The sequence below is a fragment of the Musca domestica genome, unplaced genomic scaffold (assembly GCF_030504385.1).
Source record: "Musca domestica strain aabys unplaced genomic scaffold, Musca_domestica.polishedcontigs.V.1.1 36, whole genome shotgun sequence".
Taxonomy (NCBI): domain Eukaryota; kingdom Metazoa; phylum Arthropoda; class Insecta; order Diptera; family Muscidae; genus Musca; species Musca domestica.
The window spans coordinates 5,526,078-5,802,621 of record NW_026712318.1 but is presented as its reverse complement, the minus strand read 5'-3'; the positions used below and the strand labels follow the sequence as shown (position 1 = coordinate 5,802,621).

Here is a 276,544-nt window from a genome sequence, read left to right as displayed (position 1 = left end):
TAGCTAAAAACGCCAAAAACTCAATACTTAAGGAGTTATGGCCATTTTAAAATAAGCAATAATTCATGCCTAAAAAAGTGATCACAAATAATAGCTAAAAGCGCCGAGAACTCAATATTTAAGGAGTTATGGCCATTTTAAAATATGCAATAATTCATGCCTAAAAAAGTGATCACAAATGATAGCTAAAAACGCCGAAAACTCAATATTTAAGGAGTTATGGCCATTTTAAAATAAGCAATAACTCATACATAAAAAAGTGATCACAAATAATAGCTAAAAGCGCCGAAAACTCAATATTTAAGGAGTTATGGCCATTTTAAAATATGCAATAATTCATGCCTAAAAAAGTGATGACAAATAATAGCTAAAAACGCCGAAAACTCAATATTTAAGGAGTTATGGCCATTTTAAAATATGCAATAATTCATGCCTAAAAAAGTGATCACAAATAATAGCTAAAAACGCCGAAAACTCAATATTTAAGGAGTTATGGCCATTTTAAAATAAGCAATAATTCATACATAAAAAGTGATCACAAATAATAGCTAAAAACGCCAAAAACTCAATATTTAAGGAGTTATGGCCATTTTAAAATAAGCAATAATTCATGCCTAAAAAAGTGATCACAAATAATAGCTAAAAACGCCGAAAACTCAATATTTAAGGAGTTATGGCCATTTTAAAATATGCAATAATTCATGCCTAAAAAAGTGATCACAAATAATAGCTAAAAACGCCGAAAACTCAATATTTAAGGAGTTATGGCCATTTTAAAATAAGCAATAATTCATGCCTAAAAAAGTGATCACAAATGATAGCTAAAAACGCCGAAAACTCAATATTTAAGGAGATATGGCCATTTTAAAATATGCAATAATTCATGCCTAAAAAAGTGATCACAAATAATAGCTAAAAACGCCGAAAACTCAATATTTAAGGAGTTATGGCCATTTTAAAATATGCAATAATTCATGCCTAAAAAAGTGATCACAAATAATAGTTAAAAACGCCGAAAACTCAATATTTAAGGAGTTATGGCCATTTTAAAATATGCAATAATTCATTCCTAAAAAAGTGAACACAAATAATAGCTAAAAACGCCGAAAACTCAATATTTAAGGAGTTATGGCCATTTTAAAATATGCAATAATTCATGCCTAAAAAAGTGATCACAAATAATAGCTAAAAACGCCGAAAACTCAATATTTAAGGAGTTATGGCCATTTTAAAATATGCAATAATTCATGCCTAAAAAAGTGATCACAAATGATAGCTAAAAACGCCGAAAACTCAATATTTAAGGAGTTATGGCCATTTTAAAATAAGCAATAACTCATACATAAAAAAGTGATCACAAATAATAGCTAAAAACGCCGAAAACTCAATATTTAAGGAGTTATGGCCATTTTAAAATATGCAATAATTCATGCCTAAAAAAGTGACCACAAATAATAGCTAAAAACGCCGAAAACTCAATATTTAAGGAGTTATGGCCATTTTAAAATATGCAATAATTCATGCCTAAAAAAGTGATCACAAATAATAGCAAAAACGCCGAAAACTCAATATTTAAGGAGTTATGGCCATTTTAAAATATGCAATAATTCATGCCTAAAAAAGTGATCACAAATGATAGCAAAAACGCCGAAAACTCAATATTTAAGGAGTTATGGCCATTTTAATATAAGCAATAATTCATACATTAAAGCTGATCACAAATAATAGCTAAAAACGCCGAAAACTCAATATTTAAGGAGTTATGGCCATTTTAAAATATGCAATAATTCATGCCTAAAAAAGTGATCACAAATGATAGCTAAAAACGCCGAAAACTCAATATTTAAGGAGTTATGGCCATTTTAATATAAGCAATAATTCATGCCTAAAAAAGTGATCACAAATAATAGCAAAAACGCCGAAAACTCAATATTTAAGGAGTTATGGCCATTTTAAAATATGCAATAATTCATGCCTAAAAAAGTGATCACAAATGATAGCAAAAACGCCGAAAACTCAATATTTAAGGAGTTATGGCCATTTTAAAATATGCAATAATTCATGCCTAAAAAAGGGATCACAAATAATAGCTAAAAACGCCGAAAACCCAATATTTAAGGAGTTATGGCCATTTTAAAATAAGCAATAATTCATGCCTAAAAAAGTGATCACAAATAATAGTTAAAAACGCCGAAAACTCAATATTTAAGGAGTTATGGCCATTTTAAAATATGCAATAATTCATGCCTAAAAAAGTGATCACAAATAATAGCTAAAAACGCCGAAAACTCAATATTTAAGGAGTTATGGCCATTTTAAAATAAGCAATAATTCATACATAAAAAGTGATCGCAAATAATATTTTAGCAAATAATATTTTAGCTAAAAACGCCAAAAACTCAATATTTAAGGAGTTATGGCCATTTTAAAATATGCAATAATTCATGCCTAAAAAAGTGAACACAAATAATAGCTAAAAACGCCGAAAACTCAATATTTAAGGAGTTATGGCCATTTTAAAATATGCAATAATTCATGCCTAAAAAAGTGAACACAAATAATAGCTAAAAACGCCGAAAACTCAATATTTAAGGAGTTATGGCCATTTTAAAATATGCAATAATTCATGCCTAAAAAAGTGATCACAAATGATAGCTAAAAACGCCGAAAACTCAATATTTAAGGAGTTATGGCCATTTTAAAATATGCAATAATTCATGCCTAAAAAAGTGATCACAAATAATAGCTAAAAACGCCGAAAACTCAATATTTAAGGAGTTATGGCCATTTTAAAATATGCAATAATTCATGCCTAAAAAAGTGATCACAAATAATAGCTAAAAACGCCGAAAACTCAATATTTAAGGAGTTATGGCCATTTTAAAATAAGCAATAATTCATACATAAAAAGTGATCGCAAATAATATTTTAGCAAATAATATTTTAGCTAAAAACGCCAAAAACTCAATATTTAAGGAGTTATGGCCATTTTAAAATATGCAATAATTCATGCCTAAAAAAGTGAACACAAATAATAGCTAAAAACGCCGAAAACTCAATATTTAAGGAGTTATGGCCATTTTAAAATATGCAATAATTCATGCCTAAAAAAGTGATCACAAATAATAGCTAAAAACGCCGAAAACTCAATATTTAAGGAGTTATGGCCATTTTAAAATAAGCAATAATTCATACATAAAAAGTGATCACAAATAATAGTTAAAAACGCCGAAAACTCAATATTTAAGGAGTTATGGCCATTTTAAAATATGCAATAATTCATGCCTAAAAAAGTGATCGCAAATAATAGCTAAAACGCAGAAAACTCAATATTTAGGGAGTTATGGCCACTTTAAAATACGCAATAAATTATGCATAAAAAACTGATCCCAAATAATAGCTAAAAATGCCGAAAACTCAATATTTAAGGAGTTATGGCCATTTTAAAATATGCAATAATTCATGCTTAAAAAAGTGATCACAAATAATAGCTAAAAACGCCGAAAACTCAATATTTAAGGAGTTATGGCCATTTTAAAATATGCAATAGTTCATGCCTAAAAAGTGATCACAAATAATAGCTAAAAACGCCGAAAACTCAATATTTAAGGAGTTATGGCCATTTTAAAATAAGCACTAATTCATACATAAAAAGTGATCACAAATAATAGCTAAAAACGCCGAAAACTCAATATTTAAGGAGTTATGGCCATTTTAAAATATGCAATAATTCATGCCTAAAAAAGTGATCACAAATAGTAGCTAAAAACGCCGAAAACTCAATATTTAAGGAGTTATGGCCATTTTAAAATATGCAATAATTCATGCCTAAAAAAGTGATCACAAATAATAGGTAAAAACGCCGAAAACTCAACATTTAAGGAGTTATGGCCATTTTAAAATATGTAATAATTCATGCCTAAAAAAGTGATCACAAATAATAGGTAAAAACGCCGAAAACTCAATATTTAAGGAGTTATGGCCATTTTAAAATATGCAATAATTCATGCCTAAAAAAGTGAACACAAATAATAGCTAAAAACGCCGAAAACTCAATATTTAAGGAGTTATGGCCATTTTAAAATATGCAATAATTCATGCCTAAAAAAGTGAACACAAATAATAGCTAAAAACGCCGAAAACTCAATATTTAAGGAGTTATGGCCATTTTAAAATATGCAATAATTCATGCCTAAAAAAGTGATCACAAATAATAGCTAAAAACGCCGAAAACTCAATATTTAAGGAGTTATGGCCATTTTAAAATATGCAATAATTCATGCCTAAAAAAGTGAACACAAATAATAGCTAAAAACGCCGAAAACTCAATATTTAAGGAGTTATGGCCATTTTAAAATATGCAATAATTCATGCCTAAAAAAGTGAACACAAATAATAGCTAAAAACGCCGAAAACTCAATATTTAAGGAGTTATGGCCATTTTAAAATAAGCAAAAATTCATACATAAAAAGTGATCACAAATAATAGCTAAAAACGCCGAAAACTCAATATTTAAGGAGTTATGGCCATTTTAAAATATGCAATAATTCATGCCTAAAAAAGTGAACACAAATAATAGCTAAAAACGCCGAAAACTCAATATTTAAGGAGTTATGGCCATTTTAAAATATGCAATAATTCATGCCTAAAAAAGTGAACACAAATAATAGCTAAAAACGCCGAAAACTCAATATTTAAGGAGTTATGGCCATTTTAAAATAAGCAATAACTCATACATTAAAACTGATCACAAATAATAGCTAAAAACGCCGAAAACTCAATATTTAAGGAGTTATGGCCATTTTAAAATATGCAATAATTCATGCCTAAAAAAGTGAACACAAATAATAGCTAAAAACGCCGAAAACTCAATATTTAAGGAGTTATGGCCATTTTAAAATAAGCAATAATTCATGCCTAAAAAAGTGATCACAAATAATAGGTAAAAACGCCGAAAACTCAATATTTAAGGAGTTATGGCCATTTTAAAATATGCAATAATTCATGCCTAAAAATGATCACAAATAATAGCTAAAAACGCCGAAAACTCAATATTTAAGGAGTTATGGCCATTTTAAAATATGCAATAATTTATGCCTAAAAAAGTGATCACAAATAATAGCTAAAAACGCCGAAAACTCAATATTTAAGGAGTTATGGCCATTTTGAAATATGCAATAATTCATGCCTAAAAAAGTGATCACAAATAATAGCTAAACCGCAGAAAACTCAATATTTAGGGAGTTATGGCCACTTTAAAATATGCAATAAATTATGCATAAAAAACTGATCCCAAATAATAGCTAAAAAATGCCGAAAACTCAATATTTAAGGAGTTATGGCCATTTTAAAATATGCAATAATTCATGCTTAAAAAAGTGATCACAAATAATAGCTAAAAACGCCGAAAACTCAATATTTAAGGAGTTATGGCCATTTTAAAATATGCAATAGTTCATGCCTAAAAAGTGATTACAAATAATAGCTAAAAACGCCGAAAACTCAATATTTAAGGAGTTGTGGCCATTTTAAAATATGCTTAAAAAAGTGATCACAAATAATAGCTAAAAATGCCGAAAACTCAATATTTAAGGAGTTATGGCCATTTTAAAATAAGCAATAATTCATGCCTAAAAATGATCACAAATAATAGCTAAAAACGCCGAAAACTCAATATTTAAGGAGTTATGGCCATTTTGAAATATGCAATAATTCATGCCTAAAAAAGTGATCACAAATAATAGCTAAAACGCAGAAAACTCAATATTTAGGGAGTTATGGCCACTTTAAAATATGCAATAAATTATGCATAAAAAACTGATCCCAAATAATAGCTAAAAAATGCCGAAAACTCAATATTTAAGGAGTTATGGCCATTTTAAAATATGCAATAATTCATGCTTAAAAAAGTGATCACAAATAATAGCTAAAAACGCCGAAAACTCAATATTTAAGGAGTTATGGCCATTTTAAAATATGCAATAGTTCATGCCTAAAAAGTGATCACAAATAATAGCTAAAAACGCCGAAAACTCAATATTTAAGGAGTTATGGCCATTTTAAAATATGCTTAAAAAAGTGATCACAAATAATAGCTAAAACGCCGAAAACTCAATATTTAAGGAGTTATGGCCATTTTAAAATAAGCAATAATTCATACATAAAAAGTGATCACAAATAATAGCTAAAAACGCCAAAAACTCAATATTTAAGGAGTTATGACCATTTTAGAATATGCAATAACTCATGCCTAAAAAAGTGATCACAAATAATAGCTAAAAACGCCGAAAACTCAATATTTAAGAAACTATGGCCGTTCTTTTTATTAAATTTCTTGAGGATCGGGCCATAATTGCGACCTACAACGTGGTTACATATTAAATTGGACGAATACACATAGCTAGATGAACATAGGTCCATATACAGGGTGAGATGAAAAAACTGCAACCAACTTCAGAATACTGTCATTTCAAAGCCACTCGTCCGATAGCTGTTAAAATTATTCCAGCGACAACTCATTATATTGTTAGTAAGCGTACAAAAGCATTTTGGTGAGAATTTTCCAGAAAAAAGTTATACTTTATGGAAATCAAGCGTGATAGTGTGATTTCTTTCTAATTGACTGGAAAACCACAAATGGCTATCGTTAGAGCACTACAGCATTTCACTTTGAATAAATCGTTTGTGTTTCGTGTCCGACGTCAAGAAAGTGGACGGAAGAAAACAGCAACATCAGCTGACATGGTTCGAAATGTAAGGAAGCGACTCGATCAAAATCCGCAGTGGCCGAAAAATAGCTCGTGAGCAACATATCGCAATATTCCATTCGAAAAATATTGAAAAATGAGCTGGATGTAAAGTTCAAAAAGTTACACCGGAACAGAAAGAAAATAGACTCAAAAGAGCCAAATGTTGCTTCGCATGTCCGAAAGTGGTGAACTGCCGAATTTGGTTTTCTCCGATGAGAAAAAAATCGTTGTCCAGCAGTTTGTAAACATACAAAATTATCGTGTTTACTTGCCAAAGAGGTCTGCTGAAAATGCGCACCTTCAGTTGGCCACCAGAACACAAGCGCCAGCCATGGTGATGGTGTGGGCCGCCATTACAGCCGATTGTCGCTCTCCGCTCGTATTAATCGCCCATGGCATCAGAAAAAATGCCGAATATTATCGCGAAAAATTTTTGGAGGGTGGGCACGCAAACATTTTGGCCGCAGACCTTGGACAGTCCGGGAATGGGCCAAATGTGACGGTTTCATTAGCCGTTTGAAGGCCCTTATTCATGTCAAAGGTGACCAATTCGAACAAATCTAGACTTATTTTAAAATTTGATGGTATTTCCGCCATTTTTTGCTTTCATTCAATAAAATTAAAAAAAGATGTAAAAATTATGGCGTTTAACTTTGTTGCTGTTTTTTACTCACCCTGTATAACATCCTACGTGCAGGACCAATATTTCGAGGTTTTACATAATTTTTGATTGGACAAACGTATAACGCCCCAACACATAGTGTTGTAAGGTATAATAAATTCTAAATTGTTGAGCAGTAAATTACCTCCATAAGCCACTTTAGTCCAGAAAAGCGTAAACAGACCTATAAAACAAAAATATTTTTTTGTGTTATAATAATTCTTTTGACTAAAAATTCATACTCATACATATGTAGAATTCTAGCAACAAAATGGATGATTTTTTTTTTTTTTGAAATCACATACTTACAGGATAGTTGCAATATTTTCAATCCGAACTCCTTCATATTTGCCTGCGTGTGAAAATGTGACAACTGCCCAACTTACAACGAATTGTTATCGAATAAAATTATTTTGTAAACTTGTAATATGAATGCCTGCGATTACTTTTTACAACAACTACTAAATTATTCAAACAATTGACGCTAAATTCTATAATAGAAATTGAAAGTAGACCTTTTAAAATAATTAAAAAGGAATTGGCCACAATGTGAATGAGGTTGAGAAACTTTGCAATTTCAATTATAGCTCTTGTTCAGTGTTAAATTTCTATTTGCATTAGGCAGGTCAGTTTTCCATAAAGCAATACAATTAAAAGTGCCTGAAAAAAAAGTGGAGAGCCTTTAAAATACTGGGGGTGGGTACAATGACAACGACCGTTGAATCAGCTCTTCTGGAATATGATGTTAAAAAGTAGAACTTGAGTCGAATCTGGATAGTTGTGGTATTAAAAATTAATTCTCATATGATTTATCGCACTAACCTCGAAATTAATATTACTATCTAAAACAAGGTCTATCATAACAAATATGCCTGATGAGTCAACGGCGAAACGCTACGCATTGTGGTGAATGTGATTTATAGAGTCCCTTCACCATTTGGAACGAAATTGGCATTTCTCAAAAACAATAAAATCCGTTAAAAATTTTGTTAAAATCTTTAAAATACCGAATGTAGCTGTTATATTAGGGTCTATAGGCATAGGTAACTTTTGTCATAAGCCATTACAATATTCAAATGCGAAACTCAAACAAAAAAAAAAAAAAAAAAAAAAAATTGGTGAATAATTTAGCAATCATGAAAATACCGAATATAGGAAGGTAGCATGGAGGTTACAAAATGTGGACCTGCACAGACAATTTTCTGGCATAGGCTGTAGCATCCATTACGAACATCAAATACAAAATTTTAAATAATTCCGGTAAATAAAGTCGCTAAAATCATCAAAATACCGAATATCGGGAGGTACCGTTATATGGGGGCTATACGAAAAGTGGACCTGCACAGACAATTTTCTGTCTTGTGCTGTAGTATTCATTACGAACTTCAAATACCAAATTTGAAACAAATCCGGTGAATAAAGTCGCTAAATCATCAAGATACCGGACCTGCACAGACAATTTTCTGTCTTAGGCTGTAGTATCCATTACGAACTTCAAATACCAAATTTGAAACAATTCCGGTGAATAATGTCGCTAAAAGAATCAAAATACCGAATATTTTGCCTCCCACTACATGGAGGCTATACAAAGACGTGGACATACATGGCCCATTTTCAATACCAAAGGTCCTGCAGGCATAGTACACATTTGAGAAAATTTTTATCAACTAACTTCATTTCGTTCGTAAGCTAGAGTGATTTCCACAAACGGATAGTACCAAAGAGACAGGCATACTCTGAAGAAGAATATACTTTTCGGGATCTAAAAGGGTTATTTCGAAAAGTTACAAACACAAGCACAAACTTAATATAGGGTAAAAAAACCAGTAAAGAAAGTCCTAAAGTCGGGCGGGGCCGATTTTATGATACCCTACACCACTTTGCTAATTTAGTTGAGCTCCACTTAATAATTAAAAGATTTTATGGGAGAATTCAATCATACACGCTATGATTATAATTATAATTTAAAATTCAAAGGACTAAATATGCCAAAGCATTTGTATCTTTCAAATTCCGACTTGTATTGCCCATTTGGTGCAAAATTAATTTGAAATCAGATAAAGATATATATGGGAACTATATCCAAATCTGAACCGATCTCGATAAAATTTGGCAAAGATATTTCTGAGCTGTAATTGATATATTTCCCTGAATATCGTTGTTACGGAGTGCATATTACGGCTGTAGGTAACAAATACAACAAATCGGGTGAACAATATATATGGGAGCTATAGCTATATCTGAACCGATCTTCACCAAATTTGGCATACTACCTTCTAGACTAAATTCGGTCGTATGTGCCAAATTCCATCCCATTTGGGCAAATATTAGACGTTTGGTGCACAATAAAAGGTAAATCGGACGAAGTTATATATGGGAGCTATATCCAAATCTGAACCGATCTCGATAAAATTTAGCAAAGGTATTTCTGAGCTGCATTTGATATATTTCCCCAAATATTGTTGTTACAGAGTGCATATTACGGCTGCGGAGGACAAACATAACAAATCGGATGAACAATATATATGGGAGCTATAGCTATATCCGAACCGATTTCGATCAAATTTGGCATACTTATTTTCAGGCCTAATTTGGTTGGGAATTTATACGTTAAATTCACACTAATATGAATAGAAGAATTATTGTTTTCCTCCCAAAGATTTGTTATATCATTAATTTTACAATTTTCATTCATGTTTTCAACTTTTTGTGTAAATGTTGACATTTTGGACATATTTTAGTATTTTTCTATTTTCAAATTCTGCTGGAGAGACACTTGTTAAACTTTTTTTCTGCCGACATAAACATTTTGAAAATATTGCATCTTTTGTTTCCAGTTTTCTGTGGAAATTTCAACTCGTGGACAAAATGCGCACCTCGGATGAGAGAGAAAACAAAATGTACTTTCGTTTGAATGTACATACGCCATTCAACATTGTAGTTTTCATTCATAATTTTCAGTCTTCCCAAAAAATTTTAAAATTTCATTAAATTTTCCTATTTTTAATTTTTAAATGTCATAATTTATTTTTTCGATAAATGCTCTCATTTGTTAGGGATGGGACATATTTTTTCGTTGATTTGATTTGAACAACGTACAAATATGAGTGTTCGCTCAGGAAATTTTGTGTGAAGAATTAGATAGTTTTTTCATAGTTAAGGGCCAAACAACGAATAGAGAGCGAATCAAGTGCAGTGGAAACGCCACATTACCATGTATTTGCTGGAAATGCATGCAATTGCTATTGCGTCGCCATCTATATATAAGATAACAATAAGTTTTCCCCACAGTAAGAAGCAGAGTTCTCAACCAATGGCGAATTTATTAGGTAAATGAATCAGTATTGTCATTGGATTAATAGGCCACAACAGTACTATGCGAAGTTATGGTTTGATTTATTGAGACATTTCTCAAAAACATTTCTATATTTTAAGATTTATATTTAACAAGTAAAAAAAGCTGGCCGAACTTTTAATACCCTCCACTATTTGAAACGAATTTGACAATTTTCAATAATGAAAAAAAAAAAAAATATATATATATATAAATATATACATATATATATATAGGGTCTATAAGACGACATGGACCTGCATAGCCAACTTTTGTGCATATATATATATATATATATATATATATATATATATATATATATATATATATATATATATATAGGGTCTATAAGACGACATGGACCTGCATAGCCAACTTTTGTCATAAGCTATTACAATATTCAAATGCGAAACTTATATGGTGGCTATACAAGAACATGGACCTAAACGGACAATTTTCTGTCATAGGCTCTAGCATCCATTATAAACTTCAAATACCAAATTTGAGACATTCCCGGATATTAATGTCGCTTAAATCACCAAAATTCCGAAAATAGGGAGGTACCATTATATATGGGCTATACCAAAACGTGGACCTGCATGGCCCATTTTCAATAGCAATAGTACTGCAGACATAATATACAATTGAAAAAAGTTTTATCAATCTACTTCATTTCGTTCGGAAGCTTGAGCCCGATTGCCCTCAAATTTCACACATCCCAATTTTTTTATCAATCCAAGGTCTGGTGTTAAGATGGAATATATCGGTCCGCTCCTTCTGGTACCTCCCCCACAAAAGGTCGAAATTTTCAAAAAATATTCTTTGCACAGAAAGAAAACCGATAATCCGATTTGGCTAAAAATTTGCAAATCCTTATATTTGCGTCAGTGCGAAAATAGACAATATCGGTACACTCCATTAAATATCTCCCCCACAAGGGGTTAAAATTGTGAATGCTTACAACTCTTATGAAATGTGATGTTAGAGTCCGATTGTCGTCAAATTTCAGACATCCTAATATTTTCATAAACCCAAGATCTGTTGTTAAGATGGAATATATCGATCCACTCCTTCTGGTACCTCTCCCCACAAAAGTTCGAAATTTTTAATATCCATTGAGCGCACAAAACGCGAAATTAACATCCGATTCCATTCCAGACTTGACACATCTGAATATTTTTATCAACACAGGATCTGTAATGGAGGTCGACCATTCCTTCTGATACCTCCCCTACAAAGGGTCAAAGTTTTGAATAGCCAAAACTTTTATAAAATCCGAAATAAGCATCAGCATCACACATCCCATTATATATACTAATACAAGATCTATTGTGAAGATGGGATATATCGGTCCACTCATTCTTGTACCTACACCACAAAAGCTCAATATTTTGAATATACACGAAGCTCGTAAAAAGCGAAATTTACATGCTTCATCCAAAACTGAGATGAATATGGAAATTTTGATTTCGCATAAAATTGAATATAAATGTTCGATTTTATGGTAATTTTGCCCATACCAACACCACATAGTGGTAAGGGTATTATGTCTTTGTGCATTTGTTTGTAACATGGAGAAGGAATCGAGATAGACCCATAGTTATTTTTGAGGATCTCCATAGAATCACTTTCTGAGTTGATTTATGCATATCAGTCAGTCTGTCCGTCCGTCCGTCTGTCCATGTATTCTTGTGAACAAAATGCAGGTTGCATTTATTATCCGATTAAGATGAAATTTTGCACACATCATTTGCTTGGCCCAAGGACGAACCCTATTAAAATTGGAGATAATCGGATCAGATTTAGATATAGCTTCCATATATATCTTCGTCCGATTTGCCTTTTATTGTGCACCAAACGTGTAATATCAGTCCAAACATTATGGAATTTTGCACATACAACCAAATTAGGCCTGAAAATAAGTATGCCAAATTTGATCGAAATCGGTTCAGATATAGCTACAGCTCGCACATATATTGTTCATCCGATTTGTTATTTTTGTCCTCCGCAGCCGTAATATGCACTCTGTAACAACAATATTTGAGGAAATATTAAATACACCTCAGAAATACCTTTTGCTAAATTTTATCGAGATCGGTTCAGATTTGGATATAGCTCCCATATATAACTTAGTCCGATTTACTTTTTATTGTGCACTAAATGTCTAATATTTTCCCAAATGATATGGAATTTAGCACATACGACCGAATTGAGTCTAGAAGGTAGTATGCCAAATTTGGTGAAGATCGGTTCAGATATAGCTATAGCTCCCATATATGCTGTTCATCCGATTTGTCATATTTGTTATCCACAGCCGTAATATGCATTCCATAACAACGATATTCAGGGAAATATATCAAATACTGTTCAGAAATATCTTTGCCAAATTTTATCGGGATTGGTTCAGTTTTTGATATAGCTCTCATATATATCTTTATCTGATTTTAAATTAATTTTGCACCAAATGGACAATACAAGTCCGAATTTAAAAGGCACAAATGCTTCGGCATATTTCGTCCTTTGAACTTTAAATTATAATTATAATTATAATCATAGAATGTATGATTGAATTCTTCTATAAAAACTTTAAAAACTTGATCAGCTGTCCGTCCGTCTGTTGTAATCACGCTACAGTCTAAACGAATTAAGATAGGAAGCTAACAATTTGCACAGTCTCTCCTTTGTCTGCAGGCAGGTCAAGTTCGAAGATGGGCTATATCGATCTACGATATCGTATAGCCCCCATATAATGGTACCCCACGTTATTCGGTATTTTGATAATTTTAGCCACATTTTCTAATGGAATGGTCTGAAAATCCACACAAGGAGATCCCTGTGAGTACTTTATCCCTTGAAAGAGAATTATCTATATAGGTCCATGATATCGTATATACCCCATATAACGGTACCCTCCGTTATTCGTTATTTTGATGATTTCAGCCAAATTTTTCAAAGTTCTCTATATAGGTTAACGATATCGTATATCCCCCATATAACGGTACCCCCGATATTCGGGATTTTGATGATTTTAGCCACATTTCCCAATGGAATTATCTGAAAATCCACACAAGGAGTTCCTTGTGAGTACTTTACCTCCAGATATAGATTTGTCTATATAGGTCCACAATATCGTATATCCCCCATATATCGATATTAGGTATTTGAAAGATTTTAACAGAAATTTCAATGGATTTTATTTTTTTGAAAATTTTCTAATTCGTTCCAAATGGTGGAGCGTATTCAAAGTTCGGCCAGGCCGAACTTACTGCTTTTTTCCTTGTTTTTTTTTTACCCTCCACCATAACTTCGTCATTCTTTTGTAAATCCTCGAAATACTCATGTCAGACCCAACAAAGTATATATGTTATTGATCAGCGTAAAATTCTAAGTCGATTTAACCATGTCCGTCTGTCTGTCCGTCTATCTGTCCGTCTGTCGGTCCGTCTGTCTGTCCGTCTGTCTGTCCGTCTCTCTGTTGTAATCAATCTTGCGAACGAATTGAGATAGAAGGCTAAAATTTTCATATAGCCCCCATATAGCGGTATCTTCCGATATTCGGTATTTTTATGATTTTAGCGACATTATTCACCAGAATTGTTTCAAATTACGTATTTAGAGTTCGTAATGGGAACTACAGTCTGTGACAGCAAATTGTCTTTGCAGGTCCAGGTCTTCGTATATGCCCTATATATCAGTATCTCCCTATATTCGGTATTTTGACGAGTTTAGGTACAATAACCACCGAAATTGTTTGAGATATCGTATTTGACTTTCATAATGGATGCTATAGCCTGTGACAGAAAATTATCTATGCTAGTCCAGGTCTTCGCACAGCTCCGATATAACGGTACCTCCCTATTTTGATGATTTTAGCTACATTATTCACCATTTTATTTCGAATTTGAATATGGTAATGGCTTATGACAAACAATGCCTATGTAGGTCCTCGTCATCAGGACCCCAATATAACGGCTATATACGGTATTTTTAAAATGTTAACATAATATTTTAAGGATTTTATTTTTTGAAAATTTTTAAATTCCTTCCAAATGGTGGAACTGCTTTTCAACTTGTTCAAAATTATATCCTTGACAACATCTCAATGTAGAAATCTATATTCAAAATTTGGTACATACGCAAATTAGAAATGGGAACTTTTTTTCTATGCAGCCGATTTTTCTATGCAGCCAATTTCAATATTATTTCCCATTTTGTGAAATCGAAACCAATTTAGGGTCTCAAGTACAATATTATACTGTCCTCCCTGCTGGGTGTACATCTAGGTCACATTACCAGTTCAAATTACCATTTGATCAAATAAACTTCCATTGCCTTTGTTCGAATCTTGAAAAGCTATTGTTCATATTGAAGAGAAATTTTTTGTGCGCATTACATCTGCTTGTTTTACGTAATAGCGATTTTCTAAAATTCCTATAAATGTTTCCGTTTGTGAAACACAGCCTTAGTTCTACATCCTCGGCCGTCTAAAAATCAACTAATAATTTAATCGATCTTTTGAATAAAAATGCTGTCTTCAAAGTTTTTTGCTATCATGGCCATGGTGATCTCCATGATCTTGTTTAGTGCACCAGCAGCTGAGGGAACCTTCCTGGTATTGGCCTGTTTACTAAGATCGCCATTGTGTCCTTTCCGTACTACGACAACTACAACAACCACAACTGAAAAGAAGACATAATTTTGAAAATTATAATTTTGCAAACATTTTATTTGAGAAATAAATAACAATGTTTTAAATCGGCAAACATTCTTCATATTAAATTTCAATAAGTAAAAAAACAGTAAGTTCGGCCGGGCCGAACTTTGAATACCCCCCACCATTTGCAACGAATTAGAAAATTCTCAAAAAAAAAAAAAAATAAAATAAAATCCATTGAAAATTCTGTTAAAATCTTTCAAATACCTAATATCGGCAGGTGCAGATATGTGGGGGCGATATATGATATTGTGGACCTATATAGACAAATCTATGTCTGGGGTAAAGTACTCACAAGGATTTTCAGATAATTCCATTGGGAAATATGGCTAAAATCATCAAAATACCGAATATCGGGGGTACCGTTATATGGGGGATATACGATATTGTGGACCTATATAGACAAATATCTTTCAGGGATTAAAGTGCTTAAAAAGAATTCCTTGTGTGGATTTGCAGACAATACCATTGGAAAATAAAGCTAAAGTCATCAAAATACCGAATATCGGGAGGTACAGTTATATGGAGCTATACAATATCGTTAAACTATATAGAGAAATCTATGTCAGGGGTTAAAGTGCTCACAAAGAAGCCCTTGTGTGGAATGGACAAATTCCATGGAAAAATGTGACTGAAATCATAAAAATGCCGAATATCGGAGGGTACCGTTATATGGGGTATATACGATATCGTCGACCTATATACACAATTCTCTTTCAGGTTGTGAAATATTCATAAGGAACTCCTTGTATGGATTTTCAGGCAATTCCGTTGAAAAATGTGGTTAAAATCATCAAAATACCGAATAACGGGTGGTACCGTTATATGGGGGCTATACGATATCGTGGACCGATATAGCCCATCTTCGAACCTGAGCTGCCTGCAAACAAAAGAGAGATCTGTGCAAAACTTTAGCTTCCTATCTTAATTCGTTTAGACTGTAGCGTGATTACAACAGACGGACCGACGGACGGACAGGGCTAAATCGTCTTAGAATTTCACGCTGATCAAGGATATGTATACTTTGTTGGGTCTAAAATTATTATTTCGATGAGTTACAAACGGAATGAAGAACTTAATATACCCTCCATACTATGTATGGTGGAGGGTATAAAAATCGGTGAATAATGTAGCAAAAATCATCAAAATACCGAATATCGGGAGGCATCGTTATATGGGGGTTATACGAAGACGTGGGCCTCCACAGATAATTTTCTGTTTTAGGCTATGATATCCATTACGAACTTCAAATACCAAACTTGAAACAATTCCGGTGAAGAAAGTCGCTAAAAGCATCAAAATACCGAATATCGGGATCAAAATACCAAATATGGAGACTATACGATGACGTGGACCTGCACAATGGCCACCAAAATCTCCGGATACCAATCCTTTGGGCTATTGTGTCTGGAGTATTTTGGAAAGCAAGGTCGGAACTAAAAAAAATACCAAAGTGTCGATCGGGAATGGGCCGAAATACCAGGGAGAAACATTCGGGCAGCGTGTGACGGTTTATAGGCAATAATTCAATGTGACTAAATGTGTGTGTGAAAAAAATAAAATCCGTTAAAAATTCTATTAAAATCTTAAAAAAAACCGAATGTAGCCGTATATTAGGGTCTAGCAGACCTTATGACCCTGTATGGAAAATAGAAGACCTCAAGTTTCAATTTGGAAACAATTTGCCTAAAATCAGATTTCAAATTTTTAGTTATTTCCATTTAGTTAATGAAAAGTTTATTTAAATTCTCCTCAAATGTTTCTGCATTAAATTTTAAAATCACATATTTGTCTGGAAGATCAATGGCACTATTGTGACCATACATTAGGATAACGCATCGTCCATTTGTTACCAATTTTCGATCATGTAAATAAGTTAGACCACAGAGAAATCCCTCTGTGACAAATTTACGATAACAATCCGAGTGTTTCTGATAAAGATATATAACATTATGATACATGGATATATAATCAGCCGTAGATTTGGTGGCGGATAAAAAATATATTGGAGTTATTGGTCGAAAATGGGATAATTTAATTGCCATGTCTGGTAATATGGAACATAAAAGTATGGCAGCAGCATTACATTCCAGAGAAGCTGCGATACAGGACCGGGCAATAGTATCACAGCCACTTTGAGATTCATCACAATAGAAAGGGGAAGAGGACCAAAGCGATGGAAACATGTGATTGAAGATAGATCGTTGCAGTAGATGAAATTGAAAGGAGTCGTAGCTACCATGGTCGGATTTAATAAAATATTTATCGGGATAATAGAAAACCTCTGGCCAATTGCATGGATCCACAAAGAGCTGGCGCCCAACGAAGGGCGTGCAATCCATTATTATGGCTTTCTTTTGTCTATAGACACTTTTCAAAAAATTTGAAGCTGTCCGACTTAAATTTAAAATCTCAGGATTTGTGGTAGTGATTTCCTTCGCCTTTCCTTTATATCCTTCTTGGAAGCCTTCAGAAGCGATTTTAAATTCTATTAAAAAAACATCATATCCCTTGACGATCCACTCGAAATTGGTATTTTCTTTCTCCTGCATTTCATTTAATACCACACGACAGCCAAGTTGCATATTTTGACAATTTAGGAGACCCAACACCTCCTGCAACTCCTTCAGATACAATTCAGTACCGGCTATGTACGAAATCAATACTCCAATGCCCATCTCCCGGGCAAATGTAATATCCTCAATTTCCTCTACGGAAACTCTGGAACGATTACATCGTCCCGGGAAACGTACCGCAGATTTTGAACGCAAAACACCGCATTCCATTACCTCACAATTTAGATCTTCGCCAACAATTGAAATGATTCGTACCTGAAGTGAGGGGCCAATTAAAATATAATTTCCCAATTGGCATTCATCGACAAGAAACCGGCCATTTACATAGATTTTCCTACGACATCCCTTTGTGGAATATTGACGATTTGTGGTTAATGTCAGTGTTTCTCCTTTTTCCATTTCATAAACAGCAGTTGGATCATCAAAATAACCAGTGTACTGACAACGTGGACTTAATATGGCAAACAAGCTGACATTCACCGGATAACCATATTCCTGAGATATTTTCAATTCACAATTTCTTAAATTGAAAACACATCTCTGTTTATCCACTTCCGTTCCCACAAACAAGTCCATAAAGAAACATCGCATCCCCGCACGTAAATAATCCTCCAAAGTCTTAGGATCCGAATTATAGCCACTAAGTTCAATGCATTGCTTGTTGCCATTTAAATAGATTTTTTCTTCTTTATTCAAAATTTCATAACCAGCGAAATAACCCAACCAGGAATCTTCAGATAATTGCGAACACTTAACTGTTTCCAGAATTTCGAAATCTTCTTCCTCAGCTTCACTTTCTTCGAAGACATCACTGTCGTCAAGCTGTTCCGAGTCGGCAACATTTTGAGTTGGAAATTCTTTTTTGGTTTTATTTTGTGGAAACTTATCATCTTCAAGCCGTCCGAATTTGCTCAATACCACCTTCTGCTGCAATTGTGTTAGGGTTTTGTGGGCATGCCTTAATTTCCGTAGACCTAAACGATTTAATTTTTGGGCCATTTGACGGCTTATCTCTGCCAAGGACGTTATTTGACTTTCCATTTATATTTTTCTTTTAAAAAAATGTTTCAAATTTTAAATAATATTGGCTCTGTCTGGGTATTTATACCTACAACACTATGTGTTGAGGGTATTATAAGTTTGATTGGGACAAAAATTATGTAACACCTCGAAATATTGGTTTTCCACATAGGAAAGTATATATGGATCTTTCTATCTCGCCGTGATGAGTCGGTCTATCCCTCCGTTCGTCCGTCTGTTAATTTGTAGCCACTCCGAAGGTCGCAATTATGGGCCGACATTCACGAAATTTAGGAGGTGGGGCTAGGGCCAGAATGGAAGCGTATTGCTTTTGGAGATGATCGCATAATAGTTAGGGGTTGAAATGGACCAAAAACTAAAAATTGTTCTTGCTCTACAGGTCGCAATTATAGACCAATCGACGCGGAAGTTAGCATGGGACAAAAGCTTAGGGCTGTTCATAAGCCTGCCAATTTGGATGGCCATCGGGTAATATTTAGTGGGTGAAATAGACCATAACATTTGTGTTAAATAAAAGTCAAATTTTCCATTAAAAATAAAAAAAAAAATTTGAATCGCGACGAAATCACAAATAGCCGAATAGGTCAATTCTGACCATTACATAGATGCCGGTAGTAAATATATCGGATATATATAGCGGAATATATACAATGTATATATACAAAGGAAGGTTATGTTAGCTGGGATGCGTATATCTTAAGAATTGCTGGACCGATTTCGACAAATTTTGTCAATTCAGAATGCCCTCTTGGCATAAAAGTATATAAGAAGAATTCTAGCATTTTGAAAGACCATTGGATTATATTTAGCTGTAAAATGGACCACAACAACTAACAGCACGACGGAGTGCATAAATATTGACCAAATGTCCCTGGTCAAAATGCTAAGGGTAATATCTAGGCAGTGCTCCATGACATAATTTCAAAAGCGAAATCTTCCAAAAGGGATTTGGACATAGGGGGGGCTTCTAACATATTGTTGTGTTGTAGGGTATCACATGGTCGGCCCCGCACGACTATGGTCCTTGCTCACTTGTTTTCTAGTAATATTTACTGAGTAAGGTCATTCGGTTATTTTTACTCCCAGACGGAACGGACAAAGCTAAACCTAGAATTTTGAACGAGGGTTCGTCTTGGTGCCTAGGCGTCGGTACGTACTAAAATAGTACGAAAAGTACCTTAATGTGCAAAAAAAAATTATTTGATGGAGTTTAGGATAGGTGTACCAATGGATTTTTGAAAATTTGAACGTTAACGTTACGAAAAGTTATAAAATTGTACTAAACTTCTAAAATGGTATAATTTAGTAAATTGATAAAGCCAAAAAATTTGAAATTTGGTATGATAAGCAAGGTTGGGCGGTAAGTTTGATATATGAAGGTGGGTTTTAAAATATGTACTATGTATGGGAACTGTACTAAATGGTTATAAATTTGGAACAGTTTGGTTTGAGGTGCACGGATGAAGCTGGAATTTTGAATGTTTTTATTGGGCTACCTGTGATAAAAAGGTGATTTCAGAAATGTATATCATAAGTACACGAAAAGTACTAAATAGTACTATATTATGTACAATTTGGTACTTGGTAAAAAGGTAGTGCTGGCAATCTGATATTTGGTGTTGGGATCTCTCTTCATGTCTAGCCTGGACTTGTTGGGAAATTGGTTTTTGGAATTGTAAATTTGTACTGCAATTGTACAAAAAGTACTGAATGGCACTTTATTAAATATTGAGTGAAGGGATAGAGATAAAATTCTGAAATTTTATATTTAGATTACTGATGGTATCTGTTTTTGAGATTTAGCGGTGGTTTCGGAAATATGTACTATAGTTATACGAAAAATACTAAATAGTACCAAATTTGGTATTTGGTCTCTATTGTTGTTGAGGTCTCTATTGGTATCTGGGATTGAGATGTGGGTGTAAAATTTTGGAAAAATACTAAATAGTACCAAATTTGAAATTGGGTAAAGGAATAGATTTAAATTCTGAAATTTGATATAGATGTCACTGTTGTTGTCTACGGCTAAGATATGGAAGTGGTTTTGGATATGTGTACAATAATTATACAAATAGTACTGAGTGGTACTATGTTTAGTATTGAGTGAAGGGATAGAGACAAATTTCTGAAATTTATATTACTGATGGTATCTGTGTTTGAGATTTGGTATTGGTTTGGAAATGTGTACTATAATTGTACTAAAAGTACTCAATAGTACCAAATTTAGTATTGGGTGAAGGGATAGGGCTGGAATCCATAAATTTGCTTTAAATATCATTGTTGGTGTCTACGGTTATAATATTGAGGTGGTCTTGTAAATGCTTCCTATAATTGTACGAAAAGTACTAAGTAGTACTAAATTTAGTATTTTTTGAAGGAAAAGAGCTGAAATCCTAAAATTTTATATAAATATTTTTTTTTTGTGTCTGTGGTTATGTTATAAAGATTTTTTTTAATTTGTACTATAATTGTGGGAAAAGGACTAATTAGAAAGAAGATTGGTATTGGGTGAAGGAATATAGCTGAAATCCTGAAATTGGATATGGAAGTCACTGTTGGTGTCTGTGGTTAAGGCATGGTGGTGGTTTTGGAAGTGTGTGTTATAATTGTACGAAAAGTACTAAATAGAACTACATTCGGTATTGAGTGAAGGAATAGAACTAAAATCCTCAAATTTGGTATAGATGTCACTTTTTGTATCGGCAATTAAGATATAGGGGTGGTTTTGGAAGTGTGTACAATAATTGTACAAAAGGTATTGAATGGTACTATATTTGATACACGGTGAAGGCACGGGGCTGGAATTTCAAATCTTATATTGAGGTGTCTCTTGGTGTCTGTGGTTGAGATATGGAGGTGGGTTTGGAACAGAGTACTATAATTGTATGAAAAGTACTAAATGATACCATATATGTTAATGGGTTAGGGTATAGGGCTGGAATCCTCAAATCTGATATTGAAGTCTCTGTTGGTATCAGTGGTCGAAAGTTTTAGGAGGGTTTGGAAATATGTACTATTACTGTACCAAAAGTACAAAATGATAATACATTTGTTATTGGGTGAGGGAATAGTGTTGAAATCCTGAAATTTGTGGAAGTGACGAAGTATCGGTCACTTGCTTGTTTAACCATAAGTGAGGTTCGTGGTTAAATGGGAATAGAGTGAGTTGAACTGTATTATCAGAGCACATATTTTGATAAAAATAAAAGAATGCAATTCGAAAACTTGGACCTGTGTCCCGCTAGAGAGGGCAATGCCTATTGCGAACTTTGGAATAATTCTGTTGAAAAAATATGTCTAAAATCGAGAAAGGGCCGAAGATAGATAATTTTCTATCAGAAAAGTTAAGGGGCAAACACATAGAAAGCTTGAAGTCATGGCTAGGCATATTAATGCCAAATTATAATGGAAAACGACGGCAGAATTTTAGTGCGGCTCTTTAATCCCTTTATGAATACTCATAAAATATGCCTAGCCATGTCTTCAAGCTTTTTATGTACTTGCACCTTTAGTACCTATTGTGAACTTTAAATTACGAATTTCAAATAATTTTGTTGTAGAAGGTCGCTAATATCATCCAAATACCGAATATGGGAAGGCACCGTTTTATTGGGTTATACGAAGACGTGGACTTGCATATGCATTGGAGGTGGTACACATTACGAACTTCAAATACCAAATTTGAAAAAAGTGGATGAAAAGTGTGACACAAATCATCGAAAAGTTGGAGGTACAGTTATACGGGATCTACACCCGAACTTTGAGATCTATACCAATTTATAGAAAATTCAGTTAAAAATTGTGACTAAAACACCAAAACCACCTTAAATTTGTCGTTACAGTTATATGGGAGCCCATACCAAAACATGAACATTTTCAATGCCAAAAATTCTGCAGATCCGAAAAACATTTGAGTGAAATTTTGTCCATCCTGCCAAAGTTAAAATGTTCAACCTACGTCTATGTATGAAACGTTCCGGAAAAGCATTAAAAGCATGTTCTTTATATGATATCAAAAAAAAAAAAAAAAAAATGCAAACAAAGTAGGTTCTGGAACACCTGGCCATAAACCAATTAGATGTCAGATGGGACTACTGGCCGAACTTATTTTTATTCATTTATTTATTTATTATTATTTATTTATTTATTTATTTTTTTTGGGTAAGATTTATTGAATTTCGTCTATTTAATTTTTGGGGCTAATGAATCGACGCAGACGCAACCATTTCGGTAAGAACTCTAAGAATCGAAGAATTTTAAAAATCATTTAGAACTGAAAATTTTAACATTTATTTATTTAAAAAAATATTTTTTTTAGACGATTACGTCCTAATTAATATCCCAAGGAATCCCGTTATGAATAATTCCGAAACAATCATTAAAAAGTCCTTTTTGGACTTTATGTGGCCAAGAATTCTGGAAGAAAATGTTTGTGAAATTAACAGGGAAAATAAAACCAAATTTTTCATTCCCGAAGTGAAATTTGATAATCTCTGGGCTCACAGTTTGCTGGCAGCGAAATGTTATGGAGAATATCGAAAACCTTTGGAATTAGACGCTCGCAACGAGCAAGCAACTGGAGAAAATCAAAATGAATTGGAATTGGAACAGATGCCCTATCGTACACCAGTTCCGACAATAATGCCATTAGACCAGCAATTGGCAAACATTGAACGGGATAGGGAAATACGAAAACAATTAGCATATGATTTTGTTAATCGCACTGTTCCCTGGTATATACAACGTTCTGGTCCTAAGGCGAATTTCCAAATATCGAATGAAATGAAATCGAAATTTTCAAATCTTTTTGAATTTGAGATTTTAGAAAATATTCAAAATTTCCAATGCCAATTGATGATTATCGATGTGGCAATAGATTTTGGTCTTCGCGAAGTGGGACGTTGTCTGAAATTCTTGCCATACGTCAAAGTTATAGCAGTTGTTCGCAATGCAGACCTATGTCGTCAGTTGGTGAATTATAATTGTGGAATTGCGGTCACCAGGATGGAAGACAATTTGGAGAATTCCTGGCATGATGAATTAAATCGTTCTCTCAACATGGGCATCCAATTTGCTAAGGATAATCATCTGTTCGAAAATATGGCAAAGCCTTTTGTGTTTGTATTTGCAAATAATCGTAATTTTTGTGCGTGTGATAAATTTAAAGTGTTGAGAGAATTTTAAGTGTTTTTAAAAATAAATATGAGATTGATTTAAAACTGAGAGGAAATATGAAGAACTCTGGAGTTTCATGAAAATCGAATCAAAATACCGAATATCGGGAGGTACTGTTATATGGGGGCTATGCTAAGGCGTGGACCTGCACAGACAATTTTCTGACTTAAACTGTAGTATCCATTTCGAAATTCAAATACCAAATTTGATACAATTGCGATTAATAATGTTGCTAAAATCGTCAAAATACCGAATATGTGAAGGAACCGTTATATGGGGGCTGTACCAAAATTCACTGGAGATTTTTTTTCGACAGGAAAAATTTCATTGGTTATCATTTTTCGAGTTAAGAGTTTGTAAAGGGTACTTCTTCCTTTGATAGGAAATCGCCTATACAGGGTGAGATGAAAAAACTGCAACCAGACTACTGTAATTTCTAAGCCAGTGACAGCTCATTATATTGTTTACAAACGGACAAAAGCATTTTTGTGAGAATTTTCCAGAAGAACAAGTTATTCGTGATGGAATTAAAGCGTGATAGTGTGATATCTTTAAATTTGGCTGGAAAACCACAAGTGGCTATCGTTAGAGCACTCCAACATTTAAATTTGAATAAATCGCTTGTGTCTCGTACCATCGCTCGTTGCCGTGATACTGGTAGCGTAGCCTGATGTCTAGGAAGTGGACGGAATAAAACAGCAAGATCAGCAGAAATGGTTCGAAAAATAAAGAAGTAAAGACTTGATCGAAACCCGAAAAATGGCTCGTGAGCTGAACATATCCCAATATTCTATTCGGCAAACATTGAAAAATGAGCTCGGGGTAAAGCCATTGAAATTGAAAAAAGTGCAAGAACTTACACCGCAGCAGAAAGAAAATAGACTCAAAAGAGCTAATGAGTTGCTTAGCTTGGACGAAAGTGGTGAACTGTCGAATTTGGTTTTCTCCAATGAGAAAACATTCGTTGTTTAGCAGTTTACAAACAAAACAAAACAAAACAAAATTATCGTGTTTACTTTCCAAAGAGGTCAGCTGAAACGTGAACCTACATGGTCCATTTTCTGTCTCATGCTGTAGTATCTATTACGAACTTCAAATACCAAATTTGAAACAATTCTGGTAAATAATGTCGCTAATATCATCAAAATACCGAATATCTGGAGGTACCGTTATATGGGGGCTATAGGAAGAAGTGGACCTACATGGCCCATTTTCATTACCAAAAGTCCTGCAGACTTAGTACACATTTGAATAAATTTTTATCAACTTACTTCATTGCGTTCGGAAGCTAGAGTGATTTCCACAGACGGATAGACGGACTGGCGGGCTGACATTACTAAATCGACATAGACTTTCCAAAATCTAAAATGTATATTTCGAGGTGTTACGAAAGGAATGACAAACTGAACATAACCTCGATATTATGGTGTATGATATAAAATTACCAAAGTGATGGTTTCATTTGTCGTTTGAAGGCCATAATTCGTGCCAAAGGGGAGTAATGCGAACAAATCTAAACTTATTCTAAAATTTGATGCTATTTCCGACATTTTTTGCTTTCATTCAATGAAATTAAAAAAAATTTAAAAATTATGGCGTTTGACTTTGTTGCAGTTTTTTATCTCAACCTGTATAAGTACACGTCTTCATATATAGCTCCCACATAACTGTACCTTCAAATATTCGGTATTTTGACGATTTTAGTCATACTTTTCACAAGAATTATTTCAAAATAAAAATTTGAAGTTCTAACACCTCACCCACAAAGGGTCACAATTTCTGTCATAACTGGCGAAACAAGTCTGCGTTTCTTTGCAACGTTGCTATATCTAAACATATGTCTCGTAACTAGAAACCTGAGATGAATAAGGAATTTATCATTTCGCATAAAATTGGCTATAAATATTTGATTTTCTTGTAATTTTGCCCATCCCAATACTTTTATCTATATTAGATGAAGTATGAAAATGGCATACTTCGGTCTACTGTATATTTTATACCTCACGCATATTTCAACATTTTCTAAAAATTATCACATATTTCATGAAAAGTGAAGGAAGTAGTCTATATAGTCCAAACCGGCACGTCACAATATGTATATCATATTTATTTAGGTCCCATATGAAATGGACAGTACTAAACTATTCCTTCGGAATCTACTCCATAGAGGGTCAATTGTTTGATGAATCAGAACAGAAGTCGGCATAGCTTGGCAAAACCAACGCACAGTGGTCGAGGTCGTATGGGAACAGCGCCCAAAAATACTTTCAGTGCAGATATCAATATGAATCTTTGGTTATGGTACCTTGATGGGATAACTATAAAAAATGTGACAAAATGGATATGGTCGATGCATGTTTTGGCATGGTCCCCTTACAACATACCTCCCGAATAAGGGTTATTTGTCCAATTCTTGTCACATTTCTGCACCAGATTGAAATGTTATTTGACATTTTACATTCTAAGGAGTTAAAAAATAATCTAAGTGAAAATTATTTGGAAGGCTTCAGGTAGAGTCCCCCTTTAAAGATGCCTCCAAAAATAGAAGCATTTTTTTATACAAATCAAATCCAAATTTGATTATTTTTTGTAAAAAAAAAAAATTAAATTATAACAATTTAATGTAAATTTGTTTGTCTTAAGGTCCTATTGAAATTGGAGATAATCGGTAAAAATTTAGGAAAAGCTCCCATATATATTCATCCAATTTGCCTTATATTGTGCACCAAGCTTGTAATATCAGCCCAAATGATGATTTAATTCTCACAAATTCCCCATTAAAAGCTTTATTTGTTAGTGACGCTCTACTAAATATGCAAAGGTGTAGGGTATCAGAAGTCGGCCCCGTCCGACTTTAAGACTTTCTTTACTGGTTATTGTTTGGTAACGTTCGCTGTCCCGTTATAAAAGGGTCAGAGCTCAGAAGAAGACGGTTAATTAGATCAGCGTTTGTTGAAACACGAACATTTTTTCGGGCATGATTTAGTCAAAACTTGGAAGATAGTCCCATGGATATATGGTTGTTAACTCTTTAGCAGTTTCCAGTGCAAAGGCCTTAAATTTTTCGACATTAATATTATACCCAGAAGACAATGCTTGCCACATTATTGAACACCCCTTAATTACATCCTTATCAATCCCAAGAAACAACAAGTTAAAAAGCAGTAAGTTCGGCCGGGCCGAACTTTTAATACCCTCCACCATTTACAACGAATTTGGAAATTTTCAAAAAAATAAAATCCTTAAAAAATTCTGTTAAAATTTTAAAAATACCGAATATAGCCGTTATCTTGGGGTCTATACGACGTGGACATACATATGCATTGTTTGTCATAAGCCATTACCATATTCAAATTCGCAACTGGACCCGCACCGACAATTTTCTGTCACAGACTGTAGTTCCCATAACAAACTTCAAATATCAAATTTTAAACAATTCCGGTTAATAATGTCGCTAAAATCATCAAAATACCGAACATAGCGAGGTGCCGTTATATGGGGGCTATACGAAGACGTGGACCTGCACAGACAATTTTCAGTCTTAGGGTGTAGAATCCATTTGGAACTTAAAATACCAAATTTGAAACAATTCCAGTGAATAATGTCGCTAAAATCATCAAAATACCGAATATCGGGAGGTACCGTTATATGGGGGCTATACGAAGACATAGACTTGCACAGACAATTTTCTATCTTAGGGTGTAGTATCCATTTGGAACTTCAAATACCAAATTTGAAACAATTCCGGTGAATAACGTCGCTAAAATCATCAAAATACCGAATATAGGGAGGTACCGTTATATTGGGGCTATACGAAGACGTGGACCTGCAAAGACAATTTTCTGTCTTAGGGTGTAGTATCCATTTGGAACTTCAAATACCTGATTTGAATCAATTCCCGTGAATAATGTCGCTAAAATCATCAAAATACCGAATATCGGGAGGTACCGTTATATGGGGGCTATACGAAGACATAGACTTGCACAGATAATTTTCTATCTTAGGGTGTAGTATCCATTTGGAACTTAAAATACCAAATTTGAAACAATTCCGGTGAATAACGTCGCTAAAATCATCAAAATACCGAAAATCCGGAGGTACCGTTATATGGGAGCTATATGAAAACGTGGACCTACATGGCCCATTTACGAACTTAACCTGCCTACTGGAAAAATAAACATGTGTGCAAAATTTAGCCATCTATCTCAATTTATTCGAAAGATAGCGTGATTACAACAGACAGACAGACGGACAGACAGACAGACAGACGGACAGACAGACAGACAGACGGACATCGCTAAATCGACTTAGAATTTTACGCTGATCAAGAATATATATACTTTGTTGGGTCTGACATGAGTATTTCGAGGAGTTACAAACAGAATGACAAATTTAATATACCCTCCATAGTATGGTGGAGGGTATAAAAACATATTCTATGTCACTAGCACTATAGAACTGACAAATTTGCAGCGAAGTCACTTCAGTATATTGGGCATATCTTACACATCTGACAAATTCTGAAAGTTAAATTAGCACTTTTAGAATCTTTGGACTATTACTAATGTCGTGATTCAGGGGGGAAAACAATTAAAACTTTAACTGAAATCCAATTTTATTTTCAAAATTAATCTTAAAGGCAACTCAGAACACTCACATCTTCTATGTTATACACATATACTAAACACATAAATTACTACACTAAAAAAAGTCAAGTTTTCAATAATAATGCCAAGATTTGTCATTTTAATATGTATTTGATTTTGTAATACAGTTCTATTTTTACTCCACTTTTTCTCTGATCCCACTACATTTTCTCTTTTTTGATGCTATTTTTGAAGTGCGCCTTTAGAAAGAAGCCAAGATTATTATGTTGTCTAAAAAGCTTAACCCCTTAAGAGTTCATTTGTACACATTTGACAATAAATATCTGATTTTCATTTTTTGAATTTTGGCCAATGGCGACCACTGTGCAACGGCTACTTTTTAACATGTTTTTCATTTTTCGAGGAGTACTTTTTACTTATTTTATTTTATTTTTTATTTCAACACTTCATTTTATAATAATTTTAATTATTTCACACTTTTTTGTATTTAAATGCTTTTGTCATTCAATTATCTGGTGCCACAGTGGTTGTAGTAAAAGGACACAATGCTGATCGCACCAAACATGCCAGCAATATGATAGTACTCTCTGCCATGGGGACAGCTACAAGGATTGCCAAAACAAGTACAATCAACAAACTGAAAATATGCGATGATATCATCTTCCTCTTGGCCTGATCTCTTGCTAATATCGAATGCTTGCGTTGGTGGGGAAACACCTACTGATATCTTGCCACATTGATCAGCAACTATTTATATGTGGTTGGATGCCACAAATCAACAGAGAGAGACCTTTGTTGAAACAAGTGTTGGCTATGGGTTGCCCACATACATGTATATATACATAGATAATGTTGTTCTGTGCCACAATTAAGATATTCAAAGTTTTTTTTTTTTAATTAATTATGAGGCATCTTAAAAATATAAAAAAAAACATAATATTTAAACAACAGACGCAAACATGATGTTCAACATATATATTAAAATAGAAAATGCATTAAAATGCTCCGAAGCCAATTGGATCAAGGTAATATTGAGTCAGTATCTCCGAACATTGGTGAAGAAAATTGAATTTTATTTAAATTCATATAAAATATCAGTTAAAGAGCAGACCGACTGAGACTCAAGGTCCAGGCGGTAGTTCTGAAGCTACAATCTTGAAATTTTGCACGATGGCTTGGTTTTTGGAAATCCATACTAAAAGGGTACGAAAAGGGCTAAAATGTACTAAAAACAAGTATTGAGAGATGTAATCCCTCAGAAAATTTATACCCTCCACCATTCTATGGAGGATAAATTAACTCTGTCATTCCGTTTGTAACTCCTCGAAATACTCATGTCAGACCCCACAAAGTATATATATTCTTGATCAGTATAAATTTCTATGTCGATTTAGCTATGTCTGCCCGTCTGTTCGTCTATCCTTCTGTCCGTCTGAGGAAATCACTACAGCTTCCGAACGAAATGAAGTAGGTTGATAAAATTTTACTCAAATGTGTATTATGTCTGCAGGGCTATTGATATTGAAAATAGGCTATGTGGATCCACGTCTTCATACAGCCACCATATAACGGTACCTCCCGATATGCGCTAATTTGATGATTTTAGCGACACTATTTACCGGAATTGTTTCAAATTTGGTATTAGAAGTTCGTAATAGATACTACTAGTATAAGAAAGAAAAGGGGGCATGTAGGTCTTCATGTAGCCCCCATATAACGGTGCCCCTCGATATTCGGTATTTTAATGATTTTTCCGACATTATTTACCGGAACTATTTCAAATTTAGCATTTGAAGTTCGTAATGGATGCTACAGACTAAGACAGAATATTGTCGGTGCAGATCCACGTCTTCGTGTAGACCCCATATAACGGTACCTCTCGATATTGGCTATTTTGATGATTTAAGAGACATTATTGCCCGGAACTACTTCAAATTCAATCAACAAACTGAAAGTATGCGATGATATCATCTTAGAGACATCTAAGACAGAAAATTGTCGGTGCAGAGCCACGTCTTCGTGTAGACCCCATACAACGGTACCTCTCGATATTGGGTATTTTGATGATTTTAGAGACATTATTTTCCAGAACTATTTCAAATGTGGCATTTGAAGTTCGTAATGAATACTACTGCCTATGACAGAAAATTGTTTGTGCAGGTCCACATCTTCGTATAGCCCCAATACAACCCCCGATATTCGGTATTTTGATGATTTCAGCTACATTCTTCACCGATTTTTTTTTTTGTTAAGTTTCGCATTTGAAGATTGTATTAGCTTATGACAAATGGTACCTATGCAGGTCCATGTCGTCGTATTGACCCTAATTTAACAGCTACATTCGTTATTTCTAAGATTTTAATAGGATTTTCAACGGATTTTTTTTGAGAATTTGCCAAATTCGTTCCAAATGGTGGACGGTATTCAAAGTTCGGGCCGGCCGAACTTACAGCTTTTTTACTTATTTTTATTTAAATGCACTTTAACTAGATGAACCCGGTACGCTTCGCTACCTTTTTTAAAACCTACACATATTGGTAAGGGTATTATGTTTTTGTGAATTTGTTTGTAACAGGGAGAAGGAAGCGGGATAGGTCCATAGTTACTTCTGTAGATATTCATAGAAGCACTTTCTGAGTCGATTTATGCATGTCAGTCCGTCCGTCCGTGTATTCATGTGAACAAAATGCAGGACGCATTTATTGTCCGATTGAGATGAAATTTTACAAACAATATTTGTTTGGCTTAAGGACGAACACACTATTTAGATATAGCTCCCATATATGTTCAACCGATTTCGGGTTACTTGTGCACCAAATTGCCAATATAAGTACAAATAACTTGAATTTTGGTACATCCGACCAAATTCAGTGTAGAAGCAAGTACATCAAATTTGGTGAAAATCCGTTCATAAATAGCTATAGCTCTCATATATATGTTTCATTCGATTTGGTTTTTAGGTCCCTCATATTTGGATCACGAGGGGATACCTAACCTAATTCAGACTGCTATCAATTCTAAGCCACTCGTCTGACAGCTGTTAAAATTATTCCAGTGATAGCTTATTACATTGTTTACAAGTGTACAAAATCATTTCGGTGAGAATTTTCCAGAAAAAAAATTATTCGTGATGGAATTCAAGCATGATAGTGTGATTTCTTTATATTTGGCTGGGAACCACAAGTGGATATAGCCTAAAGAAGCATTTAAATGTGAATAAATCTTTTGTGTCTCGTACCATCGCTCGTTACCGTGATACTGGTAACGTAGCCCGACGTAAAGGAAGTAGACGGAAGAAAACAGCAACATCAGCAGAAATGGTTCGAAAAGTCCTCCATCGAAACCCGCATCGCAGTGGCCGAAAAATGGCTCGTAAGCTGAACATATGGCAATATTCCATTCGGCAAATATTGAAAAATGTGCTAGGGGTAAAGCCATTGAAATACCAAACAGTGCCAGAACTTACACCGCAACAGAAAGAAAATAGACTCAAAAGAGGTACAAAGTTTCTTCGCTTTGCCGAAAATGGTGAACTGCCGAATTTGGTTTTCTCCGATGAGAAAACATTCGTTGTCCAGCTGTTTGTAAATAAACAAAATGATCGTGTTTACTTGCCAAAGAGATCATCTGAAAATATGCGCCTACGGTTGGCCACCAGAACTCAAGCGCCGGCCAGGGTGATAGTGTGGGCCGCCATAACAGCGGATGTCGCTCTCCGCTCGTATTAATCGACCGTGGCATCAGAACAAATGACGAATATTGTCGCGAAATAAATTTAGGGGGTGTATTAAAGCCTTAGACACGCAAACATTTTGTCAGCAGACCTCGGACATTTCAACATGAATGGTTACAAAATAAGGTTCCTCACTTCATTTCCAGCGCACTATGACCAATAAAATCTCCGGATACCGATCCGTTGGACTATTGTGTCTGGAGTATTTTGGAAAGCAAGGTTGGCACTAAAAAATACCAAAGTGTGGATCTCCTCAAGCAAGTGCTTCGCCGGGAATGGACCAAAATAGCGCAGAGCAACATTCGGACAGTGTGTGACGGTTTCATTGTTATTCTAAAATTTGGTGCTATTTCCGACATTTTTTGCTTTCATTCAATAAAATTCAAACAAAAAAAAAAAAAAAAAACCAGTTAAGAAAACCAGACAAAGACATAATACCCTGACCACCTTATGGTGTAGGGTATAAAAATGTAAATAGTATGTCGTTTGGTTTTGTTGCAGATTGTTTGTCTCACCCTGTATATATTTAAATGTGGATTTTTATACCCTCCACCATAGTATGGAGGGTATATTAAGTTTGTTATTCCGTTTTTAATATCTCGAAATATTCGTTTCAGACCCCACAAAGTATATATTTTCTCGATCAATATAAAATTCTATGTCGATTTAGCGATGTCCGTTCGTCTGTCAGTCTATCCGTCGATCCGTCTGTGGAAATCACTCTAGCTACCGAACGAAATGAAGTAGATTGATGAAATTTTACTAAATTATATATTTTGTCTGCAGGACTTTTTGTATTGGGCCATGTAGGTCCACATTTTGGTATAGCCTCCATATAACGGTACCTCCCAATATTCAGTATTCAGATGATTTTAGCGACATTATTCACCGAAATTGTTTCAAATTTGGTATTTGAAGTTCGTAATGGATACTGAAGCCTAAGACAGAAAACTGTCTCTTCAGATCCACATTTTGGTATAGGCCTTAAGAGTACATTTCTATATTCGGTATTTTGACGATTTTTGGTACAATATTCACCGAAATTGTTTCAAATTTCGTATTTGAATATTGTAATGGCTTATGGCAAAAGCTGCCAATATAACGGCTATATTCGGCTTTATTTTTAAGATTTTAACAGAATTTTTAACGGATTTTATTCTTTTGACTTACTTACTGAGTCGATTTATGCATTTCCGTCCGTCCGTCTGTCCATGTATTTTTGTAAACAAAGTACAGGTCGCATTTATTGCCCGATCCAGATGAAATTTTGCACAAATCATTTGTTTGTCCCAAGGACGAACCCTATTGAAATTGGAGATAATCGGTCAAAATTTAGATATAGCTCCCATATATATCTTCGTCCGATTTGCCTTTTATTGTGCATCAAACGTGTAGTATCAGTGCGAATAGTATGTAATCTTGCAAATACAATCAAATTAGGCCTGAAAATAAGTATGCCAAATTCGATCGAAATCGGTTCAGATATAGCTATAGCACCCATATATACTGTTCATCCGATTTGTTATTTTTATCCTCCGCAGCCGTAATATGCACTCTGTAACAACAATATTTGGGGAAATATAGCAAATACAGCTCACTAATACATTTGCTAAATTTTATTGAGATCGGTTCAGATTCGGATATAACTCCCATATATAACTTCGTCCGATTTACATTTTATTGTGCACCAAACGTCTAATATTTATCTAAATGGGATGGAATTTGGCACTTACGACCGAATTGAGTCTAGAAGCTGGTATGTCAAATTTGGTGAAGATCGGTTCAGATATAGCTGTAGCTCCCATATACACTGTTCATCCGATTTGTCATATTTGTTATCCACAGCCGTAATATGCACTCCGTAACAACAATATTTGGGGAAATATAGCAAATACAGCTCAGAAATATCTTTGCCAAATTTTATCGAGATCGGTTCAGATTTGGATATAGTTCCCATATATATCTTTATCTGATTTCAAATTAATTTTGCACCAAATGGGTAATACAAGTCCGAATTGAAAAGATACAAATGCTTCGGCATATTTAGTCTTTTGAACTTTAAATTATAATTATAATCACAGCGTGTATGATTGAATTCTCCCATAAAAACTTTTAATTTTTATGCGCAACTCTACTAAATTAGCAAAGTGGTGTAGGGTATCATAAAGTCGGCCCCGCCCGACTTTAGGACTTTTTTTGTCGAAAAATGAAAGATGGTCCAAGACATATCCAAAGAGAAAACTATTGAAATTTAACATTCGACAAACACAACTTTTCGATATGAGATGGGGACTCAAAACAGATACACCAAAACCTCCAAAAACTTTGAAAATCTTGATTGTTTCTAAACACACCTCTTAGATTTTCCATATTGAACAAAAATTGAACACATTGTTGCTGCTCTATTTGTATTTATTTGCCATGATTACTTTTACAAAAAATCCACACTGCACTTTATTCTGCAGCATCACCTGCATCGGCAGCTGGAGCTGTCGTTGTTGTGGTAGTGGTAGTACGGAATGGACACAATGGCGATCGCAGTAGGCAAGCCAACACCAAGAAGGTACCTTCAGCTGCTGGGGCACTGAAGAGGATCATGGAGACCACGATCATCATCAACACGAATAATTTTGATGATAGCATTTTTTCCTTTTTCCTTGATAGGTATTAAAAAAATTGAAATGGCTGAATTGATAGCTTTAAGAGTTAGCTGTCTACTGGATATGTTCATTCCCAGAAACAGAATATATAGGGAATTTTGCTGGATAAAAACAAATACCCTTTCCATTTATGTAACAAAATATTTTTTTTTTTTTTTTTGATATAGAAAACAGATATTTTCCGAGATAAACAAGGAAATTATTTTCTATTGTTCTAATTAAACAATTTCAACAGACAACAAAAGAAATTATTTTCTCGTTCATTCGTTGTAGAAAAAATGCAATATTTGCAGTTTGCATCACGAGTAGTAGCGTTTGGACGTAACGTAATTCCGTATTTAACTTTAATTGTTTTCTTCTTTATTTTTCGTTTTTTTTCTCTGTTATCCAACTTGGAATGAATTTTTATTGAAAGATATTCTCGCCTCATTGGCGATGGAGAATGATTAAGTTGACAAGTTAGAAAGTAAGACTTGGCTTGTCAATAGATGTATACACTTAGCACCTAACTATTAAATTTTTAAGGAGGTTTTACGAGGATTGGATTGATATATTAGGTCTTTGCAATCGATCTATAAACTATTGAGAAGATTCTTCATTATACGGTGTGAAATTGTTCGAATCTACGATTTTTAACTATATTCTAACATCACAACATGATAGAAGACCAAAAAAGAGAAGACACAATCCCATGAAATTTTCCTATTATCGTCCCTCAATATTTGGAAAACACTTTGGTCTATAGATTAGAAACCGCTAAAACTGCGAACACATGATGGAATATATGAACTTTATTAGAGTGAATCTAAGGTCAGTTTTAAATACGTACAACATTGGTACCTGCAATTTGAATATGTAGTTTGAAAATATTAGCTCATTTCAATTTGTTGCTGTACCCTACAACACCATTTGTTGGGGGGTATTATAAGTTAGATTGGGCCAAAAAAATGTTTCCGAGAGAGGAAACTATGTATGGATCTTCCTTTCTCGCCGAGCTGAGTCGATCTAGCTATGTATGTCCGTCTATTCATGTTAATTTGTAATCACTCTACAGGTCGCAATTGTGGCCCGATCCTCAGGAAACTGAAAATGAAGGTGGGATTAGAGTCATAATAGAACTCTATTGCTTTAGAAGATGATCGCTCAAAATTTAGGGGTTGAAAGGGACCAAAAGAAAAGAAAATTTCCTGATAATATGCCACAATTATTAACCAATCGACGGGGAAATTTGCATGGAGTTAGAGTTCAAGGCTGGGCAGAAGCTAACCAATTTGAATGGTAATCGGACATTATTTAGAGGGTAATAAAACCATAATTTTATGTCAAAAAATACAAAAATTTCCACTAAACCCGGATAAATCACAAGTACATTCAAAGGTCACTTCTGACCATTACAGTGATGCTCGACACGGAATTTTGCATGAGAAGAGAGTTAAGGACAGGGAAGAATTCCAGCATTTTGGATGACCATTGGACTATATTTAACTGTAAAATGGACCACAACAACTAACAGTACGACGGAGTGCGTAAATATTGCGCAAATGTCCCTTGTCAAGATGCTAAGGGTAATATCGGCGCAGTGATCCGTGACATAATTGCAAAAACGAAATCTTCCAAAATGGATATGGACATAAAGGGGCTTCTAAAATATTGTAGTATAGTAGGGTATCGCATGGTCGGCCCTCACGACTATATCCTTTGCTTACTTGTCTTAACATTAATTTACTTAAAATAAACTCGTAATTCCGCATGTGAAGTAGTGGGCATTTACTAGCAATTTTAATATATTTACTATGGAATAACTTTTTAAACCCTCCACCGTAGTATGGAGGAGTTTGTCATTCCGTTTGTAACACCTCAAAATATACATTTTAGACCCCACAAATTAAAAATTCTACATCGACTTAGCAATGCCCGTCTGTCTGTGGAAATCACTCTAGCTTCCGAACGAAATGAAGTAAGTTGATAAAAATTTACTCAAATGTTTATTATGCCTATAGGACTGTTGGTATTGAAAATGTGCCATGTAGGTCCACGTCTTCCTATAGCCCCCATATAACGGTACCGCCCGATATGCGGTATTTTGATGATTTTAGCGACATTATTAACCGGAATTGTTTCAAAATTGATATTTGAAGTTCGTAATAGATACTTCAGCCTATGCCAGAAAATTGTCTGCGCAGGTCCACGTCTTCGTATAGCCCCCATATAACGATACCTCCCGATATTCGGTATTTTAATGATTTTAGCGACATTATTTACTGGAACTATTTCAAATTTGGTATTTGAGGTTCGTAGTACAGCCTATGACAGAAAATTGTCTGTGCAGGTCCACGTCTTCGTTAGCCCTTATATAACGGTATCCCCTGATTTAAGCGACATTATTTACCGGAACTATTTCAAATTTGGTATTTGAGGTTCGTAGTACAGCCTATGACAGAAAATTGTCTGTGCAGGTCCACGTCTTCGTATAGCACCCATATAACGGTACACCCGATATTCGGTATATTGGTGGTTTTAGCGACATTATTTACCGGAATTGTTTCAAATTTGGTATTTGAAGTTCGTAATGGATACTACAGCCTTTGACAGAAAATTGTCGGTGCAGGTCCAAGTCTTCGTATAGGCCCTATATATCAGTACCTATTTATATTCGGTATTATGACAATTTTAGGTACAATACTCACCGAAATTGTTTGAGATGTCGTATTTGAAGTTCGTAATGGAAGCTACAGGTCTTCCTATAGCTCCAATATAACGATACCTCCCTATATACGGTGTTTTAATGATTTAAGCTACATCATTCACCGTTTATTTCAAGTTTCGAATTCAAATATGGTAATGGCTTATGACAAACAAAGCCTGTATAGGTCCACGTCGTATAGACCCTAATATGCGGCTACATTCGGTATTTTTAAGATTTTAACAGAATTTTTAACGGATTTTATTATTTTGAAAATCGCCAAATTTGTACCAAATGGTGGAGGGTATTCAAAGTTCGGCCCGGAGAACATACTGCTTTTTAACTTGTTTAGCTTTAAGTCATACCAAACGCTGCAGCTTCCAGCATTTGCTTAACTTATTCCCCTACAAGAATGTATTTAAAGGTTTCCTTTGATAAGCGAAACCCTTTGCATATCCAACAGCCAAGAAATTTGATCCAACGTCGATGGAAATAAAACAATTGTTTTCGATGTGTTTTCCTCTTAACTGTTTTGCGGTTATCGATATTTCCTCAGCAAATATTCGTAATGAAAAACTTTCTCCTGCCAAAAATATGTGATGAGCCATTAAAAGCGCAAAAACTTACAAAAGAAACAGACATTCCTTTTTTTGTTCCATCAACGGCATTCGATGCGAATTGTTATTTAATATGTTGTGGGCATGTGTGTGTATGTGTGAGTGTGTCTAATTACACAGACTAATAAACAAAACTGTTACATTGTCTGTAATAGATTTTCTATAGATTACGAAAGTTTTTCTTGTTGTTTTTGTTGTTGGAGGGAAATCCGAACTTTTGTTTTATTAAATTTGAACATTTAATAGGGCCTCCTCGGCGGCTTAATGGAAAATGTTAGTTGATATATTGAGAGATTTTCTACGGTTTATGTTTAGATAAATAAAGAAGTTGTTGTTGTTGTTGTTAGTGTGCAATAAAAGGCCAAACAATTTGTTGTTACAGCATATTATCTTAATAGCTAGCAGATCCTGTGTTGTGTGTAGAAATATTGGAATTAGATTAGATTATAGATAGAATCAGATGCTTATTTCGCATTCTATGAGAGATGAAATTATTCAACATTTCGACCCGTTGTAGGGAAGGTACCAGAAGAAGTGAACCGATATATCCCATCTTCACACAATATATTTTGTTAATAAAAATATTGGGATGTGTGAAATTTGAAGAGAATCGGGTACTTATTTCGCATTTTCTGAGAGATACAATTTTTCAAAATTTTGTTCTGTTGTGGGGGAGTACAAGAAGGAGTGGTCTGACATATACAGGGCGAGATAAAAAAATGCAACCAAGTCAAACGCCATAATTTTTACATTTTTTTAATTTTAATTGAATGAAAGCAAAAAAATGTCGGAAATGGCATCAAATTTTAGAATAAGTTTAGATTTGCTCGAATTGGTCACCTTTGGCACGAATTATAGCCTTCAAACGGCCAATAAAACCGTCGCACGCCGCCCGAATGTGGTTTTGCGATATTTTGGCCCACTCCCGACGAAGCGCTTGCTTGAGGTGATCGACACATTGGTATTTTTTAGTGCCAACCTTGCTTTCCAAAATACTCCAGACACGATAGTCTAACGGATTTGTTCATGGAGATGTTGGTGGCCATTGTGCGCTAGAAATGAAGTGAGGAACCCCATTTTATAACCAATCTTGGGTGGCGCGTGCTGAGTGCGATGATGCTGAGTCCTGTCAGAATGTCCAAGGTCTGCGGCCATCACTATGGCCGGCACTTGGGTTCTGGTGGCCAACCGAAGGTGCACATTTTCAGCTGACCTCTTTGCCAGGTAAACACGTTAATTTTGTTTGTTTACAAACTGCTGGACAACGAATGTTTCCTCATCGGAGAAAACCAAATTCGGCAGTTTACCACTTTCGGCCAAGCGAAGCAACTCTTTAGCGCTTTTGAGTCTATTTTCTTTCTGTTGCGGTGTAAGTTCTTGCACTTTTTGGAATTTCAATGGCCGACCTCTTTTTTCAATATTTGCCGAATGTAATATTGCGATATGTTCAGCTCACGAGCCATTTCGATCGATCAAGTCACTTCTTTACTTTTCGAACCATTTCTGCAGATATTCGGATAATCGGATAATTTTATCACATTTTATAGAACTTATAATTATTCAAAATTTTGACCCTTTGGTACCAGAAGGATTAGGCGAATGTATCCCATCTCCATACTTGATCTGGTGTGGGTGGTAAATATTAGGATGTGCCACTTTCGAAAAAGTTTGGATTTTTTTTTTTTTTGAAAATTGCAATTTTTGTGTTGGAGGAACCAGAAGAAGTGGACTTATATTGCCCATCTCGAAACTCGATTTAAGTTTGACAATAATATTACGATGTACTAAGTTTTGACCAAATCAGTTACTCCCTTCGAGAGTTATAGTGCACATTATCCAGCCAGATCGACTCTAAAATGATTTGGTCCTAAGAGACCTAGGGTCTAGGTCTTATCAAATCAATGACTAAGTGAAATGTATGAGTATAAGACAAGTAAAAAAGCAGTAAGTTCGACCGGGCCGAACTTTGAATACCCTCCACCATTTGGAACGAATTAGAAAATTTTCAAAAAAAAAAATAAAATCCAATAAAAATTCTTTAAAAATCTTTAAAATATCTAATATAGGAAGGTACCGATATATGGGGGGATATACGATACTGTGGACCTATAAAGACAAAACTATGTCTGCGTGTAAAGTACTCTCTGCCGAGGTATAAAGTACCCACAAGGAACTCCTTGTGTGGATTTTCAGACAATTCCGTTGAAAAATGTGGGTAAAATCATCAAAATACCGAATAACGGGGGGTACCGTTACATGGGGGCTATACGATATCGTGGACCTATATGGACAATTCTCTGCCGAGGTATAAAGTACCCACAAGGAATATTTTCAGACAATTCCGTTGAAAAATGTGGGTAAAATCATCAAAATACCGAATATCGGGGGGTACCGTTACATGGGGGCTATACTATATCATGGACCTATATGGACAATTCTCTGCCGAGGTATAAAGTACCCACAAGGAACTCCTTGTGGGGATTTTAAGACAATTCCGTTCAAAAATGTGGGTAAAATCAGCAAAATACCGAATATCGGGGGTTACCGTTATATGGGGGCTATACGATATTGTGGACCTATATGGACAATTCTCTGCCGAGGTATTAAGTACCCACAACGAACTCCTTGTGTAGATTTTCAGACAATTCCGTTGAAAAATGTGGGTAAAATCATCAAAATACCGAATATCGGGGGGTACCGTTACATGGGGGCTATACGATATCGTGGACCTATATGGACAATTCTCTGCCGAGGTATAAAGTACTCACAAGGAACTCCTTGTGGGGATTTTCAGACAATTCCGTTCAAAAATGTGGGTAAAATCAGCAAAATACCGAATATCGGGGGGTATACGATATCGTGGACCTATATAGACAATTCTCTGCCGAGGTATAAAGTACCCACAAGGAACTCCTTGTGTAGATTTTCAGACAATTCCGTTGAAACATGTGGGTAAAATCATCAAAATACCGAATATCGGGGGGTACCGTTACAAGGGGGCTATACGATATCGTAGACCTATGTGGACAATTCTCTGCCGAGGTATTAAGTACCCACAAGGAACTCCTTGTGTGGATTTTCAGACAAGTCCATTGAAAAATGTGGGTAAAATCATCAAAATACCGAATATCGGGGGGTACCGTCATATGGGGGCTATACGATATTGTGGACCTATATAGATAATTCTCTGCCGAGGTATAAAGTACCCACAAGGAACACCTTGTGTGGATTTTCAGACGATTCCGTTCAAAAATGTGGGTAAAATCATCAAAATACCGAATATCGGGGGGTACCGTTACATGGGGGCTATACGATATCGTGGACCGATATAGCCCATCTTCGAACTTGACCTGCCTGCAGACAAAAGAGAGAGAAGAGAGCAAAATTTTAGCTTCCTATCTTAATTCGTTTAGACTGTAGCGTGATTACAACAGACGGACAGACGGACGGACATGGCTAAGTGGTCTTAGAATTTTACGCTGATCAAAAATATATATACTTTGTTGGGTCTAAAATGATTATTTCGATGAGTTACAAACGGAATGACGTACTTAATATACCCTCCATACCTTTTTTGGTGGAGGGTATAAAAAAGGGCATTACGAGATTGTAGACGAGAGGTTGACGATTTGTGCATGTCTGTACTCTGCTCTAAATATGTAATATCATTCCCAAAAGAAATTTCCACCCCAACCCCCCATTTTGCTGCATAGTAACATCTGTCTCTACTCCTTTTCTTCCAATTTCCACACATGCTGTGAAAAATTTTAAACAAAGAATACCCTATGCATCAGTAAAACCATCATTTTTGTTAACCCTGATGCGTCAATATTGAAATGACGTCAATAAGTGCACAATATTGACACAATTGTATATGTGAAATAGTATTTCATTGGCAAATAATATTAGATAAAGTTGAGTTAAAATATACATTTATTATGATATTGACCTGATGATGATGATAATTCTGTGAATAATGAAGTCTGTTCGTCCAATCTCTAACTAAACTAAATTTGCCACAATATATAGAAATCGGTTCTGATTTGAATATAGCTGCCATATATATTCTCGGCCGATTTCATACATATGATGTACCAAAAAAAGACATGTATGTCCGATTCCAAAAAAAAAAAAAAAAAAAATGGTATAAATGACAGGATTTTATACGAAAAGAAATTTTCCAAAGTTTATTAAAGTCGGTTCAGATTTGAATATAGCTCCCATAAATATTTTAATCATAGGCTGTAGTACCCATAACGAACTTCAAATACCAAATTTGAAACAATTCCGGTGAATAATGTCGCTAAAATTGTCAAAATACCGGATATCGGGAGGTTCTGTTATGTGGGGGCTATACAAAGACGTGGACAAGCACATTTTCCGTTTTAAGATGTAGTACCCATTAGAATCTTCCAGTACGAAATTTGAAACGATTCCTGCTGAAATCATCAAAACACCGAATATCGGGAGGTACTGTTATATGGGTGCTATGGGAAGACTTGGACTTGTATGTAGTACCATTTAGGATCTTCCAGTACGAAATTTGAAGCGATTCCGGAGAATAATGTTGCTGAAATCATCAAAATACCGAATATCGTGAGGTATCGTTATATGGCGACTTTACGAGGATTTGCACCTGCATACAAAAATTTTTGTAATAGGCTGTACGAACTTCAAATACGAAATTTGAAATAATTCTGGTAAACAGTGTCGCCAAAATCATGAAAATACCGAACATCGGGAAGCACCGTTATATGGGGGCTATACGAAAACGTGGAACGACATGGCCCATTTACGAACTTAACCTGCCTACTGGTAAACTATGAATATATGCAAAATTTAAGCCCTCTATCTCAATTCATTCGAAAGATAGCGTGATTACAACAGACAGACAGATGGACAGACAGACAGACATAGCTGCATCATTTTAGAATTTTTCGCTGATCCAGAATATATACTTTGTAGGGTCTATTATGAATACTTCGAGGAGTTACAAACGGAATGACAAAGTTAATATACCCTCCATAGAATGGTGGAGGGTATAAAAGCAGTAAGGAAAAGTCAAAAGTGGGGCGTAGCCAACTATATGATACCCTACACCACTACAGCTCCCGTAACAAAAGAATTTATTTCAAGTAGATCCTACCACTGCTTTAGAGCAGTTACAGTTTGGTTTCCGATAGATTATACCGCAGAGCAACATTCAGGCAGCCTGTGACCGTTTCATTGGCCGTTTGAAGGCCATAATTCGTGCCAAAGGTCAGCAATTCGTACAAATCTAAACTTATTCTAAAACTTAATGTTATTTCCGACATTATTTGCTTTCATTCAATAATATTTCAAAAACCAGCAAAGAAAGTCTTATAGTCAGGTGGGGCCGACTTTATGATACCCTACACCACTTTGCTAATTTAGTAGAGCTCCGCATAACAATTAAAAGTTCATACACGCTATGATTATAATTTAAAGTTCAAAGGACTGAATATGCCGAAGCATTTGTATCTTTAAAATTCGGACTTGTATTACCCATTTGGTGCACAATGAACTTGAAATCGGTTAGAGATACATATGGGAGCTATATCCAAATCGGAACCGATCTCGATAAAATTTGTCAAAGATATTTCTGAGCTGTATTTGATACATTTCCCTGAAAATCGTCGTTACGAAGTGCATATTACAGTTGTGGGTAACAAATATAACAAATCGGATGAATAATATATATGGAAGCTATAGCTATATCTGAACCGATCTTCACCAAATTTGGCATACTAGTTTCTAGACTCAATTCGGTCGTAAGTGCCAAATTCTATCCCATTTGGATATTAGACGTTTGGTGCACAATAAAAGGTAAATCGGACGAAGTTATATATGGGAGCTATATCCAAATCTGAACCGATCTCGATAAAATTTAGCAAATGTATTTCTGAGCTGTATTTGATATATATTGTTTTTACAGAGTGCATATTGCGTCTGATGAGGACAAAAATAATAAATCGGATGAACAATATATATGGGAGCTATAGTTATATCTGAACCGATTTCGATCAAATTTGGCATACTTATTTTCAGGCCTAATCTGGTTGTATGTGCAAAATTCCATTCGGCCTGATATTACACGTTTGCTGCACAATAAAGGGCAAATGGGACGTAGATATATATGGGAGCTATATCTAAATTTTGACCGATTATCTCCAATTTCAATAGGGTTCGTCCTTGGGCCAAACAAATGATTTGTGCAAAATTTAATCTGGATAATACAATGGAAAGACGGACGGACGGGCATGCATAAATCGACTCAGAATGTGATTCTATGCAGACCATCAAAAGGAACTGTGGGTCTATCTCGTTTCCTTTTGCCTGTTACAAACAAATGCACAAAGACATAATACCCTGTCCACCTTGTGGTGTAGGGTATAAAAAGTATAAAATATGGCGGTTGTCTTTTTTGCAGTTTTTTTTGTCTCACCCTGTATATAGCAAGTAGCCGCAACTGTGCAATCAAACGTCCGCTACTTAAGAGTCGTTATATTTACACCAAAAAATTCCAATTTTGAAGTTTACCGAGGAGGATATGTTTTAAAATCATGTCCACCCTAGCCACCAAGAGCGACCTCAATATCAAATTTCAAAATTTCAGATCTATGACTTTACCCAAACAAAATGTGGTAGCATTTAGTACCCATATCCACAATAAGACACCAACTATCTTCATATATCTAACGTACTTCCAACCTGGATTCTCATACCAAGTTTTTCTGGTACTAAAGTTATTAGCTCTATTCTTTCACCTAATTCAATGTGGTACCATTTCGGAAGTTTAGTACCATTTTTGCAGTTAATCAGTTTAAAGTTGGAATTTCCAAAAACTCCTTGTTATATCTATTCTGTCAGTGACTCTCCTTCCAAAGTTTTCAATTTTAGTTCATTTTGTTTGTCCACTATAAAGTATTGAATTTGTAGTACTATTCGTAATTTTTTGGTACGCTCAAAAAAAAAATATATATATAAATAAATAAATAAAAATAAACAAACCACACTGTTCCAAAATAAATAAATAAAAATTAAAACAAGTAAGCAAAGATGTTCGAAGTCCCCTTATGCCCAAATTCATTTTAGATGTTTTCGTTTTTTAAATAATGTCAAAAATAATGCCTCTATCCTTAACTCTTTTCTGATGCGAAATTCCGTGTCGATTAGTTTTCAATTGTGGTCTATAGAGCGACTACAAAACTAGAAAAATTTTAAATTTTTAGTCAATTTGAACCCTTTAATGTACATCTTAAGAACAATGGGCTTTAATTCTGACCCTAACCCTACGCCCATGCAAAATTCCATGAGGATCGAACGATAATTGCGATATGCATATAATACCCTCAAAACTTAGTGTTGGGGGGGGGGGGGGGTGTAAAAATTTAGAAAATTTAGAATTCAAAATTGTAAGTCAAATATAAAAAATCGCATGCGATAAAAAATATGACAAAATTTTAAAAAAATTCGACTAAAGATATTCACTTTTTATACCCTACACCACATAGTGGTAAGGGTATTATGTCTTTGTGCATTTGTTTGTAACATGGAGAAGGAAACGAGATAGACCCATAGTTACTTTTGAGAACCTTCATAGAATCACTTTCTGAGTCGATTTATGCATTTCAGTCCGTCTGTCCGTCCGTCCGTCTGTCCATGTATTCTTGTGAACAAAATGCAGGTCGCATTTATTATCCGATTGAGATGAAATTTCCCAAACAATATTTTTTTGGCCCAAGGACGAACCCTATTGAATTTGGTGAGAATCGGATCAAATTTAGATATAGCTCCCATATATATCTTCATCCGATTTCGGGTTAAATGTGCACCAAATGTCCACTATCAGTCCAAATTACCTGAATTTTGGCACACCCAACCGAGTTCGGCCTAGAAGCAAGTATATCAAATTTGGAGTAAATCGGTTCAGATATAGCTATAGCTCCCATATATATCTTTCATCCGATTTGGTGTTTAAGCCTCTCACATTCGTAATATGCACTCCACAAGAATGATATTTGGTACCAGATATAAGATGCAGCCCAGAAATAGATGTTTGTAATTTTATCGAAATTGGTTCAGATTTGGATATAGCTCCCATATATATCATCATCCGATTTCGGGTTAATTGTGCACCAAATGGCCGATATAAGTCCAAATGGACTGAATTTTAGTACATCGCACCAAATTCAGCCTAGAAGCAAGTATATCAAATTTAGTGAAAATCGGTTCAGATATAAATATAGCAACCATATATATGTTTCATCCGATTTAGAATTTTAGTCCCATACATTCGTAATATTCACTCCACAACCGTGATATTTGGTACCAGGTATTAGATGGAGCACAGGAATAGCTGTTTTAAATTTTATCGAAATCGGTTCAGATTTGGATATAGCTCTCATATATATCTTCATCCGATTTCGGGTTAAATGTGCACAAAATGGTCAATATCAGCCCAAATCACCAGTCTAGAAGAAGAAGAAGAATACGTAAAATTTGGAGAAACCCGGTTCAGAGATAGCTATAGTTCGTAAAATGCACGATAGAATTAGATAGATTTTGATTTTGTACCAAATATCTCATAGAGCTCTGAAATGCCCTGTATAAACCTTTTTACGAGAGCTCTACTAAATATGCATAGTGGTGTAGGGTATCATATAGTCGGCCCCGCCCGACTTTTGAGCTTTCCTTACTGGTTTATCGGTATATTTTTCGGCGATTTTCATAGATTTCATCGTTTTATGGCAAGAGACCATTCCGAATTGAAGGGAATTGTGAAAATCGGCCCAGCAGTCCTTAATTTATAAGCAGAATAAATAAAATCAATTCTTTTACATATATATATTGCACCTATTTTGCTATATATACAATGTCTTGGCTATTAATATCTCTCTAATGATCAGAAATGATCTTTCAATGTATTCGTGATTTGGCTGGGATTGGAAATATTCAAGGTTTAGAGGACATTTTGCTATTTTCTTACATAAAAGTTAGGATCAAATTGGTAGGTTTATGCCCACTCCTAAACTCTAAATCCATAATTGTGGCCTATAGAGCAACTGCAAAATCAGGAATCTTTTCTGTTTTTGGTCCATATCAACCCCTAAATATCATCTCCAAAAACAATAGGGCTCTATTCTGACTTTAACCCCACCCACATTTTCAATTTCATGTGGATCGGTTAACAATTGCGACCTGTAGCTTGATTACAAATTAACATGGACAGACGGACGGACGGACATACATAGCTAGATTTATGCCAGTAATTTTGTGTAAAAAAATCCAAATTGTAATAATTGCACTCCATTGTGTGGAACACAGTATTAATTTAGAGCTTATTGACATACGCATACATATACACGGATTTATTGTACTATAAATGCACATTGCTTTTTTTGCCCTGCGAACTATTGCTTGGAGTTAAATAAGCGAATAATAACATTTCGAAGAAGGACTTTAAAAAACACACCGTTTAATTTGTTTCACAGCGTACTTCGGATGCAGACATTATTCCCCAGTTATTTTTATTCTTTTTCACCCAACATCGAATAAAAGAGAGATGATGGAAATCTATTCAATGTTTCAATGATGTTTTTCGACATTTTTCCTAACAAAATTTCCCGCATTCATTCGCTGCATTTTAATGTTCGCACAATTATTCAAATTATTTATTTTTCTTTTTTCGATTTTTTTGCTGGCATTTGTTATTTTATGAAAATTAAGTAAAACGTTTTTATTTCGCATGAAAATTAAGTGAAACACTTTGCGACTGGGGATGACGGCTGTAGTTACAACAGCGGACACAATGTAATTGTGGTGGTCATTAGGTTTGGGTGGCATACACACACACACACATGTTTGGATGTTGGTTTGAAATTTTTAGCATTTCAAACTATGGACATGAAAACGCACATCGACACGCATTAACCATAACTTTAAACGCATCACTGATTTATGAATGAATGAATATAATATTAGCACAAACAATAGAGGGAGAATATGAAATAATTTAAATTGTGTATTTTAATAATAATATATATAAAATTGCAGAATATATTATAATTTTAAGGCGGTTTTAAAGGATATAAATTTATCAATGGTCTATTGAAGTGATTTTTTTATTCGAACCCAATTAAAAATCGTAAAAATAGATATAAACAAGTACACAAAGGCTATGGTCGTGCGGGGCCGACCATTTGATACCCCACAACCCCCTTATGTCCAAATCCATGTTGTAAGATTTCGTTTTTGATTGGATGTTATAGAGCCCTACCCTTAGCTTTTTGACCAGGGACATTTCCAGAATATTTACGCACTCCGTCGGTTTGGTAGGTATTCAAAACAATTTCACATGAAAGTTGTGGGCCATTTTACAGCTAAATATAATCCAATGGTCATTCAAAATGCTAGACTTCTTCCCTGTACCTAACTCTCTTCTCATGGAATACTCCGAGTCCATTGGTTCTTAATTGTGCCCTGTAATTTTTTGATCCATCTGAACATAGGCTTAGGCTTTAATTGTGCCTTAACCCTAACTCCATTCAAAATTTCGTGAGCATTGCAAGATAATTGCGACCTGTACATAACACCCTCAACACATAGTGTTGCAGGGTGTAGAAAAACTTTAGAAAATGTACAATTATGAAGTAAAAAGCTGTAAATTCGGCCGGGCCGAACTTTGAATTCCCTCCACCATTTCGAACGAATTTGGCAATTTTCAAAACAATAAAATCCGTTAAAAACTCTGTTCAAATCTTAAAAATACCGAATGTAGCTGTTATTCTAGGGTCTATACGATGATGTGGATCTGCATAGGTAATTTTTGTCATAATATCCCACAATATTCAAATGCGAAACTTAAAACCAATAAAGAAAATCCTAAAGTCGGGCGGGGCCGACTTTATGATACCCTACACCACTTTGCTAATTTAGTACAGCTCCGCATAACAATTAACAGATTTTATGGGAGAATTTAATCATACACGCTATGATTATAATTATAATTTAAAGTTCAAAGGACTAAATATGCCGAAGCATTTGTATCTTTTAAATTCGGACTTGTATTGCCTATTTGGTGCAAAATTAATTTGAAATCAGATAAAGATATATGTGGGAGCTATATCCAAATCTGAACCGATCTCGATAAAATTTGGCAAAAATATTTCTGACCTGTATTCGATATATTTCCCTGAATATCGTTGTTACGGAGTGCATATTACGGCTGTGGGTAACAAATATGACAAATCGGATGAACAGTATATATGGGAGCTATAGCTATATCTGAACCGATTTTCACCAAATTTGGCATACTAGCTTCTACACTCAATTCGACCAAATTCCATCCCATTTGGACAAATATTAGACGTTTGCTGCACAATAAAAGCTTAATCGGACGAAGTTATATATGGGAGCTATATCCAAATCTGAACCGATCTTGATAAAATTTAGCAAAGATATTTCTGAGCTCTATTTCATATATTTCCCTGAATATCTTTGTTACAGAGTGCATATTACGGGTGCGGAGAACAAAAATAACAAATCGGATGAACAATATATATGGGAGCTATAGCTGTATCTAAACCGATTTCGATCAAATTTGGCACACTTATTTTCAGACCTAGTTCGGTAGTATGTGCAAAATTCCATACTATTCGAGTTGATATTACACGTTTGGTGCACAACAAAAGGCAAATCGGACGAAGATATGTATGGGAGCTATATCTAAATTTTTACCGATTATCTCCAATTTCAATAGGGTTCGTCCTTGGGCCAAACAAATGTTGTTTGAAAATTTCATCTCAATCGGATAATAAATGCAACCTGCATTTTGTTCACAAGAATACATGGACAGACGGACGGACGGACGGACAGACGGACAGACGGACTAACATGCATAAATCAACTCAGAAAGTGATTCTATGGAGATCCAAAAAGGTAACTATGAGACCCATATCTCGCTTCCTTCTCCATGTTACAAACAAATGCACAAAGACATAATACCCTTACCACTATGTGGTGTAGAATATAAAAAATCGGTGAATAATGTAGCTAAAATCATCAAAATACCGAATATCGGAAGGTACCGTTATATGGGGGCTATACAAAGACGTGGACCTGCACAGAAAATTTTCTGCCATAGGCTGTAGTATCTATTACGAACTTCAAATACCAAAATTTTGAATAGTTCCGGTAAATAATGTCGGCTAAATCACCAAAATACCGAAAATAGGGAGGTACCATTATATGGGGCTATACGCAGACGTGGACCTGCACGGACAATTTTCTGTTATAGACATAATACCCATTACGAAAATCAAATAGTTGAAACAATTCCGGTAAATAGTGTCGCTTAAATCAACAAAGTATTGAATATCGGGGGTACTGGTATATGGGGGCTGTACGAAGGCGTTGACCTACATGACCCATTTACAAACTTTACCTGCCTACTGGAAAAATAAACATATGTGCAAAACTGTAGCCTTCTATCTCAATTAATGCGAAAGATAGCGTGATTACAACAGACGGATAGACAGACAGACGGACATCGCTAAATTGACTTAAAATTTTACGCTGATCAAGAATATATATACTTTTTTGGGCCTGACATGAGTATTTCGAGGAGTTACAAACGGAATGACAAAGTTAATATACCCTCCATAGTATAGTGGAGGGTATAAAAATATTAATCCACAAAGTAGCTCGAACCGACGCAACTTGAAATTGCAACGACGCAAATTGCATTTTCTGGTTTTTGAAAGGCGACGCAACTCGAAACTACGTAAATCGGGACGAAGCAAGTCGGGGCTCTCCTCCATACTATGGTGGAGGGTATAAATTTTTATTTTTTTTAGGTCAAAATTTTTATCATGACATTATTCACCGGAATTGTTTCAAATTTGGTATTTGAAGTTCTTAACGGATACTACAGCCCATGTATGAAAATTGTATTTGCAGGTCCCCGTCTTCATGTAGCCCCCATATGACGATACCTCCCGATATTCGGTTCATTGATGATTTTATCTATATTATTCCCCGATTTTTTAAGTTTCGCATTTGAATATTGTAACGGCTTATGACAAAAGTTACCTATGCAGGTCCATGTCGTAATGTAACAAATACATTCGGTATTTTAAAGATTTTAACAGAATTTTTAACGGATTTTATTGTTTTTCAAATTCGTTCCAAATGATGAAGGGTATTGAAAGTTCGGACAGCTTTTTTACTTGTTAATATTCATGAAGCTCATAAAACGCGAATTTAACATCCGACTCCATTCAGACTTGATGCATATCAGTATTTCCATCATCAAAGATCTGTCATAAAGATGGTAGAGGTCGGACCATTTTTTTGGTACTCCCCCCACAAAGGGTCACAGTTTTGAAAAACCAAAACGGTTATAAAATCCGACATAAGCATCATATTTCACACATCCCATTATTTCTACTAACACAATATCTGCTTCGAAGATAGGATTTTTCGCTCCACTCCTTCTGCTACCTGCCCCCACAAAGGGTCAACATTTTAAATATCCATGAAGTTTATAAAACATGAAATTGACATCGGATTCCATTCAGACTTGGCACATCTCACTACTTCCATCAACATAAGGTGTGTTATAAAGATGGTAGAGTTCAGACCGGAATTCATCAGGTATAAAAACGTTTTTTTCGCATCCGAAGTAGCCGTTAAATGCTGGTTAGCCATATAGTCGTTCCACAGTGCGAAAAAGATTTTTCAATTTTACCATTTTCTATGTCAATATTTTCATCGACCAAACTGTATCGAAAACTGTTGCAAAATGTTCTTATCAAACCGCATATTGTGAAAATTGCCTGATATATTATCGTCCTTATGATGTTGGCTGAATAATGCCGATATCTACACACACACCCACACATCCTTCTGTGTAACCACCAAAAAACCCCATAGTATAACGATCAATAACAGCAAGGACTGTTTGTTGCCACAAGTGCAAGTATTTTGTAAAGATTCATGATTGGCAATGTTGTGGTTATGGAGTAACAAAACACATACATACACACACAAAGTTACATGGCATCTGCACAACATGGAACGACAACATCACCCCTTTTGTGAACGGGTTATATAAATACTTTTGTTTTTGATGTGAACCCCAACCATGGAGGTTTTCTTGTGACATTTGAGCTGATTCCTTCCTCTGGTATCCGTTTCGTTTTGTTTGTACATTGCTGGAGCAAATACCAAATGTCGCTCCATTTTCCATGGAGTGTTCTCAATCGGAGGCAAGGTGTGATAATTTTGGAAGCATTTTTTTGGTGTCTCTTCAAATTTGGCTCATTGCCTTTAATGGATTTTGTGATAAAACCACCTAACTCTGCTAACCATGGGTGTATATGTATTTGTATGTATGTGTGTGGTTTTATCTGTTTTATTTTATTTGAGCAAAAATTTTAGTTGTTGCCCAATAAAATTTCAATCCGATTTTATATTTACATACGCAACTAAAAATTTGGGGCTAAATAAGCCAATGGTAATGTAAGAAAACCCCCTTCGGCACTAAAAGTTAGTCAAGTATACAAATTTCTTTCGTTCGGAGACTGATAATGAAACTTGGTTTAAAATATTTCTTCCTTCCAAATCAGCAAAAAAGTCGGAAATAGCATCAAATTGTAGAATAACTTTAGATTTGTTCGAATTGGTTACCTTTGGCACGAATTATGGCCTTCAAACGGCCAATGGAACCGCAACACGCTGCCCGAATATTGCTCTGCGGTATTTTGCCCTTTCCCGGCGAATCATTTGCTTGAGGTGATCGACACTTTGGTATTTTTTAGTGCCAACATTGCTTTCCAAAATACTCCAGACCATATAGTCCAACGGATTGGTATCCGGAGATTTTGGTGGCCATTATGCTTTGGAAATGAAGCGCGGAACCTCATTTTGTAACCATTCTTGGGTGGCGCGTGCTGAGTGCGATTGTGCTGAGCCCTGTTGGAATGCCCAAGGTCTGCGGTCAAAATGTGCCGAAGGCTTTAATACACCATTCAGAATATTTTCGCGAGAATATTCGGCATTTATTCTGAAGCCACGATCGATTAATACGAGCTGAGAGCAACCATTGGCTGTTATGGCGCCAACAACATAATCCTGGCCGCCGCTTGAGTTCTGGTGGCAAACCGAAGGTGCACATTTTCAGTTGATCACCTTTCAAGTAAACACGATCATTTTGTTGCTTTAAAAGCTGCTGGACAACGAATGCTTTCTCATCGGAGAAAACCAAATTCGGCAGTTCACAACTTTCGGCCAAGCGAAGCAACTCTTTAGCTCTTTTGAGTCTATTTTCTTTCTGTTGTGGTGTAGGTTCTTGCACTTTTTGGAATTTCAATTAGCCCGAGCTCATTTTTCAATATTTGCCGAATGGAATATTGCCATATTTTCAGCTCACAAGCCATTTTTCGGGCACTGCGACGCGGGTTTCGATCAAGTCGCTTCTTTACTTTTCGAACCATTTCTGCTGATGTTGCTTTTTTCTTCCGTCCACATACTTGACGTCGCGCTACACTACCAGTATCACGGAAACGAGCGATTGTACGAGACACAAAATATTTACTCACATTTAAATGCTGGAGTGCTCTAACGATAGCCACTTGTGGTTTTCCAGTCAAATATTAAGAATTCACACTATCACGCTTGAATTGCATCACAAATAACTTTATTTCTGGAAATTCTCACCAAAATGCTTTTGTACGCTATGTTTGTAAACAATATAATGAGATGTCATGGAATAATTTTAACAGCTGTTGGACGAGTGGCTTAGAAATGACAGCAGCCTGAAGTTGGTTGCAGTTTTCTGATCTCATTCTGTATATGGGGGCTATAGCTATATCTTAACCGATTTCTATTAATTTTTTTGTACTTGCTTCAAGATTAAATTCGGTCGGATGTGCCAAAACTCAGGTCATTTGGATTGATATTGGCCATTTGATGCACAATTAACCCGAAATCGGTTGTAGATGTATATGGAAGCTATATCTAAATTTGAACCGATTCTAACCAATCTCCATAGGGTTCATTCTTGCGCCAAACAAATATTGATTGGAAAATTTAATCTTAATCGGAAATTAAATGCGACCTGCATTTTGTTCACTGACATGCATAAATCGACGAACTGACATGCATAAATCGACTCAGAACGTGATTCTATGAAGATCCTCAAAATTATGTATGGGTCTATCTCGCTTCCTTCTCCATGTTACAAACAAATGCACAAACCACTATGTGGTGTAGATACCCTACGACTACCGATGTACAATACATGTGATTAAAATTGTTATCGACCCACTTCTTTGTGTACGGAAGCTGTATTCGGCAAACGAATCTATAATTGTTGGTCGTTATAACACTGGCAACGTAAGCATGTAGGTTGTTTAATATCCATCAGGGCACTGAAGCTCTTGCTTCCAGTTTTTTATACCCTCCACCATAGGATGGAGGGTATATTAAGTTTGACATTCCGTTTCTAACACCTCAAAATATACATTTTAGAACCCACAAAGTATATATATTCCTGATCAGCATAAAATTATATGTCGATTTAGCGATGTCCCTCCGTCTGTGGAAATCTCACTAGCTTCCTAACGAATTGAAGTAAATTGATAAAATTTTACTCAAAAGTATATTATGTCCGCAGGACTTTTGGTATTGAAAATGGGCCATGTAGGTACACGTTATGGTATAGCCCCCATATAACGGTACTTCCCTATTTTGATGTAGCTATGATTGTAGCTACATTATTCACCAATTTCTTTATTTTTTTAAGTTTCGCATTTGAATATTGTAATGGCCTATGACAAAAGTTACCTATGCAGGTCCATGACGTCGTATAGACCCTAATGTAACAGCTGCATTCGGTATTTTTAAGATGTTAACAGAATTTTGTAACGGATTTTATTGTTTTTGAGAATTGCCAAATTCGTTAAAAATGGTGGAGGGTATTCAAAGTTCGACCCGGCCGAACTTACAGCTTTTGTCACCGAAAAGTTCTGGTACTATGTAGTATTTTTTTTTATAACGAATCTCCAAAAATACCATAATTATATATGTTTTGTCTCAATAGCGATCAATATGTGAAATTTCCAAGCTGTAGACGTGTAGAATTGGAGCCCAATACCCCTTTTTAATTACCTTTCGGTACCGTTAAGTACTACTATCAAAAAAAAAAAAAAAAAAACCAAAATAGAAGTAAGCAAAGGGTATAGACGTGCGGGGCCGACCATGTGATACCCTACAACACTACAATATGTTCGAAGTCCCCTTCTATCCAAATCCATTTTGGAAGATTTTGTTTTTGAAATAATGTCAAAGAGCCCCGCCCAGAGGTTACCCTTAGTTTTTTTGACCCGGAGAATTTGGCCAATATTTACGCACTCCGTAGTCTTGTTAAATATTCAAAACAATTTCACAAAGTTGTGGTATATTTTACAGCTAAATATAATCCAATGGTCATCCAAAATGCTAAACTTCTTCCCTGTCCTTAACTCTCTTCTGATGCGAAATTCCGTGTCGATTAGTTTTCAATTGTGGCCTATAGAGTGACTACAAAATTAGAAAAAAATAATTTGTTTAGTCTATTTGCACCTCTAAATGCACATCTTAAGAACAATAGGATTTAATTCTGACCCCAACCCTACCCCTATGCAAAATTTCGTGTAGATCGGACGATAATTGCGATATGCATAATACCCTCAAATGGGTGTAAAAATTTAGAAAATTTACAATTCAAAATTGTAAGTCAAATTGAAAAAATCGCATGCGATAAAATATATGACAAAAATTCGACTAAAGATATTCAATTTTTTATTGGTATATTTTTCCGCGATTTTCTTAGATCGTTTTCTGGCAAGAGACCATTCCGAATTGATGGGAATTGTGAAAATCGGCCCAGCAGTTCTTAATTTATAAGCAGAATAAAGAAAATCAATTCTTTTACATATATATTGTACCTATTTTGCTATATATCCGATGTCTTGGCTATTAACATTACTCTAACGATCAGAAGAGATCTTTTAATGTATTTGTGATTTGGCTGGGATTGGACATGTTCGCGGTTTAGTGGATATTTTCCTATTTTCTTACATAAAAGTTAGGCTCTACTTTACCCGCTAATTATTGTTCGATGGGCGCCCAAATTGGGAGGTTTCTGCCCACTCCTAAACTCTAACTCCATGTAAATTTTCGCGTCGATTGGTTCATAATTTGGCCTAAAGAGCAACTGCAAAATCAGGAATTTTTTCTGTTTTTGGTTCATTTCAACCCCTAAGTATCGTGCTATCATCTCCAAAAACAATAGGGTTCTAGTCTGACCATTTTCCTCCATTTTCAATTTAGTGAGGATCGGTTCATAATTGCGACCTGTAGCTTGATTACAAATTAACATGGACAGACGGGCATACATAGCTAGATCGACTCATCTCGGCGAGATAGGAAGATCCATTCCATTCCATTCCTATGTGGGAAACCAATATTTTGAGGTGTTACATAATTTTTGGCCCAATCAAACCTATAAATCCCCCAACACATAGTGTTGTATGGTTTAAAAAGGACATATCATTCAGCAACAGCTACCTGCAGCAGATATCAAGATTCTAGACCTTTCCATTTCTAATGTTTCAATTTCTACACTTTGTACCACATTTAAAACATTTAGTTCCTTTCGTACACTATGAATTCCAAATGCACTTTCGTTGTGTAAATCGAGGTCTTTTCCTGCACAATATTTAGTACAATTTGGTGCTTTTCTTGCAATGCAAGCTTCGTGTATTTGCCCAATACAAAGGGTATGATAATTGGTACCTTCTAGAACTTTTCGTACTCTTCTAGTACGAATTTCCAATAACCCACAATTGACTCTCATCTAAAATCTCAAGATTCTAACTTTATCCATTGTGTTCCTCAATTAACGTTTTATGTTCAGCAGAAGTGTTAAAGTATTTAACGAGGCTAAAATCTCTTCCATATTTACCTTCTTTAAGACTACTATGGAAATTTAACTAATAACCCATAACCCAACTACAATCGCATATTTCTTCAGGCTATCCAATGATATATGATCTACTTGTCTGCCTTGGGTTTTAGGAATTGCTTGCTCGAAAATGCACCATTACCATCATCCGACATAGTCTTTTATGCATAAATAAAAGACTATAATTGTATATTTTTTCATTTCATAAGCAAATCATAACTTTGTTGCAAATGAACAATCCATCTTCAACCGCAGTTTCAGCCATTTCACCCGCTGATGTAGGAGAGGGCATCTAATGGGGTGTATGTGTGTGTTTTCATGATAAACCATTCCACGCTCATCTACAAGTAGTAATAAGAGAATATGTCGTCGGAGCCGTTTGGCAAAAAATGAAATGTTCTTTGGCTTTTATTCCGCGAATATTTTACACTTTAACAGCATACATTTGGGCGCAATAGAAAATGAGCTTGGCATACCAGGAGAACTCTGGACGGGCGTATGCAGTTTTAATGGGAATTTTGTACATAAGGCCTTTATTTGAATAGTTAAGAGATTTTTCACACTTATGTTGGACTGCAAATGAAAAAAAAAACTATCTGGTTGTTTTGAGTGAGATGTGCTGGAACTGAGGTTTGGACCAAATCGCCAATGTATCTCAAAATAAGATTCTGTGAATTAAAACATATACCTAAGTTTAATAGTCACTATTAAAAGGCCCTTTTAAGTCCTGTTATTTTTGGTGGAATGCCTTTAGTACTCTTATAAAAAGTATGCACTCACATTCACGCTCTTATAGCCAGCTACTCACATGGAGGAGTGCTCATAGACACGTTATGCTTGTTAGCACTTTGGCTTGCCATTAAAAGGACTGCAAACATAGCTGCGTTTAGCACAGTGGTGACGAAATTTATTAGATTTTATATTTGAATACCACCTAATTTTTTGATTCGAACACACTTCGCGAATAAAATATATTGGATCCTAAAATTTAATGGAAATAACAAAAATATTTGAAATAAATAGCTGAACAGAGAATCAACGACCAGACCAAACGACCGAAGCTAGAATCTTGAATTTTTGCACGATTGTCAGTCTTGGAGCGTAGGCGTGTGATAAGGCTGTTGTTTCGGAAATTCGTACCAAAAGCGTACGAAAAATACTAAAATTTATTAAAAAATGAATACTTTCTATTGGACAATTCGGAATGGAAGTCACTTATTATTTACCTCCACCATTTGGGACGAATTAGGAAATTTTCAAAAAAAATGAAATCCATTAAGAATTCAGTTAAAATCTTAAAAATACCGAATATAGGAAGGTGTCGATATATGAGGGATATACTATATTGTGGACCTATATAGATAATTCTCTTCCAGGGGGTAAAGTACTCACAAAGAACTCCCTGTGTGGATTTTCAGACAATTCCATTAAAAATTGTGGTTAAAATCATAAAAAGATCGAATATGGACCTTCCGATGTGGGATACACGATATTGTGGACCTATATAGATAATTCTATTTCAGGGGGTAAAGTACTCTCAAAGAACTCCTTTTATAGAATTTCAGACAATTCCATTGCGAAATGTGGCTTAAATCGTCCAAATACCGAATGTCGGTGTGTATCGTTATATGGGGGCTATACGATATCGTGGACCTATATAGAAAATTATTTTGATTTGTTCGAATTGTTCAACTTTGGCACGAATTATGGCCTTCAAACGGCCAATGAAACCGTCACACGCTGCCAGAATGTTGCTCTGCGGTATTTTGGCCCATTTCCGGCGAAGCACTTGCTTAAGGTTATCGACACTTTGGTATTTTTTAGTGCCAACCTTGCTTTCCAAAATACTCCAGACACAATAGTGCGACGGATTGGTATCCGGAGATTTTGGGGGCCATTGTGCTCTGGAAATGAAGCGAGGAACCTCATTTTGTAACCATTCATGGGTGGCGCGTGCTGAGTGCGATAGTGCTGAGTCCTGTTGGAATGTCCAAGGTCTGCGGCCACAATGTTTACGTGTCCAAGGCTTTAATACACCCTCCAGAATATTTTCGCGATAATATTCGGCATTTATTCTGATGCCACGATCGATTAATACGAGCGGTGAGCAGCCATCGGCTGCTATGGCGGCCCACACCATCATCATGGCCGGCGCTTGAGTTCTGGTGGCCAAACGATGGTGCACATTTTCAGCTGACCTCTTTGGTAAGTAAACACGATAATTTTGTATGTTTACAAACTGCTGGACAACGAATGTTTTCTCATCGGAGAAACACAAATTCGTCAGTTCACCACTTTCGGCCAAGCGAAGCAACTCTTTAGCTCTTTTGAGTCTATTTTCTTTCTGTTGCGGTATAAGTTATTGCACTTTTTGGCATTTCAATGGCTTTGGCCCGAGGTCGTTTTTCAATGGAATATTGCGATATGTTCAGCTCACGAACCATTTTTCGGCCTCTGCGACGCGGGCTTCCATCAAGTCGCTTCTTTACTTTTCGAACCATTTCTACTGATGTTGCTGCTTTCTTAATTCCACTTCCTTTTCGTCGGGCTACGCTACCAGTATCACGGTAACGATGGAGCGATGGTACGAGACACAAAAGATATATTTACAGTTAAATGCTGAAGTGCTCTAACGATAGCCACTTGTGGTTTTCCAGCCAGATATAAAGAAATCACACTATCACGCTTGAATTTCATCAAAAATAACTTTTTTCTGGAAAATTCTCACCAAAACGCAAAAAGGCAATTTGGTATGCGAATCAAGGTTGGAAAGTTAGTTTAAAATATGAAAATGATTTCGGAAATCTTTATTATAATTGTACGATAAGTATTAAGTGGTACTAATTGTATTATTGGGTGAAGAAATGGGGGTGGAATCTTCAAATTTGATATTGATGTCTCAGTTGGTATCTGGAATTGTGATATGGTTGTGGTTTTGGAAATGTATCTGTGGTTAAGATATGGAGGTAGTTTTAGAAATGTGTACTATTATTGTTCAAAAATACTACGTTAGTACCACTTATTAGGTATTGGGTGAAGGAATAGAGCTAGAGTCCCGATATTCGATAGGGAAAGGGATAAAATTCTAAAATTTGATATTTAGATTGCCGATTGTATCTATGTTTTAATTATTTGTACGAAAAGTACTAAATGGTAGTAAATTTGATATGGGGTGAAGGAAAAAGGCTGAAATATTCAAAGATGGTATTGATGTCTCTGTTGGTATCTGGAATATGTATTATAATTGTTCGAAAAGTTCTAAGTTTTACAAAATTGGATATTAGGTAAAGGGATAGAGAGATGGAATCCGGAAATGTGATATTGAGGTCTATGTTGGTATCAGGGATTGAGATAGGGGGGTGATTTTAGAAATGTCACTGCTAGGTCAGTTGTGGAAATTGACAATATCAGCCCACTCGACCCCCATAAAGGGTCAAAATTTGTAATAATTATAACTCTTATAATTTGGGAAATAGAAGCACGATGGTCCTCAAATTTCACACATCCTAATATTTTTATCAATAAAAGATCTGGTGTGAAAATGGAATATATTTGTCAGTTTTTTCTGCTACCTCCCCAAAGACGAGTCAAAATTTTGAATAACCATGAAGGTCAAGCTCGGCACATTTCAATATTTCTAACAACACAAGTTCGGTTGTGAAGATGGTAACTAAATTTGGATGGTGTCAAAATTTGGAATAATTATGCTTCACATAGAATTCGAAATAAGCATCCGATACCCATCAAATTTCCCATATCTCAATATCTTTAGTTACACAAGATCCGGTGTGAAGATTGGATATATGGGCTCACTCCTTGTGGTACCTCCCCCACAACGGGTCAACTTTTTGAACAACCAAACATCATCGAAATGCGAAATAAATATCAAATTCTCTTCAAACTTCACACATCTCGATATTTTAACTCACGCACGATCTGGTGTGGGGATGGTTGATATCAGCGAACACCTTCTGGTAACTACCCCACAAAAGGGAGACAATTTTGAATATTTTTCTAACTTGGTTTAGGTAAATATTTATCTGATGTGATTATGGAATTTATTGGCTAACTCCTTCGGGGAAATGTGGCCGCAATTTTTATATAAGACTTAGATGTGATACGAATGGACAATATTGGCGTAGTCCTTCAAAGCCTCTTCCTTGGAGGGTCATCAGTTGACTGACTGACTGACTGAGATATACAACTGTCGGCAATATCGATTACTACTTTTTAACTTGTGTTTTTATATCCTCCACCATAGTATGGAGGGTATATTAAGTTTGTCATTCCGTTTGTAACACTTCGAAATATACATTTTAGATCCCACAAAGTATATATATTCTTGATCATCATAAAATTCTATGCCGATTTAGCAATGTCCGTCCGTCTATCCGTCTGTGGAAATCACTCCAGCTTCCGAACTAAATGAAGTAGGTTGATAAAATTTTACTCAAATATGAACTATGTCTGCAGGACTATTGGTATTGAAAATGGACCATGTAGGTTTACGTCTCCGTATAGCCCCCATATAACGGTACCACCCGATATGAGGTATTTTGATGATTTTAGCGACATTATTTACCGGAATTATCTAATGTTTGGTATTTGAAGTTCGTAATGGATACTACATCCTAAGACAGAAAATGAGCCATGTAGGTCCACGTCTTCGTATAGCCCCCATATAACGGTACCCCCCGATATTCGGTATTTTGATGATTTTTGCGACATTATTAACCGCAACTATTTTAAATTTGGTATTTGAAGTTCGTAATGGACGCTACAGCCTACGACATAAAAATGTCTGTGCAGGTCCACGTCTTCGTATAGCCCCCATATAACGGTACCCCCCGATATTCGGTATTTTGATGATTTAAGCGACTTTATTTACCGGAACTATTTCAAATTTGGTATTTGAAATTCGTAATGGACGCTACAGCCTATGACATAAAATTGTCTGTGCAGGTCGACGTCTTTGTATAGCCCCCACATAACGTTACCCCCCGATATTCGGTATTTTGATGATTTTAGCGTCATTATTCACCGGAATTGTTTCAAATTACGTATTTAGAGTTCGTAATGGGAACTACCGTCTGTGACAAATAATTGTCTTTGCAGGTTCAGGTCTTCGTATAGGCCCCATATATCAGTACCTCCCCATATTCTGTATTTTGACGATTTTAGCTACAATACCCACCGAAATTGTTTGAAATGTCGTAATTGAAGTTCGTAATGGATGCTACAGCCAGTCACAGAAAATTGTCTATGCTGGCCCAGGTACTTCCGATTTTTTTTTTAAATTTTAACAGAATGTTTTTGAAGATTTTATTTTTTGGAAATTTCCAAATTCGTTACAAATGGTGGAGGGTATTCAAATTTCGACCCGGCCGAACTTACTGTTTTTTAACTTGTTAATTTTAATTCACACTCTGCAGCCATAGGGCTAAGAATTCCGAGAAAAAGTCACATAATATATCCTTGATTAGATACGACGACAAATATATCCATTTCTGGTAAATCGCTTTTCAGGTGTGAAACCACGGAAGAATTCCAGATATAAGTCCTGCACAATTTCAGTTTATCATTCAATTTACTTAAGTATATCTACCACGCAAACAACAAATGAATCATTCTACGAATATATGTATTTTCAAAATTCCATAATTAACCACAGTAAATTGACCAAAAACGATTTTGATTGTGAAACAAAATATTTGGCAATGGGGAAGGATGTGAAGTCTCCCTCTTCAACTCCTTCTCTTCTCTTGTCTGTACGTACTTTCTTTAGTAGTTTTAGTGTCTTCCTAAAACTTTAAATTTAACGTTTTTATTACAAGCAACAATATTTCCGTTTGATATGGAGAATGAATTAAAACAGAAGCCCCCCAAAAACGAAATATTTCCAAAACACAAAAAAAAAAAAAAAAAAAAAAAAACGGATAGCAAAAGACTATTTTAGAAAAAAAAAGGAAAACAAAAATGAATCTAAAAATATTTTTCCATGGCAAAAAATAACGTTTAATAGACACAAAATTAAACTCATACAGTTGTCTGTCTGTCTAACAAACTGACTGTCTGCCTGTCTATCTGATTGTCTACATTCATACACATATCTTTCCATGTTGCGTTTGTTTCTCTATTCATCTATTCACGGTCGTCCTACTTGACTACACGCCATGGAGTGCAAGTGCATTTTTCAGCCGTTGCAAGATAACAAAAAAAAAAAAAAAAAAACAACAACAACAATGCATTGAACAACCTTTTCAAAATATATTCAACATACATACCATACATATATGTTGCAACCTGAACATATATGCACAATGCACCTACATATCTACCTATATAGACCATGTACATTGCTACAATATTGGCCTAATAACGATAGAAAAATAAACAGGGGAATTATTAAAACGGGGCGGTATTTTGTTGAAACGAAGGTAGATAGTTGCTATTGCTAGCTGCGGAAAAGCAAAGCACAGTGACTCACAATTTAGAAAACATTATCTTAAAATTGGTAGGAGGTATGTGTGTCCGTAAATATATTACGTATTTGGGAGCACCGCCAAAAAAAAAAACCAAAAAAAAAAAAAAAAATTGGAATGCCCAGGACTCTTATATACTTATATTTAAAAGGTTCTACAAATCCACTGTCCAAAAAAATATTTTTTATACCCTCCATATTTTTTATAACTCCTCGAAATACTCATATGAGACCCAAAAAAGTATATATATTCTTAATAATATTCAGCATAAAATTCTAAGTCGAATTAGGGAAGTCCGTCTGTTTGTCTGTCTGTCCGTCCGTCTGTTGTAATCACGCTATCTTTCGAACGAATTGAGATAAAAGGCTAAAATTTTGCACACATCTTTATTTTGCCAGTAGACAGGTCAAGTTCGTAAATGGTTCATGTAGGTCCACGTTTTCATATAGCCCCCATATAACGGAACCTCCCGATATTCGGTATTTTGATGATTTTAGCGACATTATTCACCGGAATTGTTTCAAATTTGGTATTCGAAGTTCGAAATGGATACTACAGCCTAGGACAGAATATTGACTGTACAGGTCCACGTCTTCATATAGCCCCCATATAACGGTACCTCCCTATATTCGGTATTTTGATGATTTTAGCGACATTATTTACCGCAGTAGTTCCCAATTACGTATTTAGAGTTCGTAATGGGAACTATAGTCTGAGACACAAAAAATTTTGTGCAGGTCCAGGTTTTCGTATTGGCTACATATATAAGTACCTCCCAATATTCGGTATTTTGACGATTTTCGGTACAATACTCACCGAAATTGTTTGAGATGTCGTATTTGAAGTTCGTTATGGATGCTACAGCCTGTAACAGAAATTTGTCTATGTAGGTCCAGGTCTTCGTATAGCTCCGATATAACGGTACCTCATATATACGGTGTTTTGAAGATGCTACATTATACCCGTTTATAATATGGTAATGGTTATAAAAAATAATTCCTATGTTGGTCCACTTCGTCGAGACCCCAATATAACGGCTATATTCGGTATTTTTAAGATTTTAACAGAATTTTTAAAGGATTTTATTTTTTGAAAATTTCCAAATTAGTTCCAAATGGTGGAGGTTATTCAAAGTTCGGCCCGGCCAAACTTACTGCTTTTTAACTTGTTTTTCTATAACTAAAGGAATAATCTTGTAGATTATGAAATCAGAGCCAAAAATTGAAGATACATGAATTGAAGTTTTGAAAGTTTACATCGCAAAGTAACCTAAAAGGGGAGGGATCAAGTTCTCACCTTTATTTTTGTTTTTTTGAAATTTTCGGAATAAGATTTCCTTGGAATCCGTGCATTTTTGATATTTAGTGTCCAGGTCGATACAATATGAAGATTATTTAGGTTCAACCCCAAATGGATTTTAAGTTCGCGGTCCAAACTTTTTTTGGGCCCATCTACAGGGTGAGATAAAAATCTGCAACAAAGTCAAACGCCATAATTTTTCCTTTTTTTAAATTTCATTGAATGAACGTCACACGCTGCCCGAATGTTGCTCTGTGGTATTTTGGCCTATTCCCGGCAAAGCGCTTGCTTGAGGTGATCGACACTTTGGTATTTTTTAGTGCCAACCTTGCTTTCCAAAATACTCCGGACACAATAGTCCAACGGATTGGTATCCGGAGATTTTGGTGGCCATTGTGCGCTGGAACCTCATTTTGTAACCATTCTTGGGTGGCGAGTACTTAGTGCGATGGTGTTGAGTCCTCTTGGAATGTCCAAGGTCTGGGGCCAAAATGTTTGCGTGCCCAAGGCTTTAATACACCCTCCGGAATATTACCGCGATAATAATCGGCATTTATTCTGATGCCACAGTCGATTAATACGAGCTTAGAGCGACCATCGGCTGTTATGGCGGTCCGTACCATCATCATGGCCGGTGCTTGAGTTCTGGTGGCCAACCGAAGATGCACAGTTTCAGCTAACGTCTTGGGCAATGAAACAAGATCTAACCAAAATGCTTTTGTACGCTTGTAAACAATATAATGAGCTGTCACTGGAATAATTTTAACAGCTTTCGGACGAGTGGCTTAGAAATGACAGCAGTCTGAATTTGGCTTCAGTTTTTTCATATCACCCTGTATATCTATACTAATAAAAGAGAAAATTAATTGACTGGCTGACTTAATGTTTCATCAACGCCCAGACGACACTGTTGAAGGTAGAATCTTGAAATTATGGGTGAGCGTTACTCTAGGATCGAAAGGGTCAGACAAGGCTGGGTTTTTGGAAATTCGTATTATTACTATACCAAAAGTATTTAAAGGTACTAAATACAGGGTGAAATGAAAAAACTGCCATCAAATTCAGACTGCTGTGCTGTCCAAGCCACTTGTCCGACAGCTGTTAAAATTATTCCAGTGACAGCTCATTATATTGTTTACAAGCGCACAAAAGTATTTTGATGAGAATTTTCCAGAAAAAAAAGTTAGTGATGGAATTCAAGCGTGATAGTGTGATTTCTTTTTATTTGCCTGGAAAACCACAAGTGGCTATCGTTAGAGCACTCCAGCATTTAAATGTGAATATATCTTTTGTGTCTCGTACCATCGCTCGTTGATGGTATTTCCGACATTTTTTGCTTTCATTTAATAAAATTTAAAAAAAAAATTGTACAAATTGTGTCGTTTGATTTTGTTGCAGTTTTTTATCTGTACCCTGTATATGTATGGATTTTTTGGGGGGATTAAAATATATTTCCCTTAAAAATTTTAAGCCCGGGTGATAGATAATTTCCCCCGTCTCACAGAACAGCCAAACATAGGTTTCCTCCGAAAAAAAAAAAAAAAAACAAAACAAAAACTATCCAACCTCGATATACATATGTTGATGTGTAACTATGTATGTTTATGAGTATTACCCTTAACAGCCAATTTATATTTAGTGTTATAAAACTATTTCCACAATTCTCCCACTCGAGACATACACTCGTACCTACATACATGCCTGCATACATACCTTCCTTCGGCAAGAAACCCTTTCCGTTCTGACAAACAAAATTCCAGACAATTTTATTACTTTAAACATTTTTCAACATTTGCATTTAAATCACCAAAATGTCACCCTGAATTACAAAACTCCACGGAAGGAACAGAAAGGCAACAACGACAACAACATTAGGGGTCGGTCGGTGGTAATGCATAATGGTTTGCTCGCTGGCTGGCTGGCTGGCTGGCTGGCTTGCCAACCCAACATAGCCTACCTAGACAATAGGCCTAAATGCATTTAGTTGTATTTGATTCAAAAAAATTCAGTCCAGAGACAGCGGCTGACTTGCAATGCATAACTATTAGGAACCGCCAAACAGCCAAAAAAATACACAAAGAAATTGCTTCATTTTTCCCATCAAGATATCGTGGCTGTTCCGTATGTTTCTTCTCCAACTTGGCTTTTTTGTGCCTGCTTTTCCTTCTGTCGTTTTGAGCAAAAGTAGACGAAAATGTTGATGACGTTAGTTAGTTGGAGGTAGAACAGCCAAAAAATAAAGGGAGAAACGAATCAACTTTTGCAAAATGTTGTAAATTTTGACATAACAGTTTGTCTGTTCGCGAAACAAGCGTCTCTGCCGCGCGCCCCCTGAAATTCCTCGTTGAGTTGTCTGATATTTAGTATGTCCGCCTTCCTGTTTGTATGTATGTATCTATGTCTGTCTACATGGGTTGCGACATTTCCAAAGGATACGTGAAAAATTCGCAACGTATTGTTTGTTTATTTGAAATCACCCTCCCCCACTTCGCCATATCAGCACTGCCTGTCCTGGTTGCCTGCGTTTATTCATTCATTCATTGAATAACAAGAGTCATCATCATATCCATATCCAGCAAACAACCAAGGTCCTGTGAATTTGCGAACATATAACGACATATTCTTATATTTGGCTATTTTCGTTGCAACTGATTTGCATTACCTGGCTAAAATTTGAGGGCAACATTGATCTTTAGTCACTGAAATTGAATGATTTTCTTTTTAAAACTGATACAGAAATTTGTTACCGGTGTTCTGACACACATATGTATCATCAGTAATGGATCATTATACCCTACAACACTATGTGTTGGGGGTATTATAAGTTTGATTGGGCAAACAATTATGTAACACCTCGAAATATTGGTTTCCCACATAGGAAAGTATATATCCGAGCTGAGTTGATCTAGCTATGTATGTCCGTCCGTCCGTCTATCCATGTTAATTTGTAATCACTCTACAGGTAGTCACAAAATTTAGAATGGAGGTCGGGCTAGAGCCAGAATAGAACCCTATTTCTTTTGGAGATGATCGCATAATATTTAGGGGTTGAAATGGACCAAAAACTGAAAAATTTCCTGATTTTGCAGTTGCTCTACAGGACGCAATTATGGAACACTCGAAGCAGAAGTTAGCGTGGGGCTAGAGCTTCAGGCTGCGCAGAAGCCTTCGAATTTTGGTGGTCATATTTAGTGGGTGAAATAGACCATAACATTTCTGTTAAATAAACCGCAAATTTTCCATTAAACCGCGAATATTTTTAATTCCGGCGAAATCACAAATAGACGAACAGGTCAATCCTGACCGTTACGTAGATGCCGATGGTAAATATATCAGATATATATAGCGATATATATACAATACGTATATACAAAGGAAGGGGATGTTAGCTAGAACGCTTATATCTCAAGAATGGATAGACCGATTTTGACAAATTTTGTCAATTCAGAATTCCCTATTGGCGTAAGAGAATAAAATCTAAAAAAAAAAAATTGCATAAAAATTTGCCAATAATGGTGTTATTATAGATTTTGTAATAGTTTGTGACATTTTTTTTATTTTTTCATATATTTTATCGCATGCGATTTTTTTAATTTGACTTATAATATGAAGGTATACATTTTGTAATATTTTTTCACTTTACAACACGGGTTTTGGTTATTATATACAGTCTGCAATTATCGTCCGATCCTCACGAATATTTTTACATGGGTAGGGTTAGGCTCAGAAGGGCTAGGCCTGTTATTTTCAAAGATGCCTGCAATATGTTTAGTGGTTAAAATGGACCAAAAACAGAAAAAAAATTCCTGATCACACAATTGAAGCCAATCGACACACCTGAGAAGAGAGTTATGGACAGGGAATAATTTTAGCATTTTGGTTGACCATTGGATTACATTTGGATTAAAAATGGACCACAACAACTAACAACACGACGGAGTGTGTAAATATTGGGCGAATGTCTCTGTTCAAAATGCTGAGGGTAATATCTGGGCAGTGTTCCGTCACGAAATATTCCAAAATGGATTTGGACATAAGGGGGCTTCTAACATTGTAGTGTTGTAGGGTATCACATGGTCGGCTCCGCACGACTATAGCCTTTGCTTACTGGTTAATGCATGCCTACCGTTTTTGGGGGAACATAGCACAATGATGGGACCATCATAACACAAAATGTTAACTTTGGAAAGAACTGGGGAAAAATATGGCATTTTACGAGGGTTACATTAATTAAAATTGACAGCCCTTTTTTGGAGAGGCAAGAAGAAGGAAACGATTGACACATCACATTTTTATGCGAGATATTCTACTGACAGAAGTTTTTGGATATTTGAAATAACTGCAATCAAGTTCAGACAGCTGTCATTTCTAAGCCACTCGTCCGACAGCTGTTAAAATAATATCAGTGCCAGCTCATTATATTGTTTACAAGCGTACAAAAGGAATTTGGTGAGATCGTGTTTACTTGCCCAAGAGGTCAGCTGAAAATGTGCACCTTCGGTTTGCCACCAGAACTCAAGGAGATTGTGTAGGGCGCCATAACAGCCGATAGTCGCTCGTATTAATGGACCGTGGCATCAGAATAAATGCCGAATATTATGGGGAAAATATTCTGGATGGTGTATTAAAGCCTTGGCCACGCAAACATTTTGGCTGCAGACCTTGGACATTCCAACAGAACTCAGCACCTTCGCACTCAGTACGCGCCACCCAAGAATGGTTAGAAAATGAGGTTTTTCGCTTCATTTCCAGCGCACAATGGCCACCAAAATTTACGGATACCAATTCCTTGGGCTATTATGTCTGGAGTATTTTTTAAAGCAAGGTTGCCACTAAAAAATACCAAAGTGTCGATCACTTCAATGGGTCAAAATCGCCGGGAATGGGTCAAAATACCGCTGAGCAACATTCGAGCAGCGAGTGACGGTTTCATTGGTCGTTTGAGGGCCATAATTCGTGCCAAAGGTGACCAATTCGAACAAATCTAAGCTTATTCTAAAATGTGATGCTATTTAGGACATTTTTTGCTTTCATTCAATAAAATTCAGAAAAAAAATTAAAAATTATGGCGTTAGACTTTGTTGCAGTTTTTTATCTCACCCTGTAAAATTCCAAAACCACCTCCCCATAAATATACCGAATGTAGCTGTTACATTTGGTTCTATACGACGACATGGACCTGCATAGGCAATTTTGTCAAATACCATTATAATATTCAAAGGCGAAACTTAAAAAAAATCGGTGGATAATGTAGCTAAAATCATCAAAAAAACCGAATATCGGGAGGTACCCTTATAGGGGGGCTATACGAAAACGTGGAGCTGCACAGACAATTTTCTGTGTTAGGATGTATACTATCCATTACGAACTTCAAATACCAAATTTAAAACAATTCCGGTAAATAATATCGCTAAAATCATCAAAAAACCGAATATCTGGAGGTACCGTTATATGGGGGCTATACGAATACGTGGAGCTGCACAGATAATTTTCTGTCATAGGCTGTAGTATCCATTACGAATATCAAATACCAAATTTGAAAGAATTCCGATGAATAATGTCGCTACAATCAACAAAGTACCGAATATCGGGTGGTACCGTTATATGGGGTCTATATGAAGACGTGGACCTGCACAAACAAATTTCTGTTTTAGGCTGTAGTATCCATTTTGAAGTTTAAATATCAAATTTGAAACAATTCCGATGAATATTGTCGCTAAAATCATCAAAATACATAATATCGAGAGGAGGGGGCTATACCAAAACCTGGGGCTATACCAATAAATGGCCCATTTTCAATACCAAAAGTCCCGCATACATAATATATATATTTGAGTAAAATATTATCAATCTTCTTCAATTCGTTCGGAAGCTAGAGTGATTTTCGCAGACGTGCAGACGGACAGATGGATAGACGGACGGACGTCGATAAATCAAGATAGAATTTTATGCTGATCAAAAAAAAAAAAAAAAAAAAAAAAATACATATATTTTGTGGCATCTAGAATTTATATTTCGAGGTGTTACAAACGGAATGACAAACTTGATATACCCTCCATACTATGGTGGAGGGTCCGTGGGCCCTAAAATAACAGCTATATTCGGTATTTTTAAAATTTAAACTGAATTTTTAACGGATTTCAAAGCGTTCTTGTCAGTAATATTGTTGAAGACACGATATACCTAAAATACATAAATTCCAAAGAATATTAAGTTAAAAGTGCAAAAAATGGGCGAAACCTTTCCTTCGAATTTTGGTGGCGGGTCTCTTGTCATTTTGGAAAAATTGAATGCAGGAGGCTACAATTCTCATTACTTTAAGCCCATTGGTAGCGCATAGTGCATCTAGTTGTGAATACAGGCAGTGTTGAGATTTACACATTTGCTCACCCAATTTGTATTGGATCTTACAAGTTCCTATCTATTAGTCCATCATTCTAGTATAACTGTTCAAATGCGTAATAAGAAATATTATCAACCTTTCTGTAATATTTTACCCTGTCTTTAATTCCATCAACTTTAACTTCCTCATTCCTCTGTTTTACGGCTTTTGCCATTAAAATTGTTAACTATGCAACAGCAACAAAAACAGACACAAATGCGAATGTGTCTGGAACAAACAATATGCGTCAACATTTCAAAATTATGTAATCGAAATCCAAAAACATAGACCAGGCAAATACGCCGCACAAAAAACAAACCAAAAAAAAAGCAAAAAAATAATCAAAATGAAATGAAAATAGAAACATTCAAAGACAGGCCGTCAGGCAGACAGCTGCAACGGAGAATATTCAAAGTCAAGACCGTTGTGAATGAAGTTTCGTCTGTCTGTCTGGCAATGGAAATATGGCCTTCATTTGTGTGGCATAACTGTTGTATGTTTTGCATTTCGCCTCTCCATACCTTGGGCGGCAGGGCGGGTGCGTGCTCGCTTATATATGTAAGTGTCTGTCGTATATTGCATATCCGTTTTTAGTGGGGAAATGCATGGATACATTTTTATGCAAAAGTGTGTAAAAACTATACAAATAGTCATATTTTAAAATGGGACATTAAAATTGTGATATGTCCTTCATGTGGTTGCATGCGTGTGTGTGTATGTGTGTCTTGTTGCAATACACTTAACGATAATGTTAACGATACAACTTTCTAGTTTTTTTTTTCGTCCACTTTTTTAAGATACTAATAAGCGTGTGTACATGGCTATCAACAACTTTTTTGTTTTGTGCCATTGAAATCAAAAAGTAAATAATGAAGACGGGTGGAAATAGAAATAACATTTCTGTTGCAAAATAAAACCAAATCGAAAGGTTTTTTTCTCTACAGTTGCAGGAGCAAACTGCAGGAGAGAAATGCTATTCTTTTCATAATTTGTGCAATAAATGCAAAATTTTTCCATCCGACAAATGCATGACAATTTCGCCATTGTACTGCAAGAAAGTCTCAGAATTGTTACAATGGGAATAGAAGTTAAGCCCAATTTCTATACCCTCCACCTTGGAAATGAGGGTATATTAACTTTGTTATTACGTTCGAAACATCCCTAAATATTCGTCGTAGACCCCATAATGTATATATATTCATAATCAGGATAAAATTCTAAGTCGATTTAACGAAGTCCGTCTGTCTGTCTATAGAAATCAAGATACAGCCCACATTATTTGACGTAGAGTGTCAAAATTTACCAGAACAATTTGTATTGTGTCTAGTATGGTTGGTATTGAAAATGAGATATATTGGTCCACGTTTTCGCATAGCCCCCATATAACGGTACCTCCCGATTTTTGGTATTTTCATGATTTTTGCCTAATTTTTTCAAGGATTTGTATGAAAATTGGTATTTGTAGGTCATAATGGGTCCTAATTCGTGTGGCAAAATATTTTATCTTTGGGTCCACTTTGGTATAGCCCCCATATAACGGTACCTCCCGATTTTTGGTATTTTGATGATTTTTGCCACATTTTTCCAAGGATTTGTCTAAAAATTGGCATTTGTAGATCATATTGTGTCCCAGTTCGTGTGGCAAAATATTTTATCTCTGGGTCCACTTTGGTATAGCCCCCATATAACGGTACCTCCCGATTTTTGGTATTTTGATGATTTTTGCCACATTTTTCCAAGGATTTGTCTAAAAATTGGTATTTGTTTGTCATAAAAGGTTCTAGATCCGGTGGCGAAGCATTGCATGCATAGGTCCACGATTTGGTATAGCCCCCATATTATGGTACCTCGAGATATTCGGTATTTTGATGATTTTTGCTACATTTCTTCGCGAATTTATCTAAAAATTGGTATTTGTGTGTCCTAATGGGTTCTAGCTCAGTTGCCGAAGCGTTGTATGTATAGGTTCACGACATGCATAAATCGACTCAGAATGTGATTCTAGATCATTGGATCATTAAAAGGAAGTATGGATCTATCTAGCTTCCATCTCTATGTTACATAATATACCTGACCACAGTGTAGTGTAGGGTATAAAAACCAACAGTGGCCTAAATATCAAGATTTCGGAATTTCAGCTATTTCCTTCACCCAATACCAAATTTTGTAATATATAATACACAATCTACGTCCCTGCATCCAAGACACCAACAGTGATTTAATCTTAATACCATTTAGTACTTTTCGAACAAATATAGTACACATTTGCAAAACCGCCACCAGATCCCGACACCATATACCAACAAGGACCTCAATATAACATTTCGGGATTAAAACTCTATCGATTCACTTAACGACATTAGTACCAATTAGTACTTTTCGAACAATTATAGTACACATTTCCAAAACACCTCCATATCTCAATTCCAGATGCCAACAGAGACTCAATTTTAAATTTAATGATTCACTACCCCTTCATCCAATACCAAATTTATTAAGATTTGGTACTTTTCGAACTTTATATTATAGCACACATTTCCGAAATCACCTCCATATGTCCAGACTACACATGAACAGGGACCCTTATACTAAATTTCAGATTTCAAGCATAAATTGTAGTATATTTTAGTATCTTTAGAATTTCCCAAAAAAACTCTTTGGAACATCCACCATACATGTTCCAAATTTAAGAGTTCTAGCCCTACTGGTTCGTCAAATACTAAGGATACCATATTTAATACCTTTTTTCTACCGTTCTAGTACGTGTTTCCTAATACCCAGCCTTATCTGACAACTTCGGACCAAGAGTGACCTTAATCAAAAATGCTAAGATTCTAGTTTCAGCCGTTTCGTCTGGGCGTTGCTGAACCATTAAGTCATTCTGCCAATCTGTCGATAGATGATCGATATATTCGATTTTTACACTCGTTCTAACTTAGGCCAACATCGACCTCATACAATACGAGAGTTATGTTAATTATACCCTATAACACTATGTGTTGGGGGTATTATAAGTTTGATTGGGCCAGAATTTATGTAACACCTCGAAATATTGGTTTCCCATATAGGAAAGTATATATGGATCTTCCTAGCTCACCGAGCTGAGTCGATCTAGCTATGTATGTCCGTTCGTCCGTCTGTCCATGTTAATTTGTAATCACTCTACAGGTCGCAATTATGGTCCGATCTTCACGAAATTTAAAATGAAGGTGGGGTTTGAATCAGAATAGAAGCCTATTTCTTTTGGAGATGAGCGCCAAATGTTTAGGGGTTGAAATGGACCAAATACTGAAAAAATGTCGATTTTGCAGTAGCTATACAGGTCGCAATTATAGACCAATCGATCAATCGGAATTTCGTATGTAGCTAGAGTTTAGGACGGAGAAGAAGCCCACCAATTAGGGTGGTCATCGGATGATATTTAGCGGGTAAAATATACCATATCTTTTGTGTTGAAAAAATTCAACATTTTCATTAAACCGCGAATAATTTTAATCCCGGCGAAATCACGAAGCCATGACAAGGTTACTTTTGATCTTTACATTGATGTTAACATCCAACAAATCGGATATATAGCAAAATATGTGCGATATATATGTCTATCAAAGAAGATATGCTTGAAAGATCTCTTATATGTCGAAAACGGCTGAACTGATTTCGACAGTTCTCATTAATTCAGAATGGCCTCTTGGCAGGAAAGAAAAAACGTCTAAAAAAATCGCATAAAAATATCTCTCTAATGATGAAAATATTGACTTTGTAACATTTTCTCACATTTTTTCAATTTTGGCATATTTTTGGCATATTTTCATTTTGAATTAAACATTTGGTAATATTTCTACAGCTAACAAAACTAAGTAGATAGGATATCAGGATATCATATACAGATCGCATTTATGGCCCGATCCTTACGAAATTTTTCATGGGGATAAGATGAGGGTCAGAATAGAAGCCTACTCTTTTTGGAGATGATCGCAATATATTTAGGGGTTGAAATGGACCGAAAAACTGCAAAATTGAGACGCACTTCTGACTATTTCGTTAACGCTGATTTCGTTGAAGAATATAGTCAAATGTCTGTATCTCATATAGATGCGTTTCAGTCAAAAACCAATAATAAATGTTAATCTTTTGCCACTTCTGAGAGATTATAGGTCTTTGGGAAATATTGGTTCCAGATCTAGGAAGACCATTAACGTGCAACATCCACCAATAAATTGGAAATGAGCAAATTAGTTTAAGTTGCTATTATTCGAAAATTAGAGAACGAAACCTGATGGTTTTCTTTTATAATTTGTCACAATATCTTGTGGAATTCTTTCGAGTATCTCGCCTATATAAACAGTATCGTTTATTATAGTGTTGTAGGGTATTCAACGGTCGGCCCCGCTCGACTGTAGCCTTTGCTTACTTGTTTTATTTTTAACTTTCGTGAAGGAGGTATAAAATGGAGTACCCCGATATTGCCTATAGATCTAAGTTTGGAAAAAATATTACAATCAAATCGGAAACCTCTTTTTTAGAGTTGTCAGATGAACAGACAGACGGCCAGAACGACATGGCTAGCTCGGCTCCAAATATCCTGAAACTTATTTTGTCCAAAAATAACTGGATTCTGGACCTCTTTTATTTCGATGAGGCATGGCATGACATGTCGGACTCGTTCGTTCGAAAGGGATTAGACCGATGACCTAAAATTGAAAAATATGTCCGAATGAATCTTTTTTTGTTTTGCTAAAAATCCAGAATGCCTATACGGATATGACATGTCTTTGAAACGTAAAAATACCGATTATTGGAAATGACATGCACTTTTATTCTTGTTAGATATTTATTAATGTTAGAAAATTTGTTAATGTTTGAAAATTTGAAAGAGGAAATAAGAGCATATTTTTGTTAGAGCCTTTTTTAAATCCTTAACCACATAAAGGTACTTTGGCAAGTTTGCATAAAAATTTAAAATTCACGTAGGAACTTTTTAAATATCTACTAAGTTCGGCCGGATCGAACTTTTAATTCCCTCCACCATTTAGAAAGAAATTGAAAATTTTAAATTTGAAATCCATTGGAAAATAGGGCCTAAATGCAAACCATTATATGGGGACTTGCAGACGGAATCTTTTTGTTATGGGCTGTAGTACCCATTACGAACTTTAAACACAAAATTTGAAATACTGTAGCTAAAATCATCAAAATACCGAATATTAGGAGGTACCGTTGTATGGGGCTATACGAAGATGCGGACCTACATACGCAATTTTTTGTCATAGGCTGGAGTACCCATTACGAACTTTAAATACGAAATTTGAAAAGATTCCGGTACAAAATATACCTAAAATCTTTAAAATACCGAATATCGGGAGGTACCGTTATATAGGAGCTATATGAAAACATGGTCCATTTACGAACTTAACCTGCAAAATACACATGTGTGCAACATTTTTGTGCTACAAACATTATAGTGCGTGCAGACAAACGGACGTCGCAAAATTGACTTAGAATTACCCTGATGAAAAATATATATACTTTGTTGGGTCTGACATGAGTAGTTTGGTAGGGGGTATAAAAATTGAGGTCTACAAATGTAGACCCCAATCAAAAAAAAAAAAAAAAATATTTCGCAATACTTAACAAGTAAAAAAGCAGTAAGTTCGGCCGGGCCGAACTTTGAATACCCTCCACCATTTGGAACGAATTAGAAAATTTTCAAAAAAATAAATCCAATAAAAATTCTTTTAAAATCTTTAAAATATCTATTATAGGAAGGTGCCGATATATGGAGCAGGCTTGGGCATATTGCACTAAATTTATAGTGCACTAAGAATTAAATAATTAGTGGCAGTGCAATTTTTAATTCCACTACCACTAAAGGGTTAGTGGTAGTGAAAAATAAATTGCACTACCACTAATCCTTTAGTGATATTTAAAAAAAAAAATTGCACTACCACTAAATTTTAGTGGTATATACGATGGGGATATACGATATCGTGGACCTATATAGACAATTCTTTTTGTGGAGGTAAAATGCCCACAAGGGACTCCTTTTGTGGAATTTCAGACAATTCCATTGAAAAATGTGGCAAAAATCATCAAAATATCGAATACCGTGGGGGTACCGTTATATGGGGGCTATACGATATTGTGAACCTATAAAGATAATTCTCTGCCGAGGTATAAAGTACCCACAAGGAACTCCTTGTGTGGATTTTCAGACAATTCCGTTGAAAAATGTGGGTAAAATCATCAAAATACCGAATATCGGGGGGTACCGTTATATGGGGGCTATACGATATTGTGAATCTATAAAGATAATTCCCTGCCGAGGTATAAAGTACCCACAAGGAACTCCTTATGTGGATTTTCAGACAATTCCGTTGAAAAATGTGGCTAACATCATCAAAATACCGAATATCGGGGGTACCGTTATATGGAGGCTATACGATATCGTGGACCGATATAGCCCATCTTCGAACTTGACCTGCCTACAGACAAAAGAGAGATCTGTGCAAAGTTTTAGCTTCCTATCTTAATTCGTTTAGACTGTAGCGTGATTACAACAGACGGACATACGGACGGACGGACAGACGGACGGACAGGGCTAAATCGTCTTAGAATTTTACGCTGATCAAGAATATATATACTTTGTTGGGTCTAAAATGATTATTTCGATGAGTTACAAACGGAATGACGAACTTAATATATCCTCCATACTTTTTTGGTGGAGGGTATAAAAATATCTGTAACGCGGTACCGTTATGTGGGGCTATAACAAAACTCGAACTGATATATTCCATTTTCAATCAATCATGAGCCAAATTTGAGTCATTTGGTCGATCCCTTCAAAAATCAGGAATAATTACCACAAACGAGCATGTCTAAATCGTTATAGAATTTTACGCTCCATACCCTCCATACCTTCTACTGTCGAAAGTATACATAGTGGCACTAATGCAACATATGACCAAAACTTATTTTTCAATCATGATCGATCATCAGACAATGCGGATGCTTCTTTTAAATAACTGGAAATTAAATTCTCCCATGAAATAATAAAGCATCTCACATTTTACTGCTGCCGTATTTTCACATGTATCTCAGTGTTACTGTTGTCAAAAGAAATCGAAATAAAAACGACAGCATTAATGTAATGCCGTATAAGTGTTGGTTTAATATCTTTTTGAAGTCCATCACGTGCCTATCTCCCACACTCAGTAAAGCTGGCTTTACCAGCGACAATCACCGCAAATGTTGTGTGCCACCACGGAATGTGTGTCTGGTAGATTCCACCACTGCCCTCTCCCCAAAAAATTAATGGTGTAGGTCTAGGTCCTCGGTGTGGAAGTTTAATTGTTGTAAACACGATATGTTTTTTTTTTCTTTATACCAAGAGAAAGTTGTTGTTCGCTTGCAACATGCTGCAGGAGAGATCCACAGACATGTGTTGTGTTTGAGGTACTTGTTTGTATAAGAGAAATGTTGGATTATTTGTTTCCCCACCACATTGGGAGGGGTCCTGTTCATGTATGTGTTGTGCTTTGCAGAAATAAAATGTTGAATGAAAAATGTTTCGTTGTTTTGCATTCCTGCTGAACGCATTAGTTTTATGCACATATTTATGTATACCTATGGACAGCAACTGCTTTATCTCAGTAGGATAAGGTTTAATCGGGGGAATTCGTTAATATTTAGGCACTCTAGGTCACACTAACGATCAAAGGTGCAGTTTTGAAACTAGCATACTTGAGACACAGCGAAATTTAACACCCACTTTTTAGTAACCGAAAATGCGCTTTAATGTAATTAATATGACTTTTTTACTCCCCAGTGTGTAGTCCTTCCACAAGTGCTGCTTAAAATCTAACGACCTTCCCATCATTTCATAACTGAGGTATATTTAAGAGTTCGAACCACAAGAAAATTTTGCAACCGATATCACTCGTTTTGTTTACAAATTTCTGGATATAATCCAAAGATTTATGAAAAATTTCGAAGCACTATCTCAAACCTTGCGAAATACAGGATGAGTTAAAAAAAATGCAACGAAGTCAAAGGCCATAATTTTTACATTTTTTGTTAAAATTTATTGAATGAAAGCAAAAAATATCGGAAATAGCATTAAATTTTAGAATAAATTTAGATTTGTTCGAATTGTTCACCTTTGACTCGAATTATAGCCTTCAAACGCCAATGAAACCGTCACACACTGCCGGAATGTTGCTCTGCGGTATTTTTTGGCCCATTCCCGGCGAAGCGCTTGCTTGAGGTGATCGACACTTTGGTATTTTTTAGTGCCTACCTTGCTTTCCAAAATACTCCAGACACAATAGTCCAACGGATCCGGAGATTTTGGTGGCCATTGAGCGCTGGAAATGAAGCGAGGAACCTATTTTTGTAACCATTCTTGGGTGGCGCGTGCTGAGTGCGATGGTACTGAGTCCTGTTGGAATGTCCAAAGTCTGCGGCCAAAATGTTTGCGTGCCCAAGGCCTTAATACACCCTGCAGAATATTTTCGCGATAATATTCGTCATTTATTCTAATGCCACGGTAATAAACTTGAAGACAATCTGACTCTTAAATCACATTTTATAGAAGTTATAATCATTAATAATTTTGACCCTTTGTGGGGGAGGTACTTGATGAAGGAAACCGATATTGTCCATTTTCGCACCTGAGCTATTACTGAAGCAAATATTAGAATTTACAAAGTTGAAGCAAAATCGGACTATCCTCTATCATTGTGTGCAGTGAAATATTCATTTTTGTGTTGAAGATGTTGACATTTTGTGGGGGAGGTACCACAAAGATTGGACTGATATTGTCCATCTCCAAACTCGATCTAAATTTGACTACAATATTACGATGTACCTAGTTTGGACCAAATCAGAGACTACCTTCGAGAGTTATCGTGCGGACCAGCGAGCCAGAAAGACAGACAGACGGACGGGCATCCCTAGATCGACTCCAAATGTCATGGAACGGAGTTGGTCTAAAGAGGCGTAGGTTCTCCACACCTTCTGGTACCTCCCCACTAGTGGTCAACAATTTCACAGAAAATAATTTACCGTATACAGCAAACAGGCATTATTGAATTTTGTGCAAACATTGCAAATCCCAATATTTTACTTAGTCCTAGGTCAGGTATGAAAGTGGGAAATATCGGTCCACTCCATCATATACCTCCCTCACAAAAGGTTAGCATTTTGAATGATTATAACTCTCATAAAATTCGAAATAAGCAACGTATTCTCTTCACACATCCTAATATTTCTACCAACACGAGATCATGTGTGGATATCGAGTATATCCGACAGCTCCTTCCGGTTCCTACCCCCCACAACGGGTCAAAACTTTCAATAACAATGAAGCTCATAAAACGCGAAGTGAACATTCGATCACTTTCAAACTCGGCACAGCACAATATTTCTACTAACACAGGACTTGATATGAAGATGGAATATGTTGGACCACTCCCTCTGGTACCTAACTCTCAACGGGTCAAAATTATGAATTATTTCATAAAATGCGAAATAAGCATTCTTTTCTCTTTAGGTTCGACAAATCTCAACAGTTTTATTTCCACAAGATCGGGTGTTGGTTCCAGGTTTTCTCGTGGTTCCAGGTTTTCTCGTGCCTGCCATTTAAGGGTCAACATTTTGAATAACCACAACGCAAATAAAATACGACATAAGCTTCTTATACCCTTACAATTTCACACATCGCGAAATTTTTATTAATACAAGATCTGGCATAAAGATAATAAACATTGGCCCACCCCTTCTGGTACCTCTTCCACAAAGGTTCACAATTTAAAATACTTACTTACAGCTGGTGGCAAACCAACTGATATTTATACTCTACACCACAAGGTGGTCAGGATATTATGTCTTTGTGCATTTGTTTGTAACAGGCAAAAGGAAACGAGATAGACCCATAGTTCCCTTTGATGATCTGCATAGAATCACTTTCTGAGTTGATTTATGAATATCAGTCCGTCTGTCCACGTATTCTTGTGAAAAAATGCAGGTCGCATTTACTAGCAGATTGAGATGAAATTTTGCACAAGCCATTTGTTTGGCCCAAGGACGAACCCTATTGAACTTGGAGATAATCGGTTAAAATTTAGATATAGCTCCCATATATATCTTCGTCCGATTTGCTTTTTATTGTGCACCAAACGTCTAACATGAGCCCAAATAGTATGGAATTTTACACATACAACTAAATTTGGCCTGAAAATAAGTATGCCAAATTTGATCGAAATCGGTTCAGATATAGCTATAGCTCCCATATATATTGTTCATCCGATTTCTTATTTTTGTCCTCCGCAGCTGTAATATGCACTCTGCAACAACAATATTTGGGGAAATATATCAAATACAGCTCAGAAATACCTTTGCTAAATTTTATCGAAATCGGTTCAGTTTTGGATATAGTTCCCATATATAACTTCAGCCAATTTACCTTTTATTGTGCACCAAACGACTAATACTTGCCCAAATGGGATTTGGCGCATACGACAGAATTGAGTCTAGAAGCTAGTATGCCTAATTTGGTGAAGATTGGCTCATATATATTGTTCATCCGATTTGTTATTTTTGTCCTCCGCAGCCGTAATATGCACTCTGCAACACCAATATTTGGGGAAATATATAAAATACAGCTCACAAATGTCTTTGCCAAATTTTATCGAGATCGGTTCAGATTTGGATATAGCTCCCAAATGGGCAATACAAGTCCGAATTTAAAAGATACAAATACTTCGGCATATTTAGTCCTGTGAACTTTAAATTATAATTATAATCATCGCGTGTATGATTGAATTCTCCCATAAAAAACTTTTAATTGCTATGCGCAGCTCTACTAAATTAGCAAAGTGGTGTAGAGTATCATAAAATCGGCCACGCCCGACTTTAGAATTTCTTTTCTGGTTTTCTAAATTGTTTTTGGTTCAATGGATACATAAATAAGCAGAATTTTCGATTCTGGAGTGAAGACCAGCCAGAAGCATTGCAAAAGCTAAGCCAATTCGTTCAGAAAAAATCACAGTTTGGTGCGGTTTATGGGATGGTGGAATTATTGGACTGTACGTCATCAAAAATGTTGAGAATCGTAACGTAACTGTGAATCCTAACACACCTAACATTTGTTGTGGACTTGGACTCCCATTCGAAACGACTGATGGTGCCAAGGCATCCACAAATATAGCAGTCAGGCCACAATTGCTTCGTCGCGACCAAACTAATCTTTTGGGCAAACCGAAACTTTTATCTGCAATTGGGTTAATTTGGCCCTGATGATTTCAGCAATAATATTCATCCGAATCGATTTAAATTTCGTACTGGAAGATCCTAATAGTACTACAACCTATTGCAAAAAAATTCATATGCAGGTCCACGTCTTCGTATAACACCCATATAACGGTACCCCCGATAGTCTGAATTTTGACGATTTCAGCAACATTATTCAACGAAATCGTTTCAAATTTCGTATTAAAAAATCTTAATGCTTACTACAACTTATGGCAAAAAATTTCGTATGTAGGTCCACGACTTCGTATAGCCCCCAATATGACGGTACCTCCCAATACTCCGTATTTTCATGATTTATGCAACTTTATTCACACTTAATTGTGACAAATTTCGCATTTGAAATTCGTAATGGGCACTACAGCCTATGACCAAAAATTTCGTATGCAGGTCCACGTCTTCGCATAGTCCCCATATAAAGGTTTTAAGTTTTTTTCCTTCCAAATGGTGGAGGGTATTATAAGATCGACACGGCCGAACTTAGCTGCTTTTTACTTGTTCTTGATTGGGACCGCTCTTAACTCGTTCATGAGCCAGAAATGTTATGATGACATGATGCACCATCCCTGTTAGGGGCAACCTCGACTGAGCCGATTTATCATGACCCGCTAATTAATTAATCTAAGGTAAATTGTGTCGCTCTATGTTCGACTCGTCGTTTCGATTTGGCGATAAAAAAATATATAGATATGGGAGTTTTCGGTAGATTTTTACAAAACTTACATTTTCAATATAGATTCAAATTTGGCCTCCTTAAACGTTACCATATCGGAATAATTTTTAATAAAAAATACATTTTTTTCGACGCCACTTAACCCATGTTAACGCATATTAAAAGGGGCGTGCCTAACATAGATTGAAATCTATTTATGATTTCCAGGAAATACGCTGTAAACTGATATCCTTAGTTGCATTAATAACCTGTTCCCTATGCTTGGCCATATGTTGTTGCCTCAAAACTTTTCTTTGAGAGCCACAACATCAATTTCCCCTTAAACAATATTTTGCAGTCATACAACTCTCAGTCTACACGCAACAAGTTCAGAGGACATTTTCAGTTGGTGCAACACGTTTGAATTCACCATCAGACATATGAGTCCTGCTGACAGAGAACATTTAATAGCCAACCTTCAACACTGACAAATAAACCAGTCATTGGCTTATATCCACCCACAAATTGATGCACTAAAAATCCTTTTGATATGTTTTGTTGTTTTTTTTTCTTTTTTGTTTCGTTTCGTTTCGTTTGAGGCGCAAATAAAGCGTTCCACATGTAACATACACAGACACACGCAAACAATTATATATTTATTGTCAAAGTGGGTAAATGGGTTTGTTGCATGGGTTGCAATAACTGCCAGTTTCTGGCCACGAGAAGAAAGGAGGATGTGTGGGTGATAGACGAGCATCTATCTGATGCTGCCCAGTGCCCGAATTAAGGTGATGATGAGATTGCGTTTGTTGTGTATTGAGAGGAACTGTTCCACGCCAGAGTCCTTGTTGCAGTGCGTAGTGAGGTAAGATCCATATATAGCGAGGAGTTTGCCTTCAATTGTAAAATAATTGGAGAAAACTTTTAAATTTTCTTGTAAAAATTATTTTAATTTAAATCCAGCTTTTCTTATTTTTTTTTAGAAATACAAACATTTTTGTAAAATAGGTTTAATATTCGGTTTTCATCGTGTTCGTGTTCGTGATTTTGTCACCGTAAATGCATAACGTAAACAAAATAGACATTTTGCCGACAGTTCGTGAACCAAATGTTGTCTTATGCTACTGCTACTGCCCCCACTATACTTACTGTTAGCCTAATGCCGAACTGTTAGTGTTGGGAAGGTTTGACATGTTGCACAGGGTTGCCAATGACCACTATATTTATTTCATCAAATTTTTTATGTCGGCCAATGTTGGTAGGAGTGCGTTAAGGCTGGGTTTTCGGAAATTCGAATTAAAAAAACTGCAACAAAGTCAAAAGTCAAAATTTCTGCACTTTTTTTAAATTTTATTGAATAAAAGCAAAAAATCTCGGGAATAGCATCAAATTTTAGAAAAAGTTTAGATTTGTTCGAATTGGTCACCTTTGGCACGAATTATGGCCTTCAAACGGCCAATAAAACCGTCACACCCTGCCCAAATGTTGCTCTGCGGTATTTTGACCCATTCCCGGCGAAGCGCTTGCTTGGGATGATCGACACTTTGGTATTTTTTAGTGCCAACCTTGCTTTTTAAAATACTCCAGACACTATAGTCCAACGGCTTGGTATCCGGAGATTTTGATGGCCATTTTGCGCTGGGAATGAAGCGAGGAACCTCATTTTGTAACCATGCTTGGGTGCCACGTACTGAGTGCGATGGTGCTGAGTCCTGCTGGAATGTCCAAGGTCTGACGCCAAAATGTTGCGTTCCCAAGGCTTTAATACACCCTCCGGAATATTTTCGCGATAATATTCGGCATTTATTCTAATGCCACGGTCGATTAATACGAGCGGAGAGCGACCATCGGCGGTTAAAGCCATCACCATGGCCGGCGCTTGAGTTCTGATAGCCAACCAAAGGTGCACATTTTCATTCATTTCGTTTTCAATATTTTCTCATTGGAGAAAACCAAATTCGGTAGTACACCACTTTCGGCCCAGCAACTCTTTAGTTCTTTTGAGTCGATTTTCTTTTTGTTGCGGTGTAAGTTTTCGGACTTTTTGGAATTTCAATGGCTTTACCCTGAGCTCATTTTTTACAGCCTGTTCCACGATGTCGAAAGAACACGTTCGCACAACTTTTACACGACAAACAGCTGATTTCCGTTCCACTAAAATCCATCAGAACGAAAATTTGCACGAAAATCAAAGCGAACGAAAACGTAAGCGTTTCAGTGTAATTTTGCGTTCCACTATCTTTTTTCTTTCGTACGCATGCGAACACAAATGTCAAAATCAGTCACTTGTGTGTTTGCTGTCGAATGATAAAAATTAAGGAAAATTGTTTTAACATAAACATTCCTTGATTGAAAATGGAAAGAAAAATGTAAGTAAAAATAATAAATGCAATTTAATCTGTGAACAACAAATATACATTTTTTTATTTTCTCAATTCCAGCACGAAAAAACTACACAGCTGCGGGCAATAGTTGAGTATATGGGGGAGAATCCTAAGTTCGGCAGAGGAGTGCCAATTTTTGGAAGCAGCAGGCAATCCCATGAAGACCACTGGAAGACACAAACCTAGAAAAAATCATTTTTTTATTATTTCAAAAATGTAAAAATACAATCATACTTACTGGTTGTTAGGTACTTCAAATAAATTCGAAGCATCTCTTAAATGCCTCCGTGGCACAATTTGAACCTCCTCCTCATCATCCATAAAAAATAGGGCTACAGAAATATACATTTTTTTCTTTTTTAAGAACACAAATAATCTGAACACAATCACTAGAAATTTTATTTTGTTTGTTTATTTACAATTTGTTTGTTTACAACTGAACTGTCAGTTGAGACAGAGCCACTGCTGCTTTTTCGCGTTTAAATTAGACATTTGGCGCTTTTTTTGCCTTATTTCGCGATTAATTTTGCCAAAAAATATTTTGCAACACTGAATCACGTAAGGCTATGCGAAAGAAAGAACGAAAGTTAGTGGAACGCATTCTTATGCGAAAGTGAGTGAGTAGCCTTCGTTCGCACAAATTTTCTTTCGAGATCGTGGAACAGGCTGTTAATATTTGCCGAATGGAATATTGCGATATGTTCAGCTCACGAGCCATTTTTCGGCCACTTCGACGCGGTTTTCGATCATGTCGTTTCTTTACTTTTCGAACCATTTCTACTGATGTTGTTTTTTTCTTCCGTCCACTTCCTTGACGTCGGGCTACGTTACCACTATCACGGTAACGAGCGATGGTACGAAGCACAAAAGGTCTATTCACATTTAAATGCTGGAGTGCTCTAACGATAGCCAAATATAAAGAAATCGCACTATCGCGCTTGAATTCCATCACGAATAACTTTTTTTCTGGAAAATTCTTACCAAAGTCCTTTTGTACGCTTGTAAACAATATAATGAGCTGTCACTGGAATAATTTTAACAGCTGTCGGACGAGTGGCTTAGAAACGACAGCAGTCTGAAGTTGGTTGCAGTTCTTTCATCTCACCCTGTAATTATTTTTCTCAATTAGATATCTAATGTGAATATGGAATTTATCATCCAACTCCTACTGTTACCTCCCCAAAGGATGGAATAAATGTTCGATATAAGTGTTCTTATAAAATTGGAAATAAATGTTTTATATACTTTGAATTTTGAACATATTTGTATCAGTATTAGATGAAGTCAACTATATCTGGTATCTCACGCACATATCAACATTTCCCAAAAATTATCACATATCTCATAAAAGGTGTAGAAAATTGACAATATTGGTCCATACCCTCGGGAAGCAAGGCAAGTAAAAACGAACATTGGGGAAAGGTATATATACCTGTCGGCAAAACCGACTAATACTTTTTAATTTTTTTTTATTTTTTCTTCGTCTGTCGAAGCTGAGTCTTTATTTCACAACCGCTTGGTATTGTTGTTGGACACTCACCCTTTTTCTCTCTGTCTCTCCCTCTCTCTGTCAAAGTCATTCATTTTGGAAGTATATTTTTTAAGAACAGCCCATTATTTTCAAACTACCTCTTATACAGTTCCCACATTTTTTGTTGGGTAAAAAAGTTTCACTAAATTAACTTGGCAACCCTACAGTTGAGGTATCTCTTTTTATGCTCTCTACGAACGGTGTTGGCGTTGTCTGTCGTTTCATGTTGTATCTGTTATTTGTTTGATTGTATAGGTGTTTGATACGTTATGTTTCGTCGTCATCGTCGTCGTTGTCGTCTCGATTCCACATTTGTTCGTTAGTCAGTTCGGGACATTTTGTCCTGAAGTAAATATGTTGGCTGGCTGGCAGGCTGGCGCTCGCTACCGTTGTCGCTGTCGTTGGCATTGCATTTGTGGGTCCGTTGGTGTTGCTACCAACACCAGCTAACTGTAAAAAGCTGTAGCAGACAAAATATCCTTAATCATCAAATGTTTTCAGTTGATAGTAACATATCGACTGGAGTGGTTGTGTCCTCTAATCCGGCACTTGTCTCCTTTGGTCTGCGAGACTGTAGAGGCAGTGGCAGTCAATCAGCCATTCAGTCAATGACTGGAATTGATTAAAGTGTTGAAAATCATAAACCAAATATTAGAAATATGGACATTAGAAATTAAATGGATATTTACACTACAGCGGAATCCTTCTCTAAAGAAGAGAGCGTGCGAGTGTATGTGTGCTGATAAAAAATAAGAATGGACTGTGCAATAATTGTTGTATCATTTTTGCTATCAGTGAATCGATTGGAAATGTGTTTGTGAAGACATTGTGGCCAACACCATCGTGGGTTCGCGTCTCGACCCGACCCAAGTTCCCCCTGTGTTGTGCGGTCAATGTGGGCCATGTTATTTTGTTTTCCCAACTTCTGTGCAGGCAGCAATAACAACAGCTGCCACAAACAAATATGTGTTGTTGGAAAAAAAATCCGAAACGAACCGAAACTTTGAAGAAAAGTAATACGAATCCCCTCCCACCATAAAGGATAAAACGGAGAAGAAGAAGAAGAAAATAAAGGAAGAAAAAACAAAAAAACCGTTATCAAGTGTTTAGTTTCTCATGTGTTACTTTGTGCAGTTTTTAAGTGTGTTGTAGTTACCAACAAGACCCGTTAGTCGGTGCTCAAAATACATTACCGAGGATTTTGTTTGTGGCTTCGTCGACATCCACATTGTCTTGTGTGCCATCAACCCACCCACCCATTATCCACCCGCCACCGTCGCAGCCGTCTTCGACGCAATAGCCAAATGGAAAATCAATATTTTCAATATTATGCGGCAGGCAGGCAGGCTGGTAGTCAGACAGGCAGAAAACATTTGATTGGCAGCAATTGGTGGTACTACAGGCTTGTTTTACAAACAAGTGCAATTTACTTAAATTACTGCATGCATTCTTAAGTGGCTGCGGCAGTAGTGCGGTTGGGGGGTCACTGGTGGGTGAAGCGTTAGACTGCGCTCATACGCAACGCATTACTCTATGACAATCCTGTGAGAACTAATACTCCATTGCATTGCTGGTAAGTTGTAATTTAACAAAAAAAAAAAAAAATAGAATAATAACTCAGCCAATAGAATATTTAATTAAATAAGACCTATTAAAAAACGGGATTTATTCAATTTATTTGAGGTTTTCAAGGGATCAGGAATATTGGAAAAGAAGGACATGCATATTTAAAGGAAAGTAGGCATTATTTCTTGACATAATTGTACATATGACACCGTTCCATCCCTAAGTCCATTATTTTGCAATACGGCGGATCTGACACTTTTATAAAATGGAGCTGATCGAGCCATATATACACAGTAATGTTTTCATAAAACACGCATGCTTTTTACATCATGGAATGTGCCAAAGAAAATATCTAGTTTGAATTGTATTGGGATTATTCAAAATAGCGGAGTTGGAACCTATCAGTCGATCTTAAATATAGATGTATACTCACAGGCCATGCCTGTTAATTCAAACATATTTTGACTTGCTTTTTATATCGTACACCACAATGTGGTCAGAGTATTATGTCTTTGTGCATTTGTTTGTAACAGACAAAAGGAAACGAGATAGACCCATAGTTCCTTTTGATGATCTGCATAGAATCACATTCTGAGTCGATTTATGCATGCCCGTCCGTCCGTCCGTCCGTCTGTCCATGTATTTTTGTAAACAAAATACAGTTCGCATTTATTGCCCTATCCAGATGAAATTTTGCACAAATCATTTGTTTGGCCCAAGGACGAACCCTATTGAACAACAATATTTAGGGGAATATATCAAATGCAGCTCAGAAATACCTTTGCCAAATTTTATCGAGATCGGTTCAGATTTGGATATAGCACCCATATTAAACTGCGTCCGATTTACCTTTTATTGTGCACCAAACGTGTAATATTTGTCCACTTACGGCACTTACGACCTAATTGAGTCTGGAAGCTAGTATTTCAAATTTGGTGAAGATCGGTTCAGATATAGCTATAGCTCCCATATATACTGTTCATCCGATTTGTTATATTTGTTACCCACAGCCGTAATATGCACTCCGTAACAACGAAATCCAGGGAAATATATCAAATACAGCTCAGAAATATCTTTGCCAAATTTTATCGAGATCGGTTCAGTTTTAGATATAGCTCCCATATATATTTTTATCTGATTTCAAATTTGGGATCAAATGGGCAATACAAGTCCGAATTTAAAAGATACAAATGCTTCGGGATATGAATGAAAGCCAAAAAATGTCGGAAATAGTATCAAATTTTATAATATGTTTAGATTTGTTCGAATTGGTCACCTTTGGCACGTATTATGGCCTTCACGGCTACGGCCAATGAAACTGTCACACGCTAATGTTGCTCTGCGGTTTTTTGGCCTATTCACGGCGAAGCGCTTCTGAATGTGATCGACACACAGAATATTTTCGTGATAATATTTGGCATTTATTCTGTCGATTAATACGAGCGGAGAGCGACCATGTCCGGCGCTTGAGTTCTGGTGGCCAACCGAAGGTGCACATTTTCAGCTGACCTCTTTGGCAAGTAAACATGGTCATTTTGTTGTTGTTGTTTACAAACTGCTGGACAACGAATGTTTTCTTTCGGTGAAAACCAAATTGGGCAGTTAACCACTTTCGGCCAAGCGAAACAACTCTTTAACTCTTTCGGGTCTAATTTCTTTCTGTTGCGGTGTAAGTTCTTGTACTTTTTGGAATTTCAATGGCTTTACCCCGATTTCATTTTTTAATATTTGCGAGTGGAATATTACGATATGTTCGGCATTTTTCGGCCACTGCGACGAGGGTTCCGATCAAGTCGCTTCTTTACTTTTCGAACCATTTCTGCTAATGTTGCTGTTTTCTTCCGTCCACTTCCCTGACGTTGGGCTACGCTATCAGTATCAGGGTAACGAGCTATGGTACGAGACACAAAAGATTTATTCACATTTAAATACTGGAGTGCTCTAACGATAGCCAATTGTGGTTTTCCAGCCAAATATAAAGAAATCAGACTACCCCGCTTGAATTCCATCACGAATAACTTTTTTTCTGGAAAATTCTCACCAAAATGCTTTTGTACGCTTGTAAACAATATATTGAGCTGTCACTAGAATAATTTTAACAGCTGTCGGACAAGTGGCTTAGTAATGACAGCAGTCTGAAATTGGTTCCAGTTTTTTCATCTCACCCTAAGTACAATTTCCAAGAACTACCTTGGTATTCCAATAATACACACCGCCAGTAAGGTGAATTTCAAAATTTACATCGAGCCTATTCCTCAATCTTGATTCCCATTCCAAATTTCAAGTTTCTAACCGTTCACATGATACGAAATGGTTCCAAATGTAGTACATTTTAGTGCTTCTCGTACACTCAGGATGTAAATTACCAAACACCTTTGGTACATCCATCATACACTCCATCAGTGACCATCATTCCTCATTCAAAAGTTCTAGCTCAGATGGTTCGAATATAGAGGGTATCATATTTAGTACATTTTATTACTTTTCGCAGATGTGGCATCCTTGGACCGTACCAATTCCAGACAACAATTGGAAGGTATTTAAAGACAGTATGTCATATCTTGTGGCGAATATACAGATTATATAAAATCGGAGATGTTGCCTGAAAATATTTTACCAAATTTGATCGAAATCGGTTCAAGAGATTAGCGAATCTAACCGACTACCGGCAATTTCAGTAGAGTGTGCTTTTAACCGAAACAAATTGACTGTGATGAATTTGATGTCAGTTGGACAATAATCTGTAAGATGGTTACAAAAATTGATGACTCAGAATGTGATTCTGCGCAGATGTCCAAAATGAACTACAGATCTATCTCGTTTCCTTTTGCATATAATTAACAAACACACAACAAGTAAAAATCTGTAGTTCGGCCGAGCCAAACTTTGTATACCTTCCACCATTTGGTACAAATTTGGCAATTTTCCAAAAAATAAAATAAAATCCATTAAAAATTCTGTTAAAATCTTAAAAATACCGAAAGCAGCCGTATATTATGGTCTATACGACGACGTGGACCTGCATAGGAAACTTTTGTCATAAGCTATTGCAATATTCAAATGCGAAACTTGAAGTATATCTGGCTATAATGTAGCTAAAATCATCAAAATACCGAATATAGGGAGGTAACATGTGGTTTTTAAAACGTGGACCTGCACAGACAATTTTCTGGCATAGGCTGTAGTATCCATTACGAACTTCAAATACAAAATTTGAAAAAATTCCCGTGAATAATGTGCTAAATCATCAAAATACCCAATATCGGGGACTACCGCGGGGAATACCGCTATATGGGGACTATACGAAGACGTGGACCTGCACAGACAATTTTCTGTCAGAGGCTGCAGTATTTATTACGAACTTCAAATGCGAAATTTGTAACATTTCCGGTAAATAATGTCGCTAAAATCATCAAATTACCGAATATCGAAGGGGTACCGTTATATGGGAGTCATACGAAGAGGTGGACCTGCACAAACAATTATCTGCCATAGGCTGTAGTATCCATTACGAACTTCAAAAGCGAAATTTGTAACATTTTCGGTTAAAAATGTCGCTAAAATCATCAAAACACCTAATATCGGGTGGTACCGTTATATGGGGGCTATACGAAGACGTGGACCTGCACAGACAATTTTCTGTCTTAGACGTGGACGTGGACCTGTATGGCCCATTTTCAATACCAACAGTCCTACAGACATAATACACATTTTAGTACATTTTTATCAACTTTCTTCATTTCGTTCGGAAGCTACAGTGATTTCTACATACGGAAAGACGGACGTACATTGCTAAATCGACATAGAATTTTATGCTGATCACGAATATATATATATACATTCTGGAGTCTAAAATGTCCATTTCGGGGTGTTACAAACGGAATGACAAACTTAATATACCCTCCATACTATGGTGCAGGGTATAAAAACGCCATACCCTATACCATAGTGTGCCGGAGGGTATCAAAATATCTCAAACCTGACAATTTCGCATTTTGATGTTTTTCTTTTGTTCTCTCTTCCACTCACAAAAACAAAATTATAAAAAGAAATTTACCACCCCCTACCCGCCACAAATATCAAAACATTTCAATTGCGATTGATATTTCAGCCTTTCACTTGCAATCGTTTATCGCTAATGAGTAGGTGTTAACATTTGATTTTAATTAAATATGTCATGTCATGTGTCCGTATCACTGACCAAATGGGAGTCATCAATAATAATTGTAATACAAGAAGTTCCGTCTTACCTTTCAGTGTGCCGGAGCCCCCGCAGGCAAAACACAGTTTCATTGAAATGCCACATTTATCAAAGAGGAAAAACTACAACAGAAATGAAATGAATAATTATATTGAAAAAAAGGGAGAAAAAAAAGCCAAAAGAATAAGTGAGGCAAATCATGCCACCTGAAGGTGGGAGAGGGAGAGATGGGCAGCAAGTAAAGGAGTGAAAATCCCCGAAGGAGAAAAAGTTATCAACTTAATAAGTGGCATGATTTGTGATTGTATTGTAACCTTTAATTTAGTTACAAATTATTTTGTTGTTTTTTTCGCTAATTCATTTATTTCCTTGTATTCCCTTTTTCGTTTCACATTCGTTCGCATTGTCGCTCGTTGGGAGAGTGAGTGTGTGTGTGTGTGTTCGTGACGTCCTTCTCTTGTTCAGACATTGGAATAATTAAAAAGTATCCGACACACGTTGAGGTGTTGTCGTTTGAGGGGCTATAGCAGAACGTTTTGTTTTGCATGAATGAATCAATGTGTGTGTGTGAGTAAGAGAGTAGGTTTTAGTGTGGTACATGTGTACGTGTGTGTGTGTGTGTATCTGACTTCTGAAGTAAAAACTTTTATAATTTGAAAAATACACACCACAGCTCCATCATCGTTTAGTTATACAAAACTTGCAAAGCCAATAATTTGTAAATGAACACCTTTGCAACAAATGAATTTAAGTTATTCATGCACTTCGGAGTGTGTGTGTATTTGTCGGGAACGCACAGTATTTGGATTGCGATAAATTGGTTCGAGATGAGATATAAGGGAATTTTTTAAAATATATTTTATAAATATTTTACTATTGCAGAAAAAAGCAAAGATTTTACCCTTACGATTTATTTTTTATACCCTACAACACTATATGTTGGCATACTGCAAGTTTGGTTGAGCCAAAAATTATGTAAAACCTCGAAATATTGGCCACCCACATGGGAACCTATATATGGATCTTCCTATCTCGCCGTCGGTCTAGCTATGTATGTCCGTCCGTCCGTCCTTCCATGTGAATTAGTAATCCTGCTACGGGTCTTAATTATGTTCCGATCCTCACGAAATTGAAAATGGAGGTGGTTTGTTTTTGGAGATGATCGTAAAATATTAAGGGTTTGAAATGGACAAAAAATCTAATCCTCACGAAATTTTAAATGTTAAAGTTAAAGGCAGGAAGGAAAGTTAAGCATTTTGGATGGCCATCGGATTATATTTATTTGTAAAATGGACCACAACTTTCGTGTGAATTATTTTTGAATACCTATCAACACCACGAGGGGCGTAAATATGAGACAAATGCCCCGGTCGAAACATCTGTGAAAGCCTATGTGTATGACATTATTTCAAAAACGAAATCTTCCAAAATAAATTTGGACATAAGGGGCCTTCCAACATATTGTAGTATTGTAGGGTATAACATGGTCGGCCCCTCACGGCTATAGCCTTTGCTTACTTGTTACACCGTCCACCATAGTATGGAGGGTATATTAAGTTTGTCATTCCGTTTGCAACACATCGAAATACACATTTTAGACCCCACAAAGTATATATATATTCTTGATCAGCATAAAATTCTATGTCGATTTAGCGATGACCGTCCGTCTGTCCGTCTGTGGAAATCACTCTAGCTTCCGAATGAACTGAAGTAGATTGATAAACTTTTACTCACATGTATATTATGTCTCCAGGACTTTTGGTTTTGAAAATGGGTCATGTAGGTGCACGTTTTCGTATAGCCCCCATATAACGGTACCTCCCGATATTTGGTATTTTGATGATTTTAGAGACATTATTTAACGGAATTGTTTCAAATTTGGTATTTGAAATTCGTAATAGATACTACAGCCTAAGACAGAAAATGTGCCATGTATGTCCACGTCCTCGTATAGCCCCCATATAACGGTACCCCTCGATATTCGGTATTTTGATGATTTTAGCAACATTATTTACCGGAAATTTTGTATTTGAAGTTCATAATGGATACTACAGGCTATGCCAGAAAATTGTCTGTGCAGGTCCATGTCTTCGTATAGCCCCCATATAACTGGACCTCCCGATATTCGGTATTTTTATGATTTTAGCGAGACTATTCACCAGAATTGTTTCAAATTTGGTATTTGAAGTTCGTAATGGATACTACAGCCTAAGACGGAAAATTGTCTGTGCAGGTCCAGGTCTTCGTATAGCCCCCATATACCGGTGCCTCCCGATATGCGATATTTTGATGATTTTAGCTACGTAATTCACCGATTTTTTTTAAGTTTTGCATTTGAATATTGTAATGGCTTATGACAAAATTTACATATGCAGGCCCATGGCGTCGTATAGACCATAATATAACAGCTACATTCGGTATTTTTAAGATTTAAACAGATTTTTTTCGGATTTTATTGTTTTTGAGAATTGCCAAATTCGTTCCAAATGGTGGAGGGTATTCAAAGTTCGGCCCGACCAGACTTACAACGTGTTTACTTGTTTCTTTTTTTTTAATTTGAATTAGAACACCAAAGAGGTACCGATGTAGGAACAGTATTGCATATTTCTTGAAAGAAGAATTTTAAAACCAAAAAAAAAAAAAAAAATACCAATAAAAAGCTAGAATCTTGAGATTTTGGGTGAGGGTCACTTTCGGTTCGAGGTATCAGATAAGGCTGGGTTTTTGGAAATTCGTACTAGAACGGTACGAAAAGTATTAAAAGGTAGTATATGTGGTACCCTTTGTATTTGAGGAAGCAGTAGATGGACTGATAAAGTATACGATGGATGTACCAAACGGTTTTTGGGAAATCGCACTATAAGTATACGAAATGTACTCAAATGTACTACATTTAGTACCATTTCGTATCAAGTGAACCGTTATAGCTAAAAATTTGGAATGGGAAGTAAGGTTGAGGGGAAGGGTACTATATATGGTTCACTGTGAATTTGGCGGATCTAATGGAGCTGGAATCCTGAAAGTTGAGTGTATTACTGCCGGAGTGTAGGATGTTTTCGAAATTTGTACTTATGTGTACTTATAGTATTAAATTTGGTTCAATTTAAATTTTGGAAGATCAGGTGGCTTGGAATCTTAGAATATGGAAATAAGATTTATATAGGATTTTATGATAATATGGATCGTTACGGAAATTTGTACTTATGTGTACCAAATGGTACTAAATTTGGTAGCATATGGATTTGGAGGAACGGATGGAGGTAGAATTCTGAAATTTGACATTAATATTATTGGCGGAGTGTAGCATTGGGATATGAAGATATTGTTCGCAATTTGTACTTATGTGCACGAAAAGTTGTAAAGGGATCTAAATTTGGTACAATTTCAAATTAGGTGACCCGATTGCTGAAATTTGGAAATAAGATCACTATTGCATTGTATAATTGGGTTATGTAGAAAGGTTCGGAAATTTTGTACTTTTGTGTAATAATTGGTACTAAATTTGGCACAACATGGATTTGCGAGAACAAATAGAGATGGTATCCTGACATTTGAGAAGAAGATTCCTATAGGAGATTACTGTCGGAGGGTGAACCTATGGAGTTGGAATACTGAAATTTGGAAAAAAGATTACTATTACATTTTAGGATTGGGGTTTGGAGGAAGAAATTCGTACTTCTGTGTATTACATGGTACTAAACTTGGTACAATTTATCTTTGAGATAGCCGATAGGGGTAGATTTCTGAAATTTTGAATTGGGATTACGGTTGAAGTGTAGGATTGGTGTAAGTTTTGGAAATTTGTATTTATGTGTACTAAATTGTACTACATTTCGTACAATTTGGATTTGGGCAGGAATGGAATGATGTAGATTGTTATGAAAATTTGGACTAATGCGTACTAAATGAAATAAAATTTGGATTTGGGTGAACCAATGAAGCTGGTGTCCTGAAATTTGGAAAAAATATTAAAATCGGAGTGTAGAGTGTGATATGGAGGTAGTTTTGGAAATGTGCAATTATATGTGCTAAAATGTACGAAATTGGGTAAATATGTATCTGGGGGAACCGATATGGATGAATTCCTTAAATTTTAAATTTGGCATTATTGTGGGAGTGTAGGATTGAGGTATGTAGGAAGTTTTGGAAATTCGTACTTATGTGCACCAACTGATACTAAATTTGGTAAAATTCAGATTTGGGCGAACTGATAGGGATGGAATCCTGAAATTGGGAAATCAGATTTCTATTGGATTGTGTGATGTAGATTGTTACGTAAATAAATTTGTACTTATGTGCACTAAATGGTACTAATTTGATATAATTAAGATTTGGGTGGACCTGATATTCCGAAATACGATTTTTTCGGATAGTATGATGCAGGCTGTTAATGGAATTTGTACTTGAAGTGAACCGATTGAGCTGGAGTTCTGAAATATGGTATGCGAGTTCTTGACGAAATGCAGAATAGATGTACCAAAGGGTTTTTAGAAATTCAAGCTTTAAGGTTACGAAAGGTTCTAAAATGGTAATAAACATCTAAAATGGTACGACTTGCTATTCCGTTTGTAGAGTTAAATCTAAAAATTTGGTTTAAGAATCAAATTTGGATAGTATGTTTGTTTGGTGGTTTTGGAAACGTGTACTAAGTGTGCGAACTGTACTAAAGGGTGCTGAATTTGGAACAGTTTGGTTAAGGGTGAATGGATGCGCTGGAATTTTAAAATTTTTATTGAGGTCCCTGTTGGGGGAGGGTTTGTGATTTCTAGTTTTGGTAGGTTTCCAAAAGAAGTTTGGAAATGTGTACTACAAGTGCACGAAAAGTACTAAATTGTACTATATTTCGTACAATTTGGTATTTGGTGAAGAAATAATACTTGAAAACTGAAATTTGGTATTAGGGTAGGTGTTCATGTATAGCCTGGATATATAGTGATGGTTTCGAGAATGTGTACTATAATTGTACGAAAAGTACTAAGCGGAACTAAATTGGGTATTGGTTGAAAGGATAAGGCTTTAATCCTCTAATTTGATATTGAAGTCTCTGTCTGTATCTGAAATTGAGATATAGAGGTGGTTTTGGAAATGTGTACCATTATTGTACGAAAAGTCCTAAATAGTACTAAATTGGGTTTTAGGTGAAGGGATAGAGCAGAAATCCTGAAATTTGATACAGTTTTCACTGTTGCTATCTATGGTTAAGATATGGTGGTGGTTTTGGAAATTATAATTGTTCGAAAAGTACTAAATTGTACTAAAATTGGTAACTGGAATCCTCAAATCTGATATTAAGGTTTCTGTTAGTATATGGAATTAATATATGGAGGTAGTTTAATATTGAGGTCCCTGTTAGTATCTGCAATTTAAGGTGGTGTTGGAAATGTGTAACATATTTGTACGAAAAGTACTTAACGGTACTAAATTGGGTGTTGGGTGAAAGAATAGGGCTGGAATCCTTAAATTCGATATTGAGGTCTATGTTGGTATGTAGAATTGAGATATGGAAGTGGTTTTGGAAATGTGAACTATAATTGTACTTAAAGTACTAAATAGTACTGATTTCGAATTACTGTTGGTGTCTAGGTTAGAGTGATATAGATTTTTTTTATATGCGTTCTAAGTGACACTAAATTTGGTACATTCTCGTTAAGAATTTGAAGGTTAGCACTTCTGTATTATTCTTTCCGAAAATGGATAAAACCTGAATAATTCATAAAACCTTGAAGGTCTGCAAATTTAGTACGATATATGAAGTTCTGATTAAAAATTTTTGTCAAACTGTTGGAACAAATCTGAAATTTTAAGATGGATTTTTCGTCGGCGAAGTTTCGGGCACTTGCTGGTCTCATATAATAACTTTCAAGGCAACCAATGATTTCTAAAATATATATTTTTTCCTCAGGAGGTATATAACATGCTCCATATTTAAGATGGAATTAACATTGCCAAAAAAATTTGTCTTCCAAACACTGTTACTTGCAAAGTATCATTTTTTCATCAGAACGTCTCCCATCATCACTATAAAGCAATGGTAATGTATGGCGTGGAAAAATTCATTTCTGGCCAGCAGTGCACAATCGTACACACACACACATACCTACTAATACAATTCCTTTTTCCAGTCCATGAAAACCTTTAGTAAAAGACCATATACCTCAACACGTAGCTCTGAAAAACAAAATGTAGTAATTATTCTTACATTTTTACCTGGGTAATGTTGGCCATGAAACTGTCCTGTCCCTCTTTCTCTCTATTAGGAAAGGTATATCAGCCAGGCTTAGTGTAGGTTGGTTGTATCCTTATTTTTCGGTCTGTTCATTCTCTGCACAATGTTTCAGAAAGTCATTTGCCATAGCTGAAAGTAGACGCATAACATGTGTCTGGTATACCAGGAGCTAGGTGCAAAAGTCCAAGTGTTATAAAAAGTGTAGAAGTGTAGAAGCACGCAGAGTGAAATGATGATACATAGCTTCGAATGGAACATGAACCATGTGGCATGGGAGGATTGGGTTAGTTAGGCTAAAAAGTATTGTTAGCAAAAAGTAAGGTATCAACCTTGATAACACTGTGCGACAAAATTATATATTTAATCACAGGAAAATCCAGCATGTTATGAAAGTATAGCTAAAAAAGACACGTTGCACTTTAAATCGCTAATTAACCAAAATGGAGGGGTCAAGGTCTCCCACTTATTTCGAAATTTTCGGATTTAGACTCCTCGGAATCCTTACATTATAGGTATATAAAGTCCTTAGCAATATTGCAGCTATTAATAAAAAGATTATTTTGGTGGGCATTTCTAACCTCAAGTCAGTTATCGAAGGAATCTTTTTGGTACTTGCTTCTAGATTTAACTCGGTCGGACGTGCCAAAATTCAGGTCTTTTGGAAAGATATTGGTCATTTGGTGCGTAATTAACCCGAAATCGGTTGAAGATGATGAGCTATATCTAAATAGAAATTGATTCTCACCAATTTCAATATGGTTCGTCCTTGGGCCAAACAAATATTGTTTGGATAATTTCATTTCGATCGGATAATAAATTGCGACCTGCATTTTGTTCACAAAAACATATGGACAGACGGACGGACTGACATGTTTAAAATAACTCAGAAAGTGATTCTATGAAGATCCTCAAAAGTAACTATAGGTCTATCTCGCTTCCTCCTCAATATTACAAACAAATGAACAAAGACACTATGTGGTGTAGGGTATTAAAATGGATTGTAGGAAACTCGAAAATGGGTTTGACAGTACTCGTTTTTAGATCAAAACCCCAAAGGAGTTTCAGGTTCTTAGGCTAACCTTTATTAAGGCCTTAATACGGTTTTGACTACATAGGGAACCATTATAATTTGAGATATATTTCGCAACATTTAGGATAGAGATTTGAAATTTGTCAGAGATCTTTGGATTGGATCTCCAGAATTATTGGTTAAGAAAATGGGTCAAATCGGTCAACCTTTTTGTATAAGCCCCTTGTAAAGTTTAGTCCGAGTTCAAGTATTTTTTAAGGTTTTGGCCATGTTTTTCATTTGATTTCACCAATTTTTGCAATTTTGAGTTCTTATAATGTGAAAACGCTATTTTCAAAAAAAAAAAAAAAATGTATTAATTGAAAAAATATATTAAGATACACCCTGATTTTAATTATTGTGAGGATCTTGGCCATATTTTGCACAAAATTAAATTTACACCTCTAATGTCTTCTAGGACCTATTTTATGATAAATAAATTTATAGGGAGTGTTTAACCATATCGTGAAAAATGACCCAGAATAGCTTGACGGCTAAAAATTTCCACCAAAGTTATACTTGAACTTTTATCTGCAATAATCTAATGCCGAAGTTTTTGATGGTCCTTGAAAAAAAAAGGATCCATGGCTAATGCCTTGAAAAAAATGTCTTGCAAATCCACGATTATGGATCTGAGAGTCCTTGAAAAAATATTCCTCGAAAATCCATGATTATGGCCCTGACCATTCTTAAAAAAATATTCTTTAGAAATCCAAAATTATGGCTTTGAAATGAAAATACTTTTTAAGAATCCATGATTATGACTCTAATTGTTCTTGAAAAACTTTTCCTTAGAAATTCACGAGTATGGACCGATAGTCCTTGAAAAAATATTCCTTAGAAATTCACGAGTATTCTCTAGCAATCCATGATTATGGCTCTGATAGTCCTTAAAAGTATTCTTATGGCCCTTGGAAAAATATAGTCTTTAAAAATCAATGATTATGGCCCTGATAAACCTTGGAAATTTTTTTTTTAGAAATTTGCTGTTGTCTTCAAAAAAATCCTTAAAAAATATTTTTTAAAAATTAATGAGTATGGCGCAGATAGTCCTTAAAATCTCTTATTATGGCTTTTATAGTCAAAAAAAAAAAAAAAAATATTCTGTAGAAATCGACGATTATGGCTCTGAGAGCCTATTAAAAAATATTTCTTAAAATCCACGATTAAGAATCTGAGAGTCCTTGAAAAATATTCTTTAAAAATCCATGATTATGACCCTGATAGTCCGTTGAAAAATATTCTTTAGAAATCCATGATTATGACCATGATAGTCCGTTGAAAAATATTCTTTAGAAATCCACGCCTGCAATAGTCCTTGAAAATATATTCTTTAAAAATCCACGAATATGGCTCTTATAGTTCTTGAACAAATATTCTTAAAAAATCCAGGATTATTGCTTTGATAGTCCTTGAAAAAATACTCTTTAAGAATCCATGATAACGCCTCTTATAGTCCTTGAAAAATATTTTTTAGAAATTCACTGTTATCGTCATAATAGTCCTTCAAAATATATTCTATAAAAATCCACGATTATGGTTAAGGTAGTCCTCTAAAATATTCCTTAAAAATCTATTATTATTGTTTTGATAGTTGAAAAAAAAGTATTCGGTTGAAATTCATGATTTTGGCTCTGAGACTCCTTGAAAAAATATTCCTCAGAAATGCATGATTATGGCTCTGAAGTCCTTAAAAAAATATTCCTCAAATATCCATGAATATGGCTCTTGAAAAAATATTCCTCAGAAATCTACTATTATAGCTTTGATAGTCCCTGATAAAATAATCTTGAAAAATCCACGATTATGGCTCGGAGAGTCCTCGAAAAAATATTCTTTAAAAATTCATGATTATGGCCCTTCAGAAAATATTCTTTAGAAATCCACGATTATGACCAAGATAGTCCTTAAAAATACTCTTTAAAAATATTTTTTAAAAATCAATGATTACGGCCCTGATAGTCCTTGGAAAAATATTATTTAGAAATTAGCTGTTATCGTCATAATAGTCCTTGGAAAAATATTATTTAGAAATTAGCTGTTATCGTCATAATAGTCCTTAAAAACATTCTTTAATAATCCACGATTATGGCTCAGATAGTCTTTAAAAAATATTCCTTAAAAATTTATTATTATGGCTTTGATAGACCAAGAAAAAATATTCTGTAGAAATCCATGATTATGGCTCTGTAGTCTATGAAAAAATATTTCTTAAAATCCACGATTGTGTCCTGATTGTCCTTTAAAAAATATTCTTTAGAAATCCACGATTATGGCTCTGATAGTCCTTGGAAAAATATTCTTTAACGATTTTGGCTGCAATAGTCCTTGAAAAAAAATTCTTTAAAAATCTGTAATAGTCATTAAAAAAATAGTCCTTAAAAATCTGTTATTATGGCTTTGATAGTGCATGAAAATATATGCCTAAAAAATTCACGATTATAATACTAATGGTCCTTGGAAAAATAATTTTAAAAATCCACGATTTTGGCTCAGATAGTTTTTGAAGAAATATTTTAAAAAATTGCCCTCAAAAAAGTATTTTTTAAAAATTATATAAATAAATTTAGCTGTCCTTAAAAAATTATTCTTTAAAAATGCATGATTATGGTCCTGATAGTCCTAGAATAATAGCCTTTAAAAATCCGAGGATAATGATTGTAATAATCCTTCAAAAATATTCTTTGCAGATCCATGACTCTGGAGTAGTCCTAGAAAAGTATACTCTGAGCGCAGTCCATGAACAAATGAAATGAAAAAATATTCCCAAGGGATGTATGATTATAGCTCTGATAGACCTCGAAGTTATTCCTGTATCGCATACATTTAAGTCTGAGATAATATCTGAATAAAAATTCCTATTATATTCAAAAATTAAGTTCAATTTCAAAATAAATTCTCATTCCAGTAAATGGACTTTTCTGTAGCAATCAGTCGAATTGTAAAGACTGACCTTTTCTCCATAATGCAAATGTGGAATGCATGGATGCCTGATTTAGGCTCCATGTGATACACGTTCTATGGAACGGTGAATTGAAATATGTATGTAATAGTATGTATGTATGTGATTTCAATGGCTAACGTGAAGGATAGGAATACACTTTTGCATTCCTGCTACCACCTACGAATACACACACATACATATGCAGGTACTTTATAACCTGTGCAATGTGATTTATGTTTCACCTCGCCGTGGATGGTAGCATTTTAACATACACATTCACACACGAAAGACATTCAAATGTCTAAAGCACACAAATTTTGTAGTTCCAAGTATTCCAGCTATGTGACACTACCTCCACCTTGCAATGATGACAATTTCACATTTAACACACAATGCGCCTTAAGTTTGACGCTGATTGCTGTGAATACTCTCGTAAATGAAATGAATATAAAGAAATTTAGTTGCAACTTTAAAATGTATTTTAGGTTCAATGTTGAAATGTGAAAGGTATTTTCAACTGGATTCCGCAACATAATTCATAAAAAATATCAAACTAAGTTTTCCCAAATTTGTACAGCTGAACCAAGGACTTCATCTAACTACAAAATATTTTACCCCCTTTGCTGGATTGTAAGAGTTTGACAGTTAAGGTCCCTTTTTCAAATAGGTTTTAAGCAAACAACCATAAGAAAACTGAAAACCAAATTAACTAATTGCGGTCAATACAGGGTGAGGTAAAAACCATTGCAACAAAGTCTAAAGCCATAATTTTTACTTTTTTTTAAAATTTTATTGAATGAAAGCAAGAATGTCGGAAATGGCATAAAATTTTGGAATATGTTTAGATTTGTTCGAATTGGTCACCTTTGGCACGAATTATGGCCTTCAAACAGCCAATGCAACCATCACACGCTGCCCGAATTTTGCTCTGCGGTATTTGAGCCCATTCCCGGCGAAGCGCTTGCTTAAGGTGATCGACACTTTGGTATTTTTTAGCGCTTACCTTGCTTTCTAAAATACTCTAGTTGGCATGTCCAAGGTCTGCGGCCAAAATATTTGCGTGGCCAAGGCTTTAAAACACCCTCCTGAATATTTTTGCGATAATATTCGGCATTTATTCTAATGCCACGGTCGATTATTACGAGCGGAGAGCGACCATCGGCTGTTATGGCGGCCCATATCATCACCATGGCTGACGCTTGAGTTCTGGTGGCCAACCGAAGGTGCACATTTTCAGCTGACCTCTTTGGCAAGTAAACACGATCATTTTGTTCGTTTACAAAATGCTGGACAACGAATGATTTCTCATCGAAGACGGAAAAAACCAACTTCGGCAGATCACCACTTTCGGCCAAGCGAAGCAACTCTTTATTTCTTTTAAGTCTATTTTCTTTCTGTTGTGGTGTAAGTTCTTGAACTGTTTGGAATTTCAATGGCTTTACCCCGAGCTCATTTTTCAATATTTGCCGAATGGAATATTGCGATATGTTCAGCTCACGAGCCGTTTTTTTGGCCACTGCGAGGCGGCTTTCGATCATGTCACTTCTTTACTTTTCGAACCATTCCTGCTGATGTTACTGTTTTTTCCCGTCCACTTTCTTGACATTGGGCTACGCTACGACGTACGATCAGATTGGGCCTGAAAATAAACATGCCAAATTTGATCGAAATCGGCTCAGATATAGCTATAGCTCCCATATATATTGTTCATCCGATTTGTTATTTTTGTCCACCGCCGCCGTAATATGCACTCTGCAACAACAATATTTGGGGAAATATATCAAATGCAGCTCAGAAATACATTTGCTAAATTTTATCGAGATCGGTTCAGATTTGGATATAGCTCCCATATAAAACTTCGACCGATTTACGTTTCATTGTGCACCAAAGTCTAATATTTGTCCAAATGGGATGGAATTTGGCACTTACGACCGAATTGAGTGTAGAAGGTAGTATGCCAAATTTGGTGAAGATTTTTATCGAGATCGGTTCAGATTTATTTATATATCTTTAACTGATTTCAAATTAATTTTGCACCAAATGGGCAATACAAGTCCGAATTTAAAAGATACAAATGCTTCGGCATATTTAGTATTTTGAACTTTAAATTATAATTATAATCATTGCGTGTACGATTGAATTCTCCCATAAAAACTTTTAATTGTTATGTGGTGCTCTACTAAATTAGCCCCGCCCGATTTTAAGACTTTCTTTACTGGTTTTTTACTTGTTTTATTGTAGATGGTCTCATTACTGTATCATTGACTGTTTTTTTTTGTTATTTTCGAACATTTTATTTGGTGTCCATTCCACTATTTTTACATGTTTCAGAGATACGTATATGTTGCAAAAAACTCCTCCAAAATGGCTATATTGACATCACCATACATGTACATTGATATGTATGCTTCCCTAAATGTATGTATGTATGAGAAATATATTCCTCTACACTCATGTGTATTTTGAACATCTCTAACACAATGAATTTGCAATTGCTCTCCTTGTCCTCTCTATTCATTCCATAAAACCCAACGACAATCTAAAGTACTTTCATTATCATGAACTATTTGGTTATTAGAGAGTGAGTGAAGGAGGGAGAGTTTGAGAGAGACCGCTAGAAAGAGGGAGTTATGCAAATATAGTTTTTTCTCATCTTTTTCTCACGTCTATCTGTCTACAGCCACCACCATGACTTTTATGTCGAATCATTGTGTGAACATTAATTACCGTGGAAAGCTTAATTTAATTTGCATTTTTTCGTTTGATGTCATTGCCTTTCCTTGCCACTTCGTATGACTCACACCATCTTTCCAGCACCCACATTCCACAAAGGCAGAGATATGATGATGATGATGTTTTCTGGCTCTTCAGCTACTTTTATTCATAATTTTATCAACGATTTTTATATCGCAACTATTTTTTGAAAAGTGGTCGATGGTTCTGGTGTTGATGTTGGCTTTTGTTATGATATGTAAATTATGAAGTTGCTATTTTTTGGAGTGTGTGTGTAAATGTTTTAACTGAAAACTAAACTAAAATTCCAAAAACAAATGAAATTCTCTGCTATAACACGTTGATATGTAGTCTGGCGATGAGCCTCACCATCTGTGGCATCTGTGAGTTTTAGACAAAACTTTGCAATATTTTTCCACAGCAATTAGCCAGAAACTATACCAGATGGCTGGTTAGCACACCGTTTACGCATGCAAATTTTTCTCTGCAGCATAACGATGAGTGAAAAACTGTGAGGCAAAATTAAAAACTGCAGATGGTGGTAGTCGTTTAGGCAATGGTACATGCGATATTATTAGTATTAAGTGAGCCAAGCATTATTAAATGTACCGAGGTGAGGTGAGGTATGTTGATTTTAAGTTGATGGCTTGTCCATATGCATAGATGTATTTTCAAATAGAAATTGTTGTTTTGTGAATAAACTGTATACGTTTTACACATTTAAAAGATCGGATAGATGATTAAAACCTACATCGTATTCCAAAAAAATAAAAATCTGGTAATATGATTTGTTAGAACTTACGATTTTAAAAAATTGAGTAGATAACCCATTGTCTGATAGGATTAGGGAAATTCTAAGTTTTTCCATTTGGCATTTTTCTCTTTTTAAGATTTGGATATTTTTAATGGTTTCCGGTAATTTATTTCAGATTTTTTATCAAAATCTGCTTAAACAAACGATATATCTACGTAGAAATGTTTAATTTTTTATGGGAGAATTCCATCATACACGCTATGATTAAAATTATAATTTAAAATTCAAAGGGCTAAATATGCCGAAGCATTTGTATCTTTTAAATTCCGACTTGTATTGCCCATTTGGTGCAAAATTAATTTGAAATTAGATAAAGATATATATGGGAGCTATATCCAAATCTGAACCGATCTCGATAAAATTTGGCAAAGATATTTCTGAGCTGTATTTGATATATGTCTCTGAATATCGTTGTTACGGAGGGCATATTACGGCTGTGGGTAACAAATATGACAAATCGGATGAACTGTATATATGGGAGCTATAGCTACATCTGTACCGATCTTCACCAAATTTGGCATACTACCTTCTAGGCTAAATTCGTTCGTATGTGCCAAATTCCATCCCATTAGGCTTTTGGTGCACAATAAAAGGTAAATCGGACGAAGTTATATATGGGAGCTATATCCAAATCTGAACTGATCTCGATAAAATTTAGCAAAGGTATTTCTGAGCTGTATTCGATATATTTCCCAAATTTTGTTGTTACAGAGTGCATATTACGGCTGCGGAGGATAAAAATAACAAATAGGATGAACAATATATATGGGAGCTATAGCTATATCTGAACCGATTTCGATCAAATTTGACATACTTATTTTCAGGCCTAATTTGGCAAATCGGACGAAGATATATATGGGAGCTATATCTAAATTTTTATCGATTATCTCCAATTTCAATAGGGTTCGTCCTTGGACCAAACAAATGTTGTTTGGAAAATTTAATCTCAATCGGATAATAAATGCGACCTGCATTTTGTTCACAAGAATACATGGACAGACGGAAGGACGGACGGACAAACGGACTGACATGCATAAATCATCTCAGAAAGTGATTCTATGGAGATCCTCAAAAGTAACTATGGGTCTATCTCGCTTCCTTCTCCATGTTACAAACAAATGCACAAAGACATAATACCCTGACAAACTTGTGGTGTAGGGTATAAAAGCAGTAGATTATGAAAGTGGAGCTAAACAAGTAAGGAAAAGTCAAAAGTCGGCGGGCCGACTATATGATACCTTACACCACTATGAATACTTAGTAGAGCTCCGTAAGAATTTATTTGAAGTAGATCATACCACCTACCTACACTTAGCTTTAGAGCAGTTATAGTTTGGTTTCAGAGGGAACTAGTATATGCGAGGCATATCCAATTCTGAATCGATTTTTACTACAGTTGACGGAATAGAGTGCATGATATAATTTCGAGAAGGATTAATAAAAAAATATATGCATATCAGAGCCGAGTTCCACAAAATTAAAATGCACGTCCCGAAATTCACTCCATTTTGGGCTGTTATTAGTCATTATTTGCACAATAAACCTGAAATCGGATTAAGGATATTTGGGAGCTATATCCAAGTCTTGATCCGATCTTGATAAAATTTGCGAAACGTATTTCCGAGCTCTATAAGATATCTCGTACCAAATATCACTGTTGTCGAATGCATTTTACGAATTTGAGGGACTTAAAAACCAAATCAGATGAAATATATACAGAGTGAAATAAAAAAATGCAACAAAGTCAAACGCCATAATTTTTTTTATTTATTTTTTTTTTTTTGATTTTATGAAAGCAAAAATATCGGAAATAGCCTAAAATTTAAGAGTAAGTCTAGATTTGTTCGAATTGATCACTTTTGACACGAATTATGGCCTTTAAACGGCCAAAGAAACCGTCGAATGTTGTTCTGCGGTATTTTGGCCCATTCCCGGCGAAGTGCTTGCTTGAGGTGATCGACACTTTGGTATTTTTTTGTGCCAACCTTGCTTTCCAAAATACTACAGACACAATAGTTCAACGGATTTGTTCATGGAGATATTGGTGGCCATTGTGCGCTGGAAATGAAGCGAGGAAGATCATTTTGTAACCATTCTTGGGAGGAGCGAGCTGAGTGCGATGGGGCTGAATCCTGTTGGAATGACCAAGGTCTGCGGATAAAATGTTTGCGTGCCCAAGGTTTTAATACACCCTCCAGAATATTTTCGCGATAATATACGACATTTATGCTGATGCCACGATCGATTAATACGAGCGGAGAGCGACCATCGGCTGTTATGGTGGCCTACACTATCACCATGGCCGGCGCTTGATTCTGGTGGCCAACCGAAGGTGCACATTTTCAGCTGGCCTCTTTGGCAAGTAATTATGATAATTTTGTTTGTTTACAAACTGCTGGATAACGAATGTTTCCTCATTGGAGACGGTGAAAACCAAATTCCATTTCTTTCATTTGCGGTGTAAGTTCTTGCACTTTTTGGAATTTCAATGGCTTTACTCCGAGCTCATTTTTCAATATTTATCGAATGGAATATTGCGATATGTTCAGCTCACGGACCATTTCTCGGCCACTGCGACGTGGGTTTTGCAGTTTTTATCTCAGCCTGTATATGGGAGCTAAATTCGATCAGATGTTCTAAAATTCAGGTCATTTGGATTGATATTGGCTATTTGGTGCACAATTAACTCGAAATCGGTTGAAGATATATATGGGAGCTATATCCAAATCTGAACCTATCTTGATAAAATTTGGCAAAGGTATTTCTGGGCTATATCTGATATCTGCTACTTAATATCATTCTTGTGGAGTGCATTTTGATGTACAAATTTGATGTATCGGCTTCCAGACTGAATTCGGTTGATTGTGCCAAAATCCAGCTCATTTGGACTTATATTGGACATTTGGTGCACTATTAAGTAGAAATCGTATACCTTAATGCTTATCATTTTATTAAGGAACAAGTAAAAACGCAGCTAAGTTATGTCAGACCGAACTTTTAATACCCTCCACCATTTTGAAGGATCTTAAAAAATTCCCAAAAAATTCCGTCGAGAAATACGGCGAGAAATATGACGGTTATACGAAGTCGTGGTTCTGCATAAGTAATTTTTTGTCATCGGCTATAGCACCTATTACGAGCTTCAAATGTGAAATTTAAAACAATTCCGATAAAAAATGTTGCTAAAATCAACAAAATACCGAATATCGAGGTGCACCGTTATATGAGGGCTGTACGAAGACGTGTACTTACATACGCAATATTTCGTCATAGGCTGTAGTACCCATTACGAGCTTCAAATGAAAATTTTGAAACAATTCCGGTAAGAAATGTCATTGAAATCATCAAATTACCGAATTTTGGGGCTACCGTTGTATGAGGGCTTTACGATATAGCTAACCTATACATTCTATTCTCTTCCAGGGGATTAGGTGCTCAGAAGGAACTCCTTTTGTGGATTTTCTTACAATCCCATTGAAAACTTTGGCTTCAGTCATCAAAATACCGAATATCGGTGTGTAACGTTATATGGGGGCTACACGATATAACTGACCTCTACATACAATTCTCTTCCATAGGGTAAAGTACTCAGAAGAAAATTTTTGTGTGGATTTTCAGACAACTCCATTGAAAAATGTAGCTTAAGTCATCAAAATACCGAATATCGGGAGGTACCATTATAAAGTACTCAGGAGGAACTTCTCTGTGAATTTTCAGACAATTTCATTAAAAGATTTGGCTACAATCATCAAAATAACGAATATCGGGGGCACCCTTATATGGGGGCTATATGATATCGTGGACCGATATATCCCACCTTAGAACTTGACCTGCAGACAAATTCATTTTGACTGCAACGTGATTACAACAGAGGAAAGACGGACGGACGGACGAATAGACACGGCTAAATTGTCTTAGGATCTGATGCTGATCTAGAATATATACAGGGTCACCCATATTAGACGGACCCATGACTCTTTGGGCCCATTCCAATCGACGAGGCCTGACCGCGGCCAACATTCTTTGCGTCAATTGAATTTTGTACGGGAACAAATGCAAATCAATGCGAATAATCCGTTGTAAAGTGGACCGAGTCATGCCCAACTGCTGAGAACGGTGTTTTTGGGATGTTCTTGGGGACCTCTCAACACTGGCTAGTACGACAGCGATATTCTCGGCCGATCGCCTTGGTCGACTTTTATATGGCCTCTTCGGATTAGAAAGAGCCTTACCAGTCGAAAATTTTTCGTATAAACGCTTAATGGTGTTCTTAGAAGGCGCTTGGACTGACGCTTCTAACGCGGTATGTCATTAAGCGATGTGACATCTCTGTCAAAAGTTATGGCGTTGCCAGATGGGTCCGTCAAATATGGACAACCCTGTATTCTTTGTTAGGTCTAAAATTAGTATTTCGATGAGTTACAAACGAAAAGGCGAACTTAATATACCCTATGTATGGTGAAGGATATAAAAAATACTGGTGAAGGATATAAAAAATACTGCCCTAGGAGTTCAAAGAATATTGAAATTTTTTGCTGCAACTTTTCACTCTTCTTCCCGAATGCGTATGAAACTTCCCATTAAGAATTTAATTTATACATATATTTTCTTCTTCGCACCGACCTTCAGAAATAATTTTTTCCTCCTATCAGCACACGGACAGTGAAGGTAACCAGATGTTATTAGATTTTTAAACAACAATTCTTGATGGCATTTGCTATCATCGATGGTCGTGGCTGTTTGTATCTGTGTGTGTGTGTGAACTTTAAGTAATTCCTTACTTGGGTCTTCCTCGATCTGGTGCAGCAGCGCCCAATCATCGTCATTATTATTTTTGTTATGCTTATCCACATCGTTATTAGCGCTCGTTGCCAGAACTACCAGCTACCAACTCACCAACAATACCAATTTAACCGACGTCTTGTTTCTATCAACTTCAACATTTCGCTTGCAACAATTTTGGGTTCTGTCTTGCAGCCGCCGCCTCCATCGCCTCCGACGCTGCAACCCAACCACATTGGTTTCATATTATTCATGTTGATTTAACAGTTTCGTCCTTGTTTTCAATGCTGCTGCTGTTGCCACGGCTGCCATTTCCAATGACCCGTGGGGTGGCATGTTCGTTCCTGCATCTGCCTTTCAATGGCATAATCAAATTGACTACAAAGCAGCTACAACGTGGCAACACGTACAAGTCCTTGCTGGGTGTTTGCAACCGCAGCATTGTATGTACAGCGGGTTCGTGAAGTGTGTCTTCAGTAAGTAGCACTTCAAGAATGCTCAGGCCATACTTTACGTTTACACTCGGCTATCAGTTTGTCTCAAGGATGTGGCAAAAGAACATAACTGACAGGGAAGAACAAGAACAAATCAACTTTGGTCTTGTTTTTCATCCCGCTTTTGTGTGTTGTTGTCGTTTTTTTTTCATTTGGCAGAATTTTCTTTTAAAAATGAAAACAAAAAAAAAAAAAACAGTAAGGAAAGCTCAAAAGTCGGGCGGGGCCGACTATATGATACCCTACACCACTTTGCATATTTAGTAGAGCTCTCGTAAAAAGGTTTATGCAGGGCATTTCAGAGCTCTATGAGATATTTGGTACAAAATCAAAATCTATCTAATTCTATCGTGCATTTTACGAACTATAGCTATCTCTGAACCGGGTTTCTCCAAATTTTACGTATTAGCTTCTAGACTGGTGATTTGGGCTGATATTGACCATTTAGTGCACATTTAACCCGAAATCGGATGAAGATATATATGAGAGCTATATCCAAATCTGAACCGATTTCGATAAAATATAAAACAGCTATTTCTGGGCTGTATCTTATATCTGGTACCAAATATCATTCTTGTGGAGTGCATATTACGAATGTGAGAGGCTTAAACACCAAATCGGATGAAAGATATATATGGGAGCTATAGCTATATCTGAACCGATTTTCTCCAAATTTGATATACTTGCTTCTAGGCCGAACTCGGTTGTGTGTGCCAAAATTCAGGTAATTTGGACTGATAGTGGACATTTGGTGCACATTTAACCCGAAATCGGATGAATATATATATGGGAGCTATAGCTGTTTCTGAACCGATTTTCTCCAAATTTGTTGTATTTGCTTTAAGGCTAATCTCGGTCACATGTGCCAAAATTCGGGCCATTTGGGCTGATATTGGCCATTTGGTGGTCAATTAACCCGAAATCGGATGAAGATATATATGGGAGCTATATCCAAATCTGAACCGATTTCGATAAAATTTAAAACAGCTATTTCTGTGCTCCATCTAATACCTGGTACCAAATATCACGGTTGTGGAATGCATAGTAGGAATGTGAGGGACTTCAAGATCAAATCGGATGAAAGATATATATGGGAGCTATAGCTATATCTGAACCGATTTTCTCCAAATTTGATATACTTGCTTCTAGGCCGAACTCGGTTGGGTGTGCCAAAATTCAGGTAATTTGGACTGATAGTGGATATTTGGTGCACATTTAACCCGAAATCGGATGAAGATATATATGGGAGCTATATCTAAATTTGATCCGATTCTCACCAATTTCAATAGGGTTCGTCCTTGGGCCAAAAAAATATTGTTTGGAAAATTTCATCTCAATCGGATAATACATGCGACCTGCATTTTGTTCACAAGAATACATGGACAGACGGACGGACGGACAGACGGACTGACATGCATAAATCGACTCAGAAAGTGATTCTATGAAGGTTCTCAAAAGTAACAATGAGTCTATCTCGTTTCCTTCTCCATGTTACAAACAAATGCACAAAGACATAATACCCTTACCACTATGTGGTGTAGGGTATAAAAACAGAAATGAATTAACTTTGTGCGATAACAACAAGGCCATTGATGTTGGGTCCGAAATTATAAAGAACTGTCTGAAGGTTCTGCAGTAATGGTTGGAGAAGTCAAATCAAACGTGATAAAATGTTACTTTATTAGAAAATATGTATACAAGACTGTTGTTTTGGGAAAATTTCTTCGACGATGAGAATGGGTATGCAGGTGTAAATTTTTGCAAAGCCAATTGAAAATATGGACAGCATTGAGAAGTTACCTCAAATGAGGTTGTGTGTTGCAACATACGGGAAAACTGAAAATCGAGGATACTTGGCATCAGTTATCGAGATCAGTGTGTTCTCGATTATGGAAATACATTATCGATAAAGGTTTAATGTCTAGTAATTTGGTCTCAGTAACCAATAGAATTCAATTCTATTCAAGGCATTAGTGAGTGAACTATTTTTGCATCTATGAGTTTTCCAAGGATTCTAAAAAAAAATTCCATGAAGCCTTTAAAGCTTCTTTGAGCTATTATATATCTTCCATATTAAACTGACAGCAAAACGAGGATTATACGGTCAAAAATCGTACCCCTCAAGCTAGTCACCAAAGACCCATTTTTGGTCCGATTTTTCAAAATATGGTTTAAAACCGCGTTTAAATATGCCAAAATATTCTACAATTTTTTCATACAATTCCACTAAAGACTCCAGAAGTAATCAAAAGTCTAAGTCTTACCCAACGTCAGGAATTCAAATATATTAAAAAACATGTAAGCAAAGGCTATAGTCGTGCGGGGCCGACCATGTGATACCCTACAACACTACAATATGTGAGAAGCCCTCTTATGTCCAAATCAATTTTGGAAGATTTCGTTTTTGAAATTATGTCACGGAGCACTGCCCAGATATTGCCCTTAGCATTTTGACCAGGGACATTTTCCCGATATTTATGCGCTCAGTCGTGCTGTTAGTTTTTGTGGCTCATTTTACGGCTAAATATAATCCAATGGCCATCCAAAATGCTAGAATTCTTCACAGTGCTTAACTATCTTCTCAGGCGTGTCGATTGGCTTCAATCGTGTGATCAGGATTTTTTTCTGTTTTTGGTCCATTTCAACCCCTTAATATATTGCGGACTTCTTTGAAAACAGTAGGACTAGCCCTTCTGTGCCTAACCCTACCCTTTTTCGTGAGGATCGGACGATAAAAGCAGAATGTAAATAATAACCCCAACCTGTGTTGTTAGGTGAAAAAATATTACAAAATATACATTTCAATACTAAGTCAAATTGAAAAAATCGCATGCGATAAAATAAATGAAAAAATAACAAAATGTCACAAAATACTACAAAATACTACAAAATCTATATTAACATCATTATTAGCATATTTTTATGCGATTTTTTTTAGATTTTATACTTTTATGCCGAAAGGGCATTCTAAATTTACAAAATTTGTCAAAATCGCTCCAGCCATTCTAGAGATATAAGCATTCTAGCTAACATCCCCTTTCTTTGTATATATACATTGTATATATTTCGCTATATATATCCGATATTTTTAGTATCGGCATCTACGTAACGGTCAGAATTGACCTGTTCGTCTATTTGTGATTTCGCCGGCATTAAAAACATTCGAGGTTTAATGGAAAATTTGACTTTTATTTATCACAAATGCTATGGCCTATTTCAACCACTTAATGTTACCCGATGACCATCAAAATTGGAAGGCTTCTGCCCAGCCCAAAGCTTTAGCCCCATGCTAACTTACGATTGGCCTATAATTGTGACCTGTAGAGCAACTGCAAAATCAGGAAATATTTCAGTTTTTGGTCTATTTCAACCCCTAAATATTATGCGATCATCTCCAAAAGAAATGGGGTTCTATTCTGACATTAACCCCACCTACATTTTAAATGTCATGAAGATCGGAGCATAATTGCGACCTGTAGAGTGATTACAAATTAACATGGACAGACGGACGGACATACATAGCTAGATCGACTCAGCTGGGGGATATAGGAAGATCCATATATACTTTCCTATGTGGGAAATCAATATTTCGTGGAGTTACATAATTTTTGGCCCAATCAAACTTATAATACCCCCAACACAAAGTGTTGTAGGGTATAAAAATTTAGTGTTGAAACCGTAATTTTTATGAATTTTTAGGTAAATTCTCCTGCAAAGCATCGTTTTAGAACCAGTAAGGTAAGGTCAAAAGCCGGGCGGTCCGATTAGTTTCACCAAACGATGAACAATAATCGAGAAATAGGATGTTGATATTAATATGGAAGCCATATCCAAATCTAAACCGATCTCTATAAAATTATCACTAAGTTCAATAGGGTTCGTCCTTGGGCCAAACAAATGATTTATTGAAAATTTCAACTCAATCAGACAATAAATACGAAATGCATTTTGTTCACAAAAATAGATAGACAGACGGAAGGACATACAAAACTCGACTCAGACTGTAATTCTAGGGCAAACATCAGAAGTAACTGCGGACAATGAAAATACAAGCTATTTTGCAGCGAGTTCGGAAAAAGTGTTAAATTTGTCTGCTATAATTAAAAGCAAGTAAAAAAGCATTTAATTTCGGCCGGGACGAACTTTTAATACCCTCCACCATTTGAAAGGAACTTAAAAGATTTAAAAAACAAAAACGAAAACTACCATTTAAATGAAAGCAGTTATATAGGGGGATATGCGAAGACGTGGACCTGCATAAAAAGCTTATGGGGATTTTTCATCTCACGCTGTATGGCTGGCTGGTACGCACCATAACTTTTGAAGGTAGTATCCTATTTGATCCAATCTTTGAACGATATCATATTATTGTCAAACTTAAATCGGAGATGGGCACTCCTTTTGGTATCATCCCACAAAACTTCAAAAATTTCGCAGAAAAAAATTTACTGTAGAGAACAAGAAAGGACCATCCAATTTCGTGCATACTTTGCAAATTCCAATATATTTGCCAGTGCTATTTGAAGTGCGAAAATTGACAATATCGGCCCACTCGATCATGTACCTCCCCCACAAAGTGTCAAAATGTTGAATAATTATAACTCTTATGAAGTGCGAAATAAGCATACAATTCTCTTCCCAACATTTTTTTTTTAATAACAAAACATGTTTTAATTACAAAAGGCCTGGTGTGTATATGAGATGTCCTTCAGGTACCTTCCACACAAAGAGTCAATATTTTGAATAGACGTTAAACTCATAAAACGCAATATGACTATCAAATTATTTTCAAACCTAGCACATCTCAATGTTTCAACACAACAACACAAGCTCTGGCGTAAAAGACGGAATATATCGGACCGCTACTTCTGGTAGCTCACCCACAAAGTTTCATCATTTTGGGTACTTATAACTCTTTTACTAAACTCGAGATCTCATTTTGAAATAATTCAAGTGTCATAAAATTAAAAAAAAAATCGTTTTCAATGTTTCTTCAAACTCCCAAGAATGCAATAATTTCATCGATATTAGTTCCAGTGTGAATACGGAATTCATCGGCCCGTTCCTTCCCCACAAAGTGTAAAAATAATAATATTTCCATAAGCAACATATGTAATGTAAATATGGAAATTGTCGGTCCACCATTTCGTGTACCTTTCCAACAAAATATAAGAAAACTTGATTTCCAATTAATTCCACAAAAGTCGAAATAAAAATACATACAACTATCTTAAATGATGGAAAGGAAGTGTCGATATAGTCCAAACCAAACGAAATGGAAACTATTAGCCCACTCCTTCGGTACCATCTCATTAAAGTGGCAACATTTTGAATAGTCAAGACAAAATATATTTTATTATCAGACACAAGCTAAGGGTATATTTCTGTCGCCACATCCGACTGATACTTTTTTAAACATTTCATTGGTTAATTCTATTATTTTTATTTCATATCCCACAGTTTTTATTTCATATCCCATAGTTGGTGCCCATTAATACTTCATAGTTTAGCAATGCTACAAATTTCTGCCACTGTGCAGCAAAAATTACATACCTTCGCGTTAACTGACTTCATTGTGTTTTTGAGGTTTTCCAAAGTGAAAATTATTCGGTATGCAGGTGTCTGTCGCAGCGGGATTTTTTTTTTTCAAAAGTTTTCCCTGAACCCATCAGCGGTGGCGGATTTTCCTCTCTCCATTGTGTACTTGTGAAAGTTGAGGTGGTAATTACTTTGTTATTCCAAGTGTGACTGAGAACTGTTCGAGAGTGTTGAGGTGTTAAGTTTTGTGTAAATTTTATTTAAACTTTATGCTCGAATGAGGAGAAAATTTACAAGGTTGAAAATTTGGTTATTTGTCCTACAAACTAAAAGTTTTTGGAGGATTTTAAATGTCAAATAATTTTGATTAGAATCGATTATGTGATAAACGCCACATTTAGGTAATATTTGTTTCCTTAGTTATGAAAGTATAACAAAGAATTACAAAGAGGGACAATTTCGGTCAGTCTCCAGATGTATGGCCAAAAGTTTCTTGTCCTGGAAAAAAATGTGAGACACTGAAAATATGAATATCGTTACTACGGAGTCCATACTACAGCTATGCTGGGCATATTCAACAAATCGGATGAACAATATATATGGGAGCTATAGCTATATCAAATTCCATTCCATTTGGGCTAATATTACACGTTTGGTGCACAATAAAAGGCAAATCGGACGAAAATATATATATGAGAGCTATATCCAAATATTAACCGATTTCGATAAAATTTAGCAAGGGTATTTCTGTGTTATATTTTATATATTCCCCAAAATATTGTTGTTACAGAGTGCATATTACGATTGCGGAGGATAAAAATAACAAATCGGATGAACAATATATATGGGAGCTATATCTATATCTGAACCGATTTCGATCAAATTTGGCATACTTATTTCCAGGCCTAATTTTGTTGTATGTGCAAAATTCCATGCTATTCGGGCTGATATTAGAAGTTTGGTACACAATATACGGCAAATTGAACGAAAATATATATGGGAGGTATATATATTTTGACCGATTATCTCCAATTTCAATAGGGTTCGACCTTGGGTCAAACAAATTATTTGTGCAAAATGTCATCTGAATCGGGCAATGCATGCGACCTGTACTTTGTTTACAAAAATACATGGACAGACGGACGGACAGACGGACATGCACAAATCGACTCAGAATGTGATTCTATGCAGATCATCAAAAGGAACTATGGGTCTATCTCGTTTCCTTTTGCCTGTTACAAAGAAATGCACAATGACATAGTACCCTGACCACCCTGTGATGTAGGGCATACACATTCTGGTTTCTCTTTACTACTCTCTCTCTCTCTCTCTCTCTCTCTCTCTTTATTATTTAAGTGAAGCGTTAGCAATAGATTCTGTGAGAAAAAAGTATTTTTATACCCTCCACATTGGAAAGGAGGGTGTATCAACTTCACATCCCCAAATATTCGTCTTAGACCCCATAAAGTATATACAGGGTGAGAGAAAAAAAAACTGCAACAAAGCAAAACGCCATAAAAAACAAAAAAAAAATCGAAAATTGCATCAAATCTTAGAATAAGTTTAGATTTATTCGAATTGGTCACCTTTGGCACGAATTATGGCCTTCAAACGGCCAATGAAACCGTCACACGCTGCCCGAATGTTGCACTGCGGTATTTTGGCCCATTCTCGGCGAAGTGCTTGCTTGAGCTGATCGATACTTTGGTATTTTTTAGTGCCAACCTGGCTTTCCAAAATACTCCAGACACAATAGTCCAACGGATTGGTACCCGGAGATTTTGGCGGCCAAAATTTCATCGGATTGGAATCTGGAGATTTTGGTGGCCAATAGTTCATCGGATTGGAATCCGGTGATTTTGGTGGCCATTGTGCGCTGGAAATCAAGCGAGGAACCTCTTTTTGTAACCATTCTTGGGTGGCGTGTGCTGAGTCCTGTTGGAAAGTCCTAGGTTTGAGGCCAAGATTTTTAGGCCCCCAAGGCTTTAATACACCCTCCAGAATAATTTCGCGATAATATTCGGCATTTATTCTGATGCCACGGTCGATTAATACGAGCGGAGAGCGACCATCGGTTGTTATGGCGGTCCACACCATCACCATGGCCGGCGCTTGAGTTCTGGTGGCCAAGCGAAGGAGCACATTTTCTGCTCACCTCTTTGGCAAGTAAACAGGATCATTTTGTTTGTTTACAAACTGCTGGACAACGAATGTTTTCTCATCGGAGACGGAGAAAACCAAATTCGGCAGTTCACCATTTTCGTCCAAGCGAAGCAACTTATTAGCTCTCTTGAGTCTATTTTCTTTCTGTCGCGGTGTAAATTCTTGCACTTTTTGGAATTTCAATGGCTTTACCCCGAGCTCATTTTTCAATATTTGCCGAATGGAATATTGTGATATGTTCAGCTCACGAGCTATTTTTCGGCCACTGGGTTTCGATCAAGTCGCTTCTTTACTTTTCGAAACATTTCTGCTGATGTTGAGGTTTTCTTTCGTCCACTTCCTTGACGTCGGGCTACGCTACCAGTAACACGTTAACGAGCGATGGTACGAGACGAGACAAAAGATTTATTCACATTTAAATGCTGGAGTGCTCGAACTTGTGGTTTTCTAGCCAATGATAAAGAAATCACACTATCACACTTGAATTCCACCACGAATAATTTTTTTTTCTGGAAAATTCTCACCAAAATATTTTTGTACGCTTTTAAACAATATAATGAGCTGTCACTGAATGATATATATCCGATATAATTACTATCGGAATCTACATTACGGTCAGAATTGACCTGATCGCGGTTTAATAGAAAATTTGACTATCATATTTCACCCACTAAATATTACCCGATGACCATCAAAATTGGAAGACTTCTGCCCAACCCTAAGCTCCAGCGTCATGCTAACTTCCGTGTCGATTAGTCTATAATTGCGACCTGTAGAGCAACTGCAAATTCAGCAAATTTTTTAGTTTTTGGTCAATTTTAACCCCTAAATACTATGCGATCATCTCCAGAAACAATAGGGTTCTATTCTGACCCTAGCCCCACTCCATTCTAAATTTCGTGAAGATCGGGCCATAATTGCGACCTGTAGAGTGATTACAAATTAACATGAACAGACAGACGGACATAGGATAGGAAGATCCATATATACTTTCCTATGTGGAAAATAAATATTTCGAGGTGTTGCATAATTAATTTTTGGCCCAATCAAACTTATAATATCCCCAACACATAGTGTTGTAGGGTATAAATATAAAATATTTTCCTGCAGATAATTCTTAATTCCCTAGCATATTTTCAACATCCGAAGTCAAAAAGCATTGGCATCCATGCATCATTACATTTCATTTTAAAAAAAAATCACATCAACTACAACAAAGTATTCAAATATGTATGAACTTTGTTGGAATTTGAAAATTAAGTTTTTAAAATAATTGTTATTTTGTTTTTCAAAACCAATCATCCGAATTGATTTATTTAGAAATGTATCTATTAACACACACATCTATATGAACTTGTGCATTTTTGGAAATATTATTTCTACCCCCCGTCCATTCAAGTAATAATATTTATGTGCACTTAAACGAACAACAGTCATTTGAATATCGGACTGAACATTATATTGGCATTAAAATGTAAATAAATCACGTTACGGCTCTAAAAATGTGTGATAATTTTGAATAACAAAAATTTGCGTTCTAACGAGTCAATTAGGGATAAATAAATACTAGTGAACATACTATCAATATATTTGTGTTGGCATGTGTACATTTTGTAAACTACGTGTATAAAATGAATGCATTAAATTTACATAAATATTATTGGAAATATGCGAGAACTGCTATTTCAATTTGAATATTGTTATTTTAAACCATGTAAAAACAAAGGCAAATTTGGCTGGGCTGGATGTTTGTATCCACCACCATTTGAAAACTTGATTTATCGGCTGTACTCAAAATTCCCAAAATGCAGGAGTTCCGTAATGTGGGGGGCTATACCTACAGGGTGAGATAAAAGAACTGCAACAAAGTCAAATACCATAATTTTCTCTTTTTTTAATTTTATTGAATGAATTTTGTTGTTGCAAAATGGTCAGGCTTTATTCCTTTCTTGTTGTTTTTATAAAAACAATGTTTGTTTATTAGTGGAAAATGATGCTAATGTTTACCAGGGGGTAAGGCAGGGAATACCTAGCTTTCGGAAAGCAAAAAATGTCGGAAATAGCATTAAAGTTTAGAATAAGTTTAGATTTGTTCGAACTGGTCACCTTTGGCACTAATTATGGCCTTCAAACGACCAATGAAACCATATCCAATCATATGCTGCCCGAATGCTGCTCTCCGGTATTTTGGTCCATTCCCGGCGAAGCGTTTGCTTGAGGTGATCGACACTTTGGTTGTTTCTTAGTGGCAGCCTTGCTTTCCAAAATACTCCATACACAATAGTCTAAAGGATTGGTGTCCGGAGATTTTGGTGGCCATTGTGCGCTGGAAATGAAGCGAGGAAACTCATTTTGTAACCATTCTTGGGTGGCGAGTGCTGAGTGCGATGGTGCTGAGTCCGGTTGGAATATCCAAGGTCTGCGGCCAAAATATTTATGTTCCCAAGGCTTTAACAAACCCCCAGAATATTTTCCCGATAATATTCGGCATTTATTCTAATGCCACGGTCGATGAATACGAGCGGAGAGCGACTACCGCTGTTATGGCAGCCCACACCATCACCATGGCTAGCGCTTGAGTTCTGGTAGCCAACCAAAGGTCCCCATTATCATCTAACCTCTTTGGCATGTAAACACGATCATTTTGCTTGTTTACAAACTGCTGGACAACGAATGTTTTCTCATCGGAGAAAATCAAATTCGACAGTTCACCACTTTCGGCTAAGCAAAGCAACTCTTTAGCTCTTCTGAGTCTATTTTCTTTCTGTTGCGGTGTAAGTTCTTGCACTTTTTGATATTTCAATGGCTTTATCCCGAGCTCATTTTTCAATATTTGCCGAATGGAATATTGCGATGCGGTCAGCTCATGAGCCATTTTTCGGCTACTGCGACGCATGTTCCGATCAAGTCGCTTCTTCACCATTTCTGCTGATGTTGCTGTTTTCTTACGTCCACTTCCTTGACGTCGGGCTACGCATCGCACGGTAACGAGCGATAGTACGAGACAAAAAAAAAATATTCATATCTAAATGCTGGAGTGCTCTAACAATGGCCACTTGTGGTTTTTCAGCCAATTATAAAGAAATCACACTATCACGCTTGAATTCCACCACGAATAACTTTTTTTTTCTGGAAAATTATAACCGAAATGGTTTTGTACGCTTGTAAACAATATAATGAGCTATCACTGGAATAATTTTAACAGCAGTCGGACAAGGGGCTTGGAAATGACAACAGTCTGAATTTGGTGGCAGTTTCTTAATCTAACCCTTTATATTCTTGATTAGCATGAAATTCTATATCGATTTAGCGATGTCCGCCCGTCTATCCGTCTGGCCGTCTGTGGAAATCACTCTAGCTTCCGCACGAAATTAAGTATGTTGATAAAATTTTGCACAATTGTATATTATGTCTGCCGGACTTTTGGTATTGAAAATGGGCCATGTAGGTCCACGTGTTTGGTGTAGCCCCCATATAAAGGTAGTACATTGATTGATATTCGGTACATTGATGATTTTAGCGACATTATTAACTGGAATTGTTTCAAATTTGGTAGTTGAAATTCGTAATGGATATTGCAGCCTATGACAGAAACTTGTCTGTGCAGGTCCACGTTTTGGTATAGCCCCCATATAAAGGTAGTTCCCGATATTCGGTACATTGATGATTTTTGTGACATTATTCACCGGAATTGTTTCACATTTGGTGTTTGAAGCTCGTAATGGATACTACAGCTTATGACAAAAAAATTCTCTGTGAAGGTCCACGCCTTCCTATATACCTTATATAACGGTACCTCCCGATATTAGGTATTTAGATGATTTTACCGGCATTAATCAACGGAATTGTTTTCAGATTGTTAATTGAAGTTCGTAAAGGGTATTACTGGCTTAGAAAGAAAATTGTCTTTGCAGGTCAACGTTTTGGTATAGCTCCCATGGTACCTCCCTATATTCGGTATTTTAATGATTTTAACCACATTATTCACCGATTTTTTTTCAAGTTTTGCATTTGAATAATTCAATGGCTCATGACAAAAGTTGCCTATACAGGTCCACGTCGTCGTTAGACCCTAACATAACGGCTACATTCGGTATTTTTATGATTTCAAAAGAATTTTTAACGGATTTTATTTTTTTGAAAATTACAAAATTTGTTTCAAAGTTCGGCCCGGCCGAACTAACATCTCTTTTACTTGGTGGTATTGAAAATGGGTAGGTACACTTTTTCGGTATAGGCCCTATATAACTGTACCAACAGATTAAAGGTGTTATGGGGGTCCATATATGTTCAAGTATTTCGAATTCGTAGTTTAGAAGAGCAACAGGTTTTTGCGAGTTCCTTCCAAATGGTGGAACTTAGCTTTCTATAACAATAGAACTTAGATTTCTATGACCTTTTGTAGAAACGTGGATGAAATCAGATACTCCCTTCCAAAGTTAGCTGTAGGTAAATACCTAAGGGTCCATTTATATTTCCATTTTCCATTCCATTCATTTACTGTCTAACTTTTTGTGATGGACTCGTGGTATAATTATGTATGTGTATTAATATGCCACCGATGGACTATTGATGGACACTAGAAATACCCATACGCTTGTTCGAATACGAATATTCCGAAATTGGTTTGGATGTGTTGACATTCTGATCCAATGCTACCATCTAGTACATTTAATGTAAAACTCCAAATCTCACCCTCAAAGCTTTCGGAGGCGCAATTCTAGACTCCTCTAAAACTGTACAGTTCGCGTAATTTTTGCATAGCTTTTAATAACATTAACACCCCGATACGAAATGAGATGAAATTCTAACAATGCAATGCAATGACATTGCAAGCCGACTGGTCCTGGCAGGAGGCTATCATTTGGTGTGTAACATTGTGCACTTGGCAATTAAATGATATTAAAGTCATGTTTATGGTTCCCTTTTGGGCGTGAGTGTGAATATGTGTGTGTGTGTGCGTGTTTGTGTGTCATAGGCAGGATTATTATTTTAACAGTTGTGATGCAGATAATTGCATTTTGGCTGAAAATTTACTGCTAGAACAAGTTCATTAAATGGGGATTTGTTGGCGTGAGCGTGCGCGAGCGAGTGTGTTTATTGCCAAAATGGTTACTGGCTGATGTACGCACACATACACATGCACACATTTTTGCGCGTATGTGTGACCTCTGAAAATTCATTTTGGCCATTCGAGTGAATACAACCAGCCACATAGATTGCCATTAATAAAGTCGGAGGCCATTTTTAACTCAGTATCTATGACACTTTAAAACACTCCCAGCGATTTTTTTCAGAACATTTTTAATGTAAACCTAATTAATTTAATTTAAATATCCATTTGTTGCTAAAATCTCTTTAAGTCAATAAATTAAGCATGGATAAAAATTAAATGATCCAGAACAATAATAGGATTGAGAGTATTTGCATATTCGTTGGAGATAGGATAAAATAGAAATTTAATGGAGATTGGAAGAACTTAATTCATAGTTAAGACTGTCAGAGCCATAGGAGGAGATTTTTAAAGAAAAATTCTTCTAGGACTATCAGAACCATAGGCATGGATTTTTGAAGAATATTTCTTCTAGGTCCACCAGAGCCATAAACGTGGATTTTGATGTATATTTTTGTAAGGACTATTAGAGTTATAAGCGTGGATTTTAAAGTTCTTTTTTCATTTTTTTATTCTAAAGATTTTTAAAGAAGATGTTTAAAAGAATCTTCAGTCCCATAATGGTGGAAGAAAATATTTTAAAGGACCTTCAGACCTATAAGCGTGGAATTTTCAAGAAAATGTTTAAAAGGAATTTCAGACACATCATCGTAGATTTTTTTAAAGAAAATGATTAAAAGGACCTTCAGACACATAAGTGTCGATTTTTTGAAAAAAAAAATGATTAAAAAGACCTGCAGACATAACAACGCGGATTTTTTTAAAGAAAATGTTTAAAGAGACCTTCAGACCTGTAAGCGTGTATTTTTTTTTTTGAAAGAAAATGTTTATATATACGTGGATTTTTAAAGAAAATATTTCCAAGGACCTTCCGACCCATAAACGTGGATTTTTAAAGAAAATATTTCCAAGGACCTTCCGACCCATAAACGTGGATTTTTAAAGAAAATATTTCCAAGGATCTTCCGACCCATAAACCGGGATTTTTAAAGAAAATATTTCCAAGGGCCTTCCCACCCATAAACGTGGATTTTTAAAGAAAATATTTCCAAGGGCCTTCCGACCCATAAACGTGGATTTTTAAAGAAAATATTTCCAAGGTCCTTCCGACCCATAAACGTGGATTTTTAAAGAAAATATTTCCAAAGACCTTCCGACCCATAAACGTAGATTTATAAAGAAAATATTTCCAAGGACCTTCCGACCCATAAACGTGGATTTTTAAAGAAAATATTTCCAAGGACCTTCCGACCCATAAGCATGGATTTTTAAGAATATTTTTTCAGAGACTGCCAGGATATTTTTCATGGACTTTCAGATCCATAAGCATGGATTTTTACGAATATTTTTTCAGAGACTGCCAGGATATTTTTCATGGACTTTCAGATCCATAAGCATGGATTTTTGAGAATATTTTTTCAGAGACTATGACATAAGGATATTTTTCAAGGACTATCAGACACGCGTGGATTTTTAAAGAGCATTTTGTGAAGAACCTTCAGAGCCATAAACGTGGGTAATTAAAGAAAATATTTTCAATAAGCATGGATTTTTAAGAATATTATTTCAGATACTGTCAGGATATTTGTTAAGGACTTTCAGACTCATAAGAGTGGATTTTTAAAGAAATTTTTTTAGGTACTGTCAGGATATTTTTCAAAAACTTTCAGACCCATAAGCATGGATTTTTGACAATATTTTTTCAGAGACTATCAGGGTATTTTTCAAGGACTTTCTGACCCATAAGCGTGGATTTTTAAAGACTATCAGAGTATTTTTTTAAGGACATTCAGAGCCATAAATGTGGATTTTAAGAGAAAATTTCTTAAGATTATCAGGATATTGTTTCAAGAACTCTCAGCGTAAATTATTAAAGAATATTTTTTGTAAAGACTATCAGGATATTTTTCAAGGACATTCAGACCCAAAAGCGTGGATTTTTAAAGAATATTTTTATCAAACTCTATTAGGATATTATTCAAGGAATTTTAAAGCAAAAAGCGTGGATTTTTAAAGAATATTTTTATCAAACTCTATTAGGATATTATTCAAGGAATTTTAAAGCAAAAAGCGTGGATTTTTAAAGAATATTTTTTCCGAGTCCATTAGGATATTTTTCAAGGACTTTCAGAGCCAAAAGCGTGGATTTTCAAAGAATATTTTTTCAGAGACTATTAGGATATTTTTTCAAGGACTTGCAGAGCCATAAGCATGGATGTTTAAAGAAAATTTCTTCAGAGACTACCAGGACTTTCAAAGCGTGGATTTTTAAATAATATTTTTTCAGAGTTTATTTGTATATTTTTCAAGCACTTTCAGATCCAAAGCGTGGATATTCAAAGAATATTTTTTCAGAGTTTATTTGTATATTTTTCAAGCACTTTCAGATCCAAAGCGTGGATATTCAAAGAATATTTTTTCAGACCCAAAAGTGTGGATTTTCAAAGAATATTTTTCAGACTCAAAAGCGTGGATTTTCAAAGAATATTTTTTCAGACCCAAAAGTGTGGATTTTCAAAGAATATTTTTTTTCAGACCCAATAGCGTGGATTTTCAAAGAATATTTTTTCAGACCCAAAAGTGTGGATTTTCAAAGAATATTTTTTCAGACTCAAAAGCGTGGATATTCAAAAAATATTTTTTCAGACTCAAAAGCGTGGATTTTCAAAAAATATTTTTTCAGACCCAAAGAATATTTCAAAACTAGTATCTGTGATTTTGAAGAAATTTTTGAAGGACTATTTGAGTTTTGATCGTAGATTTCAAAAATGGATTTTCAGGGACTCTCCTAGCTTTAGTGTGGGGTTTTCTTGAAGTCTATTGGAGGTTGAAATGTTTTCTGCTCATTTCAGTAGTTCTCCAATTTTTTATTTTACCTCCGATAATTCTGGATATAACTTCATTTGATTCTGTTTTCTACACCAGAATTGTAGCGAAGAAAAATTTTCACACATGACTTTGTATATCTCCGAATCATTAGAAGACATGTGAAACTCCTGATGACGTTCTTTATATTGAGAATGATGGCAGCGAATGGCATATACAACTTCATTCCGCATTTCATTTCATTATCAAGATTCATTAGCGTGATTGATTGTGTTTTAGTCCTGTATCTACAACGATTGATGAATCACGTTGTCTACCCAATAATTAATGAAATATTTCTTTACTATCTCCTTTTTTACTTGTAGTTTCCCTCATTCATTAGGAGATACAGATATACAACTGGCAATCAACTGTATCATAAACAAGCCCCCTAAGATGAAAATATTTCCTAGAGTAAAAGCTTTGATTTACGATTTTTTTTCTTCTGCTTTTTGGATTATTTTACTTGATCTCGCAATTTATATCATGTTCATAATTCACAACATTATTTAAGGGTGTTCTATATGTATTTATTTCGAAGTTTTCATTTATATGTGCCAACACACATACCTACATGGATGTGTGGTGGCATTTCCATCAGTCTCTCTCATTCACATCCGACACGACATATCTTTTTTTGAATGGGTGTCAGCAATGAGCGAGAGTGTTTGTATTTTTCTTAAATTAAAGCTTGTGCTTGAGCTTGATAAATTGCCTTGTCACGAAATTTTGTAATCGGTTTATTCATATATATTTGAGTGTATGTGTGTGTGTAATGTATATGCATTTGCCATGTATGTATATATATATGGGGGGGGGGGGTTGTATACATGCATGTACATAAGTTAGAGATTGAATAACAAACACTTAAGTAAACATTTCCATCGATTTTATTCATTCACTTCACTCACCCACTTCACAGCATTCACACATACATGCACATACATGGTACTTCGTTTTCTTCTTCTATTAACCAATGCCCACACATACACGTGTACCCACTTCCCACAGAGAGAAAGAGACACACACACAAACAAAAGCCATAATAAATTACTTGACATGTGTGGGAGTTGCTGATGTTTTGAGTTCCATGGTTACGGGGAAGATGACGGCCAAAATTTATTTGTAGCAAATATTTGCAGCGTCTGTTTAAGGTCTTCCTGTCACTGGGATAATGGGTGTTGACATCTATGTCAGCCCCACCCACTGTAATTACGACTAATAATGTTTAGTTAGGAAAGAATTTAAAACAAAATTCGGTTGAGGGTTTTTTTCTAGCTAAGCCGTATTGATGACAAATAGGCAAGAAACAAATATTGTCCTTTTTTACTTTGAAAAGGTTTTTGGCAGGAGTTGTGCATTTAAACGATTTGTTATACCCTTCGTCAAAAGATGTGAAGTTAAATCTCTAAGTATTTGTTGGATACATCAGAAATCTTGGTCGTATGATGTCTATGTATTGGTCCTTTCATTAACATTAAGTTAGTGTCCACATTACTTGTTTCGGATTTTTTTCGATATCATAAAGGAAAATCGGTTATCGATTCAGTTCTGGAACAGGGCAATTGTCATAAGCAGAGCTTTAAATGTTGTCAAATGTTTGTATCATATCTCGATGGATTGACATTGAAAATGGACAGCCAGGGTAAGGTATGACTTTATTATAACATAACCTTCTGATTTCGATTTTTTTGCTTTTCAGCACACAATATCCAGCACACTCGGTCTCTCATTTCTCATTTCTTAAGGAAAATATTATATGCTCAGTATAATGGAATATTTGGCAGGGAGTGCTTATTATCTATGACAAAGTGAATCGCCAACATAAAGCCAAATTGGTTGGAAATATAACTGAATCCTTAATTTAAATCGTTGAAGGCATTTTGACATTTTTATACCCTCCACCATACTATGGAGGGTATATTAACTTTTTCATTCCGTTTGTAACTCCTCGAAATACTCATGTCAGACCCAACAAAGTATATATATTCTTGATCAGCGTAAAATTCTAAGTTGATTTAGCCATGTCCGTCTGTCTGTTTGTTTGTCCGTTTGTCTGTTGTAATCACGCTATCTTTCGAACAAATTGAGATATAAGCCTAAAATTTTGCACACCTGTTTATTTTTCCAGTAGGCAGGTTAAGTTCGGAAATGGGTCATGTAGGTCCACGTTTTCGTATAGCCCCCATATAACGGTACCTCCCGATATTCGGTATTTTGATGATTTTAGCGACATTATTCACCGGAATCGTTTCAAATTTGGTATTTGAGATTCGTAATGGATACTACAGCCTATGACAGAAAATTGTCTATGCAGGGCCAGGTCTTCGTATAGGCCCCATATACCAGTACCTCTCTATATTCGGTATTTTGACGAGTTTAGGTACAATACCCACCGAAATTGTTTGAGACGAGTATTTCAAGTTCGTAATGGATGCTACAGCCTGTGACAGAAAATTGTCTATGCTGGTCCAGGTCTTCACACAGCTCCGACATAACGGTACCTCACTGTATACGATATATTGATGATTTTAGCTACGTAATTGACCGCTTATTTCAAGTTTCGAATTTGAATATGGTAATGGCTTATGACAAACAATGCCTATGTAGGTCCACGTCGTATAGACACCAATATAAAGGCTATATTCGGTATTTTTAAAAATTTTTAAGGATTTTATTTTTTGAAAAATTCCAAATTCGTTCCAAATGGTGGAGGGTATTCAAAGTTCGGCCCAGCCGAAATTACTGCTTTTTAACTTGTTATATCTTATTATGTAGAACCTATTTCAATGTCTCCATATGTAAACCCCGGAAACCAGTGACCTCAATACCAGATTTTCAACTCTATCCCTTCACCTATAAGTAACAATTTAACAATTTAGTAACAATATCAAAAAAAAAAAAAAAACAATGAAGAAAAGTCAGAAGTCGGTCAAAATATGATACCCTACACCACTATGCATATTTAGTGGTAGAGCTCCCGTAATTAAAGAATTTATTTTAAGTAGATCATACCACCTATCAGCATTTGGCTTTATAGCAGTTATAGTTTGGTTTCGGAGGGAACTAATATATAGGAGGCATACCCAATTCTGAATCGATTTTCACTAAATTTAACGGTGACATTTTAATCTTTGATACCATCTATATCTGAACCGATTTTCTGCAAATTTGATGTACTTGTTTCTAGACAAAATTCGGTTGGATATGCCAAAATTTAGGTTATTTAGATTGATATTGGCTATTTGGTGCACAATTAACCCGAAATCGGTTGAAGATATATATGGGAGCTATATTCAAATCTAAACCGATCTTGACAAAATTTGATACACTTATTTCAGAGCTTTATCTGATATCTGGTACCAAAGATCATTGTTGTGGAATGCATATTACGCGTGTTCGGACTTTAAACCCCAAATCGGATAAAACAAAAATTCAGGTTATTTGTACTGATATTGGCCATTTGGTAAAAATATATATGGGAGCTATAACCAAATCTAAGCCAATCTTCATAAAACCCAAATCGGATGAAACATATGTATGGGAGCTATAGATATATTTGAACGGATTTTCACCAAATTATATGTATTTCCTTCTATGCTGAATTTCGTCGGAAGTGCCAACTTTGGACTGATATTGACCAATAAGTGCACAATTAACCCGAAATCGGTTGAAGATATGTATCTAAATTTGAACCGATTCTAACCAATTTCGATAGGGTTCGTCCTTGGGCCAAATATATATTGTTTGTAAAATTTCATCAAATTGAATAAAAATGCGACCTGCATTGTGTTCACAAGAATGGACGGACGGACGGACGGACTGACATGCATAAATCGACTCAGAAAGTGATTCAATGAAGATCGTGAAAAATATTTCATTATTTATCTCGCTTCCTTCTCCATAATACAAACAAATTCACAAAGACATAATAACCTTACCACTTTGGTGTAGGGTATAAAAATTTTAATATTTTATTGGCGCCCAAGCATTGTTAATATTGTTTGGGATATTGGGAGAAAAGTGATTTTGGACATAAACAATACAAATAGTACAAAATAGTACTCAATTTGGAACCATTGGTATTGCGAGCATGAATGGAGCATGAAATTTTTTTGAGGTAATTGTTGGTATTTGGTTGGATTATAGAGATAGCCTTTGAGATTCGCTTTATAAATCTTCGAAAAGAAAAGTATATGAAGGTAAGTTTTCTTTACCCCTCTTTTTTTATACCCTCCACCATAGTATGGAGGGTATATTAAGTTTGTCTTTCTGTGTGTAACATATCGAAATATACATTTTAGACCCCACAAAGTATATACTCTTGATCAGCATAAAATTCTATGTCGATTTATCAATGTCCGTCCGTCTGTCCGTCTATCGGTCTGTGGAAATCACTCTAGCTTCCGAAAGAAATAAAGTAGGTTGATAACATTTTACTCAGATATGTATTATGTCTGCGGAACTTTTGGTATCGAAAATGGGCCACGTGGACCTACGTCTTCGTATAGCCACCATATAACGGTACCTCCCGATATTCGGTATTTTGATGATTTTAGCTACATTTTTACCGGAATTGTCTTAAAATTAATATTTAAAGTTCGTAATTGATACTACGGGTTAAGACAGAAAATGGTTCATGTAGGTTCACGTCTTCGTATAGCCCCCATATAACGGTACCTCACGATATTCGGCATTTTGATGATTTTAGCTACATTTTTTTACCGGAATTGTTTCAAATTTGGCATTTGAAGTTCGCAATAGATACTACAGCATAAGACAGAAAATGGGCCATGTAGGTTCATGTCTTCGTATAGCCTCCATATAACGGAACCCCCGATATTCGGTATTTTGATGATTTTAGCGACATTATTTACCGGAATTATTTCAAATTTTGTTCGTAATGGATACTACAGCCTATGACAGAAAATTGTCTGTGCAGGACCACGTTCTATAATCCCCATGGTACCTCCCTATATTCGGTATTCTGATGATTTTAGCCACATTATAAACAGATTTTCTATGAAGTTTCGCATTTGAATATTGTAATAGCTTGTGACAAAAATTGCCTATCCAGGTTCACGTCGTGGTATAGACCCTAATATACGGCTACATTCGGTATTTTTAAGATTTTAACAGAATATTTTTTTTTTTTTGAAAATTGTAAAATTTGTACCAAATGGTGGAAGGAATTCAAAGTTCGGCCCGGCCGAACTTATAGCTTGTTTACTTGTTTTTATATATAGTTGCGACCACAGTGTAATGTAAGGTTGCTGGTTATGAATCCCTAACTTTTTTTTGCAGAAAATTTCAGTTTGCCGATTAGAGAGGAGGATTAATTGCAGAGCTCTCTCTTTAAATTTACCTCTCTAACAAAGAAATTGACAATTTGGGCAATTATAATTGACTAGTATAAATCCGGTCATACTTGATGTTAATTGATTCAATGCCAGACTAATTTTTGTACACGAATGTCAGACAATTTTCTCAGAGAGTGCAATTACATACATACATATACATTTGTTATTAATAGTTAACGCTTAATTTTAATCAACATTTATTTTCGTACAATTGTTAATATCACTATTCCTTCTTTTTTTCTGGATGCTAACAAAGACTCTCTGTTTTCTTATCATTACAGCGTTAGCCGTATGTGGCCATTATCAGCATCATTATACCATATGTGGGTATGGGTGAGTGTTTCCAAACCCTACCCCCCAGACCAAATCAACCGCTCACGATTATCCTTCTGGGGAAAAGCAATGCAGTGATGAAACTTGTCATTAATCATTCTCAGAGTTTTCCTTGTTTGTTTGGCGTCCTTCAATGAAGAATGTTGTTTGTGTGTGTGTGTCGGTGAGGAAAAATAAAAAAAAAATCAGCCTTTGTTGGCTGGCTATCTCTCTGTTCCCGGTAAGTGAGCAAATTTGCATTTTATTTGTCATTTTGTTTGTTTGTTCCTTTTCGTTTTCCATAGAAATTGGGAAAATTTGTCATCATTCACATAAATTGGAATTTATTATGGAAGTCAAGTTTTTTTTTCTTTTTTTGCTTTTCATGTCTAGTTTAGGCTGATGGTTATTTTCAAATTGTAACCATTAATATTCTGAAGGGGACCCTCATCAAAAGGTCTCTATGTATGTAAAACAAATAAAGACGTTTTCAAACGAATATGTTATTGTGTGTGGGCGTCATTTACTTGGTATATCTTAAATATTTTCAATATCTGATAAAGATTTAAGGAATCGGAAAACACAGGTTTTTAACTTGTAACTATTGAAATAAATCGTAACAAAAATTGAACAAATAATGTGAATGCAATCGTAATCTGAAGTTTTGATATTTTGTTAATGTTTTTATTTACTTAAATTAAATTATTCATAACAAAAAATTATTATAGGAAAAAATCAGTAAAGCAAAAAATCAGACCTCCAAAAAACACGCTCGAATTTGTACAAAGAATAAAACTCAGTTGAATTCAATCGAGTGCGCTCTTGGGATCAAAGAAAAAAATGAGCAAACTAAATTTTTTGATGATGAGAGAATGCAAAATTGATTTAAAATCGAGCAGATTCTGCTCTTGTCTAGCACTCTTTTAGTTTTTGTCATACCGTTGTTGTATTTCTATGTATGTGTATTTTTCTGTACACGAGCGATTTTGTTCCCACTCTAATTTTTCAAACAGAAGTGACTTGGGAGTGATCCCCCTAAACAACAAAAGGGTATAGATTGGACTCCGTAAAAACCATAAACAGCATAATAGCTCCGTTGGCGAAACTTCTATGTATAGGTCCACGTTTTGTATAGCCCCATATATCAGTACCTCCGGATATTCGTTATTTTGAAGAATGTTGCTACATTTCTATTTGTGGCTCATAGTGGGTTCTAATGTTTCCTTTACCCAAAGGTAGAGGGTATTAAAAGTTTGGCCTGGCCGAATTCATTTTTATACCCTCCACCAAAAAGGTATGGAGGGTATATTAAGTTCGTCATTCCGTTTGTAACTCATCGAAATAACCACTTTAGACCCAACAAAGTATATATATTCTTGATCAGCGTAAAATTCTAAGACGATTTAGCCCTGTCCGTCCGTCTGTCCGTCTGTTGTAATCACGCTACAGTCTAAACGAATTAAGATAGGAAGCTAAAATTTTGCACATATCTCTCTTTTGTCTGTATGCAGGTCAAGTTCGAAGATGGGCTATATCGGTCCACGATATCGTATAGCCCCCATATAACGGTACCCCCCAATATTCGGTATTTTGATGATTTTACCCACATTTTTCAACGGACTTGTCTGAAAATCCACACAAGGAGTTCCTTGTGGGTACTTTATACCTCGGCAGAGAATTATCTATATAGGTCCACAATATCGTATAGCCCCCATGTAACGGTACCCCCGATATTCGGTATTTTGATGATTTTAGCCACATTTTTCAATGGAATTGTCTGAAATTCCACAAAAGGAGTCCCTTGTGGGTATTTTACCTCCTCAAAAAGAATTGTCTATATAGGTCCACGATATCGTATATCCCCTATATAACTGTAACCCTCGATATTCGGTATTTTGATGATGTTAGCCACGCTTTTCAATGGAATTGTCTTGAAATCAACACAAGTAGTTCCTTGTGAGTACTTCACCCCCTGAGAGAGAATTGTCTTTACAGGTTCACGATGTCGTATATCCCCCATATAACGGTACATCCCGATATTCGGTATTTTATGATTTGACCCACATTTTTCATCGGATTTGTCTGAAAATCCACACATGGAGTTCCTTGTGGGTACTTTATACCTCGGCAGAGAATTATCGATATAGATCCACAATATCGTATAGCTCCCCTATAACGGTACCCCGCGATATTCGGTATTTTGATGATTTTACCCACATTTTTCAACGGAATTGTCTGAAAATCCACACAAGGAGTTCCTTGTGAGTACTTTACACGCAGACATAGATTTGTCCTTATAGGTCCACAATATCGTATATCCCCCCATATATCGGCACCTTCCTATATTAGATATTTTAAAGATTTTAAAATAATTTTTATTGGATTTTATTTTTTGTTTTAATTTTCTAATTCGTTCCAAATGGTGGAGGGTATTCAAAGTTCGGCCCGGCCGAACTTACTGCTTTTTTACTTGTTTTATCTTTTTATCTCCACTTTCATAATTCCTGCAATTTTCGAATTTTGTCGCTGGTGCGTATGATTTATTTTATGTTAGCATTTGCATAAAGTATACGCCACCGTTTACTTGGTTGAAGTCGATTTAGTCGTGTTGGTCAAGTTTTGTTTCGAAGAGGTAACTAAATTGACCAAAAACTGAAAAATTTCCTGATTTTGCAGTTGCTATACAGGTCGCAATTATTGACCAATCAATGCGGAAGTTGGTCAGGGGTCTTCCAATACCCGATTTAGTGGATATTTAGTAGGTGAAATATACCAAAATATTTGTGTTAAATTAAAGTCAAATTTTCCATTCAATATTTTTGATCCCAGCGAAATCACAAATAGACGAGAAGGTCATTTCTGACCGTTACGTTAGCATTTTGGATGACCATTGGATTATATTTATCTGTAAAATGAACCACAACAACTAATAGCACAACGGAGTGCCTAAATATTGGGCAAATGTCCCTGGTCAAAAAGCTAAGGGCAATATCCATCGTCCTTCTATTCGTTCGTCGGTCTGTCTCGCTGGTGCGCACGATAACTCTCGAAGGTAGTATCCGATTTGGTCGAAATTTGGTACTTCATAATATTTTTGTCAAACTTAGATCGAGTTCTAAGATGGGCAATGTCGGTCCCCTCCTTCTGGTACCTCCCTCACAAAATCCTATAAAATGAGACGTAAGAGTCCCATCAGACATCCAATTTTTTATTAACACAAGGTCTGGTGTGAGGATGGAATATATCGGTCCACTCCTTCTGGTACATCCCCTACAAAGTGTCAAGATTTTGAATATCCATGAGGCTCATAAAACGCGAAATTAATCTGCCCCACATAGGGTTAAAGATTTAAAAAATAAACGCTGAAAGACAGCGAAATAAACATCTAATTTTCTTTAAATTTCACACACACAAACCTTTTTGCTAACACATGATCTGTTGTGGAGATGATATATGTCTGCAAACCGCTTCTAGTACCTCACCCACAAAGGGTTACAATTTTCAATACTTTTATCTGCCATAACTTGCGAAACCAGTCAGCGATTTTTTACAACTTGCTATATCTAAATATTTCTCTCAACCAGAGACCTGAGATGGAATGGAATGGAATTTATGATTTCGCATAAAATTGGATCTAAATGGTCGATTTTCCATATGTAGGCAGTGTAATTTCTATGAAAAATACATTCGAAATTTATATTGCGGGCAGAACATTTTTTCTTACATTTTTTCTGCTAATTGTGCACGTTGTAGAACGGATTAATTTCGAGACGTAACCTTAAGACAAATATCAGGAGATATTTAACCCACTATCATGATTTCAATATACCGACGGAAGGACGGGCATGGTTTATTCGACAAGACTCCTTTCCGCATCGGAGTGCGGAAATTGTCCATCATTGAATGTTTCTTCTCAAATGGCATTTCCAGTTACTCACTACAAATTATTTCTTGAACTCATTTCTTCTCCTATACCCTCTCACACGCTGCAATATTAAATCCAATAAATTCCTTAGCTTTCAAAGAGAAGAAGAAAATATTGTTGCGTTATGCCATCAACACATACACACATCTCCACACAAATTCATCTACCCACACTGTCATCATATTCATATGCATATTTGTCTAGTATTTTTTTGTTCGTCACACACTCATGGACAAACTTACACTCGTAGGTACATCCATTATGCCAACACATTGCCACGGATAACCCCGTCACTTTGTTTGCATGTCAGGATCACTGAAACTGAAGTGAAGAAGAACACTTTAATTTATGAGAATCCCCATAATTCCATAAGCATAATTAGTTTTCAAACCATAAAAAAACTGAAACCTACAACAACTGAGTGGCAGACTGGTTGGCTAGTTGGGTGGCTGGCTGACTGCCTGTCTGCCTGACTGACTGAATAACAGATTGGTTTGGTTGGTGGTGGTGGTGGCTTTGGCGAGCATTTGCTGAATAGTAAAAATATTGCCTTCGTTACTGCAGATGTTGGTTATGATGATGGTCTTGGCATTGCAGATCCTTGAAAGTCAAACCAGGCAAACACACACATACATACACGTACCCGCACACTCACTCAGAACAAATCAAACTGACAGAGATAATAAAAACATGATATGTAAATGCGAAGGATTTATTAGATGGATGTTATCATCACACACCAAAACAAACATCTCTTCACGCATCAGTGTTGGGAACCAAAATTAGATTTCAATTTGGAGAAGAACACCAAAAAAAAAAAAAAAAACGCACACACTTCAAAAACCCTATTTTATTAAAATTCCTCTGTTTGATCCTATGTGAATAGAATGTGATATATGGACCACAACAAAAAAAATATCATGGCAACCGTTCTATTTGATCATATTTAAGATATGCTAGGGTTTGTGCTAGTATTAAAAAAGTTCCAAATGCAGAACTATTTGAAATACCACGAGTCGGATGCAAGTAAATATATAGGTACAACTGATATTATAATTGCATCCACTAAATTATGAATTCAAAGTTTTAATTGTAGTATCTGCAAAAAAGTGTAAATGTATGCAGGAAGACCTTCCAACGCCAAGGTTGTCACATCAAAATTATCATCGTCTGAATATTTAAATTAGAAAGAGTAAAATTAGGTACAATTTTTTAGTTATTTTAAGATTTAATTAAAAAATTTTTCTGAGACGTTATCATAGTAAGTCAAAATATTGTTACAAATTATTTGCTATAAAATCATACTATAGGCCTCAGAATTAGTCAAAACTCCTAATCTTGCCTTTAAAAAATATACAAAACGCATTGCCCTGCACCAAAAGGGTGGGCCGATATCTACAGGGTTGCCCAAATTCGACGGACCCATCTGGCAACGCCATAACTTTTACCAGAGATGTCACATCGCTTAATGACATACCGCGTTTGAAGCGTCAGTCCAAGCAGATTTTTACCATGAACCAATACACGCCACGCGAGCGCTCTGAAGTCAATTGTGAAAACTCAACGTGCTATTAAAACATTCAAAAATGTGAGAAGTGCGCCTTCTATGAACACCATTAAGCGTTTATACGAAAAATTTTCGACTGGTAAGGCTCTTTCTAATCCGAAGAGGCCATATAAAAGTCGACCAAGGCGATCGGCCGAGAATATCGCTGCCGTACGAGCCAGTGTTGAGAGGTCCCCAAGAACATCCCAAAAACGTCGTTCTCAGCAGTTGGGCATGGCTCGGTCCACTTTACAATGGATTATTCGCATTGATTTGCATTTGTTCCCGTACAAAATTCAATTGACGCAAAGAATGTTGCCTGCTGACAAGCCTCGTCGATTGGAATGGGCCCAAAGAGTCATCGAAATGGCCGAAAAAAAACATGGGTCCGTCGAATATGGGCAACCCTGTATTACCAGATCCCCAGAGCAGCAGCCGAAACTCCTGCGGATCAGCAGCCGAAGCTCCTGCGGAACAGCGCGCCGAAAGTCCTGCAGAACAGCGAGCCGAAGCTCCTACGGAACAGCGAGCCGAAACTCCTGTGGAACAGCTGAACGAAGTTCCTGCGGAACATCCTTCCGAAAATCCTGCGGAACAGCGAGTCGAAGCTCCTGCAGAACAACAAGCCGAAGCCCCTGTGTGAATGAATTAACGGCCACTCAACTTAATGAGAGGAAAAAGTATTCCCGGCTAACGCTTTTGTTATTCGAATTACGGCAGATGATTTATAAAACCACTAGATACCCTTAGCAAGCCTCCCTTATCGCACCTCAAACTGAACACTATATGTGACCGGCTCTCCCAAGACATTGCGAATTTTTAGCCTTTTGCTGTGAACGGCATACCACTGAAATCTAATTTGTTCACTACGCGCCCAGCGAATGCTGTGGTTGTTGGTTGGTGCTGTTGTCGCTGGGCTGCTGTTAGCGTAGCACTTCTTGTATTCTTGCATTGGTCATTGTTGTTGCTATAATAGGTGCGGTTGTTTGTTCGTACTAATGTACGTGAAGAAATCATCACGATACAAATTTTGGTTTCGGAAAGAGCAAGCATTCCCCATCAGTTCCCTTGGCTTTTATACCCTCCATCATAGTATGGAGGGTATATTAAGTTTGCCATTCCGTTTGTAACACCTTGAAATATACATTTTAGACTCCACAAAGTATATATATTCTTGATCAGCATAAAATTCTATGTCGATTTATCAATATCCCAACCTCTGAGCGTCTAACCCTCTGTGTGTAGGTCCACGTTTTCGTATAGCCCCCATATAACGGTTACTCCCGATATGCGGTATTTTGATGATTTTAGCGACATTATTTACCGGAACTATTTCAAATTTAGTATTTGAAGTTCGTAATTGATACTACAATCTAGGACAGAAAATGAGCCATATAGGTCCACGTCTTCGCATAGCCCCCATATAACGGTACCTCCCGATATTCGGTATTTTGATGATTTTAGCGACATTATTTACCGGAATTATTTCAATTTTGTATTTAAAGTTCATAATGGATACTACAGCCTATGACAGAAAATTGGCTTTGGAGGTCCACGTTTTATAACCCCCATGGTTCCTCCCCCTATTCGGTATTTTGATGATTTTAGCTAAATTATAAACAGATTTTTTTTCAAGTTTCGCATTTGAATATTGTAATAGCGTGTGAGAAAAGTTGCCTATGTAGGTGAACGTCGTCGTATAGATGATAATATTTTATTTTTTTGAAAACTGTTAAATTTGTACCAAATGGTGGAGGGTATTCAAGGTTCGGCCCGGCCGAACATATAGCTTTTTTACTTGTTTTTCTCTAGATTTATTCTCCACAGGAGTTATTTAAAAACAACTCCTTTGACAAAGACGTCTTTAATCCAAGTGACGAGATGGAAAGCTCAATAGATGAGGAACCAAAGAATTAAATTTAACTAAAATTCTTTTGGCATTGCTTACAAATCTCTCAAGCGCATTTATAAACTTTTTGATCTGGGTACGAGCAAAAATATTCCTATTATTCTTTCCGAAAAACGAGAAAAATTTAATAATATAAACCTTGAAAATCGGACAATTTAATACGATGTAAGAGTTGCTGATCAAAAATGTATATCAAACTGAACAAATTGTGTATCGTGAGTACTGAATAGATTTGTTCGAATTGGTCACCTTTGGCACGAATTATGGCCTTCAAACGGCCAATGTAACCGTCACACGCTGCTCGAATGTTGATCTGCGCTTGCTTGAGGTGATCGACACTTTGGTATTTTTTAGTGCCAACCTTGCTTTCCACAATACTCCAGACACAGTAGTCCAACGGATTGGTATCCGGAGATTTTGGTGGCTATTCGCCTAGCGATTTGCTTTGACGTAATTCAATCACATATCCTACAATTAAATAAACATTCAATTCCTTAAAATATAATAATCATCGAAGTTTGTAAACTTTGGCGACCTTTTGAAGTGAAATACAAATACGAGTATGTGTGTAATAATTCTGCAGTGGTCGGAAGAATGCTACTGTCAAGAAAATATAAAGTAACCCCTAACTTGGGAAACAACAATGAAAACAATATTAGATATCAACAAAATGACAGGACAATGGAACTGTTTTGTTACGAAGAATAAAAAACAAAACAAAAGACAAGAAAAAGAATCAAACAGCGTTAACAAATACGGGTGTAACGGAAAATAAAAGAGACCCGTGTCCATGTTGGCGGTCTTCGCAAACTAAATGCCATTTAAAGCCATTCATTCATCCACCTACAATTTCCACTTTCTTCACCTCACCATCATTCAAACATACATTCTTCGTACATGTATTTATGGACGTGTGTATGTGTGTGTATTTATCGATTCGTCACACAGTATCTGGCTGGTCACCACGACGCCAAAATACTTCCTTCTATTAGATATGAATGGAAAAGTTTTTGTCTTCGTTTCCCAAGAACTTCTTATTTCTTTGGACACTTGTAAGAAAGCTTTTCTTTTTTTGTAGTTTTTTTCGGTAAGCAGCATCTACTACTGGAGGACAAAAACTTTACCAAACTTTGCAAATTGTTACAATTTTTTGTTTAACTTTGCTCACAAAATGTACAATCATTTTCACAGAAAAGAACAGCAATGCTGAGAAGACGAAGAAGATTTCGGAAAGATTTTTTTCATAGTGCGGTAGAAAATAAGATCGAATACAAAGAAGCGAAGAAATCTTGAAATATATGTCAATTGTGAATGGGGAATGATATACCGAATGATTTTATACTACACCAGCAAATGATGGTTATTTCGTCAATGAAAAGTCCATCGGAAATTTTTAGGTTTTTTCCAAATCTTCTTGTTAGGCTTTTTAGTAATCGAAATGTCCAAAAACAGTTCAGCCTTAGAAACCAACTTCAACTCTATCCCAAAAGTTAATATACCCCCCATATAGATAGAGGATATACAAACACTTCCATAGGCCCACATTTTGTGGTCCATAACTGTAGCGTCCGATATTACGTTTCGTTTTTTTTTTACATTTCAGGACATTTTTTGAACGATTTTTTTACAATTTAGCATTCTGAGTTCTGCATACAGCCTTTTAGTGAAAAATGCTCAATTAAAAACACACATCCAAAATTTTCTGTCCAAAACTAATTCAACGTCTCCATATGTAAGCATTTCAGCTGTATCCCTTCACCCAATACCAAATTTCGTTACATTAAGTACGCATATCAAAAAAAAAAAAAAATCTATAGCACTCCATTCTAGACACCAACAGTATCCAAAATTTTCGTACAATTGTAGTACACATTTACATAAACCCCCGCCAGATACCACCAATACCAAATTTGAGGATTCTAGCCCTATTCTTACGCCCAATACCAAATTTAGTACCATTTAGTACTTTTCGTATAATTTTAGTACTTATTTGCAATATCTTATTTACAATCCTTGACACCAACAGCTAATGCAATATAAAATTTCACGGCTTCCCTTCAATAAATACCAAATTTGGTACCATTCAGTACTTTTTATACCCTACACCACAAGGTAGACAGGGTATTATATCTTTGTGCATTTGTTTGTACCAGGCAAAAGGAAACGAGATAGACCCATAGTTCCTTTTGATGATCTGCATAGAATCACATTCTGAGTCGATTTATGCAAGCCCGTCCGTCCGTCTGTCCATGTATTTTTATAAACAAAGTACAGTACGCATTTATTGCCCTATCCAGATGAAATTTTGCACAAATCATTTGATGATCGATGATGATCGGCCAAAATTTAGATATAGCTCCCATATATATCTTGGTCCGATTTGCTTTTATTGTTCACCAAACGTGTAATATCAGTCCGAATAGTGTGGAATTTTGCACGTACGATCATATATATATATATATATATATATATATATATATATATATATATATATATATATATATATATATATATATATATATATATATATATATATATATATATATATATCAAATGGGCAATCTGTGTTAAATTATGATCACTCTGCAGGTGGCACATATTATCCGATCCTTAGAATAAAAGCCTATGATTTTTGGATTGATCTCCAAAATAGGGAATGAAATGGACACAAAACTGATTTTTTCCCTGACTATGTATTCGCTCTACAGGTCCCAATTATAGACAAATCTACGCGGAATTTCGCACAGGGTTACATGGTGGTGAACTCGGATAAAATTGGCATGGTAAAAAATAAAACCGAAATTTCTGCTCAATCGCAATTTCTTAACACTTAACACCACTTTCCGATGAATTCACATGTAAACGGCCTTTCTGCTCTTTATATTGACGTCAGATATCGGATATATAGCAAAAGTAGCAAATGCCCCTCACTTCTACAACAGTAGTTCTACATATCTCAATTCCAGATGCCAGCAGAGGAGATCTCAATATCAAATTCCGGGATTCCAGCTCTATACCTTCATCCAATACCAAATTTAGTAATTTTTAAATCACTTCGAGAGTAATTAAACTCCTCGCAAGATATTCTATGTACATTTACTCTTACCTTGCAAAAATATTTAATGTTGATCCATTTTTTGATCTAGTCATTAATATAATGAAATCTCCTGATTTTCTAACAAAATCAGCTGTAATTTTAAATTTCAGGTTCTACGTGTGTAGTTTAACTTCTCTAAGAAAAACTATTCCACATTTTAAGGATTCTGAGTATAGCTGATTTTTCCACAAACCATATCTTCACGTGGTGGAAGGTATGAATATTAGTGCCCAACTTTTAGTCTGTTCCAGAACTGCAACTTTTTCTACGATAACAAATTTTCGCTTTATGATATCGAAAAATGTTGCAAAACTAGTGAATTCTTGCACGTTCTGGAACAGAGCATTTGTTTTATTTTTTTTTTTTTCGAGTCATTTTGTGAAATTGTTTTCAAATTATTTTGGAAGTTATATTCAAAAATTGTCAGAATGACAATACTTTTCTGAATTCAAAAATAAAATAAAAATATATTTAAATTAATTGTATCCGAAAAAACTTTTTGGAGAACAATTTTGAACCCAATCTAAAAACTATAGAAAATCGCTTATTCCACATCATATTGTTGTGTGGACAACACCAATTTGAAACTTTGAATCGTACGCTGATCTGAGATGACCCTGATTCCAAATTTCATAATGTATGTAAAATCTTAAATATAATTCAAAAGGATATTTCGATGAAGACATTATTGAAGAAGCACGAATTTAATGGTTGTATTAGCAAAAAAGGTAAATAGCCTCTTATCCCACCCAGGAGTGTATCTCTACTGAAAATTGTAAATATAATTTCAACACAATTCAAGCATTGCATAAATAATCACAGTCTAATTCTTTTAGACTTTTAAATCTGCAAACATTTTAAATGAGGTTTGAGGAGTCCGTCCGTCCGTCCGTCCGTCCGTGTGTCTGTTTGTCTGTTTTGTGCTCACGATATCTCTCGAAGGGATTATCCAATTTCGTTTAAACACAGTACGCCGTTATATTATTGTCAAACATAGATCGTATGCGGAGATGGGCAATATCGATCCACTCCTTCTGGTACCTCCCGTACAAAGGGCCAACATTTTGAATTAATCATCTCATATATCTCAATATTTCTAACAACCCTGAGTCTGATATGAAGATGGGATAGATCGGACCAGTTCTTCTGGTACCTCCCCCACAATGGGTCAAAATTTTGAATAAAAAATTTTTCATTCTTCTCGATTCTTTTCAAACTTGGCACATCGCAATATTTTTACCAACACAATATCTATTGTGTACATGGGATTTATTGACCCACTCCTTCCGATACCTCCGCTACAAAGGGGTACACATATATACTTCATTATGTTCGAAGCGGGTAAGCGATTTTCTTCAAACTTCGTGTACTCAATATCTCTATCATTGATCCAATGAAATATGGGATGTGTCGGTCCATTCTTTCTGGTTTAACCCCCCGCAAAAGCTCATGATACTGGCTGACGGTATACATCTGACGGAAAAACCGACGGATACTTTATGAATTGTTTAATCATTTTCCGACAATGAGTCTCGAAGTCACAACCTTGGGTTTTGCTGTCGCACGCTCAACGTCTATGCCGATGTTACTTTTTATACCCTACACCATAGTATGGACGGTATATTAAGTTTGTCATTCCGTTTGTAACACATCGAAATATAAATTTTAGACCCCACAAAATATATATATTTTTGATCAGTATAAAATTTTATGTCGATTTAGCGATGTCCATCCGTCTATCCGTCTGTGGAAACCACTCTAGCTTCCGAATAAAATGAAGTTAGTTGATAAAAATTTACTCAAATGTGTATTATGTCTGCAGGACTTTTGGTATTGAAAATGGGCCATGTAGGTTCACATCTTCGAATAACCCCCATATAACGGTACATCCCGATATGCAGTATTTTGATGATTTTAGCGACATTATTCACCGGAATTGTTTCAAATTTGGTATTTGAAGTTCGCAATAGGTACCACAGCCTAAGACAGGGCCTTGTATGTCCACGTCTTCGTATAGCCCCCATATAACTGTACCCCCCGATTTTCGGTATTTTGATGATTTTAGCGTCATTATTCTCCGGAATTATTTCAAATTACGTATTTAGAGCTCATAATGGGATCTACAGTCTGTGACAGAAAATTGTCTATGCTGGTTCAGGTCTTCGCACAGCTCCGATATAACGCTACCTCCCTATATATGATAATTTGATTTATTATTGTAGCTACATTATTCACCGTTTATTTTAAGTTTCCAATTTGAATATGGTAATGACTTATGACAAACAACGCCCATGTGGGTCCACGTCGTATAGACACCAATATAACGGCTATATTCGGTATTTTTAAAATTTTAACAAAATTTTTTAAGGATTTAATTTCCAAATTCGTTCCAAATGATGGAGGGTATTCAAAGTTCGACCCGGCCAAAATTACTACTTTTTAACTTGTTTCTTTTTAAATTTTATTGAATGAAAGCAAAAAATGTCGGAAATAGCATCAAATTTAAAAATAATATTAAATTTATTCGAAATGGTCACCTTTGGCACGAATTAGGGTCTTTGAACAGCCAATGAAGCCGTCACACGCTGCCCGAATGTTGCTCTGCGGTATTTTGGCCATTTGGCCTGGCGAAGCGCTTACTTCAGGCGATCGATGCTTTGGTATTTTTTAGTGCCAACCTTGCTTTCCAAAATACTCCAGATACAGTAGTCCAACGAATTGGTATCCGGAGATTTTGGTGGCCATTGTACGCAGGAAATGAAGCGAGGAACTCCATGGTGCTGAGTCCTGTTGGAATGTCCAAGGTCTGCGTCCAAAATATTTGGCGAATGGAATATTGCGATATGTCCAGCTCACGAGCCATTTTTCGGCAATTGCGACACGGGTTTCGATCAAGTCGCTTATTTACTTTTCGAACCATTTCTGCTGATATTGCTGTTTACTTTCCTCCATTTCCTTAAAGTCGGGCTATGCTACCAGTATCATGTAATCGGTAACAAGCGATGGTGCGAGACACAAAAGACTTATTCACATTTAAATGCTGAAGTGCTCTAACGATAGCCCCTTATGGTTTTCCAGCCAAATATAAAGAAATCACACTATCACGCTTGAATTCCATTACGAATAACTTTTTTCCTGGAAAATGTTTGTTGTAAGAGTTTTGAGTGATTTCATAATGTTCCTAACCGATCTAATCTGTAAGACTATTTTTGGTGATGTATAACCATTCCGTTCGAATTTCAGTTTTTTTATTTTCATATTTTACATTTTCAACGAAATTTTCTGCAATTTAGCATTCAGAGTTGGATACCGTTTCTTAGTGGAAAATGTTCAATATAAGAAATTTTAGCTTATCCCTCCGGAAATAGTACCGCATGATTTTAATCATTTTGAACATTGACAACAATAACCATTATTTTATATCTGGAGTTCTCAACGGGTATGACAGAAAAATTCGGTATAGGCTCATATAACAGTATCTTCCGGTTTAGATATTTTGTACATTTTACCTCAAATATGGCATTTGGTGTTACTCCATATGATAATTTGTTGTTGTTGGTGGAGAGTGGACAAATTTCGAATCTGATGAGCTAAAGCTTTTTCTCACTTGCTACCTCTTGTTCCCAAACATTTTCATATTAAATTCTCATAAAACATTAAAAATAAGTTAATTCTCTTACATTTCACACTATTTAACTTGAATAAAATTTAAAACTAAAGTTTTTTTTTCCGTAGAATGACACTCTCAGATATACATGTAAACTAAACTTTACCAATTGTTTGCACTGTCATTTCCTTATCTCGAACGGGCGAGTCGTTGTTCGAGTCGAATACGAGAGTACCAAAAGTTAATTTAGTTGGCAATTTATGATGGCACTGCTAATTTATGGCTATGACTTGCATAATGAAGCAAAACGCCCAACCGAAAATGTGAATAGGTGGTGGTGATGCTGCTGCTGCTGGTGTCTGTAGGTAGGTGCTGGAGTATGGTCGTAAATGTTATCACACAATTTTTGAGCATTTTCTTTGTATAGGTGTTGGCCACCACATTACAGCTATTTTTACGGCATGTAATTGCATTCGAAGCAACAAGGTGGAGGTTGAGTGGAGGATTGTTTTTTTTTTTTTTTTTGTAATTAAAATAGAGTGGAATGAATAATATTTAGCATGGGGAGTAAATTGGTCAATGTTGTACATAATTGCTCCTAAAAACAAGTTAAAAAGCAGTAAGCTCGACCGGGCCCAACTTTGAATACCCTCCACCATTTGGAACGAATTAGGAAAAAAATCTTTAAAAAATTCTGTTTAAATTTTAAAAATTCCGAATATAGCCGTTATATTGGTGTCTATACGACGTGGACCTACATGGGCATTGTTTGTAATAAGTCATTACCATATTCAAATTCGAAACACGAAATAAACGGTGAATAATGTAGCTAAAACCATGAAAATATCGTGTATAGGGAGGTAGCGTTATATCGGAGCTGTGCGAAGACCTGAACCAGCATAGACAATTTTCTGCCATAGGCTTTAGCATCCATGACGAACTTCAAATACGCGTCTCAAACAATTTCGGTGGGTATTGTACCTAAACTCGTCAAAATACCGAATATAGGGAGGTACTGGTATGTGGGGCCTATACGAAGACCTGGACCTGCATAGACAATTTTCTGTCACAGACTGTAGTTCCCATACATGGCCCATTTACGAACATAACTTGCCTACTAGAAAAATAAAGATGTGTGCAAAATTTTAGCCTTCTATCTTAATTCGTTACAACAGACAGACAGACGGACATGGCCAAATCTACTTAGAATTTTATGCTGATAAGGAATATATATATATAGTGGGGTCTGACATGAGTATTTCGAGGAGTAACAAAGGGAATGACGAAGTTAATATACCCTCCATAGTATGGTGGAGGGTATAATAGCAATAATACTAGAAAGCAGTAGAGAATAATAATTGGGGTGTATTTCTCAAAAACATATTTCCTTCTTATTATACCCTCAGCCATACTGATACAGAGAGGATATATCATTTGATACGGCCTCATCGAAAGAAAAAAATCGGTCATAGGTCTCTTTGGACCAAATCCGTGCGCTGGTGCGCACGATATCTCTCGAAGGGAGTATCTGATTTGGTCGTAATATTTTTGTCAAACTTAGATCGAGTTTGGAGATGGACAATATCGGTCCACTCCTTCTGGTAATTCCCCACAAGAGGTCAAAATTTTTAAACAAAATATTTTCTGCAGAGAAAGACAAACGATAATCCGATTTTGCTCCAACTTTGCAAATCCTAATATTTGCATCAGTACTAGTTTAGGTGCGAAAATGGACAATATCGGTCCACTCCATCAAGTACCTACCCCACAAAGGGTCAACATTTTGAATAATTACAACTTTTATAAAATGTGATGCAATAGTCCGATTGTCTTCAAATTTCACAAATCCCAATATTTTTATAAGCCCATGATCTGGTATTAAGATGGAATATATCGGTCCACTCCTTCTGGTACCTCCCCACAAAAGGTCGACATTTTCAAAAAAATTATTTTCTGCGCAGAAAGAGAAACGATAATCCGATTTTGCTCCAACTTTGCAAATCCTAATATTTGCGTCAATGGACAATGTCGGCCCACACCATCAATTACCCTCCCCCCAACAAGGGGTCAACATTTTGAATAATTGCAACTCTTATAATATGTGATGTAAGAATCCGATTGTCTTAAAATTTCACAAATCCCAATATTTTTATACATCCAAGATCTGATGTTAAGATGTACTATCCATCCATTTATTTACTGTTCACTACTTCTGGTACATCCCCCAAAAAAAGGGTGAAATTTTGAATATCCATTGAGCTCATTAAACGCGAAATTAATATCCGATTCCATTTAGACTTGGCGCATCTGAATATTTCAATCAACACAGGATCTGTTATAAAAACGGCAGAGATCGGACAATTTCTTCTGGTACCTTTCCCACAAAGGGTCAAAGTTTTGAATAACCAAAGCGTTTATAAAATCCAAAATAAGCTTCAGATTCTCTTTATATTGCAGACATCCCATTATGAGAAGATGGGATACATCGGTCCACTCCTTTTAGTACCTCCCCCACAAAGGCTCAAAATTTTAAATATCCTTGAAGCGAAATTAACATCCGATTCCATTTAGACTTGGCATCTGAATAATTCTATCAACACAGGATCTGTTATAAAAACAGAAGAGATCGGACAATTCCTTTTGGTACCTCCCCCACAAAGGGTCAAAGTTTTGAATAACCAAAACGAGTATAAAATCTGAAATATTCACCAGGTTCTCTTTATATTTCACCCATCCCATCATTTCTACTAAGAAGAAGATGGGATATATCGATCAACTCACCTCCCCCAAAAAGGCTCAAAATTTTGAATATTCATAAAACGCTAAACTAACATTCAATTCCGTTCCCGACTTTGTAAATTTCAATATTTTCATCAACACAAGATCTGTTATAAAGATGGTAGAGATCGGACCATTTCTTTTGCTACCAGCCCCACATAGGGTTCAAGATTTTGAAGAAAAGAACACTCAAAGAAAGCGAAATAATCATCCAACTTTCCCCAAATTTTACACATACAAACATTTTTGCCAATACAAGATCTGCTGTGAAGATGATATATATCTGAGAACCCCTTTTGGTACCTCAAACACGATATAAAGATACCGCCGCTTAATGTACACATATTTATCCTTCAAATTTGTATTCAAAAATTTCAAATCCAGAGATTAAAAATTATATTTCAACAAGAGCTACTAAGTTGTCTCTTTATCCTCTGCTCTAAGAAAACAAATATAGAAACTATAAATACCAATACAAATATACGAATGTTGGTATATCCACACATACCTATACATACATATATTTCAAATAAACGTTTTAAACATAGACGAGTATGTGTGTCGGTAATCGTTTGCATTGTCTACCGTCAATAACCGAACAATTGCTGTGTCAATAACAAACTGCTGTGGCAATTAACGAACGGAATGCCATGGCAGCAATTAAAATTAATTAATGTCAAGTGATGCTACAGTGATTGAAATTAATTATATATAGCAACTATTAGATGTTTGCTTTGTTACTGTATTATGTGTTATTCCCACCCCAAGCCATGAGGTAGAAATGATTCACAAGAACAACGTTTTTGAATTGGGAACTATAAGATGCTATTAATAGATAATAGAAATCTTTGGTATTTAAAACAAAAAAAGAATTTTGGTGGAAATTAGAGAACTTTTCTCTGATTTTAATGCATGTAAACAATATTGCTCTGTTCCAGAACTGCTAGAATGAAAAGTGGATTTTTCCTTTTTGATATAAAAAAAAAAAACATAAAAAAGATGTAAGTTCGGCCGGGCCGAACTTTGAATAACCTCCACTAAATGGAACGAATTTGGCAATTTTCAAAAAAAAATTAAATTCGTTAAAAATTCAGTAAAAATCTTTGCCGTCATATTAGAGTCTAAACGACGACGTGGACCTACATAGGCAAATTTTGTCATAAGCCATTACAATATTCAAACGAAACTTGAAAAAAATTCGGTAAATAATCAATTCTACTAATACTACTACTATTATATGGGGGCTTTATCAAAATGTGGACCTGCACAGACAATTTTCCATCTTAGGCTGTAGTATCTATTACGAATTCCTGTCATAAGCTGTAGTATCCATTACGAACTCCAAAAACCAAATTTGAAACAATTCCGGTGAATGATGTCGATAAAATCATCAAAATACCGAACATCGGGAGGTACCCTTATATGGGGGTTATACGAAGACGTTGACCTGCAAAGACAATTTTCTGTCTTAGGCTGTAATGTCTATTGTGAATTCCAAATTTTAAACAATTCCTCTGACTAATTTCGTTACAATCATCAAAATACCGAATATCCGGAGGTACCATTATATGGGCGCTATACGAAGACGTGGACCTGCACAGGAATTTTCCTGTCATAGGCTGTAGTATCCATTACGAACTCCAAAAACCAAATTTGAAACAATTCCGGTGAATATTGTCGCTAAAATCATCAAAATACCGAATATCGGGAGGTACCGTTATATGGGGGTTATACCAAAACGTGGACCTACATGACCCATTTTCAATATCAAAAGTTCTGAAGACATAATATACATTTAAGTAACATTTTATCAACATACCTCAATTTGTTCGGAAGCTAGAGTGATTTCCACAGATGGACAGTCGGACGGACAACGCACAATCGACATAGAATTTTATGCTGATCAAGAATAAATATACTTTGTGGGTCTAAAATGTATATTTCAAAGTGTTACAAACGGAATGACAAACTTAATATACCCTCCATACTATGGTGGAGTATATAAAATTAAAATTATGGCGTTTGACTTTATTGCATTTTTTTTATCTCACCCTATATGTTTTATCCGATTTGGAGAAATAAGTTTCTGAAATTTTGTCAAAATCGGTTCAGATTTGGATATAGCTTCCATACCAGATATAATAAATAGCCCAGAAATGCCTCTGTCAAATTTTATCGATATCGGATCAAATTTGGACATAGCTTCCACATATATATTTATCCGATATCAGATTTATTGTGACCTAATGTCTAATATCAGCTCAAATGAACTGAATCTTGGCACATCCGACTTAATTCTTCCTAGAAACAAGTACTTCAAATTTGGTGAATATCGGTTAAGATATAGCTATAGCTCCCATATATATGTTTCTTCCGATTTGGTGTTTAAGTCCCTCACATGCGTATTATAGATTGGACAACAAGGACATTTGATACCGAACATCAGATGCAGCTCGAAAATACCTCGATATCGATTCAGATTTTATATACCTTCGATATACATCATTATCCGATTTTACGGTTGTTCTCCACCATATTTGTAATATCAGCCAAAATTGGATAGATTTTTTCATATTTAACCGAATTTTTCCATTTGGTGAAACTAGGTCCGGTATATCTAGATATATTCCAAAAAATATTTTTTTATAAAATTCTTATCGAAGTCATATCATGCAGTATACAGCAATGTTATATTGGACTAGAAGTGCAAAAGCCTCCGCCGATAAAATCTTGCCCTCAAAACATCGTTATTATATCCATCCGCCCAGAACTGACGGCATACTTTCCAATTCTCTATTGAAAACCGATCTCTTCAATGATTGAATTTCAAATCATTTCTAAGAAACTAATTTTAATCGGCATCTCTCATGATATCATTGAAATTTGTGGAGAACGAGATAATTATTTCATGAATAACAAATCGAAATGACTTTTCCACTAAAAATATCAGATGTATTGGTAAAGAAATTCGGACAACAACAGACAGATACAGTAAAATCTTTCACTTACTATTATTTTGGATATGAAAACATTCCAAATAAATATTGCAGGGTGAGATGAAAAAACTGCAACCAATTTCAGACTGCTGTCATTTCTAAGCCAATCGTCCTACAGGGGTTAAAATTATTCCAGTGACAGCTCATTATATTGTTTACAAGCGTCGTACAAAAGCATTTTGGTGAGAATTTTAACCAAAAACGTTATTCGTGATGGAATTCAAGCGGGATAGTGTAATTTCTTTATATTTGGCTGGAAAACCACAAATGGCTATCATTAGAACACTCCAGCATTTGAATGTCAATATGTCTTTTGTGTCTCGTACCATCGCTCGTTACTGTGATACTGGTAGCCTAGCCCGACGTCAAGGAAGTGGACGAAAGAAAACAGCAACATCAGCAGAAATGGTTCGAAAAGTGAAGAAGCGACTTGGTCGAAACCCGCGTCGTGGTTTTTCCCTCGTATTAATCGTGCGCGGCATCAGAAAAAATGCCGAATATTATCGCGAAAATATTCTGGAGGGTGTATTAAAGCCTTGGGCACGCAAACATTTTGGCCGCAAACCTTGGACATTCCAACAGGACTCAGCACCCTCGCACTCAGCACGCGCCACACAAGAATGGTTACAACATTAGGCTCCCCGCTCCATTTCCAGCGCACAATGGTCACCAAAATCTCCGGTACCAATCCGTTGGATTAGTGAAGTTTGGCACTAAAAAATATCAAAGTGTCGATCACCTTAAGCAAGCGCTTCGCCGGTAATGGGTCAAAATACCGCAGAGCAACATTCGGACAGCGTGTGACGGTTTCATTGGCCCTTTGAAGGCCATAATTCGTGCCAAAGGTGACCAATTCGAACAAATATAAACGTATTCTAAAATTTGATGCTATTTCCGACATTTTGTGCTTCCATTCAATAAAATTTAAAAAAAATAAGAATTATGGCGTTTGACTTTGTTGCAGTTTTTATACCCTCAGCCATATGGCTACAGAGGGTATACCCATCATTTGATAGGGTCAAAACGTGCCTAGTCGAAATAACGGTTTTAGACCCTAGGTCTCTTTGGTCTCATTAAAAATCCGTTTCAGGACATTTGGAGTCGATCTAGCGATGCCCGTCCGTCCGTCAGTCTATCTGGTTGTTTGGTGCGCACGATAACTCTCGAAGGGAGTATCCGAACTTGGTATATCATAATATTTTTGTCAAACTTAGATCGAGTTCAAGGTGGGCAATATCGGTCCACTCCTTCTGGTACCTCCCCCACAAAAGTCGAAATGTTCAAGAAATTTTTTTTTGCACACAAAGAGAAACAATAATCCAACTTTCCAAATTTTTATTTATGTGTCAGTGCTTGGTCTGGTGTGAAAATGTACAATATCGGTCCACTCCTTCTGGTACCTCCACCACAAAGGGTCAAAAATTTAAATAATTACAACTCTTATACAATGTGATGTAAGAGCCCGATTGTCTTCAAATTTCAAACATCCCAATATTTATACTAATCCAAGTTCTGGTATTAGTGTGGAATATGTCGGTCCAATCCTTCTGGTACCTCCACCACAAATATTCGAAATTTTCAAAAAAAAATATTTTTTTTTTGCACAGAAAAAGAAGCGATAATCCGATTTTGCTCCAACTTTGCAAATCCTAATATTTGCGTCAATGCTAGGTCTGGTGCGAAATTAGGCAATATCGGTCCACTCCTTCTGGTACCTCCCCCACAAAGGGTGAACATTTTGAATATCCATGAAGCAACGCAAAATTTACATCCGATTCCATTCTAGACTTGGTACAAGTCAATATTTCTATCAACACAAGATATGTTATAAAGATGGTAGAGATCGGAAAATATCTTTTGCTACCTGCTCCACATAAGGTTCAAGATTTTGAAAAACAAAACGCCCAAAGAAAGCGAAATAGGCATCCATTTTTCTTTAAATTTCACACACACAGACATTTTTGCTTACACAAGATCTGTTGTGAAGATGCTATATATCTGAAAACCCCTTCTGATACCTCACCCACAAAGGGACACGATTTTCAATACTTTTATCTGTCATAAATTGCGAAACAACTCAGCGATTCTTTACAACCTGCTATATCTAAATATATATCTCGCAACCTGAATCCTGAGATGAATATGGATTTTATGATTTCCCATAAATTGGATATAAATGTTCGATGTTCTTGCATATTTATAATGATATTTATATCATATTTATTTTGGTCCGATATGAAATGAACAATATTGACCAATTCTTTCAAACCCCACTCCATAGAGAGTAAAGAGTTTGAAAATTCATAACAGAAGTCAAAATATTTTTAAATAATCGAACATTGGCTGAGGATATACATCTGTCGGCAAAACCGACATATACTTTTTTACTTGTCATCTGACTATATATTATAATATTGACTATTCTTTGCATAATAAATATATTAATTCAACAAAAACAAGTATTTATCGAATCTGAAACTATTTTCAAATAACAAAACTCTTTCAAAATATTTATTAAATACACAGAGATTTTCCAGTCAAATTACATTGTTGAATTGTGTGTGACTTCACTGTAGTAAACTTAACAAATTCAAATACAGAAATAGAAACTCAATTTCGAACGAAGGATTAGCTTTTGTCTGTATGTGTGCTTGTTGGCCTAATGAAGCGCTGCAAGGTGTCCAGATTATATTACCCAAATCACCCGAATAAATTTGAATAAATTTAACTTTAACTCAAAAGAAATGTAAAATCGAGACACACTGTGTGAGGATTTGTGCGCCATACTGTGTTGGACACATACACACGCACATATGCATGTAGACGTGTGCTTTGAGGAGGCATGCATTAGAAAAAAATACATACAACCATTGATATTCGATTGAGCGCAACACGGAGTTATTGGGGAAATTGGTTTTTCGAAAATCGACAACAACCACAACTTCTAAATAACAACTAAGGCAACTTCACGGCATCAAAAGAAGTAGAAAATTGGCAAAATTAAATAGATAAAATTCAACAAAGAAATTTGTTTGCCGATGCGGATATTTGATTTCACAACCCTCGATTTTGGGAAATGGACGCGCACACGCTGTGCCATGGTTGGTAATTATTGCTATGAACATTACTTTGTAATGAGGAAATTGCATTATTTACCTGTACATTTTTAAGGTTAATCAATATATTCCATATTCACATCAGATCTCTGATCGAGAAAACATGAGAAATATAAAAATTAAAAATTTGTGGAGGAGGAACGCGAAGAATTGGGCCCATTTCTATCAGATCGTGTCTTGGTAGAAATATTGAGATGTGTGAAATTTGCTGAGAATTTGAAGAATTAATCGGATTCTAATTTCACATTTTATGAGCGTTTCGGTTATTCCAAAAGTTAACCTTTTGTGGTGAAGTTACAAGAAGGAGATGGGACCGATATATCCCATCTTCAAATAAGCTTATTCCGAAATTTTTAATATATTATGGTAAAATTTTGTGTAAAATATTTGTTCTTTTGGCAAGTTCCGTCATAAAATTAGGATAATTTTGTATATTTATGTACCCTCCACCTTAGTATGGAGGGTATATTAAGTTTGACATTTCGTTTGCTACACCTCGAACTATACATTTTAGACCCCACAGAGTATATACATATATTCTTGATCAGCATAAAATTTTATGTCGATTTGGCAATGTCCGTCCATCTGTCCGTCTGTGGAAATTACTCTAGCTTCCGAACGAAATAAAGTAAGTTGATAAAAATTTACTCAAATGTGTATTATGTCTGCAGGACTTTTGGTATTGAACATGGGCCATTTAGGTCCACGTCTTCGTATAGCCCCCATAGCGATACCTCCCGATATTCGGTATTTAAATGAATTTATCGACATTATTTACCGGAATTATTTCAAAATTGGTATTTAACGTTCGTAGTGGATTCTACAAGCTATGACAGAAAATTGGCTCTGCGGTACCTCCCGGTATTCGGTATTTTGATGATTTTAGCGACATTATTTACCGGAACTATTTCAAATTCGGTATTTGAAGTTCGTAATAGATACTACAGCATAAGACAGAAGATGGGCCATGTAGGTCCACGTCTTCGTATAGCCCCCATATAACGTTACCTCCCGATATTCGATATGTTGATGATTTTAGCGACATTATTTACCGGAATTGTTTCAAATTTCGCATTTGAAGTTCATAATGGATAATACAACCTGTGACAGAAAATTGTCTCTGCAGGTCAACGTCTTCGTATAGCCCCATATAACTGTACCCCCGATATTTGGTATTTTGATGATTTTAGCGACACTTTTTACCGGAATAGTTTCAAATTTTGTATTTGAAGTTCATAATGAATACTACAGCCTATGCCAGAAAACTGTCTGTGCAGGTCCCCGTCTTATATCCCCCATTGTACCTCCCTATATTCGGTATTTTGATATTTTTAGCTACATTATATACATTATAAACGGATTTTTTTTTCAAGTTTCGCATTTGAATATTGTAAAAGCAGTTGACAAAATTTTCCTATGCAGGTCCACGTCGTCGAATAGACCCTAATATACGGCTACATTCAGTATTTTAAGATTTTAACTGAATTTTTAACGGATTTTATTTTATTTTTTTTAAATTCGTACCAAATGGTGGAGGGTATTCAAAGTTCAGCCTGGCCGAACTTACAGCTTTTTTACTTGTTTTCCATTCGTTTGTAACTTATAGTGAAATATTTTTGTCTTTGATGTCATCCTTCTAAAATGATGGTTTGTGGGAGATTTCTGCATAAACTCACATAGAGTCTGGTTTGAACCCCAAAATTTGTTATACCCTACAACACTATGTGTTGGGGGTATTATAAGTTTGATTGGGCCAGAATTTATGTAACACCTCGAAATATTGGTTTCCCATATAGGAAAGTATATATGGATCTTCCTAGCTCGCCGAGCTGAGTCGATCTAGCTATGTATGTCCGTCCGTCCGTCTGTCCGTCTGTCCGTCTGTCCATGTTAATTTGTAATCACTCTACAGGTCGCAATTATGGCCCGATCTTCACGAAATTTAGAATGTAGGTGGGGTTAAGGTCAGAATAGAACCCTATTTCTTTTGGAGATGATCGCCAAATGTTTAGGGGTTGAAATGGACCAAATACTGAAAAAATGTCGGATTTTGCAGTAGCTATACAGGTCGCAATTATAGACCAATCGACGCGGAATTTCGCATGTAGCTAGAGTTTAGGGCGGGGAAGAAGCCTACCAATTTGGGTGGTCATCGGATAATATTTAGAGGGTAAAATAGACCATATCTTTTGTGTTAAAAAAATTCAAAATTTTTCATTAAACCGCGAATATTTTAAATCCCGGCGAAATCACAAAGCCATGACAAGGTTACTTCTGATCTTTACATTGATGTTAACATCCATCAAATCGGATATATAGCAAAATATGTGCGATATATATGCCTATCAAAGAAGATATGCTTGAAAGATCTCTTATATGTCGAGAACGGCTGAACTGATTTCAACAGTTCTCATTAATTCAAAATGGCCTATTGGCCGGAAAGAAAAAACGTCTAAAAAAATCGCATAAAAATAGCTCTCTAAAGATGAAAATATTGATTTTGTAATATTTTCTCATATTTTTTCAATTTTGTCATATTTTTGGCATATTTTCATTTTGAATTAAACATTTGGTAATATTTCTACAGCTAACAAAACTAAGTAGTTAGGATATCAGGATATCATATATAGATCGCATTTATGGCCCGATCCTTATGAAATTTTGCATGGGGATAAGATGAGGGTCAGAATAGAAGCCTACTCTTTTTGGAGATAATCGCCATATATTTAGGGGTTGAAATGAACAAAAAAAAACTGCAAAATTGTCAGCAAGTCGTAATTATCGCCCGATCCTCACGCGCATTGGAATGGAGGTTACCGGACATTGCAAAAGCCAAATGGTTTGCCAACTTTTGTAGACAAAATACGAAAATGTCCATTCCAGTGACTTTTTGGAGAATTCACAAATACAGGAAAGACGCACTTCTGACTATTTCGTTAACGCTGACTTCGATGAAGAATATAGTCAAATGTCTGTATCTCATATAGATGCGTTTCAGTCAAAAACCAATAATAAATGTTAATCTTTTGCCACTTCTGAGAGATTATAGGTCTTTGGGAAATATTGGTAGATCTAGGAAGACCATTTAAGTGCAACATCTACCAATAAATTGGAAATGAACAAATTAGTTTAAGTTGATATTATTCGAAAATTAGAGAATGAAACCTGATGGTTTTCTTTTATTATTTGTCACCATATCTTGTGGAATTCTTTCGAGTATCTCGTCTATATAAACTGTATCATTTATTATAGTGTTGTAGGGTATTCAACGGTCGGCCCCGCTCGACTGTAGCCTTTGCTTACTTGTTTTACTTGTTTTTTTAATAATTATGAATTCCTAACGTTTACGTGAAAATTGGACTTTTGTAGAATTTTATGACAAATAATTTTGTAGAGCAATTCGAAATGTTATTATACTGGTAAAGGGAGTTTTTAACCATATTTTGTTGACTCACTTGAGGATTACAAATTTTTACCAAAATGATCTACGTGGTTTACCTACAATAATGCCGAACGTACTACATACTAGAGTTGTGTCAATCTAGTTCATAGTTCAGTACATCAGTTCCTAAGCGTATGAGTAATTTAATTTTATCTCACTTAATTTATATAACTCATACGCAGAGTTTTCATACAAATGACCAGAGTCCATGAAACAAGATAAGGAATTAGTCCGTTCAATCGAACTAAATGGATTCCGAGGAATCTTAATCTAAAAATCCCAAAAAAATACCGAAGGGAAGAAAACTTGCCACTTTTTTGGATACTTTGCGATGCAAATATTCAAAACGCCAATACACGTGCCTCTATTTTTAGCTCTACTTTTATAATTTTAAATTATTGAAAAAAAAAAATAATTTTTTCGCTCTGTGTTATTCAAACCCGAAGTTTTGTTCACTACTAATGTTATACATCTAACGACAAAAACGCAATTATTACTTCCAACCAACTAATTTCATAGAAATCCCAACTTCCATGCAACAGGTCTTAATTACAAAATTTCACAGTTTTCCTACGTATTTAATAAAATTATCCATTTTGCTAATCACAACAAATCATGATTGACTCTTCTGATTATGTTCATCCCTCAATTTCTTAAAATTTAAAATGAATTTGTATACCGACCCTGTCTATTTGGAATATTCAAATTAACTTTGAAATTCCCTTTAAAATTGGCCATAATTGAATTTCAATATTCTTTTCATTTTTCCACCTTTTAAGCGTTAAATTCGAATAACAAATCAAATTTTCTGGACAATTTACTTCTGTTCGGTAGAAATGATTTCATATAAATGCATATTATTTGTTTACAAATATTTGTGTGAGTGCGAGTGTGTTTGTGTGTGTGTGTGTGTAAACAAATGCCAGTGTTTTTCTTCTCCAGAATCTAATCAAAATATTTATTCTTAAAACCGCACACACAACCAACACCACCAGCCTGCAGTCATCATCTGTCGTCTGGGCGATGATGGAAACCACAACAAATTTAATTTGAATTTTATGCAAATTTTATGTTTATATTTAAAATATTTCAAATCCATATTTTATAGAATAATTTATATTCGTAAAATTTCACAAAATCCAAGAAGAAAACAAAAAAAAAAAACATTGGATAAGACATGCAACAAATCCCCCTTAAGCTTGCTAGACGTACACACACACTCACTCACACAAATTAAGATCCGTCTTGAAAAGATAAGAAGATTTAATGTCGAAAAGAAGCGTAGAAGGAAATGAAATTGGCCATGACTAGGTTAAGTTGAGAAAAGTCATATTTTCTGTTGTCACACAACCGCTACTACCTGTTGTATCACAAATTGAACAATGTCCCTCCTGGGCGTTTCAAGGTTTCAAAAAAAAAAATGTATATCTACATTTTGTTGCTTCCCATTCATTGTCTCCTTCGGTATTGCAAGGTATAAAAACAATCCAAATAAGTCTAAGGACGACAACTCGTCTTGCCGCATCAGATATGCAAATACCTTGGAAAACGAAGATGAGGGAGTGGTTGCATTGAAAGCAAATTTGATTTGAATTTTAAATAGCTTTAAGCTTAAATTGACAAACAAGTAAACAAATGAATTTAATATTTTTTTGTTTTAATACCGAATTTAAATTGCATTATAAAACAAAATTATTGGAACTTGTTTAACATATATTATATTTATCCTTATATATAATAGAGAACGACCCCGAGACGAACATGGTCTATAGGAATTCCAATCACTGTGAGAACAAAGAGTTTTATGTGAGAATAAAAGAATTTAAGTTGTAAGAGACCTAGGATTTAAATCCGAGATCTAAGGCCTCTTTGACGGAAATTACTTTTAGGACTTTTTAAGTCGAACTAGTCAGGCCAGTCTATCCCTTCGACTGGTGTGTACTATAACCCTCAAATTATGTCCAAACTTACTGCAACCAATATCATTATAAAACTTAGACCGAGTATGGAAATGGGCAAAGATGGGTCCAGTCCTTCTTGTACCTTCCCAATAATCACGTGACAGCTCTCGCAAAACATGAATAAGTGTCGGATTTTCTTCAAACTTTCTACATACTAATATGTTTGCCTATGTTAGAGCAAGTGAAACTCCAATATATCCAACCTTTCTGGAACCTTCCACGAGAAAGTAAAAAAAGTTGCAAACAAATAAACATAGAAACAGATAAAACCAATAAAGACAGTCTTAAAGTCGGATGGAGTCGACTTGATGATACCCTACACCACTTTGCTAATTTAGTAGAGCTCCGCACAACAATTAAAAGTTTTTATGGGAGAATTCAATCATACACGCTATGATTATAATTTAAAGTTCAAAGGACTTAATATGCCGAAGCATTTGTAACTTTTAAATTCGGACTTGAATTGCCCATTTGGTGCACAATTAATTTGAAATCGGATAAAGATATATATGGGAGCTATATCCAAATCTGAACCGATCTCGATAAAATTTGGCAAAGATATTTCTGAGCCGTATTTCATATATTTCCCTGAATATCGTTGTTACGGAGTGCATATTACGGCTGTGGGTAACAAATACAACAAATCGGATAACCAATATATATGGGAGCTATAGCTATATCTGAACCGATTTTCACCAAATTTGACATACTAGCTTCTAGACTCAATTCGGCCGTAAGTGCCAAATTCCATCCCATTTAGACAAATATTAGACGTTTGGTTCACAATCAAAGGTATCGATATCGATAAAATTTAGCAAATATATTTCAGAGCTGCATTTGAACAATATATATGGGAGCTATAGCTATATCTGAACCGATTTCGATCAAATTTGGCATACTTATTTTCAGGCCTAAATATGTGCAAAATTTCATACTATTCGGTGTACAATAAAAGGCAAATCGGACGAAGATATATATGGGAGGTAAATCTAAACTTTTACCGATTATGTCCAATTTCAATAGGGTTCGTCCTTGGGCCAAACAAATGATTTGTGCAAAATTTCATCTGTGTCGGGCAATAAATGCGACCTGCATTTTGTTTACAAAAATAAATGGACAGACAGATGGACGGACGGACATACATAAATCGACTCAAAATGTGATTCTATGCTGATCACCAAAAGGAACTATGGGTCTAAGTCGTTTCCTTCTCCATGTTACAAACAAATGCACAAAGACATAATACGCTTACCACTATGTGGTGTAGGGTATAAAAACTAATAGTCTCGTCCGACCCGAACTTTTAGCACCCTTCATCATTTGGAATACGTTGGAAATCCCACTATAATTCGGAATATCAGGGTTTACAATTAGATGGGTTCAAACGAGATCGTCAATTACAGTCATTTATCTGCCAGAGAAGGTGGGGCCTATTACGAACTCTAAATTCCGAAATTGAAATAATTGTAGTCAACAGTATGGCTAAAATCGCCAAAATACTTACGTTCAGTTATATGGGGGATATACGAAGATGTGGACTTGTATAGTAAATTTCCTGTCATAGAAAGTAGTATCCATTACAAACTCCAAACAAAAAATCTGAAATAATTCCGGGGAAAAGTGTGACACAAATCATCAAAATACCGAATATCTGGAGGGACGGTTATATCGGAAGTATATCAAAACTTGCATGTATATACATAGTTTTACCTACATGCTGGACGTTACCTACATGCTGCGAACACAGTCTACAAATTTACAGCAAATTCGGGTTAAAATTGTGACTAAAGCAGTCGTAAAACCTTAAATCTGGCGGTACAGTTATATGGGTCTTATATCACAACTTGGACTTACCTGCAATACCAAAATTCTTGAAGACATAAAAATACATCTGGGTAAAATTTGATCAACGTACTTCATTTCGTTCAGAAGCTCGAGAGATTTCCACAGATTGACAAACAGAGCGAAGGTCATCGTTAAATCGACACAAAAATGTATGCCGAACAAGAATTTATATTGTGGGCTCCAAAATGTATATTTCGAGGGTTTAAAAACGGAATAACAAACTTAAAATACCCTTCATACTGTGGTGTAGGGTATAAATTCAATATGAAGTGAAGAAAATTACCGATGTAATTCAAGCTTGGCACACCAAATGGATAATATTGATTCACTCAATCCAGTAACTTCCCCACAAATATCACAATTTTAAAGTTTTGATTGATTCTCATTTTTTAACTGGGGAAGTAACTTATAATATTCCTTCTCGTAGAACTCGTTATTTCGAACCTTTAAATTTATCTCTCGCAAGAACTAATTTCGCAATCAGTAACCCATTGAGATCCTTATGTGTAATTTACAATAGTCTATGTAATAGTATTTGTTTAAGTAATTCGTTGAACGCTATTAAAAAATCTATTCTCCATATGTGATTGTTTATGTTCACTTACCTATTTTTTAATTTAAAAAGCTCATTTTTGCGGCACCAGATCTACATCTCCCTTTGCGGAACCAGTAGACCCAGCCTTTGAGCACTACCTGCCAGAATCTTTAAGTTCATTTTAACGGCACCTAGTCTACAATCCCCTTTGCGGAAACAATAGACACCAGCCTTTGAACAGTAGTATTTGTTTAACATATTATTTTCACTGTTATTTGTTTATATTTGTTATAATTGTTATAAGTGTTGCTCTAATTCCTTTCTCAGTAATGTATTTTTACCTATTTCTTTGCCGGCTGATGTACTAGACTGTAGCTGGCACCACTAACTCTCAACTAACCCACCATTCCCGGTCTTTGGTGTGTACGCGCTCCCTACGTATGGGGAGGTCGCCCCCGCGGTCGGTAGGGGTGGGAGTGAGAGGCGTGGGAACGAACGAAAACAAAACAAAATCAGTATAAGATTTTCTTCAATTTTTATACCGTGCAACACTATGTGTTGAAGATATAGAGGTTACAATTATCGTCCGATCCTCACGAAAATTTTCACAAGGGAAGGGTTAGGCTTAGAAGGGCTAGGCCTATTGTTTTCAAATATGTCCGCAATATGTATAGGAATTGAAAAAGGACAACTAAAAATGAATCCAAAACCAATGGACACGAAATCTCGCATGAAATTAGAGTTTAGAACAGCGGGTTGAATGGACCACTACTTTTGTGTGAAAACGTACCGACATTACGTACAGGTGATATGCGTGATACACAAAAGCAAACTTTTGGTTTTTTATGCTGATTTCGTTGACGAATATAACCAAATATCGTAGACAAGCAACTGTAAGTCTAGAGTCTAAATTTTGAGATACAGAGGGTCCTCTTGCTTTTGGAGATGATCGCAAAATATTTAGGTGTTCAAATGAACCAAAAACAGAAAAAAAATTCCTGATCACACAGTTGAAACCAATCGACACGCCTGAGAAGAATGTTAAGGACAGGAAAGAAGTTTAGTTTAGTGATAAGTACATCTGCCCGTAGAGCACCTCAACTATTAAAGTACAGTTAAATTAATTAGAATTTAGTCTAGGATTTTCAAAAATATCAGCTGGCTTGGTATTATGTTAGTTTCTTACTTACCAAAAAGTGGGCATACATGGAATATTATTTGAGAGGACTTCACTGAGAAGACCTCAGAAACTGAAATGTCAAGCTACAGTTGATTTAAATTAAAGTTGTGACAGAAATACCAAAATCGGTCAGAATATGATGCATACACTTAAACGTGGACAGAAGTAAACCATTTTTAACACCAAACATTATAAGAGATTAGAAAGAGCTGTGTAGTGATTTCAACAGAAGGGCATACGGATGAACGGACGGACATGTCCAAGTCGACATTCCAATACGGACCCTTCCGAATTCGGGCGGAGTCAAATATATTATATCCTACGCATATTGCAGAGCTATACGTTAAAAATACACTATTATAATCTGTTTAAAGTAAGTCATATCAACTATAATTGGTTTTAGACCCAAAATATCTTTGGACGAAATATCTTTCAGGACATTTGGAGTGGATCTGAGGGTGTCCTTCATCCATTACGAACTTCAAATACGAAATTTGAAACAACTCGGGTGAATAGTGTCTATAATCATTAGAATAATAACAATGTTAATAAAATCAGGAGTTATCGTTATATGGTGGTTATACGAAGGCATTGACCTGCTTACCTAATTTTTTCAATACAAACATTAAATACGAAATTTGAAACAATTCCAGTATATAATGTCTCTAATACCATAAAAATACCGAATTTTTGCAAAGCACTGTTATATATGGGGCTATACGAAGGCGTGGACCTGCATAAGTAATGCTTTGTTCTGGGTTATAGTAGTATTAAGGTCTTCCAATACAAAATTTCGCTAAATTCGTCGCTAAGATCATTAAATTACCGAATATTTACAGGTAAAGTTATATGGACGCTATACGAAAACCTGGACCTGCATTAGTAATTTTTTTGTCACAAGTTGAAGTACCCATTAAGATCTGATAGGATATGCATGCTACATACAAATTGACAACATAATTAAAATAGGGGTGAAATATGTGTGTTTGAAACCATGGTGCATCGTGGAGGATGGGTTTAAAAAATTCATGGTATAGTAACCTAGAAACCAGAGAATCCAAACCGATTCCCATTTTCTCCAATTCGGCGAGCATTAATACATTTTTCAAGAACACTATTAGAATTACAATCCCCATTTTAATTACAGTTATATCATCTTCATAATTCCGTTTGCTTCACTTAGCCATCACCCAATATTTGCATCAATTTAATATACCAAAGTTAATTCATAAATCCTATTTAGAGGTTATTCACAGGTACAGTAGCACCATTACAATTGTTCCCCCGACACTCGTTACTCTCGTCGAAATGATGAAACTAAATAAACAAAACACGAAATAAAAAAAAAGCATAAACTGGAATCTCCTTCAATGCCATTATAAATTCATCGGATGTATTAATGGGTACGTTGTTGCTTTATTCCCTGGCCTTCCATAACAAGTGGCTTGACGACACGTAAATCAAATGCTATTCTTGCCTAGAGGCCACAAGCTTTTCCATTCGTTATTTTTGGCTTTTTGGGAAAAGACCTTCATATCTTTATTCAAGAAATTTTTATTACCTGCGTAAATATTGAAATTTGCATAATTATATTCAGTCTTATTACCAGCCGAACAACAATATTTTTTTTGTGAATTATGTATGTCGTTCTGTGGGTATGTGTGTTTGAGTGAGTGTCCTGTCACGCAAGGAATTCCTCCGGGTATGGGAATAAATTGGATTTTGTCTATTAAATTGGATTTATTATAATACTCTTATGTTTGCAAATTTAATGATCGGTAAGCCAAATTGATTTATTCAAATATGTTTTCCGATCGATTGTATGTTTTTTATTTCTCCCTCTCTCTCGGTTATTCCTTTTTGTCATAACACCCTACAATGTATATACAGGTGAACACGTATCGATATAGGTTTAATATATTATCATAACGATTTTTTTCTCCATTCGATAGATACCCTGTTGCATGATACATAGTCACTTTTGAAAAACATTTCATATTTCAATGTTAATTTATGGAGTATAGAGTTTGCATGGAGTACAGCTTAGGAAAATCATCATTTTTGTTAAGACATGAGTGAGACTTGATTGAAGGACAATGGTTGGCTGGGTTTGGGACATTTTCAATAAGCACAAAGGTAATAAAGTTATAAAGCAAAATATATTAGGCATCTCTGGCCAAAATTTGTAACAGAGAATTACTTCAGCTCAGCGATATAACCAGAAATTCATTTCAGAAAAAAATAAAGCCAAACTTTCAATACCCTCAAAATTTTGAAAAAACTTCCGGAAACTACCACTTAAATAAAAACTGTTATATGGAGACTATACGAAGACGTGGGCCCGCATACGAAATTTTTTGTCATAGGCTGTAGTACCCATTACGAACTTTAAATACGAAATTTCTTACAATTCCGGTGAATAGTGTCGCACAAATCCTAAAAATACCAAATATTTGGAGTACCGTCATATGGAGGCTATACGAAGACGTGGACCTGCACACAAAATAACACTGTTTGTCATAGGCTGTAGCACCCACTACGTACTTCTGCTACGAAATTTGAAATAATTCCGGTGAATAGTGTTACTAAAATCATGACAGTACCAAATATCGGGAGGTACCGTTATATAGGGGCTATACGAAGACGTGGACTTGTATACGAAAATTTTTTTCAATAGGTTGTAGTAACCATTAAGATCTCCCAATGCGAAATTTGAAATGATTCCGGTGAATAATTTTGTTGAAATCATCAAAATACCGAATATCTGGAGCTACCGTCTTATGGGGGCTATACGAAAATGTGATCCTGCATACAAAAATGTTTATCATAGGCTGTAGACCCCTTTATATTGATATCTTCTGATAGGAAATTTGAAATAAGTACGTAAATAAAGTCGCTGAAATCATGAAAATACCGAATATCGTGAGTAGTACCTCCCGATAGGAGCTATACGAAGACGTGGACCTGCAAACGAAATTTTTTTCCATAGGTTGTAGTAACCATTAAGATCTTCCAATACGAAATTTGAAACAATTCCGGTGAATAATTTTGCTGAAATCATCAAAATACCGAAGATAGGGAGCTACCGTTATATGAGGGCTATACGAAAACGTGGACCGACATGGCCCATTTACGAACTTAACCTGCCTACTGGTAAACTATACATGTATGTAAAATTTTAGCCTTCTATCTCAATTCGTTCGAAAATAGCACGATTTCAACAGACAGACGGACAGACAGATGGACATCGCTAGATCGTCTTAAAATTTTACCCTGATCCAAAATATATATACTTTGTAGGGTCTATCATTAATATTTCGAGGAGTTACAAACGGAATAACAACGTTAATATACCCTCCATAGATTGGTGGATGGTATAAAATCGCTGACATTTGTTCTAGGAAAAGATGTCCTTCAATCGAAAGTAGTGAAATAACTGACTGACCGAAGGACTGATTGAGAATCAACGCCCAAACGAAACGGCGGAAGTTAGAATATTGAAATTTTACACTTGGGTCAGTTTTGGTGGGGGCGGGTTTCAGAAAAATCATATTGAAAGGGTGAGAAAAGTACAAAAATATACTAAACATTTAATGCTTATACAGACGGAATGAGCTAGAATTCTGAAATTTGATTTGATTAGATGTGGATATGAAGGTGGTTCTAGAAATTTGTTCTGAGTGTGCGAACTGTACTAAATGGTACTAAATTTGGAACTGTTTAGTTTAGGTTGAACGGATGAAGCTGGAATTTTGATATTTTGTACTGGAGTACTTAAAGGTGGTAGGCTTGTGATAAATAAGTGTTTTTTTTGGAAAAGTGTGATACAAGTACATGAAAAGTACTAAAAAAAATACCATTTTTGGTACAATTAGGTCATGGGTGAACCAATAGTGCTTCAAATCTTAAATTTGGTATTAAGTTCGCTGTTCATGTGTAGCCTGGGCACATGAAGGTATTTGCAAAAATGTGTACTATATTTGTACGGAAAGTACTAAGTGGAATGGAATGGAACTAAAATTCTGAAATTCAATACAAATGTCACTATTGGTATCTGGAATTGAGACATGGAGGTAATTGTGGAAATGTGTACTATAATTGAACGAAAAGTATAAAATGATACTAAATTTGGAAATCCTGAAGTTTGATATGGATGTCACTGTCTGTGATTGAAAGAAGGAGCTGATTTTGAATATGCGTACTATAATTGGACTAAATTTTACTAAATTTGGCAATGGGGGGGAAATTACAAAGCTAAACTTGTGAAATTTGATATTGAGGTCTCTGGATTTGAGATATTGAGGTAGTTGTGCAAACTTCTACTATAATTGTGCGAAAAGTACTAAATGGTACTAAATTTCATATTGGATGATGAGATTGAGAAAAAAACTCTGAAATTTGTTATTTGTGGAGGTATTTTTTAGAAACGTGTCCCATAAAGAGATAGGATTAGAATCCTCAAATTTGCTATTGTGATCCTTGTTGGTATCTTTGATTGAGATGTGAAGATGGTTTTGGAAATGTATACTAAAATTGTACGAAGAGTACTAAAAGGTACTAAATTTGGTATTGGGTGAAAGGATAGATTTTAAATTCTGAAATTTGATATTGTGATCAATGTTGATGTCTGTGGTTAAGATATGGAGTTGGTTTTGGATATGTATATTATAATCATCCGAAAAGTACTAAATAGTACTAAATGCGGTATAGAGTGAAGGGATAGAGCTGGAACTCCGAAATTTGATATTGAGGTCCCTGTTGTCATCTGGAAAGGATTAAGCTGATATCCTGAAATTTGTCATTGAGGTCTCTGTTGGTATTTGGAATTAGGATACGACGTTTGTTTTGCAAATGTGAACTAATGCAATGAAAATGAGAACTGTTTGTATGTGGAATTGAAATATTGGGTAAAGGAATATAGCTAAAATCCTGAAATATGACGTAGATGTCACTTTTTGTGTTTCTGGTTAAGATATGGTGGTGGTTGTGGAAATGTTTACCATTATTGATCGAAAATTATTAAGTGGTACTAAATCTGAAATGGAATCCCGAAATTTAAGGTGGAGGCCTCTGTTAGCATTTGGAATTGAGATATGGAGGTGGATTTGGAAATGCATCCTATACAGGATGAGATGCAAAAACTGCAACCAACTTCAGGCTGCTGTCATTTCTAAGCCACTCGTCCGACAGCTGTTAAAATTATTCCAGTGACAGCTCATTATATTGTTTACAAGCGTACAAAAGCATTTGAGGTGAGAATTTTACAGAAAAAAAGTTAGTTCTGATGGAATTCAAGCGTGATAGTGTGATTTCTTTACATTTGGCTGGAAAACCGCAAAGTGGCTCTCGTTAGAGCACTGCAACATTTAAATGTGAACAAATCTTTTGTGTCTCGTACCATCGCTCGTTGCCGTAATACTGGTAGCGTAGCCCGACGTCAAGGAATTGGACAGGAGACGGAAGAAAAAAGCAACATCAGCAGAAATGGTTCGAAAAGTTAAGAAGCGACTTGATCGAAACCCTCGTCGCAGTGACCGAAAAATGGCTCGTGAGCTGAACATATCGCAATATTCCATTCGGCAAATATTGAAAAAAAGCCATTGAAATTCCAAAAAGATCAAGAACTTAAACCGCAACAGAAAGACAACAGAAAATAGACTCAAAGGAGCTAAAGAGTTACTTCGCTTGGCCGAAAGTGGTGAACTGCCGAATTTGGTTTTCTTCGTCTCCGATGAAAAAACATTCCTTGTCCAGCAATTTGTAAACAAACTAAATGATCGTGTTTACTTGCCAAAGAGGTCAGCTGAAAATATGCACCTTCGGTTGGCCACCAGAACGCAAGTGCCGGCCATGGTGATGGTGTGGGCCACCACTCCGCTCGTATTAATCGACCGTGGCATCAGTATAAATGCCGAATATTATCGCAAAAATATTCTGGAGGGTGATTAAACATTTTCTCAGCAGACGTTGGACATTCCAACAAGACTCAGCACCATCGCACTCAGACGTGCCTCCCAAGAATGGTTACAAAGTGAGGTTCCTCGCTTTATTTCCAGCGCACAATGGTCAACAAAATCTCCGGATACCAATCCGCTAGACTTTTGTGTCTGGAATATTTTGGAAAGTAAGTTTGGCACTAAAAAATACCAAAGTGTCGATCACCTCAAGCAAGCGCTTCGGTGGGAATGGGCCGAAATACCTCAGAGCAACATTCGGGCAGCGTGTGAGGGTTTCATCGGCCGTTTGAAGGCCATAATTCGTACCAAAGGTGACCAATTCGAACAAATCTAAACTTATTCTAAAATTTCCGATGCTATTTCCGACATTTTTGCTTCCATTCAATAAAATTAAAAAAAATGTAAAAATTATGGCGTTTGACTTTGTTGCAGCTTTTTTTATCTCACCCTATATTTTTTCTAAAACACGTGCCTGTAAATTCTAAGTCCGACCAACATTACACCCTATTATTTTTAAATCTTCTACATACATTAACGTTAATTCTACTTAGAAAAATTTGTGTATATTTAATCAATCAATAAGTTTGTTTGTTCCTCTCTTACATTTAATATTTAATTATTCTTTCGAAAAAATACAAAGGCAACAAAAATAAAACAACAGCATCAAAAACAAAAGTTAAACATATTTCGGAAAGTGATGTGCTAATAACATCAAAGGTTATTTACACATCATACTATCCAATAAACGTTGACACTGACTGTAATTCTGACAAGGTTGTTGGATGGAAGGTAGCACTGGCAACATGCGTACCACACGTACCGGACGAAAGGCACAGCACTCGGAAAGCATCTGTAATTAGTTTAGAAAGAACTTTTAATTTTCTTAAGAACTATTTTTGGATGGAGAAAACAAAAAAAGCGGGCAAAGAAGAAAAAAAGTCGTGTTGTTTTTCTCTCGCCCTCCCCTAACTTTTTTCTGTTCTATTTTTCTTCCATTACCTAGACTGTGCATCTTTTACTCGTTGACTTGCAAAAAAGCAAAGAAAGAATACAGAACAGGAGTTCAGTTCACATTGTTGTCTAAGTTCATGTTTGTTTGTTCAAAAACTTCCTCTAGAGCAAGCCAAGAGCAAAGCAAACAGCCAGGCAGACAGACAGACTACCACCACCATCAGCCGCCGACAAGGCAACCACTTTGTTGCCAGAGTTTGAGTTGGATGTTAGTTGTTGCAGGTCCAAATTCAAACTAATGGAGCAGCCACTTGCAACCGCCGCCCACCTCCCCCTTCCTTTGCCAAATAGAGCAGAACTAACCAAGTTTAGTAGCAGTAGAGGTGGCGCCAGTGAATGGCGGCAGTAACGAGTGGCAATAGTAAAGCTCATTTATGGTAAATGTAATTTAATGGAGACGATTTTTCTTTTACTTTCGCAAATGACTTTCAAGTTGCAAGGAGGCGGCGGACTGCTGCGACACCTAACACAGGCCTTCTGCTTATTTTTCCCATATCTACGCTATCATATCTGACAAAGGTGCACAGGTGTATGTGAGAGTGTGTGTGTTTCTAGTTTAGATAGATGCAATGACGGCATAAAACGCAACGGTGTCATCTTCAACATATCGTTGGGTCCAAGAGGCACTTTCATAATATTGTTTGACATTAACAGTGGTTCTGAAGGGCAGTCTATGGGTGGTCAAAGGAAATTCTGAAGTTGTTATACTTACAGATCCATGTTGTTGATGTGTGTGAAGGGCTTGAACAACTCTCACTTCGAAACCGTGCCAAAGTATGTAAAGTGTTTAAGTATAAGTTATAAGGTTGCGAGCGGACAGCAAAAGCAGCGGACAAACAAAGATGAAGAAGGGTGGAATATAATATTTTTGCCAAATGATAACACCTTCCACACTCATAACAAGTCCTAATGATATATACCCTCTGTAGCCATATGGCTGAGGGTATCAAAAACCTATTCGAATCCGCATTAAGAACATCTTTAGACAGCCCATTAGATTTTCCTATTAGATTTTCGGCCGACCTCCTTTTCGTCCTCTCCCACACCGGGTCCATATTTAAATACTTGTAACTCTCAGAAAATGGGAATGGATTCTCCGATTTGTTTAAACTTAGGCCCCGTCTGTCCATCCGTCTGCCTGTATGGCTGGTACGAACGATAACTCTGAAAGGAAGTATCGAATTTGGTCCAAACTTGATATATCGTAATATTATTATTAAACCTAAATCGAGTTCGGAAATGGGCAATTTCGTTCCACTGCTTCTGACCCCACAAAGGGCCGAAATGTTCTAAGAAAATATTTTACAGCACAGAAAGAGAACCGATAATCCAACATTGCAAATTCTAATATTTGCGCCAGTGCTACGTCAGGTGCGAAAATATCGGTCCACTACCCCACAAAGGGTCAAAATTTTGAATATTTACAACTTTAATAAAACGTGATTGTCCGATTGTCTTCAAATTTCACACATCCCAATATTTTTTATCAATCCAAGGTCTGGTGTTAAGATAGAATGTATCGGTCAACTCCTTCTGGTACCTCCCCCACAAAAGGTCAAAATTTTGAAGCAAAAAAATATATTTTCTGCACAGAGAGAGAATCGATAATCCAATTTTGCTCCAACTTTGCAAATCCTAATATCTGCATCAGCTCTAGGTCAGGTGCGAAAATGGACAATATTGGTCCACTCATCAAGTGATGTAAGAGTCCGATGGCCTTCAAATTACACACAACAGAATGTTTATTATTAACCCAAGGTGTGGTATGAAGATTCACTCCTTCTGGTACCTCCCACACAAAGGGTCAAAATTTCGAATATCCATGAAGCTCCTAAAACGCGAAGTTAACATCCGATTCCATTCAGACTTGGCCCTGCTCAATATTTCTATGAAAATAAAATCTGTTATAAAGATGGTAGATATCGGACCATTTCTTCTGGTAGCTCCCCCACAAAGGGTCAACATTTTGAATAACCAAAACGATCATAAAATCCGAAATATACATCCGGTTCTCTTCAAATTTCACACGTGCCATTATTTCTGCTGTAAATATGGGATTTATATGTCCATCCCATCTGGTACCTCTCACACAAAGAGTCAAAATTTTGAATATCCATGAAGCTCCCAAAACGAGAAATTAACATCCGATTCCATTCAAACTTGGCAATGATCAATATTTCTATGAACAAAAGATCTGTTATAAAGACGGTCATAAAATCCGAAATATGCATCCGGTTATCTTCAAATTTCACATATGCTATTATTTTTACTAACATAAGATCTGATGTGAATATGTGAATATTTCGAAAGAACGCGAAATTAACATCCGATTCCATTATGACTTGGCACAGCTCAATATTTCTTTGAACTCAAGATCTGTTATAAAGATGGTAGAGATTGGACCATTTCTTCTGGTGCCTTCCCCACAAAGGGTCAATATTTTGAATAACCAAAACGAACATAAAATCCGATGTCCGAAAAGTGTTTGTGCAGGTTCACGTCTTCGTGTAGTCCCATATAACGGGATCCTCCCGATATTCCATATTTTATTGATTTTAGCGACATAATTTAAATTTGGAATTGTCGGAATTGTCTCAAATTTGGTATTCGAAGTTCGTAATGAATACTACAGCCTATGACAGAAAATTAGCTGTATAGGTCCATGTTTTGGCATAGCCCCAAACAATAGTACCTCCCTATATTCGATGTTTTGATGATTTTGTTGATGCAGGTCCACGTGGTCTTATAGACGCTAATGCATTCGGTGTTTTTATGATTTTAACAGAATTTTTAAGGAATTTTTTATTTATATTTTTTTTTTTTTAAAAATTGCTAACTTCGTTCTTAAAGTTGTTTATATCAACATTTTGGGTTTCAAAGTTAAAGATTTTTGTCGGTAGCAAAAAAATTATTTAGATAATCTCACTACTGGTTCGGATTTAGTAATTTTTGTCATCGGCAGTAGTACCCATTATGAATTTTTGATACGAAATTTAAAAAAATTCCTGTGAACAATTTCCCTAATATCATCGAGACTTCAGCCCCCTCTACGAACTGCAAATACGAAGTTTGAAACAATTCCGTTGAATAATACCGCTAAAATCATTAAAATACCGAATTTAGGGAGGTTCAGTTATATGGGGGCTATACCAAAACGTGGACATATATAACTCATTTTCAATACCAAAAGTTCTGCAGACCAAACACACATCTGAGTAAAATGTTGTTAGCCTACTTCTATTGGTTTGGAAGCTAGATTAATTTCCACAGGCGAACAGACGGGTGGTGGAAATAGAATTTTATGCTCACCAAAAATATATATATATATACTTTTCAGGGTCTAAAATGTATATTTCTAGGTGTTACAAATGGAATGTCAAACTTAATATACCCTCTATACTATGATGGAGGGTAAAAAAATGTGTCATGTCGTTCTACTTTTTGCTAAAGTCTATTCATAAACCCCGTTTTTAAATTTCATATTTTTTATATTTCAGTTTTTTTTTTTGTCACCTTATAATTTAGAAACATTAACAGTAAAAAATTATTTATAGAGGTCCACATTTTGCGGTCTCCCATATATAAGGAGGCATTCTATAATAATTTTCTTCCTTATTTTTTCAGAAAACTGTTCGCGTCTTGAAATCTACAACGACTTCCAACACCACTGTGCCATAATATCTACAATCCCATTGCTCTTGTCCCACCACCATTAATATCCAATTCTTATCGCAATCTATCTCCTCATGGAGATACGGCTAAGAAGCATCTTCCTGATGATACTGATGCTGTGGAAAATGAATTTTGTTGAACACAGAGGTGAGTTTAAAGTTTGTCTAGCTTAGTTTACAAAAGTGACTTTTAATGGCTTTGGATAAAGTGGCTCCGTATTTGTTTTTTTTTTTTTTTTTTTTGCTCGGCAATAGAAAAATAAAACTCCATGCACTTCGGTGGCAGCGGTGGAGGTTGTGGCGACTGAACAGAGGTGGGCCAACTATTGCAACAAGACGACAACGAGGAATAATAATTCTCAAATGTTGTAACTCTTGCGTAAGTGAAGCAATGAAGTTTGCTCGGCCATAAAGTGTTGGGCACGCCATCCCCTACCACTACCCCTTTCCGAAGGTATCTACATGCACTTAGATAGATGGATAGTAACAGGGTTCGCCGTTGCAAGTTGTTGAAAAGTGTTTAACTTCTAAGTGATTTAACTCTCCGTTAAGATGGCGCTTTATGCCACTAAGTTGTCGACGACATAACTTTGAGGAGAGGATGCACACACACACGCACCCACGCACAGCAGAGGAAGTCACTTTGGAATTATTTAAAAGAATAACAAAAAAAAAAACTATTAATTAACATAATGAACAAACAATTCAGAATAATAATGAAAAGTAAGAAAACAAAGGAAGCTAAAGAGGAAATAAATTAGTTATGTACTAAGTTTTCGGGCATACCTTTAGGACGGAGCATTGCAGCATCGATAAGGATCAGGGAATTAACTGTGTAACAAAAAAAGAAATTTGTCGAAAAATTTGACTTTTAATAAATACGTTTTAAACATTATCCACTGTGGATTGAGGACCGCGCGTGGTTTACATTTTATTCTACAAATTTGGCAAGACAACATGTTCATAAAATGCTAAGTTTAGAAGAACACCTTTATTTACAAAGTCTTTAGAAAAAGACGCATTTTCTACATAACAACAACAAATTTGTAAAATGCCTTTTTTCGATATTTTACAAATTTGTTGATGTTATGGGGAAAATGCTTTTTATACCCTACACCACAAGGTGGTTAGGGTATTATGTCTTTGTGCATTTGTTTGTAACAGGCAGAAGGAAACGAGATAGACCCATAGTTCCTTTTGATGATCTGCATAGAATCACATTCTAAGTCGATTAATGCATGTCCGTCCGTCCGTCCGTCCGTCCGTCCGTCCGTCCGTCTGTCCATGTATTTTTGTAAACAAAGTACAGGTCGCATTTATTGCCCGATCCAGATGAAATTTTGCAAAGATCTTTTGTTTGGCCCAAGGACGAACCCTATTAAAATTGGGGATAATCGGTAAAAATTTAGATATAGCTCCCATATATATCTTCGTCCGATTTGCCTTTTATTGTGCACCAAACGTGTAATATCAGCCCGAATTGTATGGAATTTTGCATATACACCCAAATTAGGCCTGAAAATATGTGTGCCAAATTTGATCGAAATCGGTTCAGATATAGCTATAGCTCCCATATATATTTTTCATCCGATTTGTTATTTTTGTCCACCGCCGCCGTAATATATGCACTCTGTAACAACAATATTTGGGGAAATATATCAAATGCAGCTCAGAAATACCTTTGCTAAATTTTATCGAGATCGGTTCAGATTTGGATATAGTTCCCATATATAACTTCGTCCGATTTACCTTTTATTGTGCACCAAACGTCTAATATTTGTCCAAATGGGATGGAATTTGGCACTTACGACCGAATTGAGTCCAGAAGTTAGTATGTCAAATTTGGTGAAGATCGGTTTAGATATAGCTATAGCTTCCATATATATTATTCATCCGATTTGTTATATTTGTTACCCACAACCGTAATATGCCCTCCATAACAACGATATTCAGGGAAATATATCAAATACAGCTCAGAAATATCTTTACCAAATTTTATCGAGATCGGTTCAGATTTGGATATAGCTCCCATATATATCTTTATCCGATTTCCAATTAATTGTGCACCAAATGGGCAATACAATTCCGAATATAAAAGATACAAATGCTTCGGCATATTTAGTCCTTTGAACTTTTAATTATAATTATAATCATAGCGTGTATGATTGAATTCTCCCATAAAAACTTTTAATTGTTATGTGGAGCTCTACTTAATTAGCAAAGTGGTGTTGGGTATCATAAAGTCGGCCCCGCCCGACTTGAAGACTTTCCTTACTGGTTTTCTAATGACTTTGTAATAAAGGCGTTCTTTGTAAATAAAGGCGGTCCCAACTTTAAATAACATAATCGAATTTTCTTTGGATTCTGAGCCAGACGCCACCCAGTATCTCAATTTCACAGACCTCTTGGAATTTTACACACAGCTTGACTTTCCACCAAAGTCGGTTAGTAAATTCTTGAAGGGTTAACATTGTTCAAAAATGTTTTTTTAACAAGTGTTTTTTTTTTACTACATTGTTCAAAAATGTTTTTTTTTAACAAGTTTTTTTTTCTACCACCAATGTTAATGTAGCTTTACAAATGTGGGAGATAGGACAACTTAAATACTGATGTCAAAGTTTGATATAAACCTGCCATTCTTTGACAATAAATTTTAGCAACTATTATTTCAGAACATTTACCTTAACAAAAATATAAGGTAATTGAATTAGGCCAAGAATTAAGATAAGTAAAAAAGCTGTTAGTTCGGCCGATCCGAACTTTGTATACCCTCCAGCATTCGGTACAAATTTGGCAATTTTCAAAAAAAATAAAATCCGTTAAAAATCCTATTTATATCTTAAAAATAATGTAGCCGTATATTAGGGTCTATACGATGACATGGACCTGCATATTCAACTTTTGTCATAAGATATTACAATATTCAAATCCGAAATTGAAAAAAACTCTGTTTATAATGTAGCTAAAATCATCAAAATACCGAAGAGAGAGAGAGGTACCATGGGGGTTATAAGATTATATGGGGGCTATATATAAATATATATATATATATATATATATATATATATATATATATATATATATATATATATATATATATATATATATATATATATATATATATATATATATATATATATAGTTTTCACGTTTTCGTTTATCTTCCGTATAACGATACCTCCTGATATTCAGTATTTTGATAGTTTTACCCACATTTTTCTAGGTATTTGTCTAAAAATTGGTATTTGAAGTTTGGAATGGGTTCTAGCTCCGGTGGCAGAATTTTGAATATCAGGGCCACCTTGAAATTTGGTGTTTGTACTTCATAATGGTTTCCACATTGGTCCTAGTCATCTTAGTCACAATTACCTCGCATTAGATTACAATTGTTGTACTATAAAATTGTCTATATACGCTCCCGTTTTATTATGGCCCCCCATATAACGGTTCCAACCCATATTCTCCTACCGATCTTATGGAGTTTGTACTTTAAAGTGGAACACGTTTGAATCCAATTACTTTCGCATAAAAATCGTTTGTTCACCCAATGGTGGAAGGTATTAGAAGTTCGGCCCGGCCTTAACTTAAGGACTTTTTACTTGTTTTAAATCAATTTTTTTTCTGACCTGTTTTTTGAAAATACTTTTCATAGGGTATCTGAGCAATGAGCGTGATTTTTTTTAGAATATTAAAAAATGATAAAACCTATTGCCTTGGGATTTTATAACATTTTTCTAAGATTGCATGCATATTTTCGGAGGACTATCGAAGCCATCATCTCCCCTGGTATCAAGAACGTATAGAACGGACAACTCCTTCTGATAACTCCCCCACAATGCGTCAAAATTTTGAATATCATGAAGCTTATAAAAGGCGAAATGAGAATGCGATTATTTTCAAACGTGACACATCCTAATATTTCCACCAACACAAAAACTAGTATTGAGATGGGATACATTCGCCTACTCCTTCTGGTACCTATCCCCACAAAGGGTCCAAATTTTGAATAATTATAAATCTTATAAAATGTGAAATAATGGTTCGATTTTCTTCGACTTCCGTACATCTCAATCTAGTATGAACTTAAAATATATCGGTCCACTCCTTCCCGTACCTCCTACACAAAGGGGCCAACATTTTTAAATAACCACGAAACTCATAAAACGCGAAACGATCATCCGATTATTTTCAAACTCCGTACATCCCAATTTTTCTATCAACACTAGGTCTGGTGTGCTGATGGAATTTATTGAACTTCTTCTGGTACCTCCCCAAAACGGGAAAAATTTTTGAATAATTATGTATCTCATAAAATGCATTAATCATCCGATTCTCCTCAAATTTCACACATCCCTATATTTTCCTTAACACAAGATTGTTCTAAATATGGCCCACTACTTCTGGTACCTCCCCCACAAAGGATCAAGATGTTGAATAACAAAAAAACCATAAAAGAGAAATAAGCATCCGATACTCCACAAATTTCACGAATCTCAATATTTTTACTACAGACAGATATGGTGTGAAGATGGGATGTATCGGTTCACTCCTTCTGGTACCTCCCCCTAAACTTCGTAAATTCCAAAATTTATAATAGCTTCCTCTGGTACATCCCCCCACAAAGGGTAAAATGTTCCGTATTTATAGGCCTCAAAACTTGCAAACAATTTTCAAACTTGGTACATCCAACCAGAGATCTGATGTGAATATGGAATCTATCGGCCTATTCCTTCTAGTACCTCCCCTACAAAAGTTCAACATTAAATGATAAAATTGGAAATAAATGATCGATTTGCTTCAAATTTTGTAAATACCAATAATTTTATCAGATGAAATGGAATAATTCTGTCCGCCATCTACGGCACCTCAAGCAAATTTCAACATTTTACAAAAATTATCACATGTCTCACAAAATGTGAAGAAAAGAAGTAGTCTATGTAGCCCAAATCTGGGACGTGATAATATTTATATCAGACTTAGGTCAGGTATGAAATGGACATTGTTTGTCTACTCATTCGGAATCTCCCAATAAAAGCGTCAACAGTTTAAACAATCATAAGGCGAAGCTGAGGGTATACACCTGTCGGCAAAACCGGCTGATATTTTTTAACTTGCTTTTTTGGAAAATGCACCTACTGCCTTTAAAATACTCCAAAACCTAAGTTACAGTTTTAAACAACTTTTTACTTTTTACCCAAGTAACTAGAAGTAATATTAATGTCCGGCAAAAAGTTTCCTAGATCTATTTTAAATATTGGGAACTATGTCGTGATTTCATTAACTTCTTCGGGAGAGAGAGAGATAATTAAAGCGTTTTTATAATTCCCTGACATAAACAAGGTGAGATGAAAAAACTGCAACCAACTTCAGACTGTTGTCATTTCCAAGCCACTCCTCCGACAGCTGTTAAAATTATTCCAGAGAGAGCTCATTATATTGTTTAATTATTATTGTTGCTTCGCTTGGCCGAAAGTGGTGAACTGTGGAATTTGGTTTTCTCCGATGAGAAAACATTCGGTGTCCAGCAGTTTGTAAACAAACAAAGTGATCGGGTTTACTTGCCAAAGAGGTCAGCTGAAAATGTGCACCTTCGGTTGGTCACTAGATCATCCATCGAGCGCCGGCCATGGTGATTGTATGGGCCGCGATAACAGCCGATGGTCGCTCTCCATTCGTATTAACCAGTCATGGCACCATAATAAATTCCAAATTTTTTCGCGAAAATATTCTGGAGGGTGTATTAAAGCCTTGGGCACTCAGACATTTTGGCCGCAGACCTTAGACATTCCAATAGGGCTCCTCGCTTCATTTCCAGTGCACAATGGCCACCAAAATCTCCGGATACCAATCCGTTGGACTATTGTGTCTGGAGTATTTTGGAAAGCAAGGTTGGCACTATAATAAGTGTCGATCACCTCAAGCAAGCGCTTCGCCGGGAATGGGCCAAAATACCACAGACCAACATTCGGGCAGCGTGTGACGGTTTCATTGGCCGTTTAAAGGCCATAATTTGTGCCAAGGGTGACAAATTCGAACAAACCTAAACTTTTTTTTTAAAATTTCCCATGCTATTTCCGACATTTTTTGCTTTTATTCAATAAAATTTAAAAAAAATTTAAATATTATGGCGTTGGACTTTGTTGCCGTTTTTTATCTCACCCTGTATTTCGGTATATATTCTATGAAATAATAAATTATTTGCTGCCTTATCCGTACCGGCTCCTTCCCAATTGTGTTGATTTGTCGAAGAAGATTTAAATGCCGAAACATATTGTCATTGCGAAATCTGAAGTAATGTGGGGTATCATATCCCGCCCCGCTTTTTATTCATTCATTTCTTTAAAAAAAAACCATGTGACTCATTCCTCCACACATATTCCACCTTTTGCTCAACCTTTATAAAAAGTCACTATTTTTGTATTCCATTTAAAACTGCAAAGGCGATTGGGCATATCCACAATATAGTCGTTATAATGGACAATGAATGGGTCCACATAAAATTCATTCTAACCAATTTATTTGGAAAACATCCTATTATGCAATTTAATTTGCCATTTTTTTTGTTTTTTATTTTCCTTTTTTGTTGCTTCAATCAGCAATTGAATTCGTTGCCATTCATTCAGTTTTGGCCATAAAAGGTAAACAGAAAAATGGGAGATAATACCAAACAAAAACGGAACAGACACCAAAAACGTTGAAATAAAAAAAAAACAATTTCGAATCATTGAACCAAAAGCATCATCCGGAGAATTTGCAAAAAAAATTGTGCATTTCAATCGGACTGTTTTGTTTTTTATTTGCTGTTGTTTGTGTTCTTCCTTCAATGTTGTTATTGCCAAACCGCACAACAATTTATATCTGTCTATGCAGTCCATGCCATGGTCGAGTGCTTCCATTACAGTCGGCCTGATTCCCAATTTTGCTTTTGTTGTTTTTGCTTTTCTATGCCATTCCAATTCGACCACTTTGGACTGACTGACTGATTTTATTCTCAATTGTTGTTGATGTTGTTGTCATTGTTGTCCTGGCACTTTTGCATTGGCAAATAAACGCCTTTTATCACTAAACCATTTATTTGAATTTTTTAAATCGATTTTCCATGGCGATAAGCTTTAGCTTTCTCTAGGCCAGACGTCGGTCAGTGGCAGCGGCTGGCATGGGACATTACCGCTGTAACAGCCGCCAGCTCTGAGCGTGTTATACAATACGAGTTCTGCTCTTGTATTCTGTTTAATTTCCAATCAAATGCATTTAACCATGGTTACGTTTCCAAAAAATCAAAATAAATGGAAAGCCGATTTTGTTTTTTTGGCGTATTGTTCGGCTTAAAGTTATAAGAGTGAAGGATAATGAATGATGGCTACGATTCTATGACAATGGCCCATGTAAACAAGCATAAGTGACACATAGCGTTGTCATTTCATTTGATGGGATTGATAATAGCGATTAAAGAGGCAAAAGTACAAAGTGGAGATTTGAAACCGATTTTTTGAAGGACCACTGGAAAACATAAATTACCTTTAAACTACAATCGAAATAATTAAAAATATAATCTGATGTACTGTTAGAGATTTTTCTAAAAATTATTTAAAAGATTACACGCATATATGTGATTTTTTTTTTGAAAATATTTTTCTACGGACTATCAGAGGTCTACACTGAGATTTTTTAGGAAATTTTTCTCAGGGAATATCAGAGATATAATCGTTGATTCTTTAGAATATTTTCAAGGAAGATCAAGAGATATAAGCGTGAATTTGTTAAAGAATATTTTTCCAGGACAATCAGACCCATTGGCGTGGATTTTTTAAAGAATATTTTCCAGGACAATCAGACTCATTGGCGTGCATTTTTTAAAGAATATTTTTCCAGGACAATCAGACCCATTAGCGTGGATTTTATAAAGAATAATTTTCCAGGGCAATCAGACCCCTTGGCGTGGATTTTTTAAAGAGTATTTTTCTAGGACAATCAGACCCACTGGCGTGGATTTTTAAAGGAATATTTTTTTCAGGACAATCAGACCAATTGGCGCGGATTTTTTAAAGAATATTTTTCAGGACAATCAGAGCCATTGGCGTGGATTTTTTAAAAAATATTTTCCAGGACAATCAGACCCATTGGCGTGGATTTTTTAAAGAATATTTTTCCAGGAAAATCAGACTCATTAGTGTGGATTTTTTAAGGAATATTTTTCACGGACAATCAGACCCATTGGCGTGGATTTTTTAAAGAATATTTTTCCAGAACAATCTGACCCATTGGCGTGCATTTTTTAAAGAATATTTTTTCAGGACAATCAGACCCATTGGCGTGGATTTTTTAAAGAATATTTTTCCAGAACAATCAGACCCATTGGCGTGGATTTTTTAAAAAATATTTTCCAGGACAATCAGACCCATTGGCGTGCGTTTTTAAAGAATATTTTTCCAGGACAATCAGACCCATTAGCGTGGATTTTTTAAGGAATATTTTTGCAGGACAATCAGACTGTGGATTTTTAAAAAAAAAATATTTTAATCACCCTCAATGCCATATACAGGGTGAGATAAAAAAAAACTACAACAAAGTCAAACGCCATAATTTTTATTTTTTTTTTTTTTAATTTTATTGAATTATAGCAAAAAATGTCGGAAATAGCATCAAATTTTATAAAAAGTTTTTTTTATAAAAAGTTTAGATTTGGCCAACTTTGGCATGAATTATGACCCTCAAACGACCAATGAAACCGTCACACGCTGCCCGAATGTTGCTCTGCGATATTTTGGCCCATTCCCGGCAAAGCGCTTGCTTGGGGTGATCGACACTTTAGTATTTTTTAGTGCCAACCTTGATTTCCAAAATACTTCAAACACAATAGTCCAACGGATTGGTATCCGAAGATTTTGGTGGCCATTGTGCTCTGGAAATGAAGCGAGGAACCTCATTTTGTAATCGTTCTTGGGTGGCGCGTGCTGAGTCCTGTTGGAATGTCCAAGGTCGGCGGCCAAAATGTTTGCGTGCCCAAGGCTTTAATATACTCTCCATAATATTTTCGCTATAATATTCGGCATTTATTCCGACGAGCGGAGAACGACCATCGGCTGTTATGCCGGCCCACACCATTTTAAACGTAGACAAGAGCTTCAAAGACTAACCTCAGCTAAAGAAATTAAATTCCAAGAGCATCCGCAAATTGTTAACAGTCTAAATTTACACTTTACGGAACCGAAGTTGCCCATTTTCAGCTGTCCTATTTGGCAAGTTTTTTTACAAATTGCTGGACTTTGTTTGTTTACAACGACTGCTTTCTCATCGGAGAAAACTATATTCAGCAGTTCACCACTTTTGGCCATGCGAAGCAACTCTTTAGCTCTTTCGAGACTTTTTTTTTCTGTTGCGGTGTATGTTCTTGTACTTTTTGGAATTTCAATGGCTTTACTCCGAGCTCATTTTTCAATATTTACCGAATGTTAAGCTCACGAGCAATTTTGCCGCCACTGCGACGCGGGTTTCGATCAAGTCGCATATTTATTTTTCGAACCATTTCTGCTAATGTTGCTCTTTTCTTCTGTTTATCTTTGTGGGTACGAAACACAAACGATTTATTCACATTTAATTGCTGGAGTGCTCCAACGATAGCCACTTGTGGTTTTCCAGCCAAATATAAAGAAATCCCACTATCACGCTTGAATTCCATCACGACTAACTTTTCTTGAAAATTCTGACCAAAATGCTTTTGTACGCTTGTATAATGAGCTGTCACTGGAATAATTTTAACAGCTGCAGAACGAGTGGCTTAGAAATGACAGCAGTCTGAAGTTGGTTGCAGATTTTTCATCTCACCCTGTATGTGGATTTTTTGAAAATATTTTTTTCACTGGCTATTAGAGGTGTATACTGAGATTTTTAGGAAATTTTTCTTTTTAGGTTTTGTCAACCCCAAGTATTAACTTTGAAATAATTGCGTTGATGTGGGTAAAATTATGAAAATGCCGAATATAAGGAGGTGCTGATACAGGGTAACTTTACAATATAGGGTAGCTATACGAAAACTTGAACATTACAAACTCCATATACCGAATTTCCAACAATTTCGGTGAAAAGTTTTACGCAACTCATCAAAATGCCGAATAGAGGGATGTAAAGTTATGTGGGGATTATACCAAAACTTGAACGTATATAGTTCTATGTAAGGATTTTTCCTGCTCACAATTTCAGTTCAAAACTATGATATACTGATATATGGTGGCTATGCAAAATCATCGACCCATATGGTCCACATTCTAAATTTGTGAGGACCTAAACTAAATACATCTGAGTAATATTTTGTCAACCTACCTCATTCCATTCGCAACTTAAGTTATGCTACAGACGGACATGGTTAAATCGACTTAATATTTTATGCTGATCAAGAATATACAGACTTTGTGGATTTTGGTTCTAAAATGTTTATTTTGAGGAGTTACATACGGAATGAAAAATATAACCTCCATAATTTGATGGAGGTTTTAAAAACTGTATTACTTATCCAATTAGATTTCGAATTTATGAAAATATATAATTTGCCGCACACACACACATACACAGACAGTGACATTAATCCCCAATCGTTATTTGCATTCATATTTTTGTTTTAATTTTCCAATACATTGCATGCATTTAATGGCTCATTCATTTCAAAATTTCTCTCAGTCCCCACTATCTTTGCTCGAAAATGTTAAAAGCAAAGCAACCAAAAAATATTCGTGTGTGTGTGTGTGCTTGGAAACATTGGGGTTTCCATTGTGGAAATTGCCAGAGGAGACACTTGTTTTACGTGTGTACATGGGTGTGTGTGTGTGTGTTGTCTCTCTGGTATAACAACAGCAAGCAATAACCAACAACAACAACCGTTAATAGATGCCGAAAATGATGACGACGATGTTCAACTGCAACCCCATATCGACCGACAGACCGACCGACTAGCAGTGAAAACCACATCAACAAAATTTGACAACATTGACAATTATTTTGCACGAATTCATTTCGGAATAAGATTTTCGTTGCTGGCATTGCATTTAAGGAAAACACTAGCCAAAGCCAAATGTTGCCGTGGCAACCTCCTCAGCCAATGACGTTGTTTCCCCCCGGTACCCCCTGTTTTTGGTTCCTTTTGGCAAACGAGTTGGTTACAAATTTCGGCAATGTTTTGTTGCTTAAATAATGCCACGGAACACCCAAAAAGAGAATAGGTGGGGAACAAGTTGAATTTAAAATGGGTACTACAGGATTTCGTAGGCAATGGAGGTTGGGCAAAACAAGAGTACCCGGCAAGTGAATGAATGAAAAGAGAACAACTTAAGAATATTGTGTTTTAAAGATTGACAATATCTTCATGTACTCACATGTGTACAGCTGAAGAGCTTTAAAAGCCACAATTTCTTAATTGCTGAAGAATTTGAGGCTTTGGCATGGAATGTGTTAAAATATATATATATTAAACGAATTGAATTTAAGTAAAACCAGTAAGGAAAGCTCAAAAGTCGGGCGGGGCCGACTATATGATACCCTACACCACTATGCATATTTAGTAGAGCTCTCGTAAAAAGGTTTATACAGGGCATTTCAGAGCTCTATGAGATATTTGGTACAAAATCAAAATTTATCTAATTCTATCGTGCATTTTACGAACTATAGCTATCTCTGAACCGGGTTTCTCCAAATTTGACGTATTAGCTTCTAGACTGAATTCGGTCTTATGTACGAAAATTCAGGTGATTTGGGCTGATATTGACCATTTAGTGCACATTTAACGCTAAATCGGATGATGATATATATGGGAGCTATATCCAAATCTGAACCGATTTCGATAAACTTTAAAACAGCTATTCCTGTGCTCCATCTAATACCTGGTACCAAATATCACGGTTGTGGAGTGAATATTACGAATGTATGGGACTAAAACACTAAATCGGATGAAACATATATATGGTTGCTATATCTATATCTGAACCGATTTTCACTAAATTTGATATACTTTCTTCTAGGCTTAAGTTGGTCCGATGTACTAAAATTCAGTCCATTTGGACTTATATCGACCGTTTGGTGCACAATTAACCCGAAATCGGATGAAGATATATATGGGAGCTATATCCAAATCTGAACCGATTTCGATAAAATTACAAACAGCTATTTCTGGGCTGTATCTTATATCTGGTACCAAATATCATTCTTGTGGAGTGCATATTACGAATGTTAGAGGCTTAAACACCAAATCGGATAAAACATATATATGGGAGCTATAGCTGTTTCTGAACCGATTTTCTCCAAATTTGTTGTATTTGCTTTAAGGCTAATCTCGGTCACATGTGCCAAAATTCGGGCCATTTGGGCTGATATTGGCCATTTGGTGGTCAATTAACCCGAAATCGGATGAAGATATATATGGGAGCTATATCCAAATCTGAACCGATTTCGATAAAATTTAAAACAGCTATTTCTGTGCTCCATCTAATACCTGGTACCAAATATCACGGTTGTGGAGTGCATAGTAGGAATGTGAGGGACTTAAAGATCAAATCGGATGAAAGATATATATGGGAGCTATAGCTATATCTGAACCGATTTTCTCCAAATTTGATATACTTGCTTCTAGGCCGAACTCGGTTGGGTGTGCCAAAATTCAGGTAATTTGGACTTATAGTGGACATTTGGTGCTCATTTAACCCGAAATCGGATGAAGATATATATGGGAGCTATATCTAAATTTGATCCGATTCTCACCAATTTCAATAGGGTTCGTCCTTGGGCCAAAAAAATATTGTTTGGAAAATTTCATCTCAATCGGATAATAAATGCGACCTGCATTTTGTTCACAAGAATACATGGACAGATGGACGGACGGACGGACGGACGGACAGACGGACAGACGGACGGACATGCATAAATCGACTCAGAAAGTGATTCTATGAAGGTTCTCAAAAGTAACTATGGGTCTATCTCGTTTCCTTCTCCATGTTACAAACAAATGCACAAAGACATAATAACCTTACCACTATATGGTGTAGGGTATAAAAAGGAGCTAAGTTCGGCCGGGCCGAACTTTTAATACCCTCCACCATTTGGAAGGAACTTAAAAAATTTTAAAAAACTTTCGGAAAATACCACTAAAATGAAAACTGTTATATGGAGACTATATGAAGACATGGACCTTCTTAGGAAATTTTTTGTCATAGGCTTTAGTACCCATAACGAACTTCAAATACCAAAATTTGAAACAATTCTGGTGAATAATGTCACACAAATCAAAAAAATACCGAGTATCGGAAGCTACTGTTATATGGGGGCTATACGAAGACGTGGACCTGAATACAAAAATTTTTGTCAGAGGCTGTAGCACCCATTACGAACTTTAAATACGAAATTTGAAATAATTCCGGTAAATAATGTCGCTAAAATCATGAAAATACAGAATATCGGGTGGTACCGTTATATGGGGGATATACGAAGACATGGACCTTTATACGATTTTTTTTCCATAGGTTGTAGTAACCATTAAGATCTCCCAAATACGAAATTTGAAACGATTTCGGAGAATAATGTTGCTGAAATCATCAAAATTCCGAATATCGGGATGTATCGTTATATGGGGTCTATACGAAGACGTGGACCTGCACATACAATTTTCTATCATAGGCTGTAGTATCCATTACGAACTTCGAACACCAAATTTGAAAAAAAAGCGGAAAAGCGACTTGATCCGCGTCGCAGTGACCGAAAAATGGCTCGTGTGCTGAACATATCGCAATATTCCATTCGGCAAATATTGAAAAATGAAATCCAAAAAAGTGCAAGAACTTGCACCGCAACAGAAAGGAAATATTCCCAAAAGAGCTAAAGAGTTTCTTCGCTTGGCTGAAAGTGGTGAACTACCGAATTTGATTTTCTCCGATGAGAAAACATTCGTTGTTCAGCAGTTTGTAAACAAACAAATGATCGTGTTTACTTGCTGTGATTGTGTGGGCCGCCATAACAGCCGATGGTCGCTCTCCGCTCGTATTTATCGACCGTGGCATCAGAATAAGTTCCGATTGTTATCGCGAAAATATTCTGGAGGGTGTATTAAAGCCTTAGGCACGCAAACATTTTGGCCGCAGACCTTGGACATTCCAGCACGACTCAGCACCATCGCACTCAGCACGCGCCACCCAGGAATGGTTACAAAACCAGTAAAGAAAGTCCTAAAGTCGGGCGGGGCCGATTTTATGATACCCTACACCACTTTGCTAATTTAGTTGAGCTCCACTTAATAATTAAAAGTTTTTATGGGAGAATTCAATCATACACGCTATTATTATAATTATAATTTAAAATTCAAAGGACTAAATATGCCAAAGCATTTGTATCTTTTAAATTCGGACTTGTATTGCCCATTTGGTGCAAAATTAATTTGAAATCAGATAAAGATATATATGGGAGCTATATCCAAATCTGAACCGATCTCGATACAATTTGGCAACGATATTTTTGAGCTGTATTTGATATATTTCCCTGAATATCGTTGTTACGGAGTGCATATTACGGCTGTAGGTAACAAATACAACAAATCGGATGAACAATATATATTGGAGCTATAGCTTTATCTGACCCGATCTTCACCAAATTTGGCATACTACCTTCTAGACTAAATTCGGTCGTATGTGCCAAATTCCATCCCATTTGGGTTCCATCCCAAAGGTAAATCGGACGAAGTTATGTATAGGAGCTATATCCAAATCTGAACCGATCTCGATAAAATTTAGCAATGGTATTTCTGAGCTGCATTTGATATATTTCCCCAAATATTGTTGTTACAGAGTGCATATTACGGCTGCGGAGGACAAAAATAACAAATAGGATGAACAATATATATGTGGAGCTATAGCTATATCTGAACCGATTTCGATCAAATTTGGCATACTTATTTTCAGGCCTAATTTGGTTATATGTGCAAAATTTCATACTATTCGAGTTGATATTACACGTTTGGTGCACAATAAAAGGCAAATCGGACGAAGATATATATGGGAGCTATATCTAAATTTTTACCGATTATCTCCAATTTTAATAGGGTTCGTCCTTGGGCCAAACAAATGTTGTTTGCAAAGTTTCATCTCAATCGGATAATAAATGCATTTTTGTTCACAAGAATACATGGACAGACGGACGGACGGACAGACGGACTGACATGCATAAATCAACTCAGAAAGTGATTCTATGCAGATCATCAAAAGTAACTATGGGTCTATCTCGTTTCCTTTTGTCTGTTACAAACAAATGCACAAAGACATAATACCCTGACCACCTTGTGGTGTAGGGTATAATGAGGTTCCTCACTTCATTTCCAGCGCACAATGTCCACCAAAATCTCCGGACACCGTGTGACAGTTTCATTGGCCGCTTGGAGGCCATAATTCGTGCCAAAGATGACCAATTATAACAAATCTAAACTTGTTCTAAATTTGATGCTATTTCCGACATTTATTGCTTTCATTCAATAAAATTTAAAAAAAAATCAAAATTATGGCATTTGGCGTTTTTTTATCTCACCCTGTATGTATAAGAGAGTAGGGAAATAACAGACTGTCTGACTGATCTAGAATCAATTTGATACAGATTTTTGGCAAGAGTCGGTATTATGTTTTTGGGGCTCTCTTCATATACCATTGTGGAATATTAAGAATTTCAACACTGTTATTTGTATGTATTTTTTAACAATATGTCACCCTGCAAGACGTAGAGATCATCTAAAAATATTTATATCTTCCATATTGTTTTCAGCTATTATCTAGCAACCATTGGCTACTCCTCATCTGGCCTTTGCGCTCGGCATACGAATTCATTTACATGTTGACAGATGCCGTAGTTATTTGATGTTTTCATACCCTTCGATAGTTAACACTGACATTAATCGCTTCTGACATTTTCATTCAGGTTTTTTTTTTTTGTCAACCGCTGAATCCGAAACACATATATTCACATATGCATATGTATGTGTGTAACATCACAAACCTTGATATCATTCCATGCAAGTCTCTGTACATTTCACAAGTTTATTTCCCCATTTTTTGTCCCTTGACATTGTTTGGTTGAATGTATTATCCATTTCTTTCGTTTGTGAACTGTTATCCATCTTCCACGAAAAAAATAGAGTAGTTTTTCCTCGTTTTTTTTTTTTTTTTTTTTGTTTTTTGCAAAATACAATCAAGGTTTCGGCTGCAAACTTAAAGTTTTTTTCCCCTCCCTATCTGACAGTATTTGATAAACGTGACTGTCATCAAATCAAATGCCGAAGTAGAAAAAAACAGTCAGTTTGCCTTAACAGCCGTGATGAGGCTGTAGTAACACATGTCTGATGACCGTAGGGAATAACATTTTCATGTCTGCCAAGCCCAGGCCTGTCAAAATGTTTGCAGGTTTTTTTTCTTGTACATTGTGTGTGTGTTTTTTTAGTAATCCTTACAATTCTATGAAAGGTATATTAGATTTGGTGTTACATAGGCGGCATATTAAAAAGAAGTTTAAAAATAGACTTTTTATACCCTCCACCATAGAATGGAGAGTATATTAAATTTGTCATTCCGTTGGTAACACCTCGAAATCTACATCTTAGACCCCACAAAGTATATATATATTCTTGACCAGCATTGTCGCTATGTCGATTTAGCGATGTCCGTCCGTCTAACCGTCTGCCCGACTGTCCGCCTGTGGAAATCAGTCTAGCTTCCAAACGAAATGAAGTAGGTTGAAAAAATTTGACTCAAAAGTGTACTATGTCTGCAGGACTTTTGGTATTAAAAATGGGTCATGTAGGTCCACGTTTTTCTACAGCTCACATATAATGGTACCTACCTTTTTCCGAATTTTGATGATTTTAGCGACATGATTTGCACCAAATGTTTCAAATATGGTATAATAAGTTCGTAATGGATACTCCAGCCTATTACAGAAAATAGTGTGTGCAGGTCCACGCTTTCATATAGCACACATATAACGTCACAACCCCTCCCCCCACCCCCTATTTTCGGTACTTAGATGATTTTAGCGACATTATTCACCGGAATTGTTTCAAATTTGGTATTAAAAATTCGTAATGGATACTACAGCCTGTGACAGAAAATTGTCTATGCAGGTCCACGTCTTCGTATAGACCTCATATAACGGTACCTCCCGATATTCGATATTTTGATGATTTTAGCGACATTATTCAGCAGAATTGTTGCAAATTTGGTGTTTGAAGTCCTACAGCATAGGACAGAAAATTGTCTATGCAGGTCCACGTCTTCGTTTAGACCTCATATAACGGTACCTCCCGAAATTCGGGATTTTGATGATTTTAACGACATTATTCACCGGAATCGTTTCAAATTTAGTATTCGTAGTTCGTAATAGATACTACAGCCTAAGACAGAAAATTGTCTGTGCAGGTCCACGTCTTGGAATAGCCCCCATATATCGGTACCTCCCTGTATTCGGTATTTTGAAGATTTTGATGATGCAGGTCAATGTAGTCGAACAGACCCTACTATAACGGCTACATTCGGTATTTTTAAGATTTTAAAAGTATTTTCAAAGGGTTTAATTTTATTTATTTATTTATTTTTTTTTTTTGAAAATTGTCAAATTCGTTCCAAATGGTGGAGGGTATTCAAAGTTCGGCCCGACTGAACTTACAGCCTGCTTACTTGTTAATTCTATGGACGGATAATTGTAAAATCTTTAAAGTTGATATGGTAATCATTTCTTGGAAATTGGGTTAATGTAAAGTGGTGGTTTTGGAGAGGTGTACCAAGTGTAAGAGGGTGATGACAGGAAGCCGGTAATTTCAAATGTTGGTACTGGGATCCTTTTGCTTGTAGTTTTGTGATAAAAATTAGGTTTTGGTAAATTTGTATTGGGTGAACGGATAGGGCAGGAATCCTGAAATTTGAAATGGATGTCACTGTTGGTGTTTGTGGTTGAGAGAGAGAGGTATAATTGTACTAAGTTTGTTAATGAGGGGGATATAAAAGAGCTGAAATTCTGAAATTTGGTATTGGGATCGCTGTTCATGTGCTGTCTGGACATATGGAAGTGGTTTCTGAAATGTGTACTATAAAAGTACGAAAGTACTAAATTTGGTACTGGGTGAAGGGATAGCGCTAGAATCCTAAAATTTTGAAATTGAGGTCTCTGTTGGTATCTGGAACAAAGATATAGAGGTAGGGCTTAACTCTAGTTTAGTAAAAACTCTTAAATTTTTTGGAGTTGAGAATTTTTACCCGTGGTAGTTATTTTTACCCTGATTCGGCAAGGCAAGACGATCCGGGTCTAGTCTGGTTCTTGAATTCGGACTTTCTGGTCAAAAATCTGAGGTCCGGGGCCCATCCCCGCAAGAAAAAAAGTTTCCAGGAATCAGGGTAAAAATACCTACCACTGGTAAAAGTTACTAAGCTATAGTTCTTCCGGAGGTAGTTTTGGAAATGTACGAAAAGTATTAAATAGTACTAAATTTGGTATTTGGTAAGAAGATAGGACTGCAATCCTTAAATTTGATATAGATGTCACTTTTAGTGTCTGTATTTGAGAGAGGCGGTTTTAGAAATGCTTACTATGAATGTACGAAAAGTACTAAATAGCAACACATTGGGTACAATTTGTTACTGGGTAAACAAGTGGTACTTTAAATCTGAAATTTGGCATTAAATCCCCTGCTCATGTGTAGATTGGATATGTGGAGGTTGTTGTGGAAATGTGTACTGTGATTGTACGAAAAGTACTAAATGGTATTATAATTGGTATTAAGTGAATGTGCAGAACTGGAAGCCCGAAGTTTGATACTGAGATCTATGTTGGTATCTAGTGTTGAGGTTTGGTGGTGGTTTTGCAAGTTGTTTGAAAAATACTAAATGGTATTAATTTTGGAACACTGGATGGTGCGATGGACTTTGTTCTGGATATGCGTACTAAATGTTACTAAAATTTGGTATTTGGTGATGGGATAGAACTGAAATTATAAAATTTGATATTGGGGTTCCTATTAGTTCCTGGAGATTACATATGGAGACGTTGAAATAGTTTTGTGCAGAAAAATTACATCTGGGACCATTGTCCTGTGGTTTTATTAATATCTTCCTCAGTAAGCTTCAAAATGAAAGATTTTGAAGATTTCTTGGTGTAAAAGATAAATATTTTCCTATTATTCTTTTTGGAGAAAAAAAAAAAAACAGCTAAGTTCGGCCGGGCCCTCCACCATTTGGAAGGAACTTGAACAATTTAAAAAAAAAAAATCAGAAAACTACCACTTACAACAATCCCGTTGTATGGAAACTATACGAAGACGTGGGCCTGCTTACGAAATTTTTGGTCATAGACTGTAGTACTCATTACTAACTTAAAATACACACTTGGTTGCAATTCCTGTGAATAACGTCGCAAAAATCATGAAAATACCGAGTAACGGGAGGTACCGTCATATGGGGGCTATACGAAGACGTGGACCTGCATACAATACGAAATTTGAAAGGATTCCGGCATAAAATTTTGTTGAAATCATCAAAATGCCGACTATCGGGAGGTACCATTATGTGGGGGCTAAACAAACATTTTTGTCATAGTCTGTAGTACCCATTACGCACTTCAAATAAGAATAAGGTCTATTATGAATATTGCAAGGAGTTACAAACGGAATGATAAAGTGCATAGAATGGTGTAGGGTATAAAAAAATCTGATAATATATAAATTCTTGAAAGTCTGAAAATTTAGTACCCCGTTCGAAGTGGTCTCTTGTTCAAACAAGGTCTTCTATCTGTAGATGTTTTCTATTGAAAGGATTTCAAAATTCGTTTTTGCCGCCTTGAGCATAATTTTACGGTTTTTTTTTTACTTCAGAGTACTTCATTTCAATTTAAGAAAATGTTTACTTGGACATCAACCAATTGTAGTGACAATCTTGTCATGCCATTTATGTGTGTCTATGCCCGTGTGTGTGTGTTTGCAAGTAAGAAAGCATCGGCAATATTTTTTGCAAAGATATGCAATTTATTCGAACGAGTTAGCCTAAAGTTGTAACTCAGCAAAATAACTTACAGGAAATGTTTTTGGGGAAAGAAAAGCATAAGAAAAATAAAATGAAAAGGAAAAAGAAAAACAAGGATACCATCCCTGTATTGCAGCTAAACGAATAAACACACACGCACACACATATTTTACAAAGATTGTGACTGCAATAATTTTCTTTTAGGATTTAGGTTATTTTCTGTTTTTTCCAGCCTTCATTTCTTCCTAAACAGCCTTCAACGAACCGACGACGTAAATTGGAAAATCAAACAAAAGAGGAGGAATAGAATGAGCAGAGTTGAAGAAAAGAAAATAAATTCTTTGCAATACGTGTTTTGAATTTTAATGTCGGCTAAAATATTGCATTGCAAATATTTTAAGGGGGAGAGAGAGAGAGAGAGATAAATTTAAGTGTTGCGATGGATGAATTTGATAAATTCAATAAAATTTGATAAGTTGATTTCAGTGTAGAGTACAGTTACGCCGAAATTTCGTAAATTGAAGATATTTGAGCAGAAAATTTAGTGGGGAAGTAAATCATGAAATTGTAGATTTTACAAACTCCTCGTTAGATGAAAGCCTAAATAGATTGATGTACAATATAAAACATGCTTACTTTAACAAATCATCTGCTTGAATAGCTTACTTATTTTCAAGACAATATTGAATCTAAATTGTCATAAAACGCATAATTTTTATTACAAAAATCGTATTGAAAATAAAAATGAATAAAATAACCCCAATATTTAAGTTAAATGCTGTATTTCATTTTTTTCTTCTTATACCCTCCACCATGGTACGGAGGGTATATTAAGTTGGTCATTCCCTTGTAACACCTCGAAATATAAATTTTAGATCCCACAAAGTATTTATCTTTGCGCTATGAATGACATTCAATGTCATTTCCATATGCTGATTCAATTCTCCGTATGTGTTGAGACTTTTAAAATGGTTCCGCATTAAATCTTCATAAATGGAATTTTGAATAATGAAAAATTCAGGTATTTAAAGTCTGATATTTTTTTTGTCGGACAAACGTGGATTTTTTAAAGAACATTTTTTCAAGAATCCAAGAAACGTTGATTTTTTAAATAATATTTTTTAAGGACCAAAAGACCAAGAAAGGTGGATTTTTAAAAGAATATTTTTTCAACGACCATCAGTTGAAGATACGTGCATTTTTTTAATGAATATTTTTTCAAGGACCAAAAAACGTGGATTTTTTAAAGAATATTTTTTCAAAGACCAACAAACGTGGATTTTTTAAAGAATATTTTTTCAAAGACCAAAAAACGTGGATTTTTTATAGAATATTTTTTCAAAGACCAAAAAACGTGGATTTTTTAAAGAATATATTTTCAAGGACCATCAGTTGAAGAAATTGTGGATTTTTTAAAGAATATTTTTTCAGGGACCATCAGTTGAAGATACGTGAATTTTTTAAAGAATATTTTTTCAAGGACCATCAGTTGAAGATACGTGAATTTTTTAAAGAATATTTTTACAAAGATCAAAAAACGTGGATTTTTTAAAGAATATTTTTTTAAAGACCAAAAAACATGCATTTTTTAAATAATATTTTTTCAAAGACCAAAAGACCAAGAAACGTGGATTTTTGAAAGAATATTTTTTCAAGGACCATCAGTTGAAGAAACGTGGATTTTTTAAAGAATATTTTTTTAAGGACCATCAGTTGAAGAAACGTGGATTTTTTAAAGAATATTTTTTCAAGGACCATCAGTTGAAGAAACGTGGATTTTTTAAAGAATATTTTTTCAAGGACCATCAATTGAAGATGCTTGGATTTTTTAAAGAATATTTTTTCAAGGACCATCAGTTGCAGATACGTGGATCTTTTTAAAGAATATTTTTTCAAGGACCATCAGTTGAAGATGCTTGGATTTTTTAAAGAATATTTTTTCAAGGACCATCAGTTTAAGATACGTGGATTTTTTACAGAATATTTTTTCAAGGACCATCAGTTGAAAATGCTTGGATTTTTTAAAGAATATTTTTTCAAAGACCATCAGTTGAAGAAACGTGGATTTTTTAAAGAATATTTTTTCAAGGAACATCAGATGGTTTTTTTAAAGAATATTTTTTTAAGGGCCATCAGTTGAAGAAACGTGGATTTTTTAAAGAATATTTTTTCAAGGACCATCAGTTGAAGAAACGTGGATTTTTTAAGGAATATTTTTTTAAGGACCATCAGTTGAAGAAACGTGAATTTTTTAAAGAATATTTTTTCAAAGACCATCAGTTGAAGAAACGTGGATTTTTTAAGGAATATTTTTTTAAGGACCATCAGTTGAAGAAACGTGAATTTCTTAAAGAATATTTTTTCAAGGACCATCAGTTGAAGAAATGTGGATTTTTTGAAGAATGGTTTTTCAAGGGCCATCAGTTGAAGAAACGTGGATTTTTTAAATAATAGTTTTTCAAGGATCGTGGATTATTTAAAACATATTTTTTCAAGGACCATCAGTTGAAGATACGTGCATAGAATTCTATGTCGATTTAAAAATGTCAGTCCGTCTATCCGTCTGTGGAAATCACTCTAGCTTCCGAACGAAATGAGGTAAGTTGATACAAAATTTACTCAAATGTCTATTATATCTGCAGAACTTTTGGTATTGAAAATGGGCCATGTAGGCCCACGTTTTGTTATAGCCCCCATACAACGTTACCTCCCGATATTCGGTATTTTGATGATTTTTGCGACAATATTAATCGGAATTGTTTCCCATATAACGGTACCTCCCGATATTCGATATTTTGATAATTTTAGCGACATTATTCACCGGAATTGTTTTAAATTAAATATTCGAAGTTCGAAATGGATACTACAATCTAAGACAGAAAATTATCTATGCAGGTTCTGGTCTTCGTATAGCTCCGATTTAACGGTACCTCCCTATATACGGTATTTTGAAGATTTTAGCTACATTATTCACTGTTTATTTCAAGTTTCGAATTTGAATATGGTAACGGCTTATGACAAACATTCAAATCTCGGCCCGGCCGAACTTACAGCTTTTTTTACTTGTTAAGATAATACTCAATCAAAATTCTCGTAAAAATTAATAACCTTTATAAGAAAAAATCGTATAAAAAATAATAAATTAAGTTCAATGCTGTATTTCAGTTTTTTCTATTTTTAACTGGAATAATGACAAATAATAACAACGGGGGAAATTAATTAATTCTTAGTATTTTATTTAGTTTACTTTTTGCCTTTTGTCGAATTATGCCCACATGTGAAAAATGCTGCGCAAAAAAATAATTAATAGGTGTCAAACAATAGGTTTTTGTGTCATTTGATATCCTTGTCCTGATTGATTATTCAAGAAGCAGTCAGCCAGGTTATATGATTTAATTAAGTTTCTAAGGCAAAAAAGCGCACATCATGGTACATAGTAATATTATTATCAAACTTATATCGAGTTAGGAGATGGGCAATTCCTCCAGTATCTCCGCCACAAAAGATGGAAATTTAAAAAAAAAAAACAAGTAAAAAAGCTGTAAGTTTGGCCAGGCCGAACCTGAATACCCTACACCATTTTAAACGAATTTGGCAATTTTCAAAAAATAAAGACCGTTCAAAATGCGACGACGTGGACCTGCATAGGCAACTTTTATCATAATATTCAAATGCGAAACTTGAAAAAATCGGTGAATAATGTAGCTAAAATCATCAAAATACCGAATATAGGGAGGTATCATGATATGGGGGCCATACCAAAACGTGAACCTGCACAGACAATTTTCTGTCATAGGCTGTTGTATCCACGACGAGCTTCAAATACCAAATTTGAAACAATTCCGGTGTATAATGTCGCTAAAATCATCAAAATACCTTATATCGGAATGTACCGTTGTATGGGGGCTATACGAAGACCTGGACCTCCATAGACATTTTTCTGTCACAGACTGTAGTTCCTATTACGAACTCTAAATACGTAATTTGAAACAATTCCCGTAAATAATATTCCTAAAATCATCAAAATACCGAATATAAGGAGGTACCGTTGTATGAGGCCTATACAAAGACGTGGACATGCACAGATAATTTTCTGTCTTAGGCTGTAGTATTCATTACGAACTTCAAATACAAAATATGAAACAATTCCGGCAAATAATGTCGCTGAAAGCATCAGAATAACGCATATCGGAGGTACCGTTATATGGTGGCTATATGAAAACGTGGATCTATATGGCCCATTTATGAACTTAACCTGTCTACTGGCAAAATAAATATGTATGCAAATAGTATGGTGGAGGGCATAAAAATGTCTAAAAAGAGCTCTTGGAACGAATCTAAATTTTAAGGTGGGCTCTTCGCTGGGAAAAAAACGGGTACTTGCTAGTTCTACATATATCGTGAATTGTATAAGAATATTTTTAGAGAATTCCTGACCAAAAGAAAAGATTGACATGTCAATCGTAAGTCAGAAGTGATTCAAGAAATCCGTGACTTGGTTACACATCACAGCACTCCCAAAAAAAACCCTACATAATCACCCAATAATATTTGATCATAAACATATTTCGCAACTTTTTACTCTAATTATATGCCGAGTGCTAACAATTAAACACCAAAATATTTTCTAGTATTTCTTGCGAAAACATTAAAATGATGCTCTTCTTACGGGAGTTAAAAACTTCATTATTCCCGCAAAAGCCGCAATATATATATGAAACTAAATAATAAAAAAACAGCATTTCATACCAGAAAAATGGAAGGCTTTATATGTCCTCCCATTTTCTTCTATGCCAACATTAAATACTCGAGGCAAATGAGATGGCACTTTTATAGCTGCTACCGCTGCTGCTGCTCATTCCCTTATCTGAGGTTATGTAGTTTCCTAAAAAATACCACATTTGGATAAAGGCGACGAGAACTCACAGCTAAAATAATTTAATTAAAAAACTTTAGCAATTAAATGCAAACCGACTACCGCTGTTGCTCTTTTCGGGTTTTTTCATTTTTTTTTTGTAGAATTTACTTTTAAATTTGCATTGGGCATTCCGGAAGACTTTTATAAATGAAGGAATGTTGGATTTTTTGTTTTCTTGCTGGCTGAGAATGAATTCCAACCATTTTCGTGGTTGAGTGTGTGATATGTGGTGTAGATATGAACTTTTCACACTTAACTAAGGTACAAAAACACATACACACACACACACACAACAATTTAACAGTGATTACGTCGCGCTTGATTGCTGGCATAGAACATAATTATTTTAATTTTATACAATTTAAGGTTTGATAGAATCCAGTATATAGGAATTTTGATTTGAAATTGGGCGCCAAAAACATTCAAAGAGATGCTATTTGGGGTGGATGGGCTCAAGCACTGGTCATTCTCCTAATTTCAAATATTTTCTGAAAGCTGTGCGACTAAATCATCATCTAGCTTCCGAATGGAATGAAGTGGGATGTTTTGACTTGAATTTGAACGGATTTTGCTGTTAATTGCTACTTTGTTTTCCTAGTATGTAGGAAACATCCTTGTATAGAACTGTCCATATAGGTCCAAGATTTGGTATAGTCCCCATATAACTATACCTCCAGATATTCGTATTCTGACGACTTGTGCCACACTTTTCACCGGATTTGTGTAAAATTTGTTATTTGGAGCTTGTAGTGGGAACTACCTCCTCTGACAGAAAATTTCCTGTACAGATATTCGCCTTCTCATAGCCCGCATATAACAGTGCCTCCCCATATTCGGTATTTTGATGATTTTCAATGGAATTATTTAAAATTTGATATTTAGAGTTCTCTGGTATAAAATACGGCTATATGGGTCTACGTTTTCATATAGCTCCCATACAACGGTACGGTATTGTGATGATTTTAGAAAAAATTGTCAACATTATTATATCAAGCTTGATGTTTGGAGTAAAATACACCATTAAACCAGTAAAAAAACGTCTTAAAGTCGGGCGGGGCCGACTATATGATACCCTACACCACTTTGCTAATTTAGTAGAGCTCCACATAACAATTAAAAGTTTTTATGGGAGAATTCAATCATACACGCTATGATTATAATTATAATTTAAAGTTCAAAAGGCTAAATACACCGAAGCATTTGTATTTTTTTAAATTCGGACTTGTATTGCCCATTTGATCATCATGAATCATATAAAGATATATATGGGAGCTATATCCAAATCTGAACCGATCTCGATAAAATTTGGCGAAGATATTTCTGAGCTGTATTACATATATTTCCCTGAATGTCGTTGTTACGGAGTGCATATTACGGGTGTGATTAACAAATATAACAAATCGGATGAACAATATATATGGGAGCTATAGCTATATTCAAATATTTTAACCAAATTTGACATACTACCTTCTAGACTCAATTCGGTCGTAAGTGCCAAATTTCATCCCATTTGGGCAAATATTAGACGTTTGGTGCACAATAAAGTGTAAATCGGACGAAGTTATATATGGGAGTTATAGCTATATCTGAACCGATTTCGATCACATTTGTCATACTTATTTTCAGGCCAAATTTGGTTTTATGTGCGAAATTCCATTCTATTCGGGCTGATATTACACGTTTGGTGCACAATAAAAGGCAAATCGAACGAAGATATATATCGGAGCTATATCTAAATTTTGACCGATTATCTCCAATTCCAATAGGGTTCGTCCTTGGGCCAAACAAATGATTTGTGCCAAATGTCATCTGGAGGGCAATAAATGCGAAATGTACTTTGTTTACAAAAATACATGGACAGACGGACAGACGGACGGACGGAAGGACTGGCGTACTGTCCGACGGACGGACATGCATACATCGACTCAGAATGTGATTCTATGCAGATCATCAAAAGGAACTATGGGTCTATCTCGTTTCCTTTTGCCTGTTACAAACAAATGCACAAAGACATAATACCCTGACCACCCTGTGGTCATTTTTCAACGGAATTTTGTTTTGGAATTTTATAAGTTACTTCCGAGAGTACTCGGTCCAGTCGAACTATTCTGCTTTTTACTTGTTTTTCAACAATTACAACGTTTACATTGCAAGGTACCTACATTGAAAAGGAAAGTCCCCCCGGATTAAGATTCCTCGGAATACCTGTATTTTAGGTATATTGAGGATTCATCAATATTGCAGATAAAAATACGTGAAAATTTTCGATGGAAAATTAAATAAAGGGGGGATTTTTGGTCCTGTTATAAAATATGTTTAAAAACTACCTTTAACCGGGATCGTAGCAAGTCTAAATACTCTGCAAATTTATTTGTCATAAAATTCCACAATGGGTCCTACAAGACGTCAAGAGTATAAATCATGTCTAAAGGCCGGGAATTCATCTTCTATCTACATCTATAAAAGAGGAAAAGTTGGCATGTTTGATTGTTTGTTTGTAATTTTTGGACTCGAAAACCGCTAAACAGATTTTCCTGAAAATGTCCAAGTATACTACAACATCGCCTGAAAGTAACATAGGCCATATAAATTTTTGAAATTCCACTTAGACCTGGAGATATAGCATCATAATCGGAAGCAACTCCAAAACATTTAAATTTTACACGCACATATATATTGACCGATTACAAATACGGTCTCCAAATTTAGAATGTGTAGCGGAATTTGAAACAAAAATAAATTTGCCAAATTATATGAAAATCGGTTCAGATTTGGATATAGCTCTCATACATATTTTCGGCCGATTTCATGTACATGATGCATTAAACACGCTGTGTATTTGTGATTTCAATGAAATTTGGAGCGTGTGAGGGAATTTGAAACGAACATACATTTGCCAAATTATATTGAAATCGGTTCAGATTTGGATATAGCTCCCATATATATATCCGAACGATTTCATGTATTTGATGTACCGAACACATTTTATTTTTCCACTTTCAACGAAATCTGGAAATGAATTTGTAAAATTATATTTGTACTATTTTGTACTTTCTGTACAATTGTAGTAGACATTTTCAAATCCACCTCCGCATCTTAATCACTGACACCAACAGTGGTTTCTATATCAAGTTGCAGGATTTCAGCTCTCTTCCTTCACCCCACAACCTAATACAGTACCATTCAGTAATTATACCCTCAGCCATATGGCTACGGAGGGTATATACAAGTTGATACGGTCAAAACGTGCCTAGTCGAAATAACGGTTTTAGACCGTAGGTCTCTTTGGACAAAATCCGTTTCAGAACATTTGGAGTTGATCTAGCGATGTCCGTCCGTCTGTCTGTCTGGCTGGCTGGTGCGCACGATAACTCTCGAAGGGAGTACCCGATTTGGTTCAAACTTGGTACATCGCAATATTTTTTCCAAACTTAGATCGAGTTCGGAAATGGGCAATATAGGTAAACTCCTTCTGGTACCTCCCCGAAAAAAGGTCGAAATATTCCAAAAATATATTTTTGCACAGATAGAGAAACGATAGTCCGATTTTTGCTCCAACTTTGAAAATCCTAATATTTGCGTCAGTGCTAGGTCAGGTACGAAAATTGACAATATCGGTCCACTCCATCAAGTACCTCCCCCACAGATGGTCAAAATTTTGATTAATTACAACTCTCATAAAATTTAATGTAAAAGTCCTATTGTCTTCAAATTTCACACATCTCAATATTTATATTAACCTAAAGTCTGGTGCTAAGATTGAATATATCGGTCCACTCTTTCTGGTACTTCCCACAAACTAGGTCGAAATTTTCAAAAAAAAAAAAAAAAAAATCTGAACAGAAAGAGATGCAATAATCCGGGTTTGCTCCAACTTTGCAAATACTAATATATGCGTCAGTTCTAGGTAAGGTGCAAAAATGGATAATATCGGTTCACTCCATCAAGTACCTTCCCCACAAAAGGTAAAATTTTTGAATAATTATAAGTCTTATAAAATGTGATTTAAGAATCCGATTGCCTTAAAATTTCACACTTCCCAATATTTTCCAAGATCCAGTGTTAAGATGGAATATATCGGTTCACTCTGTCTGGTACCTCCCCCACAAAAGTTCGAAATAGAGATCGAACCATTTATTCTGGTACCTTCCCCACAAAGTTTCAAAGTTTTGAATAACCAAAACGTTTATAAAGTCCGAAATAAGCATCAGGTTCTCTTTATATTTCACTCATCCCATTATTTTCACTAACAAAAGATCCGTTGTGAAGATGGTATAAATCGGTCTACTTCTTCTGGTACCTCCCCCACAAAGTGCTCAAAATTTCGAATATCCTTGAATCTCATAAAAAGCGAAATTTACATTCGATTCCGTTCAAAACTTGCTACATCCTAATATTTCGATCAACTTAACACAGTCCAAACCTAGCACGTCGCAATATTTATATCATATTTATTTAGCTCCGATACGAAATCGCCATTATTTGCCCATTTCTACGGAACCTACTGCATAAGGGGTTAAGCATTTGAATAATCATAACTGGAGTCAAAATATTTTTAAATAATCGAACATTGGCTGAGGGTATGCATCTGTCGACAAAGCCGACCGATACTTTTTTACTTGTTTTCTCTGTCTCTTTACTGCCCTCTGTTTTTAGCGGTGTTACTTCAATCATTAAAAAATGAAAAAGAAAAAAGTCGACACTGCCGAAATTTTCTATATAGGCTAACTTAGGACAATCTAAGCAAATTTTCTGCAAAAATGTTGCCCTTTGCCACATTGTAAAATAATACTAAAGTCAGGACAGGTACAAAGTTTGGAGTTATGAGTTCACTTTATCTGATGCCTTGACCCTTCATTCTGCTTAATCGATATGCAGATATGCGTAGGTTGATCATACCCACAATATCAAGTTCTTCGAATTTGTATTGATAGACCGACAGTTTTAAGTGCGTTTTTTATACCATCCACCTTGGAAAGGAGGGTATATTAACTTTGTCATTCCGTTTTTAACATCCTTAAATATTCGTCTTAGACCCCATAAAGTATATATATTCATAATCAGCATAAACACATTATTTGACGTAGAGCGTCAAAATTTAGCAGAGCTATTTGCATTGTGTCTAGGATGGTTGGTATTGAAAATGAGACATATCGGTCCACGTTCTGGTATAGTCCCCATATAACGGTACCTCCAGATATTCGGTATTTTGATGATTTATGCCACATTTTTTCACGGATTTGTCTGGAAATTGGTAGTTGTATGTCATAACGGGTCCCTGAGCGTGTATAGGTCCACGTTGTGGTATAGCCCCCATATAAAGGTACCTCCCGATATTCGGTATTTTAGTTTTTTTTGCCACATTTTTTCACGGATTTGTCTAAAAATTGGTATTTGTGGGTCATAATGGTTTCCAGCTCCGGTGGCGAAACATTGCATGTAAGGGTCCATGTTTTGGTATAGCCCCCATATAACAGTACCTCCCGATATTCGGTATTTTTATGGTTTTTGACACATTTTTTCACTGATTTGTTTAAAAATTGGTATTTGTGGGTCATAATGGGTCCTAGTTTGTGTAGCGAAACATTGTAATTATAGGTCCACGTTTTGGTATAGCCCCCATATAACGGTACCTCCCGATATTCGGTAATTTGATGATTTTTGCCACATTTTTTGCCACATTGGTATTTGTTGGTCATAATGGGTTCCAGCTTCGGTGGCGAAACATTGCATGCATGGTAAATGATTTGATATAGCCCCCATATAACGGTGCATCTCGATATTCGGTATTTTGATGGTTTTTGCAACATTTTTTCACTGATTTATCTAAAAATTGGTATTTGTGGGTCCTAATGGGTCCTAGTTTGTGTAGCGAAACATTGTAATTATGGGTCCACGTTTTGGTGTAGCCCCCATATAACGGTACCTCCCGATATTCGGCATTTTAATGGTTTTTGCCACATTTCTTCTAATGTTTCTTTTACCCTAAGGTGGAGGGTATTAAAAGTTTGGCCCGGCCGAACTTAATGTTTTTTTTTACTTGTTTAATATTATACCTATATGTTTCTACAACTCACGCATGTTTGGGATGTTTTTCTTTTTTCAACGAAATATTCTCATTAAATTATTAATGATGATATTTTAGGAAAAAAAAAAAAGCAGCCACACATTTTTTTGAACACATTTTGTTCGCCGGAATACGCACATGAAAAACATGCTTTACTGGGATAACTTTTACAGGGTTTGGGGGAGCTTGTTATTGTGAATATGAAAGCTTCTATGTACTATATGGCTATCAACTGTCACTTACACTCCAACTACAATGCATTCTCAAACGTCAAGTGGAAAACAACAACAGCCAGCAGCAATAGCGCTCCACACAAACACACACAAACACTCACACACTGGCACATATGAAAAAGTACAGTAAACAATAGCTTATGAGTCTATAGAAATTTTTACTTAATTTAAACTGCAAATGACAATGGGGATTTACTTACTGTAAACCGACAGCAAAAAAACAAAGACAAAAAACAAAGTGTTGCTGAACAACAAATAAACCTACAAGGATAAAAAAATTACGAAAGCAACAACCACAACAGGAATAACAACAAAACAAAAACCAACGCACACAGTGACAACAATAAGCTAAGCTACATAAAACGTTACGTTCGAACCGAACTTTGAATACCCTCCATCATGAGTAAAATAAAACAATCCTAAAAATAAAAGTACCGGGATTCAATATTCGAATGTGGTCAATTTAATAACTGTATGCTATAACAATGCGTAAACATATAAGGACGAGGTTCTGCAACCGGGATTTTTATCTATTGCAAGATGTAAACACCAAACTTGAATCGATACCTTCGAAATATATATGGCCATAAATACCAAAATAACGAATATCGGTATCGTTATATGGCAAAATGTCCTGTCCTGAGATGTAGAAACCATTCCAAACTACAAATGACAAATTTATAACAAATCTGAACAAAAATGTAGATAAAATTATCCAAATACCGAATATCGAGAGAAACTTTGATATGGGGGCTTTACGAAAACCTGGAGCGAGATAATTTTTTTTTTTATCCCAATCATCCTAGGTACAATTCAAACTACTATGCAAAATTTAAAGCTCTTCGTCGAATTACAGGGTGAAATGAAAAAACGGAAACAAACTTCAGACTGCTGTCATTTCTAAGCCACTCGTCCGACAGCTGTTAAAATTATTCCAGTGACAGCTCATTATATTGTTTACAAGCGTACAAAAGCATTTTGGTGAGAATTTTCCAGAAATAAAATTATTCGTGATGGAATTCAAGCGTGATAGTGTGATTTCTTTATAATTGGCTGGAAAACCACAAGTGGCTATCGTTAGAGCACTCCAGAATTTAAATGTGAATAATTTTTTTTTGTCTCGTATCATCGCTCGTTACTGTGATACTGGTAGCGTAGCCCCAACGTCAAGGAAGTGGACGGAAGAAAACAGCAACATCAGCAGATATGGTTTGAAAAGTAAAGAAGCGACTCGATCGAAATCCAGCATCCCAGTGGCCGAAAAATAGCTCGTGAGCTGAATATATCGCAATATTCCATTCGGCAAATATTGAAAAATGAGCCATTCAAATTCCAAAAAAAAAGAACTTACACCGCAACAAAAATAAAATATACTCAAAAGAACTAAAGAGTGGCTTCGCTTGGCCGAAAGTGGTGAACTGCCGAATTTGGTTTTCTTCGTCTCCGATGAGAAAACATTCGTTGTCCAACAGTTTGCAACCAAACAAAACGATCGTGTTTACTTGCCAAAGAGGTCAACTGAAAATGTGCACCTTCGGTTGGCCACCAGAACTCAAGCACCGGCCATGGTGATTGTGTGGGCCGCCATAACAGCCGATGGTCGCTCTCCAGTCGTATTAATCGACCGTGGCATCATATTAAATGCCGAATATTATTGCGAAAATATTCGGAAGGTGTATTAACGCCTCGGACACGCACACATTTTGACCGCAGACCTTGGACATTCCAACAGGAATCAGCACACGCCACCTGAGAATGGTTACAAAGAGAGGTTCCTCGCTTCATTTCCTCGCACAATGGCCACCAAAATTTCCGGATACCAATCCGTTGGACTATTGTGTCTGTAGTATTTTAGAAAGCAAGGTTGGCACTAAAAAATACCAAAGTGTCGATCACCTCACGCAAGCACTTCGCCGGGAATGGGCCAAAATACCACAGAGCAACATTCGGGCAGCGTGTGACGGTTTCGTTGGCAATTCGAACAATTCTAAACTTATTCTAACATTTGATGCTATTTCCAACATTTTTGCTTTCATTCAATAACATAAAAAACCAGTAAAGAAAGTCTGAAAGTCGGACGGGGCGACTTTATGATACCCTACACCACTTTGCTAATTTAGTAGAGTTGTGCATTCATTCCATTCAATCATACCCGCTATGATTATTATTATAATTTAAAGTTCAAAGGACTAAATATCCCGAAGCATTTGTTTCTTTTAATTTCGGACTTGTATTGCCCATTGGTGCACAATTAATGTGAAATCGGTTAAAAATGTATATGGGAGCTATATCCAAATCGGAACCGATCTCGATAAAATTTGCCAAAGATATTTCTGAGCTGTATTTGATATATTTCCCTGAATATCGTTGTTACGGAGTGCATATTACGGTTGTGGGTAACAAATATGACAAATCGGATGAAGAGTATATATGGGAGCTATAGCTATATCTGAACCGATCTTCACCAAATTTGGCATACTAGCTTCTAGACTCAATTTCATCCAAATTGGGCAGATATTAGACGTTTAGTGCACAATAAAATGTAAATCGGACGAAGTTATATATGGGAACTATATCCAAATCTGAACCGATCTCGATAAAATTTAGCAAAAGTATTTCTGAGCTGCATTTGATATATTTCCCCAAATATTGTTGTTACAGAGTGCATATTACGGCTGCGGAGGACAAAAATAACAAATCGGATGAACAATATATATGGAGCTATAGCTATATCTGAACCGATTTCGATCAAATTTGGCATACTTATTTTCATGTCCAATCTGATCGTACGTGCAAAATTCCATGCTATTCGGACTTATATTACAGGTTTGGTGCACAATAAAAGCAAATCGGGCGAAGATATATATGGGAGCTATATCTAAATTTTAACCGATTATCTCCAATTTCAATAGGGTTCGTCGTTAGGCCAAACAAATGATTTTTGCAAAATTTCATCTGGATAGGGCAATAAATGCGAACTGTACTTTGTTTACAAAAAATACATGGACAGACGGACGGACATGCATAAATCGACTCAGAATGTGATTCTATGCAGATCATCAAAAGGAACTATGGGTCTATTTCGTTTCCTTTTGCCTGTTACAAACAAATGCACAATGACATAATACCCTGACCACCTTGTGGTGTTGGGTATAAAAAAGTAAAAAAACATTAAGTTCGGCCGGGCCGAACTTTTAGTACCCTCCACCTTATGATAAAGGAAACATTGGAACCCATTATACCAATTTTTTAACATATTCGTAGGAAATTGTGCCAGAAATCATCAAAATACCGTGTATCGGAAGGTACCGTTGAGAGCTATACAAAAAAGTTGACCTATACTTTCAATGTTTCGCCACCGGAGCTGGAACCCATTTTGACCTACAAAAACCAGTTTTTAGACAAATCCGTGAAAAAATGTGACAAAAACCATCAAAATACCGAATATCGGGAGGTACCGCTATATGGGGGTGATTTCAACAGAGAGACAAAACGACGGACGTCGTTAAATCGGCTTAGAATTTTATGCTGATTATGAATATACTTACTTTATGGGGCCTGCGACGAATATTTAGGGATGTTACAAATGGAATGACAAAGTTAATATACACTCCTTTCCAAGGTGGTGGGTATAACAATGTAAATATTATGGCGTTTGACTTTGTTGCAGTTTTTTTATCTCACCCTGTTAATGCAGCTTTGGAGGAATATGGAAGCCACCGAAGTAGTCATTTATCTATTTATACCCTCAACTTTGCGTTGTAATTATTCAAACTCTTGACCCTTTATGGTGACGGTTACGGACCATTATTGTTAATTTCGTATTTGATCAAAGCACAAATATATACCACAAGAAGTGGGCCATATTCACATATCATATCTCTAGTTGAGAGCGGTTTTAGAAATACCAAGTTCGAAGAGAATAGCTGATTTGTATGTTCCACAGGATATGAGAGATATAGTTACTGATATTGTAACTCTTTGTGGGGTAGGTAGCAGGGGTGAATCAATAACTTTCATATTCACAACAAATGTTACGTCAGTAGTGATATTGGAACGTGCGAAGATTATAATTCTTCACATGCTTATTTCGAGAGACACTGTGACCCTTTGTGGCGGAGGTATCGGAATGGGGTGGGTCGGTATCAGAGATGGTCCGTTTGTCATTTTTTTAGGTTTTCGACTGTCTTATCATAATGATGATAGTCTCCATGTGTTAATCTTCCAAATCTGACAATGTTACATCAGTGAGCTTAAAACTTGAGGCTGGATTTTTGTTCTATAAAAATATAAAATAATTATTTTTTCTTTATATTTTTTTTTCAAAACTTCACAGTTGTGTTTTCATTTCAGATTTTCATTGCTGATATGCTGTTTATGAAATGTATGGAACGATTTTTCAGATGATAAACATGTGATCATTAACAAATTAACAAAAGGTTGACAAATATTCAACAACTTTGTTATTTGTCTAGGTTTACGCATCATACATGCGTCGGAAAAGTATGTCATATACGTCGCAATTTTTGACACACCATCTATGGTCTATTTCCATATTTTTCATGCCAGATTTTGTGTAAATAAACATATGTGAAATGTGTGAAATGTTATTCAAAATGTTAACCCCTTTGTGGGTTAGGTACCAGAAGGTTGACCGATATATCTCATCTTCACAATAGATCTTGTTTTATCTAAAATTTTTGGGATGTGTGACATTCGAAAGGAATATTTATTCTCATTTTATGAGAAAAATAATTGTTCAAAATGTTGGCCCGTTTTAGGGAAGGTATCAGAAGGAGTGGTCCGAAATATTACATCTTCACAGCTGATCTTGTGTTGATAGAAATATTGGGAAATTTTTAATTTTTGTGGTACAGGTACCAGAAGTAGTGGACCGATATTGCCCATCTCCGAACTCGATCTAAGACTGATAATAATATTACGATGTACCAAGTTGGGATCAAATCATCCGATGTCATACATATCATCATCCGATTTAACATTTCTTGTACACTAAATGCGTAATATCAGCCCAAAATCCATGCATTTCAGGACATATGTCTGAATGCAATATAGGATCGGGGTCATGAATGATCATGAGCTGCATACTTTCACCAATTGGAGGAATGGGAAGGAGTTATATTAATTTTGTACATTACCTCCAGCGGCATTAAATATGAATTTGATTTATTGATCGAGTGCGTTTGAAAGTTTCGGATAATTGTGAAGTTTTTGGATACATTTTCTAAACAAATAGCCATTATTTTGAAGTTTCAGATTGAGAATTTAAGGTGACTGGTCTACGACACATTGTATGATTCGAGACATGGGAAATTACAGGACTGTCGTATAAATGCGATCATACTATTTCATACCACCAAGGTGGCGAGCTAGAAGTCTAGAAGTGACCATATTATTTCCTTTTCAAGGTGGCGAGCTAGAAGTCATACTTAAAAACTAAGAAATGTGATCAATGGGTCTCTCCATTTGCTACCAGGACAGTGACAATTCTCTCCTATCAATTTAAGACGTTTTTTGTGTTATACCAGAAATTTTTAAACCGTCGGTCTGTTGTCTCGGAATGCAAGTTTTGTTTGAACAATGGTTCTAAAGACACACAGACACACACGAAAGTTTGCAATTTGCATAGGGAAAATAAATAAACATGTGTATCATTCGGTTAAAATCTTCATCAAGTAAGATGCTACGAGTATATCTGTGAGTGAGATGGAATTAAGGGATTTAAGCAAATATAAATCTCTTCATAAACGGAGTTCTCTACACTTAGAGATGTTTCGAAACAAGATTGGGCACAACTCTATATCTATCATATTAAATTTGTCATTCTGTTTGCAATGCCTGAGAACCTATTATATTTATGTAGACTTGATCCTTATCTAGTTACATGGACGTTACGTTTATATAAATACTGTGCGTATGAGTGATGTGAATTATATGGTATTTAAAAATCACTCATACGTTAAGGAACTAATGTACTGAACTATGAACTAGATTTACACAAATCTAGGAAGAGAACATACAAATTTCAAAGATCTACACAAACACATTAATAGTAGGAAGGGTTCTTTGCCGATTTCGGCTTGCTCAAACCTTCTATATCCTCTACCATTAAAAACATAACAAAATTGGTTAAAATACCTAAAATTTAGGTTTACCGGTAGTGAGATAAAACACAACGTTGCCACCAATTCTGTCGGAAAATGTGGCAATGACCCTTTATACATTGATATTTAAAGGTCTAGAGTTATATAGAGAATATTCCAAACTCTGGACCTTCATGGGGATTTTTTTTTGCGAAAATATGTTTTAGCTTTTAAAATATTGAAATATCAACCACTTCTGGCAAAGTTAAAAAAGGGTCTTAAAATCACCCAAAATCTGGGTGATCACTAAAAGTGGCTTAAAAATGTGAGAATTTTTGTGTGAGGCAAATGTTCATTTTACGAGAAACTATTACATTCAATTCACCGGTACAGATAAATGAATATTTCGACAATCGACGTAGAATTTTATGCTGATCAAGAACATATACTATGTGGATGTTCAGAATGATTTTTGAATAATATACCCCATCTAATGTTGAAGTTCATAAAAAGTGTCATACCGTACTGAACCGATTTTTTAGGTACGCTGCAATGAACAAATATATTACATAGCCGATAACAGAGCTCTGTTAACGTAAACAGAGCTAAACGAAAATTGGTTTTCCTTTAACAATTATTATACTCTCCACCATGCTCTGGAGGGTATATTCCGTCATTCCATTTGTAATACCTCAAAATACTCATGTTAAATGGACCATGTCGGTCCACGTTTTCGAATAGCCTCCGTATAATGGTACCTCCTGATATTCGGCGTTTTTTACTCGAAGGCCCTAATGGGTACCACAGTCTATGACAATACCACGTCTTCGAATAGCCTACATATAACGGTACCTCCCCTTATTCGGTATTTTGATGATTTGATATATAACGGTTTCATTTAAAAGGTATTTCTCGACGGATATTTTTTTTTGACCGTCCGATCTTAAATGCTTTTTTACTGGTTCCTTTTTATACCCTACACCACATAGTGGTAAAGGTATTATGTCTTTGGGCATTTGTTTGTAACATGGAGAAGGAAACGAGATATACCAATAGTTACTTTTGAGAACCTTCATAGAATCACTTTCTGAGTCGATTTATGCATGTCAGTCTGTCTGTCCGTCCGTCCGTCCGTCCGTCTGTCCATGTATTCTTGTGAACAAAATGCAGGTCGCATTTATTATCCGATTGAGATGAAATTTTCCAAACAATATTTTTTTGGCCGAAGGACGAACCCTATTGAAATTGGTGAGAATCGGATCAAATTTAGATATAGCTCCCATATATATCTTCATCCGATTTCGGGTTAAATGTCCACCAAATGTCCACTATCAGTCCAAATTACCTGAATTTTGGCACACCCAACCGAGTTCGGCCTAGAAGCCAGTATATCAAATTTGGAGAAAATCGGTTCAGATATAGCTATAGCTCCCATATATATCTTTCATCCGATTTGATCTTCAAGTCCCTCACATTCCTACTATGTACTCCACAACCGTGATATTTGGTACCAGGTATTAGATGGAGCACAGAAATAGCTGTTTTAAATTTTATCGAAATCGGGTTAGATTTGGATATAGCTCCCATATATATCTTCATCCGATTTCGGGTTAATTGGCCACCAAATGGCCAATATCAGCCCAAATGGCCCGAATTTTGGCACATGTGACCGAGATTAGCCTTAAAGCAAATACAACAAATTTGGAGAAAATCGGTTCAGAAACAGCTATAGCTCCCATTTATATGTTTTATCCGATTTGGTGTTTAAGCCTCTCAAATTCGTAATATGCACTCCACAAGAATGATATTTGGTACCAGATATAAGATACAGCCCAGAAATAGCTGTTTGTAATTTTATCGAAACCGGTTCAGATTTGGATATAGCTCCCATATATATCTTCATCCGATTTCGGGTAATTGTGCACCAAATGGCCGATATAAGTCCAAATGGACTGAATTTTAGTACATCGGACCGATTTTAGTCTAGAAGCTAATACGTCAAATTTGGAGAAACCCGGTTCAGAGATAGCTATAGTTCGTAAAATGCACGATAGAATTAGATAGATTTTGATTTTGTACCAAATATCTCATAGAGCTCTGAAATGCCCTGTATAAACCTTTTTACGAGAGCTCTACTAAATATGCATAGTGGTGTGGGGTATCATATAGTCGGCCCCGCCCTGCTTTTGAGCTTTCCTTACTGGTTATATCCTACAACATGTCATTCCGTTTGAAACGTCTCAAAATTTTCGTCGTATGCCCCATTAAGTATATATAATGGTATTTCAAACTCACAACAGATAACAGACCTTAAAGTTGAAAAGTGTCTACGTACGTTCATGTACTAGTATAGCGCCCATTTAACTGGAGCGCCGATTTCAAAGTCTCTAACTGCATTCTCCAACCGATTTCACTGGCAAATGAAATTTAAAGGGCAACCCGTATTAAAATTAAAAAATCGCCTCAGCTCAACCGAAAGTTCTTCAATTATTTTTTGCTATAAAATAATAATAAAACACGTTATCTAGTCATTCCTATAACCCTTTACCCTTGCAGGGCAATTATACTGGCCCAGTAATGTCGAGTAGAGGAAAATGGGAAAAAAATCCGAATTATATGGTCATTTCTGGAAAAATGCTTTAAAAAGAATAATCGATTTTTTATGCGCCTCTCATACCCCAGATATATTAACTTTTTTTTCAAAAATATAACCGTTTATCGGTAAGGTGGCAGAAGGAGTGTATCTATCCACACCTCAATATATTATATGAGCGAAGTTTTAAAAAAACCTATTTTACTGGAAAAATTTAACATTTTATAGAAACTATTTCCCAAAGTTATTACTTTTTTTTTGGAGAGTAACGGGAAATACTATCCCGATATTGTCCACTTTCGAAACTGTAATTATCATCAGATACTCGCTTTACCTCCTTTAAAATACATTTTTACACACCCTTTACACATTCTTGTATCCTACACCACATTGTGCTAAGGGTAATATGCCTTTGTGCATTTGTTTGTAACATTACTTTTTATGATCTTCACAGAATGACTTTGTGCGTCGATTTATGCAGTCAGTCAGTCCGTCCATTTGTGAACAAAATGCAGGTCGCATTTATTATCCAATTGAAATTAAATTTTCCAAACAATATTTGTGTGGCCAAAGGACCAAAACTACTGAAATTGGTGAAAATCTATTTAAATTTAGATATTGCTCCATATATATCTTCAACCGATTTCGGGTTAATTGTGCACAAAATGGCAAATATCAGTCCAAATGACCTGAATTTTGGCAAATCCGACTGAATTCATCCTAGAAATAAGTACTTTAAATTTGGTGAAAATTGGTTCAGATATAGCTATAGCTCCCATATATTTTGTTCATCCGATTTGTTATTTTATCCTCCGCAGCCGTAACAGAGTTCATACACTCTGTTACAACAATATTTGGGTAATATATCAAATACAGCTAAGAAATACCTTTGCTTAATTTTATCGAGATCGGTTAAGATTTGGATATAGCTCCTATATATAATTTCGTCCGATTTACCTTTTATTGTGCACCAAACGTCTAATATTTGTCCAAATGGGAGGGAATTTGGCACATACGACCGAACTAATTCTAGAAGCTAGTATGTCAAATTTGGTGAAGATCGGTTCGGATATGGCTCCCATATATACTGTTCATCCGATTTGTTGTATTTGTTAACCACAGCCGTAATATATTATTCAATAACAACGTTATTCAGGGAATTATATCAAATACAGCTCAGAAATACCTTTGCCAAATTTTATCAAGATCGGTTTCGATTTGGATATAGCTCCCATATATATCTTTATCCGATTTCAAATTAATTGTGCACCAAATGGGCAATACAAGTCCGAATTTAAAAAATGCAAATGCTTCGGCATATTTAGTCCTTTGAACTTTAAATTATAATTATAATCATAGCGTGTACGATGGAATTCTCCCAGAAAAACTTTTAGTTGTTAAAGTCGGCCCCGCCCGACTTTAAGACTTTCTTTACTGGTTTTGCCATATAGCTGAATATAAATGGAGGAGGTGATGCTATATGGAAGAGATATGAAAACTTGGATATTGTTTTGTTGGCTTATTCGATTTTCATCTTAAGATACAGGATAACAAGTAAGCAAAGGCTACAGTCGAGCTGGGCCGACCGTTGAATACCCTACAACAGTATAATAAATCATACAGTTTATATAGGCGAGAAACTCGAAAGAATTCCACAAGATATTGTGACAAATAATTAAAGAAAAACATCAGGTTTCGTTCTCTAACTTTCGAAAAATAACTACTTAAACTAATTTGCTCATATCCAATTTATTGGTAGATGTTGCACTTAAATGGACTAGATCTGGAATCAATATTTCCCAAAGACCTATAATCTCTCAGAAGTGGCAAAAGATTAACATTTATTATTGGTTTTTGACTGAAACGCATCTATATGAGATACAGACATTTGACTATATTCTTCAATGAAATCAACGTTAACGAAATAGTCAGAAGTGCGTCTTTCCTGTATTTGTGTATTCTCCAAAAAGTCACTGGAATGGACATTTTCGTATTTTGTCTACAAAAGTTGGCAAATTATTTCACACATTGAATATTTTTGGATGGCCATCCAAAACTGCTTGGCTTTTGCAATTTCCGGTATCCCCCATTCAAATGTGCATGAGGATCGGGCGATAATTACGACCTGCCGACAATTTTGCAGTTTTTTGGTCCATTTCAACCCCTAAATATATGGCGATCATCTCCAAAAAGAGTAGGCTTCTATTCTGACCCTCATCTTATCCCCATGCAAAATTTTGTAAGGATCGGGCCATAAATGCGATCTGTATATGATATCTGATATCCCAACTAATTAGTTTTGTTAGCTGTAAAAATATTACCAAATGTTTAATTCAAAATGAAAATATGCCAAAATATGACAAAATTGAAAAAATATGAGAAAATTTTACAAAATCAATATTTTCATCTTTAGAGAGATGTTTTTATGCGATTTTTTTAGACGTTTTTTCTTTCCTGCCAAGAGGCCATTCTGAATTAATGAGAACTGTCGAAATCACTTCAGCCCGTTCTCGACATATAAGAGATCTTTCAAGCATATCTTCTTTGATAGACATATATATCGCACATATTTGCTATATATCCGATTGTTGGTTGTTATCATCAATGTAAAGATCAGAAGTAACCTTGTCATCACTTTATGATTTCGCCGGGATTTAAAATATTCACGGTTTAATGAAAAATTTTTAATTTTTTCAACACAAAAGATATGGTCTTTTTACCCGCCAATATTATCCGATGACCACCCAAATTGGTAGGCTTCTTCCCCTCCTAAACTCCAGCTACATCTATTCAGCCATCTATTCATATCTACCTTTATTCCCATTTATTTCAGACATTTCGGTTCGTTTCTCAGTGTAAGGACACTATCTGGAGGGAGGATAGGATGCGACAAAGAAGAAAAAGGAAAAATATACGTAAGTTGTGCTTGTGTTTGTGTTGTTACACAATTCTTTTGCCATTCAGTCTCCAAATCATGTCGGAAGCTTTGTAATGTCTGCTTGGCTTTATTGTTCTTTTGAATAGTTTTGCAAATGTTTTCAGAACAGAACCAAACAGAACAGAACGTGATGCTGAGGACTACCACAATAATTGTTGGGTGAGCCAGGGTGTGGTGACGTGAGGGCGGGGCGGGATGGAGATGTAGAATGGATGCACATCTCTATGGTCCACTTGGCCCGCCCATAGCAGACAAGGCAACTTTTAACTCTTTTGCTTTTTGGGGGATTTAATTGTTGTTCTTGTCGTTGTTGGTTTTTGGCCAACACTCGACAGCATCTCCTCTGTCAATTGCTACAATGGGTTCGCAAATGATAATTATACAACTGTTATGGATTTCACGCCAAAAACTTGAGTTAAAACTTTTAAATTGTTGTTGTGTTGCAAGTCGCAATGCTTCTATGTTCTTTTCCAGCTTCTCTCTCTCTCTCTCTCTCTCCTCTCTCTCTCTCTTCTCTAATGGTATTACATTGTAACACAAAGAGTGTGCATCATAGTATGGGATGGTGGATGTGCACACACACACACCTACACAGATAAAAGTATATGTGTACATATTTTGTGGGTGAGAACGAGCTAACAGTCTAGAGAACAATTAAGATTTATTTTGTTTTATTCATTTCTTAATTTGTCAAATTAAAGACAAGGGATACAAAAATGACTTCAATTTGCTAAAATAAAAAAATATAAAAACTAATGTGGCGGAATATGCACAGATTAGATGAGAAACTTTAAATAATAAAATATTAATTTTTTAATGATTAGGACTAGAATCTTGAATTATAGTAGCTGCACAAAATTTTACTAAAAGTAGGAGATGTTTTTTGGACATTTGCAATAGAAGGGTACAAGAACTGTGTTTTGTCCTAAAATTCAACAATTTCATAGCTTGACATTTCAAATTTCGCATTTAGCTCACTATTGATGAGGCACATTAGACAGGGTGTTCTTTTTTGCAATTCGTACTAAGTCTCTGAGACGTGATAATTTTGGAAAATGGCGAAATAAGCATTGCATCACCTAATACAGATCAAATTATGTAGGTGTGTAAAATTTTAAGAAAATTGGACTATGATACCTAATTTTTTAGGAATAATTTTACTTTTAATTATATAATTAATTATAATTTTAACTTTTTGTGTGGGAGGTACGAGAAGGAGTGGTCCGATTAATTTCATGGAATTTCGAACTTCAAATACCCAATTTAAAACATTTCCGGTGAATAATGTCGCTTAAACCACCAAAATACCGAAAAAAGAGTAAAAGTCTTAAAGTCGGGCAGGCCCACTTTATGAATCCCACCACCACTTTGCTGTTTAGTAGGTTCCACATTAAAAGCTTTTATGGGAGATTCAATCACACACGCTATGATTATAATTATAATTTAAAGTTCAAGGGACTAATATGCCGAAGCTTTGTATCTTTTAAATTCGGAATTGTATTGCCCATTTGGTGCACAATAATTTGAAATCGGATAAAGATATATATGGGAGCTAATTCCAAATCTGAACCGATCTCGATAAAATTTGGCAAAGATATAAGATAGCTTCTAGACTCAATTCGGTCGCAAGTGCCAGATTCCATCCCATTTGGACAAATATTAGACGTTTGGTGCACAGTAAAAAGTAAATCGGACGAAGTTATATGTGGGAGCTATATCCAAATCTGAACCGATCTCGATAAAATTTAGCAAATGTATTTCTGAGCTGTATTTCATATATTTCCCCAAATATTGTTGTTACAGAGTGCATATTACGGCTGCGGAGGACTAAATAACAAATCGGATGAACAAGATATATGGGAGCTATAGCTATATCTGAACCGATTTCGATCAAATTTGGCATACTTATTTTTTAGGCTTAATTTGGTTGTATGTCCATACAATTCTGTCTGATATTACACGTTTGGTGGACAATAAAAGGCAAATCGAACGAAGATATATCTGGGAGCTATATCTAAATTTTGACCGATTATCTCTAATTTCAATAGGGTTCGTCCTTGGGCCAAAAAAATGATTTGTGCAAAATTTCATCTGGATCAGGTAATAATTTCGGACTGTACTTTGTTTACAAAAATACATGGACAGACGGACGGACAAACGGACGGATGGACATGCATAAATCGACTCAGAATGTGATTCTATGCAGATCATCAAAAGGAACTATGGGTCTATATCGTTTCCTTTTGCCTGTTACAAACAAATACACAAAGACATAATACCCTGACCTCCTTGTGGTGTAGGGTATAAAAACACGAAGTTCTGCCGGGCCGAACTTTTAATACCCTCCACCATTTGGAACGAATTAGGAAATTTTCAAAAAAATAATATCCATTAAAAAATTCTGTTAAAATCTCAAAAATACCGATATCGGAAAGTGTCGATATAGGGGGGGATATACGATATTGTGGACCTATGTAGACAAATCTAAGTCAGGAGGTAAAGTACTCACAAAGAACTTCTTGGTTAGAATTTCAGACAATTCCGTTGACAAATGTGGCTTAAATCATCAAAATACCAAATATCGGGCCGTACCGTAATATGGGGGCTATGAGATATCGTTGACTTATATACAAAATTCTCTTTCAGGGGGTAAAGTACTCACAGAGTACTCCTTGTGTAGTATTTCAGACAATGCCATTGAAATATATGGCTAAAATCATCAAAGCACCGTTATGTGGGGGCTATACGATATCGTGGACCTATATAGATAATTGTCTTTCAGGGGGGTAAAGTGCCACAAGGAACTCCTTGTATGGAATTTCAGACAGTTTCATTAAAAATGTGGTTAAAATTATCAAAATACCGAATCTAGGGGTGGTACCGTTATATGGGGATATACGATATCGTGGACCTATATAGATAATTCTCTTCCAAGAGATAAAGTACTGACAACGAACTCCTTGTGTGGATTTTCATACCATTCCATTCGAAATGTGGCCAAAATCATCAAATACCGAATATCGGGGGGTACCGTTATATGATATCGTGGTCATTTCTAAGCCACTCGTCCGACAGCTGTTGAAATTACAAACAAAATGATCGTGTTTACTTGCCAAAGAGGTCAGCTGAAAATGTGCACCTTCATATTTCTTATTAAACGACCGTGGCAACAGAATAAATGCCGAATATTATCGCGAAAAAATTCTGGAGGGTGTATTAAAGCCTTGGGCAAGCAAAGATTTTCACCGCAGACCTTGGACATTCCAAAAGTACTCGGCACCATCGCACTCAGCATGCGCCACCCAACAATGGTTACAAATGAGGTTCCTCGCTTCATTTCCAGCGCACAAAATCTCCGAATACCAATCCGGTGAACTATTGTGTCTGGAGTATTTTGGAAATCAAGGTTGGCACTAAAAATACCAATGTATCGGTCAGCTCAAGCAAGCGCTTCGCCGGGAATAGGCCAAAATACCTCAGAGCAACATTCGGGCAGCGTTTGACGGTTTCATTTGCGGTTTGAAGGCCATAATTCGTGCCAAAAGTGACCGATTCGAACAAATCTAAACTTATTCTAAAATATGATGCTATTTCCGACATTTTTGCTTTCCTTCAATAAAATTAAAAAAGAGTTATTTTGGCTGTATCTAATAACTGGAGGGTATAAATATTTGATAATATTGCCAATTTTTTATTAAGACATTTTCAAGGTGATAACATGTGCCAATCTCGTTTATAGTTTAGTACACCAGTTCCTAAAAGTATGAATGATTTCATAAGTGTCATGTATTCCATATCACTCATACGCGCAGTCTTCATACAAACGACCGGAATCCCTGGAACTAGATAAGGAACTAGTTCCTTCCATTGAACTAGAATGGCACAACTCTAGTTACGAGTAGTCTTATACCGCAGAAAGAACTACTTCCGTCAAATTTAGTGGAAATCGAAAGGTTGGAGAGTTTAGCTGTGGGTATGGTATGGCTCCATCCTGTATGTGCCTGTAAATATCTCCCTTCCTTCTATTTACTTTCAATTTCATTTAAATTCACCCGTCTCCTTTTGATTGCAAAATAAAATTAAGAATTATTATTATTTAAATTGTGTATTGCAATTTTGTCACCATTTCATTTCTTATAATTAAACGACAGCGATATCCAATCGAGATTGAGTTGTGAACGTGATGTCAATTTGCATTGTTTTTAATTAGATTACTGTTCTCATCATACATTGTTGCGGGAGGACAACATAAATTTATCTCAATATCCAATGAACACACACACACGACCACTACACAATATCCACACGTAAGAACATACATATACATATAAAAATAAACACATGTGAATGTGTGTGTGTACATTCACATAATTGCATTGCAATAATAAATAACACCAGAAATCATAATTCTTGTCCATTTCGACTGAGAGATCAACAACTGTTGTTCGATTGTCATCGATGGCTTGCCGGCTGGCTCGATGGTTGGCTGGCTCGATGGTTGGCTGGCTAGCTGACTGGTTGGTTGGCTTGGATTGACACTGGGGATGCAGTCCCATGTTGCTGTCTCGATGGCAATCTTCGGAAAATCCACAATCAAGTCAATCCTGCAAATACATATGAATGGAATATAATTTATGTTTTAATTGATTTAAAACGTTGCATTGTTTTATCTTCTCCTATTTATTTCAATAAATCCTTCATCGAATTGAGAGAAAATGAAAGAAAGAAGAAATAAATAAAATAGATTCATATTTCATTTGCAATGGGATTGGTGTCAGTGATGTTGTTATGGAGGATGAAGTCTTGCCTAAGGAAAAATTCAAAAACAATAAATCTATAAATTAAACCATTATTGTAAAAAATCTATAAATGAAACGAAATAGTACATCGATTTGTCAGACGTCCAGAAACAAAAAACCTGGGGTGCTAAATGCGCCGAATTACCCATTTATAGGTAATGTGAAGAAACGAACCTATGTCTTACTAGGAAAATTGGGGAATATTTCTTATAACACAAAGCATCGGACTACGAAACTTATTTTTTTGAGTTCGGGACTAGACTTCAGCAAAAACAAGTAAAAAGCAGTAAGTTCGGCCGGGCGGAACTTTGAATACCCTCCACCATTTAGAACGAATTAGAAAATATTCAAAAAAATAAAATCCATTGAAATTCTGTTAAAATCTTTAAAATACCTAATTTCGGAAGGTCCCGATATATGGGGGGATACGCTATTGTGGACCTATATAGACAAATCTATGTCTGGGGGTAAAGTACTCACAAGGAACTCCTTGTGTGGATTTTCAGATAATCCATTGGGAAATATGGCTAAAATCATCAAAATTCCGAATATCGGGGGGTACCGTTATATGGGGGATATACGATATCGTTAACCTATATAGAGAACTCTATGTCAGGGGGTAAAGTGCTCACAAAGAACCCCTTGTATGGAATTTCAGACAATTCCGTTGAAAATGTGGGTAAAATCATCAAAATACCGAATATCAGAGGGTATCGTTATATAGGGGATATACGATATCGTGGACCTAGACAATTCCGTTTCAGGGGTTAAAGTGTTCACAAAGAACTCCGTGTATGGATTTTCAGACAATACGATTGGAAGATGTGGCTAAAATCATCAAAATACCGAATATCGCGGAGCTATACGTTATCGTTAACCTATATAGAGAATTCTCTGTCGGGGAGTAAAGTGCTCACAAAGAACCCCTTGTGTACAAACAACCCCTTGTGACCATTCCGTTGAAAAATATGGCTAAAATCATCAAAATACCGAATATCGGGGTACCGTTATATAAGGGCTATACGATATCGTGGACCTGTATAGATAATTCTCTGTCGAGGTATAAAGTACCAACAAGGAACTTCTGTGTGGATTTTCAGACAATTCCGTTGAAAAATGTGGGTAAAATCATCAAAATGCCGAATATAGGGGGGTACAGTTATATGGGGGATATACGATATCGTGGACCTGTATAGACAATTCTCTCTCAGGGGGTGAAGTACTCACAAGGACCTACTTGTGTGGATTTTAAGACAATTCCATTGAAAAGTGTGGCTAACATCATCAAAATACCGAATATCGGCGGGTACAGTTAGATGGGGGATATACGATATCGTGGACGATATAACCCATCTTGGAACTGACCTGCCTGCAGACAAAAGAGAGATCTGTGCAAAATTTTAGCTTCCTATCTTAATTCGTTTAGACGTAGCGTGATTACAATAGACGGGCAGACGGGAACGGACAAGGCTAACATCGTCTTAGAATTTTACGCTGATCAAGAATATATATACTTTGTTGGGTCTTAAATTGATATTTCGATGACTTACAAACGGAATGACGAACTTAATATACACTCCATACTTTTTTTGGTGGAGGGTATAAAAAGTTTATAATAATGCTTATCATAATAATAATAATAATAAATAATAATAATAATAATAATACTAATAATAATAAATCATAATAATAATAATAATAATACTAATATAATAATAATAATAATAATAATAATAATAATATAATAATAATAAATAATACTAATAATCATACTAATAATAATAATAATAATAATATAATAATAATAATAATAATAAATAATAATAATAATAATAATAATAATAATAATAATAATAATAATAATAATAATAATAATAATAATAATAATAATAATAATAATAATAATAATAATAATAATAATAATAATAATAATAATAATAATAATCATAATAATAATAATAATAATAATAATAATAATAATAATAATAATAATAAATAATAATAATATAATAATAATATAATAATAATAATAATAATAATAATAATAATAATAATAATAATAATAATAATAATACTAATAATAATAATAATAATAATAATAATATAATAATAATAATAATAATATATAATAATAATAATAATAATATAATAATAATAATAATAATAATAATAATAATAATAATATATAATAATAATAATATAATAATAATAATAATAATATAATAATAATAATAATAAAACCGTAAGTTTGGCCGGGCAGCACTTTGAATACCCTCCACCATTTGCTTCAAATTTGGCCATTTTCAAAAAATTTAAATACATTAAACATTTTGTTACAATCTTAAAAATACCGAATGTAGCTGTATATTAGGGTCTATATGACGACGTGGACCTACATACGCAACTTTTGTCATAAGCCTGGACAGACAATTTTCTGGTATAGGCTGTAATATTCATTCCGAATTTCAAATACTAAATTTAAAAGTTTAAAAGTTCCAGTAAATAATGTCGCTAAAATCATCAAAATACCGAATATCGGGTGGTACCCTTATACAGGCTGTAGCATCCATTGCGAACTTCAAATACCCAATTTGAAACATGTTCGGTGAATAATGTCACTAAAATCATCAAAATACCGAATATCGGGAGGTACTATTATATGGGGTCTATACGAAGACGTGGACCTAAACTGACAATTTTTTGGCATAGGCTGTAGCATCCATTTCGAACTTCAAATATCCAATTTGAAACATTTCCATACTCTGGTGGAGGGTATAAAAATTGACAGACTGAACAAATTGTGCATTTTGAGTACTAAAATGGCCAAACGCGAACGTGTGGAACGAAACGAAAATTCTAATGTCGACTTTTCGACTGACGACTGACAAAACCAATTGGTAAGCTACAGTGCTTCTGGTTTTAGCAGAATCGTAAGATTTTGGCCGGATTTTAGGTATGAATTTCTAGTAGGCTGAAAAACTTCTTACAAGTTTCATATATTCAGGTCCACGGTTTAGTATGGTTTGCCTTATGAACCAAATACGAACTTTTAAATGTAAATATATATTAAACATTTAAATAAGTTCGTAAACATATTTCATTAAATATGAATGAAAAATCATTAAAAAAGATTGAAGAAAAAACCCATTTGTTTGCGTAGCAAATATTTATATTAAATAGCATAAGAGAAACTACATTTTTCTCCTCGCATCCACAACCATATTAAATACAAAATATATATAAATATTGCAAAGATTGCACAAGAAGACATACGCTACGAAAAATGCAGTTGGCAACAACAAAAAATCAAATAGTTTTATTCTTGAAACTGTTGAAAATTGTGCAAAAACTTTTCTTTTTATTTGAACATTGTTGAATTTCTTTTATTTATATACACATATATATATATATATCAGAAACTATGGTGGCCTCTTGTATGTCCTCGGTATATTTCCTTCACTCCGATGATGGAGCAACTTTTGCCAAACATGGTGGTATGCACTCTGTGGTAAAATCTCGAGAAAAACTTACTACGCTGAAGCACAACGAAGAGGAAAAAATTGCGAATTTCATATTTTAAACTAAATAAATTTTTATTGCCCCATCGATTTGAAGTTTCTGCTTAATTGAATTTTATTGGTTGGGTTTTGAATATTTTCTAAATTTACTCTAACAACCATTTGATTGCGAAAATTGTTAAATATGTGATTGTGCATTTCTAATGGGAATTTTAGATTTAGTTTAGTAGTATTGCAGATGAGATTTTCATAATTTTGAGATAATAATATTTAAAATGTCATTATTATGCTGGATTTTTATTCGTTTTATATTTGAAATCTAAATTTTTAGTCGAAGACGAGAAGCCAGATTTTTAAGACATCGAAAAATTTTTACATTTGTAATTTCGTGTTCTCCATAGGTATGTTTTCTGTTTACCAAAATGTTGAATACAGGTCATATATATGGTTAATGCCTCATTCTCCTCCCGGTAAAATATTTCTCAGTGTAACCAAATATGTGGTACTAGAAAGTGTCCGCTACTCCTTCGGCGAAAATTCTTTCTTAAAATTTTAGTACTCAAATGCACAATTTATTCAGTTTGACCCATTTTTGTTTATCAAAACTTTATACATCGTACTAAATTTTCTGACTTCGAATGTTTTCTGTCACAGGCTGTAGCTTCCGTGACGAACTTCAAATACGACATATCAACCAATTTCGGTGAGTATTGTACCTAAAAACTTCAACATACCGAATATAGGGAGGTACCGTTATATGGGGGCTATACGAAGACGTGGACTTGCACAAACAATATTCTGTCTCAGGCTGCAGTATCCATTACGAACTTCAAATACCTAATTTGAAATAATTCCGGCGAATAATGTTGCTAAAATCATCGAATCATATCGAATCATATCGAATATAGGGAGGTACAGTTATTTGGGGGTTATACGAAGACGTGGTCCTGCATTGACAATTTTCTGCCTTAGTCTGTATTATCCATTTCGAACTTCAAACACCAAATTTTAAACAATACCGTTAAATTATGTTGCTAAAGTCATTAAAATACCGAATATAGGGAGGTACAGTTATTTGGGGGTTATACGAAGACGTGGACCTGCATTGACAATTTTCTGTCTTAAGCTGTAGTATCCATTACGAACTTCAAATACCTAATTTGAAATAATTTCGGTGAAAAATGTTGCTAAAATCATCAAAATACCGAATATAGGGAGGTACAGTTATTTGGGGATTATACGAAGACGTGGACCTGCACAGACAATTTTCTGTCTTAGGCTGCAGTATCCATTACGAACTTCAAGTACCTAATTTAAAATAATTCCGGTGAATAATGTCGCTAAAATCATTAAAATACCGAATATCGGGAGGTACCTTTATATGGGGGCTATATGAAATCGTGGACCTACATGGTCCATTTACCAACAAATTTTCGTCTTCTATCTCAATTCGTTCGAAAGATAGTGTGATTGTAGCAGACAGACAGACGGACATGGCTAGTTTTACGCTGATCGAGAAAATATATACTTTGTTGGGTCTAAGATCATTATTTCGATGAGTTACAAACGGAATGACAAAATGATTATACCCTTCATAGTATGGTGGAGGGTATGAAAATAATAATAATATCTCACCCCTATATACCAACATTGATCCACATGCTAAATTTTAAGATTCTAGCTGCAACAGTTTTGCCTGGGTGTTGAGGAATTTTTTTCAAAATACATGTTTTGAAATAGATGCAGTACTTACTATAATAGCTGTAACTCACAAACTTATGCACATACGTACGTTGGTAATGACGTCACCTTTCACATGAAGTATACCGAAACAAAATCGGTTCACGCATTCCGAAGAACATCAATTACTAACAGAATGCAAATTATTATACCCTTCAAAACGATGTTTTGGGAGAATTAAACATTTTGGTTGGATCGAAAACGTTTGTAAAATCCCTAAAAATTGGTGCTAGTCCCAACGATGTTTTACATCGATCTTCCCATCATCTGAGTTCATCCAGCCGCCTGACCATGTTAATATGAAATCACGAAATGCAGCATTGAATTTTATTTTGGGTTAGAATATAAGTCAGTTGCTGGGAGACATGGTTGCCAAATGGACCAAAAATTGATTTTGTTTGCTGATTATAGACCAATTGAAGCGTATTTGTGCATGTGGTTAGAGTTTAGGACAAAGCAAAAGCCTACAATTCTGGGTGGTTATGAAAAATGTCAACATTTCCATTCAATCGCGAACATTTTGATATAAATAGTGGTTGAGGATTTCGTTTATTCCAGTCCAAAAGGTTGTGGGCCTCGAAGGCTTCAGTCGCCTTTGGCAAATCAAACATAGAGAGCAAAATTTATTTGATATGGGAGCTATATCGAAATCCGAAACCTGCTAGCCAAGAAATCACCATAAATTTGAATGAGATCGGACCAAATATGTGTGAGTTATACGTAAATTGTTGAAACATATATATGGGGGGGGCTATGTTTGCACCAATATGGATACAGAAAGTGTGGATTTTTTTTTTTTCGAATAATTCTTGAACGAATTTCTCATAAATTTAAGTTTTTTTATGGTACAAGATTATATCCATAAATTGAAATAAAAGGAACTAGACTTGTACAGGGTTGCCCATATTCGACGGACCCATCTGGCAACCCCACGCGAGCGCTCTGAAATAGTTGAAATTTACATTCAACAGAAGAAGTCAATTGTGAAAACTCAACGTGCTTTTAAAATATTAAAAAATGTGAAAAATTTTTTTTTGAAATTTTCGACTGGTAAGGCTCTTTCTAATCCGAAGAGGCCATTAAAAATTCGACCAAGGCGATCGGCCGAGAATATCGCTGTCGTACGAGCCAGTGTTGAGAGGTCCCCAAGATCATCCCAAAAACGCCGTTCTCAGCAGTTGGGCATGGCTCGGTCCACTTTACAGCGGATTATTCGCATTGATTTGCATTTGTTCCCGTACAAAATTCAATTGACGCAAAGAATGTTGCCTGCGGACAAGCCTCGTCGATTGGAATGGGCCCAAAGAGTCATCGAAATGGCCGAAGATGACGAGCAATTTTGGAACAAAATTATCATGTCCGATGAAGCCCATTTCACATTGAATGGGACCGTAAATAAGCAAAATTGCCGTTTTTACGCCACTGAAAATCTTCAGGAGATTCAAGAAGTGCCTCTTCATGACGAAAAAGTCACAGTTTGGTGCGGCGTTAGTGCGAAAACGGTCATTGGGCCGTTTTTTTTTTTTTCCAAAATGAAAATGGCCATGCTCTTACCATCAATCAGGAGCGTATCGCGACATGATGACCAATTTTGTGATGCCAATTATTCGTCGAAAGCGTATGAGGCAGTTCTGGTTTCAACAGGACGGTTGATTTGAACTGGCCACCGCGTTCGCCCGACTTGACGCCGCCTGACTTCTTCTTGTGGGGATATTTGAAGTCAAAGGTTTACGGCAAAAACCATGGAAAACGCAGCAAAAAGGGCACAATACGTCATCAACGCCAGAGGCGGCCATTTGAGAGATATCATATTCAAAAATTGATGTAAACAAATCTACTTGGAACAAATTAAATGATTAACATTGCCAACCGCCAAATTTTTATTTTTTTTTTTCTTTGATTTAAAAAAAAAAAAAACATGGGTCCGTCGAATATGGGCAACCCTGTAGAAAAATCCGAAAATCCATCTTCTCTCAATCCGAAAACAGTTTTCCAAATTTTTGCCTCTTTAATGGAAATTCCACTGAAAATCGTATATCACATCACAATAAAATTCATTAATTTTGAATACCTTTATTACCCGAAAATTTGCGCCCTCTCGCCCTCCCTTTAAAAGGCGCAACCTCTTCCATGCCTAACTGCATTGCAAAATGAAATTTTATTAAAATTTACATTGCACTTTGTTCTATTTATGACGTACAAATAACCAAATGTTTACATTTAATTAAAAAATCATTCAAAAACTGTTTATGTTGTTTGTTTTGTTGTCGCGACACGCTCTTTTGGCTAGCGGGATGGACGGACAGACAGGCGACCTGTATAGATAAATTTTCCATGTAAATATCATGTCGTGCAACCACAAAGATATGAATGACTTGGTTGAATTGAATCGAACCCCATCAGGGACATGGACGACTGCATGATTGAACAAATGTGAAAACTCACACACATACACACACACTCATATGCAAAAGTATGTAAATATGATAGAAACTATGTAGACAAATATTTACATATGTACCATTTTATGTACGCGAATAAATTTATTTGTGACTTTGCCACCGAATGTGGCTGGCCATTAAATGGGGGTGGGCCCACTGTTTTTTTTTTCTGCTGGCTGGACATTAATTTAATTGTTGTTACAAAATTTCGACGTTGCGTTGGTTTAACTCTACGCAAATGTAACCCAGCGAAATGTGTTATGTGATTTGGAAATGGTTTTGGAAAAACTTGCTATATAGTAAAAAGTACTATATAGTACTAAATATCTAAATTTCTAAAATTTGATATTAGGATAACCTTTTGTGTGGTTCGATTGATAAACGGCGAGGGATTTGTAAATATGTACTAAACAGTATGAAAAGTAATAAATAGTGTTAACTTAGGTTTTTGGTGAAGGAAAAGAGCTGGAAATCTGAAATTTGAAAAGAGAGTATTTGATGTTTGTAGAATAGATACAAAGGGTTTAGGTACAATTTGGGATTATGTGAACGGATAGGATAAAATCTTGAAATTCGATATGATAATCAATTCGTGAAAAGGTGGTTAATGTACGGAGGTTGTTTTGGAAATATGTACTAAGTGTGCGAACTGTACTAAATGGTATTAAATTCGGTACAGTTCCATTTTGGGTGAAAGAAGAAGCTAGAAATTTTAAATGCCGGAATTGGGCCCCTTTTGACAATTTGGTATTGGGTGAACAGATAGTGCTTAACATTGGACATTTGGTATATTTTGTCTGGACATATGGAGGTGGTGGAAATGTGTACTATAATTGTACGAAAAGTGCTAATGGTACTAAATTTGGTTCTGGTGAAGGAACATGGAGAAGGAAGCGAGATAGACCCATAGTTATTTTTGAAGATCTTCATAGAATCACTTTCTGAGTCGATTTTTGCACGTCAGTCCATCTCTCCGTCTGTCTATCCATGTATTTTTGTGCAACAATATTTGCTTTACCCAAGGACGAACCCAATCGAAATTGGTGAGAATCGGATCAGAATTTAAATATAGATCCCATATATATCTTCAACCGGGTTAATTGTGCACTAAATGGCCAATATCAGTCCAAATGACCTGAATTTTAGCACATCCGACCGATATCAGCCTGGAAACAAATATTTTAAATTTGGTGAAAATTGGTTCAGATATACCTATAGCTCCAATATATGTGTTTAAGTCCCTCACATTCGTAATATACACTTCACAATAATATTATATGGTACCAGATAACTTATGGAACTCAAAAATGATTCTATCGAGATCAGATCAGATTTTAATATAGCTCCCATATATGTATATCTTTATCCGATATCAGATTTATTGGGCACCAAATGACTAATATCTGTCCAAATGTACAGACAATTCCGATTGAATTCACCTAAGCAACAAGTATCGGTTCAGATATAGCTATACCTCCCTTATATATGATGGTTTTGGAAATATGTGCTATAATTGTACGAAAAGTAACGAATGGTACCATATTTGGAATGGAGTCAAGGGATAGAGATAACATTCTGAAATTTGATATTTAGATTACGGATGGCGTCTTTGTTTGAGTTTTGCGCCCCATATTTGTACTAAAAGTACAAAATGGTACTAACTTTGGTATTGGGTGAAGGGATTGGGTTGGAATCGTAAAATTTAATATTGAGGTCTCTGTTGGGATCTGAAATTTAATATTGATATCACTACCGTTTTCTGAAGTTAAGAGATGGAGGTTGTTTCGGAAATGTGTTCTTTAATTGTACGAAAAGTACTAATGTATGTACTTAATGGTACTAAATTTGGCATTTGGTGAAGAAATAGGATTGGAATGCTCATATTCAATATTGAGATCTCCATTGGTATGTGGAATTGGGAAACGGAGGTGGTTTTGGAAATGTTTTCTATAATTGTACGAAAAGAGCTAAGTAGTACCAAAATTTGGTATTGTGTGAAGCAATGTGGCAGAAATTTGATATAGATGTCACTCTTGATGTCTGCTTTTAAGATATTGAGGTGGTTTTGGATATGTGTGCTATAAGTGTACGAATAGTGCGGAATGGTACTATATTTGGTATTGAGTGAAGGAAAATTCTGAAATCAGATATTTAGATTATTGATAGTATCTGTGTTTGAGATTTGGAAATGCGTTCCATATTTGTACGAAAAGTACAAAATGGTACTAAATTTGGTATTGGGTGAAGGGAAAGGGCAGGAGTCCTAAAATGTAGTATTGAGGTCTCTGTTGGTAATTGGAATTGAGAAATAGAGGTGGTTTTAGATATGTGTTATATACAGAGTGAGATAAAAAACTGCAACAAAGTGAAACGACATAATTTTATTGAATGAAAACAAAAAATAGCATCAAATTTAAGAATAAGTTAAGATTTGTTCGAATTGTTCACCTCTGGCACGAATTATGGCCTTCAAACGGCCAATGAAACCGTCACACGATGCTCGAATTTTGCTTTGCTCGAATCATTCCCGGCGAAGCGCTTACTTGAGGTGATCTACACTTTGGTTAAAAGTACTTTTTATTACCAAATTAGGAATAGAGTTAATGTATGGAGCTGAAATTCCGAAATTTGATATTGAGGTCTAGTCTTGAGGTATGGTGGTGATTTTGCAAATACCTACTACAATTGTTCGAAAATTTGCTAAATTGTGTGGAATTGGCTGGAATCCCGAAATTTCATTTTGAGGTCTCTCTTGGTTTTACGCAGAAAAATTGGATATGTGTCCATTGTGCAATAGTTTTACCAATAGCCTCCTCGTTAAACTTAAAAATTTCAAATATACAGAGGTCAGTAAGCAAAAATATCAAATATAATAAAATTTTTGAAAACTATTCTTCCGAAAAAAGAGGAAATCCTGAATAATATACAAAATCCTTGAAAGTCTGAAAATTTAGATACATTTCCCATTTAATTTGCAAATCATCATATTCCCGAACCATTCCCAGCTACCAAACAATTTTCCACTTTCAATTAAATGATTTCTGGAAAACAATATTTCAATTTCGATGCTGGGCATCGTGCACCGTGTGGCCCCCATATATTCGCCGCTTATTTGTGCAATACCATCATCCGTTGTGAATTGGACCTCGAATTTATGGATGCTGTTAAATTAAAACCATAACGAATTGCAATATCGAATGTGCAAATTAATTTTTTCACCATAATTTTTATTTTTGCGGTTGGTGCGTGGCGTTTGAAAATCCGAATGGAAAGAAAACAAACATACATACACACCTACATAGCAATTTTCAATTTTTAAAATCGTTAGAATTATGTTAATAAAATCATTTTAATAAAATGTATATTAATAAAGGACACAATTGGATAGAGACATGAAACATTGACGCAAATTTTCATTATTGGAAGCCGATTGGAAATATGTAGACGGTGTAAGAAGGATTTGGCCTGTTTTTGCCATTTTTAAAATTTTTAAAACTAATAAAAATAATTGTGCCCACGTTTTGTGAGGAATCAAGTCGCTCTTCTTCAATTTTTTTTTTAAATTTCGGATTCAGATTGACGTATAACGTTTCTTCGGCAATATTACTGATAACAATATATGGATTATTTTGGGTCGAAACTTACAACCCTCTAGCGAAACACCAAAGGGGCTCTATCTACCTTTTTAAAAATATGTCTTTAAATGGTATAGTAATTAGTCAAAATATTCCACAAAATTATTTCTCACAATATTTTATTAAACTCAGAATATATCAAAAGTTTATATTTTACCTGAAAGCCAAAAAGTATTGAAAATACATTTTATGGCTAAAGCCTTAATTCATGCGAGTTTTTCTCTCTTTTCAAAATTTTCCTATAAAGCATCATTTTAGAAGGATGGTACCAAAGACAAAACCAGTAAAGAAAGTCTTAAAGTCGGGCGGGACCGACTTTATGATACCCTACACCACTTTGCTAATTTAGTAGAGCTCCACATAACAATTAAAAGTTTTTATGGGGGAATTCAATCATACACGTTGTGATTATAATTATTATTAAGGTTCAAAGGACTAAATATCCCGAAGCATTTGTATCTTTTAAATTCGGACTTGAGAGCATTTGGTGCAAAAATAATTAGAAATCGGATAAAGATATATATAGGAGCTATATCCAAATCTGAACCGATCTCGATAAAATTTAGCAAAGGTATTTCTGAGCTGCATTTGATATATTTCCCCAAATATTGTTGTTACAGAGTGCATATTACGACTGCGGAAGACAAAAATAACAAATCGGATGAACAATATATATGGTATAGATATAGCAATAGCTATATCTGAACCGATTTCGAACAAATTTGGCATACTTATTTGTATATGCCTAATTTGGTTGTATGTGCAAAATCCCATACTATTTGGGCTGATATTACACGTTTGGTGCACAATAAAAGGTAAATCGGACGAAGATATATCTGGAAGCTATATCTAAATTTTGACCGATTATCTCCAATTTCAACAGGGTTCGTCCTTGGGCCAAACAAATGTTGTTTGGAAAATTTTATCTCAATCGAATAAAAAATGCGACCTGCATTTTGTTCACAAGAATACATGGACAGACGGACGGACGGTCGGACAGACGGCCTGACATACATAAATCAACTCAGAAAGTGATTCTATGGAGATCCTCGAAAGTAACTATGGGTCTATCTGGCTTCCTTCTCCATGTTACAAACAAATGCACAAAGACATAATACCCTTACCACTATGTGGTGTAGGGTATAAATATTCGTCATTAAATTCAACTTCAAAACCAGTAAGGAAAGGCCAAACATCGGGCGGGGCCGACTTTATGATACCCTACAGCACTGTGCGTATTTAGTAGAGCTTCCGCAACATTTTATATTGGGAATTTATGTGAAGTAGTATGTTACATATATTTTGAACAAATAACACTAAAATCGGATGAAGATGTATATCGAAGCTATAAAAAAACCTGAACCGACCTCGATAAAATTTGCCAGAGGTATTTTCAAGCAGTATACGATGCCCAGTTTCAAATATCATTGTTGTGGAGCGCATATTACGCATATAAGGGATTTAAAATCCCAAATCGGATGAAACACGTATATGACAGCTATACCTATACCTGAACCGATTTTTACCAAATTATTTCTAGGATGAATTCATTCGGAATTCCCAAAATTCAGTTTATTTGGACTGATATCGGCCATTCGGTGCACAATTAACCCGAAATCGGTTGAAGGTATATATAGGAGCTATATCCAAATCTGAGCCGATCTTGATTAAATTTGACAGAGTAATTTTGAGCTCTATGAGTTAACTGGTACCAAATACCATTTTAATCAAATGGATATTATAAACACCATATCGGATGAAACATATATATGCGATCTATATCTATATGTAAATTAAAAAAAATTTGACGTAATTGCTTCTAAACTGAAGTCGGTCGGATATGCCACCATTCGGATTATTTGGACTGATATTGACCATTTGGTGCACAATAAACCTAATATCGGATAAAGATATATATGGGAGCTACATCCAAATGTGATCCGATACCAATAAAATATGACAGAGGTATTTCTGGCTGTATCTGATATCTGGTACCAAATATCATTATTGTCGAATGCGTATTACTATTGTGGGGACTAATGTGGAAGCTATAGCTATATCTGAACCGATTTTCTTCAAATTTAATGTTCTTGCTTCTAAATTGAATTCGGTCGGATGTGCCAAAATTCAAGTCATTTGGACTGATATTGGTTGGACAATTAATCCGAAATCGTTTGAAGATATATATGGGAGCAATATCTTAATTTGAACCGATTCTCGCCACTTTCAATTGGGTTCGTCCTTGGGCCAAACAAATATTATTTGAAAATTTCATCTCAATTGGATAATAAATGTGACCTACATTTTGTTCACAAAAATGCATGGACAGACGGAAGGACTGACATGCATAAATCCACTCAGAGAGTGATTTTATGAACATCCTCAAAAGTGGTGTATGGTATAAATCAGTTTCCATTATTAACACAGAACAAGTGAAAAAATACTTAGTTCGGCCTGGCCGATCTTTTAATACCCTCCACCTTAGAGTAAAGGAAGCATTAGAACCCATTATGACCCACAAATAACAATTTTTAGACAAATCCGTAAAAAATGTGGCAAAAACCATCAAAATATCAAATATCGGGAGGTAACGTTATATGGGGACTATACCAAAATGTGCAACAATGCATACAATGTTTCGCCACACGAGCTAGAAACCATTATGACCCTCAAATACCAATTTTTAGACATATCCGTGAAAAAATGTATCAAAATCATCAAGATACCGAATATCAGAATACCGTTATATAGGGACTATACCAAAACGTGGACCGATATATCGCCGAACGATGCGTACCCTCCACCAAATTTGGCAATTCTCAAAAACAATAAAATCCGTTAAAAATTCTGTTCAAATCTTAAAAATACCGAATGAAACTGTTATATTAGGGTCTATACGACGATATGGACCTGCATAGGTAACTTTTGTCGTAAGCCATTACAATATTCAAATGGGAAACTTAGAAAATTGGGGAATAATGTATCTAAATTCTTCAAAATACCAAATTTAAGGAGGTGCCGTTATATTGGGGCTATTCGAACATGTGACCTTCACAGAATTTTTTCTGTCATAGGCGGTATTACCCATTACGAACTTCAAATACCAAAATTTAAACTATTCCAGTGAATAATGTCGCTTAAATCATCAAAATCCCGAAATAGGGAGATACCATTAAATGGGGGCTATATAAAGACGTGGACCTGCACAGACAATTTTTAGACATAGGCTGACATAGGCCATTACGAACTTCAAATACCAAATTTGAAACAATTCCGGTAAATAATGTCGCTAAAGTCATGAAAATACCGAATATCGGGAGGTACCTTTTATGGGGGCTATACGAAGGCGTTGACCTGCACAGATAATTTTCTGTCCTAGGCTGTGGTATCCATTACGAACTTCAAATAACAAATTTGAAACAATTCCGGTAAAAATAATCGAAATACTGAATATCGGGGGTTGCCGTTGTGTGGGGGCTATATGAAGGCGTTGACCTGCACAGACAATTTTTAGACATAGGCTGACATAGGCCCTTACGAACTTCAAATACCAAATTTGAAACATTTTCGGTGGATAATGTCGCTTTAATCATCAAAATACCGAATATCGGGAGGTACCGTTATATGGGGGCTATAGGAAGGCGTGACATTGACGTGAAATTTTTCTGTCATAGGCTGAAGTACCCATTACGAACTTCAAATACCAAAATTCCGGTGAATAATGCCGCTAAAGTCATAAAAATACCGAATATCTTGAGGTACCGTTATATGGGGGCTATACGAAGGCGTGGACCTGCATAGAAAATTTTTAGACATGGGCTGTAGTACCCATTACGAACTTCAAATACCAAATTTGAAACAATTAAGGTAAATAATGTCGCTAAAGTCATGAAAATACCGAATATCGGCAGATAACATTATATGGGGGCTATACGAAGGCGTTGACCTGCACAGATAATTTTCTGTCCTAGGCTGTGGTATCTATTACGAACTTCAAATACCAAAGTTAAAACAATTCCGGTGAATAATGTCGCTTCAATTACCAAAATAGCGAAAAAAGGGAGGTACCTTATATGGGGGCTATACTAAGGCTTGGACCTGCACATACAATTTTCTGTCTTAGGCTGTAGTACCCATTATGAACTTCAAATACCAAATTTGAAACATTTCCGGTGTATAATGTCGCTTAAATCACCAAAATATCAAAAAAGGGAGGTGCCGTTATATAGGGGCTATACGAAGACGTGGACCTACATGACCCATGTTCATACCAAAAGTCCTGCAGACATAATACACATTTGAACAAAATGTTACCAACCTACTGCGTTTCGTTCGGATGAGAGAGTGATTTCCACAGACGGACAGACGGACGGACATCGACATAGAAATTTATGCTATCCATGAAAATATGTATTCTTTGTGGGGTGTAAAATGTATATTTCGAGGTTATACAACGGAATATCAAACTTAATATACCCTCCATACTATTCTCAGAAAAAAAAATTAAAAAAAAATAAAATTCTCAAAAAAATTAGAAAAAATAAAACTGAAAATTGTTGTACAGTGTAATATATATGAAATATTACTTAAATATATGCCAACGGAAGTGATGTAATTTATATATATTCTTTAAAAATGTTCACAAATCCCTCTTGGAATGTATAATTAGTATGGTCAGCGGCGTCATAAATCTTCTCAATGTGTTTTATATGTATGTGTGTGTAAGACCCTTTTTAAATTCAACGCCTTCTCAGATACAATGAGATGCGCGAATGTATTGTGATTGTTAAGCTTCTCTCACTCTCCCTTCCTCTTCCAACCACTCTCTCTCTATCACTCTTTTCGTATTGCCCACATTATGCCATCCATTATTATTAATGCCGCGACAAAAGACCATACAACAAAAGACCTCGAACACCTCGAACAGTTGTCGTCTTTGTTTATCATCTTCTTGAGGATACAAAAGGATACACTGTCGCCCTAAATATATAGCACAAACAGATACATACATATAATATATATGTGTGTCTGGGTATGTTACACTGAAATGCGGTTTAAATCTTCTTTAATGTTACGCTTCTCTACAAAAGGAGAATGAAAGCGGACAGAGAAAGGGAAGGGGGAAGGAGCGGAAAATATTTATCGTTAACAAAAGGCGTATTTCTTTAACGTTTATTGACATTTCTCCAAATGGTAAATAGACCCATTAAGTAATAAGTCTTTATGAATAATAACTGAATGAATTATGCCCCCGTTTGTCAGAGCTGTTGTGAACCCTTGTCCTTTTTCGTCGTCGACGCTTTTGAACGACAACAACAGAGAAAAGGATCGAAGATTAAATATTGTGTCATATAACGACACAAAAAAAAAACAACGCATTCTTGGGCATTTAAATTTCTCCCAGATATGGAGACATTTAAAGTGTTTTGTGTAAGCCTTTTTTGTTTGCCATCTTTTTTTTAATCTTCCGTTTTGTTTAGCAAATAAATCCGTGGAATAATAAATAATGATAATGTAAAACAGATATGCTTGGTAATGTAATTTAAGGTTTTTTTTCTATCGGAGTTATTTATGAAGGCAGAGTTCAAAGTTTATTTGGGAAGAATTTAATTGTGGGATTTTTTCAAAAAAAAAAAAAGGGTTAAAAGAATGGTATTCTGTAGGCATCTAGAAGGCAAGAGAATATATATTAGTCAGAGGAAATGGCAAACGGTCTATAATTTTGTGGCAGGTGCATGATATAACCGTATTAAGATGTGCAAATCAAAACAAAAAATCTTTACAACACATAGTGTGTTGACTGCCTGGGTGGAGGATTGGTAGATTATATAGTGAGCTGATAAATCACTCTAAGAATTTTTCAGAAAATATTACATTTTGAGAAAATTGTACTTCTGCCAAAAGAGACAAATTCATAAATTCCCTTAAAGTCAATTTTTATGAAGAACAGATAACGATAAACAGAGATAAGTTTAAAGCGCCATCCATAAGTCCCATATCCTTACCACTATGTGGTGAAGGGTATGAATATATTTTGACTTCAGTTATGATTTGAAGAGACTTGGATGCTTATTTCGCTTTCTTTGAGAGTTTTGTTTTCAAAATCTTGAACCCTATGTGGCGGTGTACCCAAAAGAAATGGTCCGATCTCTGTCATCTTTATAACATATCTTGGATGGAAATATCGAGATGTACCAAGTCTGAGTGGAATCGGATGTTAATTTTGCGTTTTATGAACATCATTGATATTCAAAATTTTGATCCTTTGTAGACGAGGTCCCAGAAGCAATCGACCGATATATCCCATCTTCACTGCAGATCTTATGTTAGTAGAAAAATGGGATGTGTGAAATATGAAGAAAACCAAATGCTTATTTCGGATTATATAATCGCTTTAGTTATTCAAAACTTTGACCCTTTGTGGGGGAGGTACCAGAAGAAGTGAACGATATATTCCATCTTCATGCCACACTTCGGATTAATGAATACATTGTGATGTGTGTAATTTGAAGACAATCGGACTCGTACATTACATGTTATAAGAGTTATAATTAGTCAAAATGTTGACCCTTTGGGGGAGATACCAGGGGGAGTGGACCTATATTGTTCATTTTTGCACCTGACCTAGCAATGATGCGAAGATCAGGATTTGTAAAGTTAGAGAAAAATCGGATTATCCCCTCTCTTTTTGTGCAGTAAAATATTTTCTTTGAAAATGTTCACCTTTTCTGAGGGATATTACCAGAAGGAGTAGACCCATATTGCCCATCTCCGAACTCATTTTTGGTTTGATAATAATATTACAATGTACCAAGTCTGGCCCAAATCGTATATTCCATTCGAGAACTATCGTAGGCACCAGACAGACAAACGGACGGATAGAAAGACACCCCTAGATGGACCACAAATGTCCTGAAACGGTTTTGGTCCAAAGGGACCTAGGGCCTAAAACCGTTATTTCGATGAGACACGTTTTGGTCCTATCAAATGAAATATACCTTCTTGAGCCACATGACTGAGGGTATAATGAATAGATTATAATGATTAAAAGGATAGAGGAATTTGAAGGAAGGACGGATGTACCAGATTTTTTTTATACCCTTCACCATAGTATGGAGGGTATATTAAGTTTGTCATTCCGTTTGTAACACCTCGAAATATACATTTTAGACCCCACAATATACATACATTCTTGATCAGCATAAAATCCTATGTCGGTCTAGCGATTTCCGTCCGTCTGTGGAAATCACTCTAGCTTCCGAACGAAATTAAGTACATTGATAAAATTTTTCTCAAATGTATATTATGTCTGCAGGACTTTCGGTTTTGAAAATGGGCCATGCTGGTCAACGTCTTCGAATAGTCCACATATAACGGTACGTCCCGATATTCGGTATTTTGATGATTTTCGCGACATTATTCGCCGGAAGTGTTTCCGTCTTCGAATAGCCCACATATAACGATACCTACCGATATTCGGTATTTTGATGGTTTTAGCGACATTATTCACACGAATTGTTTCAAATTTGGTATTTGAAGTTCGTAATGGCTGCTACAGCCTATGACAGAAAATTGTCTTTGCAGCTTCACATTTTCGTATAGCCCCCATATAATAGTACCTCCCTATATTAATGATTTTAGCTAGATTATTCACCGAATTTTTTTTTCAAGTTTCGTATTTGAAAATTTTAATGGCTTATGACAACAATTGCCTATACAGGTCCACGACGTTGTTTAGACCCTAAGATGACGGCTACATTTAATATTTTTAAGATTTTAAAGCATTTTTAACGGATTTTATTTTTTTTTTTGAAAATTACCAATTTCTTTCCAAATTGTGGAGGATATTCCAAGTTTGCCACGGCCGAACATATAGCTCTTTTATTCGTTTTTTTTTTTTTGAAATTCAAACTTTAAGTGAACTTTTAGAACTAAAAAGCATCAAATTGGTGAAGTAAAGGGATATAGGTATAGGAGGTCTAGAGTCTCCAGGCTAGAGTTAGTCTATTTCCCGCTTTATGCTGCCTATGGACTTGGGGAGCTGAGGCAGTATTTTGCGAAATCTTGCAGCATTTTCCACTTTTGATCCACATGGTAAGTGATTGGAAAAGGTTTCTCAAAGCTTAAAAAATACACTTTTAATAACATTCATCGCTCTCTCGACATCATTGGTTGAATGTAGACATGCCCCAACTCTGACGCAAGGGGTATTTGCCTCAGTCTGTTCTTCATGGGTTCCTATAAGATTTCTTTTTAACACTGCATTTAGTCACCTGAAAGAATATCATCTTGTGGTCTGAGAAGGAGCATTTTTCAGATTCCTTCTAGTTATCAATTGCAAAGTCGTTCATATAGGAGAGGGTGGAGTCAATGACTTCCCTCTAACACTATTCAGGAAAAATCGGAGTATTACCCTGATTACATAATGTCTGTTCCAGAACTGCAAGAATGTAAAAAGGCTTTACTAGGATAATTTTCCTTTATTTTCCTTCCTTTATTTCCGATTTTTCCCATATAATTTAAAAACCAGTAAAGAAAAAGTCAGACGGCCCAGCTTTATGATACCCTATACCAATTTGGAAATATATGAAAGCTACACATATCAAACAGAGGTTTTTGTGGAAAATTTATGATCGTTTTTGAATGCGTATTATGGCTTTAAAGCAGATATTATTTGTAGAAGAAGGGAACTAATATACTCCACTTTTAAGCACAATAAAGCGTGACAGCGGATGAAGATATATGGGAGCTATATGCAAATCTGAGCCAATCCCTATAAAATTTAGCTGAGGTATTTATATGCTGTATCTGATAGCTGGAAAAAAATATCCTTGTTATGGAGATCATTTTACGGGCGTGTTGGGACCTATAGCTAAATCTAAACCGATTTTCATCAAATTTGATACACTGTCTTCCAGGCTAAATTCATTCGATTCGGACTTATATTAATCATTTGGTGCACAATTCCGACTTATATTAATCATTTGGTGCACAATTCCGACTTATATTAATCATTTTTGAGCTATATCCAAATCTGAACCGATATCTATAAAATTAGAGAAAGGTATTTCTGAGCTGTATTTGATTTATTTCCATAAATAACCAATAATGATCCCAAATAACATATCGGATGAACTATATATATGGGAGCTATAGCTGTTATCTGAACCGATTTTCACCAAATTTGACATACAAATTCTATCCTGTTTGGACCAATATGCACATTTTGTGGACAATAAAAGCAAACCCGACAAACATATATATGGGAGCTATGTTTAATTTTTGACCGATTGTCTCCAATATAGCATCAATAGCTTTCTTCCTTGGGCCAAACAAATGATTTGTGCTAAATTTCATCGGGGTCGGTCAATAAATGCGACCTGTACTTTGTTTACAAAAATACACGGAGAGACGGATGTACAAAGGGACGGATGGACGGACGGACGGACATACATAAATCGACTCATAATGTTATTCTATTCAGATCATAAGAAGGAACTATGGGTCTAACTCGCTTCCTTCTCTATGTTACAAATAAATGCACAAAGACCTGACAACAGTGTGGTGTAGGATATAAAAAAGTGCGAAACTATTGGCATAACAAGTAAAAAACAGCTAAGTTTGGCCGGGCCGAACTTTTAATACCTTCCACCATTTGGAAGGAACGTGAACAATTTCAAAAAAAAAAAAAAAAATCCGGAAACTATCACTTACTTGAAAGCCGTTATATGGGGACTATACGAAGACGTGGACCTGCATACAAAATTTTTTGTACCTGTTACGAACTTGAAATACGAAATTTGAAATAATTTCGGTAAATAAGGTTGCTAAACTCATGAATAAATCCCGAATATGGGGAGGTGCAGTTATATGGGGGATATACGAAGACGTGGACCTGCATACAAAATGTAAAATAGGCTGTAGTACCTGTATCGAACTTGAAATACGAAATTTGAAAAAATTCCGGTAAATACCGGGAGGTACCGTTATATGAGGGCTATACGGAAACGTGGACCGACATGGTCCCTAATCTGCCTACTGGTAAACTATTAATTTATGCACAATTTTAGCCTTCTATATCAATTCGTTCGAAAGATAGCGTGATTACAACAGACAGACGGACAGACCGACAGACGGACAGACAGACAGACAGACGGAATATATATATACTTTGTAGGGTCTATCATGAATATTTCGAGGAGTTACAAACGGAATGACAAAGCAAATGTACCCTCCACAATTCTGTGGTACAAAATGTTTTTAATAACATGTTCCCGATGCTTGTCATGGGTTATGGTTCCTCTCTCATTCATAAAATACACCCTCCAAATAATGGTGCATCCATTGCAACACAACGCTAAAGGCTCAGCCTAATTATATAAAGTTTTTTATGCCTTCAGAAAAATCCTTTTACAGCTTTTGTATATCCATCATTTGATGCAACTTTCAGCCTTGCAGCGTGTGGAATTCTCATCCGACAAGTTAAACTTTTTTGTAAACTTGTTCGAAAAATAATATTATGGAAGTCCTGTTTCCATCCTATCGCCATTGGTATTGGTTTTGTAATGACATTGTTGTTGTTTTAGCCATTCCTAACGTTTGCAAATATTTTTTCCTGTCGTCATTTTTTTATGTTTGTTTGTTTGTTTTTTTGTCTGCTATGTGTGAGGGTGTGTTTGTTGTTGTTGTTTCAGTATTTGTTATTTTTAATCATTGTCCATCAATATTATTGCAAGTGATAGCTGTAATAATAATGGCGGTTATTTATCATACGAAAATAAATAATGACCGCCGCCGATTGGTTTGTGATTTATTCATGCTCGTCAGTTTGAAAGTTGTTCGGTTTTTGCTTTTTTTCATCATCATTCCTCCCTCAATTGTTCGTCAAGCCGCAATGACAGGATTGAATTTCAGAATCAGTGTTGCCGCAGGATAAATTATGGATTTTTTAAAGTAACATAATAAAACAAATGCTAGCAAATGCAAGCCAACACTCTTTTCATGTGGACACATTTGGCTACGTTCCTGCCTCAGCAAATGTACACAATTACATGGGGAATCTTGTTCTGTTGAATGATATACAGCCTGGTTTGCCAATTTCATTTAAAATTTTCATAAATCAGAAAGATTTGTGAAAAGTCGTTCATAAAATGTTCGGATTTGATTAGCAAAGACAATAAATACATTGAGGATTTAAATTTTATGAAATGTGAAAGAATTTACATACCTTCAAAAAAAAAAAAAAATAATAATAAATAATAATAATAATAAATAAATAAACTGTTGTTGGAATACAAAACCTTGCAAACTGATAGATTTAAATTTGATTCAAATCTTGAAGATTTTAGCCATTTGCATTTCGTTTTTTTTTTTTTTTTTTTTTTTTTTTTTGGGACAATTACCGGAGATATCCAAAAGATTGTACCAATATTTTTTCATTTTCACGTGGGATCGAATATTGAATAAAATTGAAGTGAAAATTTAAGCAAATATGACACTATTTACGAGAGTTAATAATATTCATAATTTTAAGGAGCAAGTAAGAGAAGGAATCGGCTGATAGTTCAATTTGTCGCTAGAATGAGTTTGGACTATATTGGTTACTACCATCACTTTCAAAACATTTTTATTTTTTCCAAAAAATTATACTTTTTATAATACCTACGATACATATTAACGAAATTACTGTTTTAGACCCTTTTTGGTCTCTTTAGACGAAATCTCTTTCAGGACATTTGGTGCGAACGATAACTCTCAAATGGAATATCCAATTTCCTCCAAACTTGGTACATCGTAACATTATTATCAAGCTTAGACCTAGTTCGGAGATGGACAATATCGGTCAACTCCTTCTGGTCAACTCAAAAATGTCAAGGAAAATATATAACCCTAACAATATCTAGAATCGTGTTCGATTTCGTTGAAACTTGACACATCTCAGTATTCGAATCAGTCTTAGGTTATATTAGAAAATGAACGAAATCAGTTCCAAATTTTTGAATAATAACTCTCGGAAATTGTGAAATTATTAAAGTCATATTCAGAGAGAACCAGTTATATTTCATAATTTTTAGATGGGACCTAGTCAGATGCCAAAATGAACAAATACACTAACTTATTATTGTACAACCGCCATATAAGTTAAAACGTTTAAAAAAAGGAAAGTAAGACTTAAAGTCGGGCGGGGCCGATTTTATGATACCCTACACCACGTTCCTAATTTAGTTGAGCTCCACATAACAATTAAAAGTTTTTATGGGAGAATTCAATCATACACGCTATGATTATAATTATAATTTAAAGTTCAAAGGACTAAATATGCCGAAGCATTTGTATCTTTTAAATTCGGACTTGTATTGTCCATTTGGGAGCTATATCCAAATCTGAACCGATCTCGATAAAATTTGGCAAAGATATTTCTGAGCTGTATTAAATATATTTCCCTGAATATCGTTGTTACGGAGTGCATATTACGGCTGTGGGTAACAAATATGACAAATCGGATGAACAGTATATATGGGAGCTATAGCTATATCTGAACCGATCTTCACCAAATTTGACATACTAGCTTCTAGACTCAATTCGGTCGTAAGTGCCAAATTTCATCCAATTTGGGCAAATATTAGACGTTTGGTGCATAATCAAAGGTAAATCGGACGAAGCTATATATGAGAGCTATATCCAAATCTGAACCGATCTCGATAAAATTTAGCAAGTGTATTTCCGAACTGCATTTGATATATTTCCCCAAATATTGTTGTTAAAGAGTGCATATTATGGCTGCGGAGGGCAAAATTAACAAATCGGATGAACAATATATATGGGAGCTATAGCTATATCTGAACCGATTTCAATCAAATTTGGCATACTTATTTTCAGGTCCAATCTGGTTGTACGTGCAAAATTTCATACCATGCGGACTGATATTACACGTTTGGTGCACAATAAAAGGCAAATCGGGAGCTATATCTAAATTTTGACCTATTATCTCCAATTTCAATTGGGCGAAACAAAGAATTTGTGCCAAATTTCATCTGGATATGGCAATAAATACGAACTGTACTTTGTTTACAAAAATACATGGACAGAAGGACGGACGGACATGCATAAATCTATTCAGAATGTGATTCTATGCAAATCATCAAAAGGAACTATGGGTCTATCTCGTTTCCTTTTTCCTGTTACAAACAAATGCACAAAGACATAATACCCTGACCACCTTGTGGTGTAGGGTATAATAAATGTTTTTATGGAAAATGTATGAAAAATAAATCATACCCTCCATGATTGTTTTTCAACGCGTATTGTGGATTTAAAGCAGATATAATTTTAAGTCGAAAGGAAGTAATATATGTGAGTTATATCTTCATCTGAATCGATTTCTACTAAATTTTCGGAGGTATTTTTTTCTCTCAAATGCGACCTGTATTTCGTTTACAAAAATACATGGACAGACGGACGGACATGCATAAATCGACTCAGATTGGGGGAGGTTACTACGTGGTGGGTTTGGACCACATCATCCACCTTTTATGAGATAGGTATATTTATTTTTTGTAGGGAGATATCGATGGGGCGGTTAGATATGTAATAATTTTTACCGATTTTTATACCCGCCAAACGCCATAATTTTTGCATTTTTTTTTAAATTTTATTGAACGAAAGCAAAAAATGTCGGAAATAGCATTACATTTTAGAATAAATTTAGATTTGCTCGAATTGACCACCTTTGGCACGAATTATGGCCTGCAAACGGCCAATGAAACCATCACATGCTGCCCGAATGTTGCTCTAGGGTATTTTCGCCCATTCCCGGCGAAGCGCTTTCTTGAGGTGATCGACACTTTGGTATATTTAAGTGCCAACCTTGCTTTCTTGGGTGGCGTGTGCTGAATGTCCAAGTTCTGCGGCCAAAATGTTTGCGTGTCCAAGGCTTTAATACACCCTCCAGAATATTTTCGCGATAGTATTTGGCATTTATCCTGATGCCACTGTCGATTAATAAGAGCCGAGAGCCACCATCGGCTGTTATGGCGTCCCACACCATCACCATGGCCAGCGCTTGAGTTCTGGTGGCCAACCAAAGGTGCACATTTTCAGCTGACCTCTTTGGCAAGTAAACACGATCATTTTGTTTGTTTACGAACAGCTGGACAACGAATGTTTTCTCTTCCGAGAAAACCAAATTAGGCAGTTCACCACTTTCGGCCAAACGAAGCAACTCTTTAGCCCTTTTGAGTCTATATTCTTTCTGTTTCAATGTAAGTTGTTGCACATTTTCGGAATTTCAATGGCTTTATCCCAAGCTCATCTTTCAATATTAGCGATGGTACGACACACAAAAGATTTATTTACATGTAAATACTGGAGAGCTCTAACGATAGCCACTTGAAATTTTCCAGCCACATATAAAGAAATCACACTATCACGCTTGAATTCCATCGCGAATAATTTTTTTTTTCTGGAAAATTCTCGCCAAAACATTTTTGTACGCTTGTAAACAACATAATGAGCAGTCACTGGAATAATTTTAACAGCTGTCGGGCGAGTGGCTTAGAAATGAAAGCAGTCTGAATTTGTTTGCAGTTTTTTTCATCTCACCCTGTATCTCTCGGCAAAACCGACTGATACTTTTTAACTTGTTTTTTATTTCAGTTTTCTGTTCTTTGTCCCATATGTTTTATTTTGTTCCTACAAAATTAAGACCTTACCGTTCATGAAGCTAAAAAAAATAAACAATTATATTCCATTTCCAGATTTCAAACGAACATGAAGTCTTAATATGGTAAGTTCAATTCCCGGTCCTTTTTATCATTTATAAATTTGATTTCTAAAACTGTACTAATTTAGAAAAATACCACAACTTCTGATTTCAAAATGAATAAAACCATTTGAATGAAAATTCTTGTCACAATAATATTTGTTAACCATTGACAGGTGACAGGGGAAAAAGTTGATAATTTATCAGAATTATAATATATCAGATTATGATTATACGCAAACCGAAACATAAATCCACCACTTGGAACATAATTGCGACCTGTAGAGTGAATACAATTTAACATGGACTGACGGACGGACGGACGGACATACATAGCTAGAGCGACTCAGCTCGGCGAGATAGGAAGATCCATATATACTTTCCTATGTGGGAAACCAATATTTCGAGGTGTTACATAATTTTTAGCCCAATCAAACTCATAATACCCCCAACACATAGTGTTGTAGGGTATAACAAAAAAATATTTATTTAATATGTTCCCCTTTAGACAACTAGATTGGGATTCACAAATTTGTCTTTCTCCTTTGGCCATATTTTACAAAAATCACTTTAGAATCCTTTTTGACTTTGGCAATTATTTACTTAAAATTATTACAAAATTGGACCAAAAATTTAATATTTCTATTTAATAAAAATTGCATACTTGCATTTGCTTTCACATTTGGGACAGATGCTGTGCAAATAAACAACAATAACAACAACGACAGCAACAAAGTTAAAATAAAATGTACGTCAGCCACACTTGCCTTCGAGATGAGTTTTCAGAAAAGTTTGATGATGTGTCATTTAAATGTGCAACATGATGGAAATTGAACATGTTTTAATTCAAGTTGAGGCAAAACACACGCAAACATTTACACACACCCACACACAAAAAATAACAAAAAGCATTCCATTTGAGATGACATTGCAAACGAGAGATGTCAAGCAAACACAAAAAAAAATAAAATTTCGAAATTCTTTAGAAAATGCTAGAAATCACAAATTGGCTAGAGTTGTTAATAAATAAATTTATATTTGAGAATTTTTTGTTAATGAATCAAAATTAAATAAAAAATGGTGCTTTCAATATTTCAGGAAACAGTTTTTAAAAATTGATGGTATTATAAAGTATGGAATTATACGCTCGTGAACCACACCAATAGTACTCAGGGCATATCAAAAAAACAAGTGAAATAGTATCAGTCGGTTTTGCCGACAGATGTATACCCTCAGCTTATGTTCGATCACTTAAATATATTTTGACTTATGTCATAATTATTCAAACTGTTGGCCCTGTATGGGTTAATATTGTCAATTTCATATAGGACCTAAATAAAAATGATATTAATATTGAAACGAGAAACGTTTTGAATTTATTAATTAATTTCGAATTTTTTTTCGTTAATTTCGCGATTTATGAGCTTCATGGATAATAAACATTTTGAACCTTTATGGGGGAGGTACCTGAAGGAGTTGACCGATATATCCCATCATATCCCACATAACGTCTTTAGTTAGTAGAAGTAATGGGATGTGTGAAACATAAAGAGAATCTGAGACTTATTTCGGATTTTATAAACGTTTTTGTTATTCAAAACTTTGACCCTTTGTGGGGGAGGCATCAGAAGGAATGGTCCGATGTCTACTTTATCTTATAAGCGATACTATATTGATAGATATATTGGGGTGTAGCAAGTCTGAATGGAAACGGATGTTAATTTCGCGCTTTAAGAGCTTCGCGGATATTCAAAATTTCGACCTTTTGTGGAGGAGGTACCAGAAGGAGTGGACCGATATATCCTATTTTAGCACCAGACCTATTTTAGCACCACATTTTGTAAGAGTTATAATTATACCAAATGTTGACCGTTCGTGGGGGAGGTACTTTGTGGGGAGATATGAAAGCAATTTTGGAAATGTTCGCTATAATTGTAGGAAAAATACAAAATAGTAATAAAATGACCTGAAATCCTGAAATTTGAAATAGACGCAACTGTTGGTATCTGTGGCTAAGATATGGAGGCGGTTTTGGTGATTTGTACCATATTTGTACTAAAAATACTGAATGGTACCAAAATTGTTATTGTTCGAATGGATAGGGCTGGAATTCTCAAATTTGATATAGATGTCACTATTGGTGTCTGTAGTTGAGAGAAGGAGTTTATTTTGGAAATACTTAATATAAACGTACGAAATGGGAAAATTTTCAGAAAATGTTATGTTGGGTGTTGTTGAATCCTGAAATTGTGAATTGTGGTAACTGTTGTTCTCTTGGATTTAGAGATGGTGGCTATTTGGAGTCGATCTACATAGATGTGTCCGTCCTTCCGTCTGTCTGGCTGATTCTAGATCACGATAACTCTCGAACGGAGTAACCAATCAGATCCACGCTTGGTACATCTTAATATTTTTGTCAAACTTAGATCGAGTTCGGAGAGAGACAATATCAGTCCACTTCTTTATTACCACCTCCCTCAAACCATCAATATTTTCACAGGAAGTAATTTACCGCATAAAACAAGAAGGAATTTTCATTTTTTTTTTTTTTTTTTTGCGAAATTTGCAAATTTCAATTTTTTTTTTAATTTTATAAAATGAAAACAAAACATGTCGTAAATAGCATCACATTTCAGAATAAGTTTAGATTTGTTCAAATTGGTCATCTTTCGCACGAATTATGGCCTTCAAACGGCTAATGAAACCGTCACACGCTGCCCGAATGTTGTTCTGCGGTATTTTGGTCCATTCCCGGCGAAGCGCTGGATTGAGTTGATCGACACTTTGGATCGACACTTTATTACCAACCATGCTTTCCAAAATACTCCAGACACAATAGTCCAACGGATTGATATCCGGAGATTTTGGTGGCCAATGTGCGCTGGAAATGAAGCGAGGAAACTCATTTTGTAACCATTATTGGGTGGCGCGTGCTGAGTTCGATGGTGCTGAGTCCTGTTGGAGGTCTGCGGCCAAAATGTTTGCGTGCCCTAGGCTCTAGGCTACAGAATAATTTCGAGATAATATTCGGCATTTACTATGATGCCACGGTCGATTAATACGAGCGGAGCTCGACCATCGGCTGTTATGGCAACCACATCATCACCATGGCCGGCGCTTGAGTTCTGGTCCGAAGGTGCACATTTTCAGCTGACCTTCTTGGCAAGTAAACACGATCATTTTGTTTTTTACAAACTGCTGGAAAACAAGAATTTTCTCATCGGAGAAAACCAAATTCGGCAGTTCACCACTTTCGGCCAAGCAAACCGGCGAAGCAACTCTTAAGCACTTTTGAGTCTATTTTCTTTCCGTTGCGGTGTAAGTTCTTGAACTTTTTGGAATTTCAATGGCTTTTCCCCGAGCTTATTTTTCAATATTTGCCGAAAGGAATATTGCGATATGTACAGCTCACGAGCCATTTTTCGACCACTACGACGCGGGTTTCAATTAAGTCGCTTCTTTATTTTTCGAACAATTTCTGCTGATGTTGCTGTTTTCTTCCATCCACTTTCTTGACGTCGGACTACGCTACCTGTATCACGGTAATGGGCGATGGTACGAGACACAGAAGATTTATTCACATTTAAATGCTGGAGTGCTCCAACTATAGCCTCTTGTGGTTTTCCAGCCAAATGTAAAGAAATCACACTATCACGCTTGAATTCCATCACGAATAACTTTTTTCTCACCAAAATTCTTTTGTTCGCTTGTAAACAATATAATAAACTGTGACTGGAATAATTTTAACAGCTGTCGGACGAGTGGCTTGGAAATGGCAGCAGTCTAAAGTTGGTTGCAGTTTTTTCATCTCATTCGGTATTTTTAAGATTTTAACAGAATTTTTAACGGATTTTATTTGTTTTTTGAAAATTGCCAAATTCGTTTCAAATGGTGGAGGGTCTTCAATGTTCGGCCCGGCCGAACTTACAGGTTTTTTACTAGCTTTTTCTATTTTTTTTTTCCTAATGTGCCGATCCATCTTAAACTGACATCCATCGGCAATACTATGTGTCACTTTTTCTTATTATTTGGTAATGAGGGTATTGGATATTTTTCTTCGGTTTTTTTTTAGAAGCAGCCATTCTTTTCAACATACCGATAATGCAAATGGTAGTATTTTTACATTGTCTTATAATGGGTTAGTTGGATACCACATTTTTGGTAGATACTTATATGTTGTAAAATTTTGATTTTATTCTCATGGAATAGGTATTCTAAATATTGCATTTCATATTGGTTTTAAATATGGACCCATGTCTTGAACGATGACAATCACACAATTCTTGGTATATATGTATTGTAACACAACCTACACCAACTGCCCTCCAAATGTACATCAATTTTGATTGTAATAGTCTCATTCTGTGTTTATACACCTCTTTTCATTTCTTGCATCTACCCACAATTGTGCATATATACCACACACATACATGCATACATACATATATACATACATATGTAAGTATACATTCATGTGAAATATCATGTTGTTTGAGTTTTTATTTATGGTCGTTTGATAGTAAAATGTGTCGGTGGTGTGTCGGGGGCGGCGGCGGCAGCAGCAAAATGGAACGAACCATAAGTGACAATGGACACGGACCACACCGCTGCCACACTAGCCGGTTCTGATTGCAGGAATATGTCACTTTATGGGGTCCGTTGTCCATTTAACATTAATCAAAAGCGTAAACTGTGATACTTGAGCTGACAGATAAATGACCCCAATGCAGATAGTTGACACATTACACAGAGCCCAATGAGAGTGGACAATATTTTGCCATTCTCGTTATCAACATTTTGAATTTGAGTGTCATAAAATGTGGCAGTGAGCGAGGCACACATACATACACACACGTCAAACTCGAACATCATGGGGAGGGAGGAGATGAAGGAAGGATTTAAATTTGAAAAGTTAGTACGAAAAAGAAAATAAAGGAACACTATTAAGGGGGAGGACCAAAAAAAAAAAAAAAATACTCTCTAGGAGAAAATGTACCAATGTGCGGCCATGTTGGAAACGAAGGCAGTTCGGTTCGATTATAACTATTAACTTAACTTATGACAGTAGTTTTTTTACGGTATCCTCCCACATTCATTCACATCAAGTCAATATTAATGGGAATTTATAACTCACTTCCATGTCTCATATAAGAAATCCTGATTTGTTTTACCCTTCACCATAATATGGAGGGTATATTGAGTTTATCATCCCATGTATAACACCTCGAAATATACATTTTAGACCCCATCAAGTATATATATTCTTTATCATCATAAAATTCTATGTCGATTTAGCGATGTCCGTCCGTGTGTCCGTCTGTGGAAATCACTCTAGCTTCCGAACGAATTGAAGTAGATTGATAAAATTTTACTCAAATATATGTTATGTCTGCAGGACTTTTGATATTGAAAATGGGCCATGTAGGTCCACGTTTTGGTATAGCACCCATATAACGGAACCTCCCGATATTGGGTATTTTGATGATTTTAGCGACATTATTTACCGGAATTGTTTCAAATTTTGTATTTGAAATTCGTAACGGATACTACATCCTAAGACAGAAAATGACCCATGTATGTCCACGTCTTCGTATAGCCCCCATATAACGGTACCTCCCAAAATTCGGTATTTTGATGATTTTTGCGACATTAATCACCGGAATAGTTTGAAATTTGGTATTTGAAGTATTTCGTAGTGGATACTACATCCTAAGACAGAAAATGACCCATGTAGGTCCATTTTCTTCGTATAGCCCCCATATAACGGTACGTCCCGATATTCAATATATTGATGATTTTAGCGACATTATTTACTGGAATTGTTTCAAATTTCGCATTTGGAGTTCGTAATGGATACTACAGCTTATGATAGAAAATTGTCTGTACAGGTCCATGTTTTATAACCCCCATGGTACCTCCCTATATTCGGTATTTTTATGATTTTAGCTACATTATAAACAGCTTGTGACAAAACTCGCCTATGCAGGTCCACGTTGTCGTATAGACCTTTAATTGCCAAAGTTGTACGAAATGGTGGAGGGTATTCAAAGTTCGACCCGGTCAAACTTACAGATATCAGATATTTTAAAAATTTTTAGTGGATTTTATTTTTTGAAAATTTTCTAATTCGTTTCAAATGGTGGAGAGTCTTCAAAGTTTGGCCCGGCCGAGCTTACAGGTTTTTTACTTGTTTTTCTCAACAATTGTGTACTCAGAAACTTGTTTTCCTTGGACTTCCGAACTGGTTTGAAACACAAATGCTGTCTAACAATGAAAACAAATTCATGTAAATTCCTTTAATATTAAGGAATACGGGACTTTGTTGCTCAAGTGAGCACTGACTGAAATGTGAATTACTTTAGCCACTCGAATTCAGATGAAATGTGCAACTCAATCTAATGAAAACAACATGACTAATTCAAATTTTTCTTTCACTCCATATTGCAATGTACATATTTCCAGTTGAATCACATTTGTGTTTCCAATTGACGTTGTTACAGTGGGACAAAAGAAATAAAATATTGCAATAATATGTATAAAAGAGTATTGAAACAAAGAACTGGCGGACTGATTGAAAATCAGCCCCAGACGAAAAGGCTGAAGCTGGAATCCTGAAATTTTGCACGAGGGTCATTCTTGGTGCGTAGGCATGTGATAAGGTTGGGTTTTTGGAAATTCGTACCAAAAGGGTATAAAAAGTACTAAAATGAAAAATAAATAAAAAAAAAAAAAAAAACATTAAGTTAAGTAATATTTTTATAAAAAAGTATCTAAATTCAAACGTGTTGCACTTTAAACTACAAATACCAGTAAGACTGTTTGGATAATGCTGGTAAACAAAAAAAAAAACAACGTGGATGAGGCCTTTGTATGGAGGCCATACTAAAATGGAAAACCTCCACAGAAAAGGATTCAAGGATTGTCATCTACCAAATCTCCTTCAATACCAAAATTGAAACAATTTCGTAGGTAAATATGACTAGAATTATCAAAATACCGAGTATCGGTGGGTATCGTTAACTGTGAGCTATAGAAAAACGGGGACCTAAATATTTAATGTTCTTCCATTATCAACTATAAAAATATCAATTTTTAGGCAAATCTGTGGAAAAATGTGGAAAAAATCATCAAAATACTGAATATATTGAGGCACCATTATATAAGAGCTATACCAAAAAATGCAATGTTCTTCCACCGAAGCTAGAACTAAAAAATTACGAATGCAGTAGAAAAATGTGGCAAAAATCATCAAAATACCGGATATCGGAAAGTACCGTTATATGGGGGCTATACAAAAACGTGGACCTATACATACAATGATTGGCCACCGGAACTAGAACCCATTATGACCCACAAATATCAAATTTTAGAAAATTTCGTGAAAAAATGGCGAAAATATCGAATATCGGGAGGTTCCGTTGATTGACGACTATTCCAAACGGACATCATTAGATCGACATAGAATGCTGAATATAAATTATATACTTTATGGGGCTTACGGCGAATATTTAGGTAAGTTGGTAACGGAAAGACAAAGGTAATATACCCTCCTTTTTAAGGTGTCTGTTTTACCGATATATGTATATTCTACGTCAATTTCCGTATATTAAAATACATTTTGAAAGATAGACTTTTTATACCGGTACCGAAGGAGGGGCCAACATTTTCTATTTCGTATCTGACCTGAGTCATATATAAATTTTACAACGTTCCAGATTTGGACTATATATAGCACCTCTTTCGCTTTATACAATAATATGTGATAGGTTTTGGAAAATGTTGAAGTGTTCGTGAGGTTCCACATATAGGGGACTGATGTATTTCACTTTGTCTAAAACTGATAAAAAAAATAAAGAAAATCTACCATTTATTTAAATTTTTCTTCAAATAATTGTTAATCCAAATTTTTGGCTTTTGTGGGGAAGCAACCATAAGGGGTGAGCGATATATTAAATATTCAAATTATACCTCTGGTTGAGAGAAATATAATTATTGCAAATTATTCAATAATTATTCAACCTGAGGCTTATTTCTCATTTTATTAGGGGTCAGGTTATTCAAAATTTTTAACTTTTTTGGGAAGGTACCACAAGGAGCAGATTGATATAACCCATCTTTGCTCCGGAACATGTGATTGTAGAAATACAAGAATTTCTAAAATTTCAGGAGATCGAGTGCTTATTTCGTATTTTGTGAGAATTATAATTATTTAAAATTTTGACCCCTTCCCGGGAAAGTGCTAGAAGGAGTGGTTTGATATTTCACACCAGATCTTGTGTTGATAGATATATTTAGAGGTGCTGAGTTCTTGGTTATTCAAAATATTGACCAGTGGGTGGTGGGAGTGGCAGAGGAAGTGGTCCCTTCTATCCGCTATTCATACCATTTTTGGTAAAGATATTGAGAAATGCAAGATATAAAGAGAATTGGACTTTTATATCACATTTTACAGGAGTTATAATTACAAAAAAATTCTAACCCTTTTGCGAGGAAGGTACTTGATGAAGTGGCCGATATTGTCTATTTTCGGACCTGACTTAGCACTGATATAAATATTGGGATTTGCAAAGTTTGCACAAAATCGAATGATCGTTTCTCCTGCTGTGAGGTAAATTATTTTCTTTTAAAAATGTTGATCCCCTGTGTGGGAGGTACTAGAGGAAGTGGACCGATATTGGCCATATCCGAACACGATCTAAGTTTAGTAATAATATTACGATGCACCAAGTTTGAACCAAATCGTATACTCCCTTCGGCAGTTATCGTGCTCATCATCCAGCCCGACAGACATATGGACAACCCTTGATCGACTCGAAATGTCCTGAAATGGATTTTGATTCAAAGAGACTTAAGGCCGTATCAAATGATACTGGGAATATAAACAAAAATGGCCATATTTTTATTGGACAAACGGAATAAGCTGGAATTCTGACATTTGGAATGAGAGTCACTTATAAAGTGTAGAATTGATGTACAAAAGGATTTTTTTTTAAATTGGAAAGGTGGTATTGGAAACATGTACTGTCAAGTGGGCGAGCGGTACTTAATTGTACCAAATTTAGAACGGTTTGGATTAGAGTGAACGGATGAAACGGAAATTTTTAAATTTGGTATTGGAATCCCAGTTGGTGGTTGGTTTATGATAAAGATGTGGTTTTGTGTACTACAAGTGCACGAAAAGTACTAAATAGTACTATATTTGGTATTGGGTGGACCAACATTGCTTGAAATCTTAAGTTTGGTATTAGGGTCGCTGTTCATGTGTAGCCTGGACATATAGAGGTGGTTTCGGAAATATTTACTATAAATGTATGAATTTTACTAAATAGTACTAAATTTCGTATTGGGTGAAGGAATAGAGCTGATATCCTGAAATTTGATATAGATCTCACTGTTGGTGTCTGTGCTTAAGATATGCGGGTGGTATTTGGAATTCGTACTATGAACGCACGGAAAGAGGAAAATGCTACAAAATCTGTCATTGATTGTTGGGATCAATCGGGAATTCTGGAATTTGATACAGTGGCGACTAATAGTTTATATTTTTGAGAGAAGGAGGTGGATCTGGGAATGTGTACTATAATTGTTCGAAAATTACTAAATGGTACTAAATTTGCTGTTGAGTTAATGCATAGAGTTGTTTATCGTTTAACTGAGAGTAATAAATAATTATTTTTATTTTTATACCCTCCACCATAATATGAAGGGTATATTAAGTTTGTCATTGCGTTTGTAACACCTCGAAACATAAATTTTAGACCCCACAAAGTATATATATTCTTGATCAGGATAAAATTTTATGTCGATTTAGCGATATCCACCCGTCTGTCCGTCTGTGGAAATCCCTCTAGCTTCGGAACGAATTTAAGTAGCTTGATAAAATTTTACTCAAATGTGTATTATGTCTGCAGGACTTTTGGTATTGAAAATGGGCCATGTAGGTCCACATTTTGGTATAACCCCCATAAAACGGTACCTCCCGATATTGGGTATTTTGATGATTTTAGAGACATTATTTTCCGGAACTATTTCAAATTTAGTATTTGAAGTTCGTAATGGATACTAAAGAATAAAACAGAAAATGAGTCATGTAGATCCACGTCTTCGTATAGCCCCCATATAACGGTACCTCCCGATATTGGGTATTTTGATGATTTTAGTTAGAGACATTATTTACCGGAATTTTTTCAAATATTTTACTTGAAATTCGTAATGAATACTACAGCATAAAACAGAAAACTAGTCATGTAGGTCCACGTCTTCCTATAGCCCCCATAAAACGGTACCTCCCGATATTGGGTATTTTGATGATTTTAGAGACATTATTTTCCGGAACTATTTCAAATTTAGTATTTGAAGTTCGTAATGGATACTAAAGAATAAAACAGAAAATGAGTCATGTAGATCCACGTCTTCGTATAGCCCCCATATAACGGTACCTCCCGATATTGGGTATTTTGATGATTTTAGTTAGATACATTATTTACCGGAATTTTTTCAAATATTTTACTTGAAATTCATAATGAATACTACAGCATAAAACAGAAAACTAGTCATGTAGGTCCACGTCTTCCTATAGCCCCCATATAACGGTACTTCCCGATATTGGGTATTTTTATGATTTTAGAGACATTATTTACCGGAACTATTTCAAATTTTGTATTTGAAGTTCGTAATGGATACTACAGCCTATGCTAGAAAATTGTCTGTGCAGGCTTATGACAAAAGTTGCGTATGCAGGTCCACGTCGTCGTATAAACCATAATATATGGCTACATTCGGTATTTTTAAGATTTTAACAGAATTTTTAATGGATTTTAATTTTTTGAAAATTGTACCAAATGTTGGAGGGTATTCAAATTTCGGCCCGGCCGAACTTACAGCTTTTTTATTTGTTTTTTGTTATTATGTTATTTTGATTTCGATATTTTCTTTGGGTTATCACTTTGCCCCACTGTTCTCATTGTGTGTGTCGCCGTTTCTAAATGTTGCATTGAAAAGAAAATACCCCACAAATTTACATCTTTACGTTACTCAGTAGGAAATCAAAAGCACTTTCGAAACATTAAAATCACTGGAAAAAATGCAAAGAAAGTACCCAAATAAAGAAGCAACGTTGAGAGCATCCTCAAGTATTTCTCTTTCTTTCTTTTCGTAGTTTTTTTCATTTTTTGCAATATTTTTCAAGTAGTTTGTCCTTATCGTCTTTTGTGCTCTAAAAGTCTAATGTATTCCGAGCATGCCGATGGAGAGGGTGTAAGGACATTTTTCCCATACACCAGTTTCCATTTCCATTTATATGTGTGTGTGTGTATGTACATATGTATATACGAACTAGTTGTTTTTGCAAATGAAAAGCTACAATTTCCTCTTTTGAAGAGAGCAATGAACAAAATTACACCATCTTAAAGATGGTGGAAAATTCTGTGCAAAACAACTGCTGTGACAAAAGGCAGGACAAAAAAATCTAGAGGATTGTAAAAAAAAAACAACAACAACGTTAAATGACTTTGTGTTTTTTGCTTGGTTTTAGTTTTTTTTTTTCTCTCTCTTCTGTCGGATTTTTATCTTACGTACTTCGTTCGTTCGTTCTTTTCTACAGCATATCATCATTTGTTAACTGTCACGCCTTGGAACAAGATAAGTCTACTTTATTTGTTTTTTAGTGGAACAACTAACAAAAAAAAGCGACGACTTGTTTTGTCTGAGTGTCATTTTATTATTAGTATAATAGTCGCAATTCCTACTAATACCATTACAAAAAAAACAGCAACAACTACTAAATGGAAATTGTTATGGTCGAAAGCTTTAAACAAAAAAAAAATATTTTTTAGCACTTGAACCAGATGAGTTGTTACAGATTTTATATCGATTGAAAACATTATGGAATAATTGAGAGACGGATAATATTGAGTTCAGAGACTTTGATGTTTTCATACCCTACAACACTATGTGTTGGGGGTGTTATAAGTTTGATTGGTTTAAAAATTATGTAACACCTCGAGATATTGGTCCTCGACATAGGAAATCATTATGGATCTTCCTATCTCGCCGAGATGAGTCGATCTAGCTATGTATGTCCGTCCGTCCGTCCGTCCGTCTGTCCATGTTAATTTGTAATCAAACTACAGGTCGCAATTATGAACCGATCCTCACGAAATTGAAAATGGAGGTGGGGTTATGGTCAGAATAAAACAATATTGTTTTTGGAGATGATCGCACGATATTTAGGGGTTGAAATGGACCAAAAACAGAAAAATTTCCTGATTTTACAGTTGCTCTATAGGACACAATTATGAACCAATCGACGCGAAAATTTACATGGAGTTAGAGTTTAGTGGGCAGAAACCTACCAACTTGGGCGGCCATCGGACAATAATTAGCGGGTAAAATAGACCTTAACTTTTATGTAAGAAAATATCAAACTTTCCACTAAACCGCGAATATTTTCAATCCCAGCCATATCACAAATGCATTAAAAGATAACTTCCGGCCATTGCAGTGATGCTACCAGCCAAGAATCGGATATATAGCACAATAGATACAATACATATGTAAAAGAATTCATCTTATTTATTCTGCTTATAAATAAAGAACCACTGGGCCGATTTCAAAAACGAAATCTCCAAAATGGATTTGGATATAAAGGTGCTTAGAATATATTGTAGTGTTGTAGGGTATCACATGGTCGGCCCCACACGACTAGAGCCTTTGTTTACTTGTTTTTTATGTTAATTTAATTTGTCGTTTCACTTATCCTTAAATTCCAGATTTAACATTTATCACATAATTGCATACAAACTAATATAAACACTTGGTATCGATTTTTAACAGGGTTTTAGGTAGCTCATTCCGACTAAATGAACGATTCTGACTAATTGGAAGATATCTTGCAAAACTCACTTTTTTAATATTTACAGGAAAAATCCAGTAGATAATGAAAATAGAGCTAAATATAGAAGGAACGTGTACCGAAGTTTTAAAAGTTCACATCGAAAAGTAACCCTAATAGAGGGGAACATTTCTCCCCTCTATAATATTTTATAGAGGCTAGGGTATTATGTTTTTGTGCACTTGTTTTTAACATAGAGAAGGATTCGAGATAGACCTATAGTTACTTTTGAGGATCTTCATAAAATCACTTTCTGAGTCAAGTCCGTCCATCCGATCGTCCATTAATTTTTGTGAACAAAGTGCAGGTCGCATTTAGATAAAATTTTCCAAACTATATATGTATATATCAGGGCTGTCACAGAAACCATGTCGGTTTTGCTTATTGTCGTTTTTGTAAACCAATGTTGGTTTTATTTGGTGTCATGAAACCAAGTTGGTTTTGTCAATTTCGAATGTAAATAAAACCAATGTTCGAAACAGCTGTTGTTGCTTACATGTGTTGTTTGTTTATTTGTCATTGAAATATCAGTAAAAGTAAAGTAAATAAAAAAGGAATAAGTCGCTATAAATAAAGTAAGATGGTATCAGCAGTGGTAGTTTTTGTGTTGTTGGACGAAGAACGTTCAGAAAAGGTGACGAGAAAAGGTCCTTTAAAAATTCTTTAAAAAATCCACGTTAATGGTCCTTTAAAAATTCTTTAAAAAATCCACGTTAATGGTTCTTTAAAAATTCTTTAAAAAATCCACGTTTATGGTCCTTTAAAAAATCTTTAAAAAATCCACGTTTATGGTCCTTTAAAAAATCTTTAAAAAATCCACGTTTATGGTCCTTTAAAAATTCTTTAAAAAATCTTTAAAAAATCCACGTTTATGGTCCTTTAAAAATTCTTTAAAAAATCCACGTTTATGGTCCTTTAAAAATTCTTTAAAAAATCCACGTTTATTGTCCTTAAAAAATTATTTAAAAAAATCCACGTCTATAGTCCTTTAAAAATTCTTTAACAAATTCACGTCAATAGTCCTTTAAAAATTCTTTAAAAAATCCACGTTTATTGTCCTTAAAAAATTATTAAAAAAAATCCACGTCTATAGTCCTTTAAAAATTCTTTAAAAAATTCACGTCAATAGTCCTTTAAAAATTCTTTAAAAAATCCACGTTTACTGTCCTTTAAATTTCCTTTAAAATTGTTTAAAAAATCCAAAGCAAATGAAAAGTGACAGCTCTAAGCAACTTGCTTTATTTCCAATAACAAAACCAATAACATTGGCTTCTATGACAACCAAAACCGATAAAATTCTAATTCGAAAATAAAACCGATAACATTGATTTTCATGACACCAAATCATGTTTTCTTGTAGTTTTTAAAACCAATAGTGACAAAATTGGTTTCTATGGCAGCCCTGAATGTCTCATCCGATGCAGGGTTTTAAGTCCCTCACATGCGTAATACGCATTCCACAAGAATGATATTTGGTTTCAGAAGTCAGATATAGCTCAGAAACAAGTGTTCAAAGTTTTGTCAAGATCGTTTCAGATTTCGATATAGCTCCCAAATAGACTAAATTCTGGCACTTCCGGCTAAGCCCGACTTTTGGCCTTTCCTTACTGTTTTTTTTTCGGATTAAGATTACTTAGCTAGCAAGTCAACTTGTTCTACAAAATTTTACTCTGCTACTACAGAAATTCAAAAATATTGAAATCACATTTTAGGGTTAAAGCCGTAAATCGTGTGAGCTTATGTAAAATTTCTAACAAAGAATCATTTTTGACGGATGATACCAAAGAAAATCACATTCTTCATCAAATTGTACTTTGAGTAACCAAAGAATAGAATTCTCATTTTCCGTCACATACGAATAGTATATTAACATTGATGTTACAAATAAACATGAAAATATTTTTTTTTTTTTTTTTTTTTTTTGAAAAATCTCAGAATAAATCATATTCATATATCTTACAAGTGCCCGCCACTTCGTCAGCGAAAAGTCCAAAAGTTTGTGTTATGGCCTTTTATACCCTCAGCCATATGGCAGAGGGTGTATATCACATGGTTCGCCCAAAACGTGCCATATCGAAATAACGATTTCAGACCCTTGGTCTCATTGGGCCAAATCCGTTTCAGGACATTTAGAGTCGATCTAGTGTTGTCGGTCCATCCGTCTATTTGTCTGTCTGGCGGTGAGCAAGATAATTCTCGACGGGAGACCGATTTGGTTCAAACTTGGTACATATTGATATTATTGTCGAGTTCGGAGACGGACAACATCGGTTCACATCTTCTGCTACCTCCCGCACAAAATGTCAAAATTTTCATAGAAAAAAAATATGTCTCATAAAAAGGAAAGGATCAACCGGTTTCGGTCAAACTTGGCAAATCCCAATATTTTTGTCAGTGTTAGGTCAGGCATGAAAATTGACAATATCGGCACACTTCTTCAAATACCTCTACCCCAAAAAAGGTCAAAATTTGGAATAATTATAACTCTTATAAAACATGAAATGAGAGTCCGATTGTCTTCAAATTTCACACATCCTAATATTTTTATTAACACAAGATCGGATGAGAAGATGGGATATATCGGTCTACTCCGTAGGGTACCTCCCCATAACGGATCAGAATTTAGAATAACCATGAATCTCATTAAACGCAAAACTAGCATCCGATACTCTTCAAACTCGGCAAATCTCAATATTTCTATAAACATAAGATCAGATATCGAGATGAAGTATATCGGTCCAGTCCTTCTGGTACCTCCCCAAAATTTTAAATAATCATATATCTTATAAAATGTAAAATAAGAATCCGTCTGCCTTCGAATTTCGTACATCGTAATATTTCTACCCAGACAAGATCTGGTATGAAGAACGGATAGAAGGAACCAATCCTTCTGATACCTCCCCAAATAACACTGAAGTTCATAAAACGGGAAATGAGCTTTCTATCACTTTCAAATTCGGCATATGCCAATATTTTAAAGTCTCTATGTGTGAATTCGATTAAATTTCAGAATTTCAGTTCTATTCCTTCACCCAATACCAAATTTAGTAACATTTCGGTCGCATATTCACAACAGTCTACGACCCTCTATCCTAGACTACAACAGTGATTCAAAATTAGTACAATTTTATACTTTAAGAACAATTATTGTACACCCGGTATCGACCGATGATGGTACGAGACACAAAAGATTTATTCCAATTTAAATGCTGGAGTGCTCTAACGATAGCCCTTGTAGTTTTGAATTCCATCACGAATAACTTTTTTTCTGGACAATTCTCACCAAAATGCTTTTGTACGCTTGTAAAAATTATAACGAGCTGTCACCGGAATAATTTTAACAGCTGTCGGATGAGTGGCTTGGAAATGACATCAGTCTGAAATTGGTTGTAGTTTTTTCATCTCACCCTGTATAATTGGTAATCTGGCGCAAATCACAAATAAACACACGCCAGAAGTGGGACGTATCAAAATCTTGTCTAGAGACAGCATAGTTTGACTCGACGTGCCACTTACAATTCGAAGTCTGAAACTTAAGCTAAGAGACCATCCAAATCCTAAGCCACTCAATATATCTTCCGGAACTCTTATATATCAATTGCAAAATGTCTCCTTGCCTTTGGCAATTCATTTCATTACCTGAATAGGAAGTTCAAATCATTATCCTTATTTTTCAGCTTTGTTACAAGAAAAAACGCTATATGTTCTCGAATAACAGAAAAGTTCCGATTTTGGTAATTTGTTTTTCCTCAATCACCTTTTTATACCCTCCACCATACTATGGAGGGTATATTAACTTTGTCATTCCGTTTGTAACTCCTCGAAATACTCATGTCAGACCCAACAAAGTATATATATTCTTGATCAGCGTAAAATTCTAAGTCGATTTAGCGATGTCCGTCTGTCTGTCTGTCCGTCTGTCTGTCTGTCTGTTGTAATCACGCTATCTTTCGAATAAATTGAGATAGATGGCTAAAATTTTGCACACATGTTTATTTTTCCAGTAGGCAGGTTAAGTTCGTAAATGGGCCATGTAGGTCCACGTTTTCATATAGCTCCCATATAACGGTACCTCCGGATATTCGGTATTTTGATGATTTTTGCGACATTATTCACGGGAATTGTTTCAAATCTGGTATTTGAAGTTCCAAATGGATACTACACCCTAAGACAGAAAATTGTCTTTGCAGGTCCACGTCTTCGTATAGCCCCAATATAACGGTACCTCCCTATATTCGGTATTTTGATGATTTTAGCGACGTTATTCACCGGAATTGTTTCAAATTTGGTATTTGAAGTTCCAAATGGATACTACACCCTAAGATAGAAAATTGTCTGTGCAAGTCTATGTCTTCGTATAGCCCCCATATAACGGTACCTCCCGATATTCGGTATTTTGATGATTTTAGCGACATTATTCACGGGAATTGTTTCAAATCTGGTATTTGAAGTTCCAAATGGATACTACACCCTAAGACAGAAAATTGTCTTTGCAGGTCCACGTCTTCGTATAGCCCCAATATAACGGTACCTCCCTATATTCGGTATTTTGATGATTTTAGCGACATTATTCACTGGAATTGTTTCAAATTTGGTATTTTAAGTTCCAAATGGATACTACACCCTAAGACTGAAAATTGTCTGTGTAGGTCCACGTCTTCGTATAGCCCCCATATAACGGCACCTCGCTATGTTCGGTATTTTGATGATTTTAGCGACATTATTAACCGGAATTGTTTAAAATTTGATATTTGAAGTTCGTTATGGGAACTACAGTCTGTGACAGAAAATTGTCGGTGCGGGTCCAGTTTCGAATTTGAATATGGTAATGGATTATGACAAACAATGCATATGTATGTCCACGTCGTATTGACCCCAAAATAACGGCTATATTCGGTATTTTTAAAATTTTAACAGAATTTTTTAAGGATTTTATTTTTTGAAGATTTCCAAATTCGTTGTAAATGGTAGAGGGTATTAAAAGTTCGGCCCGGCCGAACTTACTGCTTTTTAACTTGTTTTGTTTGTTGTTTCCTCATCCCCCTAGATTTAATGTTTTTTGTGTGAACTCTAAAATATTGCAAAACAAAAAATGTCATCATCTCTGTTTAAATTCTTAATTATGCTTTATTTCATGCATTTTTCAGCTCATCCGAAATTGTGTTGCTTTGCTGTTGTTTTTGTTGTTTTCTTCTTCCTTAGATTTATAGTCCTTATTACAGTTGATACTTTGTTCCATTATAAAAATTGCTTTTAAGTGCTGAACATGAAATGTCCGCACTGTTCATTTTGTTGTCTTCTGCTGTCTCTTTTTCCTTGTTTTACTTCTCTACCTCATAGAGCAGATGATGATGCTGATGATGACAAAGGTCCTTTGTCATCCTGATGAACATCGTATCATCATCATCATAATAATAATAATAAGAATAATGATAATGCTGTCATTATTAAAGGATACCAGCGAGGGTTTGGATATTAACTTGGTGATTATCACTGACTTTGTGTCATCTCCAGTGGCTCTGTGTGAGAAATTAACCCATTGATGAGGGGTTTCCGAAAGTAATTTTGAAATGTTTATTAGGTGGCCTTAAATGATTGTGATGGTATTCAGAACAAATTCTATGTTATAAGCGACATAAAAGGCAATGATAAAGGCTTACATTTATGAAATATCTATGCCTTTAAAACCCCATTGATGTATTTTCGGAATATTAAATCTTAAGTCTAATCGAGGGTCAATGCCAGGTAATATATTTCCTCGAAAATTCAGAGGGTTATAGGTAAATCTATATGTCCTAAATCTATCTATATTAATAAAAGTAATTAACTAACTGACTTAAAGATTCATCAACGGCCGGATGGAACAGCTGAAGCTAGAATCTCGAAATTTTGGACGAGGGTAACTCTTGGTCCATAGGGTCAAATAAGGCTGGGGGTTTGGCAACGATACGAAAATTATTAAAAGGTACTAAATATCTTAGCCTTTGTATTTGAGGAAGCACCAGATCTAGAACTCTTAAATTTAGAATGAGGGTCACTGATGGAGTGCATGATAGATGTACCAAAGGATTTTAGGAGATTCGAACCATAAGTGTACGAAAACTACTAAAATATACCTAATTTGGTACTATTTCGTAGCATGTGAACCGTTAGAGGTAAAAACTTAAAATTTAGTATGGGAATCAAGGTTGTGGTGTAGAGTCGATGTAAGTAGGTATTTTGGGAAGTTTCTACTTATGTATACGAAAAGTACTAAACGGTACTAAATTTTGTACAATTTGAATTTGGAGAAACAGACGGAGCTGGAATCCTGAAATTGAAATTAATATTATTAGCATTATTAACATTGTAGGATTGGGATATGGTGGAAGTTTTCGGAATTTGTACTAATGTGCACGAAAAGTACTAAATGGTACTAAATTTTGTACAATTATGATTTGGGTGAATGGATAGAAATAATTTAGAAATAAGATAACTATTGCAATTTAGTATGGGAATCAAGGTTTTAGAGTAGAGCCAATGTAAGTAGGTATTTTTGGAAGTTTGTACTTATGTATACGAAAAGTACTACACGGTACTAAATTTTGTACAATTTGAATTTGGAGAAACGGATGGAGGTGGCATCCTGAAATTTGAAATTAACATTATTGGTGGAGTGTAGGATTGTGATATGGTGGAAGTTTTCGGAATTTGTACTAATGTGCACGAAAAGTACTAAATGGTACTAAATTTGGTACAATTATGATTTGGGTGAACCGAGAGAAATAATTTAGAAATAAGATTACAATTGCATTCTAGGGCTGAGGAATGAAGGTAGTTTTGCAAATTCGTACACATGTGTAATAAATCGTACTAAATTTGTTACAATTTAAATTTTTGAGTGAACCGCATGTGCACGAAAAGTACTAAATTTGATATTGATACAATTTGATATTGAGTAAACAGATAGTGCTTGAAATCTGAAATTGGGTATTAATGTCGCTGCTCGTTTGTAGCCTGCACATATGGAGGTGGTTTTGGAAATGTGTACTATAAGTGTACGAAAAGTACTAAATGATATATACAGGGTGAGCTGCCATAATTTTTACATATTTTTTTTATACCCTACACCACATAGTGGTAAGGGTATTATGTCTTTGTGCATTTGTTTGTAACATGGAGAAGGAAACGAGATAGACCCATAGTTACTTTTGAGAACCTTCAAAGAATCACTTTTTGAGTCGATTTATGCATGTCAGTCCGTCTGTCCGTCCGTCCGTCTGTCCATGAATTCTTGTGAACAAAATGCAGTTCGCATTTATTATCCGATTGAGATGAAATTTTCCAAACAATAATTTTTTGGCCCAAGGACGAACCCTATTGAAATTGGTGACAATCGGATCAAATTTAGATATAGCTCCCATATATATCTTCATCCGATTTCGGGTTAAATGTGCACCAAATATCCACTATCAGTCCAAATTACCTAAATTTTGGCACACCCAACCGAGTTCGGCCTAGAAGCAAGTATATCAAATTTGGAGAAAATCGGTTCAGATATAGCTATAGCTCCCATATATATTTTTCATCCGATTTGATCTTTAAGTCCCTCACATTCCTACTATGCACTCCACAACCGTGATATTTGGTACCAGGTATTAGATGGGGCACAGAAATAGCTGTTTTAAATTTTATCGAAATCGGTTCAGATTTGGATATAGCTTCCATATATATCTTCATCCGATTTCGGGTTAATTGGCCACCAAATGGCCAATATCAGCCCAAATGGCCCGAATTTTGGCACATGTGACCGAGATTAGCCTTAAAGCAAATACAACAAATTTGGAGAAAATCGGTTCAGAAACAGCTATAGCTCCCATATATATATTTTATCCGATTTGGTGTTTAAGCCTCTCACATTCGTAATATGCACTCCACAAGAATGATATTTGGTACCAGATAAAAGATACAGCCCATAAATAGCTGTTTGTAACTTTATCGAAATCGGCTCAGATTTGGATATAGCTCCCATATATATCTTCATCCGATTTCGGGTTAATTGTGCACCAAATGGCCGATATAAGTCCAAATGGACTGAATTTTAGTACTTCGGACCAAATTCAGCCTAGAAGGAAGTATATCAAATTTAGTGAAAATCGGTTCAGATATAGATATAGCAACCATATAAATGTTTCATCCGATTTAGTGTCTTAGTCCCTTACAATCGTAATATTCACTCCACAACCGTGATATTTGGTACCAGGTATTAGATGGAGCACAGGAATAGCTGTTTTAAATTTTACCGAAATCAGTTCAGATTTGGATATAGCTCTCATATATATCTTCATCCGATTTCGGGTTAAATGTGCACTAAATGGTCAATATCAGCCCAAATCACCAGTCTAGAAGCTAATACGTAAAATTTGGAGAAACCCGGTTCAGAGATAGCTATAGTTCGTAAAATGCACGATAGAATTAGATAGATTTTGATTTTGTACCAAATATCTCATAGAGCTCTGAAATGCCCTGTATAAACCTTTTTACGAGAGCTCTACTAAATATGCATAGTGGTGTAGGGTATCATATAGTCGGCCCCGCCCGACTTTTGAGCTTTCCTTACTGTTTTTTTTTATTTATTTTTTTATACCCTACACCACATAGTGGTAAGGGTATGATGTCTTTATGCATTTGTTTGTAATATGTAGAGGGAAACGAGATAGACCCATAGTTACTTTTGAGTATCTCCATAAAATCACTTTCTGAGTTGCTTTATGCATGTCAGTTCGTCTGTCCGTCCGTCCGTCCGTCTGTCCGTGTATTTTTGTGAACAAAATGCAGGTCGCATTTATTATCCGATTGAGATGAAATTTTCCAAACAACATTTGTTTGGCCCAAGGACGAACCCTATTGAAATTGGAGATAACCGGTCAAAATTTAGATATAGCTCCCGTATATATCTTTGTCCGATTTGCCTTTTATTGTGCACCAAACGTGTAATATCAGCCCGAATAGTGTGGAATTTTGCACATACAACCAAATTAGGTCTGAAAATAAGTATGTCAAATTTGATCGAAATCGGTTTAGATATAGCTATAGCTCCCATATATATTTTTCATCCGATTTGTTATTTTTGTCCTCCGCAGCCGTAATATGCACTCTGTAACAAAAATATTTGTGGAAATATATCAAATGCAGCTCAGAAATACCTTTGCTAAATTTTATCGAGAACGGTTCAGATTTGGATATAGCTCCCATATATAACTTCGTCCGATTTACCTTTGATTGTGCACCAAACGTCTAATATTTGCCCAAATGGGATGAAATTTGGCACTTACGACCGAATTGAGTCTAGAAGCTAGTATGTCAAATTTGGTGCAGATCGGTTCAGATATAGCTCCCATATATATTGTTCCTCCGATTTGTTGTATTTGTTATCCACAGCCGTAATATGCACCCTGTAACAACAATATTTGGGGAAATATATTAAATGCAGCTCACAAATACCTATGCTAAATTTTATCGAGAACGATTCAGATTTGGATATAGCTCCCATATATATCTTTATCTGTTATCAAATTAATTTTGCACCAAATGGGCAATACAAGTCCGAATTTAAAAGATACAAATGCTTCGGCATATTTACTCCTTTGAACTTGAAATAATAATTATAATCACAGCGTGTATGATAAAATTCTCCCAAAAAAATCTTTTAATTGTTATGTGGAGCTCTACTAAATTAACAAAGTCGGCCCCGCCCGAGTTTTTTTTTTTTTTTTTTTTTTTTTTTTTTTTTGAATGAAAGCAACAAATGTCGAAAATAACATGAAATTTTAGAATAAGTTTAGATTTGTTCGAATTATTTCACCTTTGGCATAAGTTATGGCCTTCAAATGGCCATAGAAACCGTCACACGCTGCCCGAATGTTGCTCTGCGGTATTTTGGCCCAATCCCGGCGAAGCACTTGCTTGAGGTGTTCGACACTTTGGTATTTTTTAGTGCCAACCTTTCTTTTCGAAATACTCCAAACACAATAGTCCAACGGATTTGTATCCGGAAATTTTGATAGTCATTGTGCGCTGGAAATGAAACAAGGATCCTCATTTTGTAGCAATTCTTGGGTGTTGGGTGCTGAGTCCTGTTGGACTGTCCAAGGTCTGCGGCCAAAATGTTTGCGTGCCCAAGGCTTTAGTACACCCTCCAGAACATTTTCGCGATAATATTCGCCATTTATTCTAATGCCACGGTCGATTAATACGAGCTGAGAGCGACCATCGGCTGTTATGGAGGCCCAAACCATCACCATGGCCGGAGCTTGAGTTCTGGTGGCCAACCAACTGTTGCGGTGTAAGTTATTGCACTTTTTGGAATTTCAATGGCTTTACCCCGAGCTAATCTTTTAATATTTGCCGAATGGAATAGTACGATATGTTCAGCTCACGAGCAATTTTTCGGCCTCTGCAACGCGGGTTTCGATCAAGTCGCTTCTTTACTTTACAAACCATTTCTGCGGATGTTGCTTTTTTCTTCCGTCCACTTCCTTCACATCGGGCTACGCTACCAGTATCACGGTAAAGAGCGATGTAACGAGACAGAGACACAAAAGATTTATTCACATTTAAATGCTGGAGTGCTCTAACGATAGCCATTTGTAGGGTTTCCAGCCAAATATAAAGAAATCACACTATCACGCTTAAATTCCATCACGAACAACTTTTTTCTGGAAAATTATCACCAAGTTGCTATTCTACGCTTATAAACAATATAATGAGCTGTCACTGGAATAATTTTAGCAGCTGTCGAATGAGGGACTTAGAAATGACAGCAGTATGAAGTTGGTTGCAGGTTTTTCATCATAATTTGCATTATATTTTTTCGAATATTCAGAGGTCAATAGGCAAATCTATAGGTCCTGAATCTACATATATAAAAGAGTACTAAAATATCTGACTGACTGAGAATCAACTCAGACAAAACAATTTAAGCTATAATCTTAAAATTTTGCGCAACGTGTGATTAGGCTGGGGTTTGGAAATTCGTACTAATAGGGCGCGAAACGTACTAAAATTTACTAAAAATTTAATACTTCGTATTGCTAGAATCCCGAAATTTGATATTTAGGTCTCTTTTGGTATGTGGGATTGAGATTTGGATGTGATTTTGGAAATATGTACTAAATTTTCGAACTGTACTAAATGTTACAATATTTGGAACAGTTTGGTTTAGGATGAACGGATAAAGCAGGAATTTTGGAAAGGTTGTATTGGGGTCCCTGTTGATTGTCGGTTTGTGATAAAGAGGTAGTTTTGGAAAAGGGCACCGTAACTGCACGAAAATACTAAATAGTACAATAGCTTGAAATCTGAAATTTAGTATTGAGGTCGCTGTTACCTTGTAGCCTGTGCATATGGAAGTGCTTTTGGAAATGTGTACCATAATTAGATTAAATGTACTGAATGGTACTATATTTGTTGTAGGATGAAGAATTAGAAATAAAATTCTGAATTTGATATTTAGATTACTGGTGGTATCTGTGTTGGAGATTTGGAAATGTGGGTTTTGGAAATGTGTGCTATATTTGTACGAAATGTACTAAATGTTACTAAAGGCTAAAATTATACGAAAAATACAAAACTTTACTGAATGTAGTATTAAGTGAATATATAAAGCTGGAATCCCGAAATCTAATATTAGGGTCTCTGTTGGTATCTGGTGTTGAGATTTTCCTATTTTTCTTTCCGAAAAGAAAAACTTGAGTAATTCTATGATGTATGATATTTTGATTAAAAAATTCTGTAAAACTTGTGCTTTTTGAGTACTAACCAGTAAGGAAAGCTCAAAAGTCGGGCGGGGCCGACTATATGATACCCTACACCACATGCATATTTAGTAGAGCTCTCGTAAAAAGGTTTATACAGGGCATTTCAGAGCTCTATGAGATATTTTGTACAAAATCAAAATCTATCTAAATCTATCGTGCATTTTACGAACTATAGCTATCTCTGAACCGTGTTTCTCCAAATTTGACGTATTAGCTTCTAGACTGAATTCGGTCTTATGTACGAAAATTCATGCCATTTGGGCTGATATTGGCCATTTGATGCACAATTAACACGAAATCGGATGAAGATATATATGGGAGCTATAGCTATATCTGAACCGATTTTTACTAAAATTGGTGTACTTGCTTCTAAGCTTGTTTCGGTCGGATTTGCCAAAATTGATGCTATTACGGCCATTTGGTGGTCAATCACCCGAAATCGGATGAAGATATATATGGGAGCTATATCCAAATCTGAACCGATTTCAGTAAAATTTAAAACAGCTATTCCTGTGCTCCATTTAATACCTGGTACCAAATATCACGGTTGTGGAGTGAATATTACGAATGTAAGGGACTAAAACACTAAATCGGATGAAACATATATATGGTTGCTATATATATATCTGAACCGATTTTCACTAAATTTGAAATACTTGCTTCTAGGCTGAATTTGGTCCGATGTACTAAAATTCAGTCCATTTGGACTTGCATCGGCCATTTGGTGCACAATTAACCCGAAATCGGATGAAGATATATATGGGAGCTATATCCAAATCTGAACCGATTTCGATAAAATTACAAACAGCTATTTCTGGGCTGTATCTTATATCTGGTACCAAATATCATTCTTGTGGAGTGCATATTACGAATGTGAGAGGCTTAAACACCAAATCGGATAAAATATATATATGGGAGCTATAGCTGTTTCTGAACCGATTTTCTCCAAATTTGTTGTATTTGCTTTAAGGCTAATCTCAGTCACATGTGCCAAAATTCGGACCATTTTGGGCTGATATTGGCCATTTGGTGGTCAATTAACCCGAAATCGGATGAAGATATATATTGGAGCTATATCCAAATCTGAACCGATTTCGATAAAATTTAAAACAGCTATTTCTGTGCTCCATCTAATACCTGGTACCAAATATCACGGTTGTGGAGTGCATAGTAGGGATGTGAGGGACTTAAAGATCAAATCGGATGAAAGATATATATGGGAGCTATAGCTATATCTGAACCGATTTTCTCCAAATTTGATATACTTGCTTCTAGCCCGAACTCGGTTGGGTGTGCCAAAATTCAGGTAATTTGGACTGATAGTGGACATTTGGTGCACATTTAACCCGAAATCGGATGAAGATATATATGGGAGCTATATCTAAATTTGATCCGATTCTCACCAATTTCAATAGGGTTCGTCTTTGGGCCAAAAAATATTGTTTGGAAAATTTCATCTCAATCGGATAATAAATGCGACCTGCATTTTGTTCACAATAATACATGGACAGACGGGCGGACAGACGGACTGACATGCATAAATCGACTCAGAAAGTGATTCTATGAAGGTTCTGAAAAGTAAGTATGGGTCTATCTCGTTTCCTTTTCCATGTTACAAACAAATGCACAAAGACATAATATCCTTACCACTATGT

At 35.5% G+C, this 276,544-nt stretch overlaps 3 protein-coding genes and 3 long non-coding RNA genes across 6 annotated transcripts; 4 read left to right on the top strand and 2 right to left on the bottom strand.

Annotated features, from left to right (window-relative positions):
• Nucleotides 1-15,196: 15,196 nt before the first annotated feature.
• LOC109611833 (uncharacterized) lies at nt 15,197-15,510 on the top strand. The gene has a single exon (XM_020035140.2). It carries the CDS (start codon nt 15,271-15,273, stop codon nt 15,439-15,441), a length of 171 nt encoding a protein of 56 aa, XP_019890699.1. The 5' UTR covers nt 15,197-15,270; the 3' UTR covers nt 15,442-15,510.
• A 1,661-nt stretch (nt 15,511-17,171) lies between these two features.
• LOC101899909 (pyruvate kinase) lies at nt 17,172-19,106 on the bottom strand. The gene is made up of 2 exons (XM_020035139.2): nt 18,360-19,106; nt 17,172-18,290 (listed from the first exon to the last, which is right to left on the bottom strand). Exons 1-2 carry the CDS (start codon nt 19,074-19,076, stop codon nt 17,181-17,183), a joined length of 1,827 nt encoding a protein of 608 aa, XP_019890698.1. The 5' UTR covers nt 19,077-19,106; the 3' UTR covers nt 17,172-17,180.
• A 4,061-nt stretch (nt 19,107-23,167) lies between these two features.
• LOC101899734 (uncharacterized) lies at nt 23,168-24,299 on the top strand. Its single transcript, XM_020035141.2, has 2 exons — nt 23,168-23,306; nt 23,395-24,299. The coding sequence occupies exons 1-2, from the start codon at nt 23,279-23,281 to the stop codon at nt 24,258-24,260; spliced, it is 894 nt and encodes a 297-aa protein (XP_019890700.1). The 5' UTR covers nt 23,168-23,278; the 3' UTR covers nt 24,261-24,299.
• Nucleotides 24,300-85,784: 61,485 nt separating this feature from the next.
• On the top strand, nt 85,785-86,473 carry LOC131803964 (uncharacterized). Its single transcript, XR_009342847.1, has 2 exons — nt 85,785-86,072; nt 86,145-86,473. It is a non-coding gene; the product is annotated as an uncharacterized LOC131803964 (long non-coding RNA).
• On the bottom strand, nt 86,078-86,753 carry LOC131803963 (uncharacterized). Its single transcript, XR_009342846.1, has 2 exons — nt 86,326-86,753; nt 86,078-86,269 (listed from the first exon to the last, which is right to left on the bottom strand). It is a non-coding gene; the product is annotated as an uncharacterized LOC131803963 (long non-coding RNA).
• Nucleotides 86,754-88,007: 1,254 nt separating this feature from the next.
• LOC109611834 (uncharacterized) lies at nt 88,008-219,283 on the top strand. The gene is made up of 4 exons (XR_009342855.1): nt 88,008-89,191; nt 133,828-134,099; nt 176,388-176,582; nt 219,201-219,283. It is a non-coding gene; the product is annotated as an uncharacterized LOC109611834 (long non-coding RNA).
• Nucleotides 219,284-276,544: the final 57,261 nt, after the last annotated feature.

Bases quoted from the DNA above. Each gene is read 5' to 3' on its own strand.
- LOC109611833 (XM_020035140.2), top strand. From the start codon at position 15,271: ATGCTGTCTTCAAAGTTTTTTGCTATCATGGCCATGGTGATCTCCATG.
- LOC101899734 (XM_020035141.2), top strand. From the start codon at position 23,279: ATGAATCGACGCAGACGCAACCATTTCG. The intron at 23,307-23,394 runs GTAAGAACTCTA...TATTTTTTTTAG, and splicing joins ACGCAGACGCAACCATTTCG to ACGATTACGTCCTAATTAAT.
- LOC101899909 (XM_020035139.2), bottom strand. From the start codon at position 19,076: ATGGAAAGTCAAATAACGTCCTTGGCAGAGATAAGCCGTCAAATGGCC. The intron at 18,291-18,359 runs GTAAATGGCCGG...CCCTCACTTCAG, and splicing joins GATGTCGTAGGAAAATCTAT to GTACGAATCATTTCAATTGT.